A 243,793-nucleotide genomic window follows, 5' to 3' on the forward strand; every position below is an offset into this window, starting at 1 on the left:
GGAAGAGATAAAGGTCAGCCTGGGAGAATGAATAGCTGTAATGGAGACTGTTCGTGGTTAATAATGGGTTGTTGTTTGCGGTAGCAGCCTGTGTGATGACAAAGCCTGGAATGTGGGGGTTGAGTAAGGACATGGGAGAAGGTGTTCAAGCCCTAAAATTATTGAACTTGATATTGAGTCCAGGATGTTGCAAGGTTCCCAAGTTGGAAATGAGTTGTTGTTCTTACAGTTTACACTAAGCTTTGCTGGAACACTGTAGCAAGCCCAAGTCAGAGATGTTAGCCAGTAGACATTGTGGGAGGGAGAGGGGTAGGGATACATGGGCTGGGGTGTCTTGTTGCAATTGTACAAGGCTTTGGTGAGACCACACCTGAAATACTGTGTGCAGTTTTGGTCTCCTTATCTGAGGAAGAATATTGTGGGTATAGAAGAAGTGCAGTGAAGGCTTACCAGACAGATTACTGGGATGGCAGCACTGATATGTAAAGAAAGATTGAATTGGTTAGGGGACTACATTCACTGGGGTTTAGAAGAATGAGGGGGGAATATCATAGAAACCTATAAAACCAATAACAGGACTAGACAGGGAATATGCAGGATGTTCCCAGTGACAGGCACTGGTGGGGTGGGGGTCCAGAACCATGGGTCTCAGCGTAAGGATATAGGATAGGCCATCTAGGCCTGAGATGAGGAGAAATTTCTTTAGTGGTGAGCCTGTGGAATTTCTGCCACAGAAAGCAGTTGAAGTTAAAACATTGAATCCTTTTAAGAGAGATATAGCTCTTAGGACTAAACGGCCTGCTTCTATTTTCTCTGTTTCTGTTATTTAATCAGTGTCCCTATAAAATTGTTTATTTATAATACCTCTTCTCACTCTTCCTGCAAAAAATATATTACTTATCCCTGAGTTAGACTGGGAAAATCTGGAAAGGAGCCTGCATGTATTCCAGTGACCGTCACGAGAATAATGAAGACTGAATGAGGACAGAATTAGCACAGATGAACAGCATGCTGACAATTGTGGAATGGCAATACAGAAGAGGAGTTGAGAATGTGATGCTGGAAAAGCACAGCTGGTCAGGCAGCGTCCAAGGAGCAGGAGAATTGATGTTCAAGCATAAGTTCTTCATCAGGAATGAGACTTGAGAACCAAGGAGGCTGAGAGATAAATGGGAGGAGTGTGGGGCTTTGGGGAAAGGTAGCTCAGAATGCGACAGCTAGATGAAGGTGGAGCTGAAGATGATAGGTCAGAGAGGAAAGTGGAGTGGATAGGTGGGAAGGAAGATGGACAGGTCAAGAGGGCGGTGCTGAGTTGGAAGATTGGATCTGGGATAAGGTGGGGGGATGGGAAATGAGGAAACTGGTGAAAACAACCACACTGTCCTGTGGCTGAACACTTTATCTTCCCCTCCCACTCCCCCAAGGACATGCAGGTCCTGGGCCTCCTCCATCGCCAAACCCTTACCACCCAATGCCTGGAGGAAGAACATCTCATTTTTCACCTTGGGACCAATGTGGTTTTCATTGGTTTCCTCATTTCCCACACACCCCCTCCCCCCGCACCACACCCCCCACCCCCACCTTATCCTAGATCCAAACTTCCAACTTGGTACCACACTCTTGACCTGTCCTACCTGTCCATCTTCCTTCCCACCTATCAACTCCACCCTTCTCTCTGACTTATCATCTTCACCTCCACCTTCATCGAACTATCACATTCTCAGTTACCTCTTAACCCCCTTGGCCCACAAGCCTCATTCCTGATGAAGAGCTTATGCTTGAAATGTCAATTCTCCTGGTCCTCGGAGGCTGCCTGACCGGCTGTGCTTTTCCAACACTACACACTCGACTCTGATCTCCAGCATCTGCAGCCCTTACTTTCTCCCAATACAAAACAGGAGTTGAGAAAATTTCAGAGAAAATGAAATTATAATTTAGCTAGTTACTTGTGAATAGTGCTATTGATGAGTGAAATGTGCTCCAGCACAAAGCTGTATAATCTGCTCTTACATCAGGTTACGTGGACCTGTTAGACAATAATCACAAAGGGTTGTGTTAGGTGACTCTCTAGTCCGAGGCACAGACAGACTTTTCTGTGGCTTGCAGCAAAAAATCAGAATGGTGTGTTGCCTCCCTGGTGCCAGGATCAAGGATGTCTCAGAGAGGGTGCAGAAGGGGAGAGGGGTCAGCAGGTCATTGTACACATTGGAACCAATGTCATAGGAAGGGAAAAGGATGAGATCCTGAAGAGAGAATACAAAGAGTTCGGCAAGAGATACCTGAGAGTAGTAATATCTGGAATACTCCCGGTGCTGCAAGCTAGTGAGGATAGGAGTATGAGGATAGAGCAGATGAATGCATGGCTGAGAAGCTAGTTTATAAGAGAAGGATTCATATTTTTGGATCATTGGAATCTCTTCTGGGGTAGAAGTGACCTTTTCAAAAAGGATGGAGTGCACCTGAATTGGAAGGGGATGAATATACTGTCAGGGAGACTTACTAGAGCTGCAGTGAGCTAGTAAGGTGGGCGGGGTGGGTGGGGGGGAGGGTGGAGAACCCAGGGAGATAGTGAGGAAAGACATCAATCTGAGACTGGTACAGTTGGGAAAAGAACCAGCAGAAAGTGAGGACTGCAGATGCTGGAGATCAGAGCTGAAAAATGTGTTGCTGGAAAAGCGCAGCAGGTCAGGCAGCATCAAAGGAGCAGGAGAATCGATGTTTCGAGCATAAGCCCTTCTTCAGGAATGAGGAGGGTGTGCCAAGCAGGCTAAGATAAAAGGTAGGGAGGAGGGACTTGGGGGAGGGGCGTTGGGAATGCGATAGGTGGAAGGAGTTTAAGGTGAGGGTGATAGGCTAGAGAGGGGATGGGGGCGGAGAGGTCGGGAAGAAGATTGCAGGTCAAGAAGGCAGTGCTGAGTCCGAGGGTTGGGACTGAGATAAGGTGGGGGGAGGGGAAATGAGAAAGCTGGAGAAATCTGCATTCACCCCTTGTGGTTGGAGGGTTCCTAGGCGGAAGATGAGGCGCTCTTCCTCCAGGCGTCATGTTGCCATGGTCTGGCGATGGAGGAGGCCAAGGACCTGCATGCATGTCCTTGGCAGAGTGGGAGGGGGAGTTAAAGTGTTCAGCCACGGGTCGGTTGGGTTGGTTTGTGCGGGTGTCCCAGAGATGTTCTCAGAAACGTTCCGCAAGTAGGCAGCCTGTCTCCCCAATGTATAGGAGGCCACATCGGGTGCAGTGGATGCAGTAAATGATGTGTGTCACGACGCCTGGAGGAAGAGTGCCTCATCTTCCGCCTAGGAACCCTCCAACCACAAGGGATGAATGCAGATTTCTCCAGTTTTCTCATTTCCCCGCCCCCCACCTTATCTCAGTCCCAACCCTCAGACTCAGCACCGCCTTCTTGCCCTGCAATCTTCTTCCCGACCTCTCCGCCCCCACCCCCTCTCCAGTCTATAACCCTCACCTTAACCTCCTTCCACCAATTGCAATCCCAACCCCCCTCCCCCAAGTCCCTCCTCCCTGCCTTTTATCTTAGCCTGCTTGGCACACCCTCCTCATTACTGAAGAAGGGCTTATGCCCGAAACGTCGATTCTCCTGTTCCTTTGATGCTGCCTGACCTGCTGCGCTTTTCCAGCAACACATTTTTCAGTTGGGAAAAGAAGCCAGTCAAGCAGCCAGGGCAAGCAGGGACAAAGCAGAGAACAAGGTACGTCTGGTAAATTAAACTGCATTTATTTCAATGCAACAGGGAAGGCAGATGAACTCAAGGCATGGTTAGGAATATGGGACTGGGATATCATAGCAATTACAGAAACATGGCTCAGGGATGGGCAGGAATGGCAGTTTAATGTTCCAGAATACAAATACTACAGGAAGGATAGAAAGGGAGGCAAGAGAGGAGGGGGAGTGGCATTTTTCATAAGGGATAGCATTACAGCTGTACTGAGGGAGGATATTCCTGGAAGTACATCCAGGGAAGTTATTTGGGTGGAGCTGAGAAATAAGAAAGGGATGATCACCTTATTGGGACTGTATTATAGACCCCTTAATAGCTAGCAGGAAATTGAGTAACAACTTTGAAAGGAGATCTCAGTTGTCTGTAAGAATAATAGGGTGGTAATGGTAGGGGATTTTAACTTTCCAAACGTAGACTGGGACTGCCATAGTGTTAAGGGTTTAGGTGGAGAGTAATTTGTTAAGTGTGTCCAAGAAAATTTTCTGATTCAATATGTGGATGTACCTACCAGAGAAGGTGCAAAATTTGACCTATTCTTGGGAAATAAGGCAGGGCAGGTGACTGAGGTGTCAGTGGGGGAGAAGTTTGGGTCCAGCGACCATAATTCTATTAGATTTAAAATAGTGATGGAAAAGGGTAGACCAGATCTAAAAGTTGAAGTTCTAAGTTGGAGGAAGGCTAATTTTGACTGTGTTAGGCAAAAATTTCAAAAGCTGATTGGTGGCAGATGTTCGTAGGTAATGGGACAGCTGGAAAATTGGAAGCCTTCAGAAATGCGATAACAGGAGTCCAGAGACAGTGTATTCCTGTTAGGGTGAAAGAAAAGGCTGGTATGTGTAGAGAATGCTGGATGACTAAAGTAATTGAGGGTTTGGTGAAGAAAAAAAGGAAGCGTATGTAAGGTATAGACAGGATAGATCGAATAAATCCTTACAACAGTATAAAAGCAGGAGTATACTTAAGAGGAAAATCAGGAGGGCAAAAAGGGGACATGAGATAGCTTTGGCAAATACAGTTAAGGAGAATCCAAAGGGTTTTGACAAATATATTAAGGACAAAAGGGTAACTAGGGAGAGAACAGGGGCACTCAAAGATCAGCAAGGCAGCCTTTGTGTGGAGCTACTGGATGTGGGGGAGATACTACATGAGTATTTAGCATCAATGTTTAATTTAAGAAGGGTAGTAAGGATAAGCCAGGGAACTATTGACCTGTGAGCCTGACACAGTGGTGATCAAGTTCTTGGAGGGAATCCTGGGGGACAGAATGTACATATATTTGGGGAGATACTAAACGAGTATTTTACAACTTTTTTTAAAGGCATCTGGACGGGTATATGAATAGGAAGGGTTTGGAGGGATATGAGCCAAATGGGACTAGATTAAGTTAGGATATCCGGTCGGCATGGACAACTTGGATAAAAGGGTCTGTTTCTGTGCTGTTTGATTCTATGACATTTTCAGATAGTACACTTCAAATCCTAACCATTTATTGCATAAAAATGTTTTTCCTCATATATCTCTAATGATTTTGCCAGTCACCATAAATTGTCAATCTTTACGCCAATGATCACAATTCTTCCCATCTGCTTTGTCAAAATCCCTCATGATTTAGAGCCACTCTATCAAATCTCCTCTCAGTCTTGTTTCTGTAAAGAGAATGGCATGTGAATTTAGAAAGACATCCTAGGTAGCGTTGGATAGCATGCCACGTGAAGGAAACTTCCATTTCTGTGACAAATTAATATTACACTAAGAATCATTCCAAAGTATTCATTATTCACTCATGCATGTGGATATTGCTGGCAAGGCCAACATTTCTTGCCCATCCCTGACTGCCTGTGAAAAGGTAGTGGTGCGCTACCTTCTTAAACTGCTGCAGTCTATGAGGATTTCTTCTACCCAGAGAGTTGTTTAGAAATGAGTTCCATGATGGAATAGCAATATGGTTCCAAGTTAGGATGGTGTGTAACTTGGAGGGGCGGATGCTGTCATGCATTGCTGTCCTTGTAATTTTAGGTGATAGAGATCTTAGATTTGGAAGATGCTGTCAAGTGAGCCTTGGTGAGTAGCTTTCGGACATTTTGTAGATTGTACCCACTTTTATTACTGAGCACTGGCGGTGGAGGGAGTGAGTATTGAATGTGATGAATGGGGTGCCAATCAAGCAGGCTGCTTTGTCCTGGATGATGACAAGCTTCTTGAATATTGTTGAAGCTGCAGTCATCCAGGCAAGTGAAGAATATAACATCACACTACTTATTCATGCCTTGCAAATGGTAGACAGGTTTTGAGGATTAGAAAGTGAATTACTCACCTCAGAAGCCACCTACCTACTGTAGACAAAGCATTTATAATGCTGACCCAATTGAGTTTGTAGTCAATGGTAACCCCAGGCTGTTGATGGTGGTGGTGTTGGTGGGGAGTTCTCCACCGGTATACCATTGAACATGGTGAAATTCTCTCTTGTTGGTGATCCTCATTGCCTGGAACTTATATTGCTTGCCATACACCAACCCAAGTTTGGATATTGTAAAATTCCTGCTGAATAAAATGTGTCCTGTTTTAGTATCTGAGGAACTACAAATAGTGCTGAACATTATGGAATCATCAGTGAAAATCCCTACTTCTTAACTTATGATGGAGGGAAGCAATTGATGAAGTAGCTGAAAATGTTTGGGCCTAGGAGACTACATTATTCCAACAGCCACAGTTCTTCATGTTAAGCCTGACTCTAACTAGTGGAGAGGCTTCCCCAATTTTCAATGAGTCCAGTTCTGCTCGGGCCTTTTGCTGCCACACTCAGTCAAATGTGGTCTTGATGTCAAGGGCAGCCACTCTCATCTCATTTCTAGAATTCAGCTCTTTTGTCCATATTTAAACCAAGGCTGTAATGAGGTCAGCACTAAGAAGCTCCAACTAAACACAAACTGAGTGTCAGAGAGCAGATTACTACTGAGCAAGTAATAACGCTCTTGCGACCCCTTCCATAATTTTACTGATGATCAAAGCTACAATGGTTGGATGGTAATTAGCCAGATTGGATTTGTCCTGCACTTTGTGGAGAGGACATACTGGGCAAATTTCCACATTGCTGGGTAGATGCTAGTGTTGGAGCCATACAAGAAGAGCTTGGCTAGTCTCATGGCAAACTTTGAAGCATGAGGCATCAGTATTATTGCCACTTCTGTCAGTGCCGATAATCTTTGAAATAGTCAATGCCTTCAGCTGTTCACTTGGTGTGAATTGAATTTGCTGAAGATTGGCGTCAGTGATACTGGGAACCTCAGAAGGAGGCTAAAATGGATCATCATGTGAACCCATTAATTAGGAACAAAAAGTAGGCCTTTCAGCTCCTTGAGATTTAGATTAGTTACAGTGTGGAAACAGGCCCTTCGGCCCAACAAGTCCACACTGACCCACCAACCACCCAGACCCATTCCCCTACATTTACCCCTTCACCTAACACTACAGGCAATTTAGCATGGCCAATTCACCTAACCTGCACATTTTTGGACTATGGGAGGAAACCAACAGACACGGGGAGAATGTGCAAACTCCACACAGTCAGTCGCCTGAGGCAGGAATTGAACCCAGGTCTCTGGCGCTTTGAGGCAGCAGTGCTAACCACTGTGCCACCATGCTGCCCACAAGCTTGCTCTACTATTCAACAAGATCCTGGTTGAATTGAGTACATTCCACATTCCTTTTTTGTTAATGCAGTCTTGGGACAGTGGCATTGCTGGCTGGGCCAGTATTTATTTCCCATCCCTAGTTACCCTTGAGCAGGTGGTAATGAGCTACTTCTTGAACTTCTTCTGTCCTGTACAATATGTCATCCTACAATGCTGTTGAGGAGGCAATTCCAGGATTTTGACCCAGTGACAATGAAGAATCGGCAATATATACTCCACGTCAGGATGGTGAGTGGCTTGGAGAAGTGCTGGCACTCCCATGTATCTACTACCCTTGTCCTTACCGGTTGTAGGTTTGAAAGGTGCTGTATAATGTTCCTTGGTGAATTTCTGTAGTGCATCATGTGGATGATACAAATTGCTGCTACTGAATATCAGTAGTTAAGGAAATGGATGTTTGTGGATGTGGTGCCAATCAAGTGGACTGCTTCGGCCTGGATGATGTCAAGGTTCTTGAATGATGTTACACTTGTCCAGACAAGTGGGGAGTATTCTGTCATATCTGATGTGTGGCTTGGAGATGGTGGGTAGTCATGAAGTGAGTTACTCACTGCAGTATTCTTAGCCTGTGATCTGCTCTTGTAGCCATTGTATTTATTTGGTTAGTCCAGTTAATTTTCTGATAATGATAACCCCCAAAATGTTGGTAGTGGGAGAATTCAGTGATGGTTATGCCATTGAATGCCAAGGGAGGATGGTTAGATCATTTTTTATTGGAGGTGGCTATTGCCTGGTATTTGTGTGGCATGAATGTTACTTGCCACTTTTCAGCCCAAGTCTGGATATTGTCCAGATCTTGCTGCATTTGGACATGGGCTGCTTCAGACCTAAGGAGTTGTAAATGGTGCTGAATATTATACTAATCACAAAGCTTATCAAAGATCTTGCTACTCTGCCTTAATGATATTCAAAGATTCTGTTTCTATCACCATTCAGCATCTTCTGTGAGAATAATCTTTTCTTCTGTCATAAATAGGTGACCCCTTATTTAAGACAGTGATCTGAATTCTAAAATCTCCCACAAGAGGAAACATCATTTCAGCATACACCTGTCAAAATGCCTGAGGATCATAAGTTTCTATCAGGCTGCTTCTTACGTATCTAAACTCCATCAGATACAAGCCTAGCCTTTCATAATCTTTCCTCAAAAGTAAACTCACCCATATCAGCTATTATTTTAGTAATCTTCTGGTCTGCTTCCAGCACATTTACATTGATTCTTATATACTGTACACAATACTCCAGATGTAATCTTAACAATATACCATATAGCTGGAGCATAATTTGCCCATTTTTGTATTCAGTACCCCTTGCAGTAAACAATAATATCTATTAGATTTCCAAATTACTTGATGTCCTGCATGCTAGTTATCTATGATTTATACACTAGGACACTCAGATCTTTCTGAATCTCAAACCTCTCCAATCTTTTACAGTTCAGACAATGATTATTTTTATTCTTCTACCAACTTTGACAGTTTCATATTTCCTCATTTCATATTCCATTTGTGTTATTTCTTCCCAATCACTTAACTTATCTATATCCCCTTGTAAGCTCCTCTTCTCAACTTACTTTCTAACCCATCTTTGTGTCATCACCAAATTTAGCAACCATACCTTTAGTTGAGGTTCTATCACTGATGCTTGCAGCACACTACTTGTTATATCTTGCTAACCAGAAAAGACTCATTTATACTTTGTGTTTCCTGTTAGCTAGCCAATTTTCTGATCATGCAAATATGTTATCTCTAACACTATGAGCTCTTGTTTTCTGCAATTACCTGTCATGTGGCATCCTATCAAATGCTTCTAGAAATCTAAGTACAGTACAACCTCTGGTTCCCTTTATCAACAGCACAAGTATCTTTTTCAAAGAACTCCAGTTAGTTAAACATGATTTCTCTTTTACAATACCCCAACCCTGCCTAATTACATTGAACTGCTCTAAGTGCCTTGTTGTGATGTCTTCATATAAGCTTCTAGTGTCTTCACCTGACAGATATTAAACTAACTGGCCTATACTGTTCTGCTTTCTGACTCCTCCCTTTTTGAATAAAGGAGTTCCATTGACTATTTTCTAATCTAAGAGAACCTTCTCCAAATTACGGGAATTTTAGACAATTCAAACCACCACATCAATATCTCACTAACCACTTCTTTCATTTCATGCAATAAAGTCTACCAGAACCAGGAAACGTATTATCCCGCAGTTCTAACAATTTACTCAGTATCACTACCCAAATGATTGCTATTTTCTTGAGCTCCTCTAATGCCCTAAACTTTCTGATTAACACCTATTTCTAGGACGTTACTTGTACCCTGTACAATGAAAACTGATGCAAAACACCTGTTCATTATATTTCCTTACTTTTCATCATTAATTTCACATACTTACTTTCTATCATGCCAGAATTCACTTTGTCCTTTTTAAATTGAAACTCTAATTATTTGTTGTTTTTATATTTCTAGCTAACTTTCTCTCATATTCCAATTTTTTCCTCCTTATTAATCTTTTAGTTGTTCTTTGCATTTTTAAATATTTTGTCTTGACTTTAGACCTACCTCTCAACTTTACACAATTGTATGATTTTTCCTTAGGTTTAATACTGTTCTTAACGTTTTTAATGATCCACAGTTTATGGATCTTCCCCTTGGAATTTTTATTTCATCCACTCCATTCGTGCACCAGTTGGTTTCATAACAGTTTCTACCCTACTGTTGTTAGAATATTGAATGTACTCACAAACTCTTAACATTTGCTTGTACCTGTGTTTTTGTTTTTGCCACTGCTTACCTATTATTTATTTATCTATGCTACTTAACTATGTGATTGCTTGCAAGACAAAGCTTTTCACTGTACCTCAGCACAGGTGACAATAAATTCAATTCAATTCAATTCATATACAGTGAATTAGTCTGCAGCGCAGTGAACACCTTTATATAATTTACTTTGCATTCGGTTACCCATTGTTCCAGTTTCATGATATATTAATAAGAATTTGCCAGCCTACCCAATTTGCAATGTGCCAATGAAGATTGCTGTTTACCCGATCTAATTAATTTGCCTTTCTCATTAAACCTAGACGAAATTCACAGTACTGATTGAGTCACACTACCTGCCATGACTCAAACTAAGATTAGTTTCATTGCTACCTGGGATTAGTTTTGTATTAAATTTAGTTTGACATGTGTAATTTTTACAATGAAACACTAAAACCCCTTCATCTTGTGATCTCTGACAATTTAATAAATTTCTGTGATGAGCATTCCCAAAAGGTTTTTACTGCTCATTTTGTTTTCTTTCAATCCGATCCTCTGCTGCAAGCTTTCATATCCCAACAAGGCAAGATATCAGATCTTCAGGTCTCAAGCGTAGGATCTGTGCAACCTTACTTCAGCAGTTGAGCCTACTCACAAGGGACAACATGTAAACCTGTCTCACTTAGATAATATAGGATTGGTTTGTTTTCTTCAAGGTGAGAGATGACAGTGCTCTGAAATGAAACCTTTTTGTTATTTTGGATTCATTCCCCAGCAATTATTTTCAGTCCATTTGAACGTCAGTATCTATTTGCAGCTTTTGGAATACCGGTATTCAATTCTTCTGATAAATGTTCCTCCAAGCTATAGTTAAAAGTTCCCAAGAGAGGTCATTTGATTAACTCACTTCCATTGGTGAAAATATTAGTTCTTCATCTTAGCTGTGTCTGATTATTTAACAATGTGAATCTATTCCAACTGCAATTTCAATATTTAGACAAGAGACTTCAGTACCTATCTAGATAAAAAATAGAAAAGCAAAGCTGAAATGGATTCAAATTCAAATGAACAAAACTCATATCATAATTGTAAAACAAAGGGATAAGGCAAAGGCTGGTGATGCACATTCCTCAGTGTGTACCTGAGAGTTTTCTTTATAGTAATCTAACAAAACACAGTAAATGTGGAATAAGAGTAACATCTTACCTGACTTTGAGGAACTGATTTTCCAAGAATGCTTCCAAAAGACATTTGGACAAAGCTCTGAATGAAGGGTTTCTAGCTATACCGAAGCCGGCCATGCAATGTTGGGAAGTGGGCATGGGAGAGTTATATTTAGAGTTTCCACTGGAATTCAGTAATGTATGGGGAATTGATCATACTTCTTATGTCTGAGTCATTTAAATTTTTTTTATCTTTGCAATTGTCTACTGCTTTAGGGCCCCAAAACCTGTAGCGCTTTCTCTCCATTCTCTCGTGAAGGGAAGAATATTTATTGGAGCCCAACCAAAAGTATTCAACTAACCCTGACCCAAGAAGATCTGCTGGGTTTAAGTACTTAAATCATTAAAATTTTATGAACTGATACAGAAAATAAGCAAAAATGTAAATGCAATATGGAGTTTACATCTATCTGGAGGACTAGAATACAATGGAATCAAGCTACACAAGGCTCAGGTTCAGTCACACCCGAAGTACTGTAAGCAGTTATAGGCATCACACTTTAGGTAGGATTTATTAGTTTTGAAGTGACTGCACCACGGACTTAAGTGATACCTGGGCTCCAAGGTTTAATTTATCAGAAAATATTATTTAAATTAGGGTTTAATTTCCTGAAATTTATATGATTAGGTTGAGATAATTAAAAGGTGTTCTAGTCAAAGTTTTCATGATATTCAGGGAACATGTAGGGTAGATGTAGAGAAATTATTTCCACTGGTTTGAAGTCTCGGATTAGGGGGCCATATCTAATAATTAAAACCACACCTTTCAGGAATAAAAATAGGAAACACTTCTACACCCAAAAGGTAGTAGGAGCTTTGATCTATATTCTGCAAACAACAATTGGTGTGAGATCATTTGAATGTGAAATTACTTTTTTTATTGTCAACCAAAGATATTAGGGGATGGGGCAAAGACAAGAATGATCTAGACATGAATGTAGGAGGTATGATCAGTAAGTTTGCAGATGACACGATAATTGGTGGTGCAGTAAATAGCAAGAAGGAAAGTCTTAGACTTCAGGTCAGATAAGCTGAACAGTGGACATTAAATGGGCACCAATCCTGAAAAGTGTGAGGTAATGTATTTTGAGAGGAGTAAGAGGAGTGCACATTGGATGGTAGAATCTCCGGAGGTTCAAAGAACCAGAGGAACTTGGGATGCATGTCCTTAGATCCTTGAAGACAATGAGAGAAGTAGGTAAGGTGGTTAAGAAGGCCTATGAGATACTTATCTTTAGCAGTCAAGAGCAAGGAGGCTATGATGGAACTGTATATAACATTAGTTAGGCAACAGCTGGAGTACTATGTTAAGTTCTGGTCGCCAATCTATAAGAAGGATGTGATGTGCTAGAGAGAATGCAGAAGAAATTCACCAGGATGTGACCTAGATTGGAGAAATTTCGCTATGAAAAGGGACTAGACAGGCTATGGTTGTTTTCCTTAGAACAAAAAAGGATGTGGGTGATCTGACTAATATATATATAAAGTTCAAATGTGCACAGATGGGAGAAACATTTCTCATAAGTAGTGGGTCAATGACCAGGGGGCACAGTTTCACAATAAGGAGCAGAAGGTTTAGAGGGAATGTGAGGACTTATTCTTCCACAGAGAATGGGTATCTGGAAATTTCTGCCCAAAAGGGTGACAAAAATAGGAACCTTCGAGATATTTATAAAGTATTTAGATGTAATGGGAGAGGGGAAAGATATAAAAGAGACCTAAGGGGCAGTTTTTTCACGCAGAGGGGTGACCTTAAGGAGGTTTATAGGGGATCTAAGATGGCGGCGATCTGAGAAGATCACACTGCAGAGCTTCGCATCGCAGCAGGAGCAGGACGGTCCTTTAACCCACCCAAACCAGGTCATCAGGATTTCTTGGGGCATTGGAAAGATTGTGGAGCCCCAAGAAACATTTAAAAATTTACTTACCTATATTTTCAGCTGTCCAGAAATGCCTAAAAAGGGAGGAGGAGCATCTGCCTGCAGCAGCCTCAGAGCCGATTACTCTCCAGGACCTGGTGAACCAGCTCTCGAAATCTCGTGAGATGTTGGGGAAACAGATTGAAGAGAAGCTGGCTCCAGTCTCTCTCATGCTGTAGAAGCATGAGCAGCAGCTGGGAGACCTGGAGAAGAGGATGGATGATGTGGAGCACAGGGTCACAGTGGTGGAAGCTGATGCCAGTTCATTCAAGGAAGAGTTCCAAGTCCTGAAGACGCAGGTTCATAATTTGCATGACCAAGTGGATGATCTTAAAAACAGGGGCAGGAGAAAAAACATTCAGATCATCGGTCTGTCTGAGGGTAAGGAAGGTGAGCGGCCTGCGGAATTTGTTGAAGATTGGCTTCCAAAATTCCTTGACTTGGAGACTGGCATGAGAGGATTGAAGATAGAGAGGGCTCACCGGGTCGCAGCACGGAGGTCGGGTCTGGGTCAACGCCCTCGTCCTTTCCTGGTGCAGTTCCATCATTACCGGGATAAGGAGAGAGTCATGGAGGCTTCTAGACTCCAGGGGAAGGATCCAAAGGCCCTAATTTACGAGAGGTCTAAGATCATGTTTTTTCAGGACTTTTCAGCGGCAGTGATCCAGAAACGAAAATTGTATGATGGTGTCAAGAGAAGGTTGAAGGAGCTTGGGATTTAGTACTCCCTGAGATATCCAGCAGTGCTTTGGATCACCTTAGATGGATCCATGCATCTCTTTGACACATCGGAGAAGGCAAGAGACTTTGTGGACAAACTAACCTAATTTAAACAATTGTAGTATGTATAAATATTGTTGCTTGGGTATGCATTTATCATTCTGTAAAAGAAATGGAGAAAATCCGGTTGGAGCTTTGTTTTTCCCCTTTTTTTTCCTCTAGTGATAATAATTTGGTTCAAACTATGTCTGGCGGTGGTTAAGATGTACATTTTAAATTTCTAAGTTAGGACATACCAAAGGATGGGTGGGGTATTTATTCCCCCTTTGTTTATGAAAGAATTTTTTTTATTCATATTGATATTCTATGGGGTGTTTATTCTTTTTAGCTTGTGCCTGCGATGTGGCTCTAGCTGGGAGAAGTGAAAGTGGTTGAGATGGTTAGATGCCTATTGAGAGGCAGTTCGGGATGGGTAGTTGCCTCCGGGCAGGGGGTGAGTTCCCCTACTCAGTGCTATTGGCGCTTTATATGTTGGTTTGTTTTCTGGTTTTTGTTGTTTTTTATTTTTAATAATTTTGTATGTTTTTAAATGTAGTGGTTTTAGTTTATGTAGTTTTTATATTTGGTGGACCATGCGACACTAAGGCTCAGCAATTTGTGGTTCGGGTTCCTCCTCTCTGGAATTTAAATGTAATTGCAGAAGATTATGGCTAATGATGTGATTAAATGGTGTACCTGGAATATCAAAGGAAGTCACTCACCAATTAAGAGGAAAAAGGTACTCTTGAGTCTTAGAAAGGAGAAGGTGGATATTGCTTTGTTATAGGAGACACATTTGGATGACAAGAAGCATGTGAAATTACAGCAGAATGGCTTTAACCGAGTTTATTTTTCATCATTTAATACCAGAAGTAGGGGAGTGGCTATATTGGTAAGGAAAAATCTCTCATTTAAATTGTTGGAATGTGTTAAAGACACATACGGGACGTTTGTAATTCTTGAAGCCTTGATAAATGGAGAAGAATATGGCATTTTAAATGTTTATTGTCCCTCAGCTCATCCTCTTAAATCCTCTTAGCTCATCCTATTAAATTTTCTAAACTGATAAGTCTAAAGTGTCGGCACATCATTATAGAGGGAGATTTTAACTGCCTCATGGACCCCACAGTAGACAGGTTGCCTAAAGGTCCTCGATACCCTCTGCACAAACTAAACAGTTATTGGGTCTGTGTGGAGAATTAGGGTTGGTGGACTTCTGGAGGCGTCTCCACCCTACAGGTAGGGATTTCATGTTTTTCTCCAATCCGCATAGATGTCACATGAGGATTGATTTTTTTTCTGACCCCTGCGGTAACCCTGGATCTGGTGGCATCCTGTACGATTGGTAATCTTGCCATCTCTGATCATGCTCCAGTATACCTCATGGTTAAAATTAAGGATGTTACAATGGATTCAAGGTACTGGCGAACGGACCCTTTTATTCTCATGGACTGCAAGTTTGTGGAGTATTTCTCTAGGGAATTTCAGGCATTCCTAGACATCAACATAGGCTCAGTTGATAGCTCATCTGTTCTCTGGGAAACTATCAAAGCTTATGCCAGAGGGTTAGTTATTTCATATTCCACCAGTAGGAAGCGGCAGAAGGGTGAGCAGCAACGTCTTTTTGAAGCACGGTTGGAGGCAGCCAAGAAGGCCTATTTTGACAGATCCTTGTTGGTCAAACTACAGAAGATTACGGCACTGCAGTCTACACTAAATTCCGTGCTCACGCAGACGGCAAAAAAGGAGCTGGCTTTTGCAAAGCAAAGGTTATACGAGCATGGTGACAAGCCAGTCAAATACTTAGCATACCTTGCCAGAAAGAGAGGTGCCCAAACCATTACAGCGATTACAGAAGGGTCTGGGAACCTAACATGTGATTCTAAAAAGATTAATGTGGCGTTCCAGAGATTCTACTCTAAGTTATATCAGTCTGAGAATTGTGAGGAGGGGCAGGCCAAAATGGAATCCTTTTTTAGAGATCTGAAGCTCCCGGGTGTGACTCCCAAACAACAGTCCTTTCTCAATGCCCCATTATCAGAGCAAGAAGCGCAGGAAGCTGTGAGGCAGCTTCAGAGTGGAAAGGCGCCCAGTCATGATGGACTTCCCAGTGAATTCTATAAGGAATTTATAAGTATACTGTCAGGCCCGATGCTGAATATATTTAATGATCCATCTCTGAGAGAGGCCAATATTTCACTTATCCTTAAAAAAGGGAAGGATCCGGAAGACTGTGCGTCATACAGGCCCATCTCACTCTTAAATGTGGACTTTAAGATCCTCTCTAAGGCTCTTGCATTAAGGCTGGAGACTGTGTTACCATCTATTATTAAAGAGGATCAGACGGGCTTCATAAAGGGTCACAGATCCTCCAATAACGTTAGGAGGCTGCTTAACGTAATTCAAGCATGCCAACAGCAGTCAATACAGGGATTGGTGATTTCTTTAGATACAGAGAAGGTATTTGACCGAGTTGAGTGGCCGTAGCTTTTCTATACTCTAGACAGGTTTGGTCTGGGCGAAGTTTTCATAAGATGGATAAAGGTTCTCTATAGTGTACCTCTCGCTGCGGTCATTACCAACGGGGTACGATCAAGCAATTTTAATATTTCTAGGGGCAGCCGGCAGGGTTGTCCCCTTTCACCATTACCTTTTACGTTGGGTGATTGAACTGTTGGCAGAGGCTATTCGTGGGATCTCAATATATCAGCTCCAGAAGTGGGGTCAAAATTACATAAGATCTCGCTGTATGCAGATAATTTTCTTGACAAATCCAGCAGTCTCAGTGCCTTGCCTGATACAATACATTCACGCGTTTGGCACTTTTTCAGGGTATAAGATTAATTTTGCTAAATCAGAGGCTATGCCTATGGGTGGTCTTACGAAAGAGTTGGCTTTTGAGAGTGACTATAGATTCCCATTTAGGTGGTCACAGGGGGGTTTTGTGTATTTGGGTATATTCATTACTCCAGTTCTGGATTGGCTGTTCAAAGCCAATTTTACTCAATTATTTGAAAAAAATTAGACAAGATCTCCAAAGATGGGAGGCACTTCCAGTCTCATGGCTGGGTCGGATAGCGCTTATTAAGATGAATATGCTCCCTCGTTTGCTATACGCTATACAGATGCTCCCCCTATTCAGTCACCTGATAAACAAACACTCAGGCGACTGAACAGTTGGTTCAGCTCCTTTATCTGGAACCGTAAACGGCCCCTCTTTAAATTACCCAACCAGTCCATCCAGACGCATTTCCCGCTGACTAATGGACCTAACACTATGGGCAATTTCACATGGCCAATTCACCTGACCTGCACATCTTTGGACTGTGGGAGGAAACCAGAGTGCCTGGAGGAAACCCACGCTGACACGGGGAGAATGTGCAAACTCCACACAGACAATTGCCCAAGGCTAGACTCAAACCTGGGACCCTGGTGCTATGAGGCAGCAGTGCTAACCACTGAGCCACCGTGCTGTCCGTAAAATTAAACCGTTAGCAGCCACGATGCAAGTGGGATGTTTGATGACTGGCGCAGACACAATGGGCCAAAGGGCCTCTTTCCGTACTGTATGGCTCTGAGTGTGTTGTGATAGATAACAGATAAACCATGATCCCATATAATGATGTAAGAGGTGAAGTGGTTAAATGTCCTATTCCTGTCCCAATGTCAGGAGTGCTGGGCATTGAATGAGGGAAGGTCTCTTTCTGTTAAATTTATAATTGTGTAGGGATCAAGATGTAAATCAAGCACATTTTAAAAGTGATTTGATTGATGCACTATATAACTGCAGAATCACTTCTTCAGTTTTAAATTCTGTAGCTCTTGTTATGAAATTCAGTGTTCCCTGAATATTTTTTTTATCATTTTTGAATCTGTATCCTTTTAGACATATGCATCAAAGGCCTTGCCTAAATTGGAAAACATGAAATTTGGTGTTGACAGATAATGAAATTATTTATATCCCAAGTCCAAGAGCATACATTCTTTATCAACAGAAACTCTGGAACTCTTAAATATATACACATTAAACAACCAACTGAGCAAAACTTGTACCCTGTTATGTTCTTTCTAGAAGCTGCAACTGAACCAATAATTCCTCTCTAATTTCAAAACTCCAAAAAAAACAGAAAATCAGGTCCATCAAATCAAAGTAGGACCTTGCTGAAAATAAATTTTGAATCACTACTGAAATACAGGTGAATTGATAGCTGGTCAATACCAGAAGCAATGGAATCCTTCTAATTTGTCACTGAGTCATGGAGTCATAGAGCTGTCCAGCATGGAAACAGACCCTTTGGATTAAATTGTCCATGCCAACCAGATATCCTAAATAAATCTAGTAGCATTTGCCAACATTTGGCCCATATCCCTGTAAATCCTTACTATCCAATCAGATGCCTTAGACTTCAGTCAATGTGTGATCATATTAAAATTGTTCTACAGTTCATTGTTTTGTCAACTAAATAACACAGAGATATCAATAACTGAATACAATATCAGGACTGTCTGTAACAAAAATTAGATTCTATTATGAAGCTCATTGATCTATATACATTTAAATATTAACTATTGTGGGATTGTACCACTTTAATTGTAATAGTTCTTTTTTATTCATTCACAGGATGATGACATAGCTGGTTAGACCAGCAGTTGATAGTCAGGTCTTGGGTAGTGTTGTTGAAAAAAAGTTACCTCGGGTTCAGGTACATAGTTCTTTGAAATTTGCATCACAATAACAGGTTGGTTAAGAAGGAGTTTAGCCCATATGCCTTCCTTACTCAGACCGTTGAGTATAGGAGTTGGGACATCACTATGAAGTTGAACAGTTCGTGGTGAGGTCACTTTTCGAGTGCTGTGTACAGTTCTAGTCACCTTGTTATAGGAAGGATAGTATTAAATTGGAGAGGATTCAGAAAGGATTAACCAGGATATTGCTGGGACTGGAGGATTTGAATTACAAGAAGAGGCTGGATAGGCTGGGACTTCTTTCACTGGAGCCTAGGAGATTGAGGGGTCATCTTATAGACGTTTATAAAATTGGGAGGGAACAAAGATAAATGCAAAGGTCCTTACCCTAAGCTGAGGAAGTTCTAAATTAGGGGACAAATTTTTATGGTGAAAGGAGAAAGATTTAAAAGGGACCTGAGGAGCAACTTTTTTTACATAGAGGATAGTTCGCATATGGAATGAATTGCCAGAGGAAGTCGTAGATTTAACATTTAAAAGACTTTTGGATTGGTACATGACTGGGTAAGGTTTAGAGGGATATGGGCCAAATGCAGGCAAATGGGACTGCTTTAATTTGGAAAACTTAGTCAACATGGACAAGTTGGACCAAAGAGTCTATTCCTGAAAAAGGGCTTATGCCCGAAACGTCGATTCTCCTGCTACTCGGATGCTGCCTGGCCTGCTGTGTTTTTTCAGCACCACATTTTTCAACTCTGGTACTCCAGCATCTGCAGTCCTCACTTTCTCCCAAAGAGTCTATTTCCATGCTGTATTACTCTTTGACTCTAGTGAGTCAGATGGGCTTTCCCCAACAATGGATTTGTAGTTATCATTCGACTCTTTAATTCCAGATTTTTATTAAATTCAAATTCTACCACCTGCCTTGATGGGATTCAAACCTGGGTGCCCTGAACATTACCTGGGTCTCTGGATTAACAGTCCACCAATAATACCTTAGGCCATCACCTCCTGACATTCATTTTTTTTAACTTTAATTGAAATGTGTTTGTAGTCGGCAAGGCCACATTTATTGTCAATTCCTAAATGTCCTTGAAGTTTTTGTTGAGTTACCTACTTGAAACACTGTAGTCTGTGTCTTGTGGACACGTACACAGTTTTTACAATTCCACAATTTTGACCCAGTAATGGTTAAGGAACAGCAATAAAGTTCCAAGTCAGGTTGGTATGCAACATAGAGGGAACTTCGCAGGCAGAGATGTTCCCATACATTGGCTGCCTCTGTCCTTCTAGGGTTGTGAATTGCATTATTTTATCTTCCTTGTTATGAAAAAAAATGTTTGGAGATGATTAATGCTATTGTACTGCTTTTAATCTAAAGTGAGTTCACAGAATGTTTAAACCTACTCCACAACCATCTCTTTCTGAAACGTAACTTTTCACACACAATTTGAAATCAGCTTGTGTTTTCTGCTTGGTTCTATTGTATTTGTAAAGCTTGTCTTCTTTTATCCAAAGTAGTCATAAATCCTGTGATCCATGAAGAATATAAACAGCAGATGAATATTTTCTGACTGGCTGAGCAGCAAATGGGATGTCCTTGTAAGAAGCACCCACTACACCTGTGGATTTCATGGTTTACGTTTTGCAAAGCCTTTGTGATGTTAGCTTAATAGTTTCATGGGAAGCTCCATTTGGTTCCCAGTATGTATTGTGGTATCTGCTTTCAGTTGGAATGACAGAAGAGCTGGGTGAACATTATGCATTTTGGAATTGATTGGTGCCTTTGCTGAAAATGTTACTTTAAGGTTAATTATATCTCGCTGATTTTGGAATTGATTAAAGATTTACAGTCAGATTCAGAAAATTAAACTGGTTTGGAATTTGAGTGAGATGTATTCAATACTTAATGTTCAGAACTTCCTCATGATCACCTCAGTCTTAAGAAGAAATCCCTTTTGTCCTGTTTATAGCACTTCACCTGTTAGTCTGTCAGTATAGTTGAAACATTGTTTATAATTTGGTTTTCAGTGCAAATTGAAACAATTAAATAAACAAATAATTTTAGCTTGTCTTACAATTGTTGTTACACAGTACTTCTATTACTGACTATCCACTGATTTGAGGGTGGTAGCTACTCAGGACCATGAGTTACTGTCATGTGTCTTAATCTGACTGAACAGCTCAGTTTTCAATCCATAGATTATTGTGCAAATGAGGTAGTGGAATGTTTTCCTTCTCTACTGATTCTGCCTTGTAGAGTCATAGAGATGTATAGCACAGAAACAGACCCTTCTGTCCAACCTATCCATGCAGACCAGTTTTCCTAATCTAATCTAGTCCCATTTGCCAGCATCTGGCCCATATCCTTCTAAACCCTTCCTATTCATAGAACATGGAACATTACAACACGGCACAGCACAGGCCTTTCAGCCCTCAATATTGCGCCGACCTGTGGAACCAATCTGAAGCTTATCTAACCTACACTATTCCATTCTCGTCCATATGCCTACCCAATGACCATTTAAATGACCTTAAAGTTGGCGAGTCTGCTACTGTTGCAGGCAATGCATTCCACACCCTGACTACTGTCTGAGTAAAGAAACTACCTCTGACATCTGTCCTATATCTATCACCCCTCAGTTTAAAGCTATGTCCCCTCATGCTAGCCATCACCATCACCATCTGTCCACCCTATCTGATTATTTTATATGTCTCAATTAAGTCACCTCTCAACCTTCTTCTCTCTAACGAAAACAGCTGCAATTCCTCAGTCTTTCCTCATAAGACCTTCCCACCATACCAGGCAATATACTAGTAAATCTCCTCTGAACCCTTTCCAAATCCACATCCTTCCTATAATGCGGTGACCAGAATTATATGCAATACTCCAAATGTGGCCGCACCAGAGTTTTGTACAGCTGCAGCATGATCTCATGGTTCTGAAACTCAATCCTTCTACCAATAAAAGCTAACACGCCGTATGCCTTCTTAACAACCCTATCAACCTGGGTAGCAACTTTCAAGGATCTATGTACCTGGTCACCGAGATCTCTCTTGCTCATCTACACTACCAAGCATCTTACCATTAATCCAGTACTCTGTATTCCTGTTACTCCTTCCAAAGTGAATCACTTCACACTTTTTCACATTGAACTACATTTGCCACTTCTCAGCCCAGCTCTGCAGCTTATCTATGTCTCTCTGTCAACTACAACATCATTGTCACTTTCCACAACACTACCGACCTTAGTGTCATCCACAAATTTACTGACCCATCCATCTATGCCCTCATCCAGGTCATTTATAAAAATGGCAAACAACAGTGGACCCAAAACAGATCCTTGCCGTACTCCACTAGTAACTGAACTCCAGGATGAATATTTTCCATCAACCACCACTTTCTGTCTACTTTCAGCTAGCCAATTTCTGGTCCAAACTGCTAAATCACCCTCAATCCCATGCATCCGTATTTTGTGCAATAGCCTACCATGGGGCACCTTATCAAATGCCTTACTGAAATCCATATACACCGCATCAACTGCTTTACCCTCATCCACCTGTTTGGTCACCTTCTCAAAGAACTCCATAAGGTTTGTGAGGCACAACCTATCCTTCCCAAACCAGTGTTGACTCTCCCTAATCAATGTATTCTTTTCTAGATGATTATAAATCCTATCTCTTGTAACGCTTTCCAACACTTTACACACAACTGAAGTAAGGCTCACAGGTCTATATTTCCAGGGTTCTTAAACAAGGAAACAACATTTACTATCCTCCAGTCTTCTGACACTATTCCTGTAAACAATGATGATATAAAGATTGAATCCAAAGGCTTGGCAACTCCTCCCTGGCTTCCCAGAGAATCCTAGGATAAATCCCAACCAGGATAATTTCTGAAGGGTTTTTGCCCGAAACATCGATTTTCCTGCTCCTCGGATGCTGCCTGACCTGCTGTGCTTTTCCAGCACTACACTCTAATCTTGACTCTGATCTCCAGCATTTGCAGTCCTCACTTTCGTCTACATCCCCATCGGCCCAGGGGACTTATCTATTTTTACACTTTCCAGAATTGCTAACACCTCCTCCTTATGCACTTCAATCCCATCTAGTCTAGTAGCCTGTATCTCAGTATTTTTCTCAACCACGTTGTCTTTTTCTAGTGTGAATACTGACGAAAAGTATTCATGTAACACTTCCCCTATTTCCTCTGACTCCACGCACAACTTCCCACTACTATGCTTCATTGGCCCTAAGCTTACTGTAGTCATTCTTTTATTCCTGATATACCTATAGAAACCTTAGGGTTTTCCTTGATCCTATTTGCCAATGACTTCTCATGTCCCTTCCTGGCTCTTCTTAGCTATCTCTTTAAGTCTTTCCTGGCTAACTTGTAACTCTCAAGCACCCTAACTGAGCCATCACATCTCATCTGAACATAAGCCTTCTTCTTCCTCTTGACAAGAGATTCAACTTCCTTAGCAAGCCATGGCTCCCATGTTTGACAACTTCCTCCCTGCCTGACTGGTCCTTGAATGAGCTCCACATTTCAACTGTGCCCATCCCCTGCAGTTTCCCTCCCCATCCTATGCATCTAAAATCTTGCCTAATTGCATCATAATTGCCTTTCCCCCAGCCATAACTTTTGCCCTGCGGTGTCTACTTATCGCTTTTCATCACTGAAGTAAACATAACTGAATTGAAGTCACTATCATCAAAGTGCTCTCATACCTCCAAATCTAACACCTGGCCAGGTTCATTACCCAGTACCAGATCTAATGTGGCCTCACCCCCTTGTTGGCCTGTCTACATACTGTGTCAGGAAACCCTCCTGCACACATTGGACAAAAACTGACCCATATAAAGTACTTGAACTATAGTATTCCCTGTCAATATGTGGAAAGTGAAAGTCCCCCATAAAAACTACCCTGTCACTCTCGCTTCTGTCATCGTTGCTATCCTATCCTCTACATCTCTGGAACTATTTGGAGGCTTATAGAAAACTCCCAATAGGGTAACCTCTCCTTTCCTGTTTCTAATCTCAGCCCATACTGTCTCAGTAGATGAGTCCTCAAACGTCCATTCTGCCACCGTAATAATGTCCTTAACTAAAATGCCACACCATCCCCTCTTTTACCATTTTCTTTGTTTTTTTTAAGATTCCCTACAGTGTGGAAACAGGCCCTTCGGCCCAACCAGTCCACACCGACCCTTCGAAGAGTAACCCACTCAGACCCATTTCCCGCTGACTAATGCACCTAACACTATGGGCAATTTAGCATGGCCAATTCACCTGACCTGCATATCTTTGGACTGTGGGAGGAAACCCACGCAGACACAGGGAGAATGTGCAAACTCCACATAGACAGTCACCCAAGGCTGGAATTGAACCTGGGACCCTGGTGCTGTGAGGCAACAGTGCTAGCCACTGTGCCACCCAATATCTTCTTACTGAAACATCTAAATCCCCAAACCTACAATAACCATTCCTGTCCCTGCTCTACCCATGTCTCTGAAATGGCCACAACGTTGAAATCCCAGGTACCAACCCATGCTGCAAGTTCACCCACTTTATTCCGGATACTCCTGGCATTGAAGAAGGCACACTTCAAACCAAATTCTTGCTCGCCGGTGCCTTCTTGCGATTTTGAAATCTTAGTTCTGACTTCACTACTCTCAACCTCCTATATATTCAAACTACAATTTCGGTTCCCATCCCCCTGCTGAATTATTTTAAACCTACTCAAAGAGCATGAGCAGATTTTGTCCCCAGGATATTGGTACCCCTCTGGTTCAGGTGAAGACCACTCTCTTTGTAGAGGTCCGACCTACCCCAGAAAGCGACCCATTTATCCAAGAATCCAAAACCCTCCTTCCTGCACCATCCCTGTAGCCACATGTTCAACTCCTCTCTCTCCCTATTCCTCGGCTCGCTAGCACATGACACGGGCAACAAACGAGATACAACTCTGTTTTGTTCTAGCTCTAAGCTTCCACCTTAGCTCCCTGAATTTCTGCCCTAAATCCCCATCTCTCTTCCTACCTATGTTGTTGGTACCTATGTAGACCACGACTTGGGGATGCTCCCCCTCCCCCTCAAGGATCCCAAAAACATGATCAGAGACATCATGAACCCTGGCACCTGGGAGGCAACTCACCAACTGTAAATCTCTCTCGTTCCCACTGAACCTCCTATCTGTCCCCCTAACTATGGAGTCTCCAATGACAAACGGTCTGCTCATCTCCACCCTTCCCTGTTGAACACAAGGGCAGACAGTATGCCAGAGTTCTGTGCCCCATTGCTTACCCCTGGTAAGTCATTCCCCCCCAACAATATTCAAAATAGTACATTTATTGTTGAGGGAACGGCCACAGGGGATCCCTGCACTGCCTGCCAGTTCCCTTTCCGTCCCCTAACGGTAACCCATCTGCCTTCTTCTTTTACCTGAGGTGTAACTACTTGCCTGTAACTCATCTCAATAACCTCTCCATCTCCTGAATGATCCGAAGTTCATCCAGCTCCGGCTCCAATTCCCTAATGCGGTTTTCGAGGAACTGGAGTTGGGTGCACTTCCCACAGATGCAGTCAGCAGTGACCCTTATCTCCCACATTCTGCAGGAGGAACATTCAACTGCCCTAACCTCAATTTCCACTATTCTAAATTCCCAACGAGACTACAGAAAAAAACTAATAAAAAGAAACTAGTTAGCTTACCAACCCGGCGCACAGAATCTTTTTTTTGGTTAGAGGAGGAGGATGGGTGGGAATCACGACCCAAGTAATGTTTCAGGTAAACCAACCACCCAAATATAAAGTCTCACTTACCCAGCAGTTTCGTGTCTGCTCCTGCTCAGTGTGTGCACCGCCTGTATACGAGGTAAGCTTTTATATCTTTTAAAATGTGCCTTCCCATTTGGCCTCTGGTCCTCACTGTCACTCCTCCCACTCCAAACTGCCGCCGAAAGAATGAAGATGGAGTGGGAGGAATGACAGCGAGGACCAGGGGCCATATACCCATTTAGTTGCCTTTTAAATGCTATAATTGTACCAGCCTCCACCACTCCCTCTGGAAGCTCATTCCTTACATGCAAAGCCCTCTGTGTGAAAAACTTGCCCCTTAGGTCCCTTTTACATCTTTCCTCTCTTACCCTAAACCTATGCCCTCTAGTTCTGGACTCCCCATCCCAGGGAAAAGACCTTGTCTATTTATCCTATCCAAGCCCCTCATGATGATATAAACCTCTGTGAGGTCACCCCTCAGCCTCCGACGCTCCAGGGAAAATTACCACAGCCTATTCAGCCTCTCCCTATAGCTCAAATCGTCCAACCCTGGCAACATTCTTGTAAATTTTTTCTGAACCGTTTCAAATTTCACAACATCCTTCCGATAGGAAGGATACCAGAATTGCACGCAATACTCCAAAAATGACCTAACCAATTTCCTGCACAGCCGCAACGTGACCTCCCAACTCCTATACTCAGTACTCTGACCAGTAAAGGAAAGCATACCAAATGCCTTCTTCACTATCCTATCTACCTGCGACTACTTTCAAGGAACTATGAACCTGCACTCCAAGGCCTCTTTGGTCAGCAACACTGCCTTGGACCTTACCATTAAGTGTATAGGTCCTGCTCTGATTTGCTTTCCCAAAACGCAGCACTTCACATATACCTAAACTCCATCTGCCACTCCTCGGCCCATTGGCTCCTCTGATCAAGATCCCGTTGTACTTTGAGGTAGCCTTCTTTGCTGTCCACTACACCTCCAATTTTGGTGTCATCTGCAAACTTATTAACTATACCTCCTATGTGCCTAAATCTTTATGTAAATGATGAAAAGCAGTGGACCCAGCATTGATCCTTGTGGCACACCACTGGTCAAGGCCCCCTAGTCTGAAAAGTAACCCTCCACTACCACTCTCTTTCTTCTACCTTCAAGCCAGTTCTGTATACACATGGCTGGTTCTCCTAGTATTCCATGAGATCTAACCTTGCTAACCAGTCTCCGATGAGGAACCTTGTCTAATGTCTTACTGAAGTCCATATGGATCACATCAACTGCTCTGCCCTTATTAATCCTCTTTGTTACTTGTTCAAAAAATGCAATCAAGTTTGTGAGACATGATTTTCCATGCACAAAGCCATGCTGACTATCTCTAATCAGTCCTTGCCTTTCCACATGCATGAAAATTCTGTCCCTCAGGATACCCTCCAACATCTTGCCCACCACTAATGTCATGCTCACTGACCTGTAGTTCCCTGGCTTTTCCTTACCACCTTTCTTCAATTGTGGCACAACGTAAGCCCATCTCCAGTCTTCTCACACCTCACCTGTGACTATCCCCACATTCAAGAACTTCCATGTCTTTCTCCACGGTAAACAGTGCTGCAAAATATTTGTTTATTATCTCCCCCATCTCCTGTGGCACCACGCATAGGCTGCCTTATTGATCTTTGAGGAGCCTTATTCTCTCTCTAGTTGCCCTTTTGTCCTTAATGTATTTTTTATTCCGATTAGATTCCCTACAGTGTGGAAACAGGTCCTTCGGCCCAACCAGTCCACACGGACCCTCCGAAGAGTAACCCACCTAGACCCATTTCCCTCTGACTAATGCACCTAACACTATAGACAATTTAGCATGACTAATTCACTAACCTGCACATCTTTGGACTGTGGGAGGAAACCGGAGCAAACCCATGCAGACACAGGGAGAATATGCAAACTCCACACAGACAGCCACCTGAGGCTGGAATCAAACCTGGGACCCTGGTGCTGTGAGCCACCATGCCGCCCATAAAAGCCCTTTGGATTATCCTTAACGCTATTTGCCAAAGCTACCTCATGTCCCCTTTTTGCCCTTATGATTCCCCTCTTAATAATACTCCTACTGCTTTTATACTCTTCTAAAGATTCTCTCGATCTCTCCTGTCTGTACCCAACATATGCTTCCTTCTTTCTCTTAACCAAACCCTCAATTTATCTTGTCATCCAGCTTTCCCTACACCTGCCAGCCTTTCCTTTCATCCTAACAGGAATGTACTGTCCCTGGACTCTTGTTTTTTCATTTCTGAAGGCTTCTTATTTTCCAGCCGTCCTTTTACCTGCTAACATTTGCCCCCAATCAGCTTTTGAAATTTTTGCCTAAGACCATTAAAATTTGCCTTTCTCCAATTTAGAACTTCAATGTTTAAATCCGGTCAATTCTTTTAGATTTTAGACAATAGATGCAGGAGTAGGCCATTCTGCCCTTCGAGCCTGTACCGCCATTCAATATGATCATGGCTGATCATTCCTAATCAGTATCCTGTTCCAGCCTTATCTCCATACCCCTTGACTCCACTATCTTTAAGAGCTCTATCCAATTCTTTCTTAAATGAATCCAGAGACTGGGCCTCCACTGCCCTCTGGGGCAGAGCATTCCACACAGCCACCACTCTCTGGGTGAAGTAGTTTCTCCTCATCTCTGTCCTAAATGGTCTACCCCGTATTTTTAAGTTGTGTCCTCTGGTTCGGCATTCCCCCATCAACGGAAATATGTTCCCTCCTGCCAGAGTGTCCAGTCCTTTCATAATCCTATATGTTTCAATCAGATCCCCTCTCAGTCTTCTAAACTCAAGGGTATACAAGCCCAGTCGCTTCAGTCTTTCCGTGTAAGGCAATCCTGCCATTCCAGGAATTGACCTCGTGAACCTACGCTGCACTCCCTCAATAGCCAGAATGTCTTTCCTCAAATTTGGAGACCAGAACTGTACACAGTACTCCAGGTGTGGTCTCACCAGGGCCCTGTACAGCTGCAGAAGCACCTCTTTGCTTCTATACTCAATCCCTCTTGTTATGAAGGCCAGCATGCTATTAGCCTTCTTCACGACCTGCTGTACCTGCATGCTTGCCTTCATTGACTGGTGGACAAGAACACCCAGATCTCTCTGAACAGCCCCTTTACCTAATTTGATACCATTGAGGTAGTAATCTGCCTTCCTGTTCTTGCCACCAAAGTGGATAACCAGACATTTATCCACATTAAACTGCATCTGCCATGCATCTGCCCACTCACCTAACTTGTCCAGGTCACCCTGTAATCCCCTAACATCCTCATCACATTTCACCCTACCACCTAGCTTTGTGTCATCAGCAAATTTGCTAATGTTATTGCTGATACCATCTTCTATATCATTTACATATATTGTAAGAAGCTGCGTCCCAGCACGGATCCCTGCGGTACCCCACTGGTCACTGCCTGCCATTCCGAAATGGAGCCGTTAATCACTACCCTTTGTTTCCTATTAGCCAACCAATTCTCTATCCAATCTAGTACTTTGCCCCCAATCCCGTGCGCCCTAATTTTACTCACTAACCTCTTGTGTGGGACTTTATCAAAAGCTTTCTGAAAGTCCAGGTACACTACATCCACTGGATCTCCCTCGTCCATCTTCCGAGTTACATCCTCAAAAAATTCAAGAAGATTAGTCAAGCATGATTTCCCCTTCATAAATCCATGCTGACTCTGTCCTATCCTGTTACTATTATCCAGATGTGCCGTAATTTCATCCTTTATAATAGACTCCAGCATCTTTCCCACCACTGAGGTCAGACTAACTGGTCTATAATTTCCTGCTTTCTCCCACCCACCCTTCTTAAAAAGTGGCACAACATTAGCCGCCCTCCAATCCTCAGGAACCGACCCCGATTCTATTGAACTCTGGAAAATAATCACCAGCGCATCCACGATTTCCCGAGCCACCTCCTTCAGTACCCTGGGATGCAGGCCATCAGGTCCCGGAGACTTATCAACCTTCAGACCTAACAGTCTCTCCAACACCAAATCCTGGCAAATAGAAATTCCCTTAAGTTCAGGTCCTTCAGCCACTGTTACCTCAGGGAGATTGCTTGTGTCTTCCCCAGTGAACACAGATCTGAAGTACCCATTTAATTCCTCTGCCATTTCTTCGTTCCCAGTAATATATTCCCCTGCTTCTGTCTTCAAGGGCCCAATTTTTGTCCTAACCATTTTTTTGCCTTGGACATACCTAAAAAAGCTTTTACTATCCTCCTTTATATTCTTGGCCAGTTTACCTTCGTACCTCATTTTTTCTCTGCGTATTTCCTTCTTACTAATCCTCTGTTGTTCTTTAAAAGCTTCCCAGTCCTCCGTTTTCCCGCTTATCTTCGCTAAGTTATACTTTTTCTCTTTTAACCTTATATGTTTCTTTACTTCCCTCGTCAGCCACGGCCGCCCATGTCTCCTCCTGGGATCTTTCTTCCTTTTAGGAATGAACTGATCCTGCATCTTCTGCATCATACACTTTTCCATCACTATTTTAAAGTTCTTAAATTCCTGGTCTCTGGCCCCAAAGTGCTACCCCACTGTCACCTCAGTCACCTGCCCTGCCTTACTTCCCATGAGTAGGTCAGGTTTTGCACCTTCTCTATGCAGTAAAACCACCGACTGAATCAGAAAATTTTCTTGTACACACTTAACAGATTCCTCTCCATCTAAATCCTTAACACTATGGCAGTCCCAGTCTATGTTCGGAAATTTAAAATCCCCTATCATAACCACCCTAGTATTCTTACAGATAGCTGAGATCTCCTTACAAATTTGTTTCTCAATTTCCTGCTGACTGTTAGGGGATCTATAATACAACCCCAATAAGGTGATCATCCTTTTCTTATTTTCCAGTTCCACCCAAATAACTTCCCTGAATGTATTCCCAGGAATATCCTCCCTAAGCACAGCAGTAATGCCAGCCCTTATCAAAAATGCCACTCTCCCTCCTCTCTTGCCCCCATCCCTATCCTTCTTATAGCATTTGTATCCTGGAACATTAAGCTGCCAGTCCTGTCCATCCCTGAGCCATGTTTCTGTAATTGCTATGATATCCTGTCCTGTGTTCTTTACCTGTCCTGTTAGGCCTCTTGCATTGAAATAAATAAAGTTTAATTTATCAGTCCTATCTTGTTCTCTGCTTTGTTCCTGACTGCCCTGATTGTTTGACTGGCTGCTTTCCCCAACTGTACCAGTCTCACATTGATCTAATTCCTCACTATTTCCCTGTGTGTCCCACCCCCTACTTTACTAGTTTAAATCCTTCCGCAAAACTCCCTTACAGTATATTAGTCATCATTGAAGTATTGTGAGTTGAAGCATGATGCAACATGATAGGTCAGTTGTCATTTTGAGTGATTAGTCGCAAGTTCCTCTCACTTACTCACGTAACACCATGCTGCACTGTTGAAATCTTCCTATATTGCATTGAATCTCCACAGTGCGGAAAGAGGCATTTTGGCCTATCAAGTCTGCACCGATTCTCTAAAGAGCATCCTACCCAGATCCAGCCCCCATCCTTCCCCATAATGCAACATTAACCATGATTAATCTTGCTCATGCTAGCCTCCTCATATACATAAAAAATATAGTGATAAGTGTTTTGTCACATGTTTATGCGCAAGGTGTTGCCATACTCTGGTGCCATGTTATATAATGCTATATAACATAATGCCATACTCTGGTGCCATGATATGTAGTGAATATAATGCAAGATTTTACTGCAATAGAGTTCATCTTGCAGTCTTCTTCTTGTTCCTCCTCCACTGCACCTCCAGTCACTGCTTCATATTGGCTGGAGTCTGTGTAGTGGGTTAAAACAGGGTAAAAACAATGACTGCAGATGCTGGAAACCAGATTCTGGATTAGTGGTGCTGGAAGAGCACAGCAGTTCAGGCAGCATCCAAGTAGCTTCGAAATCAACATTTCGGGCAAAAGCCCTGCTTCCAGGATCTCTGTCATGGCCACGGGTGCCAGTTACGGCTTCCACCGCTGCGACAAATAAAACTGTCACACCCGAGTTGGGGGCAGGGGCCAGGGAATGTGTGGGTTTCATCCCTCCTGTCCCCATCTGATGCTCCTCCAGACGCTGCTGCCAGTCATCAGTTGTCGGGGTCCTCCGCTGTCCCTTTCACCAATGCTACCTCTCCTTCAAGTGCCAGAGCCTAACCACAGACCGGGAGCCTTGATTGAGCCTGTGAGTCTAGGCTGAGGAGTCAGCCTGGGACTTGCTCTTGGTCACCCGGAGACCCCAGGCTGGGGTAAAGCCGTATCCAGGTCATCCTGGCATTGTTGCTGCTTCCACTGGAGGCGTCTACCCACCACTCTCCAGGCCTTAGAGTAAACAAAAAGAGCAAAAAACAAAAAGAACGTTAAAAGAAAGAAAGCAGAGGAAAGGGGACGAGCCTCAGTTTCAGCCTGCAACTCCACAGCCATCTTGAACATCTACAAGTTCTTGCCATTTTATGTATATGAACTAGTTCCATCCTAATTACATTGCATTGGAGAATTTGGTGTTTGTTGTTCTAGATTGGACAATTCTATCCATCTTGCACTGTACCATCTTATTTCAGTCAATTGGAGTAATCAGTGTTTGAATGTACCATTCATATTCCTGCACATCCACCCACCATATCTACTGTTTCTGTTACTCTCGATTTGGTCTCCTGTACATCAGGGAGACAGGACACCAACTTTGCAGAGCATTTCGGGCAGCATCTCTGGGATACACGCAGCAAACAACCCCACTGCTCCATAACCAAACATTTTGATATCTCCTCCCACTCCACCAAAGACATGCAAGTCCTGGGCCTCCTGCACCGCCAAATCCAAGCCACTTGACAACTGGAGGAAGAACGCCTCATCTTCCACCTTTGGACCCTTCAACCAGACAGCATCAACATCAACTTCACTAGTATCCAAATCTCGCCTCTCCCCACCTCATCCCAGATACAACCCTCCAACTCGACACTGCTGTCTTCACCTGCCCTACCTGTCCATCTTCCTTCCTACTGACCTATCACAATCACCCCCTACCTGCATCTACCTCTTGCCTTCTTAACTACCTTCCCTCCAGCCACACCCCCACCCTTTTATTTATCTCTCAGCCATCCCCCACATTCCTGATGCAGGGCTTATATCCGAAAAGTTGACTCTCCTGCTCCTTGGATGCTGCCTGACCTGTTGTGCTTTTCCAGTGCCACACTTTTCGACTCTGACTGTCACGCATCTGCAGTCCTCACTTTCTCCATCCATATTACTGAACTTTATTGTTGAACTCCATTCTTACTAGTTCTTCTATCCTTAATACATTCACTTATGAATTCTATCCTTATTGCAGTCTTTTGATGGATTCCACCCTTGTTCCAGTATCATATGACCATAAGACATAGGAGTAGAAATTAGGCCATGTAACCCATCGAGTCTGCTCCAGCATTCAGTCATGGCTGATAAGTTTCTCAATCTCATTCTCCCACTTTCTCCCCATAACCCTTGATCCCCTTGATACTCAAGAACCCAGTCTTAAATATACTCAATGACCTGGCCTCCACAGCCTTCTGTGGCAATGAATTCCACAGATTCACCACTCTCTGGGTGAAAAAGTTTCTCCTTATCTTCATTCTAAAAGGCTGTGCCCTCATGTCCTCATTTCTCTTGTCAATGGAAATATCTTCTCAACATCCACTCTGTTCAGGCCATTCAGTATTCTGTAAGTTTAAATTAGATCCCCCCTCATCCTTCTCAACTCCATCAAGTTAGACTCAGAGTCCTCAAACATTCCCCATATGTTCAGGTTTTCATTCCTGTCTTGTGAACTTCCTCTGAAGATGCTCCAGGGCCAGTCCATTCTTTCTGAGAAATGGGACCAAAAGTGCACACAGTGCTCAAGATGTGGTCTGACTAGAGCCCTATAGAGCCTCAGAGGTATATCCATGTTTTTATTTTCAAGTACTCTCAAAATAAATGTCAACATTACATTTGCCTCCTTTGACGAGTACATTGATGAGTTTCATCCTATTACAGTCCATTTTGAGTTCTATGCTGATTACGGCCTATTGGTGAGTTCTATGCTTATTCGAGTCCATTTATGAGATGTCATTATTTAGAGATCCATTCTTTTTCCAGTTTATTGGAAACCTCCATCCTTATTAAAGTGTTTTGGAAAGTTCCAGCTTTATTACCATCTGTTGTTAAGTCTTTTGTACAACCTTTAAAATATGATGTGTCTATGTACTGAAGAGTAAATCCCCTTGGAGAATGCACTGGAAAAGTCTCACTCCATGGCAGTCAATTGTAGAGTTCCTTCCACTGCAGTGCATTGGAATGCTTAACTCCTAATTTGGTTATGGACATTGTGCAATTCAGTGAGAAAAAATGTTGATTCTCTACATGACAATTAAACTTGCATTTGTACACTGAAATAATTTACCCACGTTACATTTTCTGATTTAGTCTATGACTTTATGGCATGCCTCAGTATTGAAATGCCATTATGAAATATTGATAATAATTCATTTCTTTCCTGTAGTATGAGATGATGCATTTCTTCTGTCGTATTTGAGAATATGGGATTCTGATATGACACTTTGGGTATTTCATTTCTATTTCACAATATTGAAATTATACATTAACACTCTGCTTTTCCATAACATGATTATTGATTTGCTTCATACGCATGTTGTAATTTTTGTCCAGTGAATCCCTATTATTGTATTTCCATTTGTGGTGGTTGAAGGTATAATGGAATAATGATTCTCTATCATGATGTACTGAAGTAATGCATCATTATTGTAATCTTCACTAAATGGAACACTCATAACTTCACCATTGCTAAAACTGTCAAACAGAAACATTTTTTTTAAATGTGAAATAGACCTTCTTTTCACTTAAGGCTGTAAAATGACACACCTTCCATTCCCAGTAGTTCTTTAATTTCTGTCTGCAACTTGTGAGAACCCCAGATGAACAAAAGAACTGCCACCAATCCTCTATTTATAATACAAAATCTACACATTAGAGGGGAAAAGTGGAGCCACAGCACAACTTATAAACAGCAATTACTACGCTGGTTGTCAATAGCAGAATAGCATGGTTATGTACAGCTGAGACCTGTGTATTGCAGTAGGCAACAGATTCAATCTAGAGTTTTATTGCAATCCTAGATTGTCGGGTGACTGAATCAGATTACATGTTTATAACAAGCTGTTTTGTTTAAAGTATTATGTTAATTATCCACTAACCTAGCACAATCTGTACAGTTTTAACTATTACATCTTCTATAAAATGGCTAAGTTTGCATTATTCTTCAGTAATGAATAGGAATGAATGTAATGTATCTATAACAAACACAGAGAATGCTGGAGAAACTCAGCAAGTTTGGCAACATCTGTGGAAAGAGAAACAGAGTTAACGTTTCAAATCTGGTATAACTCTTCCAAGTTCACAGCTGCTACCAGACCTGAGTTTCTCCAGCATTCTTTACATTTGTTTTGGATTTCCAGAATTTACAGTATTTTGCCTTTATTTATAATGTAACTATATGTTTTTTGCAGCTAAAACAAATGAACTGGATAAAGTCATGAACATTTTTAAAACCTAGGAATTTTAATTCTTTCTGTACCTTTTTAACACACTGGTTAATTACAGTCGTATTCATTAACCCACTTAAGGTAATGAATAATAAATTAGAAGCTAATTGGGATCTATGAACTAATTTATTTAAAAGAGAACCAGGGGATTAAGTCCAGCATACATCCAGAGTTCCAGTCATTCACAGGTTCCCTAAACCTTATTTCCTGACTTAACTAATCTCACTACCTTAGAGGTACTGTGCACTGTAAGTACAACGTACCAGGATAGTCAATAAAGGCAAAAATAATTTTTTAGGAGAATCAAATTTCATTATGTTCTCTGAGGACATAATACATTTTTATGTGCCTGAATAGTACTGCAGGATTACTTCATTTTAGCATCAGAGATATTGTCTTTCCTAAGGACCCAGCAAATTAGGTGGATATGCAAGACTCCATGGTGGTATATGAAGATGATCAGAGTTAACTTGCTAAATCCCAGACAATATTTCCCCTCAAGTATGAAAGGTTTTCTCTATAAACTCTGCATCATTTTGTCAAATCATCACTACTAACAGTGAAAAGTAAGAACACAGAAAGTCAAAGTGCAAGCTTTATTTCAAATCACATCTTTTATTCTATTTGGTTAGAAACATGGAGAAATTCTACAGAGCAGAAGAATCATTGCCAACACTACTGAGAGCAGGTCATTGACCATATTACACTCCAGGACCTTCAGGATAACATATCAATGATTCACATTCTACATATACATTAAACTATGAGGTCTGATTGTATATGCTTAACATTGCATTAACAGTCATCAGAATAGCACCTACTCACGACTCAGTGTTCAGCCATAGGGCTGGCAATTTCTTCAACATCAATAACGTGTGCTAATATGCAAAGGCAACAGCCTCAGTTAGGTTAGATATCAATATGTGCACATTGTCTACAAAGCACATACATATCTAGAGGTATTAATGGGAGTCGGGGCCTTTATTTATATTTTTGGAGATTTAATTTATTCCCCGAATTAATAATACCAATATGATTCTTAACTTTTCAAATGGCAGTGCATTGCATGTAGAACAAACCTGATACTAATCAATGGCTTGCTCAAGATCCCATATCCATTGCTATTCTTAACAACAAATGGTCTTTGAAAGCAAAATGTAACTCTGTTTAGCGATTCCAAATTATTGGTATGAATATTATATTAGTAGATATAAGCCCTCATCACCACCCACCCTGGCAGATGGTTATAACACATGATGTTCCAATCAGAAAGGGGCTGACAAGAGGTCATTCCTGAGTGGAATTGTGATTTGATTAAGGGAACATTCTTTCAGCAACTCCCACAGAAATGTTTACAAGGTCTCCAGCCTTAGCCTGGGATGAGGAGACAGAAAGAGAAAAGGAATGGGATTCTGAAATCTAGATTCATATTGGTTTTGCCATCAAAGACAGAATTGACTTTACACACACTTCGCCAAATTTAAAATTCCTTCAACTAATTTGAACCCTGCAGATCGGCACAAGATGATTGAATAAATAAAATGTGCACTCCAATCAAATGCAGAATCAAAATCCGGGTTATTTTATGCTGAAGATGAGGGAGGTAAGTTTTGAAGAATCAAATATTTACCCATTTCAGACAACCATTGTCAACACTGTAAACCTCCAGGTACAGCATGGTTTAAATACAAATAGGGGTAACATTCTCTCTATAATGTCCCATCACAATCTTTCAGGACAAGTGAAGAACAGTTGAATTGCTTTGTAGTAGAACTGATGAAATCAGGTGGATAATAAATGCTTTAAAGCCCGACTATACTAGACTAAGGTTACAATGGATATATTCAGTGGGTCTGGCAGCCTAGCAATCTGGTAGGAGAGAGTAAAACAGACTTAACAGGTAAAGTCTGTGACCTATCTTCAGAACCAAAAAATTAACTTTCTATCTCCACAGATGTTGCCACTACTTCATATTTTTATTTCCAATTTCCAGCATCCATAGTAATTTGTTTTAGGAAGGTTACAATAGGATCAGTGAACAAAGAGAGGATGGACCTTCACTGGTAAAATCAAATAACCCACAACAGAATGATGAGAGAACCTGGCATTACACCATAACAAAGGAGGTTACTTCTATCTTATGTTTTCTTGTAACCCATGGAAGAGTCACTGTTGGGAAAGCTAAACTATTTCAAAGCAGTATTTGAAATCAAGCATCAAATTATTTACCACAAAATCTATAGTTCACTTTTTATGTAGTTATTTTATCTGCCTACTACAATGAGACTGAGGTATGTACATATCACAAACTGAGGTAAAAGAGCATTGTTTTATATATAGATCTACAACAGCTCTACTCCTAAAATTATTGCATAACATACACAAGTAACTTTTAAAGGACTACTGTCCTTAGCAGCAGCACTAACAGTTATAGGCCTTTCTACAAACAGTGCTCTATTTAAAATTATTCTCTGTTTACTCTTTTCCAGTGTTGCAGACCAAACAAAGCACAATGCTGTGCTTACAAAAGTCTGTCATAATGTGTTCTGCCTGGGTTGCTGTGACCAGATTGCTTAGGGTGAATCAAACCAATGGGTCATTTAACCTCCAACTCTACAACATGTAACTAGGCAACCAAACCACAGTAATCTTTGCAAAACCTCCCCCTCCTTTAAAGTATGCTTCAAATATCATACTTGTAGTTATAAGAATTATTATTATACTCAAACTTTACAATTTCTACAACACCTTTAGAAGACATACTAATCTTGTTAAAACCATGTTTTAATACTTCCACATTAAATGAAGTTCATTAAGCACTAGTAAGAGACCAGCTTAAACAGAGGCTATCTCCCTAAACATAATCAGCTGGGCAGTTTGGGTGGACCCTTTACCCGATTTCCTCAACTGATTATTGTGGGGTCAAGCATTAAGTAAGCAGGGAGCTTCCAGGGAGTAACAACAGAGAAATTGCAAGTTGTGCAGCCCATAGCAGTGACGCTTTCTCTGCAAGGATCCTTAAAGCTCCCACTTTATCAGAATTCACAGTAAGCACAGAAATAAAACCAGTTTTCGGACTTCAGTCACTGTCTGTATTTTCTTTAAGTGTCCAATGCTTTGCTATGCTTGAAAGTGTAAATTTTCAATATCCCCCTCTGTTCCTTATCCAATGGTTATTCCTAATGCATGAACTTTGGAATATTTATTGGTAAACTATTCAAAAATAGAAGACCTTCACCATCACTGCTATCTACACAGTGCTGGAACAGTTGGGAGCAAGGACCCTTGCTAATCTTTCTGTTTTGGGGCACTGAGGCTGAACAGTAGTGTACCACCTGTTTCAGCACAGATCAGAAATTTAATTTGAAACATGCCTTTAATTTGATTCTGCTGCTTTATTGGATAATTTCCAAGGTATCAGGAAAGAACTTGGTGGTCGTACTTTTTTATACCAGCCATTGTTAATAATGAGCCCTTCTGGCTAACATGTTCCAAGCTTAAGATCTAACGCTCCCAATTGATGCTGATACTTTGCATGTCATGATTTATTGAGAGCAATTTTTACTATTATTAATCAGTTGTCACTTAAACTCGTTGACATATCAGTGTTGCTACAAATATTTTACAAATTCTTCATAATCTAATGATTTAGTGGTGAGGGAGCACATACTAGGAAGTAAGATGGTTCACATTTTCTGTACATTTCTTTAATAGACAGAAAATCCTGTAGGAATCATTGGCCTCCAGATCCAAATTTCTGTTATATCCTAAATGTACAAAAAACAAAGAACAACTTATTTAAAATTACCCTTTTGTGGAAAATAAGCAACCAACTTACTTGAATCTTTAATATGCTTCTCACATGTTTTTTCAATTTACCACTTCAGATTGGGGTCACTGCCAGTAACAGACCTGTACTGCAGCCCAATGTTTTTTTTCAGAATTAGAATTCCTACAGTGTGGAAACAGGCCCTTCAGCCCAGCATGTCCACACCAACCCTCCGAAGAGTAACCCACCTAGACCCATTCTCCCCTAACTAATTCACCTAACCTGCACATCTTTGGACTGTGGGAAGAAACTAGAGTACTAGGAGGAAACCCACGCAGACACAGGGAGAAAGTGCAAACTCCACACAGACAGTCGCCCAAAGCTGAAATGGAACCCAGATCCCTAGCACTGTGAGGCAGCAGTGCTAACCACTGAGCCACTGTGCCACCCCATTAAGTAGCTCAAAACATTTTCAACAAACTATAGTATTTATGTGAAGGTAAATGCCTACTTGGATTGATTCCACATTGTAACTTCTATTTACTGCTGGAATTTTCACAGACCAAATGGCCACATTAGGAAAGTTTCACACATGAACTGTTACACATTATGGAAATTGCAGTGATGATTATTAATAAGACTTGTAATTAATTGAAAATATTAATATCAACCACAAGTAATGAGTTATTAACAAAGTTATTTATGAGCTGTGTTACTAACATCGAAACTTAACTTGCAGACTAGAATTAAATATTGTGATCCACTTAGCCAATTTCACTATTAAAAAGTTTTACCTTTCTCTTGGACAACAGGACTGGCCCTGAGATTAAGGTTCTGCCTATCATTTCTTGGCATTTTTCCCATTTCCAGTACCCTGTCTGCTCAGTCTTCTATCTTTATGCTAATTCCATTCTCCCAATACATGACAATATGGCCCTGATGTTCAATAGCAATCCCATTCCTCTGGGTACTGTCTTAGCGTTAGCAATGCTGGTGAATAAGAAGTGGGTGGTGAGGGAAAATGAAAAGTTAGTTCCTCAATTCCCCAGTTAAATAGTAGCAACACGTTATTACTGGGGTGGGGAGGGGGCAATCTTAGTTTGTGTTGAGTTTGAGCATGTGAGTGATGCTTCCATGGTGAGGGCTTTTTATTTGATTCACTTTCTAAATGTGTTTTCTTTGGGAATGTGAAGATGGCATGTTTACAAATAGCCACTATCTGGTTAACATCCATTAATAGTCTATTCTATCAATTCTTTGACTCTGGCAGTGACTGGCAGGAACATTACCAGTAATTCTCAGGTTGGGGGTGGCAATGGTGGGGATACTGCTCAAAAGCTTGCTTATTCTAGAGATATGGTTTTTTTCCCAACAATTAATTTTTCATTGTTTCATACTGGAGTCAAGAGACAAAATTGCAAACCAAAACAGAAATTGTTGGTGAAATTCAATATGTCTGGCAGCATCTATGGAAAGAAAGCAGAGTTAACATTTCAAGCGTGGTGACTAGATTCTAATGAAGAGTCACCAAGTTCTGCTGAAGAATCACTGGACTTGATAAGTCAATTCTGTTTTCATCCCACAGAAGTTTCCCAACCAGACACATTTTGCCAGCAATTTCTGTTTCGGTTTCAGACCTTTAGTAATAGTAGTTCTTCATTTTATTTTAGACAAAATGGCAAACTTGAAAAGCAAAAATGTAATTGGGAATTAATAAAGGAACCATTAAACCAACTACCAACAGATACAGCTCTTTAGGCCGCATTCCCTAAGTGACAGATTCTAGAGTCAAATCCTGCTCCAGCCTAAATCACAAAATTCAAGGCTGACAGTCCAATCCAGCACTGAGGGAGTGCTGCACTGTTGGAGGTGTCATATTTTGGTTTAGCCATTGAACTAAAGCCCAATCTACCTCCTTGAATGAACATAAAATATCCTATGGCATTATTTTGAAGAAAAGTAGGGCAGTTCTCCCTTGTTTCTGACCAAAGTTTATGCCTCAATCAATATAATGGATAAAACAGATTTTCTGGTCTTAATCACATTGCTGTGTGAGAGTTTGCTGTGCAAAATTTGCTATTGCATTTCTTATAGTACAAAAGCACTTCAGAAGTGCTTCAGTCTACAAAGCATTTGAGATGCCTGGTGGTTTTGAAAGATCCTATATAAACGCAAGTATTTCTTTCACACACAAACATTTCAGGATTGTATACTATTTTTCAGAAGAGGAATTATACATAACACCATTTGGTGGAGATGTGGTTAGAGGGAAGATAAGAAAAAAACGACCATGCCTACATTAACTGTAAAGTTAGTACAGGAAAAGAATATTACTCTAAAACATTCAAAGGAAGATATTTGTCTCGCAAATGAGACCAGATCTAGGGATTATGGGCTCTCTTAAATAGGGTCAAAAGATATTAATAATATCTGCAGTCATCTTCCAAGTTCTCACCAACCACAGTGAATGGAGTCTCCCTTCATCTGCTCATAATAGCAATTGTTTGTTTGTTAAAATGACTTTCCAATGATACAGTTTGGGTTGTGATCTGCATAGATCACTGCCCCCACAAGGTGGGGCAACTTTTGTTCAAGCAAAATGCTTGGATAGTTCTATTATGTCAATCACACTGCTTGAAGCGCATCTCAGACAATAATATCCTGCTAAGTGCACTAGACATAGCAAGCAGTTAACTGCATGAAAAACAAGTTGCTAGATCCAGCCTGCTAGACTAGCAATCTCCTCTTCCACCGGACAAGTGAAGAAGATATGAAATCAGTAAAATTATACAAACTATCCCAAAGGTATCTGATCCAGTTGTCAGATCCATAGTCATTGGAGAGACAGTAGGTGGCATAGCAAATGAGAGTGAGGTGGAGGATGCAAGCTTGAAAACCTGAATGAAGTCATAAGATCTGAAATGGTGACACACAATACCACAATGGACTCAACCAAAACTACCTATTATGCAGGTAACAAAACAGATTCCAAGTGCAACTAAACCATGCAGTTGATATTAGAGTTCACAACCCAAAGTACTAAAGTATTGGTATGTTCTCACTGCACCTTGAAAAAAGGCATCAAATTAAAACATTTAAAATGGTACCAAATGTAATAGAAACAGTGATTACCATTCAAATGCAAAGGCAGAGGGCTGTCCTGTGAAAACATGAACAAAAATTTCCTTTGGGGATTCAGACAGCATGCAAGAGATCAACATGTTGCACTGCAGAACAAGAAACGGATTGCCTTAGAAACAAAAAAATCTAGTAATAATTCAATTGTTGAAAGAGGAAATAGATGTCCTGATTTAATTAGAATAGCAGTTCCAAGGGAGCTGTGCCATAAATAAGAAAAATTCTACACATGGAAATCTAAAACTAGTAAGTAGATTTTGGATGAATGCCTTCTTCCACTGGTTGAGCCATTAGATGCAGATACAGCTGACACTGATTGCACTCAAATTACACATTATATTCAAGTAATAATCAGACTAAGAGGGATCTTGATGACCAACTGACATAAGTTGATGAATTGGTCAGTAAAAGGAGGAGTCTGCAGCCCATATGATAGGCTTAATCAAAAGCATTACAGTGATGGTGCTAGGGACTAACAATCCCTTGCAAAAACAAGAGGTGAAGACTGGTTGTAACAAAAAGTTTCATAATTGGTAGAGCAATCAAATCCAGTGCAAGAAAGAGATGGGTAGCAAAAAAGGCCACTTAGAAAATAATAATGACATCATTCCAAAATGTCACAGGAAGATTAGCCCATCAAAAACATAGGATTCTAACTACATCAAAATTCCCTATTATCAAGCAATTTTTCAATTCTCTTTATCAACAAAGCTAAGTACACTAGATAACAGGACTATAATCAAGATATCTGTTGTTTACATAGCTCATACATCAAACTGTTGGGTACAAGTAGAAAGGAACTGAAACAGTACTGAAAGGCATAAAGAGTGAGTGGTGCCACTATTTAAGAAAGGTGGTAATGACAAGCCAGGGAACTATCAACTGGTGAGCCTGACATCAATGGTGGACAAGTTATTGGAGGGAATCCTGAGGGACAGGATGTACATGTATTTGGAAAGGCAAGGACTGATTAGGGATAGTCAGCATGACTTTGGGCATGGGATATCATGTCTCACAAACTTGATTGAGTTTTTTGAAGAAGCAACAAAGAGGATTGATGAGGGCAGAGCAGTAGATCTCATGAAATACAGGGAGAAATATACATTTGGATACAGAACTGACTCAAAGGTAGAAGACAGGGGGTGGTGGTGGAGGATTGCTTTTCCGACTGGAGGCCTATGACTAGTGGAATGCCACAAGAATTGGTGCTGGGTCCACTACTTTTCATCATTTATATAAATTATTTCGATGTGAGCATAAGAGGTATTGTTAGTAAATTTTCAGATGACACCAAAATTGGAGGTGTAGTGGACAGTGAAGAAGATTACCTTAGATTACAATGGGATTTTGATCAGATGGGCCAATGTGCTGAGGGATGGCAGATGGAGTTTAATATAGATAAATGCCAGGTGCTGCATTTTGGGAAAGCAAATCTTAGCAGCACTGATACACTTAATGGTAAGGTCCTAGGGAATGTTGCTGAACAAGAGACTTTGGAGTGCAGGTTCATAGCTCCTTGAAAGTAAAGTCGCAGGTAGATAGGATAGTGAAGAAGGCATTTGGTATGCTTTCCTTTATTGGTCAGAGTATTGAGTACAGGAGTTGGGAGGTCATGTTGCAACTGTACAGGACATTGATTAGGCCACTTTTGGAGTATTGTGTGCAATTCTGGTCTCCTTCCTATCAGAAGGATGTTGTGAAATTTGAAAGGTTTCAGAAAAGATTTACAAGGATGTTGGCAAGGTTTGAGGATTTAAGCTATAGGGAGAGGTTGAATAGGCTGGGGCTGTTTTTCCTGGAGCGTTGGAGGTGAGGGTATAGAGTATTATAAAATCATGAGGGGCATGGATAGGGTAAATAGACAAGGTATTTTCCCTGGAGTGGGGGAGTCCAGAACTAGAGGGCATAGGTTTAGGGTGAGAGGGGAAAGATATAAAAGAGACCTAAGGGGCAACATTTTCATGCAGAGGGTGGTGAGTGTGTGGAATGGGCTGCCATAGGAAGTGGTGGAGGCTAGTGCAATTGCAACATTTAAAAGGCATCTGGATGGGTATATGAATAGGAAGGACTTGGAAGGATATGAACCAGGTGCTGGCAGGTGGGACTAGATTGGGTTGATATATCTGGTTGGCATGGAGGAGTTGGACTGAAGGGTCTGTTTCCATGCTGTACATCTCTATGCCTCTATAAGTGCTGTTTGCCCAGGTGGCATATAAAGGTTAGTTAGCTGAAAACTTAAACTATACAGTCCAAATCAAGCACCACAATTTTAAATGAAACAGTTATGATTTCAAGAGGGCAAAAAGGATTAATTTAACTGGTTGAAAACTGGACAATCTATAGCTATAGAGAGGAACAAAATCAAAACTGACTCCATTCACAAAGAAGAATGTCAAGCAACACAACCCACTAATGCCATTGTTAATCCAATGTTGTTGGAATCCTTGACATGCTCACTCGACAGAAAAATATAAGAGTGAAAATGAAACTGAACAATATATTTGTTAACTACTCATCATTAGTATTTTTATGGATGGTACAGTGATCTTCAACAAATTGTATGCAAAAATGATTGAAATTCTTAAATGCTTACCAATATTCTAATAAAGACATGGGACTTCAGATCATTGACAACAGAATATAATATTCTATTTTATAAGTGAAAAGAAGTCTTTACAATCAAAGGGAGAACCCGAGAATAAAGTCAGCCTCATTAACTGTGTACTCCAGGGGCACAAGAGAAGTATTTGGATGCATGAAAAGGCCAATGAGCAGAAGTTGCTGAAGACAAATGAACCAGCAAAGCTCTGTTTGTGGATATTGGCTCTTAAGGAGGCAGGAGCTGGAACCATCTAAAGTAATCACACGCATAATCCCAAGGCACTGCTCCCATTTAATCCTGTCCAAAATTTCCTCAAGCACACACACAGCATTAGAAAATCAAATAAAAAGTTTGTTGAGGAGGTGTGACTTCTCACTGTCAACCTGCTGGTGAAATCCGATAAGCAAGTAACAAAGGTGAAGACTCGGCCTTGCCCAAATTGGAGATAAAAGTCTGATCTGCAATCATCCACAAAGCAATGTTTCTTGGAAATTCTAGAGATGTTATAATCAGACCATCTCCATAAACTTTACACATCTTCAACAATTTGTAATATCCAGAAAAATAAATTAATCCTTAATATGGGAGCTAATTGTTTTGTTGTATAACAGCTGTAACAGTTGCCTATTACAACAAAAAATAGAATTATTGTCAACTTTCTTTTTAAGTACATGAGGGTGAAAGTAATAGATGCTGTCCTCACTTTCTCCTGAAAGTAATAGAAGACATGTTTATTGGATGAGATGAAAGGACGAGTGAGGATACTTGTGAGAAGCATTAACACTAGTGTTGAACTCTTTTTGTGCAGTTGTGGCATCCCTGCTTCTGAGCAGAAGGAGTGGGTTCAAGTTCCACCTCTGCTGGAGGTACATCATAACATGCCCGAATGGTTTAATTAAAATAGTTAGGCTTCTTGTGCCAAATGGTCTGCTAAGTCATTAAAACCAATATGCAGATAATTACTAATGTGCTGTGTTTTAAGCACAAGAAGCTCCCTCTGAAGGCCTAGTAGGCAAGCCCAGTGTGGCATTGAGAGACACAAGTCTACACTGAGTGACAGATCAGAGAGGGCAATGGGCTGAGGAGTGGCAGATGGATTTTAACTTAGATAAATGTGAGGTGCTGCATTTTGGAAAGGCAAATCAGAGCAGGACTTACACTGTTAATGGTAAGTTTCTGGAGAGTGTTGCTGAACAAAGAATAGTCAGTGGCACAGTGGTTAGCACTGCTGCCTCACAGCGCCAGAGACCCGGGTTCAATTCCTGCCTCAGGCAACTGAATGTGTGGAGTTTGCACATTCTCCACGTGTCTGCGTGGGTTTCCTCTCACAGTCCAAAAATGTGCAGGTTAGGTGAATTGGCCATGCTAAATTGCCCGTAGTGTTAGGTGTAGGGAAATGGGTCTGGGTGGGTGTGCTTTGGTGGGTTGGTGTGGACTTGTTGGGCCAAAGGGCCTGTTTCCACACTGTAAGTAATCTAATACCTCAACTGTATTGAGCATCATTACGCTCAATCAACAAGGGCACACATCAGGAACAAACAGAATCAGGCTTGAGCATGAAAATCCTTCATAATCAATTTACTGCACAATTCAGTTGAACAATAGCCTCAGATGTTGGAACCAGGTAATCTGTTTAATGAGTTGAAACTGTGGTGCTGGAAAAGCACAGCAGGTCAGGCAGCATCCGAGGAGCAAGAGAATCGACATTTCAGATATAAGCCCTTCATCATTCATAAGCCATTTCTGATGAAGGGCTTATGCCTGAAATGTCGATTCTCCCGCTCCTTGGATGCTGCCTGACCTGCTGTGCTTTTCCAGTACCATATTCTTAACTCTGATCTTCAGCATCTGCAATCCTCACTTTCTCCCAATCTGTTTAATGACAAATAGTGCTAAATTATGGACAATTTTCTCCATAACAACTTGGAATTGAATTGAGTCTTAATGAATTTATTTCATTTAGGACCTTCACAGGGCAGCACGGTGGCTCAGTGGTTAGCACTGCTGCCTCACAGCGCCAGGGACCCAGGTTCAATTCCAGCCTTGGGCAAATGTCTGTGAGAAGTTTGCACATTCTCCCGTGTCTGCATGATTTTCCTCTGGGTGCTCTGGTTTCCTCCCACAGTCCAAAGATGTGCAGGTCAGGTGAATTGGCCATGTTAGTGTTAGGTGTATTAGTCGGAGGGAATTGGGTCTGGGTGGGTTACTCTTTGGAGGGTTGGTGTGGACTTATTGGGCCAAAGGGCCTGTTTCCACACTGTAGGGAATTTAAAAAAAAGATAAGACATTTTTATACCAACACTCTGGGCTGAACACAAACATTGTTTCCAAAGATCAAGGACCTATACCTAACTGGGTTCTCCCATCTCCTAAGAGTAGTTTGCACCTTTGAAACAGTTTATAAACTTTATAACTGGTCATGGGAGGAGGGACTTCCTGCACAACGAACCCACCCACAGGGTGTGTTTTTATTGCCAGAGCTAAAGGATCAAAAGATTTGAAAATTATAGCATACTATTCTTCTCTCCCCTCGTCTCACCTTAACAGTGTACACCTACTAGAGGATTGGAAAGTTAAACACATATTTCAATTGCCGTAGCAACAATCATTCGACCTTTGCCCTTGTCCTGTCTTCCCTCTATCCTGCTTCCAGATGGGTGTGAACTTGACTCTGTTGTTGGGGATGTGAATCTGGAACCTGCTGTTTCTGACAGAAGGCTTCTTCTCAGCGGAGTAGGCATGTTGGGGGTTGTTCCCTCGTGTTTGTGTGCCGGTTTATCAGATGAATGGGTTCTACATCGATAAGAAGACCTCCTCCTCAATTCTACCATCAAGTCACATTTCAGAAAATAAAACACTTCCTTGACAGAACATCTTTTCTCTGGATCAACAGCCAGCAGCCTCTGAAACATTCGGAGGGCTCCATCTGTGAACCTTTTCCACTGTGAGGGAAACCCATTCAGCCGGCCCCTCTGCCACCGCACAAACTCCTCATAGAATGTGTCAGATGGCATGGCAGCCTCCCATGGAAAGTTCCCAGTCAGCATGCAGAAGATCAGAACACCAAAAGCCCAGACATCAATGCTGCAGTCAACTAAAAAGCCTTCAGTCCTGTTGGCCTGACAGATCTCTGGAGCTGTGTATGGGATGGTCCCACTGATGCGCTTCACTCTGCAGCCAACTTTGCGTGTCATACCAAAATCAGACAGCTTCACTCGTCTGCATTCCTTGTCAAAAAGAAGGACATTCTCTGGCTTTATATCCCGGTGAACCAGGCTCTTATTGTGCATGTAGTCGATAGCCAAACCCAACTGCTGCACACAGCGCTTCACATTGTCCTCAGGTAGACCCACCTGCACAGAGACAAGAGTTAATTAAGTGTGGCCAGTCCCAGCTTTCACCTTCCCCAATCTTTAACCCTTTCAAGTAATGTTCATGCAGCCAAGGTTACAGATCCTACAAACATGTGAATTAGGAGCAGGAGTAGACCATTTGGCCCCTTTGAACGTTTTCTGCTATTTAATAAGACCTGGCTAATCTGAGTAGAGAACTAGGGGTTTGGGTACATAATTCTTTGAAATTTTCATCACACTTAGAAAGGGTGGTTAAGAAGGCATTTAGCATGCTTGCCTTAATTGCTCGGACCTTCGAGTTGAGTCATTATGTTGAGGTTGTATAGGATGTTGTTGATGCCTTTTCTGAGGTACTGTGTCCAGTTCTGGTCTCCCTGTTATAAGAAGGATATTCTTAAGCTGGAGACGGTTAAGAAGAGATTTACCAGGATGTTGCCAGGAATGTTGAGTGAAAGGAGAGGCTGGACAGGCTGGGACGTTTTTCGCTGGAGGATAGGAGGTTGAGGGCTATCCTTATAGAGATTTATAGAATCTTGAGGGGTATAAATAAGGTGACTGGCAGGTGTCTTTTCCCTAGGATGAGAGATTTCAAGAATGGGGGCATATATTTAAGGTGAGAGGAGAAAGATTTTTTTTTTAAATGAGGGCAATTTTCTTACATAGAGAGTGGCTCATGTGTGGAATGAAATTCCAGAGGAACTGATGGATGCGGATAGAGTTACAATGTTTAGAAGACATTTAGATAGGTTTTTGAAGGAGTATGACTGGCAGGTGGCATTAGCCTAGGTTGTAAGTTTGCTTGCTGAGCTCAAAGATTTGTTTTCAGACTTTTCATCACCATGCAAGGTAACATGATCAGTGAGCCTCCATTGAAGCGTTGATGTACTATCCCGCTTTCTATTTATGTGTCCTGGTCTGTTGTGGTAGATGGTATCATTTCTGGTTCATTTTCTGAGAGGTTGGTAAATGGGGTCCAAATTGATGCGTTTGTTGATAGAGTTCAGGTTTGAGTGCCAGATCTCTAGGAATTCCCGTGCGTGTCTTTGTTTAGCTTGCCCCAGGATGGATGTAAAGTCCCAGTTGAACTGGTGTCCCTCGTTGTCTATGTGTAACGATACTAGTGACAGTTGGTCGTGTTTTATGTTGGCTAGTTGGTGCTCATGTATCCTGGCGGCTAGTTTTCTGCCAGTCTGCCCTATGTAATGTTTGTTGCAGGCATAGAGTCATAGAGATGTACAGCATGGAAACAGACCCTTCGGTCCAACCCGTGCATGCCGAGCAGATATCCCAACCCAATCTAGTCCCACCTACCAGCACCCGACCCATATCCCTCCAAACCCTTCCTATTCCTTGCAGAGTATTTTGTATTTGACATTCATTCTGCTGGTTGTTGGTAAAGGATGCTTTATTTTAATCAAGAACTGTGTTCGTAGGTTTGTGAGCTACCATGATACCAAGGAGGTGGGGTAGTCTCTCTGAGATGTCTGTAATGTCTTTAACTCCTGCTATCTTTAAATAGCAGAAAATGTTCAAAGGGGCCAAATGGCCTACTCCTGCTCCAAATTCAAATGTTGATGGAACTTGGCTAGTGACAATTAATAATTTAACTGTACTCAACTAGCCTATGGACATTCCATGCCATAACTGACAGTTATTATTGAGAGAATTTTCTATTCTCTACAGAATTTCCACGTAGACAGAAATTGAATGTTTATTGTTCACAGACCAATTTTCATTTGTTCATCTGCATTTTCTTTCACTTCTCAGAGTACAATGGGACCTTGATCAGATGGGCCAAGGTTTTGATAAATGTGAGATGTTGCATTTTGATCAGACAAATCGTGGTGAAACTTAAACACTGAATGGGGAATGTTGCCCTTGGGTTGCAGGTTCATAGTTCTTTGAAAGTGGAATCACAGGATAATGAAGAAGGCACTTGGTATGCTTGCCTTTATTGGTTAGTGCATTGAGTATGGGAGTTGGGATGTCATGTTATGGCTGTACGGGACATTGGTTCGGCGACTTCTGGAATATGCGTTCAATTCTAGTCTCCCTGCTACAGGAAAGATGTTAACATTCCTATTGGAACGGACAAGTCAGAGGCTATAAAAAGGACAGAACAATCAACATTGATAGGGAAAAGGCAGACAAGTCCCCCAAGCCTGATGGTCTACATCCTAGGGTATTAAAGGATTTGGTGGCAGAGATAATGGAGCCATTGGTTACAATATTCCAAAATTCCCTGGACTTAGGAAAGGTTCCAGTGGATTAGAAAAAATGCTACTGTAATGCCCTTACTCAAAAAGGGAGGGAGACAACGTGTAAGAAATTACAGACCAGTTAGTTTAACATGTGTTGTTGAGAAAGTGTTACAATCAGTTATCAAGGAAGCAATATCAGGACATTTGGAAAGTCAAATCATGATCCATTAGAGTCAGCATGGTTTTACGATAAATTTGCTAGAATTCTTCAAGGATATAACAAGCAAAGTAGATAATGGGAATTCTGTAGGTGTAACATATATGGACTTCTGGAAGGCGTTTGATAAAGTGCCGTACAAAAGGTTAATTCACAAAATTGGATCACATCAGATTGGGATCATTTATTAGCTTGGATAGATGACTAGTTGATGGACAGAAGACAGAGAGGTGGCATAATATTTTTTCTGGATGGCAAGATGTAACTAGTGGGATGCCACAAGGTTCAGTCCTTGGACCCCAGCAATTTATAATCTATATTAACAACTTGGATACAGGGATAGAAGACTCTAGAGCCAAATTTGTGAATGACATAAAAATAGGCAGGATGGTAAATTGCAGTGAGAAATAACCTTTCAAATGGTTACAAATAGGTTAAGAGAGTGGGCTAAAGTGCGGCAGATGACGTGTATAAGTGTGCGGTCGAAAAAATTGGGAGAGACTTCAGGGTGCTCCGGTGCAGAAGGATCTGGGTATCCTTGTTCATGAGTCACTCTCATGAAAACTATGCAGGTACAGTAGGTAATAAAGAAAGCGAATGGAATGTTGGCTTTTTTAGCTAAAGGATTTGAACATAAAGGTAAAGAAGTATTGTTGCAACTATACAAAGCATTGGTGAGATACTTGATTATTGTGCACAGTTTTAGAACAGTACAGCACAGTACAGGCCCTTCAGCCTACAATGTTGTGCCAAGCATTTATCTTAATTCTAAGATCAACCTAACCTACACACTCTCAAGTTACTGCTGTCCATGTGCTTGTCCAGCAGCCACTTAGATGTCCCTAATGTCTCTGATTCTACGACCACTGCTGGCAGTGCATTCCACGCACCCGCCACTCTCTGCGTAAGTAACCTACCTCTGACATCTCCCCTATACGTTCCTCCAATCACCCTAAATTTATGATCCCTCGTGACAGCCATTTCTGTCCTGGGTAAAAGTCTCTGGTTATCCACTCTACTATGCCTCTCATTACCTTGTACACCTCTATCAAGTCACCTCTCTTCCTTCTCTCCAGTATGGAAAGCTGTAGCTCCCTCAACCTTCCTTCATAAGACATGCCCTCCAATCCAGGCAGCATCCTGGTAAATCTCCTCTGCACCCTCTCTCAAGCATCTATATCCTTCTTGTATTGAGGTGACCAGAACTGGACACAATATTCCGAGTATGGTCTAACCAGGATATTATAGAGCTGCAGCAAAACCTCATGGCTCTTAAACTCAATCCCCCGATAATGAAAGCCAAAACACCATACGCCTTCTTAACAACCCTATCAACTTAGGTGGCAGCTTTGAGGGGTCTACATACATTAGATTACTTACAGTGTGGAAACAGGCCCTTCGGCTCAACAAGTCCACACCGACCCTCTGAAGAGCAACCCACCCAGACCCCTACATTTACCCCTTCACCTAACACTATGGGCAATTTAGCATGGCCAATTCACCTGACCTGCACATCTTTGGACTGTGGGAGGAAACCGGAGCACCCGGAGGAAACCCACGCAGACAAAGGGAGAATGTGCAAACTGCACACAGACAGTTGCCCGAGGCAGGAATTGAATCCAGGTCCATTGAACATGGACCCCAAGATCCCACTGTTCCTCCACACTGGCAAGAATCATGTCTTCAACCCTATATTCAGCATTCAAATTTGACCTTCTGAAATGAATCACTTCACTTATCCAGGTTGAACTCCATCTGCCACTTATCAGCCCAGCTCTGCATCCTGTCAGTGTCTTGTAGCCTACAACAGCCCTCGACACTATCTATAACACCACCTACCTTTGTGTCATTGGCAAACTTACTAACCCAACCTTCCACTTCTTTATCCAAGTCATTTATAAAAACTACAAAGAGCAGAGCCCCAAGAACAGATCACTGCGGAACACCACTGGTCACTGACCTCCAGGTGGAATACTTTCCATCCACTACCACTGTTCTTCCGGCCAGCCAGTTCTGTTTCCAGACAGCCAAATTTCCCTGTCTCCCATACCTCCTAACTTTCTGAATGAGCCTATCATGGGGAACCTTATCAAATGCCTTGCTGAAATCCATATACACTACATCCACTGCTTGACCATCATCAGCTTGTCTCGTCACATGCTCAAAGAACTCAATAAGGCTTGTGAGGCATAACCTGCCCCTCACAAAGCCATGCTGACTATATTTAATCAAACTATGTTTTTTCCAAATAGTCATAAATCCTATCTCTCAGAATCCTTTCCAGTACCTTCCTTACCACAGATGTAAGACTGATTGTAACTCCCTTTCTTGAACAGAGGAACAACATTTGCCTCCCTCCAATCATCCAGTACTACTCCTGTGGAGAGTGAGGAAAGATCAATGCCAAAGTTGCAGCAATCTCATTCCTCACTTCCCATAAGAACCTTGGATATATCTGGTCCGGCCCTGGGACTTATCTATCTTGATGCTTCCCAGAATTTCCAGCACATCCAATTTCTTAATATCAATCTGTTCAAGCCTATTAACCTGGTCCACAGTGTTCTCACTATCAACAAGGTCCCTCTCTCTAGTGAATACTGGAGCAAAAAACTCATTTAGGGCCTCCCCTACCTCTTCAAACTCCAGGTACAAGTTTCCTCCACTGTCCCTCATTTGCCCTCATACTCTCTTTCTGATCATTCTCTTGTTCCTCACGTAAGTGTAAAACGCCTTTGGGTTTTCCCTAATTCTTACCATGAAGACTTTTCCATGCCCCCTCCTAGCTCTCCTCAAACCATTTTTGAGTTCTTTCCTATCTACACTGTGCCAGATCCTTGCTTCCTCTTATAATCCAAGGCTCCTTCACCTTACCATTCCTTGCCTGGCTCAGTGGAACAAAGTTATCCAACACTCGCAACAAGGTGCTCCTTAAACAGCCTCCACATTTTTGTTGTGCATTTCCTGTAGAACAATTGTTCCCAATTTATACTCCGTAGCTCCTGTATAATAATAGTATAATTTCCCCTCCCCCACTTAAGTACTCTCCCATATTTTCTGTTCCTATCCCCTCTGCATGGCTATAGTAAAGTTGAGGCAGTTGTGGTCACTATTACCAAAATGCTCTCCCATCGAGAGATCTGACACCTAGCCCGGCTCGTTGCCTGGTACCAAATCCAATATGGCTTCCCCCAGCTGGCCTATCTACATGTTGAGTCAGGAATCCTTCCTGGATACTCTTGACAAAATTGGCTCCATCCAGACCATCTGCACTTAGGAGGTTCCAATCAATTTTGGGGAAGTTGAAGTCACCCATAACAACAACTGTGTTACATCTGCACCCTTCCAAGATCTGCTGTCCAACCTGTTCTTCCATCTTTCTGCTGCTATTGGGGGGTCTATAGAAAACACCCAATAAAGTGACTGCTCCTTTCCTGTTACTGACTTGCACGCATACTGACTCAGTAGACAAACCGTCCTCAACAACCTCCTTTTCTGCAGCTGTGATCACTCTCTAATTAACAATGCTACTTCCCCTCCTCTTTTACCCCCACCCGTTCTTTGTGAAATATCTAAACCCTGGAACATCCTGAAACCATTCCTGTCCCTCTGAAATCCATATCTCCATTATGGCCACAACTTCGTAGTTCCAAGTACTAATCCATTCTCTAAGTTCATCACTCTTATTCCCGACACTCCTTTTGGTCGCCTTATTTGAGGAAAGATGTCGTGGCATTGGAAATAGTTCAGAGGAGATTCACTAGATTGATCCCAGAGATGAGGGTATTGTCGTATGGAGAGAGATTGAACAGTTTAGGTCTATACTTTCTAGAATTTAAAAGAATGAGGGGAGATCAAATTGAGGTATTTAAGATAATAAAGTTATGGATAGAATAAATGTGGTGTGGATGCTTCCTCTTGTGGTGCATTCTAGGATGAGAAGGTATAGTTTTAGGATAAGGGATAGCAAATTTAAAACAGAGTTGAGAAGAAACTACTTCTCCCAAAGGGTTGTGAATCTGTGGAATTCACTCCCCCAAAGTGCAGCGGATGCTGAGACAATGAGTAAATTTAAGGAGGAGTTTGACAAATTTTTACTTGGTAAACGGTTGAAGGGTTATGTGGAGAAGGCAGGAAAATTAGGGTGGGGAGCATATCAGCCATGATCGAATGGCAGAGCAGACGTGATGGGCCAAATGGCTTAATCCTGCTCCTATGTCTTATGAACATATGAAACTTGAAAGGGTGCAGAAGGAATTTACAAGAATGTTGCCAGGGTTGGAGGGTTTGAGCTATAGGAAGAGGCTGAATAGACTGGGGCTATTTTCCCTGGAGCATCAGAGACTGATGGGTGACTTTATAGAGGTTTATAAAATCATGAGGGCATGAATAGAGTGAATAGCCAAGGCCCTTTTCCCATGCTAGGGGAGTCCAAAGGGGACTAGAGGGCATGGGTTTAAGGTGAGAGGAGAAAGATTTAAAATGGACCTAAGGGGCAACTTTTTCACACAGGGTGGTGCATGTATGGAATGAGCTGCCAAAGAAAGTACTGGAGGCTGGTACAATTGTAACATTTAAAAGGCATCTATATGGGTACATGAATAGGAAAGCCTTGGATGAATACGGGCCAAATGCTGGCAAATGGCCTCAGTTTATTTAGGATATCTGGTTGGCATGGATGAGTTGAACCAAAGGCTCTGTTTCCGTGCTGTACAACTCTATGACTCTACATGTTCATTCAGCTGGATTCATGTCCCCTCTGTGAACCATACACACCAGGATGGCTGAAGTGCAAATTATGCTTTGCCTTTATTTACTTAGCTTTACATGAACTACCAAAGGCTACATGTTTCATTGGGAGAATGGTCTGCTGGCTGGTCTGACACTTCACAAAGCACTATTCATATAAACATCATGGGTCATGCTTGAGAGAGAGTCAAGGCCAAGGTTCAGATTCATATGCGATGAATTGGAAATATGGAAACTAGGACTGAAGTTCCACCTGGGCTTCTCAATGAAGTACTAGAGTTAACAGAGCAGCGTAAATGACAGCTAGCTGTACTGCAATAACAGCCCCAACACACCATACTCCAAAACCAAGCTGCCATTTTCCCACTATATGAGTCTATTACTCATCTTGACAATGACTGTTTCCAGTAATTTATTCATAATGAAATAGAAACTGCTGTTCACAACTCTTATCTTTGCCCAAATGGTAATGAACCTGTACCTGACCTGAAACAACTTCTATGGCTACAAAACTGGACCAATATTTTATTTCTTTCTAAAAACAATTCTGGGAATTTCTAGTTGCTCACCTGGGGAGGGATGATGTCAAACAAATCTCCACCTGGAGCATACTCCTGACCAAACACATAGCAATCTTCAGTCTCAAAGACAATGTCAAAGACCTTGATAATGAAGGGGTTGGAGGAGAGATTGTTAGTGACGCTGTACTCTTTCAAAAAATTCTTCAGCTTTGTTTTGTTTTTATTCAAAAACTTTAAAGCCATTTTGGTTCCTGCAGAGAGAAAAAAAAAGAAAGAATTGGGTATGTGAGACTGATCCAGGCAGCAATGAGGTGTGATGGTGAAGGAAATCAGTGCCTTCTAGGAATAGGAAACTTATGGAATATAACACCAAGGTATAATAAAACCCAAAGTCTCGGTGAAGAGGCATTCATCGAGTAGTTCCCAATATTTTCTACAATAGTGAAGACAAAATAAATGTAGTGAGAGTAGTGACTTGAACAGTAGATACTGACTGCACACAGCATTACATGGGGGTTGCCACTGTCCGGAATTTTACTGTACCCCAGTTATATTTAACAAAATACCAGACTTGAAATGAGGGTCAAAAATACAGTATTTATACTGGAGTCACAGCGAAGTGATATTATCAACATTTTACAAAACCATTTGATTTGAAGCTGCAATAACTGTTTTATGGGGAGAAATGTGGCAGCTAATCCACACCAAGAACATCCTACAAACAGCAGGTAACCAGCTTTGACAAAGGGTCAGTTAGACTCGAAACATCAGCTCTTTTCTGTCCTTACAGATGCTGCCAAACTTGCTGAGATATTCCAGCATTTTCTCTTTTGGTTTCAGATTCCAGTATCTGCAGTAATTTGCTTTTAACCAGTTAATATGCTTTTTGGTAACATTTATTGAAGGACGACACCAGGCAAACTCCTTACTTTTTTTTAAATAGTACGAAAAAATCCAGTTTAAATTCCAGCATAAAGTCTGATGCTTCAGACTCCCTCAATAACTTGCAAAAATGTCAGACTATAATATGTCTTCAAGTACCAAGAGTGGGGCTTGAACCTACAAATAACAAACCACATTCTGTATGAGGAATATTAAAATATTCAAAGTGAACACTGCAAGGAGAGCATAAGTTTCCACATGTGGGACTGAGAGGCAGCTTTGGACAATTGGTGGTCTAAGTAAGTAAGACCAGATGAGTATTTCTACTGTCTAGTCTTTGGTCTTTGGTTTGGAGTCAGAGTATTTAAAGTATAAGAGCTAAGGTAAGGTTTCTGGTACACAGTTAATATTCTTTAAACTAGAGGAAGTAAATGGAAAGGAAGAAATTTAAGGCATGGGAAGGCAGCTCAGCCATTATTATACTCACTGGTGTTTAGAGGAATGACCAGGGATCTCATTAAAACTTAAAAAATTCTGACAGGGCTGATCAGACAGGATGCAGGGATGATGATTCCCTGGTTAGGTAGTCCAGAACAAGGGGGTCACAGTTTCAGAATATGTGGTTGACCACTTAGGACTGAGATGAGGAGACTTTCCTTAACTTAGAGCATGGTGACCCTATGGAAATCTCTACCACAGAAGGCTATGGGGATCAAGTAACTGAAATACTTTAGAAAGAATTAAGTAGGTTTGTAGAGGCTAAAGATATCAAGGGGTATGGGGAGAGAGTATGAGTATTTTGCTGTGGTGGAGTATCAGCCAAGATCATGTCGAATAGCCGAGAAAGCTTGATGGACCTAATGGTCTACTCCTGTTCCAATTTTCTGTTTCTATGACAAATGTAGCCAATGACACTGGGATCCAAAATATATTCTTTTTACTTGCTGTTTGTGAATGAAGTGGAGTTCTTTCCAACAAGTAATGTGTAAGGACTTGATCACAAGCAGCGAATTCTGATACAAAACCATTTCAAAACTGCTGCTTGGAATTAAGTGAGGATTAGTGTTTCTCTGCAGCTTCCATTTAAAAAGTCTCACCTTCTTCATGCTTTCCCTTCATTTTTCTATCCATGCAGTTTATAATTTTCGACTCTTTTGCTTCCAATTAATCACATTCTGCAAATTGTGGGCATCAGTGATTACCTTGTGCAGGGCCATTTTCCACCCCCGACACCTGATATACTGCAGATGAAAGCATTGCTCTCATGGGATTAATACTGTATTAAAAAATCGAGAGGGTTTATAGTTAACGTGAGGTGGCTGACGATATGGAGTTAAAGAAACGACAGTGAGCAATTTGTATTCACAGGGTTAATCTCTGACACTCCTCAGCCTCAGTTACAGCTGCAGACTCGCTGCCAGGAAGCTCAAACTGACCTAATTATAGAGTCCATCTTACATCAGTGAAAAAATAGGCTAATTAAAATTAGCGGTCGAATCAACCAATTTATAACAGAGTCGACAGCAGAGAGTTTTGATTGCACATTCCTAATCTCTGACGCTGTGTTTTGTTAAACACTCAGTGTACTCCTGCCAGTTTCCTTTGTTAGTATTGTTGAGCATTCAGCTCCATGTTAAAGAAAGACAGTGAACAATAGAGGTGAAGATGAGTGTTCACAATGCTAGTGAATGGACAGTGAAAGAACTGAAGGCAGCACTCATTGCACTAAACACAAGCTCTTTGTCAGCGAGACACTGAATGCAGGACAAGCACAGACTGCTTTACGTTCTTTGGCTTTCTCCCTGGTCTTTCTATGAAATGTGCCATGTTGCCTTAGCAACAATTGAGCAGAGACAGGAGATTAAAAATGGTTTCAGTTCTGACTGCTTTTTGAAGACACAATGTCTGGAGTGCTAAACTCAATCCACCCCAGTGAGGTTTCCTCTATACGCAAATTCAGTCCACAGAGACTCAGTAATCTCAAGACAGAACAGTCCACTCTTTCATGTGGCCCCAACCCTCACTGTCTCACCATATCCCTCAACCCACTGTATCACCGTATCGTTCAACCCCGACTGTCTGACCATATCCCTCAACCCACTGTCTCACCGTATCTCTCAATCCACTGCCTCACCAAATCCCTCAACGCACCGTTTCACCGTATCTCTCAACTTACTGTCTCACCTTATCCCTGAAACCATGGTGTTCCTCAATCCCCACTGTCTCACCATATCTCTCCACCACCCCATTCATCCAATCATCTTTTCTTTTCATTGTAAACTTATTGGCGTGATGGGGAAGGAAGGGAGCCTTTGCTAGTCCTGTGGAACATACATAATAAAAACAAATTACTGCGGATGCTGGAATCTGAAACCAATAGAAAATGCTGGAAAAGCTCAGTTAGACTCGAAACGTCAGCTCTTTTCCCGCCCTACAGATGCTGCCAGACCTGCTGAGATTTTCCAGCGTTTTCTCTTTTGGCTGTGGAACATACACTTTTGCTTTGAAAAACCACAGTTCCCAGCACATCCAACAAAAAAAAACACTATTGTGTAATACATATCAAAACAGCGGATAAAAGAGTAACGTCAACAAGAAGTCTGTTAGAATGAGAATCAAAGACACAGAGAAAGAGACGAACAGAGAGATACCGAGAATGCATGGAAATCAGTTCCTGTTGGGAGTTACCGCTGCTTCCTGAACAGGAAAGCGTCAATGTAAGCAGAGACTACCACAGTGATGTCCAAACCGTGTTTTGTTTATCGGAAGACAACCAAGGCTACCATCCCCCAGGAATTTCTGACTCCATTTTAAACTCATTTGCTAACTTAAGTACTATATATGCGGGTTTTTAATAGCGAATAATTGTGAATCTTTCTAGTTTGTTAGCTGGAATGTTCTGAACTACACACAGTAATAGTCCAATCGATGTTCTTTTGTCCCGTACTAAGTCCCAAACCATCCACTTTCTTCCTATTACTTCGGCCCCTTCTATTCACTTTCCAAGCCGTCGCCTTATTTCCACCTTCCAATTCTTTGAGTGACCTCTTCCGTTCTGACTCACTCCCCAGTTGAGGGAGAGTGAAGTTTTGGCCATAGAGTAGAGCTCTGCCTCAGCTTTGTTCTTCTCCTCAAGGCTATCCCCAGAAGACAGCCAAACTTCTGGCTGCTGGTCAGCCTAGTGGTCAATGACCAGGGTCTATCCTGACCATTCCGCACACTGGCTGAAGGCACCAAGCGCTGGGAACTGCTCGTGTTTGCCTGAAGTTTACCTGCGTTTTTGTGAATGACGAGCTCCACCCTGCCGTACGTCCCCTTGCCCAGCTCTCGGATGAAATCATAATGTTTGTGAATATCTGACGCCGACAGACTGCGCACGGTCATTGCCTGCAGATCCTCCGTGTCGCCCACCGTGCCAAGTGAGCTTCGGGTCAGGTCCTGTTCAGTCCCGCAGACATTCATCCTTGCACTGAAGACAAGTCAACAAAAGAAACAGCAGATTACCAAATCGTTCGCCCGGAGGAGCAGGCAGTTCAGAAATGGCCCACGAAGACCCTGCAACGTCGGCACAAATCTCAACCCTCCACCCCATTCATTCAATTTAAACCCCCCCCCCCCCCCCCAAACCACAAGGACAATGCCATGGAGGGACCCACGATCTTGTGCTTGGAGCACAGTTGTCAAAGAAATCAAGCCTGACCTACAGCTCAATGTCACCCATTATCACCCACTGTTGCGGTGAACCCCATGTCTCGGATGGCAGTGGAATGAGATTGTAAGTTATCCATCCAACTTCACAATTTCCTCATATTCTGTAACCCAATCCCTGCAAACCAACACTCGCTCGTCTGTCAGAAGAGCTTACTTGTATAGCTCATTTCGCACCAGGAGGCGCTGCAGTACCTGCCCTTTCATTGGGCGGGGGAGGGGGGAGAGATGTCAGTGTCCAGTTAAACGAAGTCAAGGTCTTCCTGTAAGCTCATGCCACCCCATAACCACAGTGTCCCCGACGCGAACTGCCTGCGGAGTGCGATCACAGCCTGCATAACCCGGGGAATGCGGACGATCTCTGGCCATGAGCTCTGGACGATAGTAAACAGAGAGAAGGACAGCTCGGTGAGGGAGAAGGTTTCAGCAGAGAGGGTCTGCACAAGCGGAAACAGACTTCATCTCGGTCAAACCGAGATACAGCAACTCCATCTGAGTCACTTACTGCAAACATAAAACGGAGCCAGTCAGCTGAAGTGCCGTGGCGTGAGCTGGAGCCCCCCACCTCCCCAATCTGTCTCTCTTGCTCCACTTCACTTCCAATCTCTCAGGACATGACATATTTCTGTTCTCTGCGTCAGCTCAGTTCACCGAGGCTTTTGGAAATTCAGCACAGAAATTCATCAACCAGCAACCGATTTCATCAACTAATTAACACGTTAAGCATTTTGGAAGCTATTTTTAACAGTCCTTTACCTGATTCCAGTTTTCCGCCGACCCTCTAGAAGACACTAACTCACCTCCATGGGTACGTTCCAAGAGTTGCTCAATGGCTTTCGTCAGGAGTGAACCTCGACTCGATAATGTAGGTCAGTGGGAAATCAGAGCCGAGCCCAAGGCTGTCCTTGCCCACTGGACACACACAAACGCACACACACGGGGGTGGCGAGCACAGACGAACGGAATGTTTTCCCATTACTTCACAAACCCAGAAAGGCCGAGGCCATCAATCCAGCTCAAGCCACTGCCCCAGCTAAGTGAGAACACATCTACATGGCTCACTGTTAACGCTGGTTGCTATTACCTACCAGAAAAAGCTCTTTCAGCCTTTGCTACATGATATTTCACAATGCTGTGTTACACAGGTTGATCCATGGACTTCTATCCCTGTTGAAATGCAGAGCCACACGCTCCAACACCTGTTTTTAGTTTACATCACCGCACTCCTGCTGGTTTGTTCGCACACCGTCTTAGCCTATGTAATGGTGTTCTGCTGTAAAGTTCACTCATGTTCATATTAGGCTACAGGCTCTGAGCACTGTTGGAGGACCCACAACTTCATTGAAATAAATGCAAATTTGATAGATTTCGTTCAGGAAACAATAATCTGGATTACAGCGCATGAGACGTTTGAAACCTGACATCTGCTCATTGAGGCTTGAAGTGCTTGAGAACAGCAGGTGTCTCTGGGTCCATGCTTCACAATGTTCGCCACTACTGGCAGTTTCCTCACCTTGTGTGTTAAACTAACTGATGGAGATTGATGGCTGTGCTATCCGGAAACAGAAGGTAAACTCGATGGACCGTGGGATAATCTTGAATCTAATTTGCTGCTGTTTGAGTGCTGCAGAGGCTGGAAAGGAGGACAACCCAATGGTCTACAGATGATCAACTGGCTGGTCGCCCAAACCAAAGCCATCCAAAGCAGCGTCCATGCAAGAGCGTCCTTTGCACACTCGGTCTAGCAGAGAGAGACATAATAGCAATGGCAACCAGACACAATTAAAGTGGAAAGGAGAAGCTAGTGCAACAAAACCATGCGATAGAAAATAAAACCACCATCTCAGGAACAAAAGCCAATAGGATCTCAATCATATCAAGCCGAGGAATAAACTGACAAATAAATGGCAGAAAAAAATCATGGGAACGACATTGATTCATCACTTTGCTCACCAAGGCTCTCCTTGACTAATCCTTTTTACCCAAAGACCCGATTTCAATAATGTTCCGACCAGCAATGTTCAAGCCACGAGGTAACGTTCTGTAATTTGACATTCTTGATAATTTCACCAGCTGTAACTTTATTTTTCATTTAAATCTGATAGAAACAGGAGGCTATTATCAATCCTAGGCGCTCCTTGAAACATTGCTAGATCCTGAGATGTAGCACGGCCTTGGCAAAGGGGCAATTTCGGTGCCGTCTACAGATCACAATGTGTCGATGTCGAAAATACGGTCGCATTGGCTTCCAAACTCCAACACCCTGATCTATCTTCCTGCTGTGAGGCTCCATCGCCACCTACACGAATCCTCTCATGCTCAAAGCTTCTCTGACAATGTCTTCCTACTGCCAAGGTCACATGCTCAATATGGGTCAGCATTGGAACTTCAGCTCAACATGTGTCAAGGGGACAACAGTCTTGAGGCACTTAAAGGTAAATTTGGGTTGGACACCTTCTTACATGCGAAAACAAAAACAAAACAGCCAGCGATAATCAGGAGAATAGAGGCTGGAAAAACACTTGAAGGATTTAAGGTAAAAACGTGAAGAGCTGGAGAAGCCGAGCAAGTCTGGCAGCCTCAGTGGAAAGAAAAGCATAGGGCCTGAAGAGGGCTCATGGACCCGAAACTTTAACTCTGTTTCTCCCTCCCCAAATACTACCGGACCTGTTGAGTCTGCTTTTGTTTCAGATTTCCAGCATCCCCGGTTCTTTGAGTTAATGTGAAACATCTAAGAAACCGCTGGATGGGGAGCAGGAACGAAGGTCTTCCTTGATAGCTGGTTGAGGGATGTGGGGACTAGGCCAGCTTGTATGTATGAGTCTTACTCATCTCCGGGTGAAGGTGATGAATGGACTAGAATGGACTGAATGCTCTTTCTCTTCCACATTTGCCTAGATCAAAAAAAAATCATGGGCCAAGTCAAAGCAGAGATTTTGACCTACAATTTTCATGGAAACGTGAAAAAAAACTTGTTTAATCTAAATTCTGCATTGATTTTCGGACACTCCCTGAAACTGTTGGGGAGAACCGATAGAAAGAATTACACTTCTGTAGCACCTCTCATGACCTCAGGCCACCCGACCCGCTTATCAGGCAGTGCCATTGGAAGTGCAGTCAATATAATGCAGGAAACACTGCAACATCACACAAAGAGCAATGATAAGTACATAGAACAGTACAGCACCTTCGGCCCACCAGGTCTGAGCCGACTTTATGGCATTCGAACTTAACCCCGTTTGCCTGTTCATGGTCGTATCCCACTATTCCCTAAATAATAACCGAAAGAACTACAAATACTGGAAATCAGGGAAAAAAATGCTGGAAAAGCTCAGCAGGACTGGCAGCATCTGTGGAGAGAAATCAGAGTTAACATTTCGGGTCGAGTGACCCTTCTCAGAACTCTATTCCCCGGCCTTTTATGTGTCAGCCTAAATGCCTCTTAAACATTGCTACCGTATCCGCCTCTCCAACCTCCCCTGGCAGCGTGTTCAGGCATCTATCACCCTCTGCGTAAAAAACAACTTCCCTCGCACATTTTTAAACTTTTACCCTCTCACTTTAAATCTCTGCCGTCACCCGTTTTTGACATTTCCACCCTGGGAAAAAGACTCCGACTATGCACCCTACACATGCCTCTCATAATTACATAGTGTTTTAGTGATTATGGTTTTGGAATTAAATATTTGCTAGGACTTGAGGGGTACCCTCCTTTGAATAGTGCACCAGGATCTTTTACACTCACCTGAAACAGCAAACGGGATCTTGGTTTAAAGTCTCAGCAGAAAGACCGCACCTCGGGCAGTGCAGAACACCCTGAGGCTGTTGAGGTTCAGGACTCGGGACTTCTGTATGAAGTTGAATGAAAAATGCTTTGACTTAGAGATGAGAGTCCTACCACTGATCCACAGATGACTCTTTAAATAAAGCTATGCTCTTCAATAATAAGAAACTACACAAACAAATAAACTGTTCTTTGTTCCCACTTCATACGTCTCGTCCAATAGATGACATGGCACCTATCTTTCGGTCTAGGGCGTTTCAGGGAGCTTCTGACAGCACATTAGTTGCATGTTTCCGAGGATATATTAAAATGAAGGACTAACAGAATCTCCTTTAGAAAACTCCACCTGTAAGAGCTATACTTAATGTTACTGAAGTGATTAGAAACATCATACATTCCGGATCTACATACAGTATTTAGATGTACATTTGAGATGACAAGGCTACGGGCCAAGTGCTGAAAATGGGATTTAAATGGGTTGTTTTTAACCAGAGCAGACTCGATTAGCCGAAGAACTTTCTCTGTGCTGTAGATCTCTATGACAGTGACTGTACTTTATAAAAACGGATTAACAAACCGGTGGCCAGCGAGGTCTGACGTATAATTGTTACTCGCTGTTGACAATATTGTTCAAAGTTGAAGAATCGTGGGTGTGGTCCCATTAGATGTGAGGAACTGTACCCCGGTGCCTCAGTGAGCAATCTGGACGGTCAGAAGAAGCAAGAAACGTGATTTTAAAAATTTAGAAGAAGAAATCAAGGCAGCGAGGAGAAGGAGTGAAAACTCCTTGCTCCCTGACAACACACTCGAGGAGTTGTCCTCCGATATACCATAAATATACCGAAACCAGCCGCGGCTTTAGAAAACCTCGAACATTAAGAGGGAATTCGAACTCTTTAGAATCCAGAGTTGTTGATTGCTCTCGGTCATCTGTACTAACAGAAACAGGCGAGCTGAAATGTCACAACTGTGACAAGTACCCTGGAGCGGTGTCCAACCTGATCCAATGGAGAGGATGGACGTGGGTGTTTGATCATAACCTGCGTCCTCCCTTCTAACAGCTCCCAACAGTTACACTCCGAAATGGCTCTGCTACAACTCTGGTGGCAGAGGCAGGTTTTCCTGGGGCTCTGAGCAGCAACCCCCCCCCCTCCCCCGCCCACACCCCCCCCCCCAACCCACCACGCCTCTCCCCACCCCCGCACCTCACCATCCCTGCGGCTGAGACTCACCTGCAGCTTCTCGACACCTGAGCCGCTTCCACATGCTCCCTAACCCTCTCCCTCGGCTCTTCCAGCCTTTCCTGTTTGTTGCCCAGCTGGAATTTTGGAGTTTCCTTCCCTTGGAGCAAAGAAGGAGCCGGGGGTGCTGGTTGGTGGCGGAAACAGAGGGGGAACTGTTCTGCAGCCCCTCTCCTGATTCACCAGCAGCTGGTCAGTGAGCAGCTTTCCAACATCACATCTCGGCTGCAGCCTTGTCCTCGTTCCTTTGTCCTTTGTTTGTCTAATGGCCCGTCCTTATGATTTCTATGTCGGACTGTTCTGCTCTACTTTCATTCCCGAATATGTTTTTTTTTCCCTCTCTTGCTGATGCAGTAAAGCTCAGCCTCTCCCTGCCCTATTTATTACAGGATTGATGCAGACCCCTTCATGCTTGTCCTACTCCACTCCCTCTGTCCTGGGGCTCACCGCTCATTCACTTAACAACGCGCTCCAGGCTGCTCCGCCCCATACCGCACAGCACTGGGTCCTAGCGTCCTCTCAGCTCAATGTACAAGTTCCACCTCCATCACTCTCGTGTGCCTTAAACATTAAAATAGAAAATGCTGGAAATATTTAGCAGATCTGTCGGCATGCGTGGAGAATTAAATAGCTCAACATTTTATGCCAATGAACTTTCAGGGAAAATAGTAGGAAGTCACATCTTCAGTTGCTTAGGCTCCAAACTCTAACTTTACTCTCTTTTAAAATGCTCCTTAAAATCCACCTTTTTGGCCAACCTTTTAGCTCTTTTGGTCACATATCTAAATATCTTCTCACATTTTTCACGTTTGGGGGCTGAGGGGGTGACATAATAGAGGTTTATAAAATCATGAGGGGCATGGATAGGATAAATAGACAAAGTCTTTTCCCTGGGGTCGGGGGTCCAGAACTAGAGGGCATAGGTTTAGGGTGAGAGGGGAAAGATATAAAAGAGACCTAAGGGGCAACTTTTTCATGCAGAGGGTGGTACGTGTATGGAATGAGCTGCCAGAGGAAATGGTGGAGGCTGGTACAATTGCAACATTTAAAAGGCATCTGGATGGATATATGAATAGGAAGGAATATAGGCAAATGTTGGCAAATGGGACTAGATTACGTTAGGATATCTGGTCGGCATGGACAAGTTGGACCAAAGGGTCTGTTTCTGTGCTGTAACATCTCTATGACTATTATTATGTCTGGTAAGTGCTCCTGTGAAATATCTTGAGAAGTTTAATTACCCTAGAGGCACTGCATAAATACTGGAGAAATTCAAAGGACTAAAATCTGATAAATTGCAGGACCTGCTGGCCTACATTCTAAAGTTATAAAAGGGATAACTGCAAAAGAAATGGGTGTACTGGCCATGATTTTCCAAAATTTCCTACATTGCAGGATAGTTTCAGAAGATTAGCAGTTAGCAAATGAAACACTGCAATCAAAAAGGAGGCAAAGAAAACAAAACAGAACTATAACCCAGTTGGCAAGCTGTTGGTCACTTAGGAAGTGCTGAAATCTACTTATTAAGGAAGCCTTGACAATGCATTCAAGGAATGTGTAGAATAATTATATGTTTTATGAAGAGAAACCCAGTTTGGCAAATGTGTTAGAACTCTTAAGGATGCAATAAGTAAAATAGATAAAGAGAAACCAGTAGATACAGTAAACTTAGATTTCCAAAAGATATTTGATAACATGTTTTATAAAATATTAATAAATTAGATAAAGGCTTATGAAATGATGTCTTTGCATGGATAATGGATTGTCAATAGATAGAAAATAATGAGCAGAAATAAATGAAGCATTTTCAAGTTGGGAAGCTGTGATTAGAAGAGTGCCACAAGGAACATTGCAGGGACCTCAGCGATTCAAAGTTTGTATTTAATGACTTATTTGATGAGACAGAAAGTAACATGTCTAAATTTGCTGATAATACAAAGGTGTGTGGGAAAGAAAACTGTGAGGGGTCAAAAAGAAGTTTGCAAAGAGAATGCACAGGTTAACTGAGTAGGCAACAGGCTGGCTGATGGAATGTAATGTAGGGGTACGCAAAGTTATTCACTTTTTTCTTTAGAATAGTTTTTTTTAAATAACATGAAACTTCTATATGTTGATGTTCATAAAGACTTTAGTGTGCTTGAACAAGGAACACAAAACATTATCATACAAGTTCAGTGATTAAGAAAACAGACAGAATGCTGGTCTTCATTAGAAGGGGTTTGGAGGACACAAATAAAGACGTCTTGCTACAATTGTACTGTACATGCCTAGATTACTGTGTGAAATTTTAGTCTCCATATTTAAGGAATAACATACTTCCAACAGAAGCAATGATGCATTAGATTTTTCCCAATGATGAAAGGGTTTTCTAATAATGAGAGTTTGAGTAAATTAGGTCCATGCTCTTTGGAGTTAAAAAGAATAAGAGGTGATTTTATTGAAAAAGTCAAGTCTATACATGGGCCTTACATGGCAGACACTGTAGGTTATTTCCTCTGGCAGGGGGATCTAGAACATGGGGGCATGATTTCAGGACAAAGGGCCAAAATATAGGACTGAGATAAGGAGAAACTTCACTCAAAGACAAGTGAAACTTTGGAATTCTCTACCAGAGGGTTGTGGTTGGGCATCATTAAACATCTTTAAGGTCAATGTAGGCTGATGTTTTGTTCTTCAAGAAATCAAAGAACACAGTGAGTGAGTGACTAAGTCGAAGCATGATTGTTTTAAATAGTGGACCAGGTCGTATGGTCTTTTCCTGCTCCTACTTCTTGTGTTTTGAAATTCCAATTGTTGATGGTTACATTAAACTCCATCTGCCACAGTTCTGCTCATTCTGTTCCTTAAGGTAGAGAAATCTTTCAATAGGAGATTTAATGAACTTAAACAGTCTCTCATAAGTAGAGCGTTTACCATATGGAAGTAACTGGATTGATAGGCTGAAGAAACATTTTTAAAAATTAATTACATGCTTCCTTGTATTTTTAGAGCATTGCTAACCCCAGAAACTGCCTGATTCGTATCACAGAATCTTGCAGCTCATGTAACAGACATTATTAGCCTGTGAATCCATCTTTTTTATGAACAATAAGTTAACGTTAACTTGCTCTCTCTCCATGGATGCTGTCTGACCTGCTGTGATCACCCACGTTTGTTGTTTTCAGTGTGCAAGGCAGACCGTTGGAGTCAATAGTTAAGGAAAGGAGTTAGAGTTTTCTTAAAAACATGACTTTATCTTCTCAACATTTAGTTGCAAGACATTTCTGTATATTTGAAATTTAATGTTAGAAAAGAAACCTAACAATTTAACTGAATATATACAAAAACATGATTTTTGGGACTGGGAAATTGGGTAATTTTAAATGCTGGATTGATTTATATGCTGTGATCTTTGACAAGGAAGAATGAAAGCAGATGACTACCATCTCACTGAACTGAATGATTATGAAGAAACACTTGAGGGAGACAGCAGTCAACCACATGAAAATTGAAATTAAGTTAAGAAGGTTGAGAAAGGGATGTTTACTTTTGTCATCATCACGTAGGGTGTTCGTTGTTCTTTGATATTAATTGTTTCAGTACTGTAGAGAGATTTAAACATGCAATTCAGGGAAAGATAGGAAGGGATTTGGGAAGCAACAATATTTTTAAAGGTAACATGGATTAGGGAATTTCACACCAGAAAGTAAAACAACAGGAGTGAACACATGATAGTATTTTATGTATTAGATGAATGATAAGCTCATGGGTCATATCTAATATTCATCTTACTAAACAAGTTAATTCTCCATCTTATGGGGTAGGTTCAATCTTTTGGGTAGCAGGTGGTCATTTTTCTCCATAAACTAAAAATCCATAAAATCACAAGGTTATGTAATTATGTAGCTTTCAAACATTCAATTTCTGAGAATCTGACATTTAATTATAGAGAAAAACAAGTAGTCATGCCTTCTTCACAGTCAGAGAATAGTCATTAACCAGACCTGAAATGTCCAGAAGAAAATATTCAGCAGTCAGTGATATCCTAGTAAAGTAATCTAATAAAAATCTATAAATATGCAACAAAATTAGTAGGACTGATGGACACTTAATTAGCTTTGAGAAAGATTCTACTTATTGAAGATTTTAAGAAGCAAACCACACAAAATTAATTATAAGTTAGATTTTTGGATTAAGTATTGTCTTTCGGGGGTGGGGGGAGCAATTAACTCTCTGGCAAAAAATATGCTGATGATATGCCTAGATGTTGAATTGCTGATGCCCACAACATCTCCCTTACTAAATTGAACTTCCCTAACACACATTTCCTAGGCTTAGACCCACAGCACAAAATCATCCCAGGTAAGTTCAGCTCTAACATCCCCTAGGACATTCAACATCATTCAGGACAAAGCAGCCTGCTTGACCAGCACTCTATTTATAAACCTAAACATTCACTTTCTCGACAACTGCACATGGTGCCAGCAGTTTTCTACAGGATGCACTGCAGCAACTCCCCAACATCTCTCTGACAGTACTGTTGCATCACATAACCTTTCTTAGTTAGAAGAAATAGGGCAGCAGACACAAAGAAACACCACCATCTGCACATTTCCCTGTGTTTCACGCACCATTCCGACTTGGATATTTTTCATCATTCATTCCTTCAATATCAAAATCCTGGAATTCCCTACTGATATTCCTTCTAATTTTCCTTTGCTGTGTGCAACCCTAATTGGTCTCATATCTTAAAGGGAATGCTGCTTAAGTGTTGCTTGTCTATCCCTGTGCTGTAAATTCTGAACAGTTATGAATCCAGAGGCTGAGAGGAAACACTTTGGGAATACATATATCATTCAGGCCACATAGGATCAAGAAGGTAGCTCACCATATTTTTCTCAAGGAAATTAAGAATGGGCAATAAATGCTGTCATTGTTGTCAATGCATGAACAAATTTCAAAATAATTAAACATTAATTGGCATCTTCAATCAGGGCTACAGAACTGTTGATGGATTGGCTGGTCTTTCCATTATTCAAATTCATAAATACATGTGCAGCTTCTTTCAAGATCTCAGAATATCTCAATTAAATATTATTTTTAAAATGTTGTCTCTATTACAGTGTAGGGAATGAGGCTGTAAACTTATGTATTTCAAGACCCAGCTAACGGCGATGTCATAATAAGATTGGTTAAGGAACAAATGTTGGCCAAGAGACCAGGAAAACCCCCCCTGTTCTTTTAAATAGTGCCATGGAACCTTTTATATTCACTTGCAGTCAGGATTCTGGCTAATTATGATTAATTCAGTTACCTGCATTTCCTGTCACCCGGGGCACAATGGGATCCAAAAGTACTGTGACAAATCTAGGAAAGAGATCATCTAAATCTAGTTATTTGGATAAATGCCTTTCTTTCACTGATGACTACTGTAGCATTGGGAATCTCTAACTGTGGCAATGACTCTTGTTACCACTTCTTCACCCCCAAACTGGCCTGGGACCTTCAATCCCTCTCCACTTGAAACAACTCAATCAACATCACTAAAAAAATTATCTGATCATTATTACGTTGCCATGTGTGAAGATTGTTGTGTGCGAATTGACAACTGCACTTGCCTTACGCATAGAACTTACACATCATAAGTACTTAATTGGTTGCAAATCACCCACACGGACCCTCCGAAGAGTACCCACCCAGACAGATTACCTACCCCTACCCTATTACTTTACATTTCCTCTGACTAATGCACCTAACCTACACATCCCCAAACACTATGGGCAATGTAGTATGACCAATTCACCTAACCTGCACATCTTTGGACCGTGGGAGGAAACCAAAGCACAAATGGAAGCCCTTGCAGACAGGAGGAAAATGTGCAAACCCCACACAGATGGTCACTCGGGGCTGGAATCAAACCCGGGTTCCTGGCACTGTGAGGCAGCACTGGAAATTCCTGATGAAGGGCTTGTGGCCAAAACGTCGATTTTCCTGCTCCTTGGATGTTGCCTGACCTGCTGTGCCTTTCCACCACCACTCTAATCTTGACTGCAAACCACTGAGCCACCGTGCCACCCATGGAAGATCATGGAAGCTGTTGTGTAAATTCAAGTCTTTATTTCACAACAGACTCTACACTTGATGTAAGGCAACCAGAACTCAACGAACAAAACTCGAGTGTTCAACTCAGTGGTTTGGGCTTTGTGCACCCTCTTGTGTTTCTTTCTTGTATGTACTGATTGACCTCACAGCTTGTTATTCAAATGTTTAGAGTCCAACTCACTATAAACTCTGTGGTCCAAACGGTAGAAAGGATGTAATAAAAAGGATTTTCTGCTAAATGTTTGGTACAAATCAAAGATTAATGCTGTCAGACGTAATCAGGTGTTCTTTGGCACATAACCATCAGATGCTCATAAATTTAATGAGTATAGATAACTGCTCATATGTATAATAAAGCTAAATAGAAACAGCATAAAATGAGCCAAGAGCTGGTTCAGTACAGAGCTGGCTATGATCCTGTTAGGCACTGTGATGTCTGCAGCATCTATGTGCTCACTATACTGCATATTATGTGCCCACTGAATTGAAATTATTTTTATTTAGATCTGTGCTAGCCGGAGATAGATTAAATGAAAAATAAACAGCAAAGCTGAAACTGGAGACACTTTCACTACATAAGAATTAATTTAGTAAGTTCAAATCCTGACAGGTAGGAATTCAAATCCAGTTCATTAAATACACCTGAAATCTCATTAATGTCTCATTAATAGTGACCACAAAATTAAGGATTGTTGTGAAAACCTAACAGATTCATAAATGTCATTCAGGGAAGGAAATCTGCTGTTAACAACCCTTAGAAATGGCCCAACAAGTCACTAAATTGTATTCAAAGAGGTCATAGAGTCATAGAGATACACAGTATGGAAAGAGACCCTTTGGTTCAACTAATCCATGTCTAGCAGGTATTCTAAATAAATCTAGTTCCATTTGCCAGCAATTGGCCCATATCCCTCTAAACCTGGCTCACCATCACCTTCTTTAGGAATGGGTAATAAAATGCAGGCCTTGCTAGCACATCCACATCACATGAACAAATGAAGAAAAGCTGCACAAGTTTGCAGTTGGTACTGAGGACTGTTTTCAGTTTGTATGCCTTTTAACTGATGGTCAACAATGAATTCAAACTGCAATTTATGAGAAACTATGCTATATGTGGAAGAAAGTATTACACTGTATATTGCTTACAAGGTCATAAAGCTCTCAATAAATTCTGCCCTAATACGGTGTAATTCACTTTAAGCAATTATTGCACAAATGACCTTGTGAAAATGAGTGTTCAACATTGTTTAAAATTGTAGTAATCAAAGCTTACAATGGAATCCAAGCCCCTCCTGGGAAGATGCTTTGATCAGGGATATAATGCATGAGGCTGTACAGTCTGTTACTTTGTGGGGGCTAAGCACACAGAGCTTGTACCAGTTCTACCTTGGAGCCACATCGAGCCCTCAAATTTCATATAAGTGAGGTCAACATATCATATTGCAGCTAGTCAGCCCATTTGCAATATTTAGAACAGGTATTATGAGGATGGGTGTCATTAATTTAAAAAATAATTCAAACACTCTTGTTACATACATAAATATATATATACATGCAAATGAGGGGCAGAGGCATCGATGAGCAGAGGGCGGCACTGCTGCCTTGTAGCATCAGTGTCCTCGGTTCATTTTCCTCCTTGGGCAACTATCTGTGTGGAGTTTGTATGTTCTTCCTGTTTCTGCTCCAGTTTTTTCCCACAACCAATGACTAGTGGAGGTCTGCGGGGGTTAGTGTTGGGATCACGACTATTTACATTATACATTAATGATCTGGATGAAGGAATCAAAGACATTGTTGCCAAGTTTGCAGATGACAAAGGTAGTGTTGAGGTAGCAGGGTGACTGCAGAAGGACTTGGACAGGCTTGGAGAATGGGCAAAGATTTGGCAGATGGAATTCAATGTGGGAAAGTATGAGATTATGCATTTTAGTGGGAAGAATACAGGCATAACCTATTTCTAAACAGGTAAATGCTTCAGAAATCTGAAACACAAATAGACTTGGGAGTCAGAGTCCATGATCCTCTCAAGGTTAACTTGCAGATTCAGTTGGCAGTTAGGAAGGCAAATCATGCAGCCTGTCTCATTGGCTATCACCAGTGGCTCTGACCTACATAATTATGAAGTGCTTCGAGAGGTCAATCATGGCTCACATCAACTCCAGCCTACCAAATTGCCTTGAATCTTTGCAATTTGCATACCAGCACAACAGATCCACAACAGAAGCTATCTCTGGCCCTACACTCATTCCTGAAACACTTGGACAAAAGGATACCTATGTCAGGCCATCTGTAAGTGAATTGTTAACTTCCTGACCCATAGACTGTAATCAGTAAGAATAAGCAACAACATCTCCTCTGCCATATGCCTTATCATTGATGTCCCACAAGGCTGCATTCTCAGTCCCCTACTATACTCCTGATGCACTCATGACTGTGTGGCTACATTTCGCCCCAATTATATTTACAAATCTGTTGATGACACCACTGTTGTAGGTCGGATCACAAACAAAGACAAGACAGAATACAAGTAAGAGATTGAGTGCTTAGTAGCATGGTGTAAAGACAATGATCTTTCCACCAATGTCAGCAAAATGAAGGAGCTGGTTATTGACTTCAGAAAGGAAAGTGGATGGCACACCCCTGCCTTCATCAATAGTGCTGAGGTGGAGATGGTTGACAGCATCAAGTGCCTGGGAGTTCCACATTAACGCAACAAGAAAGCACAACAATGTCTGTACTTCCACTGGAAGCTAAGGAAATTTGGCATGTCCACAAGGAGTCATGAACACAAGGAGTCCGGCAGCCCTCTATCCATTAACTCCATCTACTTTCCACTGACTCAGGAAAGCAACCATCATAATCAAAGACCCCTCCCACTCTGGTTATACGTTTTTCCACCCTCTTCCATCAGGCAGAAGGTATAAAAGTTTGAATACACATACAAACAGATTCAAGAACAGCTTCTTCACGCTGTTACCAGACTTTTGAAAGGATCTCTCAAATGTTAATTCTGATCTCTCTTCCTGCAGCTGTAACACTGTATTCTGTACTCTGTTCTGCTAACCTGATGTACGTTATGACTGTGTAGCATTCCAAACAACACTTTCCACTGTATCTTGGTACATGTGACAACAATAAATAAATCAAACTCAAATGTTAACATTCATTTCAAGAGGGCTAGAATACAAGAGCAGAAAAATACTGCTGAGTCTGTATAAGGCTCTGGTCAGACTACATTTGGAATAATGCAATGGCATTGGAGGGAGGTTTACAAGAATGATGGAGGAGCATTACTGCAGCTGCTGGAATCTGTACTGAAAACAACAAATGCTGGAGATCACAGTGGGTCAGGCAGCATCCATGGAGAGATGGCAAGCAAACGTTCGAGTCTAGATGGATAATGCTGGGTATTAAGGACTTATCTTATGAGGAGTGGTTGAGGACTCTGGGTCTGTGCTCAATGGAGTTTAGTCTGAGGAGGTATTTGATTAAAACTGACAGAATACTGACAGGCCTGGATAGAGTAGATGTGAAGAAGTTGTTTCCATATTAGAAGAGACTAGCACTGGAGGGCACAGCCTCAGAGTGAAGGGCAGCACGGTGGCACAGTGGTTAGCACTGTTGCCTCACAGTGCCAGATACCTGCGTTCAATTCCCGCCTCAGGTGACTGACTGTGTGGAGTTTGCACATTCTCCCCGTGTCTGCGTGGGTTTCCTCCAGGTGCTCCAGTTTCCTCCCACAGTCCAAAGATGTGCAGGTCAGGTGAATTGGCCATGCTAAATTGCCCGTAGTGTTAGGTAAGGGGTAAATGTAGGGGTATGGGTGGGTTGTGCTTCGGCGGGTCGGTGTGGACTTGTTGGGCCGAAGGGCCTGTTTCCAAGCTGTAATCTAATCTAACTCTTTAGAACAGAGATGAGGAGGTATTTCTTAGCCAGTGGTTTTGGAGGTTCCATAATTGAGTATATTCAAGACAGAGATGGATAAGTTCCTGATTAGTAAGACTATCAAGGGTTACAGGGAGGAGGCAGAAGAATGGGGTTGAGAAACATATCAGCCATAATTGAATGGTGGAGGAGACTCGATGATAACTCTGCTCCTCGTCTTTTGGGCTTATGGCCTGTAACTCTCCTGAATTGCATGAGCTACAAGCCTGGCCTGTCCAAATTTTCCTCATAAGATAATTCTCTTATTTCAGATGTTAGTGTGGTAAACCTCCTCTGAATTGCATCTGATACATTTTCGTCTTTCCCTAAATGAGAATACTGTGCACTGTATTCCAGATGTGGTCTTGCATAACTAAATCATAAGCCCCTAACTTGTATTCAGTTCCCCTCACAATAAATGATAACCTTCTCTTAGTGTTCCTAATTATTTGTTGTACCTGCAAGCTAACTTTCTGTGATTCATACGCAAGAGTATCCCTTTGATGTCGTCAAATAGAGCATTATGTGGATAAATATGAGGTTATCTACTTTGCAAGCAAAAACAGGAAGGCAGATTATGCTCTAAATGAAAGTAAATTGAGAGACGGGATTCAGCCCATTGAGTCCCTGCTGATTCTCTGAATAGCATTCCACCCAGACCCACCCCACCTAACCTAACATCCTGCATTTTCCATGGCTACTCCACCGAGCCTGCAAACCTTTGGATAGTGGGAGGAAAACGGAGTACCTGGAGGAAACACACAAAGAAATGGGGAGAATGTGAAAAATTCCACTCAGATAGTCACCTAAGGGTAGATTCAAACCTTGGTCCCTAGCGCTGTGAGGCAGCAGTACAAACTACTAAGCCACCATGAAATTATCTAGATACACTGCCTTAACTTCTTTAATCATGAATTCTAACATTTTCACTATACAGATATTAAGCTAATTGCTTTCTCTCTCCCCTTTTGAAAGAAGGAATTACATTATCTATCTTCCAATCTATTGACACCTTCCCTGAATCTAGGGAATTTTGGAAAATTGAAACCAACTATCTTACATGTCACTTTTTTTTAAAGTTAAAAATCACACAACACCAGCCTATAGTCCAACAGGTTTAATTGGAAGCACTAGCTTTCGGAGCACTGATGAAGGAGCAGCACTCCGAAAGCTAGTGCTTCCAATTAAACCTGTTGGACTATAACCTGGTGTTGTGTGATTTTTAACTTTGTACACCCCAGTCCAACACCGGCATCTCTGAATCATGACCTTTTTTTTAAGTTCATAGAGGCCCTACTCCTTTGTTGTGTGATAACATCATTGAACAGGTTGATTAGAGAAATATGATGAAATTGATCACGGCCCAGCCACTTGTCAGCCTGTAACTCTCAACAATTTATTTGGTACCAGTTCTCTGGTGATTGTAATTTTCCTGAGTTCCTCCGTGCCTTACATTTCCTGAAATATTACTGCTTCTGGGTTATCTAATTTTATCTGTTGATGCTCTTTTGTTCATTTTCCATTTTCTCACACCCACTATCTCCTTGCCTTCCGTGTATCTCAATTGGTGCGCAATTCCCCTCTCCCTCATATTGGAGGAGTGTTCTGTGCCAATAGACCTTCACTGGCAGTTACTCCTGTATTAACAAGCGATATGCTCAAATGGCCAGTCAAGTTGGGATGTACATTAACTTTGTGTTATCTGACAAAGTCAGTATATTTTGTGCATAAGACTCAAGTTCCAGGAAGCTTTGGTCCAGAAGTGGCTGTATTTTGGGATATTTGAAGGAGAATGGACATATTACATGCTAACATGAAGCCAATGGTCATTGTTTTACTATCAAAAAAATCTGAAGATGTTGATTGATGCAAAGGAATTAGGAGATTTTTAAACAATAATCCAATGAGTTTGCCAAATTGTTCAGACTTCAATTCAATCTTTTTTTTAACATGGATTGTGGATTAGCAACTGTGGGTTCTGTCATCTTAAACAAAGCAGTGGTCTTAATGATTAATTTCTTGAGATAAATGGTACATAAAAGGTTGTGTTATTTTAATTTGCCAGGATAGAATCTTGCTGAAATTGTTGAAAAAAGACACATTTTGTCAAAGCTTTTTATCTTGCACTGATCAAGACAATTGACAAGCAATACCAATGTAAAAGGGAAAACAACATTTTTTTTTTTATTTTTTATTTTTTTTCTCCTTTTTTTCCCTCCTTACCCCCACACTACCGCCTAACTGCAGTAGTGCTTATTTTTTCCTCAGCACCCATGGTGTGTGTGTGCAGGTGTGAGACACAGTGAGAGACACAAGGTGTACGAATTGTTATTCAATTTCCACCACCAGGAAGATAGGAAAACACCCGAGTGGCCAGTGACAAGCAGTGCCCAAAAGGCAATGCTGTGTGATCAAACAGTGAAGGGGAGGGCAGGGATTAAATCAAAATAGAGTTGGCGGGGGAAATAATGCACTCCACTCCCTGCAGCGCCCACCTCTCCCTGAACAACTCCAGGGTGTTGGTGGAGACCGCGTGCTCCTTCTCCAAGGACACCCAGGCTCTAACGTAGCCGCGGAAAAAAACAACATTTATATTGTATGAGAGGACAGTACCAATTGGTTGGCATGTGAACTCTGATTAGTAGGGGTGTTGCCATGGAGAATGCACGTTAAATTATCTAATTTATCTGTGGAAAAGGAAACAGAGTTAACACTTCAAGTCTAATATGATTCTTCTTCAGAATCCAAGAAGTTTCATATGACTGAATGTTTTTCTAGGTCACTTCAGAGGGCACTCCAAGTTGATACATGATTGAAGGCACGTACTGATCCAAACATGGCAAGGGTCTTGAAAGTATAGTCGCAGGTAGATAGGATAGTGAAGAAGGCGTTTGGTATGCTTTTCACTAATTGGTCAGAGTATTAAATATAGGAGTTGGGAGGACATGTTGCAGCTGTACAGGACATTAGTTAGGCCATTTTTGGAATATTGCATGCAATTCTGGTCTCCTACCTATTGAAAGGATATTGTGAAACTTGAAAGGGTTCAGAAAAGACTTACAAGAATGTTGCCACGGTTGGAGGATTTGAGCTATAGGGAGAGATTGAATAGTCTGGGGCTGTTTTCTCTGGAACGTCGGATGCTGAAGGGTGACCTTATAGAGGTTTTTAAAATCATGAGGGGCATGGATAGGATAAATAGACAAAGTCTTTTCTCTGAGATGGGGTCTCCAGAGCTAGAGGGCATAGGAAAGATAGAAAAGGGACCTCAGGGGCAACTTTTTCATGCAGAGGTTGGTACATGTATGGAATGAGCTGCCAGAGGAAGTGGTGGAGGCTCGTATAATTGCAACATTTAAAAGCCATCTGGATGGGTATATGAACAGGAAGGGTTTGGAGGGATATGGGTTGGGTGCTGGCAGGTGGGACTAGATTGGGTTGGGATATCTGGTCGGCATGGATGGGTTGGACTGAAGGGTCTGTTTCCATGCTGTACATCTCTATGACTCTATGACTACAGGTTTCATTCCCTCGTGGATATAAGTGAACTAATTGGATTTGATATTCCCAAAGTTTAGGCTGGGTGTTGCATTATGCACTCTGCTATGTTTGATCCCTCTTATTCCAGCTGAAGACAACAAGACAAAGCTGCCAGTTTTTTACAGCAGGCACCAGACAGACACTGAAATCATTTACTCCAAACCATAAAAGCAGTAAAGAATTTCAGAATTCAATCACATAGATTCAGGAGTCCATCCAACTCCTCCAAAAAAAGGAAACAAGTAATACAATCAATAAAATACTGCAGAATAATTACAAGATTGAAGTGATAGAAAGGACATTGTTTAATCTGTAGGATAATAAATAACATAATTATAAATTAACAAACAACAATTGGTTAAAAACATATTGTGGTTAACTTATATGAAACCATCAGAGTCAGAGTAAGCTCCATGTAATTGTTCAGCTCAATTATTGTGCAAGTCAATGTCTGCCACAACTGTGACCTTTGAGTTTTAGCATTCAGGATTAAAGAGGAAGGACAATCTGGCAGGCTTACAAAACAAATTGAGTGGAATGTAATGACATAAAATATACATATTTCCCAGAGGCAGATGTCTCCAGTTTGCTTTTAGGCTGGTCTGAAATCAAGGACCCCTATTAATAGTAATTGTATTCAGCTAGTGGAAGGGTGGAAGAAGGAGACCCAAACCAGGAGAAGAGAGGGAGGAGGATTCGAGACCAAAGGGTGGGAGACAGTAGCGCTTGATGCAGATGAGAATAAATCCAGACCTAAGTTGCCAGTTACATTTATTAGCATTCATTAACATAACTTAATATAATAAAGGCCTCATTCTGTCAATGAATGATTCAAATGTATTCTGCTTAATGCATCAAAAGGAATCTTTCTGTATTTAATGAGTTTATTGTCCAGCATTTTATGAAGGTTCTGATTATTGCTGAGTTACAATTCCACAGATACTGATTATTGCCAGGGTACAATTTCACAGACACTGACTGTTGCTGGGGTCTATTTTTTGATTTGAGTGTCTATTTGTACTTTTTTCCCCAAACAGCAAGTGGTGGCAGGAAGCCCAACAATGCATAGGAACAGGAGAAGGTCATTCCGCTTCCTCATCCCCTATGCTATTCCACCTTTCAATTGATTAGGGTTCATCTGCATCTTAACCTTATCTTAGCCTTCTAGGTGCCATGTCTTTTAATATCTTAAATGAACAAACTATCTTGATCTCCATTTTGAGATGTTCAGATTATCCCAATGCTCAATAGTTTATTGGAGAGAGTGTTCCAGATTTTCACTATTCTTTGTGTGAGGTAACACTTACTGACCTCACTTTTAAATGTTGAGACTCTAGTTTCCTGGATTCCTTCAGAAGATTAAATAGATTATTTTTATCTTCTAAATATCTTCATCACTTCCGTTGGATCGTCCCTTAAACATCTATATTCAAGACTAACAAGTATAGTCACTGCAACCTGTCCTTGTAATTTTTCTCGAGACGCAGCATCAGAGGCATTGAATGTTTATTTGAATACAAATACTGTGCAATGGAAAAAGAAGCAGGAGATTGGCATTGAATCCTCATTTAACAAGCAAGTGCAGGCACAATGAGCTGAATAGCCTTCTGCATCATATTACCTCTGTGAATCTGTGATCTCTCTCCGGTATGCACCTGACTAGGCTATTTGTGGAAGTCATGTTTTTTTTATCTATTTTTGGAAATTTGTTGGACAGTTACTGTATCGAAAACTGGGTTAATCATGTCCGCTCTGGAAAAGATTGCTCCATATTCAGTACCGTGTGCCTAGGCCAGCTCACCACTGAGTTGATTTAAACAGACAGGGAGCCTGGGATGTGATTACAATCTTCCCAAGGACAGCTGTGCCTGCAGTAATGGATTCTCTCAGCAGTCACATAGGGCTGATATCAGCTGACCTGACCTTTCTCAGAGATACGGGTCAGGCATTCCAGTTCTCAGTCATGGATGGATGGTAAGCTTCTTGAATGTCCACTAAATGTTGGCAGTGACAGCAATACACTGGAAAGGTCTTCTCAGTTCATAATTAATGAAGTATTAAAACATGCAGATCGCTGACTTGGCCAGCTTGGCCTATCCAATATCATCCCAGCAGCCATAAGAGCATAAGAAATAGCACTGCAGGAGTGGGCCATTCAGCCCTTCAAGCTTACCATACCATTCAACAGGATCATGGCGGATCCGCCCCAGGCTACAACCCCTCTTTCATGCCAGCTCAGTATTGCTGTCAACCCCCTGATATTTCAAAATAAAATCTACCTTCTCTTTAAGTACCTTCATAAACCTGGCCTCCACACACCTTCTGGAGTAAAGAATTCCAGGTATTCACTACCCTCCAGGAGAAGAAATTATTTTGCATTTTAGTTTTAAACAAGCATTCCCCTATTGTGCAACTATATCCCCTAGTTTGAGATTCCTCCACTACTGGGAATATAGATTAGATTAGATTCCTTACAGTATGGAAACAGGCTCTTTGGCCCAACAAGTCCACACCGACCCTCTGAAAAGTAACCCACCCAGCCTGATTCCCCTACACCTATCACTATGGGCAATTTAGCATAGCCAATTCACCTGACCTGCACATCTTTGGATTGTAGGAGGAAACCCACGAAGACACAGGGAGAATGTGCAAACTCCATACAGACAGTCCCCTAAGGTGGGAACTGAACCCAGATCCCTGGTGCTGTGAGGCAGCAATGCTAACCACTGAGCCATCATGCCGCCCATTCTCAACACTCACCTTGTCAAGTGTCTCATCATCTTGTATATTTCAATAAGTTCACCCCTCATTCTTCTAAACTGTACTCAATGAAGGCCTAATCTATTTAGCAAATTTTGATAAGTCAAGCCTCTCATCAAAGGAATCAGGCTAATGAGTCTCTTTTGAACTCCAATGCCATTACATCCTTTTATAAATAGAGAGATTAAAACTGTACACAGTACTCCAGGTTTGGCCTCACCAACACCTTGCGCTGTTGTAACAAGACTTCACTACCAACTCCCAAGAAATAAAGGGCAAAATTGCATTTATCTTCTGTAATGTTAAGGCTTTCAGCTGCCTTGGTGTTCTTTGGAATCTGATTTAGAAATGGTCAAGAACAGAAACCTATCTTGTTATAATTATTAACTTTAATCATTCTAAAACCCTATACGCAAAGCAGCTAGTGAGTCTCATGCCCTTCTGCCTGTTGGAGGCTTGATATCTATGGTCCTCGGCGCCAGTTCGACATAGTCCAGAGGTTACGTTCAGTGAACCTTGAAAAGTCCCCGATATTTATAACAAGCTGAATCCTATGTTATGTGCAACATTGCTTGTACTCTTACTCTTAATTTTCTGAGTACTTTTCCCATTTGTTCCTCTGTACTTGGTTGTTACAAACAAGTCCATCTCTTGGGCAAAGCAACCCGTTCTCACACATTTACACAAGCCAATGTCCATTTATTTTCATTAATCCTTTGTAATCTGATTTGGAGATATACATGTCATACAAACATTCCACCCTTGATATCTCCAAAGCAGATGATTAATAATTTACATAAGCAATGTGTTGTTTGTTAAGTGCAAGCTGATTATACGTGTGATAAAATATACAAGCTATTATACAAAAAAATGAACAAAAAAAATTACAAGGAACAAACAATTAGTGATAATATAATAACTGGGTGCCATAAAAATGAGAGTACAGCTGAAAATTTGGGTGATTGTCCCTTAAATCATCCCACTTATTATGTGTAGTTAATGAGTTGAGCTCATCCATCTTTCACTATATGCTGTTGTGGACATACCATTTGTACTCCCTAGTGTAACAATCCCTGTTCTTCCTCAGTGAGATGGCCACTTATACTGGGATGGGTTTGAAAAACTGGGACAAAACTTATTTAAATTAATCATTGGAGGGGTGTAATATTGTTATCCCTTTGGTAGTTTGTTATTTTACAATACTTTTCTGTATCCCAAATTGATACATTTTATTAGTTTTGAAGTCCTAATTCTCATAGGTTCCCTTCTGGCTCTCATTTATTGAGGGTTCTTGACTGAGTGAATTCCAGAACACTGAACACTGGTAATACGAACTTCATCTTGGCCTGGCTCATAGATGATAGTGTCGTTTAGTGGCAATAGTTACCAAGTTCCTTTTGAAAAATTTATTGGGTAATGTTCAGGTACCATGGAGTGCATTGGATTGCTTTGGTTAGTCCATTTCCAAATCATTTGGTCAGAGAGCCATACTCATAAGTTATTCATTTGGAACAGTAGCTATCATACGCTAAACAGTTTAACTGCATCTGAGTTAACATTTTGGCCTTTCATAGCTTATTTTGCAATGTTTCAACATCAACAGAGTTTAGCGCCTCAATTCCTGTAGCCACGTCTGCCAAAATGGTGGTTAATGGATTTCTTCTGTGATTGCACCTTAAGCTTAAACTTGGATTGGTTATAAATTGAATAGTAAGATTAATCATGAAGAGGACATTAATGTTGTCATACAATTATCATGTAATCTATGCTGATGTGACATGGGCATTGTTTTACCATCTTCTGATGACCATTTTTATTTTATTATGATTGCCCATAGTTTCCTTCCTTTTCTCCTTCTGTTCCATCTTTCATCTGCCTGGTAAGGACCATTCACTGAAGGCTGCTCGCTGAGCTACAGACTACATCAGGGCCAAGGTAGCCTACCGAAAGATGCTGACCAACTGTTTCATTTACTTCCTGTTGTCATTAATATTGTTGGAATTCACCTTCTCTTTCTATTGAAACTATATGATCAACCTTTGAGGACAATGGCTCATGCTTAACTGGTTACAGTACATTCATTTACTACCACAAATTATGCATAGAATTAAAAGGACTTCACCCATACCTGTGTTGTGCATTTTTCTTAATTATTACCTCCCTTAGCCTCCAATTGTCCAAACATGAAATGCATTTAACTTTAATTTTTATCCATTCCACTTCAAATATTTTAAAGTCAGTTTTTCTCTGGATTATTTCTCAGTGCTTTATCATTTAAACTCTGTTTTTTCAATGTCTTCGAAGCCACAATAGCCATTTTGTCAAGCAGGCATACGTGGTGGCTCAGTGGTTAGCATTGCTGCCTCACAGTGCCAGAGACCTGGGTTCAAATCCAGCCTCAGGCAACTGTCTGTGTGGAGTTTGCACACTCTCCATGTGGGTTTCCTCAGGGTACTCTGGTTTCCTCCTGCGATCCAAAGAAGTGCAGGTTAGGTCAATTACACATTGTGTTCTGGATGTAGGTATATTTGTGATGGGTAAATGGAGGGGAATAGGTCTGGGTGGGTTACTGTTTGGAGGGTTGGTGTGGACTCGTTAGGCCAAATGGCCTGTTTCCACACTGTAGGGATTCTATGACGTTCTATGTCTGAGACCTGTTCTTCAGTGCATTTCCCCATGCGTTCTCTCATGTTAGTTACTTCCAATGAAACAATCACTTTTGCACTCATACATAGATATGCCAAAATCATGCCATGCACTGTTGACTCTCAGAGAGGAGAAAGTGAGGACTGCAGATGCTGGAGATCAGAGTCGAGAGTGGGGTGCTGGAAAAGCACAGCAGGTCAGGCAACATCTGAGGAGCAGGAGTATTGACGTTTCGGGCAAGAGCCCTTCATCAGGATTGTTGACTTTCAGCTGATCTTGTTGAAAGATCAAAAGTTGGTGGAGGGTCCTTATATCCTCTTGCTCAGTTTCAATGTTCTGAATGGTGGTCAAATCAACCAATTCAGTTTCCTTTTAAGAAAAAAAAGCTCATAGGCAAGGGAGCACATGCCACCAAGAGAAAATTGATAATTATTGAATTATATCTGCATTTTACTTGATATATTCCATTTAACTATTCTTGAATGAGTCATTGCAATTTCCATTTGATGCTGTTACATTCTACCTGTCACTATTCTTTCTATCCTGAGTGTGGCGGTCATTATTAAACATAAAACATTACAGTGCAGTACAGGCCTTTCGGCCCTCGATATTGCGCCAACCTGTGGAACCAATCTGAAGACAATCTATCCTACACTATTTCATTCTCATCCATATTTTTATCCAATGACCATTTAAATGCCCTTAATGTTGGCGGGTCCAGTACTGTTGCAGGCAGTGTGTTCCACATTCCTACTACTCTCTGAGGAAAGAAACTGCCTTACAAGTCTTATTGAATTCTTCGAGGAGGTGACCAAGCATGTGGATGAGGGTAGAGCAGTGGATGTAGTGTACATGGATTTTAGTAAGGCATTTGATAAGGTTCCCCATGGTAGGCTTATGCGGAAAGTCAGGAGGCATGGGATAGAGGGAAATTTGGCCAATTGGATAGAAAACTGGCTAACCGGTCGAAGTCAGAGAGTGGTGGTAGATGGTAAATATTCAGCATGCAGTCCAGTTACAAGTGGAGTTCCGCAGGGATCAGTTCTGGGTCCTCTGCTGTTTGTAATTTTTATTAATGACTTAGAGGAGGGAGTCGAAGGGTGGGTCAGTAAATTTGCAGATGATACAAAGATAGGTGGAGTTGTGGACAGTGAGGAGGGCTGTTGTCGGCTGCAGAGGGACTTAGATATGATGCAGAGCTGGGCTGAGGAGTGGCAGATGGAGTTCAACCCTGCCAAGTGTGAGGTTGTCCATTTTGGAAGAACAAATAAGAATGCGGAATACAGGGTTAATGGTAGGGTTCTTGGTCAGGTGGAGGAACAGAGGGATCTTGGGGTCTATGTACATAGATCTTTGAAGGTTGCCACTCAGGTGGATAGAGTTTGTAAGAAGACCTATGGAGTATTATCGTTCATTAGCAGAGGGATTGAATTCAAGAGTCGTGAGGTGATGTTGCAGCTGTACAGGACTTTGGTTAGGCCACATTTGGAGTACTGTGTGCAGTTCTGGTCGCCTCACTTTAGGAAAGATGTGGAAGCTTTGGAGAGGGTGCAGAGAAGCCTGGAATGGAGAGTAGGTCGTACGAGGATAGGTTGAGAGTTCTCGGCCTTTTCTCGTTGGAACGGCGAAGGATGAGGGTTGACTTGATAGAGGTTTATAAGATGATCAGAGGAATAGATAGAGTAGACAGTCAGAAACTTTTTCCCCGGGTACAACAGAGTGTTACAAGGGGACATAAATTTAAGGTGAAGGGTGGAAGGTATAGGGGAGATGTCAGGGGTGGGTGGGTTCTTTACCCAGAGAGTGGTGGGGGCATGGAATGCGCTGCCCGAGGGAGTGGTAGAGTCAGATTCATTGGCGACCTTTAAGTGGCATTTGGATAGGTACATGGATGGGTGCTTAATCTAGGATAGAAGTTTGGCACAACATCGTGGGCCGAAGGGCCTGTTCTGTGCTGTATTGTTCTATGTTCTATACCTCTGGCAGCTGTCCTATATCTATCACCCCTCAATTTAAAGCTATGTCCCCTTGTGCTAGCCATCACTATCCGAGGAAAAAGGCTCTCTCTGTCCACCCTATCTAACCCTCTGATAATCTTATATATCTCAATTAAGTCACCTCTCAACCTTCTTCTCTCTAATGTAAACAGCCTCAAGTCCCTCAGCCTTTCTTCATAAGACCTGCCCTCCATACCAGGCAACATCGTAGTAAATCTCCTCTGAACCCTTTCCAAAGCTTCCTTACTATAATGCAATGACCAGAACTGTACGCAATACTCCAAGTGTGGTTGCACCAGCATTTTGTACAGCTGCAGCATGACCTCGTGGCTCCAAAACTCAATCCCTCTATCAATAAAAGCTAACACACCGTATGTCTTCTTAACAACCCAATCAAACTGGGTGGCAACTTTAAGGAATCTATGTACATTGACACCGAGATCTCTCTGCTCATCTACACAACTAAGAATCTTACCATTAGCCCAGTACTCTTTATTCCTGTTGCTCTTTACAAAGTGAATCACCTCACACTTTTCCTCATTAAACTTCATTTGCCACCTCTTAGCCCAGCAACATCCTTCAGCACTATCCACAGCTCCATCAACCTTAGTGTCATCCGCAAATTTACTAACTCATCCTTCTATGCCCTAATCTAGGTCATTTATAAAAATGACAAACAGCAGTGGTCCCAGAACAAATCCTTGCAGTAGACCACTAATAACTGAACTCCAAGATGAACATTTCCCATCCACCATCATCCTCTGTCATCTTTCAGCTAGCCAATTTCTGATCCAAACTGATAAATCACCCTCAATCCCATGCCTCTATATTAATTACTATTTAATCTGTTTCAGGAGCTCTGGAAAAAAACCTTACTGTCCAGTTTTTTTTTAAAACAAACATGTTTTCATAATATCTTTAAAAAAGCTAATTAGTGATTATTACTGTGTGGTTTAAAAAATTACCAAATATTGTTTGTTCGATCTTAAAGTAAATACAGTTTTTGAAAAAGTAACGTTTAGATGATATTCGACTTCTTTTAATATTAACAATAATAGATGTGGGAGTTTCTTTTATGTATTGCCTCAGCAGTGTTGTTGGGCTGACAGGTGGTCAATTAATTTCTTCTCAAGCAATCCATCCCTTTTTTGTTGTTACAAATTAAAACCACCTAAACTGTTTCCAGAAACAATTACGCCTAGGTTTGGGGATTTTAAACAGAGATCTCACATTGAAGATTCAAGTGATTGTACTCAGTTCGGAGTTTTCAAGTTAAAAATCACACAACACCAGGTTATAGTCCAACAGGTTTAATTGGAAGCACACTAGCTTACGGAGCGACACTCCTTCATCAGGTGATAGTGGATAGTAATCCTAACACACAGAATTTATAGCAAAAATTTACAGTGAGATGTAACTGAAATTATACATTGAAAAATTGATTGTCTGTTAAGTCTTTCATCTGTTTGAATACCATGATAGTTTCACTCCTTTCATGTGTAAATCACAAAACCTTTTTTCTAAAATGGTTGCATTCTCGGGTTAGCTGTTAACAATGGTGATAGGTAGACAATATGTTGAAGGTGTTGGCCCCCTGTGTTCTCTGTCTATGCCATGATGTTTAGATTGATTCTAATCTAAAAAGTGAGATAATGGAGTTTTACATAAATTCATGCAGTTTTTGAGCTCAGAGTTCTACATGAATGCATGCAGTTTTTGAGCAAAGTACAATGTAACTCCGCAAGTACACATTCACCCCACAAACATATATGTGTGCATGTGGGTCTTTGTCTGTCTGTGTGTGTCTGTCTGTCTGGGTTGGGGGTTGTGAGTGTGAGAAAGTATATGTGTGTGTGTAGTGAATGTAGAGTGTCTTAAGTCTGTGAGGGGGTTCATGTGTGAGTGTGGGAGTATGTGTGTCTGTAAGGGTGTCTGTGTGTGCGTCTGTGTAAATGTGTGTCCGTGTGTATGTGTGTGTGAGAGAGACAGTGTGTGTGTGTGTAGGAGTGTCTGTGTGTGTGTATAGTGCAATGGTGGTCACCTGTAATGCAACATGAACCCAAGGTCCCAGTTGAGGCCCTCCCTATGGGTACCAAACTTAGCTATCAGCCTCTGCTCGGCCACTTTTCTCTGCTGCCTGTCCCAAAGTCCACCTTGGAGGATGGTCACCCGAAGGTCTGAGGTTGAATCTCCTGGACCACTGCTCAAAAACTGCATGAATTCATGTAAAACTCTGTTATCTCACTTTTTAGATTAGAATCAATCTAAACATCATGGCATAGACAGAGAACACAGGGGGCCAACACCTTCAAAATATTACTTGTCCGGACTTGTCCTACCTACCTATCTTCTTTTCCACCTATCCACTCCAACCTCTCCTCCTTGACCTATCACCTTCATCCCCTCCCCCACTCACCCATTGTACTCTATGCTACTCTCTCCCCACCCCCACCCTCCTCTATCTTAACTCCACGCTTCAGGCTCACTGCCTTTATTCCTGATGAAGGGCTTTTGCCCGAAACGTCGATTTCGAAGCTACTTGGATGCTGCCTGAACTGCTGTGCTCTTCCAGCACCACTAATCCAGAATCTGGTTTCCAGCATCTGCAGTCATTGTTTTTACCTTCAAAATATTGTCTAGCTATCACCACTGTTAACAGCTAACCTGAGAATGCAACTTTTTAAAAAAAGGTTTTGTGATTTATATATGAAAAAAGTGAAACTATCATGGTATTCAAACAGATGAAAGACTTAACAGACAATCAGTTTTTCAATGTATAATTTCAGTTACATCACACTAAATTTTTGCTATAAATTCTGTGTTAGGGTCGAGCCCTCCACTATCACCTGATGAAGGAGCGCCGCTCCGAAAGCTCGTGTGCTTCCAATTAAACCTGTTGGACTATAAACTGTTGTTTTGTGATTTTTAACTTTGTATACCCCAGTCCAACACCGGCATCTCCAATTCAGAGTTTTTAAGGACTTTGTTTCTGTAACATTTTCAGCTCCTTTGCTGTGTTCTTGAAACCTGCTTAAAATAACAGAAAGAAACAAAATCCACTGTGGCTCTGGAAGAAGCCCAATGGGTTAATAATGTCCAAACCTTTCTGCAAATTTAGAAATCCAGAATTTAGTCCTGACCATGTCTCACGTCTCACCATACTGAGGGTATGTGATAGGTTTTAAGACTGTCAGCAGAAGGAGTTAACTCTCTGATCCGAGAAGGGGCGGAGTTTATGTATTGTCTTACTGTCATGTACTCAGTTTAAAAACTGTCAAAATCGTATACAAGTAATTTCAAACTAACATTTTAAATTCTTGTTGCCTGAAAGAAAAACTTTTCTCGATCTTTCTTTTAAGATCACCTCCAAAAAGAAACAATATGAGTATCCAAACAAAACATTTCTCAGTTTGAGTTCAAATTAGATGTCTTCCAAAAAAAAATCTATGTTATGAGAACAAGCTAAACCATTTCTCAGTACGTATTTTGTACAGCTGTTTAAAAAAAAAGCACTTGTCAAACGTTTGATGAAATAAGTTTTGGTTGAACCTCAGATGCTTTTGGACAACTGCTTGTTTTCGTACTGATTTCAGTCGCATGTAAGGGATGCTCTCAGAACAGTCGCTGAATTCAATCCAATGTTCACAGACGGCGCATTTAACTTTACAAGGGGAAAGGGACTTGTTAATCTCTTCTGTAACTGTGTCGAAGGATTCTAACTTCTTCGTCCATCTCTTCCGGCTTCCGAGTGACATTAAATACCGACTTTGTCTCGCGACGTGGGGGTGGAACAGTTGGGAAGAGTCAAACTACATTCTCAAGATTACCTACCTTATCTTACAATGTCAAAGTCCCAGCTGCTGCCTGTTCACAGATTTCTGTCTGGCATGTTTTAATTTTTGCTATATCAAGACAGAAGTTCATTTCATCATCAGGACCCAGTTTGTCCGGTCGCAATTTTGGGTCGACCATATTCCTTTTCCTCGTCTTACGCATAATAGGTACAACGTTTTCTTGTCAGTAATCATTTTTACCCTGCAGCTCTTTCACCTTCCCACAGCTTTTATTTTCCTTATCCAAATGCAAAGCACACAAATGGACACTGTAAGGTAATTTATTCCGGACTGTTCTAACTCAGTTGTTCCTTTCATAACCTCCTTCGAAAGGCTATCAAGAACGAACTCCGAATTATCATTGCATATTTCGACAATTTCCAGTACATTTCTTGCTGACGATGATACTAAGTTTTCCACTAAACTATCAGTTGCATTTTAGAATATCCCAGTGACATGGTGACTTCAGTCAAAGACTACTGATTCTTACAACTTCTCAAATTTAAAGCCAATTACTAATCACTCCTGTGATCACATCCTTGTCGGCAACTGTTGTTAGGATTTCATGATCACGGTTAGGCGGTCGAACAATTTACATTCTAAACCAACATGGTCATTCTAAAAGGTGAGAGACTTAAACAATCCAGGTCTTTTTCAGGAGACCTAAGGGGCAACTTTTTCACACAGAGGGTGGTACGTGTATGGAATGAGCTGCCAGAGGAAGTGGTGGAGGCTGTTACAATTGCAATATTTAAGAGGCATTTGGATGGGTATATGAATAGGAAGGGTTTGGGGGGATATGGTCCGGGTGCTGGCAGGTGGGATTATATTGGGTTGGGATATCTGGTCAGCATAGACAGGTTGGACTGAAGGATCTGTTTCCATGTTGTACATCTCTATGACTCTACATCATTTCAGTTGCATCCCACTTTAAATTTTGCTATAAATTCTGTGTCTTACTTCACAACCACCTGATGAGGGAGCAGTGCTCTGGAAGCTAGTGCTTCCAAATAAACCTGTTGGAGTATAACCTGGCATTGTGTGATTTTTAACTTTGTACATCCCAGTCCAACACCAGCACCTCCATATCATGCTCTCCAAGGTGAGAGGGAACTTCCTCCAGTCCTTTTTCTTTAAACATTCTTGCTCAAGTTCTGCCAACTATGGCAAATATGCTACACTTTTAGCTGACTTGGAGTTCTTTTGGATTTAATCAAGAACAAAGGATCTTATCTTGTTAAAATGATTAATGTTAGTAATTCTAGTAACACATATTAAAAGATACTTAAAGCAACTAGTGGGTCTTATGCCCTTCTACCTGTTGAAATCCCACAACCATGGCTGGCCTAGAGATTCAATTCTGATGTAATCCTTGGCACCAGTTGTGATTCAGTCCAAGGTGAAATCTAGCAAACTTTGAAAAGTCCCTGATATTTATAACAGATCGAATTTGATTTAGGTGCTGCATGCTCATACTCCAGTTCTTAATCTTCTGAATATTTTTGCTATTCACTCCTTTGTCCTTGACTGTTATAAATAAGTCCATCTTCACATACCTAGAATCCCTACAGTGTGGAAACAGGCCCAACAAGTCCACACTGACTCTCAGAAGACTAACCCACCCAGACCCATTCCCCTACCCTATTATCCTATATTTACCCTGACTAATGCACCTAACCCAGACATTCCTGAACACTATGGGCAATTTAGCATGGCCACTCCACCTAACCTGCACATCTTTGGATTGTGGGAGGAAACCGGAGCACCCGGAGGAAACCCACTCAGACAGGGGGGTGGGAGGGGAGAATGTACAAATTCCACACGGACAATCACCGGAGGCTGCTATTGAACCCGGGTCCCTGACACTGTGAGACAGCAGTGCTAACCACTGGGTCACCATGCAGTCCCAAACAGCTTGTTTCATGCACTTGCATGAGCTACTATCCATTTTTCCATCAACCATTTGTAATCTGATTTGGAGATATCGTTTTAGTATCATACACTAGTTCTTTATTACTTGCTGCACCTGCACACTAACATTTCATGCACAAGAAAACCCAAATCACTCAGCACTGCACAATTTCTGAGTCTCACTTTTTTGGAATATCCTGGATGCAGTAAGGGGACAAGCAATATTGAATTTAGTAATGAGCCAGATTTAACTAGTATTGGTCAAGAAGAAGAAGGAAACATATGTCAGGTACACACAGTAGAAATCGAGTGATTTCCTTGAAGAATATAAAAGCAGTAGGAATATACTTAAGATGGAAAACAGGAGGGCAAAAAGGGGACATGAGATAGCTTTGGCAAACAGGGTTAAGGAGAATCCAAAAGGATTCTACAAATACTTTAAGGGCAAATGGGTAACCAGGGAGAGAATAGGGCCCCTTAAAGATCAGCAAGGTAACCTATGTGTGAAACAGCAGGAGATGGAGAGATACTAAACAAATATTTTGCATCAGTGTTTACTGTGGAGAAGGTTATGGAAGATAGAGAACATGGGGAAATAAATAATGACATCTTGAAATATGTCCATATTACAGAGGAGGAGGTGCTGGAGTTCTTAAAATGTATAGAGGGGGACAATTCCTCAGAACATGATCAGGTATACTCTAGAACTCTGTGGGAAGCTAGGCTGGGCCCCTTGCTACTTGATATTTGTATCATCAATAACCATGCGTGAGATGCCAGAAGACTGGAGGTTGGCTAACGTGGTGCCACTATTTGAGAAAGATGGTAAGGAAAAGCCAGGAAACTATAGACCAGTGATTCTGACATGGACAGTTGGCAAGTTGTTAGAGAGAAACCTGAGGGACAGGATTTATATGGATTTGGAAAGGCAAGAACTGATTAAGGATAGTCAGCATGGCTTTATGCATGGGAAATCATGTCTCACAAACTTGATTGAGTTTTTTCAAGAAGTAACAAAGAGGATTGATGAGGGAAGAGCAATGGATATGATCTACATTCACTTCAGTAAGGTGTTTGACAAGGTTCCTCATGGGAGACTTGTTAACAAGGTTAGATCACACGCATAGAGGGAGAACTAACTATTTGGATACATAAATGTCCGGATAGTAGAAGAAAGAGGGTGGTGGTGGAGGGTTGCTTTTCTGACTGGAGGCTTGTGACCAATGGTATGCCATATGGATCGGTGCTCGGTCCACTGCTTTTGTCATTTACATAAATTATTTGGATGTGAACATAAGAGGTATGGTGAATAAGTTTGCAGATGACACCAAAGTTGGAGGTGTAGTGGACAGTGAATAACGTTACCTCAGAGTATAACAGGATCTTGATCAGATGGGCCAATGAGCCGTGAAGTGGCAGATGGAGTTTAATTTAGATAAATGTAAGATGCTGATTTTGGAAAGGCAAATCAGGGCAGGACTTGTACACTTAATGGTGAGGTCCTGGGGAGTGTTGCTGAACAAAAAGACATTGGACTGCAGGTTCATAGTTCCTTGAAAGTGCAGTCACAGATAGGATAGTGAAGAAGGTGTTTGAAATGCTTGTTTTTACTGGTCAATGCATTGAGTATAGGAATTGGGAGATGATATTGCAGTTGTGCAGAACATTGGTTCAGTCACTATTAAAATACAGCATGCAATTCTGGTCTCCTCGCTATAAGAAGATTGTTGTGAAACTTTGAAAGAGTTCAGAAAAGATTGACAAGGATGTTGCCAGGTTGGAGGGCATGAGATATAAAGAGAGGCTGAATAGACTGGGACTATTTTCCCTGGAGCATCGGAGGCTGAAGGGTTACCTTATCGAGATTTATAAAATCATGAGGGGCTGGGATAGGGTAAACAGGCAGTCTTTTCCCTGGTGGGGAGTCCAAAACTAGAGGGTAGAGGTTTAAGGTAAGAGGGGAAAGATTTAAAAGGGACATAGAGGACAGTGTTTTCACACAGAGGGTGGTGTTGTGTGGATTGAGCTGCCAAAAGAAGTGGTGGAGGCTGGTATAATTACAACATTTAAAAGGCATCTGGATGGGCATATGAAAAGAAAGGATTTAGAAGGTTATGGGCCAAATGCTGGCAGTGGGACTGGATTTATTTAGGATATCTGGTCGAACTGGATGAGTTGGATTGAAGGGTCTGTTTCCATGCTACATATGACTCTGTGAGTATTAATTAATAATTAGTAACCTAATTACACATGAACATTTATGAAATAGTGATCACAGCATGATTGAGTTAAATGTAGCATTTGAAAGCAAAATGCATGAATAAGCGACTCGAGTTTTATATTTACGTAAGGCTGACTTTAGCAAGATGGGATGGAATCTATTTAAAGTAAACTGTGAAAATCTGCCCATGTACAAAACAACCTAAGAACAGTGGAGAATGTTTAAAGAAACATGTAACATAATACAAAAACAGTTCATACTTCAGAGAAGGTAAAGCTCCAATTCATAAAAGTAAAAACTGCAATGGACAACTAAAATGGTAAGGGCCAGCGTAAAAATGCAAAAACAGCACAGATCCTGATGAAAGGAAAAGATACAAGATCAGCAAAGGGCCACATGGCAGCTCATAAGAGCTACTAAAAAATGGTTATGAAAGGAAACTTGCCAGGAACATCAAAATCAATAAGAAGAAATGTTATAGTTCTATAAAGAGAAAACAGATGTCTGAAGCAATGTTGGTCCACCAAAGACTGAAAGTAGGGACATTGTCAATGACTATGGGGAAATGGCAAACAGATCGAATAATTATTTTGCCTCAGCATTTACAGTGAAAAGGAGAATAGCTTGCTGAAAGTCCCAAAGAAATTAAGTGGATTGGGAACAGGGATTGAATAAAATTATGTAAGATAAACATTGGTAATGAAGAGATTAATGGAATTAAAGAGTGACAAATCCCTAGAACCTGATGGTTTCCATAAGCGGTTGTTAAACAAAGTAGGGGAGCACTTTGTAGATGCCTTAACTATAATCTTTCAGAGTTCTCTACAGGAATAATCTCTCTGGTTTGGAAAATTGCACGTCACTCCATTTTGAAAGAAGGGAATTACAGTCCAGTGAACCTAACATCTGTGTTGGGGAAATTGGTGGAGTCTGTAATCAAGACTAGAGTAACTAAACACCTTGAAAATTTTCAGTTAATCAGGGATAGATAGCTGGTAGGGATCCATGGTTATCATGCCTTACCAATTTTATTGATATTTTTCTGAAGAAGAGAATAAAGTAGTAAATAGGGGAATGTATGTGGATGTTATTTATTTGGACTTCCAGAAGGCATGTGATAAAGTGCCATATAAGAGACTGATAACTAAGGTAGAAATCCATGGAATTATGGGCAAGTTACTGACATGTCGGGGAAGTAGGTATACAAGAATGACACCTGGACTTCAGGGGTTATGGGGAGAGATTATACAAATTATAGGTCTGTTTTCTGTAGAAATTAGGTGGTTAAGAGATGGTCTGATCAAAGTATTCAAGATATTAACATGAAAAAACAGGATAGTTAAAGATGAACTATTTTTACTGATTGGGGATTCTAGAACTGGGGGAATAGTTTGAGAATTAGGGCCAGACCATTCAGGAGAGATATTAGGAAGCAGATTAACAGTCACAATCAGGGAACTCATATTCTATGAGGTCCACTTGGTTGACCTTATTACAGTCACTACTTCCCTCCCCCTCTGAGTCCAAGGACATAGGCTGGTTCTCTTTTTTTTGTAGCTCCTCCTGGAACATCTTAGCATGAGGCTTCTCCAACTCTGCCTCTGTTACAGGCAGCGTGTTACAAACAGTAACTCATGTCTTGCCCCTGGAGGGACTTGGAAGAAATTCATTCTCCTCTTCAGGTGAGATGGCAACATCTACCATGTCCATCTCAGATTCTGAGGTATCTTCAATGATTGATGGAGAACCCATGGGTTCCAGAACCGTAGGAAAGGCAGCCAAGGAATCGGGCACGTTTTGCTCCTGCACTGTTTGCGTGTTTGCAGTTTTCATATGGACCAGATGCTCGTTCAGAACTGTCAAACCTCCCCAAACGTTATATCATTGGACCTGATCTCATGTTGATCATGTATCTTACCCATGCAGTTCCATTCCCATGGTTCCTACACCAAACTTCATCCCCTGAAGTAAACTGTCTGTCTCACTTAGCGGAGTCTTGTGTTCCTCAAATGGTGTTCCTGATGCCATTTCACCCTACTACCCAGGTCCGGGAAGTTCAGATTTAACCTGGTACGGAGTCTTCTCCCCAATAGCAACTCTGATAGAGCTATCCCTATAACTGTGTGAGGGATGGTCCTACAATCAAATAAGAACCAGGACAGTTTGATAGCTAGAACAAAGAACATTTACAGCCCAGGCACAGGCACTTCAGCTGTCAAAGTCTGTGCTGATTTAAATCCACGTCTCAATCTATTGCCCAATTCCCAAGGATCTGTATCTCTCTGTTCCCCACCTACTCTTTATCTAGTGAAGCTGTAGGCTGTTTCTTTAGACTGTAGGCTGCCAAGATTGTTTGGACTGCTCTTTCTGCTAGACCATTGGATGATGGATACTATTGAGCTGTCTTTATGACGAATACCGTTTGACTTTAGGAAATACTGCTAGTAAACAATGGCCCTTTATCTGTGACCAACACTTCTGACAGTCAATGTATTGCAAAAGATGTGCACAGTTTTTCTATCGTTGACCCCTGTTTGACAAATCAACTCAATGCATGCCCAACCATTTTGAGTGGGTGTCCACAATGACTAAGAACATTGACCCCATTAAAGGACCTACACAGTCAATTTGTAACTGTGTCGAGGGTTTTAATTGGCCATTCCTACGAATATGGGGGAGTGTCTGGTGGTATTTTTTGTCCTTGTGGTGCTGTGGGCACTGTTCCACCAAAGCAATTAAGCCTGCATCCAATCCTGGTGACCAGACAGAATTTCCCAACAACATCCTCATTTTGGAAACCCCTGGATGACTCTGGTGGAGTTCAGCCTGTATCTAGTGCTGGCCTTTGCTTGGGACAAAAACTCTTGCTCTCCACAATAATATGCTGTTCTCTACTGTGATCTGGTCTCTCCAGGTCCAAAAAGGTTTCAAATCTGGTTGTGATGGCCCTTTGGCTTCCCCCATCACCAGCTGCTGTTTCAGTTTTGCCAGTTCTGCAAAGTCTGATATTGTCAGCTATGACTGTGTGTCCAGAAAATTTAAAACCATGACAGACTCTTCCAGTGGTGATCCACCAGTGGGAGGTGGCTCAAAGCATCCACATTTGCTACTTGACCTCCCTGCAGTATTCCAACTTATAATTATATGCACTTAGTATTAGAGCCAACCACTGAATTCAGCCTGAAGTTATGGCCAGCACTGTCTTATTCTCTAAGTAGAGCTAGTAGGGTTTTGTGGTCTGTTATTATTACAAATTTACGTTCGTAAAGGCATTGGTGGAACCTCCTGACTCTGAATACGACTGCCAAACCTTCCTTCTCTACCTGTGTGTATTTACCCTCTGCATTAGCCAAAGTCCTGCTTGCATATGCTATTGGCTATTCCTGTCCATTGGACCACTGTTACGACATGGGGTAAACTCTTCTGTTTACTGTAAACCAGCAACACAGAAAAGATTTATCCCATGCAGTAATCTGAAAACTCGAGGCCAAGAACTATTTAAAGTAAAAATTAACAACTCTATTTCTTAAAGTTTAACAGAGAATAATTAACCAACAAGTATTTACAACTCCTCTCTAACCTATCTTTTGCCTTCCCTTCTATAATACTAGCCCGATAAAACTCCTGCTTCTGATTCACAATACAAAACTTCTTATCTCAAAATCAGGCAGCTTTCAGTTTTCTTGGTATTCCTGTTATTTTCTTGAGGATTCTGCTTCACAGGTTACTGATCGATAAAGGTACCTTTAAGGGAGCTATTTTACAAACAGTCTTTACATGTTGGTAGCTTGGCAGTTCTCCTCCGAACTGTTCAATTTTCCTCGATCTTATACCCCCAAAGCATCAGATTGTGTCATTGGCTTTTAAGATTATCAATGTACTAAATTCAAACTGAATTGGAGTTTGGTATTTTTTAGAGTATCATTTAAACTGATTGGCCTAATTCAAATCTGTTTTGTTGTTTCCAGGTAACCAGCTACTCTGGCTACCCCAGTAGCTGGAGCATATGTTACATTGTATCGTTTTTCAGAACACTTGGTGCTGTCAGGTAGGTTTTGCTAGCTTTTAACTCTATTAAAGGTACAGTACACCCACATCTTCATAACAGTCAACTGTGAGCTAATACTACACCAAGGTCATAAAGGGGACATCATATGCCAGATCTCTTGGAATCATAGTGTGCCAACACTTTAGAGGATGTTAGCTGTTTCTTCACTTCCCTGAAGGCTATGGTTTGACTATGTGACCATTTCCAAGACTGATCCTTTTTCAGGAGTAGATGCAAAGATGCCAGGATGGAGGCCAGGTTATGTATGAACTTTCTATAGTAGTTCCACAACCCAAGCAAAGACCTAACCTCCAGTACTGACAGGGGAGCTGGGGCACCTTTATTGCCCTCACTTTATCTTCCAATGGGTGTAACCTAGTCTGTCAACTCTGTAACCCAAGTATGTCATTTGGGGTACCTGGAACACACATTTTTCCCTTCTAAGAGGTACATCTGCTTTGGAGAAATGTTTAAGGACTACGTCCAAGTTCTCTAAGTACTCTTTATGGTCTTCTCTGTTACTCGTACGTCATTCAGACAGATGGCGACTTACAGTAGACCTTGTAAAATCTTCTCCATTATCCACTGAAAAATGGCACAGGCTGATGATAGTCTTGTATATTGGTACAAACCCTCATGGGTATTAATTGTAGCATTTTTGGGGGGATCCTTATTTCACTGCAATTTCAAGTATACATGGTTCATGTACAGCTTTGTGAAGGACAGGCCCCCTGCCAGTTTTGCATATAAATCCTCTATATAAGGGACTGGTATTTATCTAGCTGCAAGATGCAGTTTACCTTTTGTTTATAATCTCCACAAAAGCAACTGTCCCATCAGGCTTCACAAATAGTACGATTGGTGCTACCCATTCCGCATGTACTAATTTGATGATTCATTTGCTGTCCAGGCTCCTGATCTCTGCCTTTTTTTTTGCATGTAAGATAAATAGCACCAGGCAGGCCTTGCAGAATCGTGGAATTGCATCCCGGTCAACATGCAAAGTGACCTTGGCTCCTTTGATCATACCTAAACCTTCTTGAAATACTTATGGATATTTAAGGTAGCCATATTCTAATTGAAAAATGTTGAGCCAATCTAGGTGAATCTTTCTCAGCTAATTTTGCCCCATCAACCTCGGCCTGTGACTTTCAATACAATCAATGGTAACTTAACCAGCTGCTTCTCATAACAGACTGGAACCAAAGTTGTTCTCTTAATCTGTAAAGGTTCCCCAGTATAGGTTCACAGGTTTGCCAAGATCTTATGCAAACGTAAGGGTTGGAGTCCAGAGTGAATTTTGTTAAACACTGTTTCTGCAATCATTGAAATAGCTGCACTGGTATCAATCTCCATTAGAACCGACTGACCATTGAACCAGAGGTTTATTTTGATTGATTCTGATTTGGATGTTGCTAAGCAATTTAACTGTTCAAAGCCATACGTAGGTGGGCTTTCCAGGGTGTGCACTCTCCTGTATAACAGCCAATGAGTCTCTTACTCAATTCAGGCCTGGTGGAAATTTTTTGCTGTCTCGCGTCCACACACTGGAACAAATACAATGTCTTGCTGGCCAAGATCCTGAAGAAAATTTTAACTGTTTGGCTAAGGCTTGGCTTTGTTTTGGGATTTTGGTGTGGGCTGACCAAGAGTCCTATGTTCAGGATATGTCCTGAGTGAGGTTATGCAATTGCCTTCACTCAAGTTGTATTCCTCAAGCTCAGTTGGAATCAGCCATTTCTTCAGTATACCCTGCAATTCATATGTTCCAATGAAAAAGCCAGTTATAGTGACTGTTTGAAGTCCAGTTGGGCTTCAGCTATTAGGCAATTTTACATGGTTACATCATTAACCACACATACCAAATGGTCTCAAAGCATCTCATTAAGGGTTAAACCAAAGTCACACCCCTCTGCCAGTTGTCTTAATTTCATTAAAAATCCAGATACTGAATTCCTGGTTCTCAAATTGCTGAATAAAACTGATAGCACTTCAAAATTAGGGGAGGTTTGGGGTTGTAGTATTCCTTAACAAAATCTGTCAACCCTTGAAAGTCTTTAGTATCTGGCATCAGGAAAAGTTAGGCTGCTAATAACCAAAATGGTGCAAATCCACAGGCTATCAGGAGAATTACTTATTGCTTTTCATCTGCCCCAGTGTCATTTGTCCAGAAAACGTAATGCATTTTTTTCCACATACTGGGCCCAGTCTTCGATAACAGGATGGAATGAGTCAAACTTCCCAAATAATAGCATGGTTCCAGAAATGCTTACGCCAACTCAAAGACAACTGTTGTGAACAAATTTCTTCAGGGGTGTGCTTTTCTCTCTTCACCACTGAAATAACTTCACAGAGGCCGGTATCCAGTCACCAAGTCACACTTTATTTACAACTGAAGAGTCCTTGACACTGATCTAGCTCCCTCAGAGCCAGCTCTCAGTCAACAGAGCTTCTGACATTCCTGCTTTGTTTTTTGGAGCAGGCCCAGGCTGCAGCAACAGCAGTGAACATTCCTGCTTATATTTTTTTTATATAGCATATTTTTTTATTTAACTCCCACACTACTGCCTAACTGCAGTAGTGCTTATTTTTTCCCCAGCACCCATGGTGTGTGTGTGTGCAGATGTGAAATACAGTGAAAGACACAAAGTGCACGAATCTTTATTCAATTGCCACCACCAGGAAAATAGGAAAACACTTGAGTGGCCAGTGACAAGCATTGCCCTTCACATCAAAGGGCAATGCTGTGTGATCAAAACGGTGCACGGGAGGGTAGGGACCAAAATTTCTTTATTTTTTTTTCTTTTTAACCCCTACACTACCGCCTAACTGCGGTAGTGCTTATTTTTCCCCAGCACCCATGGTGTGTGTGTGCAGGTGTGAGACACAGTGAAAGACACAAAGTGCACAAATCTTTATTCAATTTCCACCACCAGGAAGATAGGAAAAACACCCGAGTGGCCAGTGACAAGCAGTACCCTTCACATCAAAGGGCAATGCTGTGTGATCACACACTTCTGTTTATTATTATTTTTTTTGTTTATTTTTTTCTTCTTTTTTATGTTTTTTTTCTTCTTTTTTATTTAACCCCCACACTACCGCCTAACTGCGGTAGTGCTTGTATTTGTCCCAGCACCCATGGTGTGTGTGTAGGTGTGAGACACAGTGAGAGACACAAAGTGCACGAATCTTTATTCAATTTCCACCACCAGGAAGATATGAAAAACACCCGAGTGGCTAGTGACAACATTCCTGCTTATATTTTTTTACACACCCGAGTGGCCAGTGACAAGCACTGCCCTTCACATCAACGGGCAATGGACACTCCTTTTTTTTTGGCTCGAACACTCATGTTTATTTTTTTTTAACCCCCACACTACCGCCTAACTGCGGTAGTGCTTATTTTTCCCCAGCACCCATGGTGTGTGTGTGCAGGTGTGAGACACAGTGAAAGACACAAGGTGCACGAATCTTTATTCAATTTCCACCACCAGGAAGATAGGAAAAACACCTGAGTGGCCAGTGACAACATTCCTGCTTATATTTTTTTTATTTTTTTTCCACAGTGAAGGGGAGAGCAGGGATTATGATCCTATTTAATTTTTTTTTAACCCCCCCCCCACACTACCGCCTAACTGCGGTAGTGCTTATTTTTCCCCAGCACCCATGGTGTGTGTGTGCAGGTGTGAGACACAGTGAAAGACACAAGGTGCACGAATCTTTATTCAATTTCCACCACCAGGAAGATATGAAAAACACCCGAGTGGCCAGTGACAACATTCCTGCTTATATATTTTTGTTTTTTTCTTTTCCAATCTCTCCAGCAGGGAAGGAAACACTCAAGTGGCCAGTCACAACTCCAGGGTGTCGGTGGACACCCGCGTGCTCCTTCTCCAAGGACATAATCTCCTGTTTATTTTTTTTTTTTTCTTTTTTTTTCCCCTTAACCCCCACACTACCACCTAACTGCGGTAGTGCTTATTTTTCCCCAGCACCCATGGTGTGTGTGTGCAGGTGTGAGACACAGTGAAAGACACAAGGTGCACGAATCTTTATTCAATTTCCACCACCAGGAAGATATGAAAAACACCCGAGTGGCCAGTGACAACATTCCTGCTTATATCATGTCAGCCAGGGCTCCATGATTGGACAAGATTAACAGCCCCAATCAGGGAAGTCATATTCTATCATTGTAGATTGTGGGAGGTTGCTGCATCCATATTTGCTGACAAGTCTCTTATAGTATGACAATAACCATACTTCAAAAAGTATTCAATTAGCTGTAAAATAAATGGGATATCCTGGGTCATAAATACAATTATACAAGTACACATCTTTCACTTGTGCTTTTGCCACGGTCCCTTTAATACCATGTGTCATAATTTTATAAAAACTTCTATGCAGTATCTTATCAAGTGCCTTTTGGACACTGATCAAGCAGACAGCAGTCAAATTGATTCTGAATAACAACATAGTCTGATCGTAACAAGGACCTGCTTGAGCTGAGAAATCAAGTACCAAAATTCCAGTATAACAAATGGAGCAAACACTTTAAAGTACTTTCCATTTTAAGATTAAAAGCAAATTCTGATTTAGGAATGTGAAGTAATCTCTATTGCCTTTTCAATCTTTGGAATTATTGGGTATTAAAAAAAATAAAAGGACAAGAAGTTTAAAAATGTTCATGGATTTGGGTCAAAGTGAGAGTTTTTACAGTACACTTAACTCAGAATATAAGTTTGCAGATACAAGAAACAAAAGGTCAATTTGCCTGAAGTGGGCTTCCAGATGGGGAAGGTCATTGTTGTGGACTACCCTACCATAAAACTGACCCTACTGAGTAAAATAATTCATACATAAATTAAATAAATTAGAAAATGTACAAAGATGATCTAGAAATGAGTTGTGATAGCACAGGACTCACAAAATGCATTGTCTGATTAACAACCCAGTCCATCTTGAGAAGCGGCAATAGTCCTGGGAAGTCAAAAACTGCTATATGACTTCTGGTACATGATAACACTGCTAGCAATGAGTCAAAACTGATAAACAATTACATTTAAAGAGTTAATGTTACATAAACTTAGTTTGTATTTCCTCCAGTATAGAAGTTTGAAAGTAATCTAATTGAGGTGTTTCCAAATATTAAAAGGAATCAATAGTGTAAATAAAGATAAAGTATGTTCTCTGTGGAAAAGTAAAACAAAAACAACGTAACACAATCTTAAAGTTGAGGCTAAGCATTTAGGAGGAAAATCAGACAATGGGTTTTCACATAAAATGGTTGCACAAGTCTAGAATTTTTCTTCCAACTCACCATCCCTATCTTGCCCCTACCATCCTTCTCCCCAGAAAAAGATTGTGGGATGCTAAGTATCAAAATCGAGTTTTTTAAGATTGAAATTAACGGATTTTTGTTAAATAAGGGAAAGTAAATGGAGTTTAAATAACTGGTCAGTTGTCACTGTCATGAACTGTTCATTAATTTCAGGATGTTGTGTTCTCAGCATGTTTCTGCCATGAGTCATCATGTGACTAAAGACACCAATACTCAATTCACAAATCTTCATCCACATAGGATAGAATGTACAATGAAATATTGGGTCTGGAGTGCAGGATTTGCTTTCCTTCATTCCTGTGGCTCTGTCTCATCATCAAGGTATTGTGACTCAACATGTGCCACAGCTTGATGAACAATTTCCCACCATTTTGAACAATGGTCACAAACTACTCCCAGCCATTAATATGTCATTTCTGAAAAAAGCTTCAGACTGTTTTGAAGCGTTTTCTTTAACTTCCCCTCAAACATTAGCCTTTTGAGATTTGATGAAACAAGTCCTGGTACAGGAAATACTTTTCAGCCATTCAGCTGGTGTCCAGTCCGTTAAAGTTGATTTGGAGAAAGTGAGGACTGCAGATGCTGGAGATCAGTCGAATAATATGGCGCTGGAAAAGCACAGCAGGTCAGGCAGCATCCGAAGAGCAGGAGGATCAATGTTTCAGACATAAACCTTTCATTAGGAAAGTTGGGGGGGAAAGTGGGCTGAGAGAAAAATAGGATGGTGTGTCTAGGTCTTGGGCTGGGGCTGGGGGGGTAGCTGGGAAGGTGATAGGTAGATACAGGTGGGGGTTGCTGGTGATAGGTCAGAGGGGAGGGTGAGTGAATAGGTGGGAAGGAAGAGAGACAGGTAGGACTGTTCAAGAGGGTGGTGTCGAGTTGGAGGGTTGGATCTGGGATGACATGTGGGAAGGGGAGATGAGGAAACTGGTGAAATCAATGTTGATGCCGTGTGGTTGAAGGGTCCCAAGGTGGAAAATGAGGTCCCAGGTGTCGAGCGGGTCGGATTTGGAAGTGGAGGAGGCCCAGGACATGCATGTTCTTGGCAGAGTGGGAGGGGGAGTTGAAGTGGTCAGCCACAGGGCGGTGAGGTGGTTCGGTGCATGTGCCCCTGAGATGTTCTCTGAAATGTTTCACAAGATGACATCCTGTCTCCCCAATGTAGAGGAGACCATTTTGAGAGCAACAGACACAGCAGTTGAGGTGGATGGAATGTGCAGGAAAATCTCTGTCGGATGTGGAAGGATCCTTTGGGGCCTTGGATGGAGGTGAGGGAGGAGGTGTGGGCATAGGTTGTACCCCTCTTGTGGCAGCAAGGAAAGGTCCCAGGAGCGGAGTATGAATTGCTGGGGGGCATGGATCTAATGTGGGAGTCAGAGAGGGAATGGTTTCTGTGGAATGCTGATAGGGGTGTGGATGGAAATATATCTCTGGTGGGGGGTCTGATTGTAGATGATGGAAATGGCGGAGGATAATGAGCTGTATCTAGAAATTAGTGGCATGGAAGGTGAGGACTTGGGGGGGGGGGTGGTTCCATCCTCATTGCAGTTCGGGGGGAGTGGAGTTCAAGGGCAGGGGTGTGGTAAGTGAGAAGATGCACTGGAGGGCATTGTTGATCATGTGGGAGGGAAAAGTGCGGTTGCTGAAGTAGGAGACCATTTGGGATGTGATTTCACAGGTGTTTTTACATGATTGGTTTTGGAGTTGGCTTCAAGAAGGACTTGTTCAATGATCCTCCCACTAAATTCAGAAAATTAAGTGGAAACATTGGTAATGGAATTTCTCTAGCGTTCTTACGAGCCACTACTAAAATAGAGGAGCATGGTGATGACAACTATTTGGCCATTTCTGAATAATTGGCAAAGGAGTCTCAAGAAGTTGAATAACCTTCACTGATCCTTAATTTGATATGAAAGAGTGTTTAAATAATGAACAGTAAAAAGGAAAATAAATTCTTGGCTATTTACAGGGAAGTCAGCAAATAGAAGGATTAAATTTAAGATCATGGTCAAATAAACAAAGCAGGAAGTTAGTTGAGGGTTGTTAGAATCAAAGGCGCTACCAGGATCCCTTGTATTTTTTGAAAGGGAAGAAAATAAATTTTTGAAAAGTAGAGATGTCCAAAGCTGTAGAGAAGGTCAGGGACTAGATGAATAGCTGTTCTATAGAAACGAGACACAACGTGTTAAATAATAATATAGGACTAACATCTCCATATCACTTTTTGTGACAACAGAACCATCTCAATGTTTCACAGAATCATACGGTACAGAAGAAGCCCTTCGGCCCATTAAGTCTGTGCCAAATCCATACTAAACCGACATTAATCCTTCTTTCCAGAACTTGGCCCATAGCCTTGTACGTTCTAAAATTTCAAGTACTCATCCAAGTACTTTTTAAAGGTTGTGAGATTACCTTTCCTGAGCAGCCTCCCAGGGACTGCATTCCAGATACCCATCACCCACTGGATGAAAAAACATTTCCTGAACTCTCCTCTTGCCTTTCACCTTAAAAGTGTGTTCCTTGTTATTGACAGTTTAACTAAGGGGAACAGTTGTTTTATATTCACGCCCTCACTCTTGTACACAGTTATCAGGTTGCCCTCCTTTACCTTGTGTGCCAAAGAAAACAATCCAAGCTTATCAAGCCTCTCTTCACAGCTAAAGACTCCGTCTCAAGTGATTCTTCTCGGTACCTTTCAGTGCAATCATATCCTTCCTATAGTGCCAGGACCACAACTGCACACAGTACTCCAGCTGTGGCCCAACCAAAGTTGTCCATGTTTCAGACCTATACAACAATGCTCCAAATCACAATTTTGATAATTCTTTTCTTCAGATCTCTACTCATCTTCATGCTTAGCAATTCTTTATGTTTGGAAAATTCCATTGAAGCTCTGGTTTCTTTATGCCTTTAGGATTTCCACGTTAAAAAGCATCCACAGGTATCTTAGCTCAGTTGGCTGGACAACCTCACCCCTCGAATTAAATCTGCATTAGTTGTCTCTCTCGAGACAAAATTAAAAATCACACAACGCCAGTTTATAGTCCTGAAAAAGGAGCAGCGCTCTGAAAGCTCGTACTTTCAAATATTACCTGTTGGACTATGACCAATTGTGTGATTTTTAACTCTGTCCACCCCAGACCAACACCAGCACTTCCACCTCTATTGAGACCGTGGGACTATGGCTACTTTATACAGTTACTTCTTCAAAAATTTTGCAATAAACGTTTTCTGTCCAGTAAACCTTTTGAACACTTTTTAAAAGTGGGCTTAAAGATGCAACAATGAAGTTTCAGGGGAAATATTTATCGCTTAAATAAACCGAACTATTACTTAGGTACTAAAATAGCATAGGTAAAAAACAATGACTGCAGATGCTAGAAACCAGACTCTGGATTAGTGGTGCTGGAAGAGCACAGCAGTTCAGGCAGCATCTGAGGAGCAGGAAAATCGACGTTTCAGGCAAAAGCCCTTCATCAGGAATAAAATAGCGTATGCTATCGAGCATGATCATGTGACCAGGAAGCACCAACCAATCAGAAGCTAGTCACCGCCCTTTCCCACAACGGCCAATCGAAACGTAGCGTTCAACCCAACCGACCAATCAGAATGCAAACCTTCTGCCAGCCATTAGACATGCGCGTTGGGATCTGGCGCAATCTGGTCTGAGCCGGCCCGGTCCCGCCTGGGCGGAACCGGATCCGGGGCTGGGGGCGGAAATGTCGCTGGAAAGGCCTGATGCCTAGGCCCGAAGAACGGAGGGAAACGCAGCGACAGATAGCGGCTCACATCCGACCTCACTGGGTTAAAGGGGCTGTGCTGGATACTCGGAGTATGAGCTGGACGGGGAAGAGATCGCATTTCAACCATGGTGAGTACGGCTGCTTTCAGCCTTGCCCTGTCCCTTAAACCTTGCTTGCTGTAGTGGACTTGTTATTGCCAGAGGAAACGCCAAGGCTGCTCTCCTCTTGTGGGCCTTCTGTGGGAAATGCCTTCCTTCTCTGTAACAAGCCCTTTTGCAATTCTCTTTCTCTGTCTCCAAGACAATAAGTAATCTATTCCCATCTGTTTTTCATTAAGGAAGTGCAATCGGGACGCATTGTTATCACTCCTTCCATATACCGTGCAAAATGAGTTCTGCTGACATCCTTCAGGAAGGTGTATGGCATTTGCTGTGCCACTCCACAGATTTGATTGGATGCTGAAAAGAGGAAGGGAAGAGGCCATTCAGCCCCTTAAACTTGTTGTGTCCTCTCGTCAGATCATGGTTTTAAAAAAAATAATCTCCCTTGCTTACCAGTGTCAGCCCTGATGAAGGGCTTTTGCTCGAAATGTCGATTTTCCTCCTCCTCCTCGGATGCTGCCTGACCTGTGCTTTTCCAGCGCCACTCTAATCTTGCCAGTGTCAGTTCCCTGCCTAACAATTTAAATTCTCATAGAATCATGCACACTGCTGAATTCACTGTAGCATTCCTGAGAGTGGCCCTTAGAACAGTGTTGCCCAAACATTTATCTGCTAAGACTCCATTTTGAGACTTAAATTGTGACCCCTCCTCAGTGAGAACTGATAGCAGGGATATAGCTATCTTAACTGAAAGTACCATGGTAGTCATCGCTGACTTAGTGTGTTATCCTGTTCAGACCCTTTCTTTGGGAAATCCTGCCTTAGAATAATACAATACTGAAGATTGTGACACTGAGTAGTTAATGTGATATACTATGGAACCAGCTTGCATTGCTCCTGTGACTTGCACATATCCATTGATGCATTTCAGGAATCTGTTTGATTATCTATGAACAAGATGGATTCACTAGAAAGATGGATTCACTTTCATCTGAAGCTGCTAAAGTGGTGATCTGGTTTTGTTTTACCTGGAATGTAGATGGAAGATGTTATAGGTTACAAAAAGTGATGTTTTCTCTGACTGGATTTTGTAAAATGTAAATATAGTTTGAAAATGGAGCAAAAGTGCTACATCTATCCACAAAACGCTTCAATTTGTCCCCAAACTGTTGTCATCACCAGAGCAGTTGATCAGCATGTTATGCAAAAATATAAGTAGCCATTTTATGCTGTTTTATGTACACATTGAGATGGACAGGAAGAGATCGGTTAGATAATGAATCAAATCATGAAGTACTGTATTGGACGTACTTAACAAAAGAAATGTAATTTATAGTAGGGGCCAAAACTAACTTTATAAAAGTCCTGGGGGAAAATATTTGGTTCATTCTTTCCTAACACACTCTTTAAAACTAAGTGTGGACCTTGCTGAACAAGGATCTTACCCTTTTGTGTGCAATATGATATCAGCTTCCTCTATCAGCCTGTCTAGCTCCCTTTTGATTTTTTGCAACAAACTTGCAGTATTACACAATCCAGCAGCCTATTCCAAAGGTCGATAATCCTTTGGAAGCAAGTGATTCTGGCATCTAACTTAGTTCCTGCGCTTGCATAACTTTTGTCATAGCCCATGTATGAAAGTGTGCTGATGTAAAGCCCAACTGCACTCCGATAGTCTCAAAACTTAAAGATTTGATCGACTAATTCAACATCCCCAGCGTTCCTGTTTGAACTCGGGTTAACAGAACCTTGACCCAGTTTCTGCACTTGACAAGAACCACTGTAAATCAATTCTAATCACAGGCAAGCACAAACATGAATTGACTCAACCCTTCTAACTGGAACACTCTAACCTCTTAAACCTCTGCACAAACAAGCCTGGATATAATGGGTGAAGAAAGAAAATTGGTGCTATTGAACTATGTTTCTCCAATCTATGGAATTCAGATGTCCTTTTTGCTTCTTCCTGGTCCTTCTGATCTGACCACCTTATTTGTGCAACTCCTTTAGTTCTTTTGAAGAGACTGGATGGTGAGCACTAATTGTTCAGTTTCTCAGTCATTAGTTGGAGCAAATGGTGGGAGAGAAAAATTGTCTTTTAAAATTCTTGGTTACTTCATTCTCAAGGGAGTGGCAGATGCTGTCTTGCAGTCTGTAGACTACCTGCCTCTAGGTAGAACTATCAACCTGTTCAGACCTCTGAAACATTGGACAGTAGATATGAACAATAGAGGCAGAAGGTATAGGACTCCTGTATGCTATGGCAGTGTCCCTACCTCTGGATCAGGAGACTTGGGTTCAAGTCCCCTCTCCTGAGATGTGTAAAAACATTTCTGGCTATCAACTTGTTCAATCAGTTGCTGGTATGCTCATTACTTCTGGCTCCGGTTGTGGAAATCAAAATCAAAAAGCAGTCAACAATCTATCACTGGGCAAAGCTTGCTATGAAGCTGGTATTTGGCCTATTGTTCACAACTGCTTTTTCTCCTGAGATCATCACAAGGTCAATAACACATCTTTGCTTCACTTTGTGTACCTGGTCAACTACTTATATAATTAGGTGGATTAGGCTCCCACCACATTATGTTCACAATCCAGCATCTGAATGGAAATAGCTTTCTTCATTTTCTGTTGAATATTTTGCTGCTTTTGAAAGAAAAAATCACCTCTTGTAGTTGAACCAATTGCAAGAGGGGGGGGGGGAGGAAATGTCTTCATTGACCTTATTAAAATCTTTTGGTGAAAGCTAGTTGTCCCATCAGGGATATATTTCCCTCCCCACCCCGATCAGCGTTCCAGAGAGATCACTCCCTCCGCGACTCCTTCGTCAGGTCCACACACCCCCACCTCCACTCTCAGCATCTTCCCCTGCAACCGCAAGAAATGCAAAACTTGCGCTCTCACCTCCCCCCAAGGCCCCAATGGATCCTTCCATATCCATTGCAAATTCACCTGCACCTCCACACATCACTTACTGTGTATGTTGCACCCGATGTGGTCTCCTCTACATTGGGGAGACAGGCCGCCTACTTGCGGAACGTTTCTGGGACACCCGCACCAACCAACCCAACTGCCCCATGGCTGAACACTTTAACTCCCCCTCCCATTCCGCCAAGGATATGCAGGTCCTTGGCCGCCTCCATCGCTGGACCCTGACCACACGACGCCTGGAGGAAGAGCGCCTCATCTTCTGCCTAGGAACCCTCCTTACCACAAGGGATGAATGTAGATTTCTCCAGCTTCCTCATTCCCCCTCCCACTTATCTCAGTCCCAACCCCCGGATTCAGCACCGCCCTCTTGACCTGCAGTCATCTTCCCAACCTCTCCGGCCTATCACCCTTGCCCTCGCCTCCTTCCACCTATCGTATTTCCAGCCCCCCCCCCCCCCCCATCTCAGCCCGCTTGACACACCAGCCTCATTCCTGAAGAAGGGCTTATGCCCGGAACGTTGATTCTCCTGCTCCTGTGATGCTGCCTGGCCTGCTGTGTTTTTCCAGCACCACATTTTTCAACTCTGGTCTCCAGCATCTGCAGTCCTCACTTTCTCTTAAAGTTCTTGGTTATTCATTCTCAAGGGAGTGAGAGATGCTGTCTTGCAGTCTGGAGAGCTTCTGCCTCTAGATAGAACTATCAACCTGTTCAGACCTCTGAAATATGAACTCATTCTCCCAAGCTTGCATGTATTTCAAATCAAAATTTCATAATGCCAAAAGAAATAAAACAGGAGAAATAAAATAATAGGCCATTTAGCTTTTCGGTGAGATCATTTGTGATCTCAATCTCGAAACCATTTTCCTGTGCCACTCTTGTTTACCTTTATTTTTAATATATAGATCTGTCTTGAATCTATTCAACTGAGCCAGTACTGCCCTCTGGGTCAGACAGTTCTGAAGATTCTCCACCTTCAGAATGAACAAATTTCTCCTCATCTCAATCCTAAATAACTTGCACTCTATTGAGATGCTTGTTTATTCATGGTGTTTGGGCTTCACTAGCTGAGCCAGAATTGATTTGCCATCCCCATCAGACCTCAAGGTTCTACTGAACTGCCGCCTTGAACTCCTGCAGCCATTTGGTGTAGTAGGTACACACAAAGACCACCCCCAGCCAGGAGAAAGTAGAGACAGCAAGGACCTGAGTTAATCCCAGTACAAATTTTACTTGCTTGCATTAAGTTGTCTCTCATTTGTTTAAAATTGAGAATTAAAAACTTTTAATCTATTTGATCCTTCCTCGTGGCACAATTCCTTTATCTCCGTAATTAGTATGGTGAATATTTATTGCATTTCCTCCATGGAAAGTATATCCTTCACTGGATAAGGAGATCAAAACTGCAAGCACTACTGCTGGTGTGATCTATGGAATCATAGACTCCTGGTTATGCAGATAGAGGCCACTTGGCCCATTGCAAACATTAGAATATTTACTTCTGGTGCTTCAAGATTATCCAGAAATGTAAAGCTAACTGTCTTAAACCACTCTGTTCTCTCCATCACCTTTTGTATCAAACAATGATTCCATGATCTTCTTTAACAGCAATCAATATCATTGATTAGATGTTGCTGTGTATTCCTCCTTCCATAAGCCTACTATTGAAAGGTCGACCCCCTCCCTGCCCTGAACTTGCATTTTTCTGTAATTGGTCTCCTAATTAAAGTTGTGCCTCCTCTGAAGTTAACTTATCCATGAGACTCGCCTCCTGTTACCTAGACCTTATTGCCACCAAACTAGTTATCACCTGACAGCAGCACCCCACCCACCCCTCGAATCATGGCCACACTCTAACATAATTGACCATACCATCTTCCTTTCTTTCTTCTGTTAAACTGGCTTGGACAACTTTCAACTAGTCCTATTCTTATCTATTTACTGTAATACTAACCATAGTAGGGCTTCTAATGGCTTTACCTGCTACCTCTCCCTTGTCTGTGGTGTTTCCTATGAATCTAGCCTTGGTCCTCTCCTGATAATCTATATCATGCACCTTTAGTGAGTCTTGTGAAAGCAAAGTGTTAGGTTTCACATGTAGTTAGTTGAGCTCTGCTTTGTTGTCATTTCTTTGGACTCCCCTGCCATTGCTAAATTTTCAGGCTGCTATTCAACATAAAATTATAGAGATGTACGACACAAAAGCAGACCCTTCAGTCTAACTCTTCCTTCGGATCAAATATGATAAATTAATCTAGTCCCCTTTGCCAGCATTTGGTCCATATCCCTCTAAACCTTCTTATTCATATACCCATCTAAATGTCTTTTAAATGTTGTAATTGTACCAGCCTCCTCCACTAGCTCTGGCAGCTCATTCCATGCACCCACCACCCTATATGTGAAATGTTTTTAAATGTTTCCCCTCTCACCTTAAACCTTTAATTAACTTCCTTCCTTTGCAAGAAGGAAATTTGCTGTCCTTGCTTTGACCTACAGGTAACTCCAGATCTACAACAATGTGGTTAGCTCCTAACTGCTCCCAAGAACAATTAGGGATGGCAACAAGTGCCTATGGTGTGTGTTACAAAACTTCATTTAACACCTGCAGGATCCCACCCGCCACCATCAGGATGATGTGGATGAATGAAATGGAAATATCAACACGCATTGATATACATGTCACAGATAACGCCCGCCAGCACTTCCCTGTAGTACTCTGTTAGTAACACTGTCCTGACCAGAGCTATTTCCGTTACGATCCACAATTTTCAGAACAGTGCCTGTGAGTTTGCAACTAAATTCCTATATTTCTGAAAAGTTTGTCTGAATATGTATTGTTCCTGTACTTACAGGCTCTCTTCTTAAATTCCTGATGAAGGGCTTATGCCCGAAATGTTGATTCTCCTGTTCCTTGGGTGCTGCCTGACCTACCATGCCTTTCCAGCACCACACTTTTCAACTCTGATCTCTATCATCTGCAGTCCTCACTTTTTTCCTTGTCGTCTTCCATTATCCTGATAAATTGTTTGAAGAACACCAGCAAATTGACAAGAGATGATTTTTTCCTGAAGCCATGTTCTGTGCTCCTAATAATCCCTTACATCTCTGTGTGGTAGTGTAGAGCTAGGATAGTCCATTATTAAAGATGAAATTGCAGAGTATGTGAAAGTGCATGGTAAAATAGGGCTGAGTCAGCACAGCTTCATCAAGGGGATGTCATGCCTGACAAATCTGTTAGAATTCTAACTGGATTCTAATGAGCATGTCTGACAAAGGACAGCCAGTGGAAGTCGCCTATTTGGATTTCTAGAAGGCATTTAACAAAGTGATGCACAGGAGGCTAATAAATAAGATCAGAGGCCATGGTGTAAGGAGCATGGTACTGTCATGAATAGATGACTGGCTACCTGGCCAAAATCAGTGAGAAGGGATAAAGGAGATTTTTTTTCAGGGTGGCAGCCAGTGACTAGTCAAATTCTGCAGGGGTCAATGTTGACACTACAACTTTTCCTGTAATGTATTAATACTCTGGACGAAGGAACTGAGGGCATTGTTACTAATTTTGCAGATGAATCAAAGATGGGCTAAGTAGTGTTGAGGAAGTGGGGAGGCTGCTGAAGGACTTGGACAGTGGGCAAAGAAGTAGCTGATGGAATAAATGTGGGTTATGTACTTTAGTAGGAGAAATGAGGCAAAGACTGTTTTCTGAATGCAGATGCACTTTGGAAATCTGAAGCACAGAGATTTGAGAGAATCCTGAACTAGAACTCCTAAGGTTAACTGCTAACTGAACTTGCATGTTAGGAAGGCAAATGCAATGTTAGCATTCATTTCAAGAGGGCCACAGAGTAGAAACGTATTGCTGGGACTGTTTAAAGCTCTGGTCAGACTGCATTTGGAATACTGTGAGCAGTTTGGGCCTTATATTTAAGGACAATGTGCAGGTGGTGGGCATCCAGTGGAAGTTTAAAATAATGAGCCTGGGGATAGAGGGCTTATCATTTTGAGTTGTGATTGAGGACTCTGTGTCTGTACTTGATGGAATTCAGAAGGTTGAAGGGGATGTCATTGAAACTTGCAGGATACTATGAGGTCTCGATAGATGATTCCACAACTAGGAGAGACTAGGGCCTAAGGGTCCTTTGCAGTGGCTCCAGATCCAGTTTCGTTAAACTGAGATGCTGATTTTGAATACCTTTTGAGCCTCTGAGTGAAGGGTTGACCCTTCAGAACTGACATGAGGAATTTCTTCAACCAGCGGGTGGTGAATCTGTGGAACTCCTTGCTGTAGAAGGCTTTAGTGGCCAAGTCACTGAGTGTACAGCAGTCCACACCCCCTTCCCAAATATCTGTGGGGGTTATGTTCCAAGACCTACCATGGTTTGGAGCAAACCCATTCATTTCAATGGGAAACTTGTGTTTGTGGCAGCCCCCAGTCCCTGGTTCCATAATATGTTCAGGCTACGGGTAACTGAAACTGTGGAAAATGATTCTGTGGATATGAGTCGCCCTGTATTCAAGAGAGGTTCTTTTATTAGTAAGGAATCAAAGGCTGCAGGAGGAAGACAATCAAATGGGGTTGAGAAACCTAGCAACCACAGTCAAATGGCCTAATTCTCCTCATCTTATGGTCTCTACTTGTTGTTTTAACTGACCAGTTCAGTGCCCTCTATGGTGCCTTCATGTGTCTCTTTTGCCTTTTGTCGTGAATAGTTCATTGCGTTTCCTTTTTGAGTTTAATTTCCTATTATGCATGTTGCTGTTTACTGTAAGTTATTCCTAAACACAGTTACCAGTATTTTACACAAAGTTGTTGTATTGGGTCCTCTTTTAATATATCCTCTAATATTGCTCTTTTACCAGCCCTCATGCACTGGATTGAATTAATTTGCATTTCCCTCAATACCAATTACATTTATCTACATTTGTTATCTTGGTCCAGTTTTGAAAAGATCCAGATTCTCATGTATTGAGTTGCACGATTTCCTGCTCATTACAGTGGCTTCAGATTTAGTTTTGTTAAACTGAGATGTTGCTTTTGATGCCTTTTCCAAGTCATGATTTGGAGGAGCCAGTGTTCCACTGGAGTGGACAAAGTTCAAAATCTCACAACGCCAGGTTATAGTCCAACAGGTTTATTTGGAAGCACTAGTTTTCGAAGCACTGTTTTTGTGATTGTGGAGCAGGACTATTCTGCTCTTAAAGCCCTGCTCCATAACCACCTGGTGAAGAAGCAATGCTTCGAAAGCCAGTCCTTCCAAATAAACCTGGTGAAAATGAGGACTGCAAATACTGGAGATTAGAATAGTGTGGGGTGCTGAAAAAACCCACCATGTCAGGTAGCATTCGAGGAGCAACAGTCCTTCATCAGGAATGAGGCTGTAAGCCAAGGGGGTGGGGCTGGGGGAAGGTAGCTGAGATTGCAATAGGTAGATGGAGGTGGGGGTAAGAGAGGAGGGTGGAGCATGAGGACGGTGCCAAGTTGGAAGGTTGGCACTGAGATAAGGTGGAGAAATGAGGAAACTGGTGCAATTAGTGTTGATGCCATGCGGTTGGAGGGTCCCCGAGGTGGAAGATTAGGCGTTCTTCCTCCAGGCATCGGGTGGTTAGAGAGTGGCGATGGACGGTGGCCAGGACCTGCATATCCTTGAAGGGGGAGTTTGTGTTCGGCCAAGGGGCAGTGGGATTGGTTGGTGCGGATGTCATGGAGACGTTCTCTGAAGCATTCTGAGAGTCTGTGTCCTGCCTCCAATGTAGAGACTGCATCAAGAGCAATGGATACAGTAAATGACGTGTGGAACTGCAGGAAAAACTGGATGTGGAATGCTCCTTTGGGGCTTTGGACAGAGGTGAGGGAGGAAGATGTCGATGCAGGTTTCACAATTTCTGTGGTGGTGGGGAAATGTGCCTGGAGGGGAGGTGGGTTGGTGAGGGGTGTAGACCTGACCAGCTTATCTCCACGTACCTTGATACTGTCCTATCTCCTCTGGTCCAGGAACTTCCCACATAAGTTCGGGACACCACCCATACCCTCCACCTCCTCCAAGACTTTTGTTTCCCTGGCCCCCAATGCCTTATCTTCACCACGGTCCTCCACTCCCTATATACCTCCATCCGCCGTGACAAGGGCCTCCAAGCCATCCACTTCTTCCTCTCCTGACATCCCCACTAGTGCCTTTCTGCTGACGCTTGATCATTTCTCATTTGAATCCTTCCACTTCTTCCCTACAAAAAGGGCTAGCTATGGACACCCGCATGGGGCCCAGCTATGCCTGTCTCTCTGTCGATTACGTGGTAAAAACAATAACTGCAGATGCTGAAAACCAAATACTGGATTAGTGGTGCTGGAAGAGCACAGCAGTTCAGGCAGCATCCAAGGAGCAGCTGTAATAGTCCATCTTCCGTAGTTACCCTGGCACCATTCCCCACCTTTTCCTCCTCCTATGCTGATAACTGTATCGGCACCACCCCTTTTCCCCCACGCAGAGGTTGCACAGGTCATCATCTTCACCAACACATTCCATCCCAACCTTACGTTCACCTGGACCATCTCCGACACCTCCCTCCCCTTCCTGGACCCCTCCATCACCATCAATGGTGACCGACTCAACACACTGATACCTTCTACAAACTCGCTGACTCCGACAGCTACCTGAACTACACCACCTCCCACCCTGCCTCCTGTAAAAATGCTATCCCTTATTCCCAATTCTTCTGGCTCTGCTGCATCTGCTCCCAGGAGGGCCACTTCCACCACAGAACAAAGCAGGTTACGGTCTTTAAAGAAGGAGGCCATTTATCCCTCCCACGTGGTGGTTGATGTCCTCCAGCGCATCTCATCCACCTCCTGCACCTCTGTCCTTAAGCCCACCCACCCCTGTCCTTAGCTTCCACCCAACCAACCTCTGTATACATCGCATCATCGTCTGCCGTTTCCGCCACCTACAAATGAACCCCACCACCAGAGATATATTTCTCTCCCCGCCCCATCCGTTTACCGTAAAGACCATGCTTTCTGCAGCTCCCCTGTCAGGTCCATGCCTCACCAACCTGCTGTCCCCTCCTGTCACCTTCCACAGCCACTGCAGAATTACAAAATTTGTGCCCACACCTCCCAGCTCACCTCTGTCCAAGGCCCCAAAGGAGCTTTCCACATCCATCAGTTTTACCTGCCTTCCATATACGTCATTTACTGTATCTGTTGCTCCTGATGTGGTCTCCCCTAAATTGGGGATACAGGATGCCTTTTCAGAGTGCTTCAGAGCACATCTCCGGGACACCTGCACCAACCAACCCCAATGTCCTATGGCTGAACACTTAAACACCCCCTCCCACTCCGCCAAGGACATGCAGGTCCTGGGGCTACTTCATTGCTATCTCCCTAACCAATCTGCGCTCTGAGGACCTTCCAACCCCATGGCATCAATGTGGTTTTCACCAGTTTCCTCATTTCCCCTCCCTCCACCTTATCCCAGTTCCAACTTGGCACCGCCCTCAGACCTATCTCCCCTGTCCATCTTCCTTCCCACCTATCTGCTCCACCCTCCCCTCCGACCTATCACCATTACCCCCACCCCTGTCTACCTATTGCGCTCTCAACTATCTTCACCCGCTAGCCCACCCCCCTTCCCATTTATCTCACCACACTCCCTCAGCTCACAGCCTCACTCCTGATGAAGGACTTTTGCCCATAACATTGATTTTCCTGCTCCTTGGATGCTGCCAGATCTGCTGTGCTTTTTCAGCACCACGTTTTTTCAGATAAACCTGTTTTACTATAACCTAGTGTTTGTGATTTTTTTTAAAGTCACTTTCTCAATGTATTTTTCAGATTTTCTCTCCCTATGATTACTTGCCTCTTCCCAATTTATTTTTCACGACTTTTCTTAATTTTTCATCCTAATCTATGATTTTCTACCTCATTAGTTTCCTGTAACAGAAGTTTTTTTTAATCTTGGAAAAATTGAAGCTATTTTACAAATGTGATTTTCCTAGTTATTATCAACCCCTGTGCTATTTTAGATCTCTTATTTTCACTCGATCTCTAAAACAGTTTTGAAGGTCGTTCCTACTTTTTAAAAAAAAGTCATTTCCTAGCATCTCTATAATAAAGTTCTGTGCTTCCTCCTTCCTAATTGTCAGGAATCTCTCCTCCTGCCATGGTTTCAAACTGTTTTCTGGGTTAATTAATAAACCTAATGGGGGCGTAAAAAAGGAGTTTGACAAAGTACTAGATTGGATAGAGAATTGGTTGGCTAATAGGAAACAAAGGGTAGTGATTAACGGCTCCATTTCGAAATGGCAGGCAGTGACCAGTGGGGTACCGCAGGGATCCGTGCTGGGACCGCAGCTTTTTACAATATATGTAAATGATATAGAAGATGGTATCAGCAATAACATTAGCAAATTTGCTGATGACACAAAGCTAGGTGGTAGGGTAAAATGTGATGAGGATGTTAGGGGATTACAGGGTGACCTGGACAAGTTAGGTGAGTGGGCAGATGCATGGCAGATGCAGTTTAATGTGGATAAATGTCTGGTTATCCACTTTGGTGGCAAGAACAGGAAGGCAGATTACTACCTCAATGGTATCAAATTAGGTAAAGGGGCTGTTCAGAGAGATCTGGGTGTTCTTGTCCACCAGTCAATGAAGGCAAGCATGCAGGTACAGCAGGTCGTGAAGAAGGCTAATAGCATGCTGGCCTTCATAACGAGGGATTGAGTATAGAAGCAAAGAGCTGCTTCTGCAGCTGTACAGGGCCCTGGTGAGACCACACCTGGAGTACTGTGTACAGTTCTGGTCTCCAAATTTGAGGAAAGACATTCTGGCTATTGAGGGAGTGCAGCGTAGGTTCACGAGGTCAATTCCTGGAATGGCAGGATTGCCTTACACGGAAAGACTGAAGCGACTGGGCTTGTATACCCTTGAGTTTAGAAGACTGAGAGGGGATCTGATTGAAACGTATAGGCTTATGAAAGGATTGGACACTCTGGCAGGAGGGAACATATTTCCGTTGATGGGGGAGTGCCGAACCAGAGGACACAACTTAAAAATACGGGGTAGACCATTTAGGACAGAGATGAGGAGAAACTACTTCACCCAGAGAGTGGTGGCTGTGTGGAATGCTCTGCCCCAGAGGGCAGTGGAGGCCCAGTCTCTGGATTCTTTTAAGAAAGAATTGGATAGAGCTCTTAAAGATAGTGGAGTCAAGGGGTACGGAGATAAGGCTGGAACAGGATACTAATTAGGAATGATCAGCCATGATCATATTGAATGGCGGTGCAGGCTCGAAGGGCAGAATGGCCTACTCCTGCATCTATTGTCTATTGTCTATTGTCTATTGACTTGCCTTACAAATTCTGAATAAGATCTGATTATGTCCTTTAATGCAGAGATTGATTTTCAACTCAAGCAGTTACAACTTGCGTCTTGTGCATAAGTAGCAGGGAGTATGCAATTTGTACTGACTGCTTCTATGTGGTTAATTTTGAATTTTGACATAGATTCACATTCTTGACAATTCACCATGTCACTTTGTGGCTGATCGCTCCCATCTCACTATGGTTTGTTATAGTTTTTGTTCTTGCAGCTAGTGTCTGAGCACAATCAGCTTTTTCTTTCTGGTTTCTATTTTGTCCCTGTTGGTGTGTTGAATGTACAAATAAGTTAAGAACTCAAATCTATCTTTTTATAAAAGCCAAATACTGTGGATGCAAGAAATCTGAAGCCATTCTGAAGAATAATACTAAACTTGAAAGATTAACTCTTGTTTCTTTTGGCACGGATGCTACCTGAGTTTCTCCAGCCTTCTGGCTTGGTCCTAAGCATTGTCTAAAGGTGGAATTAGACTGTTTGAAGTGAATTGGTTGGGTTTTTGTGTCAAGGTATTTTAAGGTGCTTTCACTTGTGTTTTCACAGCTTTTGTTTCGGGTCACTGTGGTGGGGTGCAGAGTGGCATTTTGCATGACTCTTTTCTGAAAGAGGCAGATAATCCCATGTTGATATGCCTGACCAAGAAATGTCGTCATAGCGCTTGCTGTTCAGAGAACCCCATGCAGCCACGCTACCAACTACAGTAAAATAGTCTGTACTGGACATAATTGAATAAAACTTTGCAGAAACTGTATTCCATATTAACCCCACCATTTCTACTGATTCGGAAATAAAACAGCCACGTATTGCTGCAATTTATGGTCTTTGGAAAGATTGTACTTTCATTGAGAAGGTTTTTTTTAAATGCTCATCTGAACATATGATCACTATAGTTGCTGTAGTGTGATGAAATTAAATCCATTGCAGCTTTAACTGTTGCATGGTTAGCTGTTTAGTGAAACCCTTGGAGGAAAGGGACTGTACTTTATGTTGTCACATAAATGTATGTTTTCGTCCAAAATTCAGTTTGTGGCAAAACTGTTAGTGAGGATCAATATATCTAAAAGTGAAGGAAATGTGCCTCTAGAGTCCTAAACATTGAATGTTTAATTTCTGCCTCTATGGTCAACAAAGGTATGAAAAAAGTAACAATACTGAAATCTCATTTCACATACTACAAGGTACTTTAAAAGCTGTGTAGAGTCATGAACTTCTTGACTATACAGGTGTTAGTAAAATGTAATTGCTATGAGTATGAATTTTTTTTTGCTGTTTTAGTTCTTTTACTCTGATATATAAATCGCAGTCTGGTGTAACATCAATCTGTCATAACCTGAAGATGCAGATCCTATATTGCCAGTATGCTGTCATGTTAGCTCAAAGTTATTGGCCTAATCACCCAGAAACCTGGACTAATAATCTGCAGACTTTAAATTGTACCACTGTGGGAGTATTTAAATTCAGTTAATTAAAATAAATCCAAAATAAAAACCTAGTCTCCAGATTCTGGAATGGTGATCATGAAGCTACCATGTTGTCATAAAAATCCATCCCATGATGTTTCTTGAAGTAAATCTGGTATTGCAAGTGACCACTGATGCAGAGCAATACAATTAAGTCTTAACTGCCCTCTAAGCCACTTTTTTGTGATCAAGAAGGCAGCACAATTTCACCATACCTAGGTTAATTCAGGGGTCGGCAATAAATCCTTAGGTGTTAGAGGGAGCAGAATTACAGCTGAATTCATTCACATCCCATGAATGATTTAAAAATTTACTCCAGCAACATAAGCAAGCCTGTATATTAGAACAAGTGAATTACTTTAGTAACGAGAGTGCTGAAATAAGCAACAAAAATATTAAGAATAAGGAGTTCCAAAGTAACATGAGTGTGCCTTGATTTTAAAATTCTCCTTTCCCTCTCTCAACTTTACCCCTCAGTATCTCTAATCTCATTCAAAATATTTACGTTTGTCTGGCTCTGGTCATAGTCATAGAGATGTACAGCACAGAAACAGACCCCTCGGTCCAACTAGTCCATGTCAATCAGATATCCCACCCCAATCTAACCTCACTTGCCAGCACCTGGCCCATTTCCCTTCAAACCCTTCCTATTCATATATCCATACAGTTGCCTTTTGAAATGTTGAAATTGTACTAGGCTCCACCACTTCTTCTGGCAGCCCGTTCCCCACAAGCACCTCCCTCTGCATGAAAAAGTTGCCCCTTCGATCTCTTTTTATACCTTTCCTCTCTCACCCCAAACCTGTACCCTCTAGTTCTGGACTCCCTGATCCCAGGGAAAAGACCTTGTCTATTTACCTTATCTGTGCCTCTCATGATTTTATAAACCCCTATAAGGTCACCCCTCAGATTCTGATGCTTCAGGGAAAACAGCCCTGTTCAGCCTCTCCCTCTAGCTCAAATCTTCCAACTCTGGCAACATCCTTGTAAATCTTTTCTGAACCCCTTTCAAGTTTCACAGCATCTTTGTGATAGGAAGGAGACCAGAATTGCATGCAATATTCCAACAGTGGCCTAACTGATGTCCTGTACAGCTGCAACATGACCTTCCAACTCCTGTACTCAGTACTTTGACCAATAAAGGAAAGCAGACCAAACGCCGCCTTCACTATCCTGTCTACCTGCGACTCCACTTTCAAGGAGCTATGAACCTGCACTCCAAGCTCTCTTTGTTCAGCAACACTCCTTAGGCCCTTACCATTAAGTGTATAACTCCTGCGAAGATTTTCTTTACCAAAATGCAGCACCTCTCATTTATCTGAATTAAATGCCATCTGCCACTTCTCAGCCCATCTGATCAAGATCCTGTTGTAATCTGAGGTAACCTCCTTCACTGTCCACTAAACCTCCAATTTTGGTGTCATCTGCAAACATACTAACTATACCTCTAATGCTCACATCCAAATCATTTATATAAATAACAAAAGGTAGAGACCCAGCACCAATCCTTGTGGCACTCCACTGGTCACAGGCCTCCAGTCTGAAAAATGACCCTCCACCATCACCCTCTGTCTTCTACCTTTTGAGCCAGTTCTGTATCCATTGTGAGACATGATTTCCCATGTACATAGCCACGTTGACTATCACTAATCAGTCCTTGCCTTTCCAAATACATGTACATCCTGTCCTTCAGGATTCCCTCCAACAACTTGCCCCCCACCGATGTCAGGCTCACTGGTCTATAGTTCCCAGGCCTGTCCTTATACCTTTTCTTTAATAGTGGCACCACGTTAGCCGATCACCAGTCTTTCGGCACCTCAGCTGTGACTATTGATACAAATATCTCAGCAAGGGGCCCAGCAATCACTTCCCTAGCGTCCCACAGAGTTCAAGGACCTGAGGATTTATGCACTTTTATGTGTTTCAAGACATCCAGCACTTCCTCCTCTATAATATGGAAATTTTTCAAGATGTTACCATCTATTGCCCTACATTCTATATCTTCCACGTCCTTTTCCACAGTAAGCAATGATGCAAAATACTCCTTTAGTTTCCTCCCTCATCTCCTGTGGCTCTACACAAAGGATGGCTTGCTGATCTTTGAGGGGCTGTATTCTCTCCCTAGTTACCCTTTTGTCCTTAATGTATTTGTAAAAACCCTTTGGATTCTCCTTAACCCTATTTGCCAAAGCTACTCATGTTCCCTCCTTGCCCTCCTGATTTCCTCAAGTATACTCCTGCTGCCTTTATACTGTTGTAAAGATTCAGTTGATCTATCCTGTCTATACCTGACATGTTTCCTTCTTTTTCTTAACCAAAACCTCAATTTCTTTAGTCATCCAGCATTCCCTACACCTACCAGCCTTTCCTTTTCATCCTAACAAGAGTCCAGAGACAGAATATTCTTGTTATCTCATTCCTGAAGGCTTCCCATTTTCCAGCTGTCCCTTTTACCTGTGAACATCTGCCCCCAATCAGCTTTTGAAAGTTCTTGTGTGATAAAATCAAAATTAGCCTTCTCCAATTTAAGACTCCAACCTTTTAGATCTGGTCTATTCTTTTCCATCACTATTTTAAAACTAATAGAATTCTGGTCACTGGCCCCAAAGTGCTCCCCCACAGACATCTCCCGTCACCTGCCCTACCCTGTCTTATTTCCCAAGAGTAGGTACATCCACATATTGAATCAGAATTTTCTTGTACGCATTTAACAAATTCCTCTCCATCTAACCCCTTAACATTGTCAGTCCCAGTCTGTTTAGAAAGTTAAAATCCCCTACCGTAACCACCCTATTACTCTTAAAGATAACTGAAATCTCCTTAAATTTGTTTCTCAATTTCCTGCTATTAGTGAGTCTATAATACAGTCCCAATAAGGTGATCATCCCTTTCTTATTTCACAGTTCCACCCAAATAACTTCCCCAGATGTATTTCTGGGAATATCCTCCCTCAGTACTAAGTTAAAAATCACAACACCTGAAATACATCCAGGAAATACACCTTATTGGGATTGTATTATAGACCCATCTGATGAAGAAGCAGTGCTTTGAAAGCTAGTGCTTCCAATTGAACCTGTTAGCCTGGTGTTGTGATTTTTAACTTTGTACACCCCAATCCAACACCAGCATCTCCAAATCATGACTCCCTCGCTACAGCTGTAATGCTATCCCTCATCAAAAACGCCACACTCTCTTCTCTTACCTCCCTTTCTGTCCTTCCTGAGCATTTGTATTCTGGAATATTAAACTGTCAGTCCTGTCCATTCCTGAGCCATGTTTCAGTCATCGCTATGATATCCCAGTCCTGTTCCTAGCCATGCCGAGTTCATCCGCCTTCCCTGTTAGGCCTCTTTCATTGAAATAAATGCAGTTTAATTTCAGTCCTACTTTGTTCTCTGCTTTGACCCTGCTTGCCCTAACTGTTTGGCTTGCTTGTTTTCTCAACTGTATCAGTCTCTGATTAATCTCTTTGCTCACTATCCCCCTGGGTCCCAGCCACTTCCCCCACCTTACTAGTTTAAATCCTCCTGAGCAGCTCTCACAAATCTGCCTGCCAGTCTAGTAGTCCCCTTCCAATTCAGGTGCAATCCGTCCTTCATGTAGAGGTCACTTCGACCCCAGTAGAGGTTCCAGTGATCCAAAAATGTGAATCCTTTTCCCGTTCACCACCACCTCAGCCATACATTCATCTGCTCTATCCTCCTATTCCTATCCTCACTAGCTCGTAGCACCAGGAGTAATCCAGATAATACTACTCTAGAGGACCTCCTTTTTAAATTCCTGCCTAACACACGCTATTCTCCCTTCAGAATCTCATCCTTTTCCCTTCCTATGTCATTGTACACATTTGAACCAATGACCGCCTGCTGGCCCCTCTCCCCTGTGAGAACATTCTGCCCCCTCTCTGAGACATCCTTGATCTTGGCACCAGGGAGGCAACACACTATGGATTTTTGGCTGCTGACCACAGAAACATCTGTCTGTGCCTTGGACTAGAATCCCCTCATGTAATCGATTTCTTGGAACCTGATGTACCCAGCACTGCATTAGAGCCAGTCTCAATACCATGTTCATGCTCCATTCCCCTGAGAACCTTACCCCCTACATTTCCAAAACAGCATACTTGTTTGAAATGTGGATAGCCATGGACTAGCTGCCTATCTCTCTCACCTTTCCTGGAGTTAGCCCATCTACGTGATTGCATCTGTGACTTTACCTTCCTATAACTGCCTTCCATCACACCTCCTTGCTCTTGTAAATTCCTCATTGCCTCTGTTGCTCCAAAATTCGCTGTGATAGGATTTGCAACCTATGGCATTTATTGCAGATATAATCCTCAGTAACAGGTAAATCTCCCTGAACTCCCACATCCAACAAGAGCACATCACTCTACTGAGGGCTATTTTTGCCGCTTCCAATCTGCAGACCCAGAAAATAGCAGTCTTATTCCTCTACAGAACACACTACTCCTGGCTAACTTAATATTAATGGTTTATATTTTTAATTTTAATCAAGACTTATTTCAATAAAACATATAATCAAGAAAAAACTCACTCTACTCACTACTGCAGACTTACAGCAAGGCCACTAAACAATTCAACTTATCTGTCTCTGTGCTGTGACCTCTTCCCAAACAACAGATTCCTCCAAGATCAGTTGTGAATTTCACTGTTTGTTAATTTTCCCAGATGCACACCGATGTCCAGTGATACATATATTCAACAACAAAGGCAGTAACTGCACTTCTTTCTCTCCTGCATAGACCCTGTGTTACCTTTGTCAGTACCTCTCCCCTTTTAACAGTGCTGTCGTTTTGGATCTTGGGAGAAAAAAGTCAAAACAATGCAACAGCAAATAAAACAGTAATTGTTCCTCCTGGAATTTGAGGAAATCCCTTCCAACACCTATAATACCTCAAAAGGAAAAGCTTGTTACAGCCAGAAATTTTTCCCTCCTCCATCTTGGATTGCCCAGAATCCTTGTCTTTAAGCATTTTTGATTCTGATCAATCCACCGTTTGGTAGCCAAGATGTAGTTATCTTGGCTTTTTAAGTGCTGAGATTCCCCCTCTACTTCCAAAGTTTTCTTCTCTTTATGATACTATTAAAGCCTATTGCTTTGACCAGGCTTTTGGTCATCTGATCTAATTGTGTATTGATGTCACTTGATTTTATAATCCTGTGAAGTGCCTTAGAATGGTTTATTATTTTGGTCTGATGCAGATGTTGAGTGAATATTTCGCATTCTCAGTGGAATGTGGTTCTCATGAAAGAAGTGAATCATAATAGCTTGCATCGCAAGTCCTACTGTAAGGGAAAGCATTTATTATCTGGCTGTATTTGTAATTTTCATCTTGTAAATTAGAATACTCTCAAATTAGATGTTTCAATGTTTCCCAAGTCAACCTGTTCAGAGGTGCTACTGCACCTCTGGAGCAAGTGCAACATGAACCTGGATCTCCTACCTCAGAGATAAGGACAATCACTGCCTGAGAGCAGTGAATTTGCAAGGTACACCTGGTTCATGCTTCCAGTTGCCCAAGCCATTGTGCTTTGAGGAGTGCCTTTTGATGTTTGGTGACCTTTGATTCTCTTTGTAGATTTCTGCCTCCGTTTCTGAAGATGTTAACACTTTAGTGACTGTAGGCAGATTTTTTGGGTGTTGTAGGGAGCAGAATTACTGCTGAATCCAAACTATATTTACACATCTACAATATATGCAATCCTGACAATTTGTTTTCCTCTAGTCATCCTTGCTGCACCCCAACTAAATTTAGTTCTGCTCCCCAGACTTGGATCAGTTATCTACATAAGTTATATTGGGCCAAATAGATTGTTTTGATGATATCAATCCATGCTTGTATTTAAGCTCCAACTGGGCCTCTTCCCATCTTTCCTAATCAAAATCTATCTTTGTAACCCTCTGTTCCCCATTTCAGTGTGCTTGTCTAGTTTTCATGTAAGTATGTTTATATAATTTTAATTTAACCCCGATACAAGCAAGTTGAAATATGGTCCAATCAAGCTTTCATACAGATTTAGCATAACTTTCCTGCTAATCTGTTCAGCCCTCTAGAAATAAAGCACTCATGCTAAGTTTGCTTTGATGGCCTTGCCTATCTGTGACTCCATTTTTTTTTACGACTGGGTTATTTGTACTTCAAGATTTCTCTTCCTTCACCAACACATCTAGACTTGCACCTTCCAAATTATGTGGCCTCTTCAGTAATGCAGATCTGTCTATGGATTATGAGGAACTGGAATACGAACTACTTGGACATTTCTGGATTCAAGAGGCTTTATATTTTCAAGAAATCACTATTGAACTTAAGGCCAAAGAGAACTGCAATTTATCTATTGTTGTCTATTGACTAGATGCTCCCATACTTCTCAATTACTGAGATTTATTCTGCATTATTAAATCAAATAGTGAATCTCACTCTGTTTAGAGATCAGAATCAAATCCTGTACATATTATAATAATTCTCTTCCTTTATACCCCTTCTATCCATTTAATATCAGAAGTCCCTCCTGATTATTAAGGAACTAAAATGAGAGAGAAATGCTGCATATTTCATTTCCCTCTTCTTTAAACAATAAGACAGTTTAGAAACTACACTGATTTAATATTGTGAATCATGTCTTTTTTTTAAATTCACTAATGGGATGTGGGTGTCACTGACTGGGCCAAGATTTATTGCCCATTCCTAGTTGCCATTCAGAAGGTTGTATTGAGCTGTTGTCTTGAAGTACACCAACAATACTGTTAAGGAGGCAATCCCAGGATTTTGGCCTAATGACCATGAAGAAATGATATATCTCCAAGTCAGGATGAGTGATTTGGAGGGGAACTTGCAGTTGGTGTTCATATGCATCTGCTGCACTTGTCCACCTAGGTGGAAGTGGTTGTGACTTGGAAGATGCTGTCTGAAGAGCCTTGGTCAATTTTTGTCTTTGAGCATTGGTGTAGGAAGGAGTGGATGTTTGTGAATGTGGTGCCAGTCGAGCAGGCTGAATTATCATGGAGTCATAGAGATGTACAGCACGGAAACAGACCCTTCGGTCCAACCTGTCATGCCGACCAGATATTCCAACCCAATCCAGTTCCACTGCCAGCACCTGGCCCATATCTCTCCCAAATCTTCCTATTCCTATACCCATCCAGCCTCCACCACTTCCTCTGGCAACTCATTCTATACATGTACCACCCTCTGAAAAAGTTGCCCCTTTGGTCTGTTTTATATCTTTCCCTTCTCACCTTAAACCTATGCCCTCTAGTTCTGGACTCCCCAACCACAGGGAAAAGACTTTGTCTATTTATCCTATCCATGTCCCTCATAATTGTGTAAACCCCTCTGCCTCCAGCGTTCCAGAGGAAACAGCCCCAGTCTATTCAGCCTATAGCTCAAATCCTCCAACCCTGGCAACATCCTTGTAAATCTTTTCTGAACCCTTTCAAGTTTCACAACATATTTCTGATAGGAAGGAGACCAGAACTGCACACAATATTCCAACAGTGGCCTCACCAATGTCCTGTACAGCTGCAACATGACCTCCCAACTCCTGTACTCAATACTCTGACCAGTAAAGGAAAGCATACCAAACGCTGCCTTCACTATCCTATCTACCTATGACTCCACTTTCAAGGAGCTATGAACCTGCACTCCAAGGTCTCTTTGTTCAGCAACACTCCTTAGGACCTTACCATTAAGTGTATAAGTCCTGCTAAGATTTGCTTTCCCAAAATGTAGCACCTTGGAATTAAACTCCATCTGCCACTTCTCAGCCCATTGGCCCATCTGATCAAGATCCTGTTGTAATCTGAGGTAACTTTCGCTGTCCACTAAACCTCCAATTTTGGTGTCATCTGCAAACTTACTAACTATACCTCTAATGCTCACATCCAAATCATTTATGTAAATAACAAAAGGTAGAGGACCCAGCACCGATCCTTGTGGCACTCCACTGGTCGCAGGTCTCCAGTCTGAAAGATGACCTTCCACCATCACCCTCTGTCTTCTACACTTCAGCCAATTCTGTATCCACATGGCTAGTTCTCCCTGTATTCCGTGAGATCTAACCTTGCTAACCAGTCTCCCGTGGGGAACCTTGTCGAATGACTTACTGAAGTCCATATAGCTCACATCCACTGCTCTGCCCTCATCAGTCCTCTTTGTTACTTCTTCAAAAATCTGAGTTGTCAAGGTTTTTGTGGTGTTGAGCTGCACTTGTCCGGGGAAGTGGAGAGTATTCCTGACTTTCACCTTGTAGGTGAAGTAACTCCTGGAGAATCAGCAGGTGAGTTACTTGTTCAAGATCCCTAGCTTCTGACCTGCTTTTGTAGCCACACTCTTTTATGTGGTTTATCCAGTTCAGTTTCTGTTCAATAATAACACTGTGTTATAGTGGGGGATTCAGTGATGACATCACAGGATGTTTAGATTCTTACCTCTTAAAAATGGTCATTGCCTGGCATTGTGTGGTGCAAATGTTACTTGTCACTTTTCAGACCAAGCCTGGATATTGTCAAGGTCATGCTACTCATAGATGTAGACTGCTTCAGTATCTGAGGAAGCATGAATGGTGCTGAGCACTGCAATAATCAAAAATCATCTCGTGTTATAGAGGGAAGGTTCTTTTAACAAAGTATCTGAAGATGGTTTGGCCTAGAACCCGAGCCTGAGGAACATTTATCTGAGCCCATGTGGATTCCATTTTTGTATAATGTCCCTTTTATTTTGCTGCAGTTGTCATCCACCCCACATTTGCTAATTGATCTACCCTTTTTAAATATGTTATAACCTGCCCTGTTTGCTGTTCCCTAATTTTCTGCTTCAGCCATGTCTCAATCTTTGTCTGGTACTTCTTAGCACATGATTTCATCCATTCCCTTATTCATTCTTAAAGTTTCCCCATCTTGGTTTAACTATCGTTTAGACTCCTGTTTTACAACTTCGTTCCCTTAGAACTATATTGCTGCTACTTCCTTCCCTAAATACTGAAAGGATTTCAGCATTACTAGGGTTTGGGGAATAAATTTCAAATTGCAACTGCATTGCAAGCTTGTGCACATCTAATGCTAAGCAGCATTCCCAACTCCATTTGGCTTTTTAATATCTAAATGATCCTTGTTTGAATGGAAAATGTAGACATGTTTGTTTTAGTGAAATTGGAAATCATTTTGTAAACAGGTGTGCCACAGCTAATAAAATTCAGAATACAAATAAAAATGCTGAGACTGAAGAATAGGATGGAAAGGTAGCTGATACTTCTGCTTTGACTCATATCCTTTGATTAGTCAATCTAATCTGGTGTTTAGTAAAGCAAAGGTTTTGCCCCACCGATGCACTTCGGCCTCTGCCTCTGAATAGTATCAATTTGGGACATCATTGTTTTCTGTTTCTCACTTCAGCTATTACATTAAGTTTGAATGAGACTGTGTAAGATGAAGGAAAAGCAATTTAAAAGGATATGGGTGCAGAGTGGGTAAATGGATTAGAATGCATGTTGTGTGGAGACTAACCATTAATACATTGTTTGAGGCTGATGTGTTTCTGTGCTGTAACAGTATGCATTTCTTGGAAAATTAGGCAGTTTTTGTTTTTGCCCAGTCAGAACTACATTGTGTCTTGAAGGCTATTGTTTAGTCATGTGATTCTGCAGTGGGCTTGCAAAAGCTGATCACTCCGTGAGGCTGCTCGGGAGTACACTGTTTGATGAGTACACTGTTTGATAACTACTTGTGACAGAAGGATTTAGATTAGATTTGATTAGACTTAGTGTGGAAACAGGCCCTTCGGCCCAACAAGTCCACACCGACCTGTCGAAGCGCAGCCCACCCATTCCCCTACATTTACCCCTTACCTAACACTACGGGCAATTTAGCATGGCCAATTCACCTGACCCTGCACATCTTTGGACTGTGGGAGGAAACCAGAGCACCTGGAGGAAACCCACGCAGACACGGGGAGAACGTGCAAACTCCACACAGTCAGTCGCCCGAGGTGGGAATTGAACCCGGGTCTCTGGTGCTGTGAGGCAGCAGTGCTAACCACTGTGCCACCGTGCCGCCCTAATTTGTAGTGGACAGTCATGCTTGACAAATCCACTCTAATTCCTCAAGGTTGTGACTGCCAATATTGATAAAGGGGAGTCAGTGGGTTTTCAGAATGCTTTTGGTAACGTGCTGCATAAGAGATTAGCATGTAAAATTAAAAGTGCATGAGATTGGGGTTAGTGTACTAACATGATGGGGAACTGGCAGTCAGGAAACAATCGGAATAAATGATCTTTTTCCAAGTGGCAGGCAATGACTAGTGAGGTACCGCAAGAACCAGTACTTGGACCTCAGTTGTTCACAATATCAATACTTGAGGGAACTAACTGTAATATCTTCAAGTTTGTCGATGAGATGAGACTGAGTAGGAGTGAGATCGATGCAGAGATGCTCTTGTGATTTGGACAAGTGCAAATGAAGTATAATGTGGATAAATGATGTTCTCAACTTAATAACAAAGGAATGCAAATTATTTTGGTGATACATTGGGAAAGGGGGAGGTGCGACAAGACCTAAGTGTCCTTATAGATCATTTGCAGAAATTAAGCATGCAAGTGGTGAAGATGACCAAATGGTATGTTGACCTTCAAAGTGAGAGGATTAGAGTACAAGAACAGTGCTGTCTTGCTGCAGTTGTAAAGGACCTTGGTGTGACTACACATGGTGTACTGTGCAGTTTGGTTTCCTTATGAAGAAAAATATTCTGGCAATGGAGGGAGTGCAATGAAGTTTGTCCAGATTGGACGGACACACATACTCTGGACTGATCCCTTGTGTTGTAACATAAGGAAGTTCATTACCCATAACTTATTGCTTTGTTTTACACATTTAGCCACAAAATGCCTAAAAAGCTGAATCATTTTGTCTTTCAAATGACCTGCATGGTTACCAAGTAGCAGATGTCAGTGGACGGAGGGGGCATAGGATTACTAGAACAGCGGTAGAGTCGGACTGTTGTTCAGTAAGGCATGGGGTCATGGTCATGTGGTATTTTGCAAATGACTAGCCTTCCACTTCCAACATGAAGAAACCAGAAATGCTTATCACAGAGACTAGGGTTACTTGAGAGAATTTCTGAAAGTGGCGAGAGTTTCCCAGTTACTATAGTATATGGGATGCTAGTATTTATAAAGCTTAGAATATGAAAGGCAAGATAATATGTTAAACTTAGAATCAGTATTTTGGCCCATCTGAATACTACGCTTTAGGAAGTTAAGCTCAGTTAGCTGGGTGGCTAGTTTGCAATACAAAGTGATACCTACAGTGTGAATTCAGTTCTTGCACTGGCTAAGGTTACCATGAAGAATTCTCCTAAGCCAATCCCCTTTCCTAAGGTATGGTGATCCTCTGGTTCAATCAACACCAAACATCTCTTGTGAGAGAGCAATTCTGTGGTGCGATGGGACTGTGGTAACTTTACCTTTTTAACATAAATCGGACTAAAAGTTGAAAAGTGTAGACTTTTAATGGACAGTACATTTTGGTTTATATATTTTAAAAAAGCAATTGCAATTTTGAAAGTGAGGAAACCTAATGCCTATGAAAAGCCAACTTTGCCCTTTGGGATGAGCAAAGGGCTATTTTTATTATAATGGATTCTATGTATACTGAGGCTTTATTTTACTGTCAATTTTGTCACCATATTCGGGACATTTTACACTTTTTTTTTGTAGATTTTGAGAAGATTTCTAGCTTGGGTTGAGGTTCTAGATGCAAGTTTGCTCACTGAGCTGGAAGGTTCATTTTCAGGTGTTTTACCATCAGTGAGCCTCCGGTGAAGCTTCATGTCAAACTTGTATCCACTTTTGTAGATCTTGTGATATTTTCTACATTTTTTTTTAATGGTACTTGGGTTCTAATACCCATTAACCCTTCAGCCATTTGTATGTTCACTTCCTTAGACATGTTAACTTTGGCTTGTATTGGATTGAAAGTGCCTGCAGTCACTGATACCTCATTCAGTTTGCCCTAATTTGTGTAAAAAAAAGGCCATGTGTCGTCAAGATTTTTTTTCATGATAAGAGAACTGGTTAGGGAGCAGAATGTATGATTGGAAATGAGAGGATGACGTTAAGGGGGAAAGAAGACAAGCCATCAGCTAGAATGGGTCATCTCTTTAGATGCCTACAGAATATCCCAAATATTGAAAGGAAGATAGGAGCAAATGCACAGGGGAATTGCAGAGATAAAGAAGAGTGGTAACATTAGGAACATTCTTTCAATTGTTTTCAGTAATTAATGTTTAAAGGGTAAGCAGGACGTTAAAATTATGAAATGTCTCTAGTCACCCTAGCAACTGCAGGCTTTCGTTTACTATCAGTTGTAAGGTTTTAGAAAAAAAGTGAAATGGGAATATATTCATGGAACACTTTGGAGAGTTAATTAATTAGAGTCAGCATGAATGTACAAAAAGCTTAACTAATCTAATTTTTGAAGTAGCCCAAGTTTGGAGGGAATGCAGTCGATATTGTATATGAATTTTAAGGTGTTTGTCTAAGTACTATAAACCTTTTATTTTTAATGGAATAGAAAGGTCAATGTCAACTTAAGAACACCAGAATGTTTTAGTAGTAAATGGTTCAGACTGGAAGATAGTGCAACAGTGGTGCTCCAAGTTCAGAACTGAGTCACAAGTTTTGTTTGTATGTAATTTACTTGAATATTGGATTAGAATAAAATTTAAAAATTTTAACAATCTGAGGATGTTGTGGTGAGGATTCCAATTGACTGCAACAGGACACATGCTAGCAGAATAGGCAGGCAAGTTTAGAAGAATCCCTATAGTGACCATTCCTACAGCAGTCCATTCATCCCATTGACTCCATATTGATCCTCAGAGCATCCCACCCTGCATTTCGCATGGAAAATCCACTTTGCCCACAGTATATTGATGTGCAGGCTATTTCGCATGGCCAATCCACCTAACCTGCATATCCTTTTGGACTTTGGGAAGGGAACCCATGCAGCCACTAGGAGAATGTGCAAACTCCGTTGCCTGAGGGTGAAATAGAATCTGTGTCCCTGTGTCATCCCGTTCCCACTTCAGTCGAAGCAAAACACTCCTTCATCTTTATTCCGGGCCCTGGAGGGAGAGAGAGAACGATCGCCCATGTGCACCGAGATATGGCTTCTCGGTCTTCTCTGGAAGAGCAGATTCTTAATGAATTATGTAGTCATTTACAGGGGGGAACATCCAGGTAAAGCAATGTACATCTTGATTGATTGGATGACTATTAAAATCAGCGAGTGTCAATAGTAAAGATTAAGCCATCTGGTGTTACACAGTGAATGTTCTTAACCTTAACTGGTTTCACATAATGAATACTTTTTACCTTTGTTAACTGACTTTACATAATGAATGCTGCTTGTTAAATGGCTGTACATAGTGAATGCTTTTCCACCTTGTTAACCCACTACCCTTGCCTCCAGTACTTCATTGTTTACTGCAAATTCTAATCTGATCTGGGTCATGCTTAGTTCTTAATCCTTTCCCTACCTGTTCATACCCTATACTCATTTTCACCTGGACCTGTGAGGCAGCAGTGCTAACCACTGAGTCATTGTGCTGCCCTTAAAGTGACAGATGGAATTTAATAGAAGTGTGAAGTGATACATTTGGAAGAAAGTGTAGGGTGAGGGAATGTATGTCTAATGCCACACTTCCAAAGTGTGCAGCAACTGAAGGCCAGAGGGGTTAATGTGTGAAGATGACAGGGATATGGAACAGTCAATTAAAAAATGTGGTTCCTTTACTGAAATGTATTGAGTTCAATGAGAGATGTTGTAGTGAACCTTTTTACACAGCTGAGGTGCTACAAGTATTGTATGCCATTTCTGTTGGTTACAGTTCGAGGATGTAGGAATGTTTACCAAGGATTTGGTTGTAGAAGGTGGTCTGATTTCCTTTGGAACACGGGAAATTTGGTTGAGATATAAAATATTATGACCAGCTTGGTTAAGGTGGACAAAGAAAAGTAGTTCCACTAGCTCATGAAACTAATGATGAAAAGGTGCAGATTTAAAGTTTTTTGGGCAGGGAATGCAGGCAATGATGGAAGGAAACACTTTAAAAATACATTGAGTTATAATGACCTGGACCTAGTTAGTTATGAGAATAGTAGAAGTAGTGATCAATGATCTCAAAAGGAAATTTGTAAGGCTACAGGAGAAGTGGGAGAAAGGGATAGAACTGGGTTGCTTGAACCTGCATGGGCTGTGGGATGAGTGCTCTCTTTCTTTGCTCAAGTGAAACTTTGACTATGGTGAAGCCTCATTCAGTCTCCTCTGGAACTAAGTACTATGGTAGTAGTGAGCAACAGTACCATTTATTAATATCAATTCATATCCAATGATATTAACTGACACCCCTCAATATTTGAACATAGAACATTACAGTGCAGTACAGGCCATTCAGCCCTTGATGTTGCACTGACCTGTAGATCAATTTGAAGCCTATTTATCCTACATTATTCCATTTTCATCCATATATTTATCCAACAACTACTTAAATTCCCTTAAAGTTGGTGAGTCTACTACTGTTGCAGGCAGTGCATTCCACGCCTCTACTACTGAGTAAAGAAACTGCTGCTGACATCTATCCTCAATTACCCCTCAATTTAAAACTGTCCCCTCATGCTAGCCATCACCATCTGAGGAAAAAGGCTCTCACTGTCCACCCTATCTAACCCTCTGATTATCTTGTCTCAGTTAAGTCACCTGTCAACCTTCTTCTGTAATGAAAACAGTCTCAAGTCCCTCACCTTTCCTCAAGAATGTTCCCTCCATACCAGACATCATCCTAGTAAATCTCTTCTGCACCCTTTCTAAACCTTCCACATCTTTCCTCTAATGTGACCAAAGCTGTACGCAATACTCCAATTGCAGCCGCACCAGAGTTTTGTACAGCTGTACAAAAATCTCATGGCTCCAAAACTCATGCCCTCTACCAATCAAAGCTTACACACCATATGCCGCCTCAACCATATCAACCTGGGTGGCAACTTTCAGGGATCTATGCACATGTGTGTGGACACCAATCTCTCTGCTTATCTACACTACCAAGAGTCTTGCCATTAGGCCAGTACACACTCTTCCTCTTGCTCCTTCCTAAGTGAATCCCCTCACATTTCCACATTAAACTCCATTTGCCACCTCAGCCCAGCTGTCTAGCTTATCCCTTCATCGACCTTCATGCCATCTGCAAGTTTACTAACCCATCCTTCCATGCTCTCATCTTTGTCATCTATAAAAATGGCAAACAGCAGTGGCCCCAAAACAGATGTCTGAGCTACGCCACTAGTAACTGCACTCCAAGATTAACATTTCCCATCAACCATCACCCTCTTGTCTTTCAGCTAGCCAATTTCTGATCCAAACCACTAAATTACCCTCTATCCCTTGCCCCTGTATTTTGTGCAATAGCCTACCATGGATCATCTTATCAAATACCTTACTGAAATCCATATACACCATATCAACTGCTTTACCTTCATCCACCTGTTTGGTCACCATCTCAAAAACTCTAGGTTTGTGAGGCATGACCTACCCTTCATAAAACCATGTTGACTAGCCCTAATCAATTATTCCACTCTAGGTGATTTTATAAATCCTATCTCTTACAACCTTTTCCAACACTTTACCTGTTAGGTTATTTTCCCAATGTTTCGCACACGAGATGCATATCTGACATGCCAACATCTGCAAACGGTTTATTAAAGCTTGTATAAGCTTGGTTGACCCCCCTTTGACCCCACCTCGCAGCTATGCGAGGTGGCGTCAAGAGACACTGAACAAAGAAAACACATCACCTTTTATACTGGTCAGTTGGTCATGCTTACAAATACTCTGGTCACTCCCCCACAGTCACATGTTACCCCAGGTACAATGGCAGGATGAGATCATCCGCTGAGATAATGCAAATGCTCATGCCCTAATCCTAGGGAATCGTATTGCAGTTTCCTGACTCATGATTCTCCAAGATAATGCAGGTGCGACATACCTAGCTTCTGGGTATGACTAGAAAGCATTTCTAAATGGAAGAGATTGAATGATAGTCATTTCCTACTACTCCACATCCTATCAAATTAAACTATGTAATTGGAGTAGGGGTCATTTGCATTCTTGCCTGATTGTTGTCCTCATCCACTTCCAGAATTTTCACTCTGTGCAGTTTAATTCTTTAATATTACATTAATGTCCAGAGAGAGATTTCTATTTAATCTTGTAACATTACATACCCACAACAGAAGTAAGGCTCCCCAGTCTATAATTACCAAGGTTGTCTCTACTCCCCTTCGTGAATAAGGGGACAACATTTGATATCCTCCAGTCTTCTGGCACATTTCCTGTATAAAATGATGACATAAAGATTAAAGCCAAAGGCTTTGCAGTCTCCTCCCTGGCTTTCTAGACAATGGGAGGATAAATCCCATCTGGCCCAGGGGACTTATCTATTTTCGCACTTTCCAGAATTGCTAACATCACCTCCTTGTGAACCTCGATCCTGTCTAGTCGAATAGCCTGTATCTCTGTGTTTTCCTCGACAACATTGTCTTTTTCTAGTGTGAGTACTGATTGATTGATTGAAAAATACTCATTTAGCTCTTCCCTATCTCCTCTGACTCCATGTGCAGCTTCCCATTACTGTCTTTGGCCTTAATCTTTTTCTAGTTCTTATTCCTGATATACACAAAGAAAGCTTTAGGGTTTTCCTTGATCCTATGTGCCAAGGACTTCTCATGTGCCCTCTTAGCTCTCTCTTTAGGTCTTTTCTGGCTAATGTGTAACACTCAAGCGTGCGAACTGAGCCTTCATGTCACATCCTAACATAGGCACCTTCTTGCTCTTGACGGGAGATTCAACTTCTTTAGTAAACCACTGCTTCGGCACTCAACCAATTCCTCCCTGCCTGACAGGTACATACTTATCAAGGACATGCAGTAGCTGTTCCTTGAATAAGCTCCACATTTCAATTGTGTCCAACCCCTGCAGTTTCCTTCCCCATTCTCGGCATTCTACATCTTGCCGAATCGCATCATAATTGCCTTTCTCCCAGCAAAATTCTTGCCCTGTGGCATATACCTATCTCTTTCCATCACTAAACATAACCGAATTGTGGTCACTATCACCAAAGTGCTCACCTACCTCAATCTAACACCTGGCCAGGTTCATTACCCAGTGCGAAATCTAAAAGGGGCCTCACACCTTGTTGGCTTGTCTACATACTGTTTTCAGGAAGCCATCCTGCACATGTTGGACAAAACTGACCCATCTAAAGTACTCAAACTATAGTATTTTCAGTCAATATTAGGAAAATTAAAGTCCGCCATAACAAATACCTTGTTACACTCGCTGCTATTCAGAATTAACTTTGCTATTCTTTCCTCTACATCTTTGGAACAATTTGAAGCTATTTGTGTGTCTTTGTTTGTCCTTTGTCATGATGAAGCTGCTATTTTATTGTATTGTTTGTTCTTTCAAATGATCATAAGTACAACTTGGTCTCTGTTGGTATTACAATGCTTAAATCCACTGCTGGGCTGAAGATCTCTAATGTTCTGAGAGTTTTGCAATGTACTGCCTTTATAAATGCATATGGCAAGAAATGCCAGGTAGTTCCTGTCTTGAAATGCTGCAGACAGCCCATGTTGGCATCAAGTTCCAAGTACAGTGCTGCACACAAGTTCTCTTAATCCAAATTCAAAGTAACTTCTGCTTTCAGAAATCCATAGCTAAGTTTCAAACATACTGAATTGCTAAATCAAAGTTACAGACCCTGAAGTAAAACTTGCCTGTACTTGAATACGTTCCAGAATTAGCATGGTGGGGAATCTTTTTGGTAAGCAAGTGTAAAACTCTGCAGAATGCTTGAGGGCTGCATTAATTCTAATTTTAAAAGCTGTAGAATAAAGTTTTTATTTTTCTTTGTGGCATTGCACACATGCTATGTTTAGGTTAGTCATTTCATCCTTGATACTTGACTGAACAGGTTATGCGTTTCCGTGACATAGGACACTGGTTGTGAAATTTTAAATAAGCAACTCGTTAGCTGTGAATTCAAAGTGACGATAGTTTAGTAATGTTTTAAATAGGTTTTGGGGTGGAAGAGAAGGTAGTTGAATTCCTAATGTGCACTGAAACAGGAGTTTAACATTATCAATTATGTCCTAGCTAGATTAAAAACTTATTAGAGCAATAAATATTTGCCTTGCTCTGTGAAATGTTCTTGAATCTCAAAGGCAATTAGGTTATCTTTGACAACAGTGTGTCAGTAATTGCTGACCAAAAAATAACTGGGTGCAGACTTACAGTATCTCCAATGTCTGTCTGAAGTTCTGTCCTTGAGTACCTGAGTTTTATATCTCTTTGCGATTGTTTCCCTACCATGGTATTCCCAGATTGAAATAAGTTGTTATAGCATTTGCATTAGAAGGGCAGGGAGATAGCATTTCATATTCTCAATTGCCTTTCATGTGCTTAATGGATTAAGCAACATATATCCCTTTATCAGTGGGGCTAGGGGTGTGGACTCCCTGTGGATAACAAAATAGACACAGTTTTTGTGCAGCTGTCCTATGTACTGTGAAGAAACATGGCGTGTGACTTGGGCATGGGGGAGTGGTACGATGGATATCGGATCTACCTCATGAGCAGCAGCTCCACAGGTAACTAATTAGTGAGATGAAGTATGCATTTCTCTGGTTCTTCAAATTAGCAAAGACTCCCTTTTACATCTGGAGATGTCATTGATTAGTCTATAACGAAGAGCTCTCACTTTTTTTTTATTAATTCATTGGATATGTGCATGCTGGCTGGGCTAATATCTGTTGTCCACTCCTAAAACACTTTTGAGAAAGTGGTAGTGTCTGCCACCTTGAATGATGCTTATAATGAGGAAGTTTCTCCTTAAACCTCTACTCACGTCAGTGAAGGAACAGTGATGTAGTGTCAAGCTCAAATGATATCTGTATTGGAGGGGAGATTGCAAATGGTGTTCTGATGTACCTGCTGCCCTGGTCCTTTTCAGATGATACACTTTGTACATTTGGAAGGAGCCTTGGCAAGATGCCACCATCTTGTTGGTAATGATGTTTCCACAAAATGAGCAATTTTGTGGAATTGTTTAAAAGCTACACTTGATTAAAATGAACTTTACTAGAGTCGATCGCTGTGCAAATCAATACATTTCTGCCAAGGATTCCAATCAATTGCCAGGGCAGAAATTGCATAATCTTAGAATGTCTTGCCCTTGTATTGTCTGGACCTTGTGGTCCACAAGCGCACTAACCAGCGGGCAAAATGCCATCCCAACAGATCTAAACAAAGGGGCACTATTGAAATTCATTATGCCTGAAGTGATACTAATGGTTCATGATTGATCACACACTGAAGAGCAAATGTCCTTGCCAGAGAGAGAGGAAATCATATTTTACCTAAACTCCTTTTAAGTTGAAATCAAATTTTTGTGGATCCCTGCACATAAACAAAGCTCCTGGCGTTTGGGGGAAAAGAAAAGTTTAATTGCACATTTTATCAACCAAAGCTTACATTTGGTGAGTATCTAGTTGTTGTTAGCATCTGTCTCAGGATATATGGTCTGCGATATCACAACAGCTCTCTAGGCTAAGCTAAGTCTGTTTCAAGAGTCAGTATCTTTGAAATCTAGTATTCCGACAGCAATCTTACTTGACTGAAAATAGACCACTCTTACTGTTATGTCTTCAGTCACCATGAAAAATTATTCTGCTGCAACATGCTGCCTTCAGTCAAGTGTCCATGCTCCTATGGAGCACAGTTTGGATCTAGACGTGACGTGGAGGTGCCAGTATTGGACTGGGATGGACAAAGTTAAAAATCACAACACCAGGTTATAGTCCAACAAGTTTATTTGGAAGTACTAGCCTTCGGAGTGCTACTCCCTTTTTCAGGTAGATGTGGAACAGGATCATAAGACATAGAATTTATAGCAAAACATTAGCGTCGTGCAACTGAACGACATATTGAACAAACCTAGATTACTGTTAAGTCTTTCATCTTTTAGAATGAGATGTAGGTTTTGGTTCATAAATGCAAGGTGCTACATTTTGGGAAAGCAAATCAGAGCAGGACTTATACACTTAATGGTAAGGTCCTAAGGAGTGTTGCTGAACAAAGAGACCATGGAGTGCAGGTTCATAGTTCCTTGAAAGTGGAGTCTCAGGTAGCTAGGATAGTGAAGATGATGTTTGGTATGCTTTCCTTTACTGGTCAGAGTATTGAGTACAGGAGTTGGGAGGTCATGTTGCGGCTGTACAGGACATTGGTTAGGCCACTTTTGGAATATTGCGTGCAGTTCTGGTCTCCTTCCTGTCGGAAAGATGTTGTGAAAATTGAAAGGGTTCAGAAAAGATTTACAAGGATATTGCCAGGGTTGGAGGATTTGAGTTATAGGGAGAGGCTGAACAGGCTGGGGCTGTTTTCCCTGGAGCATTGGAGGCTGAAGGGTGTGGCGTGGATAGGGTAAATAGGCAAAGTCTTCTCCCTGGGGCGTAGGGAAGGGAGAAGATCCAGAACAAGAGGGCATAGGATGAGGGTGAGAGGGGAAAGATATAAAAGAGACCTAAGGGACAACTTTTTCATGCAGAGGGTGGTACATGTATGGATTGAGCTGCCAGAGAAAGTGGTGGAGGCTAGTACAATTGCAACATTTAAGAGACATTTGGATGGGTATGGTGCTGGCAGGTGGGACTAGACTGTGACTCGGACTCTGACATTCTTGAGATAATTTAAAGTGTAACTTTTTTAAAAAAGTGACATCTCAGCTCAGACAATGCATTAAAGATATGGGGTTAGAGTTTGTATCCCAACCTTGAGTCAGACTGGTTCTATTTCCAAAGTAGGAGTTTATAAAATGTCACATTCACTGTCTGCAGACTGTGCACTTTAGAATGGAGTGTATCTGCAATTACAATTCTGCGTGACTTCCTTATTAATCGAAGCTATGAAGATTTGCTCTTAATTGCAATATCCAATTTCCTCCTTTTTCTTTCTTCCCTGTATACTTTTGTCTATTACAAAAATCAGCCCCTTGGTTAGAATGCAAGCATAAATTGTATTTCAGTTTAAATTACTTGCAAAAAAAACCTAAGATTTAATGTTTGTACTTTACATACAATCATGATTTGGGAGGAACACAGCTTATTTCAGAAGGGAAAACAAGTAAGAATTTTGGTTATGGACAGAAGAGGAAAAAATCATTTTCCCTCTATTCAGTCTGTAATATTACATATTCAACCAAATGTGGTGAAGGTGGGTAGTGAGTATTTTTAATATGGTGGTGGATAGGGTGTCGAACAAGTCAACTGCTTTATCCTGGATAGTGTCAAACTCCTTGAATGCTGTTGGAACTGCACTTCAGTGTGGAGTATTTTAGTAGACTCCTAATTTCTACCTTTGTAGGTGGTAGATAGAATCATGAGGAAGTAAGCTATTTACTACAGTTCCTGTTCCCAAAACTCCTTGTCTAATCTTAATATGGCTGTTCTAGTTAAATTTTTGTTAGTTGTAACAGTACTTCTAGTGGCTTTTCAATAATTATGGTGTTGAATGTCAAGGGAAGGTGATTAGATTCTCTGCTTGTCTGCCGCTTGTGAGATCGTCATTTTATCAACCTGAGTCTGAATGCTGTCCAGGTCTTGCATGTATGGACTACTTTAATATTCTTGCACTTGTAAAAAGGATTGAACATTCTGCAATCATCAGTCAACGTTCCTACTTTTGACCTTGTTGATAAAGATGTCTTATGACATTGCCCTGAAGAGCTTTTGCAGCGATGCTTGGGTATTCAGAGATAATTGATTGTCAACCACAGCCATTTTCCTTTGGGAGCCACACCTCCCAAAAGTACACCAAACATAACTGAACAATTTTCCATGTTGTCTAAATGCTAGTGATGTACATGGCTGCAGCTAGTTCTGATGGGCAAGTCTTTGTTACTAATGTTGAGATATTGTTAGGATTCATAGTCTTTACAGTGTCCACTGTATTCAGTGTTCTTTTATCACATGGAATGACAGACTGGCCTCTGTCTTGGGATATCAGTAGCATGATCAGCTACTTCAAACCTGGATTTGATTTGCTTCAGTCATACTTTTTTTTGTCTCATTCCATGCCTTTGTCATTGAAAATATGGAATTTGTGAAATCTCCTCCAGTTAGTTGTTTAATTCTCTATCTTCCTTCGTGTTGGATTGCTGTCTTTTGGAACAAATTTTCACTCAAAGTCCACTGTTCAGGTGGACTTGAAGTATTACTGTGAGAAAGGTATGACAAGTTTGCTGCAGAGAATGTGGCAAAGTGCATGTTTAGCAGAATTGGGGGCATCCGTTCTTAATGGATCTGGGTAAATAAGGTGATACCATTTTTATCACTTGTGGAGTGGTGTGGTAGAACTTCCTTCTCTTGCCAGAGGTTGGAGGCGCACATATTTCACAGTGGGATGTCAGATAATTAAATTGCTGGTTTATATCAAAGACTCTTAATAAAATTCATACTTGGTAGGAAAAGAACTTGTAATTTAATAAGCTGAGTGGAATATGCATGTAATAGGACAATACTGAGATTTTCATATTTACCACACTGAGCTGATTTGAATTTATGAAGCTCAGCTCCCTCATCGTGACTTCTTTGGGAAGGGTGTGCCTCATTACCCTTACAGGCTAGGAAAACACGAAGGTTGAAAGTTGGAAGATGTTCATGTGAGTGAAAAAAAACATTCTTCCATTCACTGACTGAAGGGTTCAAGGGACACAGACATGATGAAAACTGGTGGAAAGATTGACCCTTCTTATGGTCGGATTTGAATGAACATTGCTTGTGATGGATTGAATGTTTGTATGTTCCCTAGAGCACGCGATCCAGGAGTGTTATGAATTTACGTTGCATTCTGGGAATCTAAGATTTGAAAAGACAGTGATACTGGGTATGTTAGCTCAGCAATGATACCTCATGACCTTTCCACATGGTTTAGATAAGTCCCTTGTTATGGTGTATTGTTAAAAGGGAAGGTTATCTAGCCAAAGCAATCAGCCATTTGGGGCCTAACTGGATCAAGGTTTCGCACCTTGATGTGCAAGTAGCTTAATTAGTCCAGCATTCATAAACCTGTCAATGAGTTTCTCTTCCTATGCAAGCTTTTTTTGCCATTTTATTGCTGCTTATTTGATTAAGGACATGTGGCATTTTTGTAATTTTAATACCAAATTCTGTATAAAGACAGCTTGTTTGCTGCAATAAGGAGAGTAGCCTGAGATAACTCTTAGGGGTAAGAGTCGGCGCCGCTACTCTGCCGAAAGGTTTAGAACCTTAGCTCAAGTCTGGCTTATAGATACCTATGTTATGGTACAACATTGATGTCATTGGTAAATTTAATAATTTAAACTAAACCATCCATAAGAGTTTTAAGTTCCAGACTACCACAGAGTATGATCTCTCGGGCAAGCTGAGAGGCTACAGGTCGAGTCTGTCCGGGATTTCCTGAGCCGTGTTGAATACGTACTTTAATAACTGTTTGAAACACTTCCGTTGTGTCCTTCCCACATTGCTGCTTCAACCAACATCATTATCTGATCATTCATTGAATTCCTATTAGTAAGACCTTTTTCTATATGCAAAATGAACGCTGCTTCCTACAGAATGACACTAATTGTATTCCAGAAGTAATCTATTTCCATGAAAGTAAGTACCCAACAATCAATGTTTTGAGAGCACGCGAAAGAAGGGGGTTTGGTGAAACCTGCTTTCTGATGGATATTTTAACTTTAATTTTTTCTTTCTTGAGTTGTGCATGTGTCATGTATTTTACTGGCATTGGAGAGGATCTGGAGGTTTATGAATCGCCCCATCCTTAGAAACCAATGAGGTTTGAGAGGATAGTGGTGCCAATAAAAATTTTAAGGTGGGGGGAGAAAGCAGAAAGAATGGCAAAGGGAGATGCAACTATTTGTGATTACAGATCGCAGTGTGGTGAGGAAGGAAATTTGGGTAGTTGATCAATTTCCACCACTTGGACACTGATTATATTGAATTAAGTTGAACATTACTTGAAGATATTTTTGGCATCGTTGAAATTTGTTTGCATAAATCTTTTAAAGCCTGTGTTTGTGAAAATAATGCACTATTCATCGTGCTTTTGCATCCTGCCACTATTGCTTTGTTTCAATCTTTATTACTAATTGCTGACTACGCTTTGATCTTTGGCTTCACTTCGTGACGAGCTATTTACTTTGTCTTTTTATTTGTTGCCTTTCTATTAGTAAGGTGGAAGAAGTTCAGGGAGAGCAATAACGCCAGAATGGACCACAGGTCACATGACCTGTTTTTGACTGTGCCTTTGATGTAAAGACATTATTGAAAGTTGCTGCAATGGCTCATTCTGAGACTTCCGGACTTTGAATTTGAACTGTGCAATCCAGATCTGAGACCATATGTTACATTTAACAACACAACAAAGTTCCTATTCCTAGGATGAGCATATAATGCCATATAATTTCCAATCTTTTCAGTCCTTACAAAAATAAACATGCTTACTTTGCTGGCTTGCCAGCAAATAACAGTTAGTCCAGAACTCCGGCTATAATCCTCTTTAAAAATCTTTCACGCACCCAACACCCTGACCTAAACTTTACCCTGCTGGTTTCCATTCTGCATTGTATCTACTTCAGTACCCTCATCTGCATTGGTAATTCTTTTTTTTGTCTGCTTTCAATCTGTAGCAATGTTAAGCTGTGTCCCAGTCAGCACCCTTTTTATTTCTTTTGACTCCAATTTCTGATTTTTGATTTTTCATCTCTATTTTTGGAATGTATTTCAAAACTATTTGATCTTTCTACTCTTTAAAGCTGTCATTTTAAGTTTTTTTTAATCTTCCTCCATATTGTTGTATTCACTCCTGTAAACCACTGTTCAATAAGTCAACGTCTGGACATATTGCATATGAGTCTGTTTTTATTAAATTAAACATTACTTCTAAGGGAGTCTATAATCTCTCCAATTCTGTTTTTTTGGCCCCTCTGATTTGGGTTGGGGTTGGGGCTGTGGATTATGTAGCTGTAGAACAAAAATAAGATTTTTGTTTGTTTGCCACAGCCAAGTGACTTTGGAAAATTCCAAACTTGCCAATGAATGCTTTTAAGAGCTGAGCTGGTGGTCCACACCATTCAGGCTGATCTGAAGTATCTGTCCCTATTTGTGAAGGGACTTTGATTTTTGCTTCATGATATTAATGTATTTGGGAGGTGAAACTGTTATGTCCTTTTTAATGTGCAAAAGAAAATGGAATGCTAAATGTGAAGTTTTTAATCTCATTTTAATGCTGTTTTTCTTGTAAGCTGTTGTACATTTCATTTATTGTAAACTACTACAACTGTTACGAACCTCTAATTCCAGAGGAGCCTCTTAAATATTTTTCATGAATCCCTCTCCCTCTATGTAGCTCAAACATTGTTTTGTGAACTTTCTCTTTTCTCTGCTACTCAAACAAACTTCAATAGGCTGTGTTAATATTTATCATGATTGTGGTGGAAGGTAGATTACAATAAGTGCTTAAATTAATTAAAAGGGACTGCATGGTGCTCAGTGGTTAGTACTGCTGCCTTACAGCTCCAAGGGCCATGGGTTAAGTCCAGTCTTGGGTGACTGTGTCGGAGTTTGCACATTCTTCCTGAAAATTGAATTTACTACAACAGGACGGGAGAGTTTCTAGAACTAATTTACTTTCACTTATGCCAAGATATAGGGATTCTCTATTAAAACTCTGTCACCTCCATTAACAAATTTTAATTTTGTTAAAAGATAAGTGCAACAAATGTTGGCTGTGCAATGGGTACCCATATCCCTTGGATTTTTAAAGAATGAATATCTGAAAGGAAGTAAAATAGAGTAAGTTTTTGAGGAACTGTATTTAAAATTCTGAATATGTTCCATGTCTTTTCTAGTAATAAAATGCAGCTACATTTGATTAGAATGTAATTGAAAGCTAGATGTAACTTACTAAGCTAAGTCAGGTATTCCATAGGTACTGCATGGAAAAGAATGGGCTCTGAAAGCCAAACCAATGCTCAAGAAATTGAGCCAAGTACATGCAGAGTCCATTTTTTCAATTTTTGTATGGACTCACCCTGTACAATAGTGTATCCTGAGTTTCTCTTACTCTTAGATTTCAGATCTGCTAATTGGTCAATAATCGAATGTAAATATACATCAATGTTTCAGTCTACAGTTTTTGTTAATGTAGCTTTACTGTTTTCACAGGCATCTGAAGAGGCCTCCCTGCGTGCACTGGAGAGTCTTATGACAGAGTTTTTTCACAGTTGTACCACAAATCAGCGAAAAAGGGAGATTGGTAAGTGATTAGATCTGACTATTACATTCTTTAGATGAATTGCTATACTACTGTGGAGCTCTGACAGGTTTGTTTCTTTGCTACGTGAAGATGTTAGCAAATTGTTCCATTTCTCCTCTCTTCCTTTTCTCTTGAAGTCCCTCTTGTTTTCTACTGCACCCCTCATGGCCATTTTGAGATCAAGAACTTGATGTGCTAGGAAGTGGAGCCCTTTTCCTTTGTTTGCTATAATGTTCATCAGCTTATTGTTTTGAGTAGAAGTCTAAAATTTTCTTTCCCTCAAAACCTGCCATAATGGGGACCAACTAGTCTAGTGCCAATTCATGATGATTCCACTCCCACCGTCCCTCAACTGCCTCATGCATTCCATTCTCCAACTTTAGATTAGATTACTTAGTGTGGAAACAGGCCCTTCGGCCCAACAAGTCCACACCGCCCCGCCGAAGCGCAACCCACCCATACCCCTACATCTACCCCTTACCTAACACTACGGGCAATTTAGCATGGCCAATTCACCTGACCCTGCACATCTTTGGAGTGTGGGAGGAAATCGGAGCACCCGGAGGAAACCCACGCAGACACGGGGAGAATGTGCAAACTCCACACAGTCGCCTGAGGTGGGAATTGAACCCGGGTCTCTGGCGCTGTGAGGCAGCAGTGCTAACCACTGTGCCACCGACTTTAATTACCTTTTTATTTTTCTAAGGTATCATTTTGATCTAACTTTCAGGATTCTATACTTTTTAAAAAAAAGACATTTTATCTAACTCCTGTAAAAGTTAAATGAGTCTTAAGCAAATGTACATTGTTACTAGTCAGACTTATGTATAGGCAAATGATTGGGAAATGCTTTGGAAGCCTGCTTCATTGTAAATGTCCTTTGTTTCACAGAGGAGCTGTTAAATAATTTTGCACAGCAGATTGGAGCATGGCAACATTGTATTTACTTCTTATCCAACACTCGTAATGAGTACGTCATGATGTACAGTTTGACTGTGTTTGAGGTAAGTCAGGAATATAGAATGAAAGCTCTATGGTGGGCTTTAAGGTAGTTTTCACTGGCTTCACAGTTTCTGTTCTTTCCAAAAGTCCAATGATCAAACGCTGGATCTTTGAGTAATGGTGTGACTTAGGATTGGAGTCCTCTTCTTAGTCATAAGTAATGCAGTCATGGTTTATGGATTGTTTCTAACTAGTATTGGATACCATTTGTGGACTGAAATAATACAATGAGTTTCTAGATGACGTGGAGAGAGGACCTTATTCATAGAAACATCGTTGTAGTTTCTTCCTGCTACAAGGATGAGTAAAAACTTTGAAATGGTATCTGTTAATGTATTCAGCCAATACAGAATAGTTGATTCAGTTTAATTTGCAGCAAGTAATTTCTTTGATTATGTTTCGATTCAGCAAGGTGTCGCACAAAAGGTTGCTACATAAGATGCTGCAAGACATAATGGATAATGTGTTAGTATGGGTAGAGGATCGGTTAACCAGCAGGAAGCAACGAGTGGGAATAAATGAGTGCTATTTTGGTTGGCGATCAGTGTTGGGACCACAACTGCTCACAATTAGATGATCTAGAGTTGGGGACCATGTGTACTGTCAGAGTTTGTGGACGACACAAAGTGTTGAGCAAAGTGTGTAGAGGACTGAAACTTTACAAAGACGTATAGTTTGAGAGTGAGCAAAGGTCTGGCAGACAGAGTACAGCATTAACAAATATGAAATCATCCATTTCAGTAGGAATAATAGTAAAAATGGGCTATTACTTGAATGGTGAAAAATTGCAGCATGTTGCTGTGCAGAGGGACCTGGGTGTCCTTGTGCATAAATCAGAAGGTTGGTCTGCAGGTGCAACAGCTAATTAAGGTGTCAAATGGAATTTTGTCCTTCATTGCTAAAGGGATTGAATTTAAAAGCAGTGAAGTTATGTTGCAGCTGTACAGAGTGTCGGGGTACCTGGAGTACTACGTGCAATTTTAGTAATCTTGAGAAAGACTATAGAAGGGGTGCAGAGGAGGTTCACTAGGTTGATTCTGGGTTGAGAGGGTTGGTTTGTGAGGAGAGACTGAGTAGACTGGGATTATATTTATTCAAATTTAGCAAAATAGGGGGTGATCTTATAGAAACATAAAACTCTGAAGGGAATAGATAAGATAGACACAGAGGATGTTTCCACTGACAGATGAAACTAGGACAAGAGGGCATAGCCTCAAAATTAAGTGGATCAGATTTAGGACTGAATTGAGGAGGAACTTCTTCACCCAGAGGGTTGTGAATCTGTGGAATTCCCTGCCCAGTGAAGTGACTGAGGCTTCCCAAAATGTTTTAAAACTAAGATTTTTTTTTTGAACAGCAAATAAACTGAGGGTTATGGTGAGAGGGTGGGTAAGTGGAGCTGAGACCACAAAGATCAGTCATGATCTTATTGAATGGTGGAGTAGGCTCAAGGGACCAGGTGGCCTACTCCTCTTAGTTCTTAGCTCTTATTCAATGTGCCCCATTAACTAATTGTTGGCATTAACTTCATGAAAATAATTCCTGCTTTTTCTCAACAGAACTTGATTAATAAGATGTGGCTGGGAGTCCCATCTCAAGACAAAATGGAGATTCGAAGCTGCCTACCCAAGCTTCTGTTGGCACACCACAAGACAATGCCATATTTCATCCGCAATAAGCTGTGTAAAGTAATTGTGGATATTGGGAGGCAGGATTGGCCAATGTTTTACCATGATTTTTTCACCAGCACGTTGCAGGCAAGTTAAGAATAAATAGTACTGATCTTGTACATAATCGCTACTATTATGGAATACCACTCATCCAATGTAATTCCTCATGAAAAAAACTGGTCTCCTGAAATAAATCAGATTCCTTTGCTGGCATTCTGGAAGCACTTTACTTTGTAAGTTGGTACCCTTTGTGTAAAAATACTTCTAAGTTTCTCAAGTGACCCAGCTTTAATTTTAAATTATACCCCACCTTGACCTCTGTTTTCCCAGTCTGAGGAAATAGTTTCTCTATCCAACCTATAAAATCCTTTAACCATTGTCAATGTGTTGGTTAACCACAGCTCAATGTTTAAACACTAGGCAATAGAAATAGGGTTTTTACAACTTGACTTTATAATTAATCCTTTAAGTCTTTATCTTGTTATACATCTTGAAAAACAGTGTGTATTTCCAGAGGAGTGGTATCCAAAACTAAGCCTGGTATACTCCAGATTAACTCTGAACAGAACTCATATACTTGAGAAGTTTCACTTCTGTATGTTGAATCCAAACTTGAGGCAATGGTCAATCAAATTCAATCTGAGCCTTTTTAAAAAAAAAAAATCGATTGGGGTTTGTATATTTATATTTTATTCGGTTTCCCTCCACAATACCTGTGTGACAAGTAGAATTACTAATTGTATGCTGGTATGCCACATACATTTGAGGATGCAGCTGGGGCTAATGTGTAACTGCAATGTGCTGAACATTTCCTAGCTCGTGACAAACTCAGCACAGTCCCAAGAGTGTCAAATCCACCAAGTTTTTTAATAGATATAAGCAAGGTTCTTGTGCAGTGCCAGTGAAATCAAACTGCTTTATTTACATCAGTCTGAGTCTGACCAGAGAAATATTGGATTTGGAACTTGAACAACTGCAGTTTCATTCGGCATTACAAATTCACTGCATTCAAGTTGAGGTTATCCTGTTGCACCAGGTCCAGTATAGGTTGCAGCTTGCATTTCTCCTGTTTATTGGCTAGCATGAGTTTGAGGTGCCTGTTAGAGGGAGTAATTAAAATGACTCATTAAAATTAGTCTTACGAAACAAACTTGGCTCAGTTGATCAATGTGTTGCTTTTGATGGCTTACCTGCCTCGCTCGTTAGTGCAGTAGCCAAGTTTGGTGCACGTCTGGAGGAGGGCGTTCAGTGCTGCTGAAGTGAATTAGTTCAAGTTACCTGTGAACATTCTAACTTTACTGTGACAATGTCTATTTGGGTCTTGGCAAGCTGTGAAATGTTTTCCTATTGTAGCTAATCCAGGCTCCTTCCACCACACCTTTGGGTCTGATCATGTTGAAGACTACCTCAGAGGAGTTAGCATGTCCACGGGAGGACCTCAGTGTGGCACGGAAGGAAGAGCTCCGAAAACTGCTGCTGGAACAGGTGCCAACAGTACTAACTCTTCTCACAGGTCAGTACAGCACTAGGCAAACTGAAAGGTTGTCGGTTGGGAAATCAGGAGGCTTATCAGAAGAGCAAAAGGAAGAGATATTTTATTCTGTAATGAGTTATTAGGACATGGATGATTCATTTCAAAGTATCAGTGATTATTAGTGTTGTAAGAAATAAAATGCTTTAAAATTAATACAATGAAAGGCTATAGTATACATAGATTTTTTTGAGGAGCTAGCACAGGAATAAGAATGATGAGCTGAATGGCTTCATATGTTGCAAAGTTTTGAATATTTCATCTGAGAAAATATTGTTACCATCTACGTGACAGAATTTGTTCAAGTGGAGATAAGGAAATGTAAATAGTTGTTGTGGTTCTGTTCACCGAGCTGGGAATTTGTGTTGCAGACGTTTCGTCCCCTGTCTAGGTGACATCCTCAGTGCTTGGGAGCCTCCTGTGAAGTACTTCTGTGATCTTTCCTCCAGCATTTTGTAGTGGTTTGAATCTGACGCTTCCAGTTGTCAGTTCCAGCTGTCCACTGCAGTGGTCGGTATGTTGGGTCCAAGTCGATGTCCTTATTGATTGAATCTGTGGATGAGTGTCATGCCTCTAGGAATTCTAGACAACGGAACGAGGACATGCCGTAACCCAAAGGACTAGCCACGTTACCATACATCAAGAGCATTTCCGAACTGACAGCCAGACTACTGCGACCACTAGGACTCATAACAGCACACAAACCAACAACCACTCTCAGACGACAACTCACCAGAACGAAGGACCCGATACCCAGCATGAGCAAAACCAATGTAGTGTACAAAATCCCATGCAAGGACTGCACAAAACACTACATAGGACAAACAGGAAGACAGTTAACGATCCGCATCCATGAATACCAACTAGCCACGAAACGACACGACCAGCTATCCTTAGTAGCCACACGCAGATGACAAGCAACATGAATTCGACTTGGACAACATTACTATTATAGGACAAGCCAAACAGAGAACAGCCAGGGAATTCCTAGAGGCATGGCACTCAGCCACAGATTCAATCAATAAGCACATCGACCTGGACCCAATATACCGACCACTGCAGCGGACAGCTGGAACTGACAACCGGAAGCGGCAGATTCAAACCACTACAAATGCTGGAAGAAAGATCACAAGCGCTTCACAGGAGGCTCCCAAGCATCGAGGACGTTACCTAGACAGGGGACGAAACATCTGCAGCACAAATTCCCAGCTCGGCGAACAGAACCACGACAACGAGCACATGAGCTATAAATCTTCTCACAAACTTTGATAATGTAAATAGTACTAGAAGCTGTGGGGTCAGTTTGGAAAATCAGATTAATTTTGGATTTATTGAACATTTGCTAGCACAGGTATTGTAAGATAAACAGCTTTGTATTGTCACATACTCTTTGCAGTACCACATTAAATAATTGTGCAGCAAAGATTCTGGATCTAGCTGCTCCAGGATCGATACTCATCTTGTAAAAATATAGTAACAGTACAGCAATAGAGGTTTGGAGCTCCATTCCAGAAATGGTATTTGATGCTACACCACTTGTTAACTTTAAATCTGGGAAAGTTTTGTTTGGCAAACCTATTAAGCGATATGGGACAAAGGCAGGTGTATGGAGTACTTTCTCCCCACCCTCCCCTCATTTATCTCTCCACCCTGCAGGCACTCTGCCTCTGTTCCTGATCAAGGGCTTTTGCCCGAAACATTGATTTTCCTGTTCCTCGGATGCTGCCTGAATTGCTGTGCTTTTCCAGCACCACTCTAATCTAGAACCAGGTGTATGGAATTAGGCCACAGATCAGCCATGATCTAGTTTGAATGGCAAGACCAGTTTGAGGGGCTGAATGGCCTACTCCTGTTCATTTGGTCTATACTCCTTATTCTGAAACCGGTATGCTAAGGACGACACTACACAGTTAAACTTGACTGATCGTAACGGGTGAGATTGCGAACTATCTGTCAGTGTAAAATACATTATGACAGTGAGGTTGGTTTTGATTTTTATCCCAACTGATACTTTGGTTGAGTTGATGATCTCCAAGTTGAATGGTAGAGTTTATGGTTCCAGAACATGAGCATGCAAGCTAGCTTCACTGATGTATTTGAGGATGTTTTCCATCATTGGAGGTTTTTTTTTGGGAACGGGCATGAAACTAAGGCACAGTGGCACAATGCAAGAGAGCACTGGATTTTTCCCAGTGTCTACTGACCTTTCTCACTTTCCAGATTCAGGATCATTTGTCTTACTGTTGTTTGTCTACAAATTGGATGTAGATTTGTGCATATGAACAATTGCACTTCAAAAATCCCAATGATGATCGGAGTGTTTTATAAAACAAGTTTTGTGTTGATGCATTAAGTTCCAGTATACAAAATGATGTTTGCAACACTTGTGAAGAAATAGTAATATCAAGTCATAGAGATGTACAGCATGGAAACAGACCTTTCGGTCCAACCTGTCCATGCCGACCAGATATCTGACCAATCTAGTCCCACCTGCCAGCTCCCGGCCCATATCCCTCCAAACCCTTCTTATTCATATACCTATCCAAATTCCTCTTAAATGTTGCAACTGTACCAACCTCCACCACTTCTTCTGGCAGCTCATTCCATACCCGTATTCGCTGTTTTTTTCATTTTGAGCAAGTCTTGCACTTTTTGTCCCATTTAACAGGAAAATGAGTTTCTGAAATACTAAATTGATCATCTATCACATTGTAAACTATTCCTCTATTTTCTTAGCCTGTCTGCAACTAGTGAAACAGTTGACCATGCCACCTTCCAAACATCTCTACTGTTTTCCAGTATGTGGCTGCATTCACCAGATCAATGTTTATCTAATGTGGGAAGCATATCAGTCGCAATTACTTCTCCTATTGCTCACCATCATTGTTTGGTGCATCCTGGGAATCTACTCATTGGTTGCCTCCTATTTCTTGTGCAATTGATGCACCTTTGCAGCATAATCCAAAAACCTGTTTGCCAAGATGTTTGAAGACTAATGTTCACTCAACCTCATCATGACCTCTGTTAATTACCTCCACTGATCCTAAGCTAACCGACTACTTATCTAACATCTAGTAGTGGATTAACAATTTTTTTCCAAATATATATATTCTGAAATTACCCCATATGGACTCTGTTCACCAGCCATGAGCTCCATCCTGGTAACTGTCATAGCTTTTAATTTGATTTGGTGATGGGTGTTTGACAACACCATCTGCATTACAAAGACTGCCAATTTCCATCATAGTCGCATATCAAGGTTCTACACCTGTCTCTCTCATCTGAAAATGTTATTGATGACTTTGTTAGATTTAGACTTTGACAATTCCAATGCTGTACTGGCAGGCCTTAATGTTTTACCTTTAACTTCGAGGTCACCCAGGTCTGTGCTGTTACTTTGAGCAAGTCATGTTCACCCATCACCTTTGTTAATCTACATTGAGTTTCTGATCAAGAAGAGCTTTTGTTTTAAACTTCTCATCCATATTTTCAAATTCTTCCATGTTCTTACCTGTTCCTAAATCTATTAGTATAATAAAATTCTGATTTTCTATATTCCTCTAATTCTGGCCTCTTGCATATCCCTGATTGTCTTCATCTTGCTGCTGTACCTAAAATCCTATGCCCTCATTCATTCTCTTGACTCCTCTACCTCTTTCCTCCTTTTCAGATACGCATTTAAAACCGACCTCTCTGATCAAGTTTTTTGTCATCTGCCTTCTTGCCACCTTGCAGCAAAATGTCAAGTTTACTTGATATGCCTTTTTGAAGCATATTGGGCTGTTTTGTAGAAGCATATTGGGCTGTTTTGTAGGAACATAGGAACTGCTGTAGACTATTTACTTATTTGAGTCTGTTCTGCAATTCAGAGGTAATGACTGATTTACACACAACACTGTGTATACCTAACTGTCCTGTGTGCCTTCATGTCTTTTCTAATATGATTAAACATTTTTTTTTCAAGTTAACAATTGACTTGTCTTCAGTTGGCCTGAGGGGAAGGGGAATTCCCAACGTGAGAAGTGGAAGTAGTTATTCTTAATCTGTTCCCTTTTATTTTCATAAAGATACTATCTCCAAGGCCATTATTTGTATGAAATGTGCCCAGAACTGCCAATAATATAGCAGGTCTGATCTATCCAGGATTTTGTATAAGCATGAATTATATCCCTCTTTAATGCTCTAGGTATAAAGACTAGCATTGTTTATGATCTCTACTCTATGTACCTGGACCCACAAGCCTCTTCATAACTCCACATTTTCCAGCTTTTCACCAGTTGTGAGCAACTTTGTTCTGTATATTTAAGGTCTGAAGTGGGTAGCCTTCCCTTTTCCCTATTGCAATCTAATTTCCACCTGTTCACTTAAACTATCAGTGTCTCTTAACAAATTTCTCTTGCGTCTATATTACTGACAGTATTGCTATAAACTTTCCGATGACCTAAAGGTACATGGCCTTCTGTCCCATTATCGTAAGGAATGCAGTGAAAAGTTGAGGCCCCAAAGTGCGTGCACAGAACAGTTCTGATGAGTCACTGGACTTGAAATATTAACTCTATTTTCTTCCTTATAAATACTGAGACCTGTGTTTCTCCAGCAATTTTTGTGTTTATACTGTGTATGGTTTTTGATTTCTGTCTCCTTTCTTTCCACTAGTTGGTGCTAATACAGATGCAATGCTTTCATTTTGAAATACAATCCCTTGTATTTCTATAGTATCCATATGTTTCATATTGATTCGGTGATTAACTAGAGTTACTAACTGTTATCTTGCTAAATCAATAGTGACGATGATAAGCCTCACCCTACGATATAAGCTGAAGCTTTGTACAGTTAGTAAAAGTAAAATTTTAGGTGTTAGAATAAACGATAAATTTGTCAGTTCTGTAAATAAGTTTGTAGTAGTTGTCAAAATTGACACCCTTCAATTTATCGTGCATCTATTTATATATATTTTGTAAATATTTATTTAGTTAGAAATTAGATTTTCCCCCTCGAAGTCAAAATGCTTCGGTGTGTGCAGAAGTTAACTCTGGTTTTACTTCTGAGTAGGACAAACTTCCCATTTTGCAGTATTCTGCTGAGTGTCTACTTAAGCAAGTTTGTGGGGGAGAGCTGTACCAGCAAGGAAAATGTAAAATTTTCTAAATTCTAGGAAAAGATTTCTAGTTTGTGCCATTCAGCTGTTTTCCAACTAATAATCCTGTAACCCATACTTTTCACTAAGGATGAATGTACATCAGTGATTAAATGTGAAATGGATTTATAGACAGACAGGAAATCAATTGCTGTGCTTTGTGAAATATCAAAGTTCAAATAATTTAGCACACTTCATACCTGGATTTTTCTTTAACTGTTTCAAAGTACTTTTTCAATTTGCTAATCCAGAAATTGGTCTAGTCAAGTATGTGCACTAAGAACTGCATGTAAAGCTGCCACTTGAGTGTTCAATAAACTAACTTCTGTTTTGTTCTGAAGAATGTGTTTTAATGAATGTTGCTGTTATACAGTACCCAATTAGAAAAGTTACCCTTGTAAATAGTATGAAAAGAAATGGTAAGGAGCTCACATCACTGGCTGGTCTTGGTTGCTGCCGGCCTGTCGGCAAGAAACATGGGTTAGACAATCTGACAGTGGGGGTAGCAAGAGCAATTAGGAAGATAAGTAATGGTAATGAGGGAATTTCTGGGATCATCTTTAATCAAGGCTGTGCTTGGCAGATTGTAGGATAGCCTGTTTGGTGTAGAAGTGGGGAGGAAGTGGCTGCAAGAGGGTTTGGAGGGAATAGGATCCTATAGGCAGAGAGAGAACAACTAAAACTCGGGAATACTCACCCAGAAGGATCTAAGAAAGCATCAAATTACTGAGCTAATGAGTTCCTTGCAAAACAATGTGCAATCTCAAGTTTCATCCAGCTAAAGTTTTAAACTATTGATTAGGCTACAGCTTCAGGACAGCATGCAATTCTGGTTACCACATGATAGCAAGAATGGGATTGCAGAAGAGTGTACAGAAGATTCTTCATGCTGTTGGCTGGATTGGAGCATTTTGGCTATCAAGAGAAATTGGATAAATGTGGGTTGTTGTCTTTAGAACAGAGAAGGTTGAAGGGGGATCCTGATTGAGGGACATGGACACAGTGGCTAGAAAGAAACTGTTCCTCTTAATTGAAAAGTCTGTATTGAGAGGGCATACTTTTAAGGTAAAAGGAGGAGAGTTAGGAGGGATTTGCAAAGATTTTTCACCTAGAGTCATAGATGTACAGCACGGAAACAGACCTTTCGGCCTAACTCGTCCATGCCGACCAGATATCCTAACTCCATCTAGTCCCACCTGCCAGGACTTGGCCCATATCATTCTAAACCCTTCCTATTCATATACCCATCCAACTGCCTTTTAAATGTTGCAATTGTACAAGCCTTCACCACTTCCTCTGGCAGCTCATTCCATGCATGTTGTCCCCTAGGTCTCTTTTATATCTTTCCCCTCTCTCACCCTAAACCTATGCCCTCTAGTTCTGGACTCCCCCACCCAGGGAAAACACTTTTGTCTATTTATCCTATCTATGCCCCTCATAATTTTGTAAACCTCTATAAGGTCACCCCTCAGCCTCTGCTCCAGGGAAAACAGTCCCAGCCTGTTCAGCCTCTCCCTATAGCTCAAATCCTCCAGACCTGGCAACATCCTTGTAAATCTTTTCTGAACCCTTTTCAAGTTTCACAACATCTTTCAGATAGGAAGGAGACCAGAATTGCATGCAATAGTCCAACAGTGGCCTAACCAATGTCCTGTACAGCCCCAACATGACCTCCCAACTCCTATATTCAATACTCTGACCGATAAAAGGAAAGCATACCAAATGCAGCCTTCACTATCCTGTCTACCTGCGACTCTACTTTCAAGGAGCTATGAACCTGCACTCCAAGGTCTCTTTGTTCAGCAACACTCCCTAGGACCTTACCATTAAGTGTATACATCCTGCTAAGATTTGCTTTCCCCAAATGTAGCACCTCGCATTTATCTGAATTAATCTCCATCTGCCACTTCTCAGCCCATTGGCCCATCTGGTCAAGATCCTGTTGTGATCTGAGATAACCTCCTTCGCTGTCCACTGCATCTCCAATTTTGGTGTCATCTGCAAACTTACTAACTGTACCTCTTGTGCTCATATCCAAATCAGTCACATAAATGACAAAATAGAGGACCCAGCACCGATCCTTGTGGCACTCCACAGGTCACAGGCCTTCAGTCTGAAAAACAACCCTCCACCACCACCCTCGGTCTTCTACCTTTTTGAGCCAGTTCTGAATCCAAATGGCTAGTTCTCCTTGTATTCCGTGTGATCAAACCTTGCTAACCAGTCTCTCATGGGGAACCTTGTCGACTGCCTTACTGAAGTCCATATAGATCACATCTACTGCTCTGGTCTCATCAATCCTCTTTGTTTCTTCAAAAAACTCAATCAAGTTTGAGAGTCATGAGTTTCTTTGCATAAAGCCATGTTGACTATCCCTAATCAGTCCTTGCCTTTCCAAATACATGTACAACCTGTCCCTCAGGATTCCCTCCAACAACTTGCCCACCACTGATGTCAGGCTCACTTGTCTTTAGTTCCCTGGCTTGGCCTTACCACCCTTCTTAAACAGTGGCACCACGTTAGCCAGCCTCCAGTCTTCCGGCACCTCAGATACAAATATCTGAGGCCCAGCAATCACTTCCCTCGCTTTCTACAGAGTTCGAGGGTACACCTGATCAGGTCCTGGGGATTTATCCACCTTTTGTGTTTCAAGGCATCCAGCACTTCCTCCTCTGTAATATGGATATTTTGCAAGATGTCACCATCAATTTCCCTACATTCTATATCTTCCATATCCTTTTCCACAGTAAATACTGATGTAAAATACTCGTTTAGTATCTCCCCCATTTTCTGCAGCTCCACACAAAGGCCACCTTGCTGATCTTTGAGGGGCCCTATTTTCTTCCTAGTTATTCTTTTGTCCTTAATGTATTTGTAAAAATTCTTTGGATTCTCCTTAATTCTATTTGCCAAAGCTATCTCATGTCCCCTTTTTGCCCTCCTGATTTCCATCTTAACTATACTCCTACTGGCTTTATACTCTTCTAAGGATTCATTCAATCTATCCTGTCTATATCTGACATATGCTTCCTTGTTTTTCTTTACCAAACCCTCAGCTTCTTTAGTCATCCAGCATTCCCTATACCTACCAGCCTTTCCTTTCACCTGAACAGCAATATACTTTCTCTGGATTCTCATTATGATTTCTGAAGGCTTCCCACTTTTCAGCCATCCCTTTACCTGTGAATGTCTGCCCCCAATCAGCTTTGAAAGTTCTTGCTTAATATCATCAAAATTTGCCTTTCTCCACTTTAGAACTTCAACTGTTAGAACTGGTCTATCCTTTTCTATCACTATTTTCAAACTAATAGAATTATGGTTGCTGGCCCCAAAGTGCTCCCCCACTGACACCTCAATCACCTGCCCTGCTTTATTTCCCAAGAGTAGGTCAAGTTTTGCACCTTCTCTAGTAGGCATATCCACATGCTGAATCAGAACATTTCCTTGTACACATCTAACACATTCCTCTCCAACTAACCCCTTAACAACACTATGGCAGCCCCAGTCTATGTTTAGAAAGTTAAAGTCCCCTACCATAACCACCCTATTATTCTTACAGATAGCGGAGATCTCCTTATAAATTTGTTTCTCAATTTCCCTCTGACTATTGGGGGGTGTACAATATAATACTAATAAGGTGATCATCCCTTTCTTATTTCTCAGTTCCACCCAAATAACTTCCCCAGATGCATTTCTGGGAATATTCTCCCTCAATACAGCTTTAATGCTGTCCCTTTCCCGTCCCGTCCCTTTCCCGTCCCGTCCCTTTCCCGTCCCGTCCCGTCCCTTTCCCGTCCCTTTCCCGTCCCTTTCCCGTCCCGTCCCGTCCCTTTCCCGTCCCGTCCCGTCCCTTTCCCTTCCCGTCCCTTTCCCTTCCCGTCCCTTTCCCTTCCCGTCCCTTTCCCTTCCCGTCCCGTCCCTTTCCCGTCCCGTCCCCTTTCCCGTCCCGTCCCCTTTCCCGTCCCGTCCCCTTTCCCGTCCCGTCCCCTTTCCCGTCCCGTCCCCTTTCCCGTCCCGTCCCCTTTCCCGTCCCGTCCCCTTTCCCGTCCCGTCCCCTTTCCCGTCCCGTCCCCTTTCCCGTCCCGTCCCCTTTCCCGTCCCGTCCCCTTTCCCGTCCCGTCCCCTTTCCCGTCCCGTCCCCTTTCCCGTCCCGTCCCCTTTCCCGTCCCGTCCCCTTTCCCGTCCCGTCCCCTTTCCCGTCCCCTTTCCCGTCCCCTTTCCCGTCCCCTTTCCCGTCCCCTTTCCCGTCCCCTTTCCCGTCCCCTTTCCCGTCCCCTTTCCCGTCCCCTTTCCCGTCCCCTTTCCCGTCCCCTTTCCCGTCCCCTTTCCCGTCCCCTTTCCCGTCCCCTTTCCCGTCCCCTTTCCCGTCCCCTTTCCCGTCCCCTTTCCCGTCCCCTTTCCCGTCCCCTTTCCCGTCCCCTTTCCCGTCCCCTTTCCCGTCCCCTTTCCCGTCCCCTTTCCCGTCCCCTTTCCCGTCCCCTTTCCCGTCCCCTTTCCCGTCCCCTTTCCCGTCCCCTTTCCCCGTCCCGTCCCTTTCCCCGTCCCGTCCCGTCCCCTTTCCCCGTCCCGTCCCCTTTCCCCGTCCCGTCCCGTCCCCTTTCCCCGTCCCGTCCCGTTCCCTTTCCCCGTCCCGTCCCGTTCCCTTTCCCCGTCCCGTCCCTTTCCCCGTCCCGTCCCTTTCCCCGTCCCGTCCCGTCCCTTTCCCCGTCCCGTCCCTTTCCCCGTCCCGTCCCGTCCCTTTCCCCGTCCCGTCCCGTCCCTTTCCCCGTCCCGTCCCGTCCCTTTCCCCGTCCCGTCCCGTCCCTTTCCCCGTCCCGTCCCGTCCCTTTCCCCGTCCCGTCCCGTCCCTTTCCCCGTCCCGTCCCGTCCCTTTCCCCGTCCCGTCCCGTCCCTTTCCCCGTCCCGTCCCTTTCCCCGTCCCGTCCCTTTCCCCGTCCCGTCCCTTTCCCCGTCCCGTCCCTTTCCCCGTCCCGTCCCTTTCCCCGTCCCGTCCCTTTCCCCTTTGTATCCTTCAACATTTAAGCTGCCAATCTTGTCCATCCCTAAGCCATGTTTCTGTAATTGGGGGTGCTGGAACTTTGGAATGCAGTGCATGTGTGGGTAATTAGGTGGAAATCTCAATTTTTAAGTGAATAAGTGTTAGAATGACAGCATTCAAGGCAGTGACTGTAGGTATTGGTAAGTGGCACAGACTCAGCCTACTAATCCCAATCTATGAACCAAAGAGCACCTCTTCTGTGCTATATAACTAAATAATAACAAAGTTTTATGACATTTGGATTGTTTACTTGTGCCACAGCAGTGTAGCAGCAACAAAAAGTCAGCCAGAATGGGCTCTATCAAACATAACTAAGAACTGCAACTGTGATATTATTGTGGCAAAGATTGACAAGGCCAAAGACCCAATGGGTTGGCCCTGAAGACCTGTTTTCAGCATCTGAACATTTCATGATTAAACACCAGCAAGTTATTAATGGAAAATATCCTACATGGGATACATCGATGATACTTGGAATCACCAAGTGCAGATTCAGGATTTGGTCATCAGTGAGGTGAAAGGAGACTCTAAGGAAGTTAAGGGCTTCTAGTGGGTCCCTGGTTCACATTGTTGTAGATCATTTAGGATTCCAATGAAAAGTTTTTTTACATCGAGTGGTCAGCCTATGGAAAGCGGTTGAAACCAAAACATTCCAATTTTTTTCAAAGAATTGGATATTATTCTTAAAGCTAAAGGGCTCAGAGTATGGAGTGAAGGCAGAAACAGGTTACTAAGATGGATGATCAGCCATGGTCATATTGAATGGCAGGGTAGGCTCAAAGGGCCTACTCCTGATCCTAGTTTCCATATTAAAACCGTATATATTCTGGAACATCTGCTTAGAAATAGTGTGGCAGATCCTACTGTAATGAACACTTATATTTAACAATTAAATTGGAGATGCTCCAACTTAAAATGTTCCAACTTTGTGCATGTGATGGAAACTTGCACAGTTGTCTCTTTACACAGATGGGTGAAGTGTCTATCATGTGAAGGCTTTTTGTGTAGAATGTCAGTGATTTTGAAAAGAGAAATGTTTCTGTTGATCACTTTAGATACCATGATACCATGTTGTGGTTTTAAAATGCTTAGTGAAAAATTATTATTTCGGATATTGATTTAATTTTTTGAGAATCTAACTAGCTTGTACATCAACACCATTAGCCAAGGTATTATTACTATATGACTGTATTATCTAATAAGAGTTGATGAGAATAAAAAGTAGCCCCTGAAGATCAAAAAATATCCCCTTCAAAACTCAAATTTTAATTCCCACCTTAGAACCTGGTGGGCTTGCTGCCCTGCATAGAGAAATCTTGAATTTCTGCAAGTTGCTGTGCCAGAACTAAATTCAGTATTAGTTTAAGTTTTGGTGACGATCCATTAACAAACACATTGACCTGGACCCAATATACAAACCGCTGCAATGGAAATCCAGAACCGGCACCAACCCGAAACAGCTCAAACAAAGCCACGTAAATTCAAAGCGGAACAGTACAATAGTGCTTCACAGGAGGCAACACCGCACTGCTTGTGTCACCTAGAAAGGGGACGAAGCTCTGCCAACAAACCTACCAGCTTGGCAAACAGACCAATAATGAATCCAACAGTATTAGGCTTGATTGTTGCAATAATGAGAACACGAGGAGTTGAAATGTAGCACATAATCCAAGTTACAGAACTTGGAGGAGAATAGTGATTCAGGAACATTGCTTTTCAGGGACCAAATAAGTCAGAAAATTACAATTCAGGGGTCTCATTATTTCTCAGACTGTAATTTAGATCAACAGTTAGAATCTGACTTGAACTTTAAAATTACAAAAGGTGGTTAGAATACCTAGTGAACAAAAATTGACAGGCAATAACAACAGGGAACCTCTATTATCTGAACGAGATAAGCGGGCACTCTTTTGTTCGGATAATTGATTATTTGGATAATCGATTAAATGCCTTTACTCTTGAGCTCGGTGTTTTTAAAGTCTGCTCCCTGTTCAGGAGACTGCAGAAGTACACTGTGCACAAGACCCTGCCCTCAACACCACCCCCAACCCTGTCCAACGCTGCCCCCTCTGCACCACCGCCCCACCCCCCCAACCCCATCCAGGGGTGTTAGGGTACACCCCTCTGTCGAACTCCAGAAAGTGTGTGGGTAGAGAGAGAGGGTGGAAGATTAGTCATTTGGAGATAGTGCTTGTTTAATTACTGTAAGCAAAAGACGTGATTACTGTTGGAAACACGTCTTTGATGCAACGTTTCTGTCGAGACTTCGAGATTTCCTTCGGATAATCCGATTTTCAGATAATTTGGTATTTAGCTAATCGAGGTTCCTCTGTAATTGGTCTTTTGACTAAATGCTATAAACAAGAGCAAGAAACGAGGCTTCACAGTTCTAACTTAGATATGAGTCATTATTTAGCTTATTTCCTGCTAAACAGTATGGTCAAGGGATAGGGTGCTTCATGTCCTAAGTGTTTAGGTCAAGTGGAAATCAAATATAGAAAAGGAAAAATTTGTTTTAGAAACTAGTAAAGGCCCACAAAAAGAAACAATAGAACGTGGGTGAACTAACTGGTACATTAGCCAGAAAGTTAACTCCTGTAAAAATTGATTGTAAGGATTATCTGTGCATATCCATCCATCTGAACAGGCTGCCCGTTCCCTAACTGACAACTTAATGTACACCAAATCCTTACCAACTTTGTTTTTTGTTTGTAAAGGATGCCAAACAAACTATCAGTAGCCTCTAAACTTAATGATGACTTGTGGTATTCCCAGCCTGTTTTGTAGTCCTTGTCCTTGTCAAATGGGTTCTTTCTTGCCTTTGTCATGTCTGTCCATATTCAAAATCCTAACACAATCCAACTTAGAGGAATTGGGAATCGGCAAGACTTTTTGCAATCTTGCCTGTAGTCTGTTAAATTCCATATCTTAAATTCTACAAAATATCCATTAGTCTTGTAAATTTATCAAAGTGTGACTGTCCCTCCATGCATTTGCTTATTTTAAAAAATGTTTTAGTCGAATTCCAAGCCAACCTTTGTCCAAATGTTGGTCCTCTCAATACTTTGCCTGATCTCGTGTGTCGTGAGTTGGTACCTATGCCATTCCTAACATTTTCTTGTTAAACTTGTAACTCTCATCCACATACAATCATTGGAAAAATGTAGTCAGTAAGGTTCAGCCTGAAAACGTCAGTCAGGAGTACTCGCCTGACATGATGCACTGGCTTCAGCCCATTCTTCTCCAAGCTTAATCCAATTAGTTTTCTAGTTGTAAAGACTTATGACAGAGTGGAATTGCCAAAATGTCAACTAAAATCCAAACAAGTCAGTGAGCCAAAACCATATGCCTTTCTTTGTGGATATCGTTTATTAATGGCAATCTTATGGCTTCTACCGCACATCTTATCTTGCTACATCAACAGCAACCTAGATGCTAAAAAGTGAGGAACTTAAGGTTAATATTGCTGGAGGAAAAGGTAGTAAAGAAACTCTTCGCTGCCTTGAATAGCTGCAGTATATATACATGGTAGACACTCAATCCTCAGGGAGGGAATTCCAGAATTTTGACCCAACAGCATGAAAGCAATGTTGAATCCAGATGGTTAGTTGCTTGGGGGTCTTGCAGATGGTGGTGTTCTCGTGTGTCTGCTATCGTCTTCCCTCTGGTGGTTGTAGGTTTGGAAGATGCTGTCTAAGGAGCTTTGAATTTCTGTAGTGCATCTTGGTGATGTACACTGAACATTATTGGTGCCCGTCAAACAAGCTGCTTTTTCTAGATGGTGTCAAGCTTAAATGTTGTTGGAGCTGCACCTATCCAGGCAAGTGGGGGTGACTTGTGTCTTGTAGATGGCGGACAAGTTTTGGGGAGTCAGGAGGTGAGTTACTCACTAAGATTCCTAGCCTTTGACTTTGACAAATTGAACTGGATTAGCTACAATGGTAACACCAGGGGTGATGGTGGGATTCAGTGATGGTAATGCCAGTGATGGTTAGATTCTCTTTGGAGATGGGCATTGCTTGGCATTTTTGTGGCATGAATGTTACTTATTAATTAATTCTCAATGCATATTACCAAGTCTAGGATAGCTGCTTCCCTGTTCAGCTATGTGATATTGTCCCAAGACATTCAATAACTTGTTTTCCAGGCTACTTTTGCTGACCTGATTTTCTAAATCTATGTAGATTAAAGTCACCTGTGTTTATTGCAGGTATATTGTTTATGTGGTCCATTTAGTTTTTTCCCTGTAAGCTCTGTCCTACAGTGTATTTACTACCTGAGATCTGTTAGGGTGTTTTCCCTGTCAACCTTTGACTTCAATATATGTATTTGGGGGTAGGAGGCAGCCTAGTGCTATTATCAGTGGACTGTTAATCTGGACACCTCCACAACATCTCTGGACACAGGTTCAAATCCAGCCACAGCAGATGGTGGTGGTTGATGAATTCAGTAAAAATCTGTAATTAAGTGTCTGATAACCATGAATCTGGTGTTGATTGTTGGAAAAAGCCCTTTAAGGAAGGAAACTGCCATCCTTGACTAGTCTGGCCTACATGTGACTCCTGACCCAGAGCCGTTGACTCTTAACTGCCCTCAGGGAAATTTTAAGGATGGGCAATAAATGCTGGCTACGCCAGTGATGCCCTCATTCTGTGAATGAGTTGGAAATAGCCACTGTATTTATGTGGCAAGTCCAATTCTGTTTCTGTCAGGTAGTAATCCCTGGGATGCAATTTGATCCTTTTAACTCTGGTTTGTTCTTTTGACTTTTTTGAAATGATGCAAAGATTATTGTCCCTTAAATGTTACGCTCCTGACAGTTGATCCAGTTTGGCCCATCTTCTAGTTTAGAACTAGGTCTAGCATGGTAATTTCTAATTGGACAGGCAACATACTGCTGTCGAAAGCTTTCCTAGACATTAAGGACTCTTGTCCCTCACTGCCCTTTTTGCGACTACAATTCATCTGTGTTTAGGAACTTGCAGTTTCCCCTTAATTACATTTATAATTTTTGTACCTCTTTATTTTCTTGCAAGCTTGTTACTATGCATTCTTCTCTCAAGTTAGTCTGGGAGTAGATAACAAAAACAATAATGCAAGTTTTTAAAAAAAAGTTCTTATCTCTAGTGTAATAAATTGTCTTCAACCTCTGAGGTATCTTCCTTCTCCAGTATTGCAATACTTTCCTTAATCAATATTGCAACCCCTCCCATATGCTGTTTTTCCTATCTTTTCTGAAAACAGAGTTGACTTCTTTCTAATGTAACAGTATTAATTTTGATAAATAACCTTTTACCAGACACTGAAATAACGCGAACTTTACAAGAAAATGGTGCACATTTACTATGGAGATCTGAGATTCTATTATGGAAACCTCCAGTAGTAAAGCACTCTTTTTCCTAGTTAGCTTGGGGAATTTAAAAGCAAGTTAGGATGTGAAACCTTCATGTTTCGGGGTCCTGTTTCTGTTCAAAGTTTGCTTACCATGTGCGGTGTGTGTGATCAAAAGTCTAACTGAGCAAACTTTGTGGAACTGGTTAATATTCTTAAGTTCTACACCCAAGGGTTGGACTTTCTGAACTACTTTTTGTTTTTGCAGGTATTTTAGAGACCATTTGGGATAAAAACAGTGTTACTGCTGCTACTCCACCTCCCTCTCCAACTTCTGGAGACAGTGGTAGGTTCTGTTGTTTAAAAATCTTGATTTGACAGTAGTCAGTCAGTTTGAGATGAAATGGATTCGAATTAAGAATATCAAGTTTGATGTGAAAGGTATTAATTCTATAAGTACAACAATACAAATCAGGAGCATTCAGACTCCCCTCATCTGCTTTGCCACTCCATAAGCACTAAGCTGATCTGACTGTGGCTTCAACTCCATTTTCCCGCCTACTTTTGACTCCTTTGTTACTTGTATGAGAATTGATGCTGTTATGGAATTGAATGCATCTATTTAAGTTTGGTGTTCTCTATCGAGTAAGATGTAGCGCAGATAGATTCTGAGTAAAACTCTACACTAACTCCTCAGCCTACTTTAACACCAACCTTGGGTAACTTTATAACCGCACTCAGTGTTTGGGATTTGGCCTAGTTTCATTGACCTCAAGCAGGTTTTTGAATTGCCAATGATGTTCAGAGTGTGTCCTCTAATTGTTGCTGTATATTAACAAGGTATGGACCATAAATGAACACTGTACCTTTTTACAAAATAGTATAATCCTTGGCACACACTTTACAGAAGACTGAATAGCACTCCTTGGCTTTGTGTATTTGTTAGTGAGGTAGGCTGTCACTGAGCCTGATCACATGACATAATGTCATCATCCATTTTGGACATACAAACAACTCTCTCTAACTTTGCCTGTGGAGTGAGCACCTCAATGTTAAACTCCTGCTTTTAACATTCCTGGTCCTCCTTGGAACAAGAATTCAAACCAAGAATTTTATTTTGCTTGAAAGTATCAATCTGAATTTTAGCTTTCACTGTTCCTTGATTATGAAAACTTGTAAAATCTTGTGACCTACTGTAAGTTCAATTCCCTCAACAAACTGTTTCAGGGTAAGCTGGCTTAGACATTTTCAAGTGAGGCTGAGGACCCCCCCACAAAAGGGATTCTCTTTGATTATCTGAAAATTCAGACTCAGTCCAGCATACAGTCATCAAGACTGGTGGATTGTATGGAAAACCTACCCATGCCAGTGTTAGTGTTAAACTTCTTGCTGTGCCAGTAGCATGTAACAGATGACTCTTCTGATCATAAGTGTAAGCTTTTGTTTTGAATTGGTACTTTGTAGTCTTCCTGTTGAATACCTAACATTTTAAGTTGATGAGACCATGTTCCAGCAACAAACTTATTGGAAAATCTAATGTGTACCAAGAGATGTCTTTGATTTTTCTTTTTCCCTTCCTATTCCCTTCCCTTGAGCATAGTTTGCTGCAATGTGAGTGCACCATAAATGCAGTGCAGTTAATTGGCTGACGAAGAATGATTTCGCATTAGCTGCATGTGCTATAAGTTTGCATAACCAAAGTTATCGAGCTAGACTACTTTGTGCAAGTTAAAATGCTGCTGAAATTTATTTGTAACAAAATTGGGAAAGCAGAATATCAATGAGATCACTGGAATTGTCCCTTGATGGATTTCTGCACCCTTCAGAATTATGTTTCCTGCGTTCTTAAGTCCCTTCAGAAGAATTTGTAAAGCCTGCACTTGTATTGTCTGTAGAATTGGCAGTGGAAACTTGAAATGCTCAAGGTACAAATCTAATAGCTGGAACAATAATCTCTATTGGGATGATATCAAAGATTTTTATGAAATAATAATGAAAAGTCTTTACGTCTTGCACTAATGGCTAGTAGACTTTTTTTGTTTTCTACATTTGTGTGCTAATAACTACATAAGACTCATGATTTTCTTTCCTTGTTAGGTGATTTGCTTAGTAGCCTACTGCAGACTCCCCAAGCTGCCAAATTATTAAATCAGCCAATCCCAATTTTAGATCCAGCAAGTGAGCACGTTTGTTTTCTGGCTTTGGACTGTCTGACTCATCTTTTCAGCTGGATCCCACTCTCTGCCAGCATCACCCCTGCTCTCCTGACTACCATCTTCCACTTTGCTCGTTTTGGCTGTGATACCCGTGCCAAGAAGCTAGTTGCTGTGAATGGAAATGGCCACAACAATAATATCATCCAGGAGCGAGGTAAACTGGGTGTGTTTGCCATGTCTTGCATTAATGAACTCATGTCTAAGAACTGTGTCCCTATGGAGTTTGAGGAGTATCTACTGCGCATGTTCCAGCAGACATTTTACTTACTGCAGAAAATCACCAAAGACAACAACGCACACTCCGTAAAAAGCCGTCTTGAAGAGCTAGAAGAAAGGTAAGCTTTGTAGATGCCGTAGCATAAAGATATGGTCTGGGGTTCTGTTCTGACCTTATTTGGTACACCTGGAAACAAATTGAAAATTTGGATGAGTCTGACTTGTTCATGCTCTGCATGGATAGCAGATAATAATCCAAAGTGAAGTTACAAGAACACACAGGAATACAGTTTAATTTTCTGTTAATGTTGATATTCAGTTTGTTTATTGTGACACTAGGAAAAAGGTCTCCTATTTCATGAAATGTTCGGCAAAGGGATTTGTCTTGATTTCAGGTTTTGATATTGGGAAACAAAATAAAATGGAATTGTCAAGTTAACATCCTTAGTAATATACTTTTGACTTCTGTCATAACTGCCTACTGGTCTGAGTTTCTGTGGTCCTGATTTATAATGCAGATAATTGTCTCTAAAAGTTATCACAGTTTCCTCCCATGGCCTGATTTTAAGGTTTATCATAACCAGCAGCCCTCAAGAAAAATCCAACCACATGTAAGGATTACAAGTTCAAACTGTTGCCAGAATGTTGTCTGGCAGCTATACAATTTTGGACCCTTGGAAGACTAAAATCAGTATGGAAGAGTTATAGGCCAAGGATCTTGCATGTAGTGTTGTACTCAAGACTTCCCTAGCTTTATGTAAGATGCATGACATCTTAATGTGCTGTAACACTGCATATTACAAGAGTATGCAAGGCCGATATATCTTAGACACACAATGGATATAACACCTGATCAAAGTATGGAAAGGGAATTAGCTAGAACAGCAGCTCCCAATCATGTAGGAGTGACCAAAAGTTGAGAGGAACTAAAGAAGCCTGATTGAACATTTGTGTCAACTGATATGATTGTCTAGAACACTGATTCTCAAACCCTTTGACTTTTGTTTCCTTCTATGCATTAATGATCATTGACTAAACCTACCAAAATGCATGTAAAGGTCAAGTAGCCATAGTTTTGGTGGATTATCTGGCTGCTGTCTCATATGACTGGTGATGGTTTAATCTGAGGGTATCCAGACTTTGGATGAGGGGAGATTGAGAAGGAGAGTCCTTCATAACCTTTGTGTGGGTCCAATTCCCTTACCAGCTGTTAGCATCAATGTGCATCACAACCAACTGACATCCCCCACCCCCACATTCCCCAAAATGTATGTAAAGTGTTTTATTAAAAACTTTGTAGAAAACATATTACTTTCATACATTTGGTTGTAGATTACTTTGTGTAATTCCAGGCAGTCCCCAGTTGCACCCCCAGCCAGGTGAGACTGCTGGGTGACTGTGCTGTGCACATGGTGACCACACTCTACAGCTGCATTCCAATCTGCTTCATAAGGACATATGATGTAAAGCTAAGTAGGCCAATTAGCTCAAGTCTGCTGCACCCATTCAATGAGATTATGGCTGGTCATCCACATTCCACATCCTTGCCTTTTTCCTCCATAACCCTTGATTCCCTTACTGATTAAGGCTGTCGCGCTTTCTCGCTTAGAGTTGAATACACTTAATGATCTCGCCTTGACAGTCCCCTGCAGTAAAGCAATCTACAGATTCACTCCCCTCAAGAAATTCCTCGTGTTTTGAATGAGCCACTTTTGTTGCTCTGAGATTATGTACTCTGGTCCTAGACACTCCTACAAGGGAGAGCAAACTTTCTGCATTTATCCTGCTGATTTCTCTGAAGAATCTTGTATGTTTCAAGAAGATTGGCTCTCATTCTTCTGAAATCCAGTGTGTAAAGGACAAAACTACTCCACCTCTTCTAAGCAAATTTCCCCATACCTAGGATCAACCAGACTTTCTACAGTTTTGGTCTTTGAGGAAAGATGTAGTGGTATTGGATGCATTCACAGGTGGTTCACTAGCTTCATCCCAGTGATATGGGGTTTGTCATATGAAGAGAGATTGAACAGTTTTGTCCTATGCTCTCTGGAATTTAGAATGAGGGGAGATCAGACTGAGGTATTCAAGATAAGAGGTAATGATAAAATAGGTGTAGAGCAGATCCTACTACTTATGGGGCATCCAAGAATGAGAGGTCATAGTCTTGTCTTATGAGGTAGCAAATTTTAAAACAGTTGAGGAAAAACTACTTCTCCCAAGTAGTTGTGAATCTGGAATTTGCTACCCCAAAGTGCTGTGCGTAAATTTAAAGAGGAGTTCGATTTTTAATTGATAAAGGGTTGAAGGTCTATGGGGAGGAGGCAGGAGAATGGGGGTAAGGAGCATATCTGCCATGGGCTGAATGGCTTAATTATGCTCCTATATGTTATGATTAGATTACTTAGTGTGAAAACAGGCCCTTCGGCCCAACAAGTCCACACCGATCCGCCGAAGCACAACCCACCCATACCCCTACATTTACCCCTTCACCTAACACTACAGGCAATTTAGCATGACCAATTCACCTGACCTGCACATCTTTGGACTGTAGGAGGAAACCGGAGCACCCGGAGGAAACCCACATAGACACTGGGAGAATGTGCAAACTCCACACGGTCGCCTGAGGCGAATTGAACCCGGGTCTCCGGCACTGAGGCAACAGTGCTAACCACTGTGCCACCCACTGCGCCCACTATGAACTTATGAACCTAGTGAACCTTCTGTGGACTGTCTCAAAGTATATCTATCTTTAAATATGGCTAAGCTCACCAATTTTATTCATGCAACCCGGGCATTTCCGACTGTCCAGCGCTTATTGCTGTCCCTGCTTGCCCTTGAGTGGTGGTTGTGAGCTGCTTTCCTGAACTGCAGTCAACCTGCTATGGGTTGATCCACAATCTCTCATTAGGGAGGCAATTCCAGGAATTTTGACTGTGACAGTAAGGGAATGCCAATTTATTTTGAAGTCAGGAAATTGAGTAGATTGGAGGGGAACTTGCATGTGGTGGTGTTCAGTCATGTTCCTATCTGCCAGATATGACTCCAAACAGTAGTAAGTTTGCCCCCTGATTCCTGTTAATTCTAGTTTTGCTAGGGCTGCTTAATGCCACACTCTGTTGAATGTAGCCATGATGTTAAGGAATATCACTCTCCTCATCTCTGGAATTCAACTCCATGTTTGAATCAAGGCTGTAACAAGGTCAGTAACTGAGTGGCCCTGATGAAACACATGCTGGATGTTTCTAAGCAGGTGCTGCTTAATAGTACTGTCACCTCATTCTACTGATTGAGAGTAGTGATTGGGTGGCAATTGTCCCGATTGGGATTTGTCCTGCTTTGTGAAAAGGACAATCTGGTCAGTTTTCAACCTGGTCAGGTAGATGTACTGGAAGAGCTTGGTTAGGGGTGTGGCAAGTTCTGGAGCACAAGTCTTTAGTACTATCACTGGAATATTGTCCGTATCCAATACCTCCAACTATTTCTTGATATCATACAAAGTGAATGAAATTGGTTGAAGACTGGTGTCTGTGCTGAGACCCACTGGCTGAAAACTGCTGTGAATACACTGAAGTGTTGGGTTTCTCCATCATTGAGGATGGGGATATTTGTGGAGCCACCTCCAGTGAGTTGTTTAATTGTCTGCCACTATTCAGATTGGATGTTGCAGGACTGCAGAGGTTAGATCTGATGCATTGGTTGTGGGATGACTTAGCTCTATCTATCACTTACTGCTTATGCTATTTGACATGTAAGATCATCCAGATGAACACGTCATTTTTAGATAATACCTGGTGCTACTTCTGGCAAGCCCTCCTGCACTCCATTGAACCAGGGTTGATCCCCTGGCTTGATGACAATAGTTCAGTGGCCCTAGTGAAACATATGACAGGCCATGAGGTTGTAGATTGTGCTAGAATACGGTTCTGCTGTTGATGACCTACAGCATCTAATAGCCCACTCTCTTGTTGCTAGAACTGTTTGAAGTCAGTCCCCTTTGGAGTCATAGATGTACAGCTGTAAGCGGATCTTTCGGAGTAATTGGAATGCAAAATACTAGGCTAATGGTAAGATTCTCGGGAGTGCAGATGAACAGAGATCTCTGTCCATGTACACAGATCCCTGAAAATTGCCACGCAGATTGACCAGGTTGTTAAGAAGGCATAGTGTTTTGGCTTTTATTAATAGAGGGACTGAGTTCTGGAACCAGGAGGTTATGCTGCAGCTGTACAAAGCTCTGGTACAGCCACACTTGGAGTATTGTGTACAGTTCTGGTCACTACATTATAAGTAGGATGTGGAAGCTTTGGAAAGAGTGCAAAGGAGATTTACTAGGATACTGCCTGGTATGGAAGGAATGTCTTACGAGGAAAGGCTGAGGGCCTTGAGGCTGTTCTTGTTAGAAGGTTGAGGGGTGACTTAATAGAGACATACAAGATAATCAGAGGGTTAGATAGGGTGGACATGGAGAGCCTTTTTCCACTATGGGAACAGCAAACAAGAGGGGACACAACTTTAAAGTGAGGGGAGATAGGTATAAGACAGATGTCAGAGGTAGTTTCTTTACTCAGAGTAGTAAGGGTATGGAATGCTGTGCCTGCAACGATAGTAGATTCGCCAAGTTTAAGTGCATTTAAGTCGTCGTTGGACAGGCATATGGGCATACATAGAATAGTGTAGTTTGAAAGGGCTTCAGATTAGTATGACACGGCGGTGCAACATCGAGGGCCGAAGGGCCTGTACTGCGCTGTAATGTTCTACGTTCTTTCGGTCCAGCTTGTCCACACCAACCAGAGATCCTAAACTAAGCCAGTCCCATTTGCCAGCATCCGTATCCCTCTAAACCCTTTCTATTCATATACCCATTTAGATGCCTTTTAAATGTTGCAATTGTACCAGCCACTTCCACTTCCTCCGGCTTTCATTTCCATAAATTCACCGCCCTCTGTGGAAAAAGTTGCCCCTTAGGTCCCTTGGTGTAGACTTGTTGAGCTGAAGGCCCTGTTTCCACACTGTAAGTAATCCAAGTCTAAACCTATGCCCTCTAGTTCTGGACTGCCCCACTCCAGGGAAATACCTTGTCTATTTACCCTATTCATGCCCCTCGTGATTTTATAAACCTCCTATAAGGTCACCCCTCAGCTTCCATTTCAGGGAATACAGCCCTAGTCTATTCAGTCTCCCTCTATAGCTCAAAGCCTGGCCACATCCTTGTAAAGCTTTTCTAACCCTTTCAAGTTTTGCAACATCCTTCCTGTAGCAGGGAGACCAGACCTGAATGCAGTATTCCAAAAACCTAAACAATGTCCTGTACAGCTGCATTACCTCCCAACTCCTATACTTGATGCTCTGACCAATAAAGGAAAGCATACCAAATGCTGCGTTCACTATCTTATCTACCTGTGACTCTACCTTTAAAGGAACTATGGACTTGCACCTCTAGTCTTTGTCCGGCAGTACTCCCCAGGGCCTTGCCATAAAGTGTACAAGTCCTGCCCTGATTTACTTTTCTAAAATGCAACCCCTCGCATTTATCTAAATTAAGCTGTATCTGCCACTCCTTGGCCCATCTGATCAAAATCCCGTTGTACTCTGAGGTAACCACCTTCACTGTCTACTGCACCTCCAGTTTTGATGTCATTTGCAAACTTATTAACCATACATCCTATGTTCATATCCAAATCATTTACATAAATGATAAAAAGCAGTGGACCCAGCACAGATTCTTGTGGCACACCACTGGTCACAGGCCTCCAGTCTGAAAAGCAGCCCACCATCACCACCCTGTCTTCGACTTTCCAGCCAGTTCTGTATCCAAATGGCTAGTTGTTTGTGTTCCATGTGATCTTGCTAACCAGTCTACCATCAGGAACCTTGTTGAATGTCTTACTGAAGTTCATTTAGATCACATTTACCGCTCTGCCCTCAATTCTCTGTTACATTTTCAAAAACTCACTTAAATTCATGGGACATGACTTCCCATGCACAAAGCCATGTTGACTATCTCTAATCAGTCCTTGCCTTTCCAAGTCCATGTAAATCCTGTTCCTCTGGAATCCCTCTAATTCTTGCCCAACACAGGTATCCGGCTCACTGGTAGCACTTTTCTTGACTAGTAGCACCACGTTAGCCAACCACTAGTCTTCTAGCACCTCACCTGTGATTATCAATGATACAAATATCTCAGGGGTCCAGGATCACTTCCCTAACTTACAATGGAGTTCTAGGATACACCTGATTAGGTCCTGGGGATTTATCCATCTTTTGTGTTTGAAGGCATCCAGCACCACATCTCTAATATGGACATTTTTCAAGATGTCACCATCTACTTCCCTATATTCTATATCTTCCGTGTCCTTCTCCACAATATACACTGATTCAAAGTATTCAATTAGTATCTCCCCTGTATCCTGTGGTTCCACATATAGGGCCCCTCAAAGATCAGCAAGGAACCCTATTCTGTCCCTGGTTAGCCTGGTGATGGTGCCACACAACACTGCTGGAGGATATTTTCAATGGTGAAGGTGGGAATTTGTCTCCAAGGACTATTGTGGACAGATGCATATACAGGCGACAAATTGGCAAGGATGAGATCAAATATGTTTTCCCTCTTGGTTCCTTCATCACCTACCACAGATCCAGTCTTGCAGCTATGTCCTTTAGAACCTGACCAGCATGATCAGAAGTGCTGCTGTGGAGCCACTGGTGTTTGTGGTGGACACTGAAATCTTCTACCGGAGTACATCCTGCATCCTTGCCACCCTCTGTGCTTCCTCCAAGTGTTGTTCAGCATGGAGTACTGAGCCGAGGGAGGATGGAACTTGGTAACCTACAGAACATTTCCTTGCCCATGTTTAACTTGAAACAGTGAGCCCTCAGAAGCCCGGAGTCCATATTGATGACTCTCAGGACACCTACCTCCTCACTGTGCACTACTTGTGGCCACCACTGCTGTCTGTCCTGGTGGGGCAGGTCATATACAGGGATTTTGGTGTCTGGGACATTGTCTATAAGACACACTCTTTACTCATTAATACCATGACTGACTCTGTCAGACTGTTGGTTGATTAATCTTGACAGCTCTTGCCATTTTGTCACGAGCCTCACATGTTGTGGTGTTGACAGGGCTGTTTTTCTGGAGCAGACATTGATACTGGCAGGTCTGTCAGGTTTCATTTCTTTGTTGAGATGTAATAGCAAATGATGCAACTGAGTGACTTGCTGGCCATTTCAGAGAGCACTTGAAAGTCAACCATATTGCAGTTGCTCTGAAATCACATTTAGGTCAAACCAGGTGAGGATGGCAGAATTTCTACCCTGAAGGACATTTAGTGAGTCAGATGGGTCTTTCTGGCAATCAACAGTACTACTTGGACATCTGTAGATTCTTAATTCCAGATTTTTTAAAAATTGCATTTAAATTCCATCATCTACCATGGTGGGATTTGAACCTTGATATCCTCAGAACATTATCCGAGTTTCTGGATTAATAAGTGAGTCATAATACAACTGCACCACTGCCTGCTCTGTTCAATAAACATTCCTGGACCCCAGCTTAAGAACACATGTAGCAAAATTGGATGAATGACTGCTATTGATGAGGTCTCTGTGTTGACAGCACTGATGAATCATCACCTTAGAGACTGCAATAGGAATCGTGGGGACAGAAGGTGAATGTGAATCAAATTGAAGTCTTGTGTGGATTTTTGACTGAACATTTCTAGTTGCCTTTGTCTGGATTTTTTTTCTTCCTATGATTCAGGTATTAGAGTGAATAGTTTTCTATCCTGTAGGTAATGGTTGCAGGGCTTTATTTGCTGTCGTATAAATTATCTGCATTTCTTGTACTAACAGTATATTTGAAAGCTGCTACTCCTTTTATTATGTATTTTAAAAATTTGAGTTTGGTCTGTGACAAATTTCTTGAGTATCTTTATCCCTGATCTTTCCCTTTTTCAGCTATGTGGAAAAGTTTACTGACTTCCTGCGACTGTTTGTGAGTGTTCACCTGCGTCGGATTGAGTCCAACTCCCAGTTTCCAGTGGTGGAGTTTCTGGCCCTTCTTTTCAAATATACATTTCATCAGGTGAGATTGACTTCCTAGAAACCTGAACTTTGAGTGTGTGTACAACCCAAAAGCTTGCCATGCAGTGTGACAGAATGTTCTGACAAAACCCCATTACTTCTACAGTTACAGCATTAGTATAAATATGTTGATTAATTTACCTAATTTACCTATGCTTTTGTACTATTCAGAACAAAACATTCATCAGTTTCTTTTCATGAATTCAAACTAATCTGTTGCTTATGAACAAACCTTTTTCTTGAAGCAAGTGGTAAACACCTATTAGTTGACACCTAAACTACAATCTGGATTAAAACTAGATCCCCATATTTCCAAACGAGGCATATACTCAACACAAAAGGTGACTTTCTGCAGTGAGGATGGACTTTCAAATTTAAATGGTAAAAAAATTGGGGAGAAACAATATTCAGTTGGCCAAGAATCTGGAAACACAGGATATTAGGTGGTAACGTCAGGGAGAGGAAATTCAGTGGACAAGACGACAAATTGTGGACAACTATAGACTGTTAGTAAACTTCCGTTCTGGTTGCATTCAATCTAGATTTGATCCTTTTGAAAAATAGATACAGTTCAGCTTTTCAGATTTCATGTGGTAGTCAAAAGTACTGGTATTCTAAAACTTGAAATTCCCAGGAGGTTCCCAGGTACTTCTGAGAGATTCAAGAAAGAGACTTGCTATTTTGGCTATCTTCCTTTATGGTTCCTGGGTTTATAAACAGAATTTGCAGTATAGAAGGAGTTGCTAAGCAACCATCGTGCAGAGGTCCTTTAATCCTGTCAAAGCCAGCCTTTCAATTTGATTGAGGCAGTATCTTTTGTTTCTTTAAAAGCTTTACTTAGCTGTTTTCTCCACTTTATTTTTACGTTAATAGTTGCTGATATACAGCACATTGTCAAACTGTCAACCAAACTCCTGAAACACCCCTAAAAAGTCTATCTTCTAATTTTTCCACCATCTTTTAAAATATAAATCTAGATACCCAAAAAGGAACCAAGCAAAATAGCTTTATATAATGGGTGTGATGACGGTGGTATCGTATTTCATTATTTGCATTCTTTAAAGCATGCTAATGTCTGTCAGTGGTGGGGTTACTTTAGTCCACATTGAGTATTGCTGAAGATACCTCTAAGGATTGAAGCCTGTGCAGTGGAAATGTTGTTACATTGAATGTTTATTTGTGCTTTTTTGGAGAGGATGGCTGACAGGAATCTCCTACGTGTTTTGTTGCTTTTTGGGTTTGTAGGAGCAAGTGATTTTTATATGTGCAGTACAAGAGGTTAGCATTATTTCTGATCCTTAATTGTCGATGGTGGCAAGCTGCCTCCTCGAATCCCTGCAGATCATGCCTGTCATGGTTTGTTTTTTGGAGTGTTCAAGGAGTTTGACCTTGCTAGTGATAGAGGTCATAGTTTTGGAAGGTGCTGTCTAAGGAGGTTTTGCAGTGTGTACACTAATATTATGTCAGTGGTGGAGGGAGTGAATGATATTGTTAAATACCCTGTTTGGAGACAGTTCAGAGAAGCTTCCTTGCATTGATTCTGTGGATGAAGGGGCTATCTTATGTGGAAAGCTAGAGCAGTGTGAGCTTTAAGTTTAGAATGATAGAGGTGGTCTTGCTGAAGTGTTTAAAATGCTGAGAGAATGTTTCCCTTTGTGGGTGGACCTAGAACTAAGGGACACCATTTCAAAATCTAGGATCTTTCATTTAAGATGCTGAAATTAGAATTAAGGCCAAATTTAGATGATCCATGATCTTGAGTAGACTCTAGGTCAAATGATTTGATCTGCTTGGACTTAGGTGAGGCCTTTCAGGTTTTAAGACCTGTCTGATGACAGGATTAGGGATATCTTTTCAGTGGCTAGAAGTGAACTTGGAAAGGGAGTGTTAGTTCTAGTCATTGTGATCCATATAGGCACGCTGAGAGGTCCTGCTGAAGAATACCAGTTTTGCTCAAATTTAGAAGCAAGACTTCATTATTTCTAGATCATTGTCTGAGCCAGGCACAACGAGCATAGGAAGCAAACAAATCAAAATTGACAAATAGCTAAAGGGATGGTGTAGGAAAGGGGGTTCCAAACTCTCTGTGCTAACACATTCTGGAACAGAAGAGCAGCATCAATAGGAGGGTCCACCTTAACTGAGATGGGACTTGTGTTCTACTGGAAAAGGGTGGAAATGTGACTAAGGCTTTAAACTAAAGATGATTGGAGTGGGAAAGGGAGCTGGAAGAATCATAAATAGCCTAAATGCAAACAAAGCAGCACAGGAGAGCATCCAAAGTATAAAATAAGGCAATTAACTGCTTAAACATGAGAAATCCTATTAAAATAAGTTGAAGTAATTGTACATCAATGCTCAGCAACTGTAATAAAAGGGGGGAGCTAGAATCATTGTTGGATCAACCATGCATGATCTAGATGAGAGACATGACCACACTATAAAATAAGATTTTTACTGTGAAGTAAACATTACAGTGTATGAGAACACATTTTAAAAAGTTAGAGGGAGGAAAAAGGGGAAATGAAGCTGCATGTATGATTTTTTTTAAAAAGGGAAACAGTTAAAATAGAATCCTATGGTTAGAAAGGCTGAACAAAATGGATCTACCAAACTAGCTGATGTTGTCTACTGATCACCTTAAATGGAGAAGTTGTAGAAGAATTATCCAGAGAAATCCGGACATGGAATACAAAACATAGAAGAATAATCACTGGCATATCCTTATTAATATTTACTTGGACAGGACAAGTGTGCAAAGAAATGGTTGTTAATGTTTGTAAGGCATCTTTCTAAACTAAGATGTTAAATGCCAAACTACAAGGTTTGCCCTTGATTAATAAGGAACAGAGATGAGGTAGGGTAACATAAAAGCTGTAGTAACCATAATATGCAAGCCATGTTTTAAACAGCTGACTTTATAAGAGGCTGGGAATAGAATTTGGGAAATGAAAGAAACAGTAATTGAGAAATGATAATGTTGATGATCATGGATAGGATTTGAGATGTTCTGGAGGATGCTGGAAACAGTTCACATATTAAAAGAAGAAAATTTAGTTTGCAAATGGGACTCCAGAGATGAATAAAGCTAAAAGGTTAAAAAACACTAGCACTGCTCCTTGATCAGGTGGTTGGCCAGACCACCTGATGGAGTGGCGCTCCGAAAGCTAGTGGTTTCAAATAAACCTGTTGGACTATAACCTGATGTGATTTTTAACTTAGTACATCCCAGTCCAACACCGGCATCTCCAAATCAAAGCTGAAAGGAAACAACTGAGATTTATAAACAGTCAAAAATAATGTGTATAGATATCAGAGGAGTGCATAATCAGAGGAAGTAGAGATTAGGAGAGAAGTAACAAAATAATTAAGGTAAAGAGGAGCCAGGAAATTAAATAACAAAGCAACATAAAGTACTTTTACAAGCTACAGAAAAGGTTATGGGAACTGGTCCATTGAGAGGCAAGCTAATGCTAACAGTAATGATAGAGAAATGGCAGAAATATTGTCTCATTTTATTTTGTGTTTAATACAGTGGTGAAACAAGTAAGTGTCATTGAATGGTGTGAACAATGAGAAATGTGTTTAAATCAAAAATAGTTTTGAATAATCTAAGTGGTGGGGGAGAGAACCCTGGCTTTGAAGGATTGCATCTACGTATTCTGAGACTACTTAGAAAAGAGAGAAAGTTTTTTTTAAAAAGTCATTCCTAACAAACATCGGTGGGATTGGCAGATGGCAAATGTAACTCCTAAATTCGTGAAGGGATAACAATCAAATTAACATTGAAGGGAAAAATAATGAGATTTCTGTTGAGAGAATAGAACAATATCTTGATAGTCAGCATGTTTCAGAAGTGGAGATGTGATGGAGAATTCTGACAAATCATTTAATATTAATACAGTCCTAGTCCAAGTTTCTCTCAAGGTAAACTTGCAGGCTGAGTTGGTAGTTAGGAAGGCAAATACAATGTTGGCATTCATCTTGAGAGGACTTGCATATAAAAACAGGGATGTACTTCTGGGGCTTTTTAAGGCTCTGGTCAGACCACCTTTAGGATATAATCAGCAATTTTGGGCCCAATTCTTCAGGAAGCATGTATTGGCCTCGAGTGAGTCCAGAGGAGGTTCGCGAGAATGATTCCAGGAATGAAAAGCTTAACATGAGGAACATTTGAGGATTCTGGGTCTATACTCTATGAAGTTTAGAAAGATGAAGGGGGATCTTATTGAAACATCCAGAATACTGAAAGGCCTGGATAAGGTGGATGTTGGGAAGATGTTTCCATTGGTAGGAGAGACTAGGACCTGAGGGCACAGCCTTGGAGTAAAGAACAGACCTTTTAGAATGGAGGTAAAGGGAAACTTCAGCCAGAGAGTGGTGAATCTGTGGAATTCATTGCCACAGAAGGCGGTGCAGGCCAGGTTATTGAGTACATTTAAAACGGGGATAGATAAGTTCTCAATGGTGAAGGAGATCAAAGGTTACAGGGGAAAAAGGTGGGGAAATAGGTTTTTCAACCCCATTAGCCATTATTGAATGGGAGAACAGACCTGATGGGCAGAATGGCCTAATTTCTGCTCCTGTCTGGATTTTCAAAAGGCCTTCAATAAGATGCTTCATAAAAGATTAGATCAGGGAATAAGTGATTAAAAATTAGTTAATTGGCTTGAAGACAAAGCAGGGGGTAGAAGTAAGGATCCTTATTCAGAGTGGATATTAGTGCTCCACAAGGGACAATGTTGGGTATACTGTTCACAATTTTAATTAAAGATGAGAACTTTGGAATTGAGCACAATTTCTTAATGTACAGATCACCTTAGACTGCTTCAGTTGGTCAAAACAGAGGAGAACTAATATATGAGAAACATTGTTCAATGTACAAATGATTGGCAAATTCAGTTCAAGGCAAATAAATGAGCTAGTGTATTTTGATAAGGAGAATAGCTTATTTTCTTGGCATCACTTATGACCACTTGGTGTCTTGTATGACTACAAAGATACAAATCATTTCCCCAGGCTAGCAAGGTCATAAGTATGCTTTATTTCTAAAGGGATTACATTGAAAAGTAGGAAAGTTGCGCTAATAAATATCTAAATGGAGTACAGCTTTAACTGCCGCAATCATAAAAATAGAGACATTGCGGAGAATGCAAAGATGTACAAAGATGATTTCACAAATATGTGGGCTTGTATATTGCAAAAAGATTAGTGGCTGGATCTGTTTTTTTCCCCCTGTTGGGTAAAAAGTCCAAAGACCTAATGGAGGTATTTATGATTGTGAAAACGTTTGATAGTGCATACAGAGAATGTTTGTTTGTTTTTCTCTGGAAAAACACAAGGGGCAATATTTCATCAATATAAAACTGTTGCCAAGATGTCCTACAGGGGATTCAGAAGAAACTTTTCTTCTTCTTTTATTTGGGGGTCAGTTAGATTAGTTGACTGGTTTGCATTGTAGAGTGTCAACAGCGTGGGTTCTGTTCCTGCCCTGGCTGAGGTTACCATGAAGGGCTTTTCTGCAGGAGTGAGCCAGAGGGCAGCCTGGGAAGGTAAGAGTTTATAATTGTTTTGACTGATGATGAAGTGAAGTGATGTCACAGGAAAGCTGTGACTTTATTGGCTGATGGGGCATCTGCTAAATTTGAATATTAAAATTTAGTCTGTTAAATTGAATCTTTGTTAAATTATTGGTTATAACTTACATTCAGATTGAGATAATCAGCAATATTGAAAAATTAAATTAAAAAAAATTCAGAACTAGTTAAATAAAGTAAGGATGGAGGGTCTGGTAATAAGTCATTCCTGCATAATATGGGAGCTGGTGGTCCCCACTGTGGTTCCCAATGACTACACCTGTAGTAAATTCTGGTTGCTCGAGGGGGTGGGTAGGGGGTTGCGGTTCTCTGGTGAAATTAGAAAACTCAAATTAAAGGAGTAGGTAAGAATGCAGGTTAGTAATGTGGCAGCTGGCTACCAGACAGGTTAGGGACAGAACAGGTGAATGTCTCTGCAGCAAGGAATTATAAAAGACAAGGGAAATTCACCAGTAGAACAAATTTAAATGCTTTGTATCTAAATTCAGGAAGCATTAGAAACAAAATTAATGAGTCAATGGAGCAAATAGAAACAAAAGGGTACGATTTGGTGTTGATTACTGAGACACTGTTACACGGAGGCTAGGTCTAGGAATTTAATATCTCTGGGTATTTTGGAAAGATAGACTGAAAGGAAAAAGAGGTGGTGTAGCTTTGCCGGTAAAGGAAGGGATCAGTGTTTGTAATGAGAAATTACATGAGCACAGGAGAACAAGATGTAGAATCAGTTTGGGTAGAAATAAGAAATAGCAAAGTTAGGAAGTACTTGGGGGAAGAGTAATCTATAGGTCCCCAAACAGTAGTTCTACAGTGGGGCACAGTATAAAACAAATGTTAGAGGCTTGCAAAGAAGGTGTGGCAATAATCGTGGGTGATTTTAACCTTCTTGTAGATTGGAAGAATCAAATTGGCAAGGATAACCTGGAAGCAGATTTCTTTGGGAGAGGCTGAACAGGCTGTTTTCCCTGGAGCGTTGGAGCTGAGGGGTGACCTTATAGAGGTTTACAAAATTGACGGGTATGGATAGGGTAAATAGGCAAAGTCTTTTCCCAGGGGTTGGGGAGTCCAGAAATAGAAGGCATAGGTTTATGGTGAGAGGGGAAATATATAAAAGAAACCTACGGGGCAACTTTTTCACACAGTGGATGGTACGTGTATGGAATGAGCTGCCAGAGGAAGTGGTGGAGGCTGGTACAATTGTACCATTTAAGAGGCATTTGGATGGGTATATGAATAGGAAGGGTTTGGAGGGATATGGGCAGGATGCTGGCAAGTGGGACTAGATTGGATTGGAATATCTGGTCAGCATGGACAGGTTGGACCGAAAGGTCGGTTTCCATCTGTACATCTTTGACTATGACTCATTGAATGTATTAGAGATTGCTTCTTGGAGCAGTGTGTTGTGGAACCGACCAGGGAGTAGGCTACTGTATTGGCATTGTGTAATGAGGGCAATATAATTGATGACATCATAGTTAAGGAAGCTGAAGGGAGTAGTGACCATAGTATGATGGAATTCAAAATTGAGTTTTTCGGGTGAGAAGGTGGAGTCCCACACTGATCTGGAATTAAATAAAGAAAATTACAAATCTTTCCTCACGCCTGAGTAGATTGAGCAGGAAGGCTAACCAGCAAGACAGTGGATGAGCAGTGGTAGTTGTTTCAGGAGCTACTTAATTTCTCATGTCTAAAATACTTCCCAATGAGGAAAATAGATGGTAAGATGGGGTACAAAAACATTCATGGCTAAACAAGGAGGTCAAGGCCAATATAAAGTCAAAAACTAAAGTAAACTATATTGCAAAGGCCAGTGGCAGGCTGGAAGATTGGGCAATTTTCAAACATTAACAAAGGGATACTAAAAAATTAAAAGCTAAGGTACAAAAGAAAACTGCACAAAGTAACAAAGAACAGCAAAAGTTTCTATAGGTTTATAAAAGGGAAGAGTCAGTAAGGTGAATGTTGGTCCCTTAGAAAATGAAACCAAAGAGTTAGTAGTGGGGAGTTCTGAAATGGCAGAGATGCTAAATCAATACTTTGCTCCAGTTTTCATGGTGGAGGACAATAGTACCATTCTTATTAGAACGGGCAACTCGGAGGCAAAAGAGTAGAACTTAAGAGCAATCAACATCAATAGGGAAAAGGTACTCTGCAAACTATTAGGATTGAGGGCAGACAAGTCCCTCTGGCCTGATGGCCTATGTTCTCGGGTGTTAAGGGAAGTGGCTGTGGAGATGGTGGATCCATTGGTTATAATATTCCACTATTCTCTGGACACAGGAAAAGTTCTACTTAAACTCACCCCTCACCTCGCAGTTAAGCTAAAGTTTTCATTGTCTTACTAGACCATTTGAGAGAAATAACTGGTGGTGGTTAACATGAGTCACCATGTCTTGTTGTGCTAATCAACCACCATTCTGGACTTAACCATTTTTAGATTAAAAAATAAAGGTAGAGAATATGGAGCTTGTTACCACATGCAGTGGGTCAAATAGTACAGCTAAATTTTAAAGTGAAGCTAGACAAACGTTTGAGGGTGGAGGGAGTGGGATGTGAGGACAAGTGTGGTGGAGGAAAGTGGGGCATAACCATCCTGAATGGACTGTTAGAGCTACATTTCCTGTATATGTATACGTCTAATGTTGATATAATTCTATTTGTGCAACCAGTTTGTAAAAGCAGCAAACATAATTTCTGATGTTTTGTTGTTACAGCCCAGTCATGAGGGTTATTTCTCCTGCCTTGACATTTGGACAATATTTCTGGACTACCTAACAAGTAAAATCAAGAGTAGGCTGGCTGATCGGGATGAGGTACTAAACAGGTCAGCTGCTTTATCTTAGTATTTGTAGTATAAAGATACCAAAAAACTCACTCCTCCAATTAAAAGTCCTTAATGTTCCCAGTTTAATGTCTTGAACTTTAATTGCCTCTGCCTATCAAATTATGATTTCTTTTGAGTTTCTCTTAAATTGTACAACTAATTTCTTTCCACAGACTTGCTACTTTCTGGCCTTGCTACACAGTTATTTGCATAAAACCTGTGACTTTGAAAATCTGAAGCTTCTGTTCAATGAGTTCAAAAGGGCAGGATTACTAATATTTATTGAGCGATAAAGTTGGCTAAATGTTTCAACCTGCTTGTGAAAGTCTGAAATCCAATATTTCTAACTAGTTTGATGTCAGCATATTTTCTCAATGTATTGTGACTCAAAAGGAATGCTTGGTTGTTGACTTTTTAACAATGATGGCAACCTGGAATACTGCTGGCTGTTTTCTTTCTATTAAATTCTGTGGTGATGCGCAGTCTTTATCTGTAAGATGCAGTAGATAAAGTAGAGTACTTATCTCTTCCAACTTTGAGTGATTTGAAGGCTGGTGGTTATTCAGGAAACCTCTCTAGGGCACGCACCAAGCAACCCCACCACTCTGTAACTGACCACTTCAACACTCCCTCCCAGTCCGCCAAGGACTTGCAAGTCCTGGGCTGCCTCCACTGCCAAATCCATGGCATCCAACGACTGGAGGAAGAACACCTCATCTTCCACCTTGGGACCCTCCAAGCACGTGGCATCAGTGTTGACTTCACCAGATTCCTGTCTCCCCTCTTTCTCCACCTCACTCTAGGTCCAACCCTCTAAATCAACACCGACCTCTTGAACTGTCTATCTTCCTTCCCACCTACCTGCTCCACCCTTCCCTCTGACCTAACGCCATCACCCCCCATCTGCATCTACCTATTGCCTTCCCAGCTGCCTCCCCCAAACCCCACCCTCCTCTTTATCTCTCAGCACCTTGCCCCCACCCCCATTTGGGCTTGTGCCCGAAATGTCTCCTATCCTCCTCAGCTGCTGCCTAGCCTGCTGTGCTTTTCCAGTGCCACAATTTTTGATTCCTACTGTATGGTCTAACAAGACCTGTTCCATAGTCTGTCTTGGAGATGGGCAGTTTTTGTTCCCCAAGCTGCCCAGTTCATCTGATAGTTATGGTGCCACTTCAACCTGAAATGATTCCTTTGTATAAAGAATAATTTTACAGATGACTCAAACATAGTCTACCTCCTTTTTCATATCAGGAAGCAAATTTTTGTACAGGATCATTTCATGACTCTGCAAAGTGGGAACTGTTTTCACTTCACATTGAAACTGAAACTCGCATTGTTGGCTGTCTGAGCTTGTCGAAGTAAACTCCATGATGTGAAAGTTGAACATGGTACCTTGCTAATGTAGTGGAATTCTCATCTGTCCTAAAAGGTGACCCGTAATTTTGAAATACTGCCCACTAGTTCTGGATTAAACCACACGAAAATCTATTCTTCTCATGTCCAAATTGTCAAGACCATTCAGGATCTTATACATTTCAAGCAAGTTGTCTGTATGCTTCCAAATTATAGTGAAAATGCTATAATGCTGTAGTTTCATTTTTGTGCAATCACGTGTTTTAAGTTGAGTAATAACAGCACCATTTAAACTAATGGAGCCAGAATTGTGTTATAACCATTACTTAAAGTTTGCGCTTTAGAAATTGTCCCCAATTTGTCAATTGTGTTAGTGCATTTCGTTAATACAAATGCATATTATAGCTGAATGACCTGTGAGCCAGACTGTCCAATCTATCCTCAAGACTACCCACTCATTCAAGGTATCAATTAAGCATACCTCCTTTGAATCGTCTTCAATGTATACCACCTTTTAAATAAGGTGACCAAAACTGCACATAGCATTGGTGAGACATATCTCAAAAACTATGCAAACCAAATCATAACATTCTTTATTTTATGTTCAATTCTTCCCATAATAAAAAATAGCATTCCATTTGTGCTCTCCATTGCATACTGCAACTGCTTAAGGTTTTGAGATTCATGCACAAGAACACCTAAATCCTAGGAAATTTCCATTTAAGTAATGCTCTGCTTTTTCATTGTTCCAAGTGAACAACTTAATATGTTCCTATATCGTATTCCATCTGCCAGATCTTTTGCCCATGCACTCGATATATCGTATAAAATCTCCATTTGGCTTCAATATGTTTTCCCACACTAACTTTCATCTGCAACTTTAACTGCCATGCCTTTGCTCCCTATATGCCTTATTGTATTGCTTTTTTTAAAATCAATTTCTTGGTCTTCCTTTGCCAATTATTACATTATCACAGTCAGGTGTACAATTATTTTTGACAACTAAGCTTTTGAACAGGACTATCTTTAACTTCTTTTGTTAGTCGTGGTATTCTTGATTTTTTTGCCTAAAGGAATGTATTTTTAAACCAAACATTAATTGTTTAAATACTAGCAGTGTCTGTAACCATTGTCAAATCTTTGTGTATGTTTACAATCCACTGCAGCTGATGCGCCCCTCCTACCGTCACAGTTGTCCTCCTTTTGATTTAAGACTCTAGTTTCAGATTGAATAACATTTCTTCAAACCTAATAAAATGTTTTATATCATCCTTTGGTATTTATGCCTGACAGATTCTTTAACAAAAAAAATTATTAACTAGCCCCCTCATTGTATAATGCTGCCCGAGTTGATTCCTTGACGTATTGCTCAAAAATATCTGAACACATTCCAGGAGTTCTTTCTCTGCAGCATTGGTGCTCATTAAATTTCCCAAATTTATACATAAATTGAAGTCACCCGTGATTACTGCATTCCTTTTATTAGACACTCCTCAGATTTTCCTAATTTTGGTTTTTTTTAAACTGTGATCTACATTACTAATACTGCATGATGGCTTATAAAATTGCATCTACTATTATGTGCTGCTCTTGCTGTTGCATAGCGTTACCAGCTCAGATTTTACATTATCCTGATCCTGTCACTTATATTGAGCACTGACCTTTCCTTTTTACCTGTCCTCAAATATCATTCAGTTCCAAGTTTGATAACCCTGCAGCCAGAGCTCCATAATGGAACGTAACCAGTAGCACTATCAATTCAAATAGCACCTATCTTGTTGTGGTTAACTAGATAATTTGAAAATATCAGTTTTGGTGCGGAGTTTTGACATTTTTATTTTCATGACAAACATCTCTCATTGTGAAACCAGGTGCCATACGTTTCCGGTGGGAATGAAACAGCTGAACCCAGAAATCTTAAACGCTGCCAAATATATTGAGTCATTTGTTTAATAAAATCTCTGTATTCATTGCTGTCTTTTCAAGAGAGAGAAAATTGCTGTAGGGGCTGTTTTTATTGAATAATGGAAGCTTGACCGATTTTCCATAAGATCACAACTGATTCGCCTCAGGCCTGAACTCGTGATCATCTCATTTCATAGCCCTCAATTTCCTGATAATTCAAAAATCTGTCTAATTTATCTTTAAATAGCTTCAATAAATCAGCCTCCACATCCCTCTGGGTACAGCATTCTAGACATTTGCTAACCTTGGAGGTATGATTCCTTCGCATCTCCGTTTTAATTGAATGGCCCTCTATTCTGTAACTATGCCCCCTAGTTTGAGATTTCCTCCCATAAGAGACATTTTTCAACATCTACCCTGTCAAGCGCTCTCAGAATCCTCAATGTTTCAAACGATCACCTCCCAGTCTTCTAAACATGAATTAATAAAGGCCTTTATCTATTCTCTTGTTCTTGATAAGTCGACCCCTTTTATTTTTGGAAACGGCCTGCTGTATCTCAAACTGCCTCTAATGCCAGTAACCCTTCTTTAAATATGGGGACCAAAACTCTGCACAATACTCCAGGTTCAGCTTCACCAACACGTGTACAATTGTCATAAGACTTTAAACTCCAAACCCCTAGCAAACAAGGCCAGAATTCTATTCACTGGTTTAAGTAGCTGCAACTGTATGCTAATGTTTTGTTTCATCCGTGGCCAAAAACGCCCACATCCCTTGGTGCTGCATTCGTTTTAGAGTCTCCCTCCATTTCACTTTTATTGTATAACTTTTGTATAAAGTGAGACTTGCGCTTTCCTACATAGTCATAAAGATGTACAGCATGGAAACAGGCCCTTTGGTCCAACCCGTCCATGCTGACCAGATATCCCAACCCAATCTAGTCCCATCTGGCAGCACCCAACCCATATCCCTACAAGCCCTTCCTATTCATATACCCATCCAAATGCCTTTTAAATGTTGCAATTGTACTAGCCTCCACCACTTCCTCTGGCAGCTCATTCCATACATGTACCACCCTCTGCATGAAAAAGTTGCCCCTTGGGTGTCTCTTATCTTTCTGCTCTCACCCTGAACCTATGCCCTCTATTTCTGGACTCCCCATTATTGGAATATTGTGTGCAATTCTGGTCTCCCTCCTATTGGAAGGATATTGTGAAACTTGAAAGGGTTCATAAAAGATTTATAAGGATGTTGCCAGAGTGGAGAATTTGAGCTATAGGGAGAGGTTGAATCATTTTCCTGGAGAATGGGAGGCTGGAGGGTGACCATATAGACCTTTATAAAATCCTGAGGGGCATGGATAGGGTAAATATACAATGTTCTGGATTAGTGGTGCTGGAAGAGCACAGCAGTTCAGGCAGCATCCAAGGAGCTTCGAAATATACAATGTATTTTCCTGGGTTGGGAGAGTCCAGAACTAGAGAGCATAGGTTTAGGGTGAGAGAGGAAAGATTTTAAAAAGGGCCTAAAGGGCAACTTTTTCACGAAAAGGGTGGTGTGTGTGTGGAATGGACTGCCAGAGGAAGTGGTGGAGTCTTGTACAATTGCAACATTTAAGAGGCATCTGGATGGGAGCATGAATAGGAAGGGTTTAGAGGGATATGGGACAAATGTTGGCAAATGGGGCTAGATTAATTGAGGATATCTCGTCAGCATGGATGAGTTGGACTGAAGGGTCTGTTTCTGTGCTGTAAATCTCTGACTCACTGACTCTAAACTCCATCTATCAAGAACTCTCCCCTCCCCACCCTATTCCAATCTTTCAACCTTCCTATAATCCCAATACAGATTCCTTGTCCTTATCACAATCTGCCTTCACATTTATTTCTGTATCAGATTTTCTATAATTCTGTCTGCCTTCTACTCCAGTCATTAATATAGATACAGGTCATTAGGTTATACGCATGCTTTGTTAGTGCAAATTTGCTATAACGCGATTAATAAATTGGGGACACTGTTTCTAAACTGTCAAGTTTTTAAAGTGTGATGTCTGGAATGCGATTATATCGCCAACACCTTACGTGCTGTTTCTAAAGCACGATTTTTCAATAGCACAGTGTTGCACAAGAACATCATGTTATTGAAGAACTGACTGTAGTCGATAATTGGCGATGTAGGTTTGAGTTTTGTGGCACTCCATTAGTTAAGACATAATCCCCATTGCCATGAGCTTCTCATCTGTTGTAGCACCTTCTATTGAATGTATTCTAGAAATCCAAATATGTTACTTCTGCCATTTTTGCCCCATATCAGCTCTTCATTATATCCTCAAAGAACTCCAGTAAACTTGCAGAACATGATTTCCTGTCACAGAACTATGTAGGCTCTGTTTGATTGCATTAGTTTTCTCTAAAGGCCTTGCTGTTTCTTCAAAAATAATACAATCTAGTATTTTTCCCAGTGAAAGGTGGAAGACTGGCTTATAATTTCCTGCTTTCTATCTCTCTCCCCCTTGAAGAGATACAGGGATAAGAAATACATTTACAGTTTTCTAATGTGCTGGAATCTTCCTGGAACCCAGTGAATTCTGCAATATTTTGACCAATGTTTCCACTATCCTTTAAACACTCCTGGATAGCGGCTGTTGGGTCCTGGTGATTCGTTGACTTTTAGTTGTCAAACACTTAACCCCTTGTAATAGAGACTTAAAGGAAATTCCTCCCATTAGCACCTTGCTTAGCTCATAGCTTTTGAATGTGTATAGAGTCCTCTGTCTTGAAAAGCAATAAAAGTTTCTGGTTTTAAGTGATGTGCCACTTTCCTGTTTCTGTTTATTAATTCCCCAGTTGCATCCTCCTAGAGTTCCAAACTCACTTTAGCTACTCTTTTTGTGTATCTGTAGAGACACTTGTATGTTTTGCTATTTTACATGAATTATCAGTTTTCTCCCACTTCATTAGCTTTTTGGACATCTGGTTCATTTCTTAGAAGTCCTAATTCACTGGCCTACTACTAGTTGTCACTGCTTTGTATGCCTTCTCATGGTGTTTCTTTTTGACCAGAATGAATCTTCTTGTCTTTAAGAAATATCTGCTTGATTGTCTGCCTCTGCTCATCCACTAACTTTTCTCTCTTTTCCCTGCCTGCTTTAGACCAATCTTCCTTCATATATCTGTAATTACATTTATTTAAGTTGAAAGCACTGGTTAAGACCTGAATCTCTTCCTCCTCTTTCCAGCCTGTGTGATACATAAAACAAAATTGTAATATGAGCTGATGTGATGCAACCAAAATGCAACATCCGGACCTTACTGTATGATCCAGATCATAGATGATTTAATTCAGCTTCTGTACCTCATAATTTGATACTTCTGTCATTTTATATGAACACTATTGCTCCTCTTATTTGGGAGGAAGGAAGCCTGAATGGGTAAATCCAGGATTTTCATGGACTATTGAAGTCCATGAAAAATATACAAATATGATGTTCAGGGCTTGTGCTGAGAGAGGCATTATTATAGTGAGACTGTTCCCATACTGGTATATAACTAGAACAGGTTCTACTAGAGCAGGAGGGAGAATTAGTGAAAACTTGCTTGATTTTGTACTTAGAGCATTCAGCTTTTCTGCCCCAAATCATTGTGCTGAGATTTATTGCCCCTAACTGCTTTGCTTTCCCCAGGTACAAGGGTGCACTAGTTCTACTGCTGACAGAAGTTTTGCGTCGGATACAATTCCGTTTTAATCAGGCCCAGCTGGAAGAACTTGATGATGAGACACTGGATGATGATGTAAGTGAGCTGGGGATGTTGGTGAGGATTAGGCCTGAATTACTGAGGGTATGTGGCATACTATATTTGACAAGTTATTCTATTGTTGAGCATCCCAGAAAGAAGCAAAACGTGACCTGATAAGCATCCAAATATATAACATTCTTGATGCCAAAAGATATTTTTATTGCTGCAAAGTTGGCAGAGGTGAGCCTTCGATCACTTTCACGTTACCTTTTAAATTGTAATCATTATGATTGATTCACTTGAACTAAACTTCATCTTGGTTAAAAAAAATTTAAAGCTTGAGTTAACTAACCGTTCTGGCATCCAGTCTAAGATTGTCAGACTGTTAGGAGCAATAGTTGATTTTAGATTTTTCTGCTTGGTTCAATAGACTCTTCCTATCTGGATTAGTGGTGCTGGAAGAGCATAGCAGTTCAGGCAGCATCCAACGAGCAGCGAAATTGACGTTTCGGGTAAAAACCCTTCATCAGGGCTTTTGCCCGAAACGTCGATTTCGCTGCTCGTTGGATGCTGCCTGAACTGCTGTGCTCTTCCAGTATTTGGTTTCCAGCATCTGCAGTTATTGTTTTTACCTCTAGACTATTCCTATCACCCACCTATGCTATGGTAGTTGCAGAATTTATTTGAAGACCAGAATATTTACAGCACTCCCTGTCAGGAGCTGAACAGTCCATTAGTTCAGTATGTATTAATTCAAAAGTATCATTGCAACCAGTGGGTATTACACCTATTTAGTTTCCCTGTAAATACTGCTCTGCACTCTATAGTTTAGATTCCAATAGGGGATGTATTGTAAATGAAGAATCCCTTGCTTTCGTACTTAACCCCATCTCTGTAATTAATTTAATATTTGTAGATGAGCACTGGGCCAGGCTATCCTATTCTTTGTATGTTTTGTTTTTGCACTGGAGTCCAATAGTTTGCTTAAAGTTGATTTTTAACAGGGCATTCATGGTACAGTGGTAGTGTACCATCTCTGGGCCAGAATGTACAGTTCTACTTGTTCTGGAGATGTCATAAGGTGTCTGAAGAAGTTGATTAAAAAGTAATTACTTGACCTGCCTTTTTCCCTTGTTTAATTTTTGTTCTTCCACAGAAGATAAGTTGTAGATGTTATTTTTTTTTGTTTCCTTTCTTGTGTCTCCTATAAAACACACACGCTATAAATTTACACACGTCAGCTGTTCAAGTTATACTGGTATTTGTGGGCTTAATATCCTGTTGGCTTTCAATAAACTTCAAAATACATGACACCTGAATTTATTTCCTTTCAATTGTAAAAAAATACCCTTTAAATCCAGAGATGTTTATAGATGCTTACTGGATTCTGATGTCTTTTAACCACTCGTTTTAAGGTAGTGATTTTTGGCTGTAGTCTTGTGTTGAGGCCTATAGGGTTGGACTGTTCTTAGCTCAATATGGAGGAGCTGCAAAAAGTGTTAATGTAAAATATTTGTGATGCCTATTAAAGGCAAGATGTCCAAACCTTGAAGGCTAGCATTGTAGAACCGGAATCGCATAGCACATCATTCAACCTATTCAAGACCATAGCATTATCCAGCACTTGTCTTGTGTGATTTGTTTTGAGCCCATTGAAAGCACAGTTTTACATAAATGAGGTAGTGAGTTCCTTTGTTTCAAAAGAGCCGCCTGAAAGTTGCTTATTGCAACACTTCCTCCTTAGCATTGTTATTTATTGAGTGTAAGGAACTTCAGTTGAATAAAATAAATTTGCATTTTTGTGACCTTGGGCCCAAAATGCCTTATAGCCAAACAAGTATATATGAAGTAAAATCAAACCGCTCTGAAGAAGGGTTACTGAACCTGAAACCTTACTCTGCTTTCTGTCTATAGATGCTGCCAGACCTTAGTTTTTCCAGCAATTTGTTGTTTTTATTTCAGAGTTCCAGCATTGCAGTTATTTATTTTATTTAAGTATCTATGAAGTATAATCAAGTAAAATAGGAGCCATGGCACAGCATTACACAGCAGTTTCACTCACTTTTATGCTTGAGAACCTTGCAACATCTTTGCTTCTCTTTGCCTGCAGCAACAGACTGAATGGCAGCGTCATCTACGTCAGAGCTTGGAGGTAGTGGCCAAAGTGATGGAGCTCCTTCCTTCTCATGCATTTTCTACAATCGTAAGTCGCATTAATGTGGAATCTGTACAATGCATTATGCTGGACTGCATTCGGTGTAGAATGTCATGAGAAATGTAGCACTTGCTGTTTCTGCACTATTGTCAGTATCCAATGCTCCCAGGTCACAAACACAGCATAGTTTAGATCTGCCTCAACAAACCAATGATTCTCAAGTTTCTATTTTGATAGAGCATCCTGTATAGAAACCCAGTTTGTAATATTCCATACCAGAGGTTCTTTTGAACTGAGAATTTGACTGCTCAACGATGAATCGAATAGAATAGAATCCCTACAGTGTGGAAACGGGCCCTTTTGACCCAACAAGTCCACACCAACTCTCCGAAGAGCAATCCATCCCTACCACCCCACCCTTACCCTCCACATCCCTGAACACTGTACGATTTAGCATGGCCAATTCACCTAGCCTTGCACACCTGTCGGGGGAAACCAGAGCACCCGAAGGAAACCCACACACAGACTGGGAGAATGTGCAAACTCCACATAGTCACCTGAGACTAGAATCAAACCTGGGTCCCTGTAGCTGTGAGGGCAGCAGTCTAACTACTGAGCCATTGTCCTGTTTTGAATTGAGACTGTCCTGGGCTTCACTCAACCTAGGCTATGTAATAAGTGTTTGGTGTATTCTGACATTTCTTGGGAGCCTTCTGTTTCAGTGTGGGCTAGAATGAAGTTTCAGAGCTTCAGGGCCATTGTCTATGTATTGCAACCAATCTCTGCAAAAATGCAAAGAACTTCCCATACTTGCAGTAAATGTTTGGTGTGGTTGATCATCCTTTTAAGAGCTACTTTAATCTTCTGTTTTCTGTTCCTAGTTTCCCATCTTGCAGGATAACCTTGAAGTGTACTTGGGACTACAACAATTTGTCGTAACCTCAGGGCAAGGTAAGGGATTATGTTCCTGTTAACAGCTGACAATGTGTAACATTGTTCTATATTATGTGCTATGATGTGAATGGGTGTTGTGGATATATTTAGGTGTTTGGCTTTAGAATAGAATTTGGTAGTAGCCGACTTGCTTTAAATTGAGCTAAATCTGCTAAATTAGTACATGTTGCAAACTCAAAAGGTTAAATGTGAACATGTTCGAAGACAGATATCTAATCACCCGAGTTATTGGTGATGACAGTATGTCACAATGTAACTCTGAGGCAGGCTACTCCATTGTTATAAAAAGCAGCGGTTTTTCTGCCTTTTTGCTTCTGAGGCACCTTCTATGCTGCATATTTTTTAAAAATCCACCACCTGTAACACATGTTTGCTTTTAAAATAAAGGTTGAGTAATTGGTTTTATTATTTTTATTCTGATTCTTGTTCTGTTTTTTGTTGAGCAACATTTCTCCATTCTTATGTCAACTTTCAACCTTAAGGTCATAGATTCCCTCAGAATTAAAACATCTTTTTGAGCCTTGGGGTTACTGATCTCATTGGCAGTAGTGTTTTATAATTGCTACAGGACTTTTACACTTGGTTTCATCATTCCTAAGCAAACTCCCCTTCACCTTTTTAACTGAAGCATGAGGGACCATAAGAGACAGGAGCAGACATCAGCCCATAGAGTCTGCTCCACCCTTCAATCATGGCTGATAGGTTTCTCAAACCCATTCTCCCATTTTCTCCCTGTAACCCCCCCCCCCCCGATCCACTTGGTACTCAAGAACCAATCTATCCCTGTCTTAAATATACTCAATGACCAGGCCTCCACAGCCTTCTGTGGCAATTAATTCCATAGATTCACCACTCTGGCTGAAGATGTTTTCCCCTTATCTCTGTTCTGAAAGGTCTTCCCTTTACTCTGAGGCTGTGCCCTCCGATCCTAGTCTCTCCTACCAATGGAAACTTCTTCCTAACTTCAACTCTATCCAGGCCATTCACTATTCTGTATATTTCAATTCGATTCCCACCCCCTCATCCTACTAAACTCCATCAAATATTGACTGAGTCCTCAAACATTCCTCACGTTATGCTTTTCAGTCCTGGGACTATTCTTTCTAATCTCCTCTGATCACGCTGCAGGGCCAGCACCTCCTTCCTGAGATGTGAGACTCCAGAACTGCACGTAAAGCTCTGTCAGACCACATTTGGAGTATTAAAGCCTTAAGTATATCCCTGCTTTTATATTCAAATCCTCTCAAAATAAATGCCATCATTGCATTTGCCTTCCTAACTACTGATGAAGGGCTTTTGCCCGAAACGTCGATTTCGCTGCTCGTTGGATGCTGCCTGAACTGCTGTGCTCTTCCAGCACCACTAATTCAGTATTTGGTTTCCAGCATCTGCAGTTATTGTTTTTACCTTCCTAACTACTGACTCAACCTGCAAGTTTACCTTGAGAGAATCTGGGCCAGAACTTCCAAGTCTCCTTGCACTTGAGACTTCTGAATTTTCTCCCCATTTAGAGAATAGTCCGTGCCCCTCTTCCTACTAAAGCGCATGACCTCACACTTTCCCATGTTGTACTCTATCTGCCACTTCTTTGCCCACTCTCCTAGCCTGTCCAAATCCTTCTGCAGCCTTCCCACTTCATCAATACTACTTGTCCCTCTACCTATCTTTGTGTCATCTGCAAAGAAAGGAGGGACAAGTCTGCACGTCACTGGGGTTTGGTTGTATGATAGTTTCCATCCAATTGAACTTATGAAGCATTGACATCTACAATTGCATTAATGGCCTTTTAATTGTCCCTATTTACTCAATCTAGATCCTTCATTTTATACACCATATTCTTGGGGTGTTAAGATTCATACACAAATCTGATATATTATTTATTTGAGACTTTAACCAATAAAGCAGCAGGACACATTTTAGTGCAGTGACTCAAGAAACTTTATTTGTTATAAATAATACCTATTAAAGCAGGGCATCAACTTTACAGTCCTCTACCTCTGCCTTAAAAAATATTTAATGATACTGCATCTGTTGCCTTTTAAGGAAGGGAATTATAAAGGCACTTCTCCCTTTTGAGTGGCAAAATATTTCTTCATCTGTCATAAATGAGTGAACCCTTTTAAAATATCCCTATTTCAAGATTCTTCCACAAAATGAAGCATCCTTTCCATATAGGAAGGGTTTGGAGGGAAATGAGCCAGGTGCTGGCAGGTGGGACTTGATTGGTTTGGGATATCTGGTCGGTATTCAAGAGTTAAGAGCCAGCAATGACTTAATTGAAATACAAGATCCTGTGGGACTTAGTCATAGAGATGTACAGCATGGAAACAACCTGTCCATGCTGACCAGATATCCCATCCCAACCCAATCTAGTCTCACCTGCCAGCACCTGGCCCATATGCCTCCAAACCCTTCCTATTCATATACCCATCCAGATGCCTTTTAAATGTTGCAACTGTACTAGCCTCCACCATTTCCTCTGGCAGCCCAATCCACACACTCGCCACCCTCTGCACAGTTTAGCTAAAGTTGCAGCTCGTGGAATTGAAGGCAAATTATTGATCTGGTTAGGAAATTGGTTGAGCAGCAAGAAATGGTTAGTAAGTATGTAATTGGCAGGATGTGACTAGTGGTCTTCTACAAACGTCTGAGGTAGGCCCCCAACTATTGACAGTATTTTTAACCGACTTTTGTAGTAGAAAAGTACGCAACAAAGAAGGGTGATTTTATAAGTAGTATAGATAGCTTTAATATTGCAAAAATTAAATAACTGGGCAAGTCTAACTAATTTCATTAGCAAAGGCAGGCTGTGTGAAATTGGGTTGCAGATCAGCCTTGCTATCACTGAATGGCAGAGCAGATTTGTATCGTTAAACTGCCTTCCTAGTTTGTACTACTATAAATGTTTAAAATGTGACAGGTACACTTAGGGTGTTATTACATGCTGATGAATTGTGATCCTCAGTTCACAGATTGAACATTACAGCAGAGAATGACTGTCGACGTTTGCATTGTTCCTTACGTGACCTCAGCTCGTTGCTTCAGACTAGTGGTCGCCTAGCTGAGTATTTTATTGGGGATGTGTTTGCAGCAAGGTTTAATGATGCACTCAGAGTTGTGGAAAGGTAAAGCCCTATCTTTTTTAACTCATTTAATTTTTTTAATCTAACTCACTCACTAATTTGGTGACAATGTAGCTGATAGGAGAGGGGTTATCCTTCACCTTCAGTAACTAAATATGCTATGCACAGTGAGTGTATCTCCTGCTGAACAGTGCGAATTCAGTTCGTTGTCAGATATTTGTTTACTTTTATTCAAGAAATCTGTGTTCTTTGTTTTATTCTATTCTGCACTTACTGACCACTTTAATAACAACTGTCTTTGTGTTCGGTTTGCATCTCCCTTCTGCCGCATCGCAATAGCTACATTTATTTTAATGTAGCTTATATTGAGGCTGGTTCAATTTTTGTAACTTGTCTTTGATTTTTAGATGAGATTCCTTAAAATATGGAAACAGGCCATTTGGCCCAACAAGGGTCTGCGGGATTGTTGGTTACAGTCCCATGCCAATTTGTAGTTCATTTTTGTTGTTGAATTATGTGAAGTTTATTCTTTGCATATAGCTTACTATAGATAAAAGTACAGTATACGTAAATGTCTGAATGTGCCTAGAGCTATCCCCGTACTGAGGGGGGGGGAAGGTCATTTGGTCCCTTGAGCTTATTCTGCTGTTGAGATAATTAATTCTTAATTCCTTGCAACCTCTTTAGATACATAACCAATTCTACTTTATCTAGCAAAAAAATCTGCCAGTCTACTAATTTAAAATCATTATTTGAACTGGTGTCTTTTTATAGGGAAGAATTTCATGTTTCTACAGCCCTTTCTGTAAAGAATTGTTCCCTAACTTCAGATTACTTGCTCATTTTAATAATCACTGACTCTTCTGGATTTCTTCTAGCAGAACAATTAATTGTTTACTCTATTTATTCCTTTCAAAATCCTAAAAGTCATGTTCAAATCTCCTTAAATTTGAATGTTCCAGGGAATACAAACCTAGACTGTATTTAAGAACTGTATGTTAGAAAGGATTCTGAGGGATAGGATTTATGACCATCTGGAAGAGTATGGCTTGATTAAATGCAGTCAGCATGGCTTTGTGAGGGGCAGGTCATGCCTCCAATCTTATTGAGTTCTTTGAGGATGTGACTAGACAGGTTGAGGGTCGAGCGGTGGATGTGATGTATATGGACTTCAGCAAGGTATTTGATAAGGTTCCCCATGGTAGGCTCGTTCAAAAGGTCAGGAGGAATGGGATACAGGGAAATTTAGCTGTCTGGAAACAGAATTGGCTGGTCGACAGAAGGCAGCGAGTGATAGTGGAAGAAAATATTCTGCCTGGAAGTCAGTGGTGAGTGGTGTTCCACAGGGCTCTGTTCTTGGGCCTCTACGCTTTGTAATTTTTATTAATGACTTGGATGAGGAGATTGAAGGATGGGTTAGCAAGTTTGCAGACGACACAGGTTGGAGGTGTTGTTGACAGTATAGAGGACTGTTGTAGGCTGCAGTGGGACATTGACAGGATGCAGAGATGGGCTGAGAGGTGGCAGATGGAGTTCAACCTGGATAAATGCAAAGTGATTTATTTTGGAAGGTGGAACTTGAAAGTTGAGTACAAGATTAAAGACCGGATTCTTGGCAATGTGGAGGAACAGCGGGATCTTGGTGTGCAGGTAAATGGATCCCTTAAAATGGCCACCCAAGTGGACAGGGTTGTTAAGAAAGCATATGGTGTTTTGGCTTTCATTAACAGGGGGATTGAGTTTAAGAGTCGTGAGATCTTGTTACAGCTCTATAAAACTTTGGTTAGAACGCACTTGGAATACTGCGTCCAGTTCTGGTCGCCCTATTATAGGAAAGATGTGGATGCTTTGGAGAGGGTTCAGAGGTGGTTTACCAGGATGCTGCCTGGAATGGAGGGCTTATCTTACGAAGAGAGGTTGACTGAGCTCAGACTTTTTTCATTGGACAAAAGGAAGAGAGGGGACCTAATTGAGGTGTACAAGATAATGAGGCATAGATAGAGTTGATAGCCAGAGGCTTTTTTTCCCCCAGGGCAAAAATTGTTAACACGAGGGGTCATAGCTTTAAGCTGTTTGGCAGAAAGTATAGAGGGGATGTCAGAGGCAGGTTCTTTACACAGAGTTGAGAGAGCATGGAATGCGTTGCCAGCAGCAGTTGTGGAAGCAAGGTCATTGGGGATATTTAAGAGACTGCTGGACATGCATATGGTCACAGAAATTTGAGGATTCGTACATTAGGTTTACCTTACATGAGGATCAATGGTTGGCACAACATGGTGGGCTGAAGGGCCTGTTCTGTGCTGTACTGTTCTATGTTCTAACTTATCTTGGAAATAGCTCAAACATTTGCACATGCACCTCATCCAATTTGGTATCATTCTTGAAAGAGTTGTGCACATGTTTTTCTGGTCACGGTCCTGCTGATTTGTTTTTTGATATGTTGCTCTGCCCTAGACTTGTTGAGGTGACGTTGTATGGATCCCAGATAAAGCTGTATGATATGGAAACAGCTGTGCCATCTGTGCTGAAGCCAGATCTGATTGATGTGTAAGTAATCCTGTGTACCAAATCTGAGATGTCAATTGATGTTGAAAACTGGGGTGAAATGTGGCCTGTTTGTTCAGCCGTGATGCATCAACAAAAAGAAGGAAATAAGCTGTCAAAGCTCTATCACCGTTCCTCCTACGCTTGTTGCTGGGAGTGTGCCTGATTTGGCTTTCACAGACCATTATTGTCATGTAGGCAATCTGATTGCTAAATAATGTGCAGAAAGATCCCACAAACAGTATGATGGTGACCAGTGGGTGGTTTTGGGTGATTCTAGCTGAGGGGGGCTGGTGAAGCACTCTATCTGCTGACCCATTGTGAACAAGTTCTTACTCTATCTGGTTTTGAAGCACAAGGTTGGTTTGGATGATATCTAAGCTGGTGAAGGACAAGCCAGGGAGCTATAGACCAGTGAGTCTGACGGTGGTGGGCAAGTTGTTGGAGGGAATCCTGAGAGACAGGATGTACATGTATTTGGAAAAGCAAGGACCAGTTGCAACAGGATCTTGATGGGCCAATGGGCTGAGAAGTGGCAGGTGGCGTTTAATTCCGATAAGTGTGAGGTGCTTCATTTTATACACTTAATGGTAAGGTCCAAGGGAGTGTTGCTGAACAAAGAGACCTTGGAGTGCAGGTTCATAGCTCCTTGAAAGTGGAATCGCAGGTAGATAGGATAGTGAAGGAGGTGTTTGGTATGCTTTCCTTTATTGGTCAGAGTATTAACTACAGAAGTTAGGAGGTCATGTTGCGGCTGTACAGGACATTGTTGGGCCACTGTTGGAATATTGCATGCAATTCTGGTCGTCTTCCTATCGGAAATATGTTGTGAAACTTAAAATGGTTCAAAAAAGATATACAAGGATGTTGCCAGGGTTGGAGGATTTGAACTATGGGGAGAGGCTGAACAGGCTGGGGCTGTTTTCCCTGGAGAGTCGGAGGCTGAGGGATAACCTTATAGAGGTTTACAAAATTGAGGGGCATGGATAGGGTAAATAACCAAGGTCTTTCCCCTGGGGTGGGGGGAGTCCTGAACTAGAAGGCATGGGTTTAGGGTGAGAGGGGAAAGATATGAGAGACCTCCGGGGCAACATTTTCACGCAGATGGTGGTACATTTATGGAATGGGCTGCCAGAAGTCGTCGTGGAGGATGGTACAATGGAAACATTTAAGAGGCATTTGGATGGGTATATGAATCGAAAGGGTTTGGAGGGATATGGGCTGGGTGCTGGCAAGTGGGACTGGATTGGGTTGGATCTAAGGGTCTGTTTCCGTGCTGTACATCTGACTCTGTGAATTAGTGGGTAACATTGGCTGATCTGAGAAACAGTATGACTCTGAATTGGTGATGTATCTCTGGCTCAGGCAGATTTCAGTCGGAGAGTCTCTGTTCGAATGCTTACAATGGAGAAGGGGAGGCATTTTGGCTTGTTATTTTCTCAGACTGTCTAAAGGAGATGGCCTTCAGGTTTGGGATTGTTGGATTTGTTTGCATAATGAGTTTGAAAATCTGGTCCCTGTCCAATTTCCATACACTTATTTTAATGTTTTGTGTTGACATCTGTTCAATCTTGTCTTTCAGTCATGCTCAGTCTCTGGCAGCATTGCAGGCTTATTCTCACTGGCTTGCTCAGTTTTACAGTGAAGTTCAACGGCAAAATCCTGAGCAGTTTGTCTCTCTCATTTCCACTGCCATGGAAGCTACAGCTCCCCTCATTAGCTCAAAGGTATGTTGACATCATCTTCTCTGGGAGGTTAAGTAATAGTTCAGAGACATTCCACTTGCTTTCATGGTTAAAGTTCTTACTCCGTTTGGATGCATGCAGCGAATTCTGGGGCTTCTGTGTGTCGTATGGAAGATCAGATCTTGAAACAACTAGCTGATATTCCAAGTCTTATTTGAACCTCAAGCTGGTCTGTAGCAAGTAATGATCTTGTATGGTGTTGTCACATGATAAACGGTTACTCTTATTAAACTTATGATATACCCTTATCATCCACTCATACAAAGTCAATGACTCTCAATATGCAATGGCTGGACTTTTGGAGGTGGAGCGAATATAGTCAGTAGGGGGAAAAAAAAAGCTCTGCATCACCAGTCCAGACTACAAAACTAGAATGAGCTGTTCACAATGCTTTTTTCCTAGCCATGTTAACACACTGTTTGCAAAATATGACCAGTCTTCACTGTTAGATTGATCTTAGGTCTTCCCTTTCCTTTTGTTTTAGAATTCTCTCCTACAGTGTCTGTCATTTTCTTGGTCTTTTGTTTGAGTGGGAGAGTGTAATTGGCAAAGACAGACAGATGTTGCAGCTGACTCCTGTACATTTCCCATTTACATTTCACTCATGATCTTTGTTAAGCTGCAGGCAGACCAGTCAAAAAGCTGTTAGTATCCGGACCTCAGCTGAAATCTCAACAGTTGGTGCCAATTTGCCTGGATTCTCATGCAAAAAAATTAACATTGGTTCTTATGCATTTCTAGATTTCACGTTCTTTTCACTCCCACACCCTGCACAGTTACAAGCAAGCTCTGTATACATTTTCCCTCTTGGTTTTCAAGTACTGTCTGTTATTTCCATTTCACTCCACAGTTCAAACTAACATGTCCCTTGCAGTACAGTACATTGCTTTCTTCATTTCTTAGCTGCATACTTTCAGTAATGGGGACACATTTGATTTTTGCCCAGGAGTGTGGGTGTGAAGTGATTGCTGGTATGTATGATTCATGCATCAAGTTATTGCAGGTCAGTATTTATAATGGCATTTAGTGCATATGTACCTAGTTTTACTACAAAGGCATAAGCCCTCCCAATTGCCTGACTTTGTACCAGTAAACTACTTGATTCAAACCTGGTATCTTTCCATAAGTGCATCATATTCCTCTTGTGAAGTTGTAATGCACGATGTATGATTTAGGACTTTAATATGACTAAGTTTTGATCTTCAATTTGATGAGTGGCAAATGAATTCTCTGTATGAAGGGGTTTAATGAATTACTTGTAAGTACAGGTGCACATCCTTTATCCGAAATGCTCGGGACCAGCTGGTTTTTGGAATTCAGAACTTTTCGAATTTCAGAGTAAGTGGCAGTTTGGTGAAATTTTTTAAAATCTTTCCAAATAACAGACTTACTGAGTAAAACGGGCCCTGAAACAAAATTGAGGCCTGTCAGTGCTGGGCCACTGCCCCATATGTCGCATCTGAATGACCGGTGTCGAGTGGGTGTGGACTTGGGTTAACAGTTTGCACGCTAAACAACCTTGTTAATGAGAAAAAACCCTTTTGGACATTGGAGCTTTTCGGATAGAGTTGTCTACTTGTATCTTATTATGGTGATGTCATTTGAAAAGCAGCCTGTGTTTTTGAGCCTAATTATTTTTGTTCACATTGGAAGAACCCTATGAGCAGAGATGAACAGTTGTGCATTTACGTTCGAGTTTGGAAGTTGGAGACACTTTTCTCTTGATTAGAGGAAACACCCATAGCTTGGAAAATAGCTTTTTTGTTTTCAGGTTTGGCGGCTCTGCAGGGCTTTTACCTGAAGCTGGATGCATTAAGCAATTGCACTTGAGAAAGGGAGAAGGTAGTTTAGTTCTAAAACAAAATTACACCCATGAAAGGAGTTTAGCTTGAGTTCCAGGCCAGAAGTCTCTGGTTAAAATTCAGGAGGGGCTATGTGAAACTATAAAAAAGTCAATGCTCCGTTTTGAGAAATCAAGGAAGAGGCTGTCAGATTTTTGCAATCAGGAATCAAGGCTACTGTGCCAGTCCCTCTGGTGGAGAAGGAATTTCTCTCTGGTGTTGTGACATGTTGGGATTAGTGAGATTGTGCTTTGGAATCTTATGTACAGTGGTCTGTACTCGCAGGGGTACAAGACCTACCGTGGAAGCCCGAAACTATGGATAGGAGTGAACTATTCATTTAAATGGGAAATTTACCTTCCCAGCAGCCCCCTGGTTCTGGAACGTTCCCTGTAGTATGTTCAGGCTGCAGTAAGCTATGGGTAACTGAAACCACAAAACAATTCTGCGGATGTGGCAGTTGGCCTGTGTATAATTTGGTTTATTCTATTTTGTCACATTTTTTGTGTAATTAACTCCCGCTTTATGGTTAAAAGCAGATCTGCAACACTTGGTTTTTAGTGAGGTGTTCTCACACTAAAACAAAAAAAAAACACTTTTTCAGTCAGATTTCAGAATCTGACTTGTCTAGTAATGAAGTCAGTTAGTATCCATGTCAATTCGTTACTTTGTATTTTTGTCCTACACAGTTCAGCATCTTCTATAAATTCTAACCTTGAGGTTGACATGTTAAAACTTGTGGGGTGATTGATTTGCAGCCTGTGTGTCATTAACAGAATTCTCCTTGCAGGTGCCAGAGAAATTGTTGCTCTCAGCATGCCATTTGTTGCTGTCACTAGCCACCACAGTGCGCCCTGTTTTTCTGGTTAGAATCCAAGCTGTACAGAAAATCTTTGACAGGATTTCAGATGGTTCTGCTCGACAGCTTCCTCAGGAGGTAAATTAAGAGTACATCAAACAGATCAAAATGAATTTCCAGATTGTAACACCTTAAAAGCACTCAAAATAGGCCATTGTGATACATTATCTATGAGAAATGTTCACAGCTGGGAGCACAACGATGTTTAGTGAAACCAGCAGAATAAACTTTTGCCTTGCTGAACATGTGATTCAGAAGTTCTCTCCTTAATAATTTGGTCTCTCCACTGCTAAGATAGTGTTTGCTATCTCAGATCTTGTATAACCTGACTGAACTGCTTAGAGCTAAATTCCAGAGCTCTAAAGAAAACTCAACCACCCATTCCACTTATTTGGCTATGCTATAAATTATGGTCATCTAATGCAGTTAATATGACAGTTATATGTGGATAAGAATCTTGAATGAGCATTTTAATGTGTTTCGGAGGCTTTTAAGGCTATTGATATGCCTCAGCTCTGCCAGTCTGATACCTGACTAGTCTACTTGCACGTGCACAAGTATTGTGCATCTAAAATCAGTTTGAATTTCTGAATTCCTTACACACCAAATCTTTATTGATAGGACTGTTAAACCTTTATTTAATGTTGTTGTTGGATTGAAAACCAAATATTGTTGATCCCACCTGAGAATAATGTATTATGAAGAGCTTTAGTATTCTGGGGAAATCTGCTACCTTTAGGTCTTAAAGTACTAGCCAGGTGATTGAGCAGCATTATGGTTAAATAATGCTGATGCATTTACCCCTGAGCAGTACAGTTAAGGGAGTAATAAATCAATATTGGGTAATGCTTCACACATCAGTGTGAGCAGTAGATACCTGGTTAGTAAAATGACAGTGACTGATCCTTGAAAAAGAGGGTTATCAGATATCTCTCTGAATAGATGAACAAAGATTGTGTTCTGAAACCGTGTCCCATCAAAGTCTAAATTCTGATCCTACTTCTATCTATGCTGCCAGACCTGTTAAGTTTCTCCACTCTTATTTAAGCACCTGCAATTTTGTTTTAGTATTTAAAATTAGCTGAACCCCACACAGGAAAATCTTCCTTGCAATATCATTGTTTCTGGGCAGGAAATTACAATGAGGTGCTGAAACTTTACTGTGTAAGTGAATTTGGGTGATCAGAAATAATTATGCCTGGATTGGTTGCTCTGATTGTGGGTTCCAGGTTGTGATATCAGAAGTTCATTAACTGAGCTAATGATCTGAAGACATGTCTCACCCAGTAGTGATTGGTTCGAAGTTGCTCTTTGCCTACCTAGACCTAAGGGGCATTTTTTAAAAAACTGCTTACGAACATTCTTGTTTCGAATTCTGCTCCTGTAATTCTGCTCCTTTTCAGCAGCCTTTTCAAAATCTGCTACTCTCAGCTTTGCACGTGACAGGTCTCTGTTCCCATGCCCTCTTCAAAATTAAAGTTCTTCTGGTGAAATTTGTAGTTAGAATACCAAAACTTTCATTTGGGGGATAGTGCCCCCCCCCCCCCCCCCCCCCCCCCCCCACCAAGCCTTGAGAGCTGTTTCATTAGCAGTTTTTGTTTAGTAAGTACGTGTTGAATATTGAACTGTATGTTGAACAGCTTTGACTAACTGGTGTTCTCTTGTTAGGGCAAAGTGCTAGTGTGCAGGGCCCTGTCCAACATGTTGCTCTTACCATGGCCAAACCTTCCTGAGAGTGAACAGCAGTGGGCAGTCCGTTCTACAAATCATGCCAACCTCATTTCAACCCTGACAAGAGAATATCGACGACTCAAAGAAAACACTGCATTGTCACAGGGCAAAATGGGTCTAGGAAATAGTAAGTACTTGCTGTGTTGTATGTTTTTAGTTGCTGCCTTGCATGTTTATTGCTGTGATTTAATAACAAGGTGAACAGCTCTGCTCTTCCACGCAGTGTGCACCTAACAATATCTGAATAACACAGGAATAAAACAATTGCATTTAGACTTGTTACTTTGGGAATGCCTGTTTCTCTTTTGTAAGAGACCTTTCACAAGATGCATCAACAAAGTGGAACTCCTTATTGTGCCAGTTCGGAAATATTCTGACCAATAAATGGGCAGCCTTGAGCTTGTTCATCATCTACTCGGAGCCTGCTATTAGTTGATTGTCACGAATCTACAGATGAATTTAAATGGTTTGATCTGCCTGACTTTCCAGTCTTGGATTGCTTATGTTATTGTTTGTTTTTTCCCTGTTTTTCTTTTAAGATACAGATTGTATTTCTCTATAAATAAACTTTTGCACTTGCTACTATCAATAGCAATACTGTGACACATATGTAAGTGAATTCCCTAATTCTTTAGTAGTCATTAGACAATGCACAGAGATGGCCTCTGTCCTCCTGACCTCCCTAACGACACATTCAAGACACACTCAGCTGCTTTGCTAAATTGAAGAAATAGTGACATTCCAGATGCATGCCTCTGAAGCACCAGTCTGCAATAAACATAAAGTTCTTCAGTCTATGCATAGTTTAAAAGGAGATGAAAGTTTTAAATGCCCTAGTCTCTGAAGTTCCAGAATACTACTATTCCACACACAATGTTTTGATTTTTCAAACTATTCACTTTTAGCAAAAGTGATTGTCCAGGAGACACTGAGCATCCTGAGGTACATCGTGGAGAACATCTCTGGGGAGGTAACGAAATCCCGTCAAATCTGCTACCAGTCCCTGCAGGAATCCGTGCAGGTCTCCCTGGCACTCTTCCCAGTCTTTATTCACCAACCTGGTAAGAAACTTGGTTTGCATTGTAGTTTGCTTTTGATCTCAGATGTGAGCAGTATCATTAACTGGTTTATAGTGGTCATTAAAGGTTGCATTCACCTTTCTAAGCTGTTTGACACACAGTGGTAGTTACCGATGTTGCCACCATGATCCCAATGTACAGATAAGTTCTTTCACTATCACCAATCCCCAGGCACGGCCTCCCATGGGGGAAATTTTAGAAAAATTCACAATGGAAACCAACTCTGCCTATCTGACACATCTCTCAAAGCCTAACTCCTCAATCAAAGCTATTTCTGTTTCACTGTAGCAGTTCTAATGGAGAGAAGTTTAGACCCCACAACACCAGGAAACATGATGTGCAAAGTTTGTTTCCTCACAGTTAAGATGCAAGGTAAATCAGTGAGATTATTTCTCAGACAATGCCCTTTCAGCGCATCGTGGAGAAATCCAGCTGAGCCTACAAGTTTGTTTATGTCCCTCAGGTTGGCAAGTTCAGCAGTGGACATCTCTATTCCATAGAGGAACCAAAAAGTGCTGTTTCTTCATAATAAAGGCACTCTCCTGTGTCTATGAAGGCATGCTAACTATGAGGCACTCATTACATTTAGTTGGCTGACTCAGCTATCCACAAGAAGCAAGCAGATCATGCAGGAAAATAGTTTACTCGGAATAAATATATTTTCAAGTGAAATATTTTGAAAAAATACCCATGCCATCTTTGCTCTTAAGTGTTATGTTAACGGAAATGTTATTGGCACAGCAAATCTATGGCCATGATGCAGAGCCTGTCTGTTTGAATGCAGAACTCCTACAGATCTGGTATAGATGCAACATTTTCAGTTGACAGTGGGTTTTAGCAATGAAAAGCATTCCCTATCATTAAACTAAACGTTTTGCGTGAGTGCATCTGGCACTTAGAACTTGAATTTGAATCACCTAGCAAAAAGAGAAAGTGGTAGTAGTGCACTGTTCCAGTTATAAATCACGCAACACCAGGTTATAGTTCAGTAGGTTTATTTGGAAGCACTAGTTTTTGGAGTGCTGCTCCTTTAGGTGTTTGTCGAGTATAAGATCATAAGACACAGTTTTTATAGAAAAAGTTAAGTGGTGCAACTCAAATTATATATTGAAAAAAACTTGGATTGTTTGTTATATCTCTCGTCCTTTAGAATGACCATGTTTGTTTCAGTTCTTTCATATGTAAATCCCAGAACCTTTTTTAAAGTTCACTTGAGAATGTAACTTTAGCAATCAGTGCCATGTCAGCACTGAAGGTGTGAGGTGCCCTGTGTGAGGCTGTGTCCCAATGTTCAAACTGACTCTATTTCTAAAAAAGGGATTTTCAGAATCTTAAATATATTCATGCAGTTTTTGAGCCAAATAAAATGTAATTCAGCAAGTACAAATTCACCCCACAAATGTGTGTGAGATGTGTGTTGGAGGGGAGGGAGGTATGAGTTTGTGTGTATATCTGTGTAAAGGGTTATAAGTCTGAGAGAGGGGGGTTGGGTGTCTGCAGTGAGGACTGGAGATCAGAGTTGTGTGGGGTGCTAGAAAAGCCCAGCACGTCAGACAGCATCCGAGGAGCAGGAAAATCAATGTTTCGGGTATAAGGCCTTTATCATTCCTGATGAAGGGTGTATGCCCGAAAAGTCGATTCTCTTGCTTCTCAGGTGCTGCCTGACCTACTGTGCTTTTCCAGTACCCTGCACTAGTGTGTCTGTGTGTGTCTGTCATGTACCCAAGGTCCCAGTTGAGGCCATCCCCATGGGTACTGAACTTGGCTATCAACCTCTGCTCGGTCACTTTGCGTTGTTGCCTGTCCAGAAGTCCACCTTGGAAAATGGTCACCTGAAGGTCCGACGCGAATGTCTCTGACTGCTGAAGTGTTCTCCGACTGGGAGGGAACACTCCTGTCTGTTGTGCAGTGTCCTATCCTTCCGTTGCCATAGCCTCTGCTTGGTTTTGCCAGTGTACCATACCCCAGGGCATCCTTACCTGCAGCATGTGAATTAGACAACATTTTCGGAGGGGTTGATATATGGTATCTAGATCTATGTGTTGGTTTATGGCGTTATAACGCCATAAACAAACACACAGATCTAGATGTCATCTATCAACCCCTCCGAAAACGAACAGGAAATGATATCACCGCAAACCCTAGGAACCCCATCCAGGAGAAAGATATAAATAGAAAGCAGGAGACAACAGCTTTGCTTTACTTGGAGGTTGCCACTGGTGATGTTACCTAGCCAGGTAATGAAACGTCTGGATATCAAACCTACAGCTCAGCGAGCAAACCTACACCCTAAACCTCAACCTGAGCTACAAACCTTTGTGGGTTGAATTTGTACTTGAAGAATTAAATTTCGTTTTGCTCAAAAACTGCAAGAATCCATGTCAGATTCTGTAAATCCTTTTTTTTTTCAAAATAGAATCAGTCTGAACATTGGGGCACAGACAGCCTCACACTTTCAATGCATTATCTGAGCTGATATGGTACCTATTGTTAAAGTTCACTTGAGAATGTAACTTTAAAATAGGTTCTGGGATTTACATAAGAAAGAACTGGAATCAAAATGGTCATTCTAAAAGATGGGAGACTTGAACAATCCAGGTCTTTGTAAATATATAATTTCAGTTGCGTCGCACAGTAAACATTTGCTATGAATTGTGTCCCACGAGCTTATGCTCCCCAACCACCTGATGAAGGAACAGTGCTCTGAAAGCTAGTGCTTCCAAATAAACCTGTTGGACTATAACCTGGTGTTGTGATTTTTAACTTGGTACACCCCGGTCCAACTCCGACACCTCCAAATCATGTTCCAGTTATGACATCCAGAATGACATTGACAAATCTTACCAATAGTCTTGTTGGCTAAGAGTATAAAGGCTATGTAGTTAAGGCAAGGAGGTGACAGTGATCAAAATATACAAATGGCTTTACTCCCAAAAAGCATTAAAATGCCCAGAAAGTTCTCTTCAGTGTTTGCATTTAAGGAATGATACATGGAAGAGACAGAATCTGTGAGCAGCTGCTCCTCCAATCAGTCTGCTTTTCTCATGCCTCAATCACAGACTCATTTCCTTGTCTCGAGACAAACTCTGCAATTGGAGGAACAGCAAGGTTAGGAGAGGAAAGCTGTGATTGAGGCAAAGTCTGACCCATCAGTAATGCTCAATTGACAAAGGGAGGAGTGCATTGCTCAAAACGTGGCCAAAATGGTCATGGTCCTTGAGAGGTCCAGATCTCCAGCTGTAAAGGGGCCCTCTGAGTTGAGGTATTGAGATTGTGCGATACTCTAAATGATTGCAAGTCTCTTGTTCAAGTCTGTAAGGATCAATCCCATCTCCACCTTTTAGATGCCTTTTAAATGTTGTAGTTGTACCAGCCTCCACTTCCTCTGCCAGCTCATTCCAAACACTCACCACCTTCAGCATGGAAAGGGTTGTCCCTTAGATCCCTCTTTAAATTTTTCTCCTCTGTTTAAACCTATGCCCTCTAGTTCAGCACTTCCCCCTCCCCAGGGAGTAGACCTTGTCTCTTTGCCCTATCTATGGCCCACATGACTTTATAACCCTCTAAAAGGTCACTCCTCAGTCTCCGTTCCAGGCAACACAGCCACAGCCTATTCAGCGTCTCCCTATCGCTCAAACCCCCCAGCTCTGGCAACACCCTTGTAAATCTTTTCTGAACCCTTTAATGTTTCACAATATCCTTCCGATAGGGAGACCAGAATTGTGCAAAGTATTCCAAAAGTGGCCTAACCAATGTCCTGTATAGTGCAACATGATCTCCCACCTCCTATGCTCAATACATTGACCAATAAAGGCAAGCATACTAAATGCCACCTTCACTATCTACCTGCGATTCCCCTTTCAAGGAACTATGAGCCTGCGCTCCAAGTAGAATTGTAACAGGAGGTAATGAGCATGTCTGACAAAGGAGAGCCAGTGGATGTGATCTATTTGGATTTCCAGAACATCTTTGACAAAGTGCCGCACAGTTGGATGTTAAATAAGGTAAAAGCCCATGGGTGTTATGAGCAAGATACACAGTATTGGCTGGCAGAAGGCTGAGTCTACACTAATGGTAAGATTCTCGGTAGTGTAAATGAGCAGAGGGCTCCTGATGTTCAGGTCTGTAGTTTCTTGAAAGTTGCCACCGAGGTTGATAGGGTTGTTAAGAAGGCATATGGTGTGTTAGCTTTTACTGGTAGAGGGACTGAGTTTTGGAACCATGAAGTCACACTGCAGCTGTACAAAACGCTCTGGCCGCACTTGGGAGTATTGTGTACAGTTCTGGTCGCCTCATTATAGGAAGGATGTGGAAGCTTTGGAAAGGGTTCAGAGGAGATTTACTCGGATGTTGCCTGGTATGGAGGGACGGTCTTACGAGGAAAGGCTGTGGGACTTAAGATTGTTTTCAATAGAGAGAAGTTTGAGAGGTGACTTAATTGAGATATATAAGATAATCGGAGGGTTAGATAGGGTGGGCAGTGAGAGCCTTTTTCCCTGGATGGTGATAACTTGCACAAGGAGACATAGCTTTAAATTAATGGGTGATAGGTATAGAGCAGATGTCAGAGGTTTCTTTTCTCTGTAGTAGGAATGTGGAACACTGCCTGCAACAGTAGTAGACCCACCAACTTTAAGGGCGTTTAAATGGTCATTGGATAGGCAAAAGGACAAGAGTGGAATAGTGCAGTTTAGATGGGCTTCAGATTGGTTTCACAGGTTAGCGCAACATCGAGGTCTGAAGGGCCTGTACTGCGCTGTTGTGTTCTATGGGGTTAAAAGGGTCTTTTTCAGGATGACAACCAGTGACTAATGGAATTCCACAGAGTTCAGTGTTGGGACCACAATTATTCACGTTATACATGATCTCCGAGTCAGAGATGTACAGCATAGAAACAGACCCTTCGGTCCATGCCGACCAGATATCCCAACCCAATCTAGTCCCACCTACCAGCACCTGGCCCATATCCCTCCAAAGCCTTCCTATTCATATACCCTTCCAAATGCCTCTTAACATCCTCTGGCAACTCATTCCATACACGTACCACCCTTTGCATGAAAAAGTTGTCCCTTAGTTCTCTTTTTTATCTTTCCCCTCTCACCCTAAACCTATGCCCTCTCTAGTTCTGGACTCCCCCCTCCCAAGAGGAAAAGACTTTGTCTATTTATTCTATCCATGCCCCTCATAATTTTTTAAACCTCTATAAGGTCACCCCTCAGCCTCTGCTCCGGGGAAAACAGCCCCAGCCTGTTCAGCCTCTCCCTGTAGCTCAGATCCTTCAACCCTGGCAACATCCTTGTAAATCTTTTCTGAACCCTTTCAAGTTGATTTTGATGAAGGAACTGAGTGCATTGTTGCTAAGTTTACAATGACACAAAGATAGGTGGAGGGACAGATAGTGTTGAGAAGGCAGGGAGGCTGCAGAAGAACCTGGATGGTCTAGGAGAGTGTATTCCATTCTTTGCCCAATGTCGGAAAGTGAGAGGTTATGTACTTTCCTAGGAAGGATAGAGGCATAGATGATTTTCTAAATAGGAAAAAGCTTTGGAAATTTGAAGCTCAAAGGGATTTAGGAATTCTGGTTCATAGTTCTCAAGGTTAATATGCAGGTTCAGTTAGCAGGCAAATGCTAAGTTGGCAAGCATTTTGAGCGCTAGAGTACAATAGCATGGATGTAATGCTGAGGCTGTGTAAGTCTGTGTAGCCTGCTGGACACACTTTCCTCATTCCTGGAGAAGGGCTGATGCCCGAAACGTCGATTCTCCTGTTCCTTGGATGCTGCCTGATCTGCTGCGCTTTTCCAGCAACACATTTTCAGCTAAGTCTGTGGTGTGACCACATTTGGAATACTGAAGTTTTGGGCCCTGTTGCTAAGAAAGGATGTTCTGATGTTGGAAGGGTTCCAGAAGAGGTTCATAAGAAGGGCTTGCCTTCGAAGGAGCACTTGAGGTCCTTGGTTCTTTACTCCAATAAAGTTTCAAAGTGTGGAGATGTTTCTACTATTGGGACTACAACCAGTGGTGACAGCCTACGAGTGAAGGGCTGACCCTTTAGAACTGAGGTGAGGAATTTCTTCAGAATGTGTTGGATCTGTGGAACTCATTGGATTGCAAAATTGATGGAGTTGCGATACAGAACAGCCATGAATGTTAACTTCCTCCTATTCCTATGATCTTTCCATTGGAAGTACCACTGTATTTTTCTCCAAGAATATCAGTTTACTGACAAAGACTCTCCTTGGGCAGATGTCACTTCATTGTATTTATTACCCATTTCTGATGAGGCTCATTCTCAACTAACTTAGCCTGGTTTATTTAATCAGCCTTCTGCCCTTGCCCTGTCCATGGTGAACTATTCAGAAGTGATTTCTTTGGCAAGAAGGGTAGATTTGAATTGGTGTGAAAGCACACTGCTTCTGAGCTGCCTATTCATGTTTTGTAAAAGTCATTAAGATTCACTTTATACACTTGAGATCTCTAGGTAAACTGATGTATGTTTTAATCACACCCCATATTAAAAAATATCAAGTTGGCAAAGTTTGTATTGAGTAAAGTTTGCCTTTACATCAATTGGCCCTTGGACTTACAATGGTTATGGGCAACAAGATCATCGCTCCTGTTTTAAGTCCACTTGTCACTTACACAAATCTAGAGCAAAATAAGCTGATAGCATCTTGTTTTCAATATTTGTGTTGAATTTATGCTCGTTCCTCCCTGCATCATCACACTCCCGTTGCTTGATGCATCCTCATTGAGTTTTTCCCTGATTTGCAGCAAATGGATTAAGTGAGTACTTAGGAATGGTTGCCTTAGTATTTTAATATAAATTTCCTTCTTTCAGGTGTTACAGATGAGATGCTCAGCTTCTTCCTCACGTTGTTTCAAGGCCTCAGGGTACAGATGGGTGTTCCCTTTGCAGAACAGATTATCCAAACCTTCCTAAACATGTTTACCAGGTAACTCTGTGCTTTGTGGGGGAGGGGACCTGAGTCCTGCCCTGTGTCATTAGGAGAACTCAATTTCTCCAGGCTGGAATAAGGCATGTGGGGGTAGTCGAGCTTTGCTGTTGGCTAGATATTTGCTTGGAATCTGGGGACGTTGTTATCCTGGCATCACTAGGAAAGTGGCTGATCATCTTCATGGGGATGGGAGTTTGGAGGTGAAGAATCCTGCTCCTGGCATCATCAGAAAAACCTGGCCCAGTGCCGAGCATCATTCTGTATTTATCCACTTTTTATGCAGGGAGCAGTTGGCGGAGAGTATCCTGGAGGAGGGCAGTGGTGGTTGCCATGTAGTGGAGAAATTTCTGAAGATCCTGCAGGTGGTAGTCCAGGAGCCTGGGCATGCATTCAAACCATTCCTCCCCAGCATCATCTCCTTGTGTATGGAGCAAGTCTACCCAATCATTGCAGAGGTAAAGCTGAGACACATTTGTTGGTTCAGCACAACTGTTTGGATTTTTTGTTGGTTATCTTTAATGTAGGTGCTCTTTATGTTCTCAGCCATTCAGTATCAGTGTAACTTGCTTTTAGAATTATCAACTGTAAAGTGCTGTTGCTGAATATATGCAAACCTGTCCAATGCATCTTGGACAGTAAAATTGAGATATGGAGCCAATGTGAGGCAGTGGTGTTAATGTGAGTTTAACTTTTATTGAATGATGGGGCTGGTTCAGGAACCATATTCTTTACTCCGTTTTATTCTTGTGCCATTTTGTATTTATCGTCTAACCCCTTGCACTCTGGTAGAAGATTTACATTAAGATTGCCAATGTTTTGCTTGATTCTAGAGAATTTAGTTGGATTTTTGAGTCCATTAAAGTCAAATTGCAAATCATTTTAGATAAGATGCTGTTCTATTCCTTTGCTTGTTTGCTTCTAATACTCCTTTTATCACCCTCCAGCGATCCTCGCCAGATGTGAAGATGGAGTTGTTTGAGTTACTTTACCAGATCCTGCACAATAATTGGCGATTTTTCTTCAAATCATCTGTATTGGCCAGTGTTCAGCGTGGGACAGCTGAGGAACCAATGGAGAATGAGGCCCAATTTGCTTCTGCTATGCAGGTGACACTGATTCTTTCGTGTGCTTCCTTTGTTGTGATGTTCCTACATAGACTGTCCTAGCCCTTGTACATTCAGGACTGGAAAACATTCTTGCTCCTGTAGTGAAACAATAATGAGCAGCACAGTCAGAGGAATATCTTTCAGACAAGATATGAAACTAACCAATCAAGTGAGCACAAAATGTCTCTTTTTCAAGGAGGCAAGCCAAGTTCACGCCGTCTGTTGGCCAACATTTCTCACCCTGACTTTAAAATTAACTGCTTATTACAGTTTGAGGAATCTATTTGTGTGCAACTTGATGGTTGTTTCCTGCATTCCTGAAGTGCAGTCTCAATTGTAAAGAGCTGCTTCTGTAAAATCTCTTGTGTTCTCAAGATGAGATGGGTGCAATATATAAATGGCCATTTCTTCCATCATCAGTGTGACTGCCAAAGCAGCTCTTAACTCTGCCTTGGGGCCTTCTATAACCAGTATATCTCCACTGTGATGTTGCTATATGTGAAATGGCTGATGTGAGGTGCTATATGTAAAGATTATTCTAATTTTACGGAAAGGTGTTGATGGTAAATGTTAATTCAAGCACACTGAATCTTCCTGTTCTTTTACCAGGCATTTGGTCAGTCCTTTTTGCAGCCGGATATTCAGATTTTTAAACAAAATCTGTTTTATTTGGAGACACTCAACACCAAGCATAAGTTGTATCACAAGGTGAGTGTGGTTCACTTACATCTGCAGTCTGTTTAGGATGGCTCTCTCCACACAGTGATATATGTCACGCTGGGTTCAGCATGTGTTAGAAATAAGCCTCTTTATCCCTATTGCTATACCTACTGGAATCCACTTGAGTTGATCATTGAGTACAAAGTTGCGAGCAGAAATGTTCAGTTATTTGTCTGTTGAAGACATTCAAAACCAGGGCAAAGTCTACATTTAGATATGATTTGGCGATGCCAGTGTTGGACTGGGGTGGACAACGTTAAAAATCTCAACACCAGGTTATTGTCCAGGTTTAACACCAGGTTTAATTGGAAGCACTAGCTTTCAGAGTGCTACTCCTTCACCAGGTGATTTTTAACGTTACATTTAGACATTTTACTTGGATAAGGAATATCCAGAGGGTAATGGGTGTTTCAGCCTGTGGAAGAGAAATCTTTGCCAGGGGTATGTTATGGTGAGCCACATGACTACTAAAGCTTGGATGATTGTAAAAGGAACTTGTGTGGTTTAGCAGTTTCCTTGAAAAAGCACAGAATTGTACTTGAAGAACTTTTTTTTTTGTCATTTTAATGGTAATGTCCTGGGGAGGGTTGCTGATGTTAGATTGCAGGTTCATTGTTCCTTAAAAGTAGAGTCGCGGGTAGACAAGATAGTGAATAAGGTGTTTGGTATGCTTCTCTGTATTGATCAATGAATCGAGTAAAGGACTTAGGAGGTAATGTTGTGGATGTGCAGGACATTGGTTAGGCTAGTTTTGGAATATTGTGTTCTGTTCTGGTCTTCCTGCTATAGGAAGGATATTGTGAAAATCGTTGATTAGATTAGATTCCCTGCAGTGTGGAAACACGCCCTTTGGCCTAACCAGTCCACACCGACCCTCGAGTAACCCACCCAGACCCACTTCCCTCTGACGAATGCACCTAACACTATGGGCAACTTAGCATGGCCAATTCATTTGACTTGCACATCTTTAGACTGTGGGAGGAAACCGGAGGAAACCCATGCAGACACTGGGAGAATGTGCAAACTCCACACAGACAGTTACCCAAGGCTAGAATCGAACCTGGGACCTTGGCACTGAGGCAGCAGTGCTAACCACTGTGCCATCTTGTTACCCAGTGTTGCCAGGGTTGGAGGGTTTGACCTATAGGGAGAGACTAAATAGGCTTGAGCTATTTTCCCTGAAGCATTGAAGGCTGAGGGGTGACCTTATAAAGGTTTATAAAAGCATAAGGGTCATAGGGTGAATAGCCAAGGATTTTTTTCCCCCAGGTTAACAGAGTCCAAAACTAACCGAGAAGGGAAAGAAAAGGGACCACTTCTTTCACGCAGAGGGTGGTATGTGTGTGTGGATGTGAAGGAGGCTGGTACCTTACTACACTTTTAAAAGGCATCTGGATGTGTATGTGAATAGGAAGGGGTTAGAGGAATATGGGCTGAATGCTGGTAAATGGGACTAGATTAATTTAGGATATCTGATCAGCGTAGACTAGTTGGACTGAAGCATCTGTTTCCATGCTGTATGTTTCTATGATTCTAATTGGGATGAAGTGTAAAAAAAAAAAATTACTGTGTCCTAAAATCAGTCACATTGAACTTTGCTGGGAATGCAGTTAAAACCATAGAAATGATAAAGCACAGAAGAGGGCCATTTGATCATATTGTTCATGCCAACCCAAAGACACCCAGATGCCTTTTCTCATCCCATCTTCCTGTACCTAGCCCATATCCCCATACATCTTAGGTATAGATCAGGTCTTTTAAGAGTTCTGCCTCCAATGCCAACTTGGGCAGCGAATTATGGACACCCTCCACACTCTGCATTTTTAAAAAAAGCTTTCCCTCATATCCTCTCTAATCTCTCTGTCACTTCACTTGAATCTTTGACCCTTTGTTTTTGAGCTCTCTGCCAAGGGAAGCAGATTCCTCCAGTCTACAGTATCTCTACCCCTCCCGATTTTGTATTCCTCAATCTTGCCGCCCCTCAACCTTCTTTGTTCCAAGGGACACAGCCCCAACCTGTCCTCATAGCTACAATTCTTCAGCCCTGGCAACATTCTAGTAAGTCGTCTTTGCACAGTCTCCAAAACAATTATGTCTCTTTTCTATAATGTGGTGACCAGAACTGCGTGCACTATTTCAATTGTGGCCTCACTCGTGTCTTAAACAGTTTCATCATTATATCTTTACTTCTTCATTCTATACTTCTGCCAAGGACGGAGAGCATTCCATATGCCATTTTTACAACCTTATCGACCTGTACTGCTATCTTTGGGCACGTGTACACTAAGATCTCACTTCATCTAGCTCTCAATATATTCCCCTTTACTGTTTGACCTCCCTAAATGTATTACCTCACACTTAGAGTTGAATTCCATCTGCCTTATCCACTTCACCAACCCACCAATATCATTTTGGAACTTACAACTATCTTCTGCAGTATCCACTGCACAACCAATTTTTGTTGTCTGCACATTTCCAATTGTGGTCCCCACTTTCAAGTCCCAATTGTTAAAAATAGCAGGGGTCCCACACTGAACCTTGTGAAGCACTATTTTAAACAGATTTCCATTTGTAAGGGCAGCTGACGAAAATTATCCTTTGTTTCTATTACTAAGCCAATTTTGTATCCAATCTGACACATTACCCTGTATCCCATGGTCTTTTACCTTTTTTGACCAGTCTGCCATGTGGGAACTTGTCAAATGCCTCACTAAAGTCTATGTAGAAAGCATAAAGTGTACTACCCTTAATTGTCTGAGACACACCCTCAAAGAATTCAATCGCATTTTTTAAGGCATGAGTTTGCCTTAACAAAGCCACACTGACTAGTAGCCTTTTTAAGTGATTGAATAACTATCTCTCAATTGATTTTTAATGACGTGCCCACTATCGAAGTAAGAAAACTTCGTGGGCGGCACGGTGGCACAGTGGTTAGCACTGCTGCCTCACAGCGCCAGAGACCCGGGTTCAATTCCCGCCTCAGGCGACTGACTGTGTGGAGTTTGCACGTTCTCCCCGTGTCTGCGTGGGTTTCCTCCGGGTGCTCCGGTTTCCTCCCACACTCCAAAGATGTGCAGGTCAGGTGAATTGGTCATGTTAAATTGCCCATAGTGTTAGGTAAGGGGTAGATGTAGGGGTATGGGTGGGTTGTGCTTCGGCGGGGCGGTGTGGACTTGTTGGGCCGAAGGGCCTGTTTCCACACTAAGTAATCTAATCTAAAAGTAATCTAATCTAATCTAATCTAAAACTGACCTATAATTGTTTGCCGCTTCTCTTGTACCCCTTTTTTAAACATCAGAACCACATTTGCATTCCTCCAGTCCTCTAGCACCTCACCTGTGTCCAGCGAAGATTGGAAAATATTCCTCAGAGCATCTACTAATTTCTCCCTGACCACCTTCAACATCCAAGGCAACAATCCATCTGGCCCTGGTAACTCAGCCACTTTCAAGGATTCCAACTCCTCTAATGCTTTCTCATGATTTTGTCCAATATTTCACACTGGTACTCTTGCATTACTATATCCATATCATTTGTTTTCATTATGGAGAATTTCCTGCCCAGCAATAAGTTCCATTGCAAATCCCACCAGGCCCCATTCTGCTTAGCACTGCATAATGCAGTATTCTTTTCTATTTGATTTTCATTAAGAATTCTTTCCCCTTTTTCCAGAAGTTACAGACTCTAGTTAGTTTCATGGTGTCATCCACTTAAATCTAACATAACCATTCTCCGTGGTCAGTCAATTCTGCAGGCAGTTGTGGTGCACTGGTAGTGTCCCAACCTCAGCCAGGAGACCGGATCAGGTCCCACCTGCACCAGAGGTGTGCAAAAACCTCTCTGAACAGGTTATTAGAAAATATAAATACCATTCTTCATTGTCATTCAGGAGTCATTTTTTAAATTCTTTCTTAGGCCAGTTGAACATTTTCAAATCTTAGGCCAGTTGAACATTTTCAATGTACTGTCCTACCTGAAATCTGATAACCCAACATGGAGCAGGAATTGAAGCTGAGAGTTTGCTGGTCTTTAGCTATTAATTGGACCAGGCAGAGTCTTTACTCAGAACTACCAACTGTCCACTTGTGTGAATAAAGGGCCTGTTTCCACACTGTAAGTAATCTAAACACTCACTTAATATAAACAGTTGACAATTTGTAGCAATTTTCTGATTGGTTGAGTGAATTAAGCAGCAGCTTAGATATGCATTAGTGTAGTAGGCAAAGAAAGGAAGTATACAGCCTGTGATGGATACAAATGCTTCACTGATCCCAAATCTGTTCTGTAGAATAAAGTAGAAGCAGTGCACTCCAACATCCCATGTCTTGCTGTCTTTCCTTGTCATCTTTGTGACAGCTGTCTTTGTTCTTCACTCAACCTGATGCAGGGGAACTCAGTCTTCCCTCAAGATGATGGCTTGTCCCCTTGCTCTTGCTGCTTTCCTCTGCCAGTCCCTGTTAATATACCTCGCATTGACAAAATTAATAGCTATCACCTATCCAACCCTTTTGACCATTTCTCTGGGCAGCTACTCATGCCAGGAGGACTATTGTCACTTTGCCCAGCTCCATTCGAAGGTTAGTTTTTCATTCCTCCAATGTATACACTGCATTGATAATACAGTATGGTGGTATCTGATAAGTCTTTGACATAAATAATCATTGTTTTTTTTATGACCTCTTCTGTTTTCAGAGATTTGTTTATATTTATAGAAGGCTAGTTACTGATCTGATGTGGTTATACAAGGGCAGAAATTTCTAAGAGGTTGGAGCTTAAAAACTGGGAAATCTTTTTCCAACTGTACAGGGTGGTGAGACTACATACTGGAAGTTTTATGTACAGTTTTGGGTCTCTATCTTAAAAAGAAAATACAGCAACTGGAGGCAGTTTAAGTAATTCCTGTCTCCTCAGAAGATGTAAAATATTCTATCAGTTCATTTTGAAGGAGAGGCAAGGGAGTCTGCTCAGGCACTGATGAAGCATTCCTCTTATCCTGGCTTATGCTTAAACCTCAAACAAAACCTTTTTTGAAATAAAAACTTGACCAGTATGGCAGTGCTCTGTAATGACTTTGCTGTGTGCAAATCAGTTGCTGTCTATCCCACAGTCTCTAATGACTACACTTCTAAAGTACTTAATTGGCTGTCAAGCATTGAGATATCCTGAGGTTATGCAAGTAGTGTCTTTTGCTGTGGGGAGGGATGCAAGATCTTGTACCAAGAGCTGAGCACACTCTCTCTTTCTGAATTTTCACACTTCACTGAAGTTCTTAAATACTGAAGAAATCTTACTGTTTTCTCCCCAGAAAATCTTCCGAACGACCATGTTGTTTCAGTTCATCAATGTGCTGCTGCAAGTGCTGGTCCACAAATCTCATGACCTACTACAGGAGGAAATTGGCATCGCTGTGTATAATATGGCCTCAGTGGACTTCAACAGCTTTTACACTGTTTTTCTACCCCAGTTCCTGGGCAGTTGTGATGGTGTTGACTCCAATCAAAGAACGGTGCTTGGCAGGAATTTCAAAATGGACAGGGTTAGTGACTGGAAGACAACTGGGTATTTAAAACATGGTTGTAATTCAGTATCTGGGTACTACAGCCAAAGGATCCCTTTCTAAATTCCCCAGTTACTTAGTGAATGCTGTAATGTAGAGTACTGTGTTTAATTGCTGTTCTGTGGAGACGGAAGGGAAAACGTTTGAGTGCATTTTCCAACTTGTTTATTTCCTTCATGCAGTTACATCCTGAGGTTTTAGGAATGAACATAGTTTCATTCGAAGTAGCATCTATCCAGGCTGGTGTATTGAGGAAGTGCTTATGGTTAAGGGAGCCACAAATTGAACTGAGTGGGCTGAGTTTTAATAAACTTGCAGTGAAATCCTATTGCAGTATGGAGACAATTGTTGCAGACTCTAAATAGCTGGGTAGATAAGCTGATCACAGATGGACATGATCATGGCCAAATTATAAACCCATTATTTTTGGGCAAGTTCTAGTGTCTGAAAGACTGAGCAAGTCTATTGCCAATTTCTGTTTGTTTCAACTGATTTGTACACAGTCGACTCCAGGGATTATCAGTGTCCAGCTCACCCTCTGGCCAATAAAACCAGTCCTTCGTTGTTTGTATGTGGTCATACCATTACTGTGTTGCTTTGGTGACCTGATTTGCAGGGTATTAATTGCAACCTGAAACATGAGCAGTGTGTAGTCCTCTTGCTTGAATTTTTTCAGGACCTGTTTTCCAGGCAGCCTTTCATTATAACTGAATCTATTCATTCGGGCCACTCCATATGTTTTCTTCTTTTAAGACATTGCCCCTTGTATCTCAAAGAAGAAACTTTTCTGAAAACCAGACTTTGTCTTTTCCTAAATTCAGATCAGATTAGATGCCCTACACTGGAAACAGTGCTCTTCAGCCCAACAAGTCCACACCGACCCTCCAAAGAGCAACCCACCCAGACCCATTCCCATACATTTACCCCTGACTAATGCACCTAACAATACGGGCAATTTAAGTATGGCCAATTCACCTAACCTGCACATCTTTGGACTGTGCGAGGAAACCGGAGGAAGCCCACGCTGACATGGGGAGAATGTGCACACAGACAGTTGCCCGAGGTGGGAATTGAACCCGGGTCCCTGGCACTGAGGCGACAGTGCTAACCACTGAACCACCATGCCGCCCCAGCTCTTGAAGAAACTGGATAATTACAGGAGAGAGAGAGTGGGGGGTGGGGGAATAGAAGAATGGGCTGAAATGCAGTGGGGCTGAAGCATAAACATCTGCATAGGCCATTTAGGCCTAATCTGTTGTGTGGCAAATTCTTTGCCATTCTTCAATTAGTCCTGGTAAATCTGGGCCACCTTTTTACAGAATGAAGTCTGTATTGATAATTCAGTAGACTTAATGGGCTGGGCTCAGTCATTTATATTCATTATTTTGTGTGGTGGGAGTTGCTTCAATATAATAAAGTCATTTGGGGGTGCATGTAATTGATTCACAAAGGCCAGGTGTGTGTAATTCTGGGGGTCTTTGGCAGCTGCGTAGCTTAGTTCTGTTTTATGATCAGGATTACTAATGAATGAAGTTTGAGGAAGTGGCCAGTTTGGGTAAGAACCTCTGGTTTCAGTTGAGGAAGTTCATCTCCAATCTCCTTGCTTCCCAAAAGCAAAACTGCTGTCTGTTCACTTGAATGGTGTTCTGTTTTCTCTCTTGTATTTCATCTTTCAAAGAATATGAGCGTTATCAGCAAGATTAGAATTTATTGCTCATCCTTTAATTGGTCATGAACTACAACAGTGCTGTTCAAAATTTAGACCCAACAACAGTGGAGTAATGACACTACATTTCCAAGTTAAGATGGGTTTGGGCTGGATGGAAACTTGCAGGTAGTGATTTTCCTGTGCGTCTGCTGCCCTTCTCATTTTTGGTAGTAGAGGTTGCAGGATTGGCAGCTGCTACCAGAAAAGCTGAGATGTTGCAAATCAGTGGATTGCTCTGCCTAGAGTGTCAAATGCATTGTTCTTGCTAATTTCTTTGTATGGTGTCTTTGCACAGTGCAGCTGCTTTAAGATTGCTGCAGCCTATTGATACATTCTGGATACCCTCTGCAGAATTCCCAGCCATTCACCTGCCCTGACAGTCACAGTATTTATACATAAAGTCCTGTTGAATTTGGTCAGTGGTAAGCTGCAGTGTCTGGTTCCTGATAATGCTTTTGAAGGTGATTAAAGATGGCGAAATTTATGAATCTAGTATTACTTGCCACTTATCAGCCAATCTTTACTGTTCAGCAAGGTCTTGTTGTAAGTGAGCACAACAATTTCAGTATCTGAGTTGCAAGTGGAACTGAATGCCGTGCTGATGTTAGCAAACAAGGAAGGATAAAGTAACTGAAGATGGTTAGTCCTAGGCTATATCCTGAAGAACTCCAGCAGCTACATCCTGAAGTCAAGATATTTGGTTTCCAAGGACCACAATCTTCCTTTTGCTCCAGGTATCACCTAATCCAATGAAGAGTTTTCAGATGGTTGCCATAGACTTGATGGAGCTCCTTGATATATAGCAGTCTCTGAAATGCTGAATTAATGTCAAGATCAGTGACTCTCCACTCACCTCTGGAATTGAGCTATTTTATCCATATTTGGACAAAGGCTGCAGTGAGGTAATTCTGAACCCAAACTATATAACAGCAAACATGCTTAACACCAACTATTTCCATCGTTTTGCTGATAATCAAAAGTAGATTAATAGACTAATTGACCAATTGGATTGATCTAGATTTTTGTGGATTGCCCTTTACAGGAAATTTTTCACTTTGTCAGGTAAATGCTAGTGGTGAAGTTGTACTGAAAAGTTTAGCTAGGGTAGCAGCTAGTCTGGACCTGCACTAAACCTGGGATATTGTTTTAGAGCACACTGCCCTTGGTGCATACCATGTATTCAGACATTGTTTGCAGGGTGAAATTGCAGGGTGGTGCACCTAAATGTTTAAGTGAAGCTTCAATGTAGCCAAAGAAGAAGCCGTGCAAGCTGGTTTTGTCTACAAACATGCTGTATCAAAAATGAAGAAAATTGCAGTAAATATTTAAAAATTTATTTTAAGTTCTTCACATCCAACAATGGCCTGATGTTGTACAACAAAATCACAATGATTATGGAAATCTGATCACCTGCTTGGTGTGTTGTTTTTGGATGAGAATGCTAAAATCCACCATCTTATGAAAACAATCAAACACAGATGTAAGTTTGCTCGCTGAACTGGAAGGTTTGTTTTCAGATGTTTTGTCACTACACTAGGTAACATCTGTGAGCTTCTGGTTAAGCGCTGGTGTTATGTCCCACTTTCTCTTTGTTTTAGTTTCCTTGGGTCAGAGACCTTTTTTCCTGTTCTTTTTCCTCAGGGGGTGGTAAATCAGGTCCAAATCAATGTGTTATTGATACAGTTCCAGTTGGAATGCCATGCTTCTAGGAATTCTTGTGCGTGCCTCTGTTTGGCATATCCTAGGATGGATGTGTTGTCCCAGTCAAAGTGGTGTCTAGGATACTAGTGATAGTGGGTCATGTCTTTTTGTGGCTAGTTGATTGTTATGTATCCCGGTGGCTAATTTTCTGCCTGTTTGTCCAATATAGTGTTTGTCATAGTTCTTGCAAGGTATTTTGTAAAAAAAAGTTTGTTTTGCTTGTTGTTTGTGTAGGATCTTTTAAGTTCATTAACTGCTGTTTTAATGTGTTTATGGGCCACCAGGATGCTAAGAGGTCTGAGTAGTCTGGCAGTCATTTCAGCGATGTCTTTGATGTGTAGGGCAGAGTGGCTACGGTTTCTGGGTGCGTTTTGTCTGCTTGTTTGGGTTTGTTGCTGAAAAAATTGGCAGACTGTGTTGATTGGGTACTTGTTCTTTTTAAATACACTGTATAGGTGATTTTCCTCTGCTCTGCGTAGTTCGTCAATGCTGCAGTGTGGGGTGGCTCGCTGAAATGTTCTAATGCAGCTTCATTTGTGGGTGTTGGAATGATTGTTTCAGTAGTTGAGTATTTGGTTCATCTGTGTTTTCCTGTAGACACTGGTTTGAAGATCCCCATTGGCTGTTCACTCTACTGTGACATCTAGGAATGGCAGTTTGATGTTTTCCTCTTTTTTTGTGAATTTTATGCCAGTAAGGATATTATTGATGGTTTCTTCTAGTTTGTTTCGTTTAGTGGTGACAAAGCAGACCCAAAATTTGGGTTGGATGGTTGGCAGAGCTGTTTGTTCAAGTCTCCGCATTACTGCCTCTGCTCAGAACCCTGATATCGGAGATCCCATCGGTGTTCCATTGATTTCTCTGTAGGTTTTGTTATTGAAAGTGAAGCGGGTGGTAAGGTATAGGTCCTCTAGCTTAACTGTGTTGCCCTTGCTGTGAGGTTGGTTGTGTTTGGTTCTTCTAATCGTGTAATCAGTGTTTCTTTGGCCAGGTTGATGTTGATGGCTGTTAAAGGGCTGTTACGTCAAATGAGACCTTGATTTTTTCATCATCTATCTTTGTGTCGTTTGGTGTTCAGGAATACATGCATGGAGTGGTGTGAGTGTTCCACTAAGTGCTTTAGTGTTTGGTGTGGTTCCTTGACTCATCTGTATATTAGTGTTCCAGGTAGTGAGACTGTGATCTGAGGGGGGCTCCTGGTATGTGAATTTTGGGTAGTCCGTAGAAGCGTGGTGTGTTGGATTCAAATAGTTTTGTTTTTGGAACTCTGTCTTGTTTAATTCTCCAGATTTCTGAAATTTTAAGTAAGGCTGTAATTTTGTTCTCTAGTTGTAGGGTTGTTCTCTAGTTGATGTAACAGTCCTGTTCACATCCATCAACATCAATCTGGCCAAGGAAACACTGACTACATTATTAGGACAACCAAAGAGATACACTCCAAACACCACCAACCTCATCAGCAAGGACAACATTTGAGCTAGTGGACCTATGCCCACCCACTTCACTTTCAATAACAAAACCTACAGACAAACCAATGGAACACCCAAGGGATATCTGATATCAGGGTCCTTAGAGGCAGTAATGCGGAGCCTTAAATAGCTCTGCCAACCATCCAACTCAAACTTTGGGTCTACTATGTGGATGACACCTTTATCATCACTAAACAAAACAAGTTAGAGGAAACCTTCAAGATCATCAATAATATCCTCACTGGTATAAAATTCACTAGAGGAAGAGGAAAACAACAACAAACTACCATTCCTACATGTCACAGTAGAGCGAGCAGCCAATGGGAAACTTCAAACCAGCATCTACAGGAAAACAACACAGACGCACCAAATACTCAACTACAGAAGCAATACCCACAAACTAAGCTGCATTAAAACATTATTTCAACGAGCCACCACACACTGCAGCACAGAGGTACTACGAAGAGCAGAAGAAAATCACCTATACAGCGTACTCAAAAAGAACAAGTACCCAATCAACACAGTCCACAGATTTCTCAGCAACCAATCCAAACAAGCATACAAAACGTGTCCCGAAACCCTAACCTACTCTGCCATACATCAAAGACATCTCCTGAAATGACTGCCAGACTACTTAGACCTCTTGGCATCATGGTAGCTCACAAATCCACCAATACATTAAAACAGCAGCTAATGAACTTAAAAGATCCAAACAAACAACAAGCAAAACAAATTTCATTTACAAAATATCTTGCAAGGACTGTAACAAACCCTATATTGGACAAACATGCAGAAAACTAGCCACCAGGATACATAAACATCAACTAGCCACAAAGAGACCTGACCCACTATCACTAGTGTCCTTACATACAGATGAGGAAGGATACCACTTGGACTGGGACAACGCATCCATCCTAGGACATGTGAAACAGACACACGCATAAGAATTCCTAGAAGTATGGCATTCCAACCAGAACTGTAACCATAGGCCCATTGATTTGGAGCCCATCCACCATCCTTTGAGAGAACAGAAAATGACAACACCAACCCAAGGAAACCTAAACACAAATATAAAGCAGAACATAACACTAGCGCTTCACTGGAGGCTCACTGACGATGTTGCCTAGTATAGTGATGAAACGTCTGAAAATGAACCTTCCTGCTCAGCAAGCAAACTTACATCCAGAACCTCAACTTGACCTGCAAATCTTTTCAAAACCTGCTAACAACCAAACGTGTTTTCCATGTTTAATGCTGCAGTGCAAGATTCTGGAGCATCTTCAGTCTTTTGTGGTTTGAACTGATGGTTAGGTGGGTGGGAATTCATCGTCACACTTCAAGGTTCAGCCTCCTCTGTTAAAAACACTACATCTATGATTGCCTCATCTGTCATTTCTGTTGTGCAGCATGTGATGTCCACTTTGGAAGTTTCACTGGCTCTGCTGGAATTTCCACAATGGCTTCCCACACGTGAATGAGAAGAGCTTTGTTACTGGGTTAGTTTGCCATGCTCTGTTCGTTGTTGGCATCCTGTATGGATGTAGCTTTTTTGAATCCAGTGTGATGAAAGCAGTTGGTGACTTTTGGCTTCCATCTCCACGTTCTACTCTCCCTTTATCACAGACATGGCCTTCTGAGCATTTGGGTTGTCCTTCATCTCTGGTCTCAAACATGAGAGATCAGCTGTCATCAGTAGTTTGTTTTTAGGTTCCTAATTACCTCCAGGTCTATTGGCTGGAACGTGATGACAATGCCGGAAACAAAAACATCAACTTGACACTGTTGAGGCCAGTGATGTCCAATGTGCAGGATAATGGTCTATATTGACTTCCTTTTTCTTTTATGCATTTTGTCCACTTTACTGTTCCACAATTCATAAATGCTGAAGATCATCAGGACACTTATTGCCTCATACTATATGGGTAAAGTCTTAACATTCTCTAATATCTTCAGCCTATGACAAGAGGCAGCTATTTTTGGTTCCATGTTGGTACTGACCATAGCAGCAGACCATTGCAGTGACATGTCTTGCTTTGCTTTCCACCATTGCATGTTCACTCTTAAACATTAAAGAACCTGATAAAAAATATTATAAGTCTGATTTCTTCCATGTTAAAAATGTCCCTTGACCCATACTTGTTCAGGACATGGGTGTGACTACAGCTGTGGCTGCCAAGCAAAACCTTAACCACTTAATGCATGGAAATCTGAAATGCCTTGTCTTGAATTGGTCCAGCTATTCATCACTGCAGATGTAGTTCTTGTGGCCCAGTGTTCTTGCCAGGTTGATTTCCCTTTCCTGCAGCATTGGACCAGAGATGGGAACGTTCTCTGCTCAAGCTGCTTTATCCCACATAAGAGCTACTTCATTGGAAATGGGAAGCCATTCTCGTTCTTTTCCATTGCCAGAGAAAAGGCCTGCTTATCAAACTGTTCCAAAATCTTGTTTTGTGCTTCAGAATGGTTGCCATACGTAATAGAAGCTTCCACTTCGTAGTGGTAGCCATTTTTTCTCTTTTGTATCACTGTTTTCTACTTGATGTATCAGTTTCACATAGTCACCAATCAATTATATTTTTAACTTTTTCTCTCTGGTTTAACCGCACTTGGAGACATCTGTCAAATGATGGCTTACCCTTTATTTTGCACTGTAGTGTGGCCTAACTTCCCCACACCTCAAGTGTGATTTCGTTACAAGCTTATGAGAGTTCAGCTAATTAGGAGTTTCCAATCTGCAACTTTTACTTATGACTGGCATCTTGCTATTAGATTTCTTTTTCTGCCAGCAGGAATGACTGACAACTTTGCATTAAGGAGTTTCATTTGATCTGATTTTGCTGTATAAGCAGTGTGACAGGAGGATGAGAGGATCATTTGGCTGAATGTATTGCAAATGCTTTATCTTTAAATTTTGCGTTTAAATGCTGGGTCTTCCATAGTTGAGGATGTAGATGTTTGTGGGCCCTCCTCCTAATATTAATTGTATAATTATCCACAACCATTCAAGGTTGAATGTGACAGCTACAAATCTGATTTGTTTGTTGTTGGATTGCTTAATTTCTTTATATTGTTTCCACTGTTTAGGATGTGCTTTGTAGCTTCAGTGTCATGTTTAGGTTTCTCTGGTTCTTTCTTCATGCTATCCTGCACTCTTTGAACCTGGCTTGCTCCCCTGTCTTAATGGTAATGGTCGACCGAGGGATGTATCAGACAGTAAGGATGTGATGGAATACAATTCTGGCCTTTCCCTTGTGTGCCCAGTTTTGAATTGTCAGATTTGTTCAGAATCTGTACCATGAACATGACATACATAGAACGTATCTTCCCTCTGAGATGGCTCTTTGCCTCCACAATGACAATGCAGTGACCACCTTTCACAATACAGTACTGACATGGACAGATGCTTCTCGAACAGATTAATGATTACATCAGGTAGATTGTACCCACCCCTGGCTTGATGAAAGGGGACTTGGTAAACATTAGAGTTAATGGATGTAGGTTTGCTCACTGAGCTGGAAGGCTGGAAGCCAGAAGTTTTGTTACCCTAATAGATAATATCTTCAGTGGGCCTCAGGCGAAGCAATGCTGAAAAATCTTGCTTTCTATTTATGTGTTTGGGTTTCTTTGGGTTGGTGATGTCATTTCCTGGGGTGGTGATATTTCCTGTGGTGAAGTCACTTCCTGCCCCTTATCTCAGGGGGTGGTAGATGGTGTCTAACTCTGTGCTTGATAGAGTTCCAGTTGGAATGCCATGCTTCTGGGAATTCTCGTCTGTGTCTCTGTTTGGCTTGTCCTAGGATGGATGTGTTGTCCCAGTTGAAATGGTGTCTTTCCTCATCTGTATGTGAGGATACTAGTGAGAGAAAGTAATGTCTTTTTGTGGCGAGTTGGTGTTCCTGTATCCTGGTGGCTAGTTTTCTGCCTGTTTGTCCAATGTAGTGTGTTATAGTTCTTGCACGGTATTTTGTAAATTACATTAGTTTTGCTAATTGTCTGTATAGGGTCTTTCAAATTCATTAGCTGCTGTTTTGTGTGTTGGTGGATTTGTGGACTACCATGATGCCAAGGGGTCTGAATAGTCTAGCAGTCATTTCCGCGATGTTTTTGATGTAGGGGAGAGTGGCTTGGCTTTCTGAACGTGTTTTATCTGCTTGCTTGGGTTTGTTGCTGAGGAATCGGCATTGAGTACACATGAGCCAACACACACTGCAGCAGAGGAACTACGCAGAGCAGAGGAAAATTACTTTGAATATACAGTATAAGTAATTTTCCTCTGCTCTGCGTAGTTCCTCTGCTGCAGTGTGTGTTGGCTCGTGTGTACTCAATGCCGATTCCTCAGCAACAAACCCAAGCAAGCAGATAAAACACGTTCAGAATCCCTAGCCACACCTCAAATGACCGCCAGACTACTCAGTCCCCTTGGCATTATGGTAGCCCACAAACGCACCAACACATTAAAACAGCAGCTAACAAACTTGAAAGACCCTATACAGACAATGAGCAAAATTAATGTAATTTACAAAATACTGTGTAAGGACTGTAACAAACGCTACATTGAATAAACAGGCAGAAAACTAGCCACCAGGATACAGGAACACCAACTAGCCACAAAAAGACATGACCCTCTCTCTCTAGTATCCTCTCAAACTGATGAGGAAGGACACCACTTCGACTGGGACAACACATCCAACCTAGGATAAACCAAACAAAGACACGCACAAGAATTCCTAGAAGCATGGCATTCCAACCGGAACTCTCTCAACAAAGAGTTTGACCCCATCTACCACTCCCTGAGAAAAGGAACAGGAAGTGACTTCACAAGAAATGACTCCAACCCAAAGAAACCCAAACATATAAATAGAAAACAAGAATTTTCAGCAGTGCTTCGCCTGAGGCTCACTGAAGATGTTACCTAGTAGGGTAATGAAATGTCTGGAAATGAACCTTCCAGCTCAGCAAGCAAACCTACATCCAAAACCTCAACCTGAGCTACAAATCTTCTCAAAACTCATTAGTTAATATTGAGAGCTCCCTGGGCTGCCATCCTCAGTTTTTTTTTTAAATGCTTTGCCCTTGCCCTGCCTCCTCCCTCACTGTACCCAGCAATGGGAATGAAACAATCTGGAATGTTGGCTATAAGCTACATTTCAATTAGTATGACCATCAGCTGCTTGATTATTAAGTAGTACAACTGTTTTTGCACAAGGTTCCAAGTATGTTTGTGGAAATATTGTATGGTGAACTGGTCCTAGGTTGATGCCAGTGACTTGTATTGGTTTACTATTATTGTAGAGATTTGATTAGACCAATTCTAAAGGAAAATCTTGTTCTCTAAAGTCAAGTGTTTCTACAGGAATAGTTTTGTAGTTACTATTACTGTGGCTAGCTTTTCTTTTCAGATCTTATGTAACTGAACTTAAGTTCAAATGTCCCCTGAAATTTGTCTCCAGGGTTATTACAGACTGTGTTTTTTTTTTAAAAGCTGCTTTATGTAAATGCAAAGTTATATTTTTAATTTTTGCCGTTCATTACACAGCTATGTAGGATTACAGTTAGGGGACCTGTTGTTTTAGTGATCTATAGTTTCAGTTTTGCAAGGCACTATCGTCTTGGTTTGGAGTTTCAGCAGTTGCTGAGATTATGTTCTGACTAATCAGTGTTAAGCTAAAGAAAACTGCAGTTATTCTCTCCGGTTTTTATTTAATTCCATTTTTAAATTATTTATGGATTTAACAAGATTTTGTAGCAGAGAATGACACATTTGAACTGCACCTCAGTAACTCTTTCATGATAACATCATTATATTTACCTTGTAAATGTCTACACAGGTCAAGGCGTCTATAATCTCCCACTTTGTTTTTCATAATCACAAAACCCTATTAGCGCACCATTTTAAACTTCTCAACTGTAACGAGATGTCCCATCAACTCGTGTCTGTCTCCCTCGCCAAATGCTGATCACTAGAACATGTTGGTTCTTCCATGTTGCACTTATCTCTGGTCCCCATCCTTTCCTGTGATGGAGGGTCCACAATTGTATACAGTTTTCATGTCCTTTTTTAAGGTTTTCTACAAGCTCAAAATTACTTCCCATTTTTCATATTTAATACCTCTAGGTATAGGGCAAAAGTTTCAATTTGTGTTCTTAGTGAGCTGACCTTTCTGTACATATCTTTTATTTGGGCTGTCCCTATAGCTCATTATTGTTTTTAAATTTATTTTATATTGAAATTTTGAAGCTGCTTTTTGTAAGTATACTGATTTTGAACTTGAAAATTTGGGGTAACCTTTTTGTTTGAGACAGCATAATGCAGTTGGTTTTTCTCACTTTGCCCAGATTATTTCTGTTCTGTCTGTTCATTATTACCATTAGGATATTAGCAAAGTGATATCTTTTGCTGTAGCTGTTGAGCAGATATTGCAGCACTTGTAGGAAGTTACTGCCCAAACATTCGGCTGAAGTTATTATAACGTCAAGGTTTTGTTCAGGAATGATACAGAAGTAACATCTGCCCACAGTCTGTCAAACCCAATATTATGAATAATCCTGCAGCTACTGCCATCACTTATAGGTGTAATGCAAATCCAGTTCTGTCCATTGTCTTCATATAAAATTAAAATTTGCTTTATTACAGCGATTATTTGAGGAACCACTTACTAACATTTCTCTCTTTCTCTCTCCCTTATGCTAGGATTTGCCTTCATTTACACAGAGTGTACACAGACTTGTGAATGATCTGCGTTACTACAGGCTTTGTAATGGCAGTTTACCTCCTGGAACAATCAAGCTATAGCCCTCCCAACTGATGCCTTCATCCTTGCCCTCCTGCCAGGCTGTCCAGTGCAACCTGCTAGCTGGATCCGTCAGTACGCTGCTGCAGCACTTTGTCTTTGTCCTGGAGAAATATAATGGTTGTATTCAGTACATTGACATGATGCAAACCAATCATGTAGCCTGCACTGAATAGACATCAATCGTTCGCACCCTCACATCAACGTGGTCCTCTGAACTGTTTATTTGGATTAATGAGACTCTCCCCGGCAGTGCGACTGTGTTCAGCACTTTGTTTCCTCATTTACTTTGATTTGCCTTGAACATTTCTACTCTGTGCAGGCAGAGAACTTTCAATTTTAGGTCATATCATTCCAATGTGATATCAGTGGCACATGCTTAATTGAAGAAGTGCTTGTGTTATAAACTGTGTTCCAATCCTTTGAATTACCCTCTCAAAAAAAAACAAGTATGCTGGATTATTTTTTAATAAGTTTTTAAGTTGAGTAAATTTATTTTATATTTTCATTAGACTTCCACTCATCTTTGTAACAATTCTCTTATGATCCCTTTCTTTCATTAGTCAGTCTTGTTCAACTTTTACTCACCTTTGTCTGTGTCATGTGTCCACGTCTGATTTGTTGAGGAAATGTTGAGGTGGGCTGTGGAGTGTAGAATTGTAGGTGGAACAGAATATAGGATCGAAACAAATTGGAAGATGTGTGATCAGTAAGTGTAAAAGACCAAGTGTTGTTTTTGTTGGCATTCATGTTTTTTTATTAGCATCTAACTTATTCTCTGTTTGTCTCCGAATTGTGGTGACTGCAGTAAAGTGAACTTTTACCAATCAGACTGTGACAGAAGAAGAATTTATTTTCTTTCTTAGTCCATGGGTCACTCTTTGTCCTGGCCCAATATTTTTTTTAAACTCTGAGCCTCTTTATTGTTCAATTCTCAATCTGTTGTCCAAACACACACTTTCCGCTGCTTTGCTGGAGAACGTGGTATTGAATGGCCAGAGGCTGCAAAAAAGGTTTTTTTGTGCGAAGGATTAGTGACCACCAGGGGGGGAGAGTAGGTGGAAAAAGAGCTTCTGGCGTGGTGATTTAATTAATTGTACAAATGGAAGGACCTGCAAATCGGCTAGGTTTAGAGTGGACACATGACTGACCGGAGTTTAGTTGGGATTTCTAACCTATGAAGATGATGGTACAGGTCAGGAACTTTGGAAATGTGGAGATCCTGAGCCATGAAGAGGCTAGGGTTCTGTAGTGAGTGAGGCCTTCATGCTTACCTGAAGCTTTATCAGATTTCTCAGCAGCTCATATTGCTATTTAGTGTTAAAGTTGGGCCATCTAGGCTAAACGTGTTAAATAGGTGAATAAAGCTTATACTTGAAGATTCAAACATTTTCAAAAGTCGTTTCACACAAATAATAGGCACAGAGATTCTAGGAAGCTGAAAAATGTGACTTTTTAAAATCGGTGAGGGCTTAAGAGGGCCCAGTTATCATCCACAGGATATTGGTCTTTTCAGGATTGTCCTCTCCTTTTTGCTTTTGCTACAATCATTAATACATAGCAGGCCCCTGTTACATAATCATCAACTTCCCTCAGGCCATGGAGGCTTTAGGCAGCAATATTATTTGAAGACTTGGTTCCTTGTATTGATTCAAATATTTTCCAGATCCTTGGCAATGGTACATCTCTAACATCAAAACCCAATACTGTCTGCTCTGTTCTTGGGGCACTGACTTAACTCCTCTGCTCAGAGACATAAAATAAATAACTGTGCAATTTTTTTTAACAAAAGCTAATTTTATCTCTAAATTCAAGCATTTATTTGGCAGTTTAAATGTAATTGTAGTTGATAAATTCTAGAACCAAATAATTTCGTTCATAGTTTCAACTATCAAAATGGACATCATCTCTGTTGAAGTGGGTGGTTATGGGGATATTGAGTTCTAAACTAAAAGTGCTGCTTTAAATGGTAATGAAGGGAGCTTTATAGTGACTTACTCTTGACACACAATTGGCATAGCAATGGTAATTGCGAAGACCTGTACAGTTGAGATGCATCACATAAGCAAGTGAAAGCCCCTTTATTACATTGTAACCAGATCTACATGGACCTGTTTAACTACTGGTCACCGGTTTGTTCCACAGTTTCAAGAGTGGAAGTGAATTTTATAAATACTACCTGATTTCTAGGATATTGAGTATTACCAGCACTTCCTATTTCTAAAGCACCTTCACATAAAATGCATTCTGCTGTGTTCCTGTTTGATTCCATAATCTGAAGCTGTTGAGTCGTTGAGAGAGAGGCCATTGTTTTCAAATGGGAAAGATTTGTTTTGAGTTGTCGATGTTTGATTCTCAGGGGCCTGCAATGAGCCATGTTTTTATCCTTTTGCCTTGAGTACATGAATAATTTTTTTTTAATAGACATAAGTACACCAAGTCAGAGGCAGATAAGTGGAAGTCTAATGTTAGTGGTACACTACAATACCACTATTGATTGGACTTGACCTTTTGGATTATGGCTGTTGCCAAAGTTTGTCAGATCTGTTGGTTCCTATATATACAATGAGGTATTGGCACAACCTTGCATCTTGCCTTTTTTTTAAAAAAAGAATCCATTCCCTTTTTTGGTTCACTCCTCGTTTCCTTCTCCTTTGCTTTTATTCCTAAGATGGTAGCATAAAAGGATCAGCACTGTTCCATCCTCTGCTATTAAATGTGTACTCTGCACAGCATGTCGCCTGTTTCTTTGACCCTTCATGGAGGGCTAACAGCTCTGCTCTTGCACAGCATCCCAGCAATGTACAAAAAAATTCTATGATTGCTAATGGAAGATGAAGCCAACCTTTGATTATGCACTCCGGAACTGGAATGGTTATCAATGAGGTGTTTGTGCTGTAGAGGTAGTCGCCTTTCCTTGATGGGTTGCAATGCTCTGTATTTCCTGGGCCCCGTTCAGTGGTCCAGGCTCTGAAGCCACTAAAACCATCGTGGGATCCTGTGTCTACAGTTGCTGGGACCTCTGAGATTCTGCATTATAGGGCACCTTCAATAAGTCTTGTTCTCAGTTACTTTGGATAGACCCCACCATAACGTTCCTTTTCCCATGCTACATCTACGACATGATTGAACTCCACTGTGGTATATATAACAGGTATTCTCTGTACCTGAAAGGAGTTTCCTCCCAGTGTACAAACTGTGATCCAGGTACCATGGTGTCACAACGTTGGTCTCACCTTTGTCAAATGTGGCTGACCAGCTTGTGTTGAAATTTGAAGCTCTGTTTACAATTGTATTTAGAATGCCTGTATTTGTACAGTCATTGCAAGTATGTGCAAGACAGGTGCTGCCTCATGCAGCTTGCACCATGTATAAAGTGGACTCTGTTTATTTTTTTAGGATTATGGTAATACTTTGTGTAAAAGTGGACACTGATGCAATTATAAACAGGTTCCAGCTTTCACCGGGGCTCAGTGTTTCTGGATGTACATATGAGACTCTGTATTGTGCCTGAACACTTACAATGCGAAGTGTATTAAAATTACACACTGGTTTTACTGTTTGGGTTGATTTTGTGACATTCCATTGCAGAACTTTAGTCTTTTAATAAGTTGCAATTTTTCAACTTTTGTGTAGATATGACTTTTTTAATAAACGATGATCCTAATAAGTGTTTGGCTTCGGCAGGCATTTGGGAATTATTGGGATCTCCAAGAATCTCCACCACTTGAGAGCACAAGTACAAAATTAACACTGGGCATCTGTATTACAGCAAAGGTTTAAAAATCTGATGGATCCTCGCACTGTACAGTTTTACACATTATTTGCACAAACTTACAGAATTGTGTTGTGGGGCCAACTCAGCACATTGAGATTAGTTGACCCATTTAGTTGGAATTTCTACATTGTGGGGTTTACAGCAAATGTGTAACTTGGGTGTGGGAGAAGCAGGAATGCTTAAATATAACTTATTTTGATCCCTCTTTTTCAGTTGTGTTCAGTAGAAATCTCCCTTCCATTCAAAAGGATTTTCCACATTTTACCCATATTTAACAAATGTTGAACTGCAAAGAAAATATGGGCAGCTAACTTTCCATGTCCAAGCGACAGGAATGTTACATATCTAATGTTCGATTTCATTAATGTAAAGACAAGAGAGAGAGGTGCTGATAACTACTGACCTTCAAGATATCAAAGAGGCTTAGATATTCAAGTCATCAGCAGTAGCCTCCATTATGTGCTTAAAGGGGAAAGAAGGCAATTGTTTAGTGAAGGGGGAGTCAGAAGGCAGGAAGGAATTTGCAAGGGAGTGACCAGAAAGGTGAAGGAAAATGATTAGAGTAAATTTAAACTGCCAAAAGTGAGAATAGGGAGGAATGGTGGTTTCTGTTAATATTGCCAGAACGAGCATTCTTGAACTGAAGAAATGCATTCTTCTGCCCCCTCTTACCACCCCACCCACCCAAAGACCTCTGGTCATACTGCATGTTATGAGTTGCCCTCAGGGTAATTCAGTTTTCTTTAAAATCTTCAAGCTGATTCTAGGGTCCCTATTTACAACATGTAGAGGACTTCCAATGTGAAGTGTATTAAAATTACAGACTAATTTTACTATTTGGGCTGACATCCTTGGAATCCTCTTCTTCTGTCCGGCCCTTGTTTGTTTTTGTTCCTGAAGTTTCTGGAATAACCCTGGACAGATGGCAACTGTTTGTTCCCATCATATGACACAGGATTTCTGACCAATTCCAATCAAATGCCTAGGAGACAGTAAGGACTGCAGATGCTGGAAGTCAGAATCAATAGATGTGAAGCTGGAAGAGCATAGCCAGTCAGACAGCATCCAAGGAGCAGAAAAGTCAATGTTTCAGGTGGAAATTCTTTGTCAGGACTGGGGAGGGGAGCCCAGAATAGAGCAATCTGCTGGTGGAAGGGTAGGTGGGTTGGTGATCAGTGGATGCAGATAGGGGGTTATTGTGATTGGGGTAGAGTGTGGTGCTGGGAAAAGCACAGCAGGTCAGACAGTATCCAAGGCGCAGGAGAATAGACATTTCGGTCAAGAGCCCTTCATCAGGACTCTTGCCCAAAACATTGACTTGCCTGTTCCTCTGATGCTGTCTGACCTACTGTGCTTTATCCAGCCCCACACTGTTGACTCTGACCTCCAGCATCTGCAGTCCTCATTTTTTCCCTGGTTATTGTGATTGGTCAGTAAAAAGGCTGGAGCCAATCACAAAACCCCCTACTTGTATCCACTTATCACCATCCTAACTACCCTTCCCTTCGCTACCTCTTCTTGTGGGCAGCTTCCCCAGTCCTAACAAAGGATTTAGAGACAGATGTACAGCATGGAAACAGACCCTTCAGTCCAACCCGTCCATGCTGACCAGATATCCCAACCCAATCTAGTCCCACCTGCCAGCACCTGGCCCATATCCCTCCAAACCCTTCCTATTCATATACCCATCCAAATACCTCTTAAATGTTGCAATTGTACCAGCCTCCACCACATCCTCTGGCAGCTCATTCCATACACTTACCACCCTCTGCATGAAAACATTGCCCCTTAGGTCTCTTTTATATCTTTCCCCTCTCACCCTAAACCTATGCCTCTAGTTCTGGACCCCCCCCCCCAGGGAAAAGACTTTGTCTATTTATCCTATCCATACTCATAATTTTGTAAACCTCTATATAAGGTCACCCCTCAGCCTCCGACACTTCAGGGAAAACAGCCCCAGCCTGTTCATCCTCTCCCTGTAGCTCAGATTCTCCTTTCCTGCTCAGATTTGGTGATGCTGGTGTTGGACTGGGGTTAAAAATCACGACACTAGGTTATAGTCCAACAGGTTTATGTAGAAGCACTAGCATTTGGAGCACTGCTCCTTCATCAGGTGCTTGTGGAGTACACAATTGTGTGAGACAATTTATAGTAAAAGTTCAGCCCCCTGTGTGCTGCTGTCTGTTATAATGTTTTGACTAATTTTGATATAAAAAATGAATTAACAGAATCTTACATGGATTCATGTGGTTTTAAAGCAAAGTACAATGTAACTCTGCAAACATATGTTTGTGTATTGGGGGAGGGGGAGAAAGAGTAGAGAGTTGAGTGTCAGAGACTGTGTGTGTGTGTGTGTGTGTGTGTGTGTGTGTGTATACATGCATGTGAGTGTACAGGGGTCTAAGTCTGTGAGAGGGGTCTGTGTGTGTGTAGTGCAATGGGGTCACCTGTAGTGTGACATTAACCCAAGGTCCCGGTTGAGGCCCTCCCTAGGAGTACCATTGCACTCTGACACACAGACACCCATACACACTCCTACATGCACCCTCTCACAGACTTAGACCCCTTTGCACTCATATACACTCACTCGCAATCACCCCCCCCCCTCCCCAACACACACACGTTTGTGGGGTGAATTTGTACTTGCAGAGTTACTGTACTTTGTTCAAAAACTGCAAGAATTCATGTAAGATTCTGTTAATTCACTTTTTCGATTAGCATCAGTCAAAACATTATGGCACAGACGGGGCTAATATCTTCAACACATTATCTAGGCTGACACCAAATGTTAAAGTTAACTGGAGAATATAACTTTTTTTGTGATTGACATATGAGAGTGAAACTAACATGGTCATTCCAACAGATGAGAGACTTGACAAACAATCAAGGTATTTTTCAATGTATAATTTCAGTTACATCACACTAAACTTTTGCCATAAATTCTGTGTCTTACAATTGTGTACTCCACAACCATCTGATGAAGGAGCAGCGCTCAAAGCTAGTGCTTCCAATTAAACCTATTGGACTATAACCTGGGGTTATGTGATTTGTAACCTGCTGCTCAGATGCTGTCTGATCTGTGCTTATCCAGCTTCATATCTACTGACTCCAATCAAGTGCCTCCTGCTGGATATTCCACAGATTTTGATGCAAGATTGCCAATCCTAACAAATTGTGCTGGCATCTCCAGGAATACATCTCATGACAATGAGATTGCCATATCTTATATTATGCAGGTAATGCAATAGATGAGCAGTCTGGAGCTAGGGGGTCAGACAAGATGGATTAGTGATGCAAACTTTGTGCTGAATAATGTGAAACTAATCTTGCCTTGCTGATTCTAGGGAAAGGAGAGGGAGCCTTGGCTACTCTGTGGCTTACTGAAGTTACTATATGAACTCTTGCATAGTCTTTATTTTTTTTAGCAGCACAAGGAGACAGTCAGCTAAGGTAAGGCAAGCATTTACTTTATTGTACTGTTGCTTTGTCTTGTCACATGACTGAGGGAAAGATCAATGTCAATAAATTATTTCCTGTGGTGTATAGCGATCTGGCAGTAATTCATACCATCAGACTGAACCTGTTATAACTACATCTCTGTCGGGTGTCTGACCAATCTAAGTCTTCATTTGTACTGATATTTGCTGACTATGATTCACAACCAATCCATTTTAACAATATATTGTTCATTTATCTACAAAGCAGCATAAAAATAGAGTAAATAATCACTTATACTTTTTTATTCTAGGAAATAATTACTAAGTCTGTGTGAAAGGACTTTTGCCATAGTGCTCTCAGATCACATGGAACTGGGACCTGTATTCATATAATCCTAGCAGAACATCCTTTTGCGCTGTGTCTAAATAGTTATTTAACAGAACCTGTTAATATTATAAAATCATCATTGCACAATTAATTCTCAAACAAAAAAATTGGATTAGATCTTTGTTCTGCTTGACAATTTCTACAATATAAATTGAGAATAAAATAACATGGTTTGAACATCACAAGTTGAAATGATTCCAATGTGGAGGATTTGCATTGCTGTTCCTGTCAAGTAACTTAACATACATCTTAAAGCATTCCCCAATAAGTTACTTTTGAAGTGCAGTCATTTTCTCTTCCATATGTTGACGACAACAAAAACCTGCAGGTGCTGGAATCCAAGGTGGACAAACAGGAGGCTGGAAGAACATAGCAAGCCAGGTAGCATCAGGAGGTGAAGTCCATGTTTTGGGTGTAACCCTTCTTCAGGACTGGGGATGGGTGTATGGGGAGCTGCAGATAAAGGGGGTGGGGGGGGTAGGGAATGGTGCAGTGTGGTGAGGTTGAGAGAGGTGGGCAGAGAGGGTACGATCTGATTGGTGTCTGGAAGGGAGGTTTAATCTGAGGAATGGAGATGGGTGGAAAAAGTCTGGGAATGAGAAAGGAGGTGGTTATGAAATTGGAAAACTCAAGTTGAGTTCTCTGGGTTGTATGCTGTCCAGGCAAGATGATGTGGTGTATTTCCAATTTGCTGTGGAAATGGAAGAGGTAGAGGGTGGTCATGTTAGAAAGGGAGTGGGAGTGGGAATTAAAATGGGTGGTGTCTGGGAAGTCCAGTTAGCCCCTCCAGGCCTGGTTGAGATCAGGGACCATTCCCTTTTACCAATCTTTGATTTATGCCACTCCTGATC

The 243,793-nt window shown here is 41.4% G+C and overlaps 2 protein-coding genes across 5 annotated transcripts; one reads left to right on the forward strand and one right to left on the reverse strand.

Moving 5' to 3' along the window:
* Positions 1–35,787: 35,787 nt before the first annotated feature.
* Positions 35,788–65,809, reverse strand: sbk1 (SH3 domain binding kinase 1). 4 transcript variants are annotated; one of them, XM_072559677.1, is made up of 7 exons: positions 65,346–65,809; positions 64,691–64,815; positions 64,075–64,177; positions 59,894–60,090; positions 55,788–55,990; positions 47,241–48,054; positions 35,788–38,959 (listed from the first exon to the last, which is right to left on the reverse strand). In XM_072559677.1, the coding sequence occupies exons 2-6, from the start codon at positions 64,773–64,775 to the stop codon at positions 47,275–47,277; spliced, it is 1,368 nt and encodes a 455-aa protein (XP_072415778.1). In that variant the 5' UTR covers positions 64,776–64,815; positions 65,346–65,809; the 3' UTR covers positions 35,788–38,959; positions 47,241–47,274. The 4 variants fall into 4 exon arrangements, with proteins under 4 accessions (XP_072415778.1, XP_072415779.1, XP_072415780.1 ...); XM_072559678.1 differs by lacking the exons at positions 35,788–38,959; positions 64,691–64,815 and having other exon boundaries at positions 46,521–48,054; XM_072559679.1 differs by lacking the exons at positions 35,788–38,959; positions 64,075–64,177; positions 64,691–64,815 and having other exon boundaries at positions 46,521–48,054.
* Positions 65,810–107,295: 41,486 nt separating this feature from the next.
* xpo6 (exportin 6) lies at positions 107,296–238,896 on the forward strand. The gene is made up of 24 exons (XM_072559681.1): positions 107,296–107,527; positions 147,608–147,698; positions 148,590–148,702; positions 150,260–150,457; positions 151,724–151,883; positions 167,676–167,753; positions 169,505–169,958; positions 177,796–177,922; positions 186,233–186,342; positions 193,284–193,392; positions 195,449–195,541; positions 196,375–196,444; positions 199,413–199,572; positions 201,985–202,077; positions 203,657–203,801; positions 206,451–206,597; positions 208,188–208,377; positions 209,156–209,311; positions 216,170–216,284; positions 216,571–216,742; positions 217,232–217,393; positions 218,003–218,101; positions 223,419–223,649; positions 235,240–238,896. The coding sequence occupies exons 1-24, from the start codon at positions 107,525–107,527 to the stop codon at positions 235,339–235,341; spliced, it is 3,378 nt and encodes a 1,125-aa protein (XP_072415782.1). The 5' UTR covers positions 107,296–107,524; the 3' UTR covers positions 235,342–238,896.
* The last annotated feature ends 4,897 nt before the right edge of the window (positions 238,897–243,793 follow it).

This window comes from Chiloscyllium punctatum, chromosome 40 (genome assembly GCF_047496795.1).
Source record: "Chiloscyllium punctatum isolate Juve2018m chromosome 40, sChiPun1.3, whole genome shotgun sequence".
Classification (NCBI taxonomy): Eukaryota; Metazoa; Chordata; class Chondrichthyes; order Orectolobiformes; family Hemiscylliidae; genus Chiloscyllium; species Chiloscyllium punctatum.

Coding starts and splice junctions, on each gene's coding strand:
- xpo6 (XM_072559681.1), top strand. Junction 193,393..195,448: donor ATGAGACACTGGATGATGAT/GTAAGTGAGCTG, acceptor CTTTGCCTGCAG/CAACAGACTGAATGGCAGCG. Junction 216,285..216,570: donor TTCCTAAACATGTTTACCAG/GTAACTCTGTGC, acceptor CTTTTTATGCAG/GGAGCAGTTGGCGGAGAGTA.
- sbk1 (XM_072559677.1), bottom strand. CDS start 64,775: ATGGGACCACACCCACGATTCTTCAACTTTGAACAATATTGTCAACAG. Junction 60,091..64,074: donor GATCCCGTTTGCTGTTTCAG/GTGAGTGTAAAA, acceptor ACTTGTCTTCAG/TGCAAGGATGAATGTCTGCG. Junction 55,991..59,893: donor CGTCATTCACAAAAACGCAG/GTAAACTTCAGG, acceptor TTCTCTCTGCAG/GAACCAAAATGGCTTTAAAG.